We start from the raw sequence: 288,358 nt of genomic DNA on the forward strand, positions 1-288,358 counted from the left end.
GTATTAGATTCATCAATTAATACTGAAATAACTTGTCATTACATCCTATCTTCCTGAGGCTTCATGGTGTGCAAATGCAGAAGAGAGAACATTGGAACTTTTATTCTTCGCAGAGGGACCAAAACTTTCCTTTAAGGGAAAGCAGTGAATGGAGCATGGTGAGAGGTTGTGTAGTTAAGAAAGCTTTGGGAGTCCTGTATAAAGGACATTAATTCCTAAACTGCTTTTGAGATGGAGATGGAGAAATCGATTCAGGGAGGAGTTGGACACCACCCATGTTTAACTGAGCACAGGTTAGAAATTGGTAGCATAAGGTGTTGACGCTTTTAGAACAATAACCCTCTTTATACATCAACAACTGATCAGCCTGTGATTTTCATCATCTGAACATCAGGATCAAAAGCAAGGGCAGGCAAATAGCCATTCAAGTCTGTTTCACCATTTATCAAGACTATGATTGATTTTCAATTCATTGCCATTTTTTGCTTTAACCCTATATCCATTTATTTTCTTAATATTTAGAAATCTGTCTGTCTCTGTTATGAATGAACTCAATTACGAAGTCTCCATGGTGATTTATGGTGGAGATTTCCACCCTCCTTGGATTGAAGAAATTTCACCTCCTCCCAATCCTAAGTGGCCTACCACTTATGCTGTGACTGAATATCAAAAAAAAATTGCTGATGGCAGAAGCATGAAGTGAAAACAGCAAGGTCAGGTAGCATTTTTGGAAAGAGAAACAGAATTAAAAATTCAGGTAGACATCCTCCATTCTGATGAGTGTATTTTGCCCTGAAATGTTAATTTTCTTTCTTTTTTGAAAGTGGTGCTTTTTACTGTGCTCCAGTCTGCTTAGCCAGGAGAAACATTGTCCTTGCGAACAGTCTATTGAGTCCTGTAAGGTTTTTGTGAAATTCATCCAGATCTCCACTCAGTCATCTGAACTCTTTGGAACAGAGGCGTAGTCCATTCAATTTTTCCTCATACAGCAAATTTGTCACCCTTAAAACCATTTGAGCAAATTTTATCTGCACTCTCTCTGTGGCATAGGGCAAACTCATCCTGTTTTGGGTTTGAACTAAAACTGTTCTTGATACTCAAGGTATGGATTCACTAAGGGCCTATGCCTCTGTGGTGATTTATCTTCACGCCTGCGCTCAAATCCTCTGTAATAAAGACCAACATACTTTATTGCACTTAAATGTTGGCTTTCAGAGTCAGAATTGGGCTTAATATCACTGGCATATGTTGTGAAATGTGCTGTTATGCAGCAGCAGTACATTGTTAAACATACAAATAAAAACTGTGAACGACAGGAAGAAGTTAAATTAAATAAGTAGTACAAGAAAAGTAATGAGGTAGTGTTTAAGGATTTAATGTCCATTCAGGGAAGAAGCCATTCGTGAATCATTGAGTGTGTGCCTTCAGGCCCCTGTAGCTCCTCCCTGATGGTAGCAAGGAGAAGAGGACAGTCCTGGGCAATGGGAGTCCCTAATGATGCCTTTTTGAGGCATCACTCCTTGAAGATATCCTCGATGCTGGGGAGGCATGTGCCCATGACAGAGTTGGCTGAGTTTGCAGATTTCTGCAGCTCATTTCGATCCTCTATGTGGTGGCCCTCGCCAATACCAGACAGTGATGCAGCCGGTCAGAATGCTCCCCCCGGTACATCTGTAGGAATTTGCGAGTGTGTTTGGTGACATAACAAATCTCCTTAAACTCCTAATGAGATATAGCCACTGCCATGCCTTCTTTGTAACTGCATCAATATGTTGGGCCCAGGATATTGTTAGAAATGTTGACAACCAGGAACATGAAATTGCTCACCCTCTCCACTTCGGATCCTTCTATGAGGATTGGTGGGTGTTCCCTCATCTTATCTTTTCTAAAGTTCACAATCAATTCTTCGGTCTTACTGATGTTGAATGCAAGTTTGTTACTGTGACACCACCAAACTAGCTGATATAGGGTCTTTTAAGAAACTCTTAGATAGATACATGGAGCTTAGAAAAATAGAGGGCAATGCGCTAGGGAAATTCTAGACAGTTTCTAGAGTAGGTTACATGGTCGGCACAACTTTGTGGGTCGAAGGGCCTGTAATGTGCTGTAGACTTCTATGATTCTATGATCTCACTCCTGTATGCCTTCTCATTACCATTATAAGATGATGAGTGGCATTGGTCGTGTGGATAGCCATTATCTATCAACGGCTATAACTGGAGCACCAATCGTGAGTTAGATAGCAGGGAAGGTTCAGGCATAAAAGGGGGACACTGCCTAGCGGAGCAGTCATCGACAGAGTGATCTGAGGCAGAGTGGTAGGGCTTTGGCGATAACAGGTCGAGGCAAGTAAGTTACCTATGAGGAATAGAAACAGGAAGTATGTCTGTGAGGCCGGTGTTCTGTACTGGGTGTCACATGTGTAAAGTCCGGGAGACTCCCAGCCTTCCAGATAGCCACATCTGCACCAGGTGTGTCAAGCTGCAGCTCCTCAGGGACCGGGTTAGCGAACTGGAGATGCAGCTCGATGACCTTCGTCTGGTCAGGGAAAGTGAGAAGGTGATAGAGAGGAGCTATAGGCAGGTTCTCATACTGGGGCCTGGGGAGACAGATAAGTGGGTCACAGTCAGGAGAGGGAGGGGTAGGAGTCAGATACTAGAGAGTACCCCTGTGGCTGTCCCCCTTAAAAATAAGTACTCCAGCTTGAGTACTGTTGTGGGGGGGGGGGGGTCGGCCTATCTGGGAGAAGCAACAGTGGCCACGCCTCTGGCACAGAGTCTGGCCCTGTGGCTCAGAAGGGTAGGGAAAGGAAGAAGGCAGCAGTAACAGGGGACTATAGTTAGGGGTCAGACTGGTGATTCTGTGGACACAGGAAAGAAACGTGGATGGTAGTTTGCCTCCCAGGTGCCAGGGTCCGGGATGTTTCTGATCGCATCCACGATATCCTGAAGTGGGAAAGTGAACAGCCAGACATCGTGGTACATATTGGTACCAACAACATAGGCAGGAAAAGGGAGACTACAGGGAGTTAGGAAGGAAGTTGAAAAGCAGGATCTCAAAGGTAGTAATCTCGGGATTACTGCCTGTGCCACGTGACAGTGAGAATAGGAATAGGATGAAGTGGAGGATAAATGCGTAGCTGAGGGATTGGAGCAGGGGGCAGTGATTCCGATTTCTAAATCATTGGGACATCTTTTGAGGCAGGTGTGACCTGTACAAAAAGGATGGGTTGCACTTGAATCTGAGAGGGACCAATATCCTGGCAGGGAGGTTTGCTAAGACAACTGGGGAGAGTTTAAACTAGAATTGCTGGGGGGTAGGAACCAAACTGAAGAGACGGAGGAAGGGGCAGCTGGCTCACATATAGAGAAAGCTTGTAGACAGTGCGAGAGGGAGGATAGGCAGGTGATAGAGAAGGGATATGCTCAGACTGGTTTGAGATGTGTCCATTTTAATGTAAGAAGCATCACGAACAAAGTGAATGAGCTTAGAGTGTGGATCAGCACTTGGAGCTATGATGTTGTGGCCGTTACAGAGACTTGGATGGCTCAGGCAGGAATGGTTACTTCGAGAGCCAAGCTTTAGATGTTTCATAAAGGACAGGGATGGAGGCAAAAGAGGTGAGGCATGGAACTGCTGATCAGAGATAGTGTCATGGCTGCAGAAAAGGAGGAAGTCATGGTGGGATTGTCTGCGGAGTCTTTGTGGGTGGAAGATAGGAACAGGAAGGGGTCAACAACTCTGCTTGGTGTTTTTTATAGACCACCCAATAGTAATAGGGGCCGACTGGTGGTGTAGCGGCATCAGCGCTGGACTTTGGAGCAAAGGCTCCCGAGTTTGTATCCACCCGGCTCCCTTGCACACTTTCCATCTGTGCTGGGTTGAGCGTCAAGCTAGCAACTCGACCTTGTAAAAATAAGAAGGGCTGCTAAGAAAGTGCTGTCACGATGGTGTCCCGATGACTCCACTCAGAGTTAAGGGCTTTCTTCTTCTTCTTCTTCTTCAATAGTAACAGGGACATCGAGGAGCGGATAGGGAGACAGATTCTGGAAAAGTGTAATAATAACAGGGTTGTTGTGGTGGGAGGTTTTAATTTCCCAAATAATGATTGGCATCTCCCTAGAACAAGGGGTTTAGATGGGGTAGAGTTTGCTAGGTGTGTTCAGGAAGGATTCTTGACACAATATGTAGATAAGCCTACAAGAGGAGGGGCTGTACTTGATCTGCTATTGGGAAATGAACCTGGTCAGGTGTCAGGTCTCTCAGTGGGAGAGCATTTTGGAGATAGTGATCACAATTCTGTCTCCTTTACCATAGCATTAGAGAGGGATAGGAACAGACAAGTTAAGGAAAGCATTTAATTGGAGTAAAGGGAAATATGAAGCTATCAGGCATGAACTTGGAAGCATAAATTGGGAACAGATGTTCTCAGGGAAATGTATGGCAAAAATGTGACAAATATTCAGGGGATATTTTTGTGGCATTCTGCATAGGTACATTCCAATGAGACAGGGAAAGGATGGTAGGATATAGGAACCATGGTGTACAAAGGTTGTTGAAAATCTCGTCAAGAAGAAAAGAAGAGCTTATGAAAGGTTCAAAAAACTAGGTAATGGTAGAGATCTAGAAAATTATAAGGCTAGCAGGAAGGAGCTTAAGAATGAAATTAGAAGAACCAGAAAGGGGCCTTGAGAAGGCCTTGGCGAGCAGGTTGAAAGAAAACCCCAAGACATTCTACAAGTATATGAAGAGCAAGAAGATAAGATGTGAGAGAATAGGACCAATCAAGTGTGATAGTGGAAAAGTGTGTATGGAACTGGAAGAGATAGCTTAGGTATTTAATGAAATCTTTGCTTCAGTATTCACTATGGAAAAGGGTCTTAGTGATTGTAGGGATGACTTACAGTGGATTGAAAAGCTTGAGCATATAGACATTAAGAAAGAGGATGTGCTGGAGCTTTTGGAAGGCATCAAGTTGGATAAGTTTCCAGCACTGGATGAGATGTATCTCAGGCTATTGTGTGATGCGAGGGAGGAAATTGCTGAGCCTCTGGCAATGATCTTTGCATCATCAATGGGAACAGGGGAGGTTATGGAGGATTGGAGGGTTGTGGATGTTGTTCCCTTATTCAAGAAAGGGAGTAGAGACAGCCCAGGAAATTATAGATCAGTGAGTCTTACTTCAGTGGTTGTTCAGTTGATGGAAAAGATCCTGAGAGGCAGGATTTATGAACATTTGGAGAAGCATAATATGATTAGGAATAGTCAGCATGGCTCTGTCAAAGGCAGATCGTGCCTTACGAGCCTGATTGATTTTTTTGAGGGTGTGACTAAAATCGTTGATGAAGGGAGAGTAGCAGATGTAGTGTATATTCAGCAAGGCATTTGACAAGGTACTCCACATAAGGCTTATTGAGAAAGTAAGGGGACCTTGCTTTGTGGATCTAGTACTGGCTTGCCCACAGGCAAAGTGTGGTTGTAGACGGGTCCTATTCTGCATGGTGGTCAGTAATCAGTGGTTTGCCTCAGGGATCTGTTCTGGGACCCCTACTCTTTGTGATTTTTATAAATTACCTGGATGAGGAAGTGGAGGGATGGGTTAGTAAATTTGCTGATGGCACAAAAGTTGGGGGTGTTGTGGATAGTGTGGAGGGCTGTCAGAGTTTACAGCAGGACATTGATAGGAAGCAAAACTGGGCTGAGAATTGGCAGATGGAGTTCAACCATCTGTGTGAGGTGGTTCATTTTGGTAGGTCAGCTATGATGGCATTTTGGTTAAGAACACATACAGTGAATTGGCCTTCTCAATCGTGAGGCTGAATTTAGGAGCTAAGAGGTAATGTTGCAGCTATATAGGACCCTCGTCAAACCCCACTTGGAGTACTGTGCTCAGTTCTGGTCACCTCACTACAGGAAGGATGTGGAAACCATAAAGAGGGTGCAGAGGAGATCTACAAGGATGATGCATAGATTGGGGAGCATGCCTTATGAGAATAGGTTGAGTGAACTTGACCTTTTCTCCTTGGAGCGAAGGATGATGAGAGGTGACCCGATTGAAGTATATAAGATGATGAGAGACATTGATCATGTGGATAGTCAGAGGCTTTTCCCCAGGGCTGAAATGGCTATAACGAGAAGGCACAATTTTAAGGTGCTTGGAAGCAGGTACAGAGATGTCAGGGATAAGATTTTTATGCAGAGAGTGGTGAGTGCATGGAATGGGCTGCTGGCGATGGTGGTGGAGGTGAATACAACAGGGTCTTTTAAGAGACTGCTGGATAGGTACATAGAGCTTAGAGATATAGAGGGCTATGGGTAACCATAGGTAATTTCTAATAAGTGCATGTTTGGCACAGCATTGTGGGCCGAAGGGCCTGTAATGTCCTGTAGTTTTTCTATGTTTCTACAGCCAGAAGCTTTTTCCCAGGGCTGAAATGGCTAACATGATGGGGCATAACTTTAATTGCTTTGAAATAGCTACCAAAGGGATGACAGGGGTAAGACTTTCACACAGAATGCGGTGGGTGTGTGGAATGCACTGCCGGCGATGGTGGTGGAAGCGGATACAATAGGATCTTTTAAGAGCCTCTTAGATAGGTACATGGAGCTTAGACAAACAGAGAGCTATGTGCTAGGGAAATTCCAGGCAGTCTCTAGAGTAGTTACATAGTCAGCACAACATTGTGGGCCGAAGGGTCTGTAATATGCTGTAAATTTCTGTTCTCTGTTCTGTGAAGTTCTGCCAACAATAGTTATGTCGTCAGCAAATTTATTGATGGTGTTTGAGCTTTGTCTAGCCATACATGCATTGGTATAGAGAGAGTAGAGCAGTGGGCTGAGCATGCATCCATGAGGCACACTAGTGTTGATTATCAGTGAGATGGAGAATTTATTTCTGATCCGCACAGACTGTGCTCTTCCGATGAGGAAGTTGAAGATCCAGTTGCAGTGGGAGGTACAGTGGTCCAGGTTTTGGAGCTTTTTGATCAGAGACGTAGGAATGATTGTACTAAATGCTGAGCTGCAGACAATAAACAGCAGCCTGACATAGCTTTTATTATTATCTAGGTGATCCAAGGCAATTTCAATTATTTCTGTATAAGGACATGTCACTTCCTTTCTCCTCTGGGCATAAGATACAAAAACTTGAGAAGACATATCAGGAAGGTAAAGGACAGCTCCCTTCTTGATTGGATCTCTTGTACAATAATGACCTCCTCATCTCTCAGTCAACCGTGATAACCACCTGCACTGCACTTAATCTGTAATTGCATCACCAAGTTCCCCATGCTGTCATTGTACTAACTCAGTCCACTTGTACATAGATGACATGATTTATCTGAATCACGTACAAACATAGCTTTTCACTGTATTTCATTGGCGGTTTTCCATTGTGTCTGCCGATGACAGGAAATCTGTGTGGGAGACTTTTTAAAGTGGATACGTCATGGCACTAGGGCAGTTCCACTCTCTCAACCTTGGAAGTCTGGGTCCAGTGGTACCAACAAGTGTCACAAACTGGGATCTTCCTTGGTCGCAGTGAATGACCATAATGTCTTCTGTGGCTTGTCTTGCCCTTCGCTCTTCACGGAGTGTTGCAGAACCTCCTTCCTGGCCGTTGGATCTCACTGTGGATCTCGTCTGCCCAATCCATCAGACATGTCCCTAACTCACTGGGGTAAGAGGCTGCCAGTTACCTTCACCTGGTTTAGCCCTCCTGTCAAAGCAGTGTACCCGGGTGTGGCCGCTGTTGCATGCCAATAGCTACTTGGAGCCACAGGTAAGAGCTGAGCATCTGGTTGGGATCAAAGGTGAGTGTGCTGCCCCAGAATGGACGTGACAAGCCCCTTCACCAGAGGAGCCACTCCTTCCTGGATACTCCATACTCTCCCTTGGTTTTGGTATTTTGGTGCAGATGATAATAATAAAAAGATTGCCAGTTATGCAGTGCCTCAAAATATACCCCCTGTTCTCCAAGAGGAATATGTGTACAAAGGTTCAAAGGTCCAGTTTAATGTCAGAAAAATGTATACAATATACATCCTGAAATGCTTTTTCTTCACAAACATCCATGAAAACAGAGAAGTGCCCCGAAGAATGAACGACAGAGAGACGTAAGAACCCCAAAGTCCTCCCCCAGCTCCCTCCTCCTGCGCGTACGCGGCAGTGAGAAACAATCCCCCCCCCACTGGCAAAACAAAGCAAGCATCGGTACCACCACCGAGCACTAAGCGTGAGCAAAGCATTAGCAAAGACACAGACCTGCAGTTACCCCAAAGACTTCGCGTTTTACCCGGCATTCGACTACTCTCTCTCTCTCTCCCTAATAAGGGAGAAGGAAGTGTCTCTGTTTTTTCCCCAACGAGCAGGGAGACTTAACAAACATCTCACTGGTTTATGATGTTGATGAGCTTCTCACAAGAGGTTAGGAAATGCCTTTGATACTGTAAAATAGAGGTCTGTATCTCAAACGGTGTGAGCTGGTTGCAGTGTGGAATAATGAGGAGATGTAATCGAAGATATAGATCAGCATGGAACACAGAACACTACAGCCCTTCAGATCACAATGTTGTGCTGGCCTTTTAACATATTCTCAGATCAATTTAACCTTTCCCTCATTCATTGCCATAGCTCTCCACTTTACTATCAGTGTTCTGTCTGTCTAAGAGTTTCTTAAATGTCCCGATAGATATAGATTTCAGGTTCTGACTGACAGGGGTTCTTAGTAAACATATGGAGAGGTTGTGGTGATTTGAACAGTGTGTGATGTTATCACTTGCAATTGATAGCAGATGGGGATTCCAAACGTTTATTACTTACAATTGCATATTGGAATTATTAGTTTTTTTACTCCATGCCATCAATGTCTTGAAACTTGTATGACCTTCACAATAGCCTTCTCCAACTAATGCTTGATCCTTTGCCGGGAAGGCTTCTTAGCCCTTGTAGAAAGTGAAGCTTTCTCCTTCTTGCTACCATGTCTATTGAGGTTTCCAAATATGTGACTAGATACTTGGGTGTCCACTCTCACCAGTTTTCAACTGTGGCTTCTAGCAAAGACTTATGTAATAACTTACAATATTGATCCTGCCTTACAACGCGCCTTTAAAGAAGAGCAAACCAGGCATCATCCCCGATGAAGATGGCGGAGTTTGTCGTTGAAACATCAGTTATAATCGATTTCTGTACCCAGCTGGAAGCCTGAGAAGAGTTTATTCGTCAAGAGCAAATGAGTTTGTTCTCGTGCCAACTTCTTGTACAATTGGACCTTCTAAGGCAATAATCAGCACAGACAGCATTGCCTGATTTCTGAACCTATGATCAAGTGTGACAACAAATTTTGTATGCAACCAATCACATCAAACAGGCGCAGATTAATTGCACGTTGCAAATCCAGCATTTTCCATTACCAAATTTGTTCTTTTCTTCCTTTTTGATGCATTTAATCTGTAAAGGGTCATTCAAAATTCTGTAAAATGGATAATAAAATGCTGGTTGTGCTCATATTGAATTCATCACATCTAAGCAGTTAAATGAAATATCAGATGCAGGCTATATCAGATGGATTTTTCAATAATCTCTCAGTATTTCCCCTAATGTTTATGCACATCATATGATTTATTTACCAAAAAACTTCAATTATGAATGAGACAAAATAGTAGATGACATAAGTATTTCCCTGAGTAATGTCCCTTAATGACAAGTAGTTCTGTAATGTCAGTATGAGAATCTGAAATATTGAGTAAATTAGAATGATGATACTTGTACATGGAAATATTGTTGGGATGAAGCTCTGTAATGTTGCATTTCTGCTCCAAAACTTGCTGGAATAACATTTCCAGTCACAATCAATCCTTATCTGCAGTGCAGATGCCATGCCTATTTTCAATTCAATGCTAATCTTGCTTTCATTAAATCTCACTACAAACAGCATCTGAAAAATAATATTTAAATATATGAGCATCACAACATATGTGTATAAAAGTGCTGATAGCCATTTGGGGGAAAGAATGAGGTCCAATTTAAATTGAAAATTATAAAATACAACATACTTGATAATAGGGATTCCTGATTATTCTTTCAGAAACTAAACAAATGATACTAGCTGTGAAGGGTGTACAGAGTTAATAATGCAATGTTTCAAATGCTATTTGTAACTTTTATCTTTGATATGCCTGCGATAGAGGGCAGATCAAAGTTGCCAAAGCAACAATTAGTTTAAAAATTGATAGTTGTAGCAAAATGATACAGCAACCAACAGGGGTACAGTCAAATCTGTAAACAGCAGAATTATTAAGCTCAACATCGTCCTGAGTATTGTAATTTGCCAATTCAGAAGGTGAGTTTCCATTACTGTTGTTACTCGATGTTACACCAGTTATCACTGAGAGCAACAAAAGAGGACAGAGAACGGAAAGTTCAGAATGGGAATAAGACAGAATTAGAATGGCAGATGGCTGGTAGCTAATGGACAGCCTTCTTTCCTGAATAGAAGTAATTCCATAAAGAAGACACCCGATCTGCATTTGGTTTCTCTGATTTAGAGGAGAGAGTGTTAAAGAATCCAAAAGCAGGTTAGGTGTCTGCCATCGACCTTCTATATTTCTCCAATAATGCCCAGTGTAACGTCAAGGAACATGAGCTATGTGTAGTGAGGCACTCCTTTCTGTAACACTTCCTTTGGATTCAGATGCTTCACGTTGTATCGTTTGATGAGCTATCAATCATGTATGGAGAAATCTTTTGTTTTTGTATCTTGTATTGCAGTAAGACCACAGACCATAAGACATAGGAACATTTAAATATACCCAATATAGCTATCTGTGGCAATGAATCCCGCAGATTCACTACCCTCTGGCTAAAGAAATTCCACCTTATTTCTGTTCTAAAGAGATGTCCTTGTATTATGAGGCAATGCTGTCTGGTCCTAGAGTCCCCCACTATTGGAAACATCCTCTGCACACCCACATTAACTAGCCCTTTCAATATTCCGTAGGTTTCTGTGAGTAATGGCACAAATCCATGAAATGCTCCACATGCAATAACCCTTTGTTTGCTGGGATGATTCTCATGAACCTTCTCTGGACCCTTTCCAGTCCCCGCATATCCTTTCTTAGATAGTGGGACCAAAACTGCTCATAACAGTCCATGTGTCCTGACCAATACCTTATAAAGGCCTATGTTATCATATTCATCCAAGTACCCCGAAACCTCATCCTTAATAATGCAATCTAACATCTTGTCAAGCACTGAAGTCAGGCTAACGGGCCTATAATTTCCTGTCTTTTCCTACCTCCCTTATGGAGTGGAATGACATTTGCAATTTTCCAATGCTCTGGCGGATGAGGCCGCATCAGGAGCATTAGACACAATAGACGACTCCAGCAGATTCCCAGGTGAAGCGTTGCCTCAGCTGGAAGGACCGTTTAGGGTCCCTGAATGAAGGTGAGGGAGGAGGTGAATGGGCAGGTGTAGACCTTTGGCTGCTTGCAGGAATAAGTGCCTGGAGGGAGATAAGTTGTGAGGAATGAATGGACAAGGGAATCATGGAGGGAGGAGGGAGGTAAAGATGTGTTTGGTGGAAGAATCCCTTTGGAGACGGCAGAGGTCACGGAGGATGATGTGTTGGATCTGGCAGCAGGTAGATAGGGTGAGCGTGTATGTCCTGGAAATGGAGGAGATGCGGTTGAGGGCAGCATCAATGGCGGAAGAAGGGAAACCCTGTTCTTTGAAGAAGGAGGGCACTGCTGATTTCCTGGAATGGAAAGACTCATCCTGGGAACAGACGTGGTGGAGGAACTGAGAAAAGGGATTAGCATTTATAGAGGAGACAGATTGGGAAGAGGCATAGTGAAAATTACCATGGAAATCAGTAGGTTTGTAAAAGATCTCAATTGACAGATTCTCTCCAGAGATGAAAACAGAGGGATTGAGAAATAGACCAAGTGAATTTAAGGGCAGGGTGGAAGTTAGAGGCAAAGTTGATGAAATTGACGAGCTCAGCATGGGCGCATGAAGCAGCACCAATACAGTCATTGATGTAGTGGAGGAAGAGTTGGGGAGCAGTACTGGGGAAGGCTTGGAACAGGGACTGTTCTATGTAGCCAGTGAAGAGCCAGGTGTTGCTGGAGCCCATGCAGGCATTCATGGCTACTTCTCAATTTGGAGAAAGTGGGAGGAGCCAAGGGAAAAAATTGTTGTGGGTGAGGAGCAGTTCAGCCAGACAGAGAAGGGTGGTGGTGGAGAGGAACTGGCTGGTTCATTTATTGAGAAGGAAGCAGAGAGCTTTAAGACCTTGTTGATGGGTAGAAGTGTATTGGGACTGGACATCCATGATGAAAATGAGGCTGTTAGGGCCAGGGAATTGAAATTTAGTGAGCAGATTGAGATTATGAGATGTGTCATGGTCAAGGTGGGAAGCAACTGAACGAAGGGGGGTAGAATGGTGTGGACATATGATGACATGAGTTCAGTAGGGCAGAGCTGGCAGACACAACAGGCCTAGCCGGACAATCTGGTCTGTGGATCTCGGGTAGGAGGTAGAAGCAAGCAGTGCGGGGTAAGGAACTGTGAGTTTGGTGGCAGTGGATGGGAGTTTTCCAGAGTTGATGGTGTTGGGGATAGTTTTTTGATGGTCCACAGTGGGATCCTCTTTAAAGGGCAGGTATGAGGAGCTGTCTGAGAGTTGCCACCTGAGAGCTTGTGCCACACTACAACAGTACCCTCTTGGTCTGTGGGTTTGACAGTAATGTTGGTATTGGTGCGGAGAGAGTGGAGGGCAGTGTGTTCAGAGGGGGTACAGTTCGAGGAGAAGTGAGGTTTGTTGAAGTTGATGTGGTTAATGTCTCATTGGCAATTTAAGATGAAAAGACGCAGAGAACCAGAGCTGGGTGTCCAAGAAGGTGGGGAGGATTGGAGATGGGAGAAGGGTCATCATTGCAGGCTGTGGAGTTCTTTTCAAAGAAGCAGGCCTGGAGATGGAGGTGACAGAAGAAGAGCTCGGTACTGAGGTGGGCGCAGAACAATCTCAAGTGTGGGCGAAGGGTGACAAAGGTGAGGCCCTTGCTGAAAACAGAACGTTCCGCCTCAGAGAGCGGACGATTGGAGGGAATGGTGTAGCGTTAACGCTGTTCCTCTCTCTACTGTCTGATCTATTTCCAGCATGTTCGATCTTCAGCAAAACACAAAAGTGTGAGGTTGGAGTAACTCCACAGTTCAGGCAGCATCCATGGAGGGAAAGGAACAGTCTTTTAGCTGGACGGTGTGGGTTGCTCCAGATTGTGGCATTGACGGTATTGCCACAAAACTCATAAGGTCAGGCAGCACCTGTGGAGGGAAAGGAATGGTTGACATCTTGGGTATTGCAACTTCCAGTCCTGATTGGTTTGGGATTGATTTCACAACAGCATTCATAATTCAAAACAAACAATTTATATATTTTATGAAACTATATATGGTATATCAAATATTATATATTACTATCAGTCAGTATATATTAAATATTATATATGAGATTATAATTTCAGCTGCATTCTCCAGCAGAGACGTTTACAATGCCTCGCCTTGAGGTTGACGTTAGCCCATGCGAGCCTCTCATTCGCTGAATGTCTGACGCTTTCTGTGACGTAATGGGGCACTGACGTTACGATATGCGACAGCGTGTGCCCGGAGCATGAGTGGTGGTAAGTGTTGTCGGGTCTGTACTGAGAGTGAGGGGGCCACTGTGATGTGACACTCGTCGGAATTGCTCCCCGTGTGAGTCTTCTGCTTTATGTTAAGCATCTCAGCAGCTTCGCTTTAAATTTAAACTTATGTTGTCACACAGGCGAAGCACCGTGTTAACAGCACATGTTGCTCCAGTGCTTCCAAATTAAATCTTAATCGGGACAATGCTCACTCAGGTGAATGAAAATTAAACCATGTGCGCAGAAGTGCATCCCGACCTCACATTTAACTTGCTCTTATAAAAGTTTTTTTCTGCTTTGTTGCGACTCACGCAAGGTCTTGCTGTATGGTAGCAAAGTCATTGGTTCAAATGATGCTTTCGGCAAAGGCTTCCTGTTTATATAATGGTTTAATTTCACCAGAGGAGTAAGCAGTTCTTATAGTGTGAACGAAGAGGAGGATCACGTTGTTACAAAAGGCTGTAGCAAACAGAATGCTTTTTAATAACGGAGAACAAAAACAAGTACTTTGGCCACCATATACACATGAATCTTCTGTAATCCCAAACGAGAATGGTGACTAGGGAATAGTAAATTATAAACTCAGGAAATGCTGCAGATGCTGGAAATCCTATTAAGTTTTGTTGAAGTGTCTCGGCTCACAATGTTGTCTCTTTATTCCCCTACAAAGATGTTGGCTGACTTGTAGAGTTTTCTGCAGCATTTTGTGTGTGTGACTGGGGAACAGTGTTTGTGAAACCTCTATTCAAGAAGAGTATGAAGAATAAATCAGATACCAATAGTCCAAGAAGTCTAACTTGTCACTGTTAGGGAAGTTTCTAGTAAAAATCTGTGGTTTAAAATTAATCTATACGTGAAAAGATAAAGTAAAATTATCGTGCCTTGTTGCGGTGGACATGAGCGGGATGAATTGACCAATTTGAATTTTTCTGAAGACTGGCCAAACCTCTGGTTGATGTAGCCTGTGTGAACTTTATTAAGGCTATTGATGAGGGTCCTTTATCATCTTCCCATGTGGGATTCTGATGTGAAAGGGGGTGCCCATGAGATCCAGGGTAAGTTGGTTAATTGGATCCGCAATTGGCTAGGCAATAGGGGATGGAGGGTGATGTTATAGTGATGTTGAGTAAAAAGTCCCTGGATTTTGGAGTGGCCTGAATGGATTCAAATGTAGTTAATGTGTCACTCAAAGGGGATAACAACACTCCCCTGCCTGTCTGCTGAGATCTTTCCACAACCAATGATCTCACTTTAAGGACTCTTTATCTCATTATCTCATGTTCTCATTATTTACCTCTATTTATTTACAGCATATTTTCATTTGCACAGTTTGTTGTCTTCTATGCTCTACTTGATCTTTCGTTGATCCTGATATAGTCACTATTCTATTAATTTGCTGAGTGGGCCCACAGGAAAAAAGAATCTCGTGGTTGTATGTGGTGACATGTATGTACTCTGATAATAAATTTTACTTTGAACTTTGTTTTGTCTGTCACAGTCCTTGTGATGAAACATATTGTGAGATCATCCACTTTGGAAGGAAAAATGAAGAACAGATTATTATTTAAATGGTATAAAATTGCAGAACTTGGATTGTTTGTGCATATTGGCTTTGCAATCGGTGCAGAGGAGGTTCACCAGGTTGATTCCAGAGCTGAGGGGGGTTAACCTATGAGGAGAGATTGAGTCGCCTGGGTTTGTACTTGCTGGAATTCGGAAGAATGAGAGGAGATCTTATAGAAACATAAAATTATGAAAAGGATAGACGAGATACAGGCAGGAATGTTGTTTCCACTGGAAGGTGAGAGTAGAACTAGGGGACATAGATTCAGGGGAAGTAGATTTAGGATGGAGATGAGGAGGAGCTGCTTTTCCCAGAGGGTGGTGAGTCTGTGGAATTCTCTGCCTAATGAAGCAGTGGAGGCTACCTCAGTAAATATATTTAAGACAAGGTTGGATAGATTTTCGCACAGTAGGGGAATTAAGGGTTAATGGGAAAAGGCAGGTAGGTCGAGATGAGTCCATGACCAGATCAGCCATGATCTTATTGAATGGTAGAGCAGGCTTGAAGGACCAGTTGACCTTCTGCTGTATTTGTGTTGTGCTGTTTGGTAAGGAGTTCCAGGATTTAGACTCAGTGAAGGAGGAATGGTGATACATTTTTAAGTCAGGGTTGTGCAGATTGTGGTGTAATCTTCAAGGGCTTCTGCCCATATTCTCTTTGACAATGGTGGATAGATGCAAGTCAAAGTTTGTTTTTGTGGAATTGTTATATGGTTTGAATTAAACATAGGTGAAGTGCTGTTTAATATATATTTATGGCACCACATAGATTAAAGTGTGCTGTTTGCATTTTTAAAACCTTTCTTTTTGTCTTTTAAGGCTAGTCTCTGAAGAAGTATGGCCGACCAGAAAGGAAATACAGATACTCAACTCTGTGAACAAACAGATAGGAGTGAAAAGGAAATGATTAACGAAAGCAATTTTCCAGTCAAAGGCAATACTGATTTGGTTGTTGAACAGCCTAAGTTGCCAGTGTCAGAATTTTGTCATCAAGACGTTAATAGTGAATCCCAGCTGACAGACTCTGAAGTTAGTGTTACAAAGCAGACGGATTCTCAAATTCAACAAGAACTGTGTGTTTACTGTCCACAAGACACTGTCAGTGAGATTAACGGCAATGTAGTGTCTTGTGTAATTCTGGCAACTCCTGATGTCAGAAGTGATTTGGAGGAGAGGAAATCATCTGAACTCGGCACTTCTGGAAAATGTGATGCATTAGTCAGTCCTCCCTTGGCCACAGATAATCAGGAGATGGAGTTATCAGTATCTGCTCAGCTGGAGATTTTATCCTTTGAAAGATCACAGTCTGTGGATCAAACTCCAGAAGGTGGGGCAGGCCATCACTCAGACCTTTGCAGTGATCATCCCCAGGTTGAAGCTGCAATACCTGATGCTGTAGCTGAGGAGGAAGACAGTGAAGATGACAGTTCATCATCTGAAGATACATCATCAGAAAGGTGAGCATTATTGAAAGAAGTAAATATATCTACATTACAGTGTTTGATAAAGTTGGATAGCACTAGAATATTAACTTTGTTTATAGTGAAGAATCTTAAATGAAGGTTTATAGCAACCAAACATAGATTATAACTTGATGAGTAATTGTTTCTCCAAGTAACATTTGAGATGAGTGCAAAGGAATGAAGTAATATACGATTTTTAAAATATTTGGTAATAGCAGCTTAAATGCAATTTCTTTTAGGCCTTATCTCAGAATAACTGAAATTGGTTTACAGACAAGTCTGAAAAATAATCACATATTTCAGTTGAGTAATTTGCTAGGCAATGTTTCAGAGGTATGGTAGGAACAGAATCATTTTATTTGAAGAATATTACACAGGAGAGGAAATTAAAGCCAGTCTGTGTGCCCTGCCCCTCCCCACCACACCTTCCACTCTCTCATCCAATCTCCTTTTAGATTGCAACAATACTGATTATGTAAGGAAATGGACAAGAGAAATTTGTGACTTTCGGTCGGGCATTGTCTCTGTTATATGGGGATAGACATCTGATTGCTGTTGCAAGAAAAAAGGGCACTGCGTTTGGAAAATATTTTCATGCTCAAAGCCTTGAGATAGGGCAGGAGTTTCATAGTTTGTGATTTCCAAGCTCAGATTCACTGAGACAAAATTCAGAGAAAAAACAAAATAGCAAAATGAGAATTAAATTCCTCAGGATTTTCACTTTATTTTCTCTTTTCTTGGTGGTGTCATGTAATACACTGTCCCAATTTGTATTGATTCTAATAGTTATTACAACATTTCCACTTGTATGTAGCAACAAACAATCTGCTGGAAGAGCTCGGAAGCTCAGTCAGGAGTTATTCCCATCCACCCACAGATGCTGCCTGACCCTCTGAGTTCCTCCAGTAATTGTTTATTGCTCCAGATTTCAGCATCTGTAGTCCCTTGCATCTCCATTTGCACTTGTATGTAATGAGTCTGGATACTCCAAATAGTTGCTTAACTCTGCAATAATATAATATAACTTTTGGTCAGGCCTGGTTGCTAGAGGTTGGTCTATGCTGTAGTTTGATTGGTGCACTGAGTGTCAACACTTAATAGCCATCAGTGAAAAGTTGACAAACTGAATAACTTGCAGCAAGGCTGGGCATTGTGACAGGGCTGAGGATGCGGCAGTTGATGTGGAGGTAGATTCAGTGTGTAGTGAGACCGTGTGGATGGACAGGCAGATGACAGGGCAAAATTGCTGACAGTGGAATGAGTTAAAGTGTAACAGAGGGCCAGAGTCAAAACAGGTAACGAATACAGGACTGAAGGTGCTATATTTGAATACACACTGGAGATGATCTTGTCGCACAGTTAGAGATTGACAGGTATGATGTTGTGGGCATCTCCTAGTCGTGGCTGAAAGAAGATCATGATTGGGAACTTTACATCCAAGGATACACAATGTCTTGAAAGTCAGGCAGGGAGGCAGAGGGGGTGGGGTAGCTCTGTGGTTAAAAAAAAAAATCAAATCTTTAGAAAGTGGTGAAGAAGGATTGGAAGATGTGGGCAGAATTAAGAAACTAAGGGTAAAAAGACCCCCATGGGAGTTGTATACAGGCTTTCGAACAGGAGCCAGGATGTGTGATACAAATTATGAAAGATAGAAAAGGTATATAAAAAAGGCAGTTTTGCGATAATCATGGCAGATTTCAATATGCAAGTAGATTGGGAAAACCAGGCTGTTGCTGGATCCTGAGAGAGGGAATTTGTATAATGCCTGTGAGATGGTTGAGCCTACCAGGAGAACTGTAATTCTGGATTGGGGGTGTTATGTAATGACCCAGATCAGATTAGCAAGTTTAAGGTAAAGGAACCCTGAGGAAGTAGTGATCATAATATGATGGAATTTACCTGGCAGTTTGAGAGAGAGAGTGCTGAAATCAGATGTATCAGTATTACAGTGGATTAAAGGCAATTAAATAGACATGAGAGAGGAGCTGACCAAAGTTGATTGGAAGGGGATGAGGGCAGATTGGCAATGGCTGGTGTTTCTGGGGACAATTCACAAGGCTCAGGAAAGATGCATCACAAAAATGAAGAATTATTCTAAGTGGAGGCTGACAAGGGAAGTCAAAGAGCATAAAAGCAAAAGAGAGGACTTATAATGTAGCAAAGAGTAATGGGAAGGTAGAGGATTGGAAAGCTTTTAAAAACCAACAGAAGGCAACTGAAAATCTATAAAGAGATGAACGATGAAATCTGAAAGTAGGCTAGCCAAAATGAGGATGCAAATTGTTTTCATATTCTGTACAAGAGGAGTAAATGAGAGATGACAGTGAATATTGTACTGCTGGAAAATTACGCTGGAGAGGTAGTAATGAGGGACAAGAAATGGCAGAGGAACTTGATAAGTATTTTGATAAGTACTCCTTCCCACCCTCCCCCCACCTTCTTGATAGGGCCCCTGCCTCCTCCCTTTTCAGTCCTGACGAAGGGTCTCGGCCCGAAACATTGACTGCTCATTTCCACGGATGCTGCCCGACCTGCTGAGTTCCTCCAGCGTGTTGTGCATGTTGCTTTGACCCCAGCATCTGCAGTGTAGTTTGTGTTTGTAATTATAGATCAGTTAGCCTGACTTCAGTGGTTGGGAAGATCTTAGAGTCTATTATTAAGGATTAGGTCTCAGGGTACTTGGAGGCATGTGATAAAGTAGGCCATGGTTTCCTTGAGGGAAAATTTTGCCTGACAAATCTATTGGAATTATTTGAGGAAATAACAAGCAGGATAGACAGAATCAATGGATGTTGTTTATTTTGATTTTCAGAAAGCCTTTTTACAAGGTGCCATACATCAGGCTGCTTAACAAGATAAGAGCCCATGGTGTTACAAGAAAGATACTGCTTTGGATAAGAGATTGAATGACTGGCAGGAAGCAAAAAGTGGGAATAAAGGAGCTCTTTTGCTGAAGATTAGTGATGTTCTGTAGGTGTCAGTGGTGGGACAGCTTTTTTTCACATTATATGTCAATGATTTGGATGATGGAATTGATGGCTTTGTGGCCAAGTTTTCAGATGATACAAAGATGGGGGGGGGGGGGCAGATAGCTGAGGAAGCTTGGACAGAAGGACTTGGACAGATTAGGTGAATGGGCAACAAAGTGTCAAATGGAATACTGTACAAAGCAGCGAAGTGTATTGTCATGCACTTTGGCAGAAGGAATAAAAGCATGAACCATTTTCTAAACGGGGAGAAATTTCAGAAATCAGAGGTGCAGAGGGACTTGGTAGTTCTTGTGCTGGATTCCCTAAAGGTTAACTTGTAGGTTGAGTCAGTGGTAAGGAAGGCAAATGCAATGTTAGCATTTATTTCGAGAGGACTAGAATTTAAGAGCAGGGATGTTATGCTGAGAGTTCATAAGGCATGGTCAGACTGCAGTTGGAGTATTTTGAGCAATTTTGGTTCCCCTTATCTAAGAAAAAATGTGTTGGCATTGGAGAGAGTCCAGAGGAAGTTCATGAGACTAATCCCAGGAATGAAAGGGTTAACATATAAGGAGCATTTGATGGTTCTGGTTCTGTACTCCCTGGAGTTTAGAAGAATGAGAGAATATCTCATTGAGACCTATCAAATATTGAAAAGTCTGGATTGAGTGGATGTGGAGAGGATGTTTCCTGTAGTGGGGGAGTCTAGGACCAGAGGGCACAGCCTCAGAATTGAGGGATGTCCATTTAAAACAGAGATAAGGAATAATTTTTTTAGCCAGAGGATAGTGAATCTCTGAAATTCTTTGCCATAGATGGCTATGCAGGACAAGTCATTGGGCATATTTAGGGTGGAGGTTGATAGGTTCTTGATTAACCAGGGTGTCAAAGGTTATGGGGAGAAGGCAGAAGAATGGGGTTGAGAGGATCATAAATCAGCCATGATTAAATGCGGAATCAGACTCGATGGGCCAAATGGCCTAATTCTGCTCCTAGGTCACCTGAACCAGAATTGTGACTGCTATCCTAAGATTTAAATATGGCTTTTCATACCATTTAAAATTAGTAACATAGTGAGAAGCACAATAAAATATAGATAGAAAACATGTTCAAAGAAAAATCAAGAATTTAAAAAAGAAAGAACTATTAAAATCAAACTAATCTGGTGGCAGATCAGTGCGCAGCTTCTAAATTGTGTGCTGGTGGGAAAATATTTAGAGAGAAGTTAAGCATAGTAGGAATAGTTTCTGGCTGGCAACACAGACAATAGGACCAACAACAAAATATTGTTGTCAAGAATTAAAAGGGAAATTTTGGTGTAAGGCAACAATAGTTGTCATTGTCATAATGGGAGTACAAATCGAAGGACAGAAGCAGAATCCACATGGATTGAAATAAATACCGTAGATTCCGGATTTTAAGCCGCTACTTTTTTCCCACATTTTGAACAGCTTTGAACTCTGCGGCCTTTACTACGATGCGGCTAATGCATGGTTTTTTTTCATGCCGCCAAAAACATTTTGCCTCGTAACAGTAGACCAATAAAATTGATGAGTAGTTCACAGAGGTCCAATGAAATTGTACGATAAATCAAGCGCACTTTCACAATTAAATTATTGTAAATCAGTCATTTGTACTCACCCTCATCAACATGGAAAACACTCGAAGAAAAGCATTGTGCTGCCTTTATGGCAGTTATTTAGTTTATAATATTTTCGCTTAGTAATTCATTTGTTAGTTAAAGTTAGAACTGTTTTAACTATATTTGTTTTCTGTACTACATCCCGGGATGCTATGACGTTACACCCGGTTTCGCCGCGTCTTGTGGGAAAAATGCCGGTTTGCGATAAACGGGAAGGCGGGGGGTGAGCGGCATTAGATCTGAGCGAAAACGCTGCTTTTAAGTTAAAGGCGATCAATAACTTTTCCTGGTAGGCTGCAGTATATATATTTTTTACCAGTCGTTAGGAGATATTGGAATGTTGTTCAGTAAAAAAGTATACGCAACGTATATTTAAAAGTGGCCACGTTACAGGCACGGTTCGAAAAAAAGCATTTGCAATATGTATTTGTTTATGTTACCATATGGGTTTAATTAAAAGTTAAAAAATCCTCACGTGTAATATCTTTCTGTGTAAATATCTCATATTACAACGTGGGACGCCTGCGGCCGAAAATCCGGTGCGGCCGAAAATCCGGTGCGGCCTGCACAAGTACAAAATTGATTTTCTTTCTAAAATTAGAGCCAGCGGCTTTTAATCAGGTGCGCTCTGTAGTCCGGAATCTACGGTAATCAATGTAATGAGTTATCAACAATGGCAAGTACCTGGGGGAGGGGATGTCTAAATAAAGATGTAAAATGAAAATAATGTGCAACCTCACCGACTTTCCACATGACCTTGGACCATCTGAACAGCAGCAGTACCTATGTCAGGCTGCTCTTTATTGATTACAGTTCAGTGTTGAACACCATCATCCCTTCAGTACTAATCAATCAGCTTCAAATGCTGGGCCTCCGTATGTCCCTCTGCAACTGAATTCTTAAGTTCCTCATCGGGGAAACAACAGTCAGTGTGGGTCCGTAGTAACATCTCATTGTCGACCGTCAGCTCCCGCACACCGAAAGGACTCGTGCTTAGCCCGCTGCTCTGCTCTCTGTACACCTTGACTGTGTGACTGGTCACTGCTCAAATGCCAGCTACAAGTTCACTGATGATATAACTGTTGTCTGCAGAATATCAGATGGTGACGATGAGTTGTAGGGGGTGAGTTAGATCAGCTAGTTGAATGGTGTTGCAGCAACAACTTTGCATTCAAAGTCAGTAGGTTCAAGGAATTGATATGAACTTCAGAAAGGGGCAGATGAAGGAACACACAAAAGTTCTCATGTAGGGATCGCCTGTGAAAAGATAAGCAGTTTCAAATTCCTGAGTGGCAACATCTCGGAAGATCTATCCTGAGTCCAACATATTGACGCAATTATGAAGAAAGCACTCTCATAGTAATTCATTAGGTGTTTGAGCAGATCTGCTCACCAAGGGCTTTTGCAAATTTCTACAGATGTACTGTGGAGAGTATTCTAACTGGTTACATCACTGTGTGGTATAGAGGGGGTTACTGCATAGAATAGGAAAAAGCTGCAGGGCATTGTAAACTTTGCCAGTTCCATCATAGATTCTAGCCTCTCCATCATTGAGGGCATTTTCAAAAGGCAATGCCTTAAAAAGCTGGTAGCCATCATTAAGAACTCCTACCACCCAGGCGATACCCTGTTTTCATTACTAACAGCAGAGCGGAGGTGCAGAAGCCTGAAGATACATATTCAATGTTTTAGGAACAGCTTCTTCCCCTCTACCATCTGATTTCTGAATGAACAGTGAACACTACCATACTATTTTTGTTCTCATTTTGGCCCCTTACAGAGGGTTGCAGTTGTGGTGGAGAGTTACCAAGATGTTGCTTAGATTGGAGGATTTTTTTCCCCTGTGTTTTTTTTCTATTTCTCCAATTTCAGAATTGTTTTCCTCTGGTCAAGGTATCAAAAACTTGTGAGCTTATTTTTAAGGTGAGAGGAATGAGTTTTAAAGGGAATCTGAGGGGAAACTACTTTTGCACGCACTAGCTGCCAGAAGAGGTGATAGAGTTAGATGCAATCACTGCTTAAGAGATATTTAGACAAGCACTTAAACAGGCAATACATTGAAGGGTATGGTCCTAATGCGGGCAACTGAGATTGATGTAGTTGGGCAATAATGGTGGGCATGGATGTATTGGACCACGGTTTCTGTGCTGTACTACTCTGACTTGACACATTGTATTTTTTTTGGTTCAGTGTTTGTTCCACCTCAGTAAGTCCCTGCTGCATCTTCTGAAGTTCAATAATAAATCAAGGATGCTGCCTGCAAAATGCAAGCTGGCTTCTTCTTTGGTATAGCTCAATTGAATGGAGGACTGATTTGATAGGGTATGACTATAGGATCTGATCCCCTTCATTCTTTTCTGGAACACATCTCAAAGTAGCATAAACAGAATCAGTAACATATATACTCTGCGGACTATAAGGATGCAGTGACAACCTAACAGTGGGCACAAACCAGGTCTGCTGATTGAACCTCAGTTTCTCTCATTCTGCATTGTTCAGCTAATTACTTTTGAGAGTCATAATTTTTCAGAATACATGGGTTTTGCTGATCTGTATTTACAGCTGTAGGTATCATAGAGTTGGGTCTAGAACTTGTTTGAACTTGGTCTTTAAATTTTTAAACCACGCGGTTCATTCACCTTCTCTCATAGATATAACAAATGGTAAAAGCATGTTGGTTTGGAATAATACTGATCTGCAAGTGTGAAATACATATTACTTTAAATTCCAAATGTAGCTCTTTCGTGCACTTCATGGGTTACTTGGCTGCATCTTCTTTTGAAGTCATGAATGCTTGCTGAATCCACATTTGAATTCCAGTGTTTGGAGCTTGGTGAAGATTTTCTGTTCCATTTCCATCACCAAAATCAACTGCTCTCACACATTGATCAGGTTGTGGAAAAGTTTAATTGTGCCTTGGGGCGATGAAAACATGCGTTATTGCATCTGATAACTAACAACTGAAAATGCTGATTTCTTGGAATTATGATACAGGAATTTTGAACTGCTTCTTTAAGAACTGATGGCTCCAGTTGAAAGCATTGCCAACTTGGGAATCTTTTCAAAGATCCTTTCAAACTTATATTTTAGTAGAGCTGATTCTTTAAATTTGACCAGAATCAGACTCACAAGTTGTGAGATAAATTATTCAGTTAGTTGACAGCTTCTTGTCTCAGATGCCTGCCCATTACTTTTATGTTTTATCGTTGAAACCATCCATATCCATTATCTGCCTCCTTCGGGTTTAAATTGGAACCATTTTAATTCAGGGTAACATACCACCTGACAAATGACAAGACTGGAAGGTAATTGGTAAAGCAGTACAAGTGACAACTCATTGTTAAGTTATGACCGAGTTACTACTCCATTTATCTAAAGCTACCATTAGGACCCAATTAGGAGTTCTTCAGTCTTGGTGCTGGATATGAGATTAAGACTTCCCTCTGTGAATAGAGAGCTGCATTTACAATGTGTCAACTGCATTTCTCAGTTGTTTTGTTGTCAGATGCAATAATTAAATATTGATTTTTGACTAACACAACGCACAAATAAGCTGTGCTAGGCTGTGAGCAATTAATCTGTGGGAACAGTTTATTTTGGTGCAGACGTCAGATTTGGAACTCAATGCTTGTTGACAGATTTGTTAGGTATCCCAGGATCGTGTAGTTTAGAATTAATTTTTCAGAATCAGAATCAGGTTTATTATCACTGGCACGTGATGTGAAATTTGTTAACTTAGCAGCAGCAATTCAATGCAATACATAAGATAGAAGAGAAAATAAAATAAAAATAATAATAAATAAGTAAATCAATTACAGTATTGAATAGATTAAAAACTGCAAAAAACAGAAATACCATATATTTAAAAAGTGAGGTAGTGGTCAAAGTTTCAATGTTCATTTAGGAATTGGATGGGAAGAAGCTGTTCCTGAATCGCTGAGTGTGTGCCTTCAGGCTTCTGTACCTCCTACCTGATGGTAACATTGAGAAAAGGGCGCATCCTGGGTCCTGAAGGTCCTTAATAAAGGACGCTCCCTAAAGATGTCCTGTGTATTTTGTAGGCTAGTGCCCAAGATGGAGCTGACTAGATTTACAACCTTCTGCAGCTTCTTTCGGTACTGTGCAGTAGCCCCTCCATACCAGACAGTGATGCAGCCTGTCAGAATGCTCTCCACGGTACAGCTATAGAAGCTTTTGAGCGTATTTGTTGACATGCCAATCTCTTTAAACTCCTAATAAATAAGTTAGAAATTAAGAACATTATTTAAAGATTTTGTGTTTATTTAATTTGTTTTGAGATACAGCATAGAATAGGTCCTTCCAACCCTTCGAGCTACACCGCCCAGCAACCACCAATGTAATTCTAGCCTAATCATGGGGCAATTTACAATGAGCAATTTACCCTCCAACCGGTAGGTCTTTGGACTGTGGAAAGAGCCTGGAGCACCCGGAGGAATCCCACGTGGTCACGGGGAGAACATAAAAACTCCTTACAGACTCCGGTGGGAATTGAACCTCGGTCACTGGTACAGTAACCACTTAGCTACCTTGCATGTTGTTAAAGAGAGCCTGTTATAAAATAATCTACCGTAGATTTCGCACTACAGAGAGCACCTGATTAAAAGCCGCTGGCTCTAATTTTAGAAAGACAATCAATTTTGTACTTGTACAAGCCGCACCGGATTTTAGGCCGCAGGTGTCCCACGTTGTAATATGAGATATTTACACAGAAAGATATTACACGTGAGGATTTTTTAACTTTTAATTAAATCCATATGGTAACATAAACAAATACATATTGCAAATGCTTTTTTTCGAACCGTGCCTGTAACGCGGCTACTTTTAAATATACATACGTATCGGTAACACACAAATTACGTTGCGTATACTTTTTTACTGAACAACATTCCAATATCTCCTAACGACTGGTAAAAAATATATATACTGCAGCCTACCAGGAAAAGTTATTGATCGCCTTTAACTTAAAAGCAGCGTTTTCGCTCGGGTCTGATGCGCTCCCCCCCTCCTTCCCGTTTATCGCAAACCGGCATTTTTCCCACAAGACGCGGCGAAACCGGGTGTGATGTCATAGCATCCCGGGATGTAGTACAGAAAACAAATATAGTTAAAACAGTTCTAACTTTAACTAACAAATGAATTACTAAGCGAAAATATTATAAACTAAATAACTGCCATAAAGGCAGCACAATGCTTTTCTTCGAGTGTTTTCCATGTTGATGAGGGTGAGTACAAATGACTGATTTACAATAATTTAATTGTGAAAGTGCGCTTGATTTATCGTACAATTTCATTGGACCTCTGTGAACTACTCATCAATTTTATTGGTCTACTGTTACGAGGCAAAATGTTATTGGCGGCATGAAAAAAAATCATGCATTAGCTGCACCGTAGTAAAGGCCGCAGTGTTCAAAGCTGTTCAAAATGTGGGAAAAAAGTAGCGGCTTATAATCCGACATCTACGGTACTTCATTATACTGGCAGTGAAATAAACCAAAATGCTCAGCAAGTGATTAGATAGAATTATTTTTGTGAGATAATGTAGAGTCTAATAGTTAAGAGTATCTTGAACATAGAGAATAAAACAATGCAGCTCAGAAACAGTCCCTTCAGCCAATGATGTTGTGCCAAACTAATTAACCTATAACACATTTTCTTGCTCCATCTTGCTATGAATTTAAGAATAAAAGATCCAATCACCTTTATTTCCATGTGTTTAATCTATCAGTTTTGCAAAAGCCACCATTTAGAATGCTGCTGCTGCTTATGGATGAACTGATCCTGTGTCTTCCAAATTGCTCTCAGAAACTCTAGCCATTGCTGTTCTACCATCACCCCTGATTGTGTCCACTTCCAATCAACTTTGGCCAGCTCCTCTCTCGTGCTTCTGTAGTTACCTTTACTTCACTGCATCCTATTTTAGCCTCTTCCCCTCAAACTGCAGGGTGAATTCTAATATATATTGATCACTTTCTCCTAAGGGTTCCTTTACCTTAAGCTCCCAAATCAAATCTGGTTTGCTCCATAATATCCAATTCAAATTGCCTTTTCCTAGTGGGCTTGACCACAAGCTGTTTGAAAATCTCTCCCTGGTGTCCTACTAATTCTTACTCTTGGGATTCAGCACCAACCTGATTTTCCCAATCTATCTGCATGTTGAAATCCCCCATGAGCATTGTGACATTGCCCTTTTTATATGCATTTTCTATCTCCTGTTGTAATTTGCACCCCACATGCTGGCTGTTGTTTGGCGGACTGTATGTAACTCCCATCAAAATTAAATCAAAATCTTCTGATCCTATGTCATCTCTTAGGATTTGATTTAATTTTTACCAACAAATCCACTCCACCTCCTCTGCCAACCTGCCTGTCCTTTTGATATAATGTGTATCTTGGATGTTTAGCTCCCAAATGTGATTTTGCAACCACAACTCCGTGATGTCCAAAACATCACATCAGCCAATTTCTAACTGCACGATTCATTTACCTTATTGTATATACTGTGTGCATTCATATACAACACATTCTGTCTTCTATTCACCACTCTTTTAAATTTTGTCTCCATGTTGCTGGAAAATTAACTTTTGCCCCTTTCTAATTCATTACTCCATGTCTTATTCTGGAAACTTCCATAGCTTCTCCTGCACTCTACTCGCTCTTGATCCTTGTGACAGAGAATTGTGTCTACTTCCCCTGACTATGCTATGCCCAGTGACAAGTACATTTCCCTTCTCTTCCCTCTCTTGAATGGCTCCCTGAACCACAGTGCAATGCTTTGTTTGCTCATTCATCCTACAGCCCCGAACTCCCATCTGCACATGAAGCAAGAATCTCAGACTTGCTGGGCAAACTCAAGGGCTGTGACTCCTCTAGCATTACTTTTTGCAGTATTAGCCTTTTGTTCCTGGCCACAGACTGAATTTGAAGTAGTTAATCTAATGGGTGTGACTGCCTCCTGAAGCAGCACATCCAGGTAACTTTCCCCTTCAATGCTTTGCACTGTTTGAAACTCAGATTCCAGCTCATCAGCTTTGAGCTTGAGCCCCTCAAGCTTGCTGCAGATGTGGTCACCAGGAACCACAATGGGGTCCACCAGCTCCCTTGTCACGTAGCTGCACCACATCACCTGATTCTGCATTAATATATGTTGTAATTTGGTTTTTTAAAAATTAACTACTACATACTCTCAGTGGCCATTTTATTAGGTACTTCTTGTGCCTTTTAAAATGGCCGCTATGTGTACGTTCATGGTCTTCTGCCACTGTAGCCCATCCACTTCGTACGTTTAGAGATGTACTTCTGCACACCTCTGATGTAACATGTGGTTATTTGAATTACTGTCACCTTCCCATCAGCTTGAACTGGTCTGGCTATTCTCCACTTGAACATTGGAGAAAAGAACCCCCTAATCCTGCCCAAGGACAGCTACATCTCCTTGCCACTAGTATGGCACTATCGTGACCAAGTAAAACATCAGATAGAACCATAAAACCCTACAGCACAGTACAGGGCCTTCAGCCCTTCATGTTGTGCCGACCTATATAATCCTTAAAAAAAAGTACTAAACCCACACTACCCCATAACCCTCCATTTTTCTTTCATCCATGTGCCTGTCCAAGAGGTTCTTAAATACCCCTAATGTTTTAGCCTCCACCACCATCCCTGGCAAGTCATTCCAGGCACTCATAACTCTTTGTGTAAAAAAAAAACACTTATCCCTGATGTCTCCCCTAAACTTCCCTCCCTTAATTTTGTACATATGCCCTCTTGTGTTTGCTATTGGTGCCCTGGGAAACAGGTACTGACTATCCACCCTATCTGTGCCTCTCTTTTTCTTTTTCAATCTTTTTATTAATATTAATAATATGAACAAAATACAATTGATATATTAATAAAGGGATTACAAACATACAAATTCCCATTGCACATGAAAGAATACATAAGCAATGATTACAGTATAAATGAGTTTTCCCAAAACATGAACCATACAGTATATGTATGAACAAGGTAAATCTAGGTATTTCATAATATATGATAAAAAAACAGAAAAAAGACAAAAAAAGTTTGCAAAATTAACTAAACTACTAATCTAATAGCTAATAAAGAAGAAAAAAGAAGCAAAAAAAAGAAAAAAAAAGAAAAACTAGAAAAAGAAAAAAAAAGGGCTGTTTATAATATCTCACAAGAATACATAATCATCAGTGTCGTCAACTCCGATCCTCTCAACATAAATAAGATTAAAGCTGGAAAATCAAATAAGCTTGGAGCAGGGTCATATTACATCATATGAAAATATTGAATAAATGGTCTCCATATCTTTTCAAATTTAATAGAAGTATCGAATACACCACTTCTAAATTTAAACATAACATAGTTTGAGAAAACCAATGAAATACAGTGGGAGGATTAATTTCCTTCCAATTCAACAAAATAGATCTTCTAGCCATCAAAGTGAGAAAAGCAATCATTCGACAGGCGGAAGAAGATAAATGAAGTGAGTCCATCATTGGTAAACCAAAAATTGCGGTAATAGGATGGGGTTGTAAATCGATGTTCAATACCGCAGAGATAATATCAAAAATATCTTTCCAATATTTTTTCAAAAGCGGACATGACCAAAACATATGAGTTAAAGACGCGGTTTCAAATTGACATCTATCACAAATAGGATTTATATAAGAATAAAAATGAGCTAATTTATCCTTGGACATATGGGCCCTATGTACGACCTTAAATTGTATTAATGAATGTTTGGCACATATAGATGATGTATTAACTAATTGAAGAATTCTATCCCAATTCTCAATAGGAATAATAAGATTAAACTCTCTTTCCCAATCATTTTTTGTCTTATAAAGGGGCTCTGAACGTATCTTTATAATTATATTATAAAGTTTTGATATAAGCCCTTTTTGAAAAGGGTTTAATTCAAACAAACTCTCCAAAATATCTGAAGACACAAAATTTGGAAACGTAGGAAGTACCGTACTTAAAAAATGCCTAATCTGTAAATATCTAAAAAAATGAAATCTAGGCAAATTATATTTATTAGATAATTGCTCAAAAGACATAAAACAATTGTCCAAAAATAAATCAGAAAATCTTAGTAATCCCTTAGTTTTCCAAGCCGAAAAAGCTTGATCTATAATTGAAGGGTGGAAAAAGCAATTAGATACAATAGGAATATTTTAAACGAATTGAGTCAACCCGAAAAATTTCCGAAATTGAAACCATATACGTAAAGTATGTTTAACTATCGGGTTGTCAATTCGTTTCGGCAATTTAGAAAGAGCAAAAGGGAGAGAAGTCCCTAAAATAGAACCCAGAGCATAACCTGGCACCGATTTAATTTCCAAACTCACCCAATGAGGGCCAAAAGATCCATCCCAGTCTTTCAACCAACATAACAAATATCTAATATTAACTGCCCAATAATAAAATCTAAAATTAGGTAATGCCAACCCACCTTCCTTCTTTGTCTTCTGTAAGTATATTTTACCTAACCTGGGATTTTTATTCTGCCATATATATGAGGAAATTTTTGAATCGACATTAGTAAAAAAAGATTTCGGAATAAAAGTTGGTACCGCTTGAAAAATATATAAAAACTTAGGTAAAATAACCATCTTAATAGCATTAATCCTACCTATCAGAGATAAAGATAATGGTGACCACTTAGTAAACAAGCATTTAATCTGATCAATTAAGGGTAAAAAATTAAACCTAAATAATTCTTTATGGTTTTTTGTGATTTTAATCCCTAAGTAAATAAAAGAGTCATTAACTAATTTAAAAGGTAAATTTCCATAAATTGGGACCTGTCTATTCAAAGGAAACAATTCACTCTTATTAAGATTTAACTTATACCCAGAAAACTCACTAAATTGAGCCAACAATGATAGAACTGCTGGAATAGATTTCTCAGGGTTAGAAATGAATAATAATAAATCATCTGCATACAAAGATAACTTATGAATATCTGTCCCACGATTAATACCCGAAATATCCTGTGATTCTCTGATGGCAATTGCCAAAGGTTCTAAAGCAATGTTAATTAGTAATGGGCTAAGAGGACAGCCTTGTCTAGTGCCCTGAAATAAACGAAAAAAGGGAGATCTTTGATTATTAGTAAACACCGAGGCTACTGGAGTGTGATAAATCAGTTTAATCCAGGAAATGAATGTCGGACTAAAATTAAACTTCTCCAACACATAAAATAAGTAAGGCCATTCAACTCTATCAAATGCTTTCTCCGCATCTAATGAAATAACACATTCTGAAGTGCTATGTGAAGGAGTATAAACAATATTCAGTAATCTCCTAACATTGAAAAAAGAATAGCGATTTTTAATAAAACCGGTTTGATCTTCTGAAATAATCTTCTCCAGCCTGGATGCCAGTAACTTGGAAAAGATCTTGGAGTCTACATTCAATAAAGATATTGGTCTATAGGATGCACAGTCAGTAGGGTCTTTATCTTTCTTCAGTATTAAAGAAATGGAAGCTCTATAAAAAGATTGTGGCAAATTCCCCAATCTAACTGCTTCTTCAAAAACCCTGCATAACCAAGGAGAAAGAGTAGCGGAAAAACATTTTAAAAATTCTACTGTATACCCATCTGGACCTGGTGCTTTCCCAGAATTCATTGAGGAAATAACCCCTTTAATTTCTGCATCTGTAATAGGAGTATCTAATATTGAAAGATCATCGGATGATAATTTTGGAAAATTCAATTTCCCAAGAAAATCACACATGGTATTACGATCCTGAGGGAATTCAGATTGATACAGGGAGATATAAAAGTCTTGAAATGACTTATTTATCTCATCATGGTTAACTGTCAAATCCCCATTCTGCTGATGAATCTTAGTGATTTGACGTTTAACCAAAACATTCTTCAACTGACTAGCTAACAGTTTACCCGATTTATCACTATGTATATAAAAATCAGATCTGGTTTTCATTAATTGATTTTCAGTCGGAGATGTAAGTAATAAACTATGTTCCGTTTGAAGTTCAACCCTTTGTTTGTAAAGCTCCTTACTAGGAGTGATCGAATATTTCTTGTCAATCTCTTTAATTTTATCAACCAATAACAGAGTTTCCTTCTTAATGCGTTTTCTCAGACCAACAGAGTAAGAGATAATCTGTCCACGTATATACGCTTTATAAGTGTCCCAAAGTGTTCCGCAAGCAATATCATCCGTGGAATTAGTTGAAAAGAAGAAATCGATCTGTTCCTTCATAAATTTAATAAAGTCCGGATCTTGCAGTAAGGTAGAGTCAAATCGCCATTGTCTAACATTAGAAGCTGTATCCGTAAATTTAATAGAAAGTTTTAATGGAGCATGGTCAGAGATAGCTATAATATCATAATTACAACCAATTACCGATGGAATAAAACAAGAGTCAATAAAAAATAATCAATTCTCGAATAAGGATGATAAACATGTGAGAAAAAAGAAAACTCTTTGTCGTTAGGATGCTGAAATCTCCAAATATCAAAAACTCCATTATCAGTCAAAAAGGAGTTAATACAAGTGGCCAACTTATTGGGTAAAGTCTGAATAGATATAGATTTGTCCATCAAAGGATTTAAACAACAATTAAAGTCACCACCCATTATTAACTTGTATTCATTTAGATTAGGTAAAGAAGTAAATAAGGACTTAAAAAAATCAGGACAAGCCACATTTGGAGCATAAACATTAACCATAGCAACCTTTTTATTACAAAGTAAACCCGTAATTAACAAAAATCTACCATTCGGATCCGAAAGGATATCGTGTTGAACAAATGCAATAGAGGAGTCAATAAAAATTGAAACTCCCTTTACTTTGGCATTCGAATTCGAATGATACTGTTGACCCCGCCAAGACCTAAAAAAGCAATATTTGTCCTCCTTCCTCACATGAGTTTCTTGTACAAAAATGATATGAGCATTAAGTCTTTGGAATACTTTGAAAATCTTCTTTCATTTAATCGGATGGTTTAAACCATTAGTATTTCAAGACACAAAATTAATGGTCTGAGCCATGCTTCTAAAATCAACCCTTTGGTATAAAAAAGGTTAACCAAGTTAACCAAAACAAAAATAAAGAGCGGACCCGGAAGTGACGACATCGTAGACATATTTGAAGTTCAAAAACAGCCCAAATGAAAAAACTAAAACTGGTAAAAGAAAAATAAAATTAGAAAACAGACCATCCCCCACCCCCACAAGAAAAAGAAAAAAAGCCAAAATATGGCTAGAAAAAGGAAAAAATGAGACTAATTCTACCCCCATATCAGCGGAAGACCACTCCGTATATAAAGGATATATATATTAAAAATAACCACCCCGACTTTAAAAATTATAATCACTCTACTAAAACCACACTTCTTAATATACTTAGTTGTAAAAAAAAAAGAATATAATCACTAAAAGCTTATAAATCGGGTTATAACCCAAACAAATCAAGAAATATTTAAACTATGATAAGCAATGCATTATAGGAAGAAGATGAGAGAAGAAAAAATAACGCCATCTTAAACAAAACCAAGAATATTTTTCCAAAAAACCACCATCTTAATAAAAAAGAATTTACCTTCGAAGGGTTAAAAATACACCTTCGAAGGAACAAAAATAATAGTCAAAAATATAGTATAATGGTTAAAGTGTATAAAACAGAGTGATTAATATAACGAAAACACACTTTAATTTAAATATAAAGTATAGGATAAACCTACACCAATAACCAGAGACTAAATCTGGTTTGAGGAATCGAAAACCATCTTACACGATCAGAATCACTCATTTATTAGAGATTAGTGTCTGTAGCAGTAGGGAAGTTCTCCTCCAGATAACTTCTCGCTTCAGATGTAGAAAGGAAAACCTGGCGTGGAGCATTTGGCGGAGAGATTCTAAGTTTCGCAGGGTATAAGAGCGCAGGTTTTAGATTTTTCTCATAACATTCAGACATCAGAGGTTTAAAAAGAAGCCTTTTCTTCATAACTTCAGAACTAAAATCTTCAACCAAACAGAAATAGTAACTTTGAAATTTAACCATTCCAACCCGCCGAGCCACACAAATAAGTTGTTCTTTGTTGTGTACATAATGAAACCGGACAATTACAACTGAAGGTTTAGCTGGAGCACTCGATGATCGACGCCAAATTCTATGTGCTCGATCAAGTAACGGAGGGTTATCTGGGAAAACCGACGGGAACGCATCTTTTAAAAGTTGAGCAAAATATTTCGAAGGGTCGTCTTTTTCTATGCCGTCTGGGAGACCAAAGTATACGTAGGTTCTGTCTTCTGGACCGATTCTCAAAGTCGACACTCTTGGCTTTAAGTGTTTCCACCAATTTAGTGGTCGAAATTAAATCCTGTTGCAATTTTTCAATTGTCAAATCTCGTTTCCGAGCGTCTTCTTGCAGAGATGCGATAAGAACTTGCTGCTGGTTAATTACTAAATCCATCTTAATCATATAATCTTGAAAAGCCTTTGTATCTTGTTTAAAAATTTGTTGTAGTTCATCAAATTTTTTATCCAAAACCTCCATAAACAGTTCATAAGTTAACTCAGTGCATTGCGGATGAGCTTGCTTCTTTCCATTACCGTTCGGGTTGCGCCCAGGTTCTCGTCCTTTAGATCTAAGAGCCATTTCTGTTTGCATATCTTCAAAAATTCACAATAAACTCTTAACGATAAGTCCAAAAAAATAGCAAGAATCTTTTGGTGTAGGTAAAAATAAGTTGGATAAGGGTGATCAAAGGTTAAAAAAAGTAAAGGTTATGGAGCGAATCTAAAACAGTACTCACTCCATGAGCGTCTCCCGCTGACTCCCTATCTGTGCCTCTCATAATCTTGTAGACCTCTATCAAGTCCCCTCTCATTCTAATATGCTCCAAAGAGAAAAGTCCCAGCTCTGTTAACCTTGCTTCATATGACTTGTTCTCCAAACCAGGCAACATCCTGGTAAATCTCTTCTGCACCCTCTCCATAGCTTCCACATCCTTCCTATAATGAAGTGACCAGAATTGAACACAATACTCTAAGTGTGGTCTCACCAGAGATTTGTAGAGTTGCAACTGGACCTCTCTACTGTCATCTTATGGAATGAGCTGTTAGAGCAGCAGGTTTGTAGACCATAGGCAGCAAGAGAGTCATCAGTTCAGTTCTACACAAATGTGTCATCTGCTGGAAGGACGCCAGCATGCAGAAGCACTTGAGTCAACAAGACTGCACCTGGGAGTTCAACCCCCTGTCCATGCCTTCCATATGGGTGGCTCATGGGAGTGCATGGTTGGGTTGGGGAGAAGAATCCTTGATTCATTGCTTTTCCAGGAGAACACTCACCTTACCCACAAAGTCCTATGCACCCTTGTGGCAGAGGTTGCAGCAATAACAAATGCTCCAGTTTCCACAGACCCCCAACTCACCATTTATACTGTTGCCTGCAAAGATGCTCACACTAAAGGTTGGAGAGCCCCCTCCACTTGCAGACTTTACAGATAAAGATCTTCTCTGTAGACAATAGAGACAGGTTCAAATTCTCACCAACAAGTTCTGGACTTGCTAGAGCAGCGTGTACCTCCCAACTCTGCAGGCCTTCTCGAAGTGGATGAAAACTTGCAGGGATCTACAAGAGGAAGATGTCATGCTCTTGAAAAACAGTCAAGCTAACCACAATGAGCGGCTCTTGGCTGAGGTTACCACTGCCTTCCCTGGAAGGGCTGGAAGAGTCCTGAAGGCAGATGTGAAGGTCACAGACCAAGGTTCTGCTTGGACCTTCCTGAGAAGTTGTTCTGCTCCTGCCCAAAGAAGACTGATCATAGCAAAGTACTTGTTAATGACCTCACAAAGGTCAGGTAGGGAGTGTTCTGCCCTTCGGGCAATTCATTTGTTTTTCTATGTGATTAAGCACATTCAGTTGTTTTCTTTTAATGTCACTGGCATATGTCGTGAAATTTGTTAGTTATTATTTGAAAGTTGTTATTTTAATGAGCAGTTTCTGGACTGTATTAGGTAATTTCCTGTGCAGCCAGGAAGTAGTAAACACAAAAGCACATTGGCTGGCGTTAAGCCAGAGCTTTTTATTTGTTAGGAGTGGAAGAATTTCTGTCTAAAACCAGACTCTTGTTTTCCCAGCAGAAACATTGCTTTTTCATTCCTTCTACACTGTCATGCCATTAAGTCTGCAATAAAACCAAGGAGGCGATACCTTAACTATCATGCCATTTTTGAATGGAGTTTGGCTGTCTAGTTGATGTTACACCACCTCAGTGAGGGCAGTACAGTGATGAATCTAAACTGTATTGACTTGAATGAGGGAAACAGTGACTGATTGGTTTGCAAAGATGAAATCAAGTAGACTTGTTCCTAAGTGTTGGTTTCCTTATTACCAGTCACAAGACTAGTTACTTATTTTTATTAAAACTTTCCCAGCTCACCTAGTCATGGTACTGTTGACTACTTTTCTTGATGGACATTGAACTTACTGGGGAAACTAAGATTGATAGCACTGTGAAGGACAAGATCAGCAGGCAAGTGGGATTGCTACCCCATTGTATGTGACACACCAACCTGTCTTGAAAATATATTGCGGTTCCTTCATAATTGGACAAATTCTGAAAGCTTGTTGGCTGCTGAAAGATGCAGAGTAATTTTTCTTTATAATAATGACACAGTAAAAAAGTGTGCTAAATCTTTGTAAATCATCAACGAGAATGTGGCAGTTATTGGCACTGCACTTCAGAAAGGAAGTCGAGGATATGGAGTGGATGTTGAGGAGATTTAATACAATAATAACATGGATACAAAATTATGGGTAGTTATATTAAGGAACGAGAGTAGGTAATATTTTTAGAGTGAAGAAGGTTAAAGAGAAGTTTAAAATAAAGTATTGGAGAAATGCAGCATGTTATTAGACAATATTTCAAAGCAGAATTTAAGATTTCTTGAAAATTATTGCATGTTTATAGCAAAAAAGGACAGTTTTGATACTTTTCCATAGTGCCAATTACAGCGCAATGGGATAATCTTAGATCATACATACATAGATACTTGCTACATTTACCAATTAAGATGCTGTCCATAGACTGTGGTAGGCATTTTATTTCCTGTAACCTCCCTCACATGCCGCAATAGCTCACCGCTAAGGAAACAAATCTGATGTCAAAACTCTTGAATAAATCTAAGTCGATACTGTAAATGTACATTCTGGGACCTTGAATTTTCCAGTGTTCTGTTTGAAGTTGAATAACTTGTAGTCAGTCATATTATTTAGAAATAGAACTTTTATTGGTTTATTGTGGTAGTAAGGCCGAATTTTAATTTTGGAAGTCTGATTTTTAAAAATATTTTTTAATGTAAATAGAGAATTCTTATTCCCTCTAGTTCCAGATGAACCCTAATGATGCTTTGTAGATTGACATTGATTAGTTTTCAGTTTGTTGCTAAAAGCAAAGTAATGTGTCTTTTCAGTGCAGTTACGATATTATTTCATTTTAATTTACATTGTTCATTATACCAAAGTGGAAAAAGTACAGCTAGTTACTCATCTAATAATTAGTAAGATATACAGGTATGCATTTGTTGGTGCTCTTGATAATGTTTAATTTCAATTGTATTTCACACAGTGATTCAGATTCCACATCATCTTCATCTTCCCCTTTGTCATTGGCTGTTATGTCAGAAGGTGAAGATGATGACCAAGAACAAGAAAAGAAAAAAGCCCATCTAATAAAAACAAAAGATGAGCTTTTGTTGGAGGTAAGAACGGGTTTCATGTTTTCTTTTATTATTCCATTAAGACTGTAATCAGCAAGCAAAATTAACGATCAGAGCCAAAGGCATTTCAAATTGTTGCTCAGTAGTTTACCGCCTTGTACATTAAAGTCGAGGTTTGGGAACTGGAAGTATGGAATTAGATGAACCATCTAAATTTGCTGTGTGGTTGGCTCTCTTTAACCCGTGTTTTAGATTAACTTTCCATGTACCTCATAATTGCAATGTAAGTAGGATTTTAGTACCAGAGGTGTAATTTGCTTATCACTGGGTTCCCCCATTAGGGAAGGCAAATTATGTTAAATGTCAGGACATCAAATAACTGAAATGTATTTTTTTCATTGTGCAAGGTTTTACCTCAGTTAGGGTGTCTAATTGAGGTTTAACTATGCATTGACTTTGGCTTGTATTTTTTGTAAATTGTATATTGCTGGCCAAATACATTTCCAACTTGCAAAGTGGAAACAGTTCCCAGGGACCAAAACCCATTATAAACTGGGGAGGAACTACACTGATACGTTTCACCTCCTGTTTGTTCTTGCTTGTTTCTTTTGACCTATTTTTATCTGATATAAACAGAAATTATGAATTTTTTTTTTAAAACATGAAAAAGTGAGAAAATTGTAGTTAGCAGGATTTAACGTAAAGCGTGTAGCTGTGGCCTAGACAAGGTAGGGAAAGAAAGATAGAGACAAATCATATTGTTTGTAGATGTATAGCAGTAGCTATTGCAAGAGTTTCATAAAGTTTAATTGACTATTGGTTCAAGATGGTATGTGATTTCAAGAGATTTATTTGTAAATGCTTTAAGCTTCAGATATCTCATTACTTATTTAGAAAATAACAGTGTACAACATTAACAAAACAGGAATGGGACATCTATATTCTTAAGCCTGTTCTGTCTTTCAATTTGAATTTTATCCTCAGCTCAGTTTATCTCTACTTTTACTCTCTACTTCTGGCCACTTACTAATTTCCACCTCTAAAGTTGCAATTGACCTAGAACTGTTAATTCCTTCATGCTTTGTAATTTGTATTCCTTTTTGAATTATCTGGATAAATGCACCTTGCCCATTTTCATGTCCAGTAAACACAAAGTACACTACAGATGCTGTGGTCAAAGCAACACGTACAACAAGCTGGAGGAACTCAGCAGGTCGGGCAGCATCCGTGGAAATGAGCAGTCAACGTTTTGGGCCGAGACCCTTCATCCTGACGTCCTGACAAAGGGTCTCGGTCCGAAACATTAACCGCTCGTTTCCACGGATGCTTCCCGACCTGCTGAGTTCCTCCAGCTTGTTTTAGGTGTTCCATTTTCATGTCCGGCTGCTCCGGGCTTCGTGTCTGAGAGCTCCACTATGTTTACTCGCCTCTGTGCTGAACTGAGGCAGTGGCCTGCTCCGGCTGCTCTGAGCTTTGTGTCTATGGACTCGCGTATATTCTGAATGCTATTTGATTACTTTTATTGTTTGTACGATTTGGTTTTTTTTGCTTCTGCTCATTGGGTCTTTGACAGTCTTTTTTTATGAGTTTTTTTGGTTTCTTTGTGGCTGTTTGTAAGGAGACAGATCTCAAGGTTGTATAATGTATACATTGATAATAAATGTACTTTGAACTTTGAAGTTGCTTTGCTGTATGAAGATCTTAGAGTATTTTGTCATTTTTTGTTCCCCTTAGTATTCTATCTGTTGGTTAATTTATTTCACTGAAATAGCAGTAGTGCCATTTCTCCCATTTACCTTTTTCCTTTTATTAATAGCTTTGCATTTCTCTTTTAAAAGGCATTTATAAAACAGTATTTTTAATAATTGTAGAATTTAATAATTCTACAAATACATATTTGTATTTTTACACAGTAACAAAAATTGTCAGGGAAAAATTGATTGACTGTTCTTGTGGAAGCTGGTAAATATTTCATCCTGGAAATTCTGCAGTTTGTAAACCAATGGCAGCAGTCTCAAATGCTTATTTAATGTTTGCAGTTTGTTTTAACAAATATAAATTTATTAACTTTATGTGAATGGAAAAGTCTTCTGGATCTACCTTTGTGAGGATGTTTCACAACCACTGTTTCTCCAAATAAGAAGAAGTGGAGCAAGCTTGATGGGCAGAATGGCCTAATTCTGCTCCTTTGTCTTATGGTCAAACATGAGAACGTCACTGGGAAGCAGATATGGATATTTGTTTCACAAGTCTTGCAGTAGTGGCGTAGAAGCTGTTCTTAAGTTTGGATGTGCTGGCTTTCATGCCCTGGTCATCCAGAAAGCAGAAGACAAAAGGGAGCAGCCTGAGTAGCAGGCATCCTTGACCACACTTATTGGCCTTCCTGAAGCAGCGCATCATGAAGATGAACTGAATAGATGGAAACAATGAGCCTGTGATGGGCTGAGTTGTGATGATCACTTTCTGCTGATCCCAGGCTGAGGTGCAACCTGCTAGGAATCCTCCGAAACGGCATCTGGAGAAGATTGAGACATTTTTCAAAGACAAACCAAATCTTCCCAGATGCCTAAGAAGCTAACTGTGCTGATGCCCTGTCTTGATCATGGCATCAGTGTGGAGGGGCTAGTTGAAGTTGCTGGTGATAGGGATGCCAAGGAACCTGAGGCTTTTGATTATCTTTACAGCAACTCCAATCATGATGCCAGGTTTGTGTTCACTTCATTACTTCTTTGGGTCAACAACCAGCTATTTCATCTTGCTGAAGTTGAGAGCTAGGTTGTTCCAATAACATGAGACAATATTTGCAATCTCTTTTCCTGTACTTCATCTCATCATTGTTGATCCAACTGATAACATTGCCACCGTTGGTGAACTTAAAGGTTGAGTTAGCACTGTACATAGTACACTGTACTGTAGCAGACAGTCATGGGTATAGGGAGTAGAGCAGGGGACAGAACACAACTGTGGGAAGTACTAGTGTTGAAGGGTTAGGATGAAACTCTCAGGTAGATTTAAGAGATTAATACTTCTGGTGACTTTGGACATAAATACCTCATTTCATTGCTGTTGGATGATTGTCTTGTATCATGTTGAGCCTGTTGCAGACCAATTAATTGATATTAGTTGATAGCTTTAATAACATGGTACAATAGAAACCAACTGCTAGATTATAGAGCCAAGTCAGGAGGTGCCTGATCTCTCTTTGCATCAAAATCAGCAGCTTGAAATGATGTCGAAAGTTGGTGTGTTCAATGGCTGTGTGCAGAAGCTGATTCTGAGAGAAGAATGAGAAGGTTATGGAATAGAATGCATACAATGCTTGTGCTGGGCTTCATGAAGTGTATACGCATTAGCCTACTTGCCATCAAGGATATTGATTGTTATCTTCCTGCTTTGTGCCTGCATAAATTAGCCTGGGCTGAAATGGCATGAGAAGTGATCATTTCAGATTTCTGAAGTTGTTTCAGATTTATGATTCTATCTTTATATGATCAATATTAGTTCCACATGTATGATCTACATTAGTTCCACATGTTTAAGATGGATTTTAATTAGAAGCATAATGAACAGCAGATCTCTGAACATGTGTACTGTCTCAATGTTTTACGATAATATCAACATTAATTATTTTATTCTTCTGTATAATTTGTCTCTAGTCATAGTCATGGAAAAGTACAACATAGAAACAGACTCTTTGACTCATCTAGTATGTGCCAAACCATTTAAGCTGCCTACTCCCATCAAACTGCACTGGGTCTATAGCCTCTCCATACCCCTACCATCCATGTACCTATTCAAACTTCTCTCAAAAATTGAAATCGAACTTGCAAGCTCCACTTGCAGTGATAGCTCATTTTACACTCTCATGACCCACTGAACGAAGGAGTTTTCCCTTGTGTTCCCTTTAAATTTTTAACCTTCACCCTTAAACCATGACCTCTAGTTGTAGTCCCATCCAGCCTTGGTAGAAAAAGCCAGCTTGTGTTTGCCCTATCTGTTCTCCTCATAATTTTAAACAATTTAAAGTAATTCCAGATAAATGTATCTTGACATTTTAAAATATTTCACCATACAGGAATCTTGCAGTATTTAAGTTTGGTTACTGAAGAAATTGTACCTTTATCTCTTATTTGCTTATCTCATTGAAAGCATAACTTTATTCCATTACAATGCATTTTTACTAACCCTAGCTGACAAGCCTAGTTGACTTTGAACTTGAGTTATTTCAGCAAAATAATACACATACATATTTGCATTTAGCTTTCGTGGAGCTCAGAACATTGAAGTACGGAGAAAAAAAGATTTGAGTTTTTGACTAAACTCAATTATTTTTTACTTTGTTTTATTGATAAATGTTCAATTAGTTTCACATTTATTCACATGAACCATTTGTGATTTTGAAAATTTGTAAGTTATCAATGTATTTTGATCAGCATCTAATTATAGGACAAGTCAGTCTGGGGTGGGAGTAATGACTAGTGATCACCTTCAAGAAGGGACAAGTCCAACTTTGGTAACTTCAGTGTGTTCTCCTTGTTGGTGCCACAGGGAAACTCATTGCTGGACCAGTCTCCTAGACTCACAGTGTGGATTCAGTCCATATAGTGGCACAGTGGATATAATTTTACCAAGTGACATCGCAAACAAAAGTGCATGTGGCGCTCTGTGACCCCAGTAAAGCCTTTGGTTCTGTGGATGGAATGAATTGCGGAACATGATGCTAAAATATTGCTGTCATGCAGCAGGTCTAAAAACCCAGAACCATTCTCAGTGAAGTCTGAAGTTAAACAAAACAGTGTCTCAATATTTGCAAACAAAGGTTACCTTCCATACTTCCTGTCAATACAGAAGCCCGACTCTCAATGGCCACTTTATCATGTACACCTGCTTGTTAATGCAAATATCTAATCAGCCTGTCATGTGACAGTGAACTCAATGCTTAGAGGTCAAGAGGTTCAGTTGTTGTTAAGACCAAACATCAGGATAGGGAAAAATGTTACCAAGTGACTTTGATTGTGGACTGTCCCTAGTGTTTACAGAGAGTTTATGGTTTTGTGGGTGAAACTGCCTTGTTAAAGAGGGAGTTAAGAGGAAAATGACCAGACTGGTTCAAGCAGACAGGCAGGCAACAGTAAGTCAAATAACTATGCAGAAAGGCATCTCTGAATGCACAGCACATCAAATCTTGAGAGCAAACACGAGGAAATCTGCAGATGCTGGAAACTCAAACAACACACACAAAATGCTGGTGGAACACAGCAGGCCAGGCAGCATCTATAAGGAAAAGCACTGTCGACGTTTCGGGCGAGACCCTTCGTCAGGACTCACGAAGACGAAGGGACCTGTCGAAGGGTCTCGGCCCGAAACGTCAACAGTGCTTCTCCTTATAGATACTGCCTGGTCTGCTGTGTTCCACCAGCATTTTGTGTGCATTATTCATCAAATTTTGAAGTGGATGGGCTACAGAAGCAGAAGACCAAGAACTTCCAGAGATACACTTGGTGGCCACTTTATTAGGTACCTCCTATGCCTAATAAAGTGGCCACTGAATGTATATTTTGGAAGTAACTTCTCAGTGAAGGCAGTCACTGGTGAAATTCAAGACTTCATTCAGTGTGCCACCACAGTCTAGTTATTTGAAGGAAAAAGCATTTGAAGATAAAGAATTGGAGATGAGACAAAACAAACTGTCTACACAGCAGTACTGATCTCGTGACTTCCAATGCACTTCTAAGACCTGGACTACTGTAACAAGCATCTTGAGGCACTAGATAAACACCAGCAGCAGTTTATTTCCATAGTCGGTTAATCCGAAACATTTCTCTATGCCACATTAGATTCTTCTTACCAATCACCCTACCGATGCTAACTGTTGTGGCCTTTGATTTCCTAGCAACTTATTTTAAAATTTAATCCTTCATAAAAATCTCCTTAATCCTTTGTTTTGCTCAACATCTATCTTGGCTTAATTTTCATTATTATCTGATTCCTTCTCTGTGGAGTACCATGCTATATTCTAATATTTAAGATGCAATATACAAGTTTGCAGGGTGAATGATTGCCTTTTGCTTATTCATTCTATTGTCAATTGCGTTGTGTAAGAATAGGTACCGTCATAATCTTCAGTTATGAAAACATAGTCTATCACGCATTGAGTTCCCTGTAACGTGGCAAAAAAAGTTATCATAAATTCAGCTCTTAATAAAGTTATCTTTTTAAAAAAAAGACATTGTGAAAATGGCCCTTGAACATGGAAAATTGTGAAGTTTAAATAAAAGTTTGATGATGAGCAAGGTATAGACCAAATCAGATCTAATATGGCAAATGGAATTAGTTGATAGCTTAGAAGGTTGATGAGGATATGGTGAGTAGACCATATATGCTGTACAGATATGACTAATGGTGTGATCGAAATTAAATCCATATGCAAAACAATTTAAATTACTGCATCACTTAAATAATTTTAACAGTGTTAAATATAAAAGTAAATCTCCTGTTTTTCTTCTCATTCTTTTGTTATCTAAATCCCTTTTATTAGCTAATGGAGGGTTTGGTTCACTTAAGTTTTGTGTAATCTAAAAGAGATTGCACCATAGGAGGCGCCTGGGAACATTAAATGAAAGGGCTTGAAAGATTAAAATCAATTTGAGTAAACACTGCTGACAGTCAAATGAAGAAATGATGGAAAACTTTGCAGGTGCAATATCAGAGTTTGCATTGGAACTTGCTATCTCACAGCAGTTAAGTAAACTCAGTTTCTGCCTTTTAATTGAGAGAGTGAAATGGTTTTTGACCTCAGTTTTGGCAGTGGGCACCATATAAGCACTGGTTGTGCAGTTTATTAAAGAATTCCATTGAAAAGAAGGAACTTAATTTTAGACAGTGTTAGGATGCATAATTTCATTTATTTTAGAGTATATTAACATCAAGATTAAGAGAAACCATGACTACTTTAATTATGCAGTCCTTTGAGAACAAAACAATGTGTTTTTGTGGCAGAAATAATGACAGAGCTAATAATAGTGTACAATTATGGATAAATCGGACAGTATTCTGGTGTTCATGCATTTAGAAATCTGAGTTACTGTCACACATACCTTGCTCTTCATTGAGGAGCGTACATGGATAAACTCAAAAGTGAACAAAATGAATTTGGAGTTAAACACGTACAAACAAGCTGGATGAACTCAGCCGTTCGGGCAGTATCCGTTGAAAGGAGCAGTCAATGTTTTGGGCAGAGACCCTTCGTCAGGACTCAACTTAGAGTTCTTACCTGTGTTTACAGAAAATCAGGATTGATGTATTCATGACTTCCTGTTCTAACTACCTGACAAACAATAACTGCAAGGTACATTTTATGGTATCAAAAATAAATTTATGCAATGAAAGTGTATTTAAAGTTGATTAGTATTGGAGGTTTTGTTTTTTCTCTCTCTTTGATCTTTCTCACTCTCAATCTTGTTCTGTTATCCCTATCTGTATCTCAATTTTTTCCAATTTCTGTACTTGATTTAATATTTAATGCATGCAATACACTTCTGGTTCAGACTCTGAGTTGATGGGGCTTCTTTAGTCTGCGGAAACTCATTCTTTCGCAACGTGCTCACAGATTTAGATGTCGGGTTGGAAACTGAACTTAACCTTTCAGCAGCTGTCAGGTGAATGACATTCACATTTTTTCTAGCTGCTGTTAGCAAAATCTCTCCAAACACTTGGATTGTATGGGCTTATCTGCAGGTGAAGCAAAATAAAAGCTCTTAAAGAACAATTTTTTCTCCTTTTGTAATATTTACAATGATTTATCAACTTTGGAAAGCACTTTTGCTGAGATATACTCTTTAAATCTTCCATGTTTTCATATGCCCATCTAAACAATGCTTAAATATCTAAAATGTACCCATTTTCAACAAGCATTCTTAAATTTTTCTCATTTATATTAAAATTGTAAAGGTGTGATGTCAATGCATGCTAATTTTGTTTTGAAAACGAATCAAGTCAGTTCCATAGACATTTTGGGTTTCATTAGTAGTAGTATGGCTATAATGCTTGCATTATAAACCATTGATTACATCAAAAAATTATGATTTTTGTTTTGTGTTAAATAAAAAAATTACATAGAGCTCTTAATAAGCTTTTGCTTCAGTTTTTCTTTTAATTTTGGCATCTAAGTGTAGATATGCTCCATCAGTACAGATTCATAAGCACACTGATTACTGATTTACTTAGGCTTTTTTTTAAATATAAAAGCTGTCCCCTACCAAAAAACCTTTAGTTGAAGTAGTAGCAAGCAGTTGTAGATGATAAGTTAACATGACAGAAATTAACATGTTGAAAACTATTCACAGAATATTTTAGATCTGTTGTTAAGTACTTTAAACTTTATTGAGTTGAAGTTGATAGAAGTAATTTACCAGAACAGGTAGCTTTGATCCAGGTTTTTTTTTCTTACTATATATTTTTGATGTCTAGTATTTATAGAAGTGAAGCTCAAAAATCATTCTCCTATGGTTTGACTGGTGGGTTTGCAATACTCTGAGGATGAGTTTTCAAATGTATCGTGCTGTTCATGCTAAATGTGATCCCTCAGGAAACTTGTATCCTGTCTCTTTCCTTCATTAATGACACTAGCAATGTCAGCAAGTACAGTATGATCATTTTGTTGATGATATTGTCCTTGACAGCTTAATTCCCCTCTGGGCGTCAGTAGCAGTGAAAACACATTCATTCATCATAAACATCAGTGCTACATCCTACATCTGAGAACCTGGACATTCATTAAGAGACTGATGTTTTCATGTTGATTAAGGATTTTAAAAAATATTATTGGGCTTCCTTTGGCAAATAGGCTCCAAACCCCCAGCTGAAATGAGGATAAAATATTAGGAGATTTCTATACAAATATAAAGAATTACTTAACATTCAGTGTAGTAAAAATGGTAAATTATTTAAACACAGATTGGTAAAGAAGTTAAAAGGAATTGGAATAATACTGTGGGAGTAAATATCTCATGATGGTGAGTTGGCAGTGTAATGTGTTGAATGATTCTGTACTGCAATTTTTATGGTAATGCATTGGATTACAGCATTCTCTATTTTATTGATTTACTGCTTAAAAACTTTTCAAATTTTGATGAGATATGTTGTTTTTCTGAGTGATAACAAATTGCCATACAGAATCACTTGATTCGGGCACTTTAGCAGAGGACTGGCTTGTGCTTACTGATGGCTATGTGTTCCAGTGGAAACTGCCAGCTAATAGCAGTTTATTTAGAATGGTAGTTCCCAGACCTTCTTGAGTTACTACCCCCTTGGCTTCCAGACCACTTCCCCAGTACCCCCTCTCCTTTTCCAGCTATTACATAAAAACTACAAAGAGTTTTGATTAAGATGTGCAGTGAAAGAAAATATAATTTCAAATTCAAGGCAGTGACAAATGCAAAGTTATTCAAGTCTATTAAAGTTATAAATAGCATTATTTTTTATTTACAGTAAAATCTATTTTCAACAATTTTAGAGTGTACATTAGTAATTCAACTATTCACTGCTTTGCCTTTTCACCTTGCAGTGAGCTTGGTGCAGTGGTTTCAGCTTTTCAGCATCAATCTGAATGTCACTCAGAAGTCTCAGATCCACGTGTTCAGTAATTTGCATATTGTTTCATTGCTTTGAAGGAAGTTAGGTGACTGCATTGAAACTGTGCTCCACTAAATATGACGTTGGAAAGGCAATAAAGAACATCTTGAGCAACACACACAAAATGCTGGAGGTACTCAGCAGGCCAGGCAGCATCTATGGAAAAGAGTCTGCTGAACAGACTTAGCTTGAAATGTCGGCTGCAAAGACCCTTCAGCAGACTCTTTTCCATAGATGCTGCCTGACTTGCTGGGTTCCTCCAGCATTTTGTGTGTATTGTTTGGATTTCCAATATCTACATATTTTCACATTTTTGTGAAAGAGCATTGTGACCTTTTTACGCAGTACAAGATAGTGTTCAGAGATTTTTTTTCTGCAACCAAACGTCTTGATAAGGTTTTTTTTGAACCTTGGCTTCAGCTCAAAGTCATTTTGTTGCAAGATCAGTTCTTACTTCATCCTTCCTGTTAATTCCTCATTATAAATGTTCAGGAGTAGATTTATTACCCAATGTGGAATTTGGATCGAGGGGAAATTCTGAAATCTCTTTGGCAAGTCTTTACACAGCTCACCCAGGTGGGTACAGTATTCTTGAAGATCATCTGGCATTCTTTCTTACTACTCTTCGAATTCAAGAGGCTCGGATATTGGAAAATGTTACAATTGACAATGTTACACTTAAAAACAGTAACTTGGACGGAAATGTGCAGATGGCTGATTTGACTTTGATAAGATTCATGTAATTTCTTTACAATTGAAGACTGATTTCCTAAACTTATTGAATAATTCTGTTTACTAAACAATGCTGTGACTAATATTTCTGAGTTGCTTACTGAATGAAACATTCGAGTCCTCAAAGAATTTTATCAGTTTTGAAAATGCATAAAAGCATTTCAGTCAGTTTCCTTTTGAGAGCTATCTGATTTTTTGTGTACAGTAGCAAGCTTTCAGACTGTTCATCCTTCTCAATACAAAGCTTTCGAAATAGTCAAGTATTGAGAGCATGGGACTTGATTTTACTTCCCACTGTGATAACAATATTTAATGATTTGTGCAGCTGATTACTGAGATTTTTCTTTTTGCAATAAGATGTCTGTGAATTACACAGTGAACAGTAAATATGTTAGGTACAGCTTGTTTCAGGAAAGTGGAGTCCTGTCATTGATGGTGCCCCATCTGTTGCACAAGCAAGAATGTTGGTGAGCAGAATGTCCTTCTCTTTGAAAAATTGCTCAGCAACCTGAAATATTTACTCACCTTTTGTATCTGCTTCTAGTCCCCTAGCAAATAAGAATTCTTGAACCATGCTTTCATCCTTTAAGAAGCAAACAGTAGCAAGAAACAAAGATTTGTCGTCTGGCAAAGTTGTCTCATCGAACTGCAGAGCAAAAATTGTCCAATTGTATGGGGCATTCCGGTTTTAGCAATGAGCAATGAATGAAATTTATGATGTACTCAAACCGTGTTTTAGTTTGAGTACATCACTGTTTTGTTATGGTGTGAGTAAACATGTTTTATAGTGTTTTCCATTTTTTGCAAGCTTTCACAAAGTAATTGAAAATAAGCTAAGTTCTTGTTTTCTTTATCAGAGTGTATTCTCTTCAAGTGTTCAAGGAGGCTGGATGGTTTCATTGCCTCATTTGGGTTTTTTTTTCTCACAACAGGCACATCAGTTACTTGGTGCTGGTATAAATCCATATTTCAGATACTCCACACTATACTGTCTACCCTTTTTCATCGGGTTTGCTTCTGCCATTTTCATTATGGATTAGTGGCCACAGTCAGTCAGTTATTGTTTATGTCTAACCTCAAGTGCTGCGATCGATGAAGGGGGAAGTTATAACATCATCATAGCTCAGGCAAAACCTGACTCTCTGCCTGAAGGTACATAAAGTAGTGCAGCGATGTCTCGGTTGGGCCATGAGCTAGAGACATGTGGACAAGACCATTTGAAAGGCAGGTTCTGAACTTAACCCCATTGAATGCCATACTCTAATTTACAGGAATTGTGTTACTCGGTGATTAGGGTATTGGAATTGTACTAGCTAACACTGTACTACAGTAGTGAATGGGAATAGTGCATGGGCTGGGCCTGGAAAAACATAATTTCTTCAGTTCTGATTTCTCATGACATGCCAAATATAGAAGTGTCACATTACTTTCCAGCAACTATAATGCGCTTCGAGCAAACTCTAATAGTAGGTTAGCAAGAAATGAGGTGATTACGTGACTATTATAGTCAATTATGAGCCACTGAGAATCAAATGCTTATAATAAGTAATTCATTTCCTAAAGGAAGCCTGTAATCCCTCAGCTGACCTCCTTGTTACCAAGTGTCTCCCCCCCACCCTCTTTATCTTTATCTCCACCTTAGAAGCTCCCACCACAGCAAGGAGGGGGAGGGACACTATCACCCACTTGGGAACCATTGATTTAGAATGTAGAACAGTATATCATAGTATGGGCCCTTCAGCCCACAATTCTGTGCTGATCTTTTAACCTACTTTAAGATCAATCTAACCCTAGCCTCCTGCAAAGTCCTTCAATGTTTCTCTCATCCATGTGACAGTGTAAGAGTTTCTTAAACATCCCTAATGTATTTGCCTCTACTGCTACCCTATCAGGGTGTTCCATGCACCTACCACTCTCTGGGGGGGGGGGGGGGGAGATAAAAAAACTTACCTCGTCCCTTCCTCCACCATTGACGTTGCCCTCATGTTGCCCTCACCTGCATCTCCTTCATTTTGCAGACATCTGTGCTCACACCATCTCCCCGTTGCTTTAACAGGGACAGAGTTCCCCTTGTCCTTACTGCCACCCCGTGAGCCTCCGTATTCAGAACATAACTTTCAATGGGATCCTACCATAAAACACATCTTCTCATCTTTACTTCCCCTTCCATCCCGCCCCACCACTCTCCACTTTCAGCAGGGATTGTACTCTCCTTGATTCCCTTGTTCTTTTATCCCTCTCCATTAATCTCCCTCCTGGCACATATCCCTTCAAGTGAGAAAATGCTACCCTTGTCCGTTCATCTCCCCCCTTACTTCCATTCAGGACCCCAAACAGGCCTTCCAGAAGAGGCAACTCTTCACCTGTGCATCTGTTGGGGGTTGCTTATTGTATCTGGTATTCCCAATGCAATCTCCTCAGCATTGACCCGACAGACCCGTAAGACCCGAAATAGATTGGGGACGGCTTTGTCCAGCACCTTTGCTCTATCTGCTACTCACTTCAATTCCTATCCCCAGTCCCTTTCTGGCTCGTAGGTCCATGGCCTCCTCTTCTGCTATGATAAGGCCATTGTCAGGGTGGCGAAGTAACGTCTCATATTCCATTTGGGTAGCCTCCAACCCGATAACATGACATTGATTCCTCCTTCTGGTAATTTTTTCCCTTTTTTCATTTGTTTTATTCTTCCTTTCCCCTTCCCTCTTCTATTCTCCACTCTGGCCTCTTCCATCTTCTCTTCACCTGCCTGTCACTTCCCCTTGGAACCTACCCCCTTTCCTTTCCTCCACAGTCCATTCTTCTCTCCTCTCCGATTCTTTCTTTTCTAGCCTTCTACCTTCCCACCCCCCTGTCTTCACCTATACCTTCTGGTTTGTCCTCCTTCCCCTCTCCCTACCTTTTTATTCTGGCATCTTCCCCTTTCCTTCCCGTCCTGCTTGAAAGTTCACGGCCTGAAATGTCAGCTGTTTATTCATTTTCATAGATGCTGCTTGACCTACTTTGTTCCTCCAGCATTTTTTGTGTGTTGTTCTGAATTTTCAGCATCTACAAAATCTCTTGTGTTCTGATATTCACCCTATTCTTTCCATGATTCACCTTAAAATTATGTCCCCATCATATTAGTAGGTTTTGCCCTGGGTATCCACTAATCTCTGGCTATCCACTCGATCGATGCCTTTTATCAAGTCGCCTTTCATTCTTCTTTGCTCCAAAGGGAAAGGCTTTATCTCACTCAATCTATCCTCAAAAGACATGCTCTTTAATCCTGGTAAATCTCCTCCCCACCCTCTTTAAAGCTTACACATCCTTCCTATAATGAGGCAACTGGAGCTGAACTCCAGAATCCAAGTGTGCTGTAACCAGGGCAGTGGCTCAGAGCAGAATTCAAATCGGTAGGGAAATGGAGGACCGTGGCTGACAAGAAATCCGAAGCATGGTGTCACAGTTATGGATTGAGAGGAATTCTTCAAGAAAATGATCACTTAATCTTTATGTAGGAATGTTTATAGTGGACCAAATTTGAAATGGTGCATCTGTCACTTCTAAGACATGATGGTCTTCTACCATTAGCAGTGTTTACATTTGTTAATGTTTTACAGTCCATGTATTTTTGGTTTGTAGTATATTTGTATTCATTTAAACAAGCCACTTTAAGTAAATGAAGCTTTACATAACAGCCTTTTCCCGTAGGTACTTTGCAGTGTGACATCTCGCTTGTTTGCATCATGCAGCGAATGCCCCTGGACCTTGAGATCTGTTAGTTGGCAACATGATTGGAAGGCCAAGTTTCAGGCAATCTGCAGGGTCTTGTTTACTGAGTTGATGGTTGTCAAGCATCATTTGATGTCTTGGGCTTACGTGCTAAGCTGTAGAGTTTATGGAGTGAACCAAGATGTACATCCTCTGTACACCTTTCATTCAAAGGCACTTACAGCAGGCTATGTATGACCGAATGGCCCACAATTGGAATAGCCCTACTGATTTAATTTTATGATACTGATGATTTTAACCTGGCTTTTTTTCTACTCATTAGAGCACATCCCCTTTAATTTAATTAGTTCCTATGTGATCTTGTAATTTCTCCACACTTGTCGCACAGCATTACATAATAATTGTTACAAAATCTCAGTTTGTAAAAGTGGTCTAGTCTTAATTTGAAGCAGATTAATTCAAAGTGTGTTTAAGTTGAAATTGTGCAGAAACAGAATGCTGACATTTTATATTATTGTATTGGATAATTTGAAGTTTATTTGGAATATGAAAGAGCTATGAGCTAACAAGAGTAGCCTGTTTACTAAAAATAGTCTTTTGGTGTCTGGACTTTGGTATTGTAGAGTAAATTTAATCTGCAATCTGTAATTGGTATAATTTTCAAGTTACATAAAAGGATAACCAGCTGTCTCCTGTATCTTATTTTATATTTCAGCACTAAGAATTTCTTATTATAGCAGTAATGTTTCCTGATCAGTAGGACAAAAAAAAACCCTTTTATTGTGCTTTAACTTTTGAGTCAGTAAATTCTGACTTCCAACACTTCAAAGTGATAAACAGAATTTTATTTTGGACTCAGTTGTGGCCAGTCACTCAGCTGTGTTGGTAACAGCTGCAGTAACCATGTAGGCTGCCCTATGACTGCTCTGCATCATGTTATGCTCTACCTCTAGTCCACCCTGATGCTCTATTAATGAATATATTTGGTTTGTGACATTTAAAACCAGTTGAAATGGGCTTTATTAAAAAGTATCTTTCAAAAATGTATTCATATAATAAATTAAACCATTAGTATTTCTTATAAATAACAAGCCTCTAGCATTTAGTTTTCCCATCTGGATTGGTAGTGCCTTCAGATAGAGGGGGGCACATTGGCTTTGCTAACCATGGCAAAATTTCGAAGGATCTGGTACAATGAGTACCCTTCAATTTAGTTCAGGAGCAGTCTCTGGACTCTGTGGCAAATAAGAGGTCAAATACAAGGCTCAAAGTAAATTTATTATCAAAATACATACTGTATACCTCACTATATACTACCCTGAGATTCATTTTTGTGGGCAATTACAGTAAATTCAAAGAAATAATACTCAATGAACATTTGCACACAAGAAGACAATGTGCAAAAAACGATTACAACAATAAATAAATACACAACAAATATTGAGAACATGAGATGAACAGTCCTCGAAAGTAAGTCCATAGGCTATAGGAACATTTCATTGGGGTGAGTGAAGTTATTCCCATCTGGTTCAAGAGCCTGACGGATGAAGGGTAATAACTGCTCTTGAACCTGGTGATGTGGTTCTTGAGGTTCCTGTAACACCTCCCTGATGGCAGCGGTGAGAAGAGAGCATGGCGTGGATGGTGGGGGTCATTAATGATTGATGCTACTTTCTATGAAGTGCTCCTTGAAGATGTGCTCAGTGGTAGGGTGAATTTATCCGTGATGGGCTGGGCTGTATCCACTACTTTTTGTAGGATTTTCTGTTCAAGGGCATCTGCCAGGTCATGATACAACCAGACAGTATACTATCCACTGTACATTTATAGAATTTGACCTTGAGTACATTTTTGACACATGGCAATCTGTCAAAAATATATTGATTTTTTTTTTACAATGTAGAAAGCTGGCAACACTCCACAGAATGATTTGCTGAAATCCACAATGCGACCTATTATCTTAAAATAAATTGTCCAGTAGTTTTGTCAATTTTTGCCAGTAATCTGCATGCAAAGCTTTGTATGTGAAATAAAAATTCTCTAGGTTTTTTTTTAGCTCAAATTTATTGCAGCATGGTTATTTGTTGGCATGCAAGCTTGTTTAAAGGGAGATAAAAATATATCAGCTGTTTTAAATGGCTGAGTACTTTATTGTAAATAGTGACCCTATTCTAGATTCTCACATGAAGTAAAACATTCCTTGTCTTGTCAGTTAAACTGTGATAAATTGATTACAGTAATTAAAAAGTAACAATTAAAGATGTAAATTTTTAAAGTTATTAACAATAGCTAAGAAGGATTACCTGCAATTTAGCTCTTATCCAATTGACCAAACTGCACTATTGTATGTGGGTGCTTAAGTCCCATAGTTTCCAGTGACCTACCAGTTAAAATCATGATCACAGTTGCACATCAGAGGAGCCTTGTTTCATTCCATCATAAAATGGAATGTTTCTGAAGTTTGATTTGATCTTGCGACTTAGATAATGTTGTAATGAATGCCATGATTACCCAAGGGGATAGTAGGTATTGAGAACTCACCATTGAATTTGGGTTGTTCTGTGGATGTTATGACAAAAAATTAAGTTTTAACCCTGCTCTGTAATTCTTGCAGTTTCTTGATTCCTTACTCTTCTCAAATATAGCAAAAGCTTTTTTAAGTATGTGAAGAGAAAGAAGATAGTTAAGAACAATGTTGGGCCCTTGAAGAATGAATTGGGTGAAATTGTTAAGGGAAACAGAGAAATGGCAGAAGAATTTAATAAGTACTTTAGATCTGTCTTCACTAGGGAAGACACAAGCAATCTCTCAGATGTATGAATGGGCCAAGGACATAGGGTAACAGAGGAAATGAAACAGATTGACATTAGGAAGGAAACGGTGATGAGTAGACTGATGGGACTGAAGGCTGACAAATCCCCAGGTCCAGATGATCTGCATCCTAGGGTACTAAAGGAGGTGGCCCTGGAAATTGTGGATGCATTGCTAATCATTTTCCAATGTTCCTTAGATTCAGGATCAGTCCCTGAGGATTGGAGAATGGCTAATGTTATCCCACTTTTTAAGAAAGGAGGGAGGGAGCAAACCGAGAACTATTATCCTGTCAGTCTAACATCAGTAGTGGGGAAGATGCTAGAGTCCATTATTAAAGATGAAATAGTGGCATATCTAGATAGCAGTGATAGGATTGGGCCGAGCCAGCATGGATTTACCAAGGGCAAATCATACTTGACTAATCTATTGGAGTTTTTCGAGGATGTAACCAGGAAATTAGACAAGGGAGATCCAGTGGATGTAGTGTACCTCAATTTTCAGAAGGCATTTAAGGTCTCACATAGGAGATTGGTGGGTAAAATCAGAGCTCATGGCATTGGGGGGAAGATATTGACATGGATAGAAAACTGGTTGGCAGATAGAAAGCAAAGGGTAACGGTGAGTGGGTGTTTCTCGGAATGGCAGGTGGTGACTAGTGGGGTGCCACAGGGCTCGGTATTGGGACCACAGCTGTTTACGATTTACATCAACGATTTAGATGAAGGCATTGAGAATAACATCAGCAAGTTTGCTGATGATACTAAGCTGGGTGGCAGTGTGACATGTGATGAGGGTGTTAGGAGAATTCAGGGTGACTTGGATAGGCTGAGTGAGTGGGTAGAGTGAGTGGGCAGATACCTGGCAGATGACGTTCAATGTGAATAAGTGTGAGGTTATCCACTTTGGGAGTAAGAACAGGAAGGCAGATTATTATCTGAACAGTGTAGAGTTAGGTAAGGAAGAAATACAAAGAGATCTAGGAGTCCTTGTTCATCAGTCACTGAAGGTGAATGAGCAAGTGCAGCAGGCAGTGAAGAAGGCTAATGGAATGTTGGCCTTTATTACAAAGGGAATTGAGTACAAGAGCAAGGAAATCCTTTTGCATTTGTACAGGGCCCTGGTGAGACCACACCTGGAGTATTGTGTACAGTTTTGGTCTCCAGGGTTAAGGAAGGACATCCTGGCTGTAGAGGAATTGCAGCGTAGATTCACAAGGTTAATTCCTGGGATGTTCGGACTGTCTTACGCAGAGAGGTTAGAGAGACTGGGCTTGTACATGCTGGAATTAAGGAGATTGAGAGGGGATCTGATTGCAACATATAAGATTATTAAGGGATTGGACAAGATAGAGGCAGGAAATATGTTCCAGATGCTGGGAGAGTCCAGTACCAGAGGGCATGGTTTGAGAATAAGGGGTAGATCATTTAGGACAGAGTTAAGGAAAAACTTCTTCTCCCAGAGAGTTGTGGGGGTCTGGAATGCACTGCCTCAGAAGGCAGTGGAGGCCAATTCTCTGGATGCTTTCAAGAAGGAGCTAGATAGGTATCTTATGGATAGGGGAATCAAGGGATATGGGGACAAGGCAGGAACCGAGTATTGATAGTAGATGATCAGCCATGATCTCAGAATGGCGGTACAGGCTCGAAGGGCTGAGTGGTCTACTTCTGCACCTATTGTCTATTGTCTAAATGTCGGAGAATAGGTTCTGATACTACCTGTTGTAGCCAGTGCTGAACTGATTTAGTTTGAGATGTGTCGTTAATTCTGCTATTCAATTTTATAAATTAAATTTTTACTAAGCGTTTTCCTATAACAGTTACACTAATTCAGTGGAGGTCAGGTTCATTATAGACCTTTCAAAGAGAAGTGGAAATTTCATGGAAGTACTGTTGCTTTGCTTCACACAGTATTCTCTTCAAAATAATTTATGCTAATGAAAAAGAAAATCTGCAGATGCTGGAGATCCCAGCAACACACACAGATTGCTGGAGGAACTCAGCAGGCCAGGCAGCATCAGTGGAAAAGAGTAAACCGTCAACATTTCAGTCTTGGCCCGAAATGACGACTGTACTCTTTTCCATTGATGCTGTCTGGCCTGCTGAGTTCTTCCAGCATTTTGTGTGTTACGCTCGTGAAATACTGTTTGAGTCAAATAATTTTTGAATGAAAAGATAACATCTGTCGCCTCTTGTTCTTGAGCAGTAAACTTGTACCTTCATATTTTTATAGTTATTTTTCAACAAACAATTAAAATTAAAAATTGGTTGGTGCTATCTCTTTCTGTTGGAGCAGTATCAGCATACAATTAGGAAGAGAGATGAATGTGCATTAAGACAAAGAAACACGGATGCTAGAATGTGAAATATAAAGAACAGACTACTCAATGGCTCAAGCAGCATCTATGGAGGTAAAAGTTGTAAGTCAACATTTTGGTCTAGACCTGAAACGTGGACTTCAACAGTTTGCCTCCAGAGCTGATGCTTGACCTACTGAGTTCTTTCAGCATTTTGTTTATTGTTGGAAACAGCACTGCATGTTTGTGGTCTCCTGACCACCTTGCTGCAAAGATTCACCAGATTTGTCACAGTGGGAGAGATTGAGACGACAAGATCTATATTCTTGAGAATTTAAGAGGTGGAGAAGAAGTCACTTTGAAGTTTAAAAATATCTGATGCAGGAAGCACGTTTCTCCTGGATTAAAATCTGGAATTGTGTTTACATTTTTCAGAATAAAATAGATTATTTAGGACTGAGGAGATATGTTTTCCTTCAATGGATGTTGAGTATTTGGAATTATCTCCCCAGAAGAGTTCAAAGTATGTGTACTGTATACAACCTTGAGATTTATCGTTTTACAGGCAGCCACAAAACAAAGAAGCACAAAAGAGCCCATTTATAAAAAAAAAACCACACACAACAGACAGTCAAACACCCAATGTGTGTGTGTGGGGGGGAAGAACAAATCGTGCAAATAATAAAAAAGTAAATAAATAACATACAGAGTATTAACCACAGAGTCTCCAAAAGTGAGTTCACAGTCATGAAGCCAGTTCAGCACTGAGATGGGTGAATCGATCTAAGAGCCCGATGACTGCTGGCCACAGCCACAGAGCCAGTTCAGCACTGAGACGGGTGAATCGATCTAGGAGCCTGATGATTGCAGGCCACAGCTACAGAGCCAGTTCAGCACTGAGATGGGTGAATCGATCTAAGAGCCCGATGACTGCTGACCACAGCCACAGAGCCAGTTCAGCACTGAGACGGGTGAATCGATCTAGGAGCCTGATGACTGCAGGCCACAGCCACAGAGCCAGTTCAGCACTGAGGTGAGTGCCAATAACTGCAGGCCACAGCCACAGAGGCAGTTCAGTGCTGAGGTGAGTGCCGATGGCTGCAGGCCACAGCCACAGAGCCAGTTCAGCACTGAGGTGAGTGCCAATAACTGCAGGCTACAGTCACGGAGCCAGTTCAGTGCTGAGACGCGTGAAGTCAGTCCAGGAGCCCGATGACGGCAAGCCACAGCTGCAGAGTCAGTTCAGCACTGAGGTGAGTGCCGATGACTGCAGGCCACAGCTGCAGAGTCAGTTCAGCGCTGAGGTGAGTGCCGATGACTGCAGGCCACAGCTGCAGAGTCAGTTCAGCGCTGAGGTGAGTGCCGATGACTGCAGGCCACAGCTGCAGAGTCAGTTCAGCACTGAGGTGAGTGCCGATGACTGCAGGCCACAGCTGCAGAGTCAGTTCAGCACTGAGGTGAGTGCCGATGACTGCAGGCCACAGCTGCAGAGTCAGTTCAGCACTGAGGTGAGTGCCGATGACTGCAGGCCACAGCTGCAGAGTCAGTTCAGCACTGAGGTGAGTGCCGATGACTGCAGGCCACAGCTGCAGAGTCAGTTCAGCACTGAGGTGAGTGCCGATGACTGCAGGCCACAGCTGCAGAGTCAGTTCAGCGCTGAAGCAAATAAATATCACAGAGTAGTGGGGTGAACGCTGTCGTCCTTTGTCCTTCACCTCACAAAAAGTAAAAAAAAAATTAACAAAAACACATGGAACATGAATGGCAGAGTACCCGAAAGTGAGTGCACAGCTGTCAAACCTTTTCAGCCCTGAGGTGAGTGAAGCCCGTACAGGAGCCCGATGGCTGCAGAACAATAACTGCTCCCAAATCTGGTGGTGTGGATCCCAAGACTCCTACACCTCTTACCTGATAGTATTAGCAAGCAGAGGGAGACTGGAAACAACACTTGAAAAGACAGCGCTGAGCATCTGTTCGTTTGCTGCTTGCACCTTTGATGATTTTCATCTTGTTCGACCCTTTAATTGGCACGGACTAATGGAGCTGACCACTGGTTTGTCATCTGCCATCAGGCCTCTAAGCAGCATTCATCCTTGGAGATGGCCACCTCGGCCATACCTGCACTCTCGAGTGTCTAATTCACCGAATCTCCCAGGTGATCACAAATATGCCAGATAGTTTAGTCAGTTCAAAAGAACATCTTTAAAAGGGAAATTACAGGCTGCAGATTGCAGTGATAACAATTCGGAGGAAGAACTACATCTCGAGTATCGAGTAGTTTTGTGAGCTGTCTGAAAAACTTCGCTGTTGGTTGTTGGCGCCCATTTGTCACTGAGAGCACAGCCATTCTGTTCATTTGAAATAGAGATCAATAGATGACTAAATATTAAGGATTCAAAAGATGTGGAATTAGTGCAGGAGAGTTGCATTGAAGTAGATCAGTCATGATTTTGATTAATGGCAGAGCAGACTCAAAGGCCCAGCTGGCTTTTGTCACTTCCTGTTTTTTAGGCACTGATGGAAATTACTGACATATTCAGATGTGCACTTTCATCCTTCTTACAGAATATTTTATTGAAAATAATTTAATTTCCTGCATGTAACATTTGAGCTTAAACATTTTAAGATCTACGTATCAGCTGGTTGCAAAATCTATACTAACATAACTGTTGGTAATTGATGCCAGGGAAATTTATTGTATTAATAGGCAGGGATATTGAAACTTGTGTTTTCAGTCTTTTGTGAACAGTGTATTGAAAGTAGATATTAACACAAGGTGTGGTCTTGAATTTGTTCCAAAGGTGGGTATGCCTAATCAGAACTTAGCTTGGTTGCTTTCATAAACAATTCTCAGTGTGAAATGCTTTTCCTTTTCATTAGAACATAAGAACTAGGAGCAGGAGCAGGCCATCTGGCCCATTGAGCCTGCTCTGCCATTCTGTAAGATCATGGCTGATCTGACCATGGACTCATCTCCACCTACCTGCCTTTTCCCCATAACCCTAATTCCCCTATTATGTAAAAATCTATCCAACCTTGTCTTCAATATATTTACTGAGGTAGCCTCCACTGCTTTACCGAATTCCACAGATTCACCACTCTTTGGAATAAGCAGTTCCTCCTCATCGCTGTCCTAAATTTACTCACCCGAATCATGAGGTTATGTCCCCTCGTTCCACCTACCAGTGGAAACAACTTTTCTGCCTCTATCTTATCTAACCCTTCATAATTTTATGTGTTTCTATATGATCTATCATCCTTCTGAATTCCAGTGAGTACAGTTTCAGATGACTCAATCTCTCCTCTTAGTCAAACACCTTCATCTCTGGAATCAACCTTGTGAGCCTCCTCTGCACTGCCTCCAAAGCCTGTATATTCCTCCTCAATTAAGGAGTGCAGTTTCATAAAATGCAAAACTTTGCCATTTTGCAAGCTGGTGTTGTGAAAGCATCATGCAATCAATTTATTGTAATAGGGCAACTTTTACTGACAACCCCCAGAAGACTTGAAGTATTCTTCCACAAGTTATCAATTTGTTTTCAAATAAAATGTTCCTTATTTCAATACCCTAAGAACTGGAAGGTCAGCAGAAGTGAAAAGGTCCTGAACAAACCCACATTTTGTCAGTTTGACAGTGTTTTATCTCAATGCAGCTATAAGATTTAAATTCTTTCCAAGGATTCTGGGTTACTCAGAGGATAATGAGTAGTAGTAGTAGTTTTATTCACAAAGAAACTGCAGTTGGCAACTGTACCACAATTGGCAGTGTATTAGATGCTGAGGAAGGTTGTCTATGAGTACAGTAGGATCTAGATGAACTGGGAACGTGGGCTGAGTAAGGGTAGATGGAATTTAACTCGGTCAAGTACAAAGTGATACATAAGGTAAGTACATAGAAAATAGCAAAGCTGATTGTATTTGAGCTCTTTACTGTTGAGGTCACTTTTTATTCTTTAACCCTGTGCATATGCTGTTCATCTGTCCAGCTATGTGTTTTTTTTCAATTTCAACCAGGACACGTGCAGGAGGTAGAAGTAGTGATAGGGTTTGGACAAGCGATATTAGCATGAAGTATTCTCATGAGGCATTGCTCTTGTTTCACTAAAGTTACCTCACGATATTCCAGATTAAATTAAGCAATAGTTGGCAGAGTTACAGATCTACGAAACTGCTGTTGAAAAACAATATAGGCAGTGCCAATTATCAATGTGCAAACTGTTTATGTGATACAGTTGGAATTTTTATATCCTATATTTGCAGATGCATAGATATATTTATTGGTAGTGAATTTGCTATAATGGCTTTTCAATTCCAAACTTGGAACATTTCAAGTCTCTAAAATTTCCTGACTTGTGTTCCAATGTTAATAAATTAAAACAAATAATGACTTATCTACAAAATTTGTTCCATCCTGCCAGGGTGCAATGATCACAAACCCCACCCGTCTCCTCCCTACTGTCGTCATGTAGTCTTCCGACACTGCAAAAAAAAAAATGAGCGTCACAAAAAAAGGAGAAAAACTCTGGTGATGTTCAGGACTTCCTTCATCATGTCAGTAACTTCCTCTCGTTTTTCACTACTGTCAGTCATTCAAGTCCCAGATGGAGACTCAGGAATTTGTTCACACTCAGGTGTAGAAGGATTCTTCACTGCTGTTTTTCTAACAATTTTATTGTCCAGTCAAGGTTGTTCGCTCTGAGCTGAACCCCTGGTGGATCGGTGGACCACTGTTAGTCTGGCCTCTACCATTTGATCTGTTTGGCATGGGCGATCTTACCAAGAGCCCACTCGTAAAGCAGTGACTCCAGTCAACATTGTTCTCTTAGTCATTGAGGCACACGTCTCCAACTTCAACAAGGTTGCAGTCCTACTAACTTTACTCCATCTTCCAAATTGCTGCCCAATCATTTAGCTTGTCTGGTATGTCTTGAAGTTTCTTTGCCTCCTTATCATTACTCGCATTCACTTACATTTTCATGTCATTGGCAAACTTTTCCAGTATTATCTAGTAACAGTTACTTGCCTAATATTGCTTGGTGATACCAAGTTCGGTTTTACCAGGGTCACCGTGTTCCCAGTCTCGTCCCCTCGACACAAACATGGACCAAATTTCAGAGGTAGGATGAGAGTGACTGCATTTGACATCAAGGCAGCATTTGACCAAGTGTGTTATTGAAGAACTTAATAAAATAACAGGCATTACAAGAGAAAAAGAATCAAATAATTGGAGACACGGTTGACTGGTCCAAAAGATGACGCTCTGTGATCTAGGAGAATTTGGCGAACTGGATCTGAAATTAGGTTAATTATTCAATCCACAGAGTACTTGCGGAATATTTTGTCTTTTGAAAGTAGGATGTGTGATTATTAAAAGTTTGCAGAAGACAAGAAGGTCCCAGGGTAGTGAGGATGGTAATTTGCCACAGAAGGAGATTGATCAGTTGGTGAAATGACAAAAATAAAATGCAAGTGGAATTTAATCCAGAAAAGAATGAGGTGTTACATGTAGGGCAGATTAATTAGGCAAGGAAATATACAGTGAATGGTAGGATTGTATGAAATATGGAGAAATGAGAGGTATCCTCATGTCTGTTATTAATCTTGTTCTCTAGTAGTGATGCTATTCTGTGATTCATAAGAAAAGAAAGTTTAGAAGTTATTTGATCAATAATAAAGTTTATGTGAAGTCCTAGTGTGTGCACAACCAGGATGGAGTGAAGGCTTGAAGGATGTAGAGGAATAAACAAAAAGGCAAGGCGAAAGTCATGGCTGATAAAGACCTGTTGATTATAGTAATGCACACAAGATACTTGAGGACCTCAGTAGGCCAGGCAGCATTTATGAAAAAGAGTATACTGTCGATGTTTCGGGCCGGGATCCTTCATTAGGACAAGTCGACTCTTTGCTCTTTTCTGTGGATGCTGCCTGGCCTGCCGAGTTCCTCCAGCACATTGTGTGTGTTGCTTGGATTTCCTGCATCTGCAGATTTGCTCTTGTTTGGGCTTCACCTGTTGATTAGATATTGGTTAAAACCTTGAATGTATTCGTGAGTTTGTATTACAATATATTTGCGGTTACTGAGACAATTAGGTTGAAATACATTGGCTGAAAAGTACCTGGGACCAGATATATTGGTTGTCCACCTTGAGAAATGCTCCACTGGGATTATGTGCCCTAACCCAAGACAAGTCAGGACCGTAAGTGAGATCAATTAAAGCACTGTTTTATTTGTAGTGTCTTCATGCACTATCAATACTTAATTAAAAGTGCCCGTATAGTGACTGTCCTTTGCGATATTATACCAAAATTTGTGGTAATTACATCTGTGGCTTCTTTGTACACAGAACACTGTTCATTGATTAATCTCAACATTCTAAATTACTTACAAAGAATGGAAAACTAAGCAGTCTTGAAATTCTAAGTGAATCCCAAGCTTCTGATCCTCATTGAAAGGCAGCCTTCATAGATAAGGCAACACACTTAAAAATGCTGGAGCAACTCTGCAGATCAGGCAGCATTTATGGAATAGAGAGTTGGCATTTCAAGCCAAGACACTTCTAAAGGACTGAAGGAAAGAGGAAGATGCCAGAATAGGAAGGTGGGGGGAGGGAAAGGAAGATAGATATAAAGTTAAGCCAGGTGGGTGGGAGAGGTCAAGGGCTGGAGAAGAAGGAATCTGATGGGAGAGGAGATGAACCACAGGAGAAAGGGACCCCAGGGGAAGTGATAGGCAGGTGAGGTAAAAGGTCAAAGTGGGGAATAGAGGAGGGGGGGAATGAGAAATCAGTGTTCATGCCATCAGATTGGAGGCTGCCCAGACAGAATACAAGGTGTTGCTCCTCCACTCTGAGGGTGGCCTGCATAGATATGTTTCCTGAGCCTTTTCTCTCAGTTAGGAAGAGGCAATGATGTTGGCCTTGCATTATTCAGATTCTGAAAAAAATAATAGATAAAATATGTTTTTTTTAAAAATGTGCTATAACCTTGTTCACCAACTTTTCGATGGGACCTAATCACAGCCCTATTGACAATACAAATGCAGCATATCCATTTGTTTCTTTTCTGCTCGGGTAGATACATCTAGAAGGAACCTCAGAAGATTAGTTAACCATGATTTCCTTTTCATAGATTAATTTTGACTGTGCACAGTCACTTTACTTTCAAAGTGTCTGGATATCACATTGTTACTTAATTGCAGCATCTTTACTATTAACAGTATCAAGTTACCAGATCAGTAGTTCCTTGTCTTCTCTCTCCTTTGGTATCAATATTTACTTCTGGATAAACTGGATCTATTCCAGAGCCTGCAGCATTTTGGAAAATAACTGGAGTATTCACCCTAAGTCATCTTTTTCAAAACTGCTCTATAGATCATCATGTCCTTGGAATTTATCAATTTTTAAACTTATTGGTTTCCTTAAATATTAGTATTATTTTAGTAATATTTACTTTTATTGCTTAAAGGTAGTAGATCCTAGCTTCTCTATTTTCTGAAAGGCTTTTATTGAGCTTTTCCAGGAAGGTCCCCTGTCTCTTGCTGTAAACACATTTGCCATCATTAGTTTTTGGTCTTGTTTTGTCTGGTGGATTTGGAGCTCCTTTCCGGGGAACGCGCTAAGACTGTAGCACAATATTAATACGCAGCAGCCTCTCCGGACTCTGGATTGGGGATTGCCAAACGTTATGTGGATTTTCTGGTGTAGTCTGTTTTGTCATATGCTTTTGTGATATCATTCTGGAGGAGCATCGTCTCATTTTTTAACTGCATTGCATTTGTGGTTTCTAAATGACAAATAATCTGAATCTGATATTTCTCATTACTTAACTCTCATATCCTATTTTATTTTCTATGTAAATGTTTTTGTTCATCCTTTGCGAACTTCTTAAAATTCTTCCTATTTTTCCTATTCTCATGCTTACTGAATTTTTCTGTTAAGCTGCTAAATTTACGTCTTTTACTTATATTTACTAATGTCTTTAACTTCTCCTGTGGTTGGCCCATTTTTCTTGTTTCTTTGTCCTTTAGAGAATGTATATCTGTTGCAGTTTGTATTTTATTTCTTCAGATGCTACCTCTTTCTTGTTCAGCACTTAGAGCCTTTAATGCTGTTTCCCAATCTGCAAAGGTGAAGTTACCTTCATATCTCTTGAGTTCCTTTGTTTAGAATAGGAACGAAGGAGAGAAACAGTTGTAAATGTTCTGCCTGAACTATATAATTTTATAACTTAATGTAAAACTTGATATTAAATTCACTGTTTTCTAGTGGCTCCTTTATAATCAATTCTTTTTTTTCTTGCACAGTAAGCAATCTAAAATAACTTTGTTGGTTTCCTGTCATAGTGATCTAGAAATCCACCTCAAACATTTTCCGGGAATGCTCTGCAATATTGTTAGTACTAAATGATTTTTTCCTATATCCATGTCAATTAAAGTCCCCCTATGAGGACAGAATTATGCATATTACATTAATCTTGTATACCCCTCATTTAATCTATGCCTTACCTCACTATTGCTCACAGGCTTCAAACAACTCCCATCCTTAATTTTCTGCCCTCATGCTGCTGCTTAACTTTCATAGAAGCTGATTCTAATTCTATATTATGGTCTGTCAGGCCAAGATCCTTCCTAGCTATAGTATTGATGTCACCCTTTATTAATAGCCCACCTCTTTATTTTCAGCATTCTCCTTCCATGATATCGAATGCCCTGGAATATTTAGTTCACTATAAGGGCAATAAGAGCATGTCCATTTACAACTGTTTGCACCATTAATTTATCCACCTTGGTGGCCTTCTAACATATTTCCAAATACTAATTCTATTTACTACTTGCCTTTGCTTCTACTGCCTATTTATTTTTCTTATTATATTTATAACTTACAATGCAACTTCACTTCTCTCCCATTGGCTCTTGTGCATTCCTATTTCCTGAATATGTGCCGGGAGGGAGATTAGTGGAGAAGGATGAATGGACAAGGGAATTGTGGGGGGTAGCGGTTCTCGCAGAAATTAGAGAGTAGAGGTTGGGGTTGGGGGAGGTGAAAGCAAAGATGCATTTGGTGGTAGGTTCCCGTTGAAGATTATGGAAGTTGCAGAGAATGATTTGGGCAGCTTATGTCATGGATTGGATATGGTGGCAGAACCTCAGCACAAAGTAATCTGATTTACCTTGGTGCAAGCTGAAATTTGAAGAAAGGCTGGACAGGTTGATAACAAAGATTACGACTTCTATTTCCATTATATTTATTTTAAGGGGGAAATTGGGGTTTATTAAAGAATGGGTGCTAGCGATACAAAAGATATGGCAACTACAAGAATGTGTGAAGTACCAAACCAAGACGTAGAACATAGAACAGTACAGCACATTACAGGCCCTTTGGCCCACAATGTTGTGCTGACCATCAAACCCTGCCTCCCATATACCCCCCCCCCACCTTAAATTCCTCCATATACCTGTCTAGTAGTCTCCTAAACTTCACTAGTGCATCAGCCTCCACCACGGATTCAGGCAGTGCATTCCACGCACCAACCACTCTCTGAGTGAATAACCTTCCTCTAATATCCCCCCTGAACTTCCCTCCCCTTACCTTAAAGCCATGTCCTCTTGTACTGAGCAGTGGTGCCCTGGGGAAGAGGCACTGGCTGGTCACTCTGTCTATTCCTCTTTATATCTTGTACACATGGAGCAGTTCATGTTACTGTGCTTTTATGTGACCGAAATCTTGGAATCCCATTGTATTACAAGAAAAGGGAGTTGAGGTCTGCTGGTGTTCACCAATGGAAAAAGGCCAATATTGACTTGTCAGTGTATCCACGGCAACTTGGTTTGCATTTGCTATTGACTGTCTTTCAGAAATATCACTTGTTTATAAAGGCTGTTCAATGCAATTTCCCATTGTGTTCTCAAACAATAACATAATGTTTCTTTTAAAAAAAGGTAGTAGCCATTTTAATTGTGTACATAGCAGTCAATCAAATAACTGATGAGCAGTGGTGGTTAGCGTAATGCTATTACAGCTCAGGGTGTTCCAGAGTTTGGAGTTCAATTCCTGCACTGTTCTGTAAGGTGTCTCTGTACGTCCTCCCTGAGGAATGCGCAGTTTTCCTCCCACAGTCCAAAGACATACAGGGATGGTTACTTGGTTATTGTAAATTGTCTGGTGATTTGGTTAGGGTTAATCTGTTTTGTCAGGGGCTGCTGGGATGCCCTAGCTCGAAGGGCCAGAAGGGCCAATTCTGCGTTGCACCATTAAATAAGTAAGTAAATAAATCAATGCAGTAGTAGTCCCTACAGTCCCTTAATCCTTCGGTGCCATTCAGTGATACGTTAGTTGATCCTGTGATTCATCTACTTTCCTTCTGTGCTTACACATGTTCTTAATCCTTTAATGTCCAAAAATCTGTAACTCTGCAATGAGTGTTCTCGATAATGAAACACCTGCAGTCTCAAGCTAGAGAATTCCCAAGAGGCATTACCAAAAGTTGAAATGCAACTGAATCATGAAATTTTCTTAAGTTGTTTGTTGTTGTTTCTACTGTTGTATTGGCCTGTTAATGCAAATTACCAAGATTAAACCACATCTGGTGCCACGTGTACAATTTTGATTTCCTAATCTAAGGAAAAGGGGTGGCCGGGGGGGGGGGGGGGGAGATAAGTCTCTATCAAAAGAGGTGTAGGGTGCTACTTCCCTCTGCTAGCCTGCAGGTCACCCTTAGCACCTGCTTAGCTCCTAGATCAGTCACATGAAGCCATGGGAACAGGCAGTAGGTAGATGGTGCATATCACAAGTCCTGGTTCTGTGACCACTGACAGTCTTTGAAGGGTTTTGATAATGGCTGGGGTCACCCATCTTGTTAATGCACTGCCCAGAAGAAGGCAATGGCAAATCACTTCTGTATAAAAATTTGCTAAGAGCATCCATGGTCAAAGTTTGTGATCGCCTCCATCATACAACACAGCAGGTAAAGAAGATGATGATGGAAGTGTATAACTGCCAGTGAGGGAGCGCTGAAAACCTTCTCCCGGCATATTGATGGGTTGGTGAGATTGGGTCAGCAAGCTTGTTCATTAGAGCTGAGAAGGATGAGAGGGAATTTAGATGAAATGTAGTCTCCTTACTATTGAAGCATGGGTTCCAACTTGCTTTATGCCACTGACCAATGCCATTAAGCACATGGACCCCAGGTTGGGAACCCCTGTTCTAAAGGATCAGCTTTATTCCTGTGATGAGAGGATTGTCTTAGCAAGAGAGGCTAGACAGTTTGTCTGTTCCTTGAAGTTTAGAAAAGCAGGGATTGTCTTCTTCAAATATGTAAGATCCAGCAAACATGACAAGGTGGATGTTGAGAGTCACAGAAAATGAAGAGCTGATCATTTAAAATTGGGGTGCATAGCATAGCAGTTTTTCTTCTCTGAGCATAATGAATCTCTGAAATTCTCTGCTGAAGGTGATGGAGACCAGATCATTAGAAATATTTAAGATAGGTACATAAATACTGAGCAATTGAGGGTTATGGAGAATTGGCATAAAAGAGAAGTTGAGGTCAGCATAGATCACCTATTATTACTCTAAATAGTAAGTGAGACTTGAGGGGCTGAGTTTCCTTCTCCTCCGCCTCCTCGACCTCCTCGTCCTTCTTCTGGTTTCTCAGATTCTCCTATTTTGACAGGATATGATAAGCTGGATGCAGGGAGGATGTTTCTTCTAACTGGGGGTACTTTCTGCATTTGAAAGACTGAGGTGAAATGAGATTTTTTCAATATTGGATGGTGAATTTGTTGCTTTATCTACAGCAAAAGGTGATCAAGGCCGAGTCACTGAATATATTTAAGAAGGAGACTGACTTAAGCTGTAAAAGAATGAGAAACTGTCCTTAAATAGGGGATCAGCCATGATTCTAGGGATACAGAGTGGAATGATTTTTTTAATTTCAATATTTCTGTCTATTAACTTGCATATTTTTAATGTAGTGAATTTCCTCCTGTTTTCTCTTGCTAAACATGTAGTGGAGTGGAAAGTATTAAAAGGAGGGATGTATGACTTCTGAGAGGTTGCAATATTTTGCCTATTAACATTGAATGTAGTTTTACACAAGCTCATAGCTTGAAAACTGAGTTTGACATTAATTGCTTAGAATTGCTGGCAATTTACTAGCTTTATATTTATGCCAATTAAAGTGATGTATTACATTTTTTCCCTTGAGGGTGGAGTACAGTGGGTAGCTCAGGTTAAATATTTTGCAAAGTCAATGTGGACTTACTGTAGGTGTGATTTATAAGAAGCCAGACACTTAGCCACCTGTAAGGGAAATATTATTGGATATTTATTTAGTATCTGGTAAATATGTTTCCCTATGTATTTCACTTGAAAGCAGATTTTGATGTATGCAAAGTTAATCAAAGAAATCAGGTGCTGGAGTTGACAGCTTGCAAATGAATGTGGTATGTGGCAGTTGCTTTGTTCTGAAGGATTTGAGCTTGTAAGTCCTCTGGGCTGTGAATTTTAGAGTGGTTGCATGCCAGTTTATTTAAAAGTAAGTTCATTTTTAAATTTTATTCATTAGAGATGATCAGAAGTAGAAAGTAAATAGGAGGATTGATTAACACATGCACAATGCTGGAGGGAATTAGCGGACCAGGCAGCATCTACTGAAAAGAGTAAACAGTTGACGTTTCGAACCGAGGCCCTTTTTGGACTGTCCTGATGAAGGATCTCAGCCTGAAACATTGACTATTTACTCTTTTCCATAGACGCTGCTTGGCCTGCTGAGTTCCTCTAACATTTCGTGTGTTTTGCTTGGATCTCCATTATCTACACATTTTCTATTATGAAGTGGATTGATTAAGTTTTCATCGTCACTTGGTATGATATATTGTTATCTTGTGAAAGAAATGCTAAGTGCGCTATTCACTTTTTTCTGTTAGCCACTTATTTTGTGTGGTTGTTTCTTCAACACTGAAATTACAATATGTTGTGTGGTATTGGCTCTTTGTTCTGTTGAAGCAATTTAGCATTTCTGTCCTTGCTTCATTGGACAGAGAGTAGTCTTTGGGTATAAAACTTTGAGCGATACAGTTTTATCCTTTGCTAAAAGCTTCCAAATTGCAATAATTGCTCTTATTTCTAAACAACTTGTTTTGCAAACCCACTGTGATATACCATAGATCTATGTGTAGAGATCACATGGGATGCTGAAGTTCTACTATTTCATTTGTCAAATATGTACTGGAATTTAGCAGAAAATGTGTAGAAATACTCTTAGTAATAATCGTATGAGATACATGTCAGTAAGAAGGAAAGATTCTAAAGGAGGGATGAGCTAACCAAGAAAGTTAATGAGAGAAGTTAAAGGACAAAATGTTTGATCTGAAGACAGATAAATTCAGAATCCAACAAAGAATGATTAAGAAAAAACCAAGAGGAAGAAAACTAAGGAAAATAATGACATTTTGTATCAGCCGTGGCGGAAAGTGTCATAAACATCCCATTAATATTGAATAGTGTGGGACAGAAATGATGAAAAATCACTTTAAAAAATAGGCAGACTAACAGAGACAAGATGGCTTGTATTCTGTGATTCAAAAATAAATGGCTACTGTGTAAACTTTCAAACATTTTTGGGTTCTGTAGATGTTCTAGGGGCTAGAAAACTGCTTGTGTGATGTCCCTATTCCAAAAGGAGTGGCAAAAAACTGGTAATTATGGGCTGATTGATGCAACATCATTTGTTGGTTAAAAGACTATTACCAAGGAAATAATAGCAGTACATTTGGAAAACCATAATGAAATTATTTACTTATTTAGAGATACAGCACAGAATCAGTCCTTCCGGTTGTTTGAGCTGTGCCGCCAGCAGCTCACCTATTTAGCCCAAGTCTAATCACGACACAATTTACAATGACCAATTAACCTACTAACTGGCACATCTTTGGACTGTGGGCGGAAACCGGAGCACCTGCTCGTGCACTCACAGGGAGGACGTATAAACTTCTCACAGATGACATTGGAATTGAACTCTAAACTCTACCCCAAGCTGTAATAGCGTTGCACTAACTGCTGCGGTGCCATGATGCCCCATTAAGCAGACGGTGTGGATTCATGAAGGAAAAATCACATCTGACTGATTCATTAGTTTTTAGAGGAATTATTGACCAAAGTGGATGGAGAGGAATTGGTATTTCCAAAAAATATTTAACAAAGGTTCCAAACAATGTTGAGTCACAAGTGAAGAGCCCATGATGTTTGAGGTAACATACTATCATGGATGGAGGATTGACGATAACCATTGGGGTACAGCAGGGATCAGTGGTGGGACTGCAGCCATCTAATTGTCATATTTATAATGTGGAGAAAGGAAGCAAATACATAGTAGTCAAATTTGCGATGAAGTTAAAATAATTTGAAACTAGAGCTGCAAGAAGGATACAAGCTGTTTGTAGAGTTATTCAAAAGTTAAGTGACTGGGAAAATAGAGTATAACAATGAGGAAATATGAAATTGTTCATTTTGGAAGGGAGAATAGAAACTGCAGAAAGAGCACAAAGGGATTTGTGGGTCTTTGTGAATTAATCACAATGCTAGCATGAATGTATAACAAATAATAGGAAGGTGAGCGGAATGTTAGTGCCTTTTAAGGAGAGATGGAGGGGGTGAGGTATTAAAGTCAGTGCATCTTACTGCAAATTTGCAAGGCACCAATGAAGACCACATCTAGAGTACTGCAAGTAATTTTAGTCTCCTTATTTACAAAAATGTTATTTCATTGGAAGCTGTTCACAGAAGGATCATTAAGATGATTCTTGGGTATAGATTGTCCTTTAAGGGAAGGTTGAATTGGCTAAGACTCAATTGGAGTTTAGGTGAATGAGAGGTAATCTTTTGTGAAGCATAAAACTCTTTGGGGGCAAGCTAGGATAGTTCATCGGGAAGAGACTTGAACCAGAGCACATGGTCTTGGAATAAAGGAATGCCAATTTAAGTCTTGAGTTGAGGAAGAATTTCTTTCTTTGGATGTAGTGAGTTTTTGGAGCTTCTTGCCACAGACAATAGTGGTGGTAGAATAATTTATGTAGATATAAGATTAACCTTGATTTCTGCTCAGGAAATAGAGGATTATGAGGAGAGGAAATGGTTGAGATATTGTATCAGCTGTATCCTATTCAATGATGGCAAAGGCTTAAAGGTTTGAATGGCCTGCTCCATTTGTCACCTCTTATGATTTTATGGTATCATGGTTATTACAACACAGAAGGTGACCATCAGATCCACGTGGGCTCCCAAAAGAGCAATTTAATAAGTTCCAACCCACCTCTTATTTTCCTGTAGACCTGCAAATTAATATCACCCCTATGAATATATGAATATGAATATGAGAATGAATATATTTGCACGCCAAATGAAGAGACAGTAAGATCTTTTACTTAACCCTGATTTCACATCAGGAAAACTGTACAGCTTGCCTTCCTTCATCTCCAGCTACAGCTTGCATATTGATGTTGGTCAGCTCTGACTGGTTGTGAACCTCCATTAGACTTGGCAATCAGTGAGCAGTATAGTTCTCAGGATCTGTTTTGAGTATGTGGCAGGTACTGAATTTCAGGTGTTAATTAGTAGTTTTTAGGTCACGCTGTTGAGTGCCATCATGTTATCACGTTACTTAGGGATTATATAAATCTTAGCATGCTTCTTCAAGTCTCTGTGAATGCAATAGCAGTGTGAAGATTCTTGGGAATTTTCAAGTGGTAAGCACAACCATTTACCGAACTGTTGCAATAGAATGTGTTATTGCAGCAATAAGATGTACTGTGGTGTTACGTACCCCGTAACTGGGTCACTTACCAGCAAAGATAGAGAGGTCCGTTGAAGTCTGATGGTACTATTTTTAAAAGTCTTTATTTATGAAGGGGCACAAAAATAAGATTAATACAAACATTCAGATAATATACGTCGTCAATACTCAATCTAAAAGCGCGGGTATAATCATAATCATCAATAAGAAATAGCTCTATCGTTTGTCTAGGGGATACTGTATTGTCCGATGGGAAAATAAAAGTCAGTTGTCATTCAAGATGCAGCTTTTGTTGGGTTGTAGAGAGAGACAGTCTTAAACTTGCCCGTGTCCTTTATGAGGCCAATCCGTTGAGTCGGGGGAGTTGGTTCCCCGTTGTTAGTTCAAAAATCGTTTTCCGTGGTACCAGCCACCGGCTCCCAGGCAAGGGAACCGAATGCACGTGGCTTCCTTCAAATGGCTTCCCGCTATTACGGGATCACTAGTGTTTCTTCTGGTGCGTCTGAGGGGGCTGTTCCTACAGCCCCTCTTTTATCCTGACTTGCAGGGTTGTAGATGTCAATCAGGTTGAGGTGATGATGCAATCTCTCCCCGTCACCCAGCCCACTTTGCCCGAAGGCTGTCACGTAGCATAGGATCGCAATCCACAAACGTGTCTCCAAAAGACAATGGCCAATATCTCGTGACTTTACATCGCTGGGGAACGAGGCAATTTTCACGTCTCTCCCTCATTTCCTGGGTCCCCTGACCCAACCCAATAGTGCTCTTGCAATTCTCACAAAGGAGGGGGCTGCGGGCATAACAGTGGCGACCCACTTTCTGCGCAGGCGAACCGGCTCACAAATAGCCAGCGCGCGGGGGGAGACTTTGGTAATGCACCTCTGACGTCATTTCCGCCCGGAGAGTGCGGGTGCTAGGGATTAAATGCCAGCGCCGCAAAGTTTGAATAAACTAGTCTCGAAATGACCTACCGACTGCGTGTCGTTATTTCAGCGCTGTGTGTAGCACATCGCTACAGTACTATGATTATTCAAAGAAAGAGTACAAAATTAGGTGTGCATCCTGTTTTCTGTGACTACTGGAGGTTTAATATATTAAAGACTTAAATTGTATTGATTTTTTTTTTAAAATTAGGATTTGCCAAAAGTTGAAGAACTAAATATTGTTCTCACTGAAGAGGTACTAATGGAGCCCATTGGGATTGTTTCCAGTATTATTGATCAATTAGGTAAGTGAATTTATACATCAAATCATCACTCTTAACTGTACTTGGGTAATGTATCACATAAAAATATCAGCATTTATATCAGTTCTTTATAGTGATGCATAGTATTGCATTTATTTTTCAGGAGGGTCTTTCACTTTGACAATCTGGAGGATTGTTCACTGACAGCTTGCCTTTGACTATGCCCAGAATGCCAGGCATTTTTTTCCTTCAAGGGCAGCATGTTCCTGTTAGGTTGAGGGTGGACACACCAAGTTCTGGGAACCCTGGCTGATGTGATATCAAGATTCTAGTCTGGAGAAAGAAGGAAGCAGACATTGTACTTAAATAGCTGAGTGCAAATAAATCCCTTGATGAATATAATTTTTTTTAAGAGCAGGCTTAAGGGAGAAATCAGGAGGGCAAAAAGATGAGATGGAAGAGGCAGGCAGAGTTTAAGATAATCCCAAGAGGTTCTTCAGGTATATTAACATTAAAGTGTGACAAGACACTAGGTCATCTTAAAAGCCATCAAGGCTACCTATATATGAAGCACAAGAGATAGCTGAGATTTTTAATGTCTATTTGTCCTCAGTGTTTACTAAGAATATCATGGAAACCAAAGAAATTAGAGTAATAAGTCGTGAGGTTTGGAACATATGCGTATTAGTAGGAAGAAGGTATTTGCAGCCTTGAAGCACATTAAGGTGGGCAGATCCCCAGGGCCTGACTAAGTGCATCCGTGGAGCGTATGGGAGGCCAGGGAACAAATTACAGAGGCCCTTGTAGATACGTTTGCTTTATTGATAGCCACTGGTGAAGTCCTAGGAGATTGGAGGGTAGCTAATGTTGTTCCGTTGTTCAAAAAGAGCCTGACTTCAGATGTAGGGATGTTACTGGATGTAATTCTGAGGGACAAGATCTACCATCTCTTGAATAGTCATGATATTCAGCAATAGCATGGTTTTGTGCGTGAGAGGTCATGTTTGACATGTCTTTTGAATTTTATGAAGAGGTAGCAAAGGGAATAGATGAAGATAGAGCAGTAGATGTTGTCTTTCTGGACTTATGTGAAACACTTGGCAAGATTCTGCATGGCAGACTAATCTGTAAGGTTAGGTCACATGGGATTTGGGTGGAGCTTGTGAGGTGTGATCAGAATTGGCTTGGTGATAGGAACAGAGGGTGATGGTTGAAGGTTGATTCTGACTGGAGGACTGTAACCAGTGGCACACCCCAGGGATCAGTGTTTGGATCTCTGTTATTCATTATTTATGTAAATAATTTGGATATAAATGTACATGGCACAATTCTCAAGATTGCTCATTTTACTAAATTAGGGAGGTCTTTTAATAATGAGGCAGGTTATAATAAATTACAAAGAGGTTTAGATCAGTCGGGGCAGTGGGCTGAGGAATGACAAATGGTTTTCCACTTAGATAAATGTGAGGTGATGCATTTTGAATATTCAGACCAGGGTAGGACCTATACAGGGCAAGTCACTGACAAGTATTGTGGAATAGAGGGTCTACTACAGTGGGAGTTCAGGTGCGCAGTTCACTGAAATGGCTGCATATATCGATAGGGTAGTGAAGGGACGCTAAATGCTTTCATCAGTCAAGGCATTGAGTTTAGGAGTAGAAACATTATTGGTGAGGACATATTTGGAGTATTGTGTACAGCTTTGGTCACCCTATTATAGGATAGGCATTGTCAAGCTGGAGAGGGCGAAGAAGAAATTTATGAGGATGTGGCCTGGACTGGAGAAGTTGGACATTTATTCATAGAACATAGAATAGTACAGCACATTACAGGCCCTTCAGCCCACAATGTTGTGCCGACCCTCAAACCCTGCCTCCCATATAACCCCCCCACCTTAAATTCCTCCATATACCTGTCTAGTAGTCTCTTAAACTTTACTAGTGTATCTGCCTCCACCACGGACTCAGGCAGTGCATTCCACACACCAACCACTCTCTGAGTGAAAAACCTTCCTCTAATATCCCCCTTGAACTTCCCTCCCCTTACCTTAAAGCCATGTCCTCTTGTACTGAGCAGTGGTGCCCTGGGGAAGAGGTGCTGGCTGTCCGCTCTGTCTATTCCTCTTATTATCTTGTACACCTCTATCATGTCTCCTCTCATCCTCCTTCTCTCCAAAGAGTAAAGCCCTAGCTCCCTTAATTTCTGATCATAATCCATACTCTCGAAACCAGGCAGCATCCCGGTAAATCTCCTCTGTACCCTTTCCAATGCTTCCACATCCTTCCTATAGTGAGGCGACCAGAACTGGACACAGTACTCCAAGTGTGGCCTAACCAGAGTTTTATAGAGCTGCATCATTACATTGCGTCTCTTAAACTCTATCCCTTGACTTAAGAAAGCTAACACCCCATAAGTTTTCTTTAACTACCCTATCTACCTGTGAGGCAACTTTCAGGGATCTGTGGACATATACCCCCAGATCCCTCTGCTCCTCTACACTACCAAGTATCCTGCCATTTACTTTGTACTCTGCTTTGGAGTATTCCCTGGAGTGCAGGAGAATGAGCTGTGACCTCATAACTCATGACATGGCTAGGAGGGGTGACGAGATCCTACTACAAAGTGAGATCAGGGGATTAAGTGCCAAATTAAAAGACAGGACCTCCAGAGTTGTGATCTCAGGATTGATAACCATGTTATGTGTTAGTGGGATCTAGGTTATACAGTTTAACGTGGTAAGGAGATGGTGCAAGAGGAAGGGCTTCAGAATTTTGGATTATTGGCCTCTCTTCCAGGGAAGTTGAGACCTGTACAGAAGGGACAGTTTGCAGCTGAACTGGAGGGTGTCGTGGTTACTTGAAATGACTTGGAGACACAGACAATTCTTCAAGAAAATTAAACCTTTATTTGCAAACAAAGGCTGAGGCAATCAATGAACTTGTCACCGAAAGCCCACCGAGCTCCGGTGTACAGCATTCTTTATAGTAATTTCTTATCTCAGTTACATTTCGGTTTTATCAGCATACCCAATCAATTTTTAGTTGCATATCATCTATATATGAATTAATTAATCGCTTTTGCCTAGCCCGCGGTACATCACCATTGTTTTTCACCCGTTCGCATTGGGGCCTTATTCGTGGCCAAGATTATGTTTTTCAGACAACCTCCCTCACATTACATTCCTGCTCGCAGCATCCTGTCCGCCACCGTTATCTCGTACTAAACAAAGGCTGAGTGTAATACATGGGATACATCGCAGCTAATGGTGTTGCAAAACAAGCAGGTGTTCTGTAAGTGCCATAATATGCAGCTAAGAGAGTACAAAGTATCTAGTGAAAACAACACATAACAAAATGTGCCTAGTAAAATAATACATATTAATATTCGGTATCTAGAAGTGATTACATAGTATAGTAAATAGCTAATACATAGTGATTATAGTTCAGGTATATATAATGATTATATCAGGTATATTTCTCAATATAATCCCCCCTTTGAGACCCACAGGGTCTCACACAGAAAGAGAACACTCAGAGGCCGTGCACCAAAGCCAAAATAAAGTCCAGCATTTTAATCCCAAATTTGGGTCAACTACAATTTCCATACTCGGAGCTCAAAATGATCTCTCTCTGTTATCCTAGGCTGTTGAGCCAAAAACCTGTCCCTCCGTAGCTGAGACAGGAAAAAAGACTCAGACACCTTTACAGACTAGTGTCCACATCATTAACACCTTCCAGTCCGCTTGATGCATCGTGCAGACTGTAACAGTACATCATCGGCTTTTCTCCTTGTCTAGGGTCAGATTCAACAATTTCCAGGAGCATCGGGAATTGTTTTGCTGTCGCACGCATTATCAAAGTCTTGAGACATGGAAAAAAACAGCACAGAATAAATGCACAACTTATCAGCACAATGCCTGCAGTCATTGCAAATTTAATCAGCCACGCACCCCATCCCCCTAGTTTGCTTTCTAACCAGTCAAACCACCGATGCCCAAATCCTGCATTCTGTTTGACCTCCTTCCGCAGATCCTTTAATTTATTCATTGCTCTGGTGAAAGACCCTTCTGGGCTAGTATTATTCGGTATGAAAGTGCAGCATTGATCTCCAAACATCACACACACACCCCCTTTTTCTGCCAAAAGCCAATCCAGTACCTGTCTGTTTTGCCACGCCATCCTGCTAGTTGCATCCAGCTGTTACCCTAAGGCCTCCAGCGCATCGTCAGTGTAGTTGATGAACCTCTGTTGATTGTAGTATATATAATTTATCCATTCAACATTTTTGCTTACCCCAATCATAGGTATGATAGCTTCCCAGTGAGCATCTCATGCGGTGTCAGGCATGTCACTCGATTAGTTTGCATGCGGTAACTCATCAATGCTAACGGTAAAACATCGACCCAATTAAGTTTAGTGTCTGCACAAATTTTGTTTAGTTTGGCCTTCAGAGTGCCATTGATTCTTTCCACCATGCCCTGTGACTGTGGGTGGTACACACATCCAAACCTTTGTTTTATTCTCAGTACTTGTAATACCAATTTGACCACCTTTTGGATGAAGGCCGAACCGCTGTCCGAGCTAATCTCCGAAGGTATTCCAAACCTTGGGATCACTTCATTTGTCAGGAACCTTACCACTGTTCCTGCCCCTTGATCCTTCGAGGGTATTGGCTCTACCCATCTGCTGAACCTGTCAATTACCACCAGAATGTATCTTTTTCCTCTTACCGTCTTTATCATATCTACGTAGTCGATCACCAGATGTCGAAATGGTCCTTCAGGCACGGGTATGTGACCTATTGGGGTTGCAATCCCCCTTCGAACATTATTCTGTGCACAAACCTCACACTGTGCTAAAATATAGTCTACCGAAGCCTGTAAATAAGGCGACCAGAAACCATCCTTTTTTATTTTCCTTATTACTTCCCCCCTTGCACAATGGTCCACTCCATGTGCTTCTGAAATTAGGATAGTCAGCAAAGGAGTAGGAGCTACCCACAAACCATCCTCTGTGCTCCACAGGCCTTCTAAGTTCTGCTTGGCCCCCCCGTCGCCTCCACATTGTCTGTTCTGCCAACGTTGCCCTACCTTGCATTTCAACCAGGTCCTCTATCATGGGTTCTGGCTTTAGGCTTACCTGGGGTGCAATAATAACTGATGTACACCCAGACGCTTTCCTGGCTGCTTTGCTTTTCCTGTGCCTGTCTCTTGTGTTAGAACCGCTGTGACATAACCCTTCTGTCGGTTGGATACATACAAATGAAAAACCTTCTCGTAGTCAGGCAAAGCTGGTGCTGACTGCAATTCCTGCTTAATAGTATTGAAAGCTATCTCCGCCTCTCCATTCCACTGTAAGCCGTTCTTCAAATTTGTATGTCTTGCTTCTTTCATTATCTTTCTCAAAGGTGCCACAATCTCAGCATATTCTCCTATCCAATCTGAGCTATATCCTGTCATTCCCAGAAACGTCATCATCTGCCCTACTGTTTGGGGCTTTGGAGCCTTCGATATCGCCTCAATCTGACTCGGCGCTACTGCCTTTACGCCTTTAGATACCATCCTTCCTAAATATTCCACCTGCTGCTTACAAAATTGCAGCTTTTTCTTAGATACTTTATGCCCTCCATACGCCAGTTTCTCTAAGAGTATCACAGTATCCCGTTCACACTGCTCTTCACTTTCAGAGCAAATCAACAAATCATCCACATACTGTATCAGTGTACTTTCCAACGAAATGCCATCCAAATCTTCCTTCAATACTTTATTAAAAACATGTGGTGAATGCTTAAATCCTTGTGGCATTCTAGTGTAGGTGTACTGGTTGCCTCTGTATGTAAATGCAAACAAATACTGACACTGTTCGGCTAGGGGAATGCTGAAGAAAGCCGAACACAAATCAATTACTGAAAAGTAGCTTGCTTCTGGCGGGATATTAGTCAGCAGTGTGTGTGGATTCGGGACCACTGCTGCCACATCCTCCACTACCTCATTCACTGCTCGTAAGTCATGCACCAGTCTCCATTTAGACCTGTCCGCTTTTGGGACAGGCAACAGCGGAGTATTGCAGGGGCTGTTTACTCTCTTAAGCACTCCTGCCGCTAACAGTCCCTGTATTGTCGGCGCTATACCTTCCTCTGCTTCCGGTCTTAAGGGATATTGTGGTCTCCTAGGTGGAACTGCTCCTTTCTTTAACCTTACCTCCACCGGACTGGCTGTTTCTATTTTCCCCACGTCCGTGTCATGTTGCGACCACAGAATAGATGGCAACTTGTCCAATATTTTATTTTTCTGCCGACCCCTTGCCTGCCCCAACAACGGCATGTGTGGCTGAGGAGTTACTTCAACTTCCTTCATAGTTCCTGTTACATCTATGTTTACCTCTATCTTAATGTAGTTGTTGTCTCCGGATATCCATACCTCAGGCATAACCTTTCTCCAAACCGTTACAGTGCTTACCTGCTTTACCATGGGTCCTAAGTCTTTAGACTGGTATCCCTCATTTACCAGCAAGGTTATGTGGGGTACAGCTTCCGGTATCCTGTACCATTCTTTCAAGAAGGTATTCCACCTGACTTGCAGGGCTGCCCCCTGCTTCCCAATTACTATGGCTTCCCCTTTTAGGTGTTGTCGAATATCTGTCCTCATGTTCCATCTCCTCTCTACCTCCTTATTCTGAGCCTCATCGAAAATTACAGTACAATGTAACTCAGATTTGGGCGCTACAGCCTCAGGTAATATGGCCTGCACACCCTGTTTCCACTTTTCCCAGGTATCCCAGATCTGATCTTCTATGTCCCCTATCCAAAAAACATTGGCTCTCTTATCTTCTCGCACTATCAATTGAGCCCCTGCTCTTTCACACTTAACCCATTTCTGGTGCATTCTAATTTTAATTCCAGTTTCAATAAAGCATCTCTGCCTAACAAATTAATCGGAGTTCCTTTAGATACTAGTACTGGTAAGACAATTCCTTTATTTCCCATTTTCAAATGCACTGGAGCCATGCACTGTGTCAACTGTGTTTTCCCCGAGAACCCTACCGTCTTAATAAATTTTCCTGACATGGGAAGGGCATACTGTGGCTGTACACAAGTGTACGTGGCTCCAGTATCTATCATCATTGGTGTCAGTTGCCCTTCTAACATAACCTGAACCATAGGTTCCTCCTCTGCCTCCCTCGTTATCATTGGGTAATGTCCCTTCCTACTCGAGTTCTCGGGGCACCCCCAATACCTTGCATAGGGATTTACAGGTCCGCTCGGACCCCCAGGAGCTGGCATGTAGCCAAACTGTGGCTCCCTTGCCATCGGCTCCTGCTAATATGAGACAGGCCATGGTTTAAATGGGCAGTCTTTCTTCATGTGTCCAGGCTGGCTGCATCCCCAGCACAATCTTTCTGCCTCTCTTTTCCCCTGTCTCCTCACTAATCCTCTCTGCCCATAACTCCTCTGCCCCCCTCCTTGGGAGTTCCAGTCCTGTCTGGACTGTTGCTTAATTCTACTCTGTCCCCAATAGGGCATCTGTGGAAATGTTCCGCCGGAGACATTCATTATTGGCATGGGGTTTTCTGGCCCTTGACTGACAGAATGACCGGTTCCTCCATCTAATGGTGTAATGGCTGTACTCACACTAGTGATGGCTGGCAGCATCTTTTTGCTTTTGTCTTTGTCCTTCTTTTTCAGTTCTTCGAGCTGCATTTGCAATAGCTTTCGCTGCACCTCTTCTTGCTGCTCAGCCAGCTTTCGTTTGTCTCTCCGATATTTCTCCACTGCGTGGACTATGTGATCACTGAATGCTTGTGGGGTCAGTGATGACAGCCCAACCACCTCCTCCAATTTAGACTTGACCTGCGGAGGCATTGCATCCAAAATGCTTTGTCGGAACAGTGAGTTCAGAAACAAGTTATTTTCCACCTCTTGCTCAGTCTCCAGTCTCCACTTTTTCAACTGGTTTTCTACATAGGCTGCTGGGTTTTCAGTGTCTCCCAGTAGTTCCCCCTTTAAGGCTTTGGGGTCTACTCTGGGTGGATAAAGCTTCCTGAGGGCCTGCCATACCCTCTGTCTCACTGGATCAAAATTGGCCCCATCAGTCTGTGGACTGTCCACATTCTGTAAGCCAGCCATCTCCATCAGTTCTTTCAACTTGAAAGTTCCCATCAATCTTATCAGCAGTGCCTTCAAATCTCCCATAGCCAACAATCGTCCCATTGTTTCCTCCTCAAAGGCTCTAATCCACTTTCCTGCCCCCTCGTGCAGACTAGGCAGAGTATTTTTCAGCCCTTCCAGGTCCTGGGATCCCCAAGGGATATACTGTACTTGTCCTGATCCCTTTACCAGCAGTGGCAGCATTTCCTTCTCCCCGTTCCATGTAATCAAGCTTCCTTCCTCACTTGGTTCTTTATCTATTGCTGGCCCTAGTACTACTGGCTGCCACTCATACCTTCCTGGGGTATACCTTCTTCCTTGCTCCTTCTCCACTCTAGTCCCCTCTTCCATCTCCAATATCTGCTTCTCCGTCCTCTCTCGTATTTCCTCCAAACTCTCGTCTCCTACCTTCCTCCAACTTCCTCTCAACTCACTCCATTCTTGCTGTCTAGATGATTCCTGTTCTCTTCTCGTCTGTCTGTCTCTACAGTATAACCGATACTCCTCATAATCCCTCTTCTCTCTCAGCTGCTGTAGCCTTTCCACTTCTCTTTCCATCTCCCTTCTTTCCTGTTCTATCTTTATCTTTTCTCCCTCTATCTCGTTCTATATCGCCGCTTTTTTCCTTCTCGTATTGTTTTTTTTCCTCCTCATTATCCCAAACTTGGACTTCTCCCTGCATGTTTACTGTTCCCGTCAGCAAGGGGCACTGCTTAGGGGTTCCTTCCTCATTATAGGGAGGGGGTTTTTCTGTTTCTTTCGCATCCGGGTACGGAGCTGAAGCCAGCTTCTCACCGTACCCTCCTCTCTCTCTAACAGGCTGTTTTTCCAGCACCTTAGTGTCTTCCTCGTTTGTAATCAACATTCTACCTGTCCTCCTCAGCCTTTCTCCCTCCGTTCTGAAGAGTTTTAGCACTTCCATTTCTCGTTCTCTTTTTTGCCCTCTTTTCTTAGATTTATCTTTTGGTTTGTAATTTTTTAATTAGTCCCTCCATTTCTTCGCACAAACTTACATCAAACGTTCCTTCTCTTGGCCACTTTGTGACCAGGTTTTTGGTTCTTTTTTCCCATTTTTCTGAAGTTTTTGTGATCTCATATTAACGGGAATTTTTTGCTCAGAATCTCTACTGCCATTCCTTCACCTGTCGTGTTATTCTCTCTTTTTAAGGTATTTCAGAGATTCACAGTTTGTTTACTGGATAATATTATTTACTCTAATTCTATGCCTAGTCTATTCTGTTCTGCCGGTGCAGACCTCTATTCAGAGCGGTACCCACAGAACTTGCTCTTTGCACCTCGTCTGTTCAGACCCTTATCTCTTAAGGCGGTATCCACGAGGATTTTCTACTCTAATTCTATTCTACTTTTCCTTACCCTGCCCGTGCAGCCCTTCGCTCTATGCGAAGCGGTATCCACAGGGATTTACTCTACTTTTCCTTACCCTGCCCGTGCAGCCCTTCGCTCTGTGCGAAGCGGTATCCACAGGGATTTACTCTACTTTTCCTTACTCTTCCCGTGCAGCCCTTCGCTCTGTGCGAAGCGGTATCCACAGGGATTTACTCTACTTTTCCTTACCCTGCCCGTGCAGCCCTTCGCTCTGTGCGAAGCGGTATCCACAGGGATTTACTCTACTTTTCCTTACCCTGCCCGTGCAGCCCTTCGCTCTGTGCGAAGCGGTATCCACAGGGATTTACTCTACTTTTCCTTACCCTGCCCGTGCAGCCCTTCGCTCTGTGCGAAGCGGTATCCACAGGGATTTACTCTACTTTTCCTTACCCTGCCCGTGCAGCCCTTCGCTCTGTGCGAAGCGGTATCCACAGGGATTTACTCTACTTTTCCTTACCCTGCCCGTGCAGCCCTTCGCTCTGTGCGAAGCGGTATCCACAGGGATTTACTCTACTTTTCCTTACCCTGCCCGTGCAGCCCTTCGCTCTGTGCGAAGCGGTATCCACAGGGATTTACTCTACTTTTCCTTACCCTGCCCGTGCAGCCCTTCGCTCTGTGCGAAGCGGTATCCACAGGGATTTACTCTACTTTTCCTTACCCTGCCCGTGCAGCCCTTCGCTCTGTGCGAAGCGGTATCCACAGGGATTTACTCTACTTTTCCTTACCCTGCCCGTGCAGCCCTTCGCTCTGTGCGAAGCGGTATCCACAGGGATTTACTCTACTTTTCCTTACCCTGCCCGTGCAGCCCTTCGCTCTGTGCGAAGCGGTATCCACAGGGATTTGCCAACACCACGTGGAATTTTTCTTAACTTAACTTCTTATTAACTTATTTGTACTTACCCTCACTGCAGTGTTCTTGATCAATCCTCTGAGCCTCCTCTGTTAACCCCCAATTCTGCCAGATTCTTTGGACCGGAGGGACCCTTCGGCAGTGGTTCCACACTTCTGAGACTCCAAGACCTCCCCAAAGCCAACAGAATTCTTAGTCCAAATTGTCGCAAAAAGCGCTTACCTTTTGTTTGGGTGCACCCTTAATTCTGTTAGCCTTATGGGGGTCCCTAGAGGACTGGGAAGCGTCCCCAATCTGCCGTTTCTTTTCCGCGGGTCTCTTTCCGACCCTGCTCGTGGTCGCCAATTTTGTCGTGGTTACTTGAAATGACTTGGAGACACAGACAATTCTTCAAGAAAATTAAACCTTTATTTGCAAACAAAGGCTGAGGCAATCAATGAACTTGTCACCGAAAGCCCACCGAGCTCCGGTGTACAGCATTCTTTATAGTAATTTCTTATCTCAGTTACATTTCGGTTTTATCAGCATACCCAATCAATTTTTAGTTGCATATCATCTATATATGAATTAATTAATCGCTTTTGCCTAGCCCGTGGTACGTCACCATTGTTTTTCACCAGTTCGCATTGGGGCCTTATTCGTGGCCAAGATTATGTTTTTCAGACAACCTCCCTCACATTACATTCCTGCTCGCAGCATCCTGTCCGCCACCGTTATCTCGTACTAAACAAAGGCTGAGTGTAATACATGGGATACATCGCAGCTAATGGTGTTGCAAAACAAGCAGGTGTACTGTAAGTGCCATAATATGCAGCTAAGAGAGTACAAAGTATCTAGTGAAAACAACACATAACAAAATGTGCCTAGTAAAATAATACATATTAATATTCGGTACCTAGAAGTGATTACATAGTATAGTAAATAGCTAATACATAGTGATTATAGTTCAGGTATATATAATGATTATATCTGGTATATTTCTCAATAAGGGCAACTAGTACCCTAGCAGGAAGGTTTGCTTATACTTTTGGGCGGGGGTTAAACTAGAGTTGCAAGGGGGTGGGAACCAGAGTGCCAGAACAGATAGTGGAGTGGTTGGGGAGAAAGACGTTGTTAAGCCAGTCTACATACAGAGTCAAGAGTCAAAAGGTTGAGCATGGTGGGACTTATGTTCTGAGCTGCATATACTTCAATGCTAGCAGTATTGTAGGAAAGTCTGATGAGCGTAGGGCATGGATCAGCACGTGGAATTATGTCATTCCAGCCATTAACGAGATTTGGTTATTGGAAGGACAGGACTGGCAGCTGAGTGTTCTGGGTTCCATTGTTATAGACAATTGTTATGTTTTGATGTACATACCAGGCAAGATGGCGGCGCGACGCTGCGCGCAGCGGCCACTTCAGGAATGAATATCTGTTATCTGTAAGTAGGGGCCATGTCCAATCCTGATTTGATGGAGACGGACGTGTGAAGCACGAAGGAATATCTGGTGAAACTTTTGAAATGCCTGTTTCGCTGCCGCTGCTACTGTGCGATCAGAAAAATCTCCGGGAGGAAGGCCCCGAATCCTCGACTTTGCCGGTCGCTTGGCGGCTGGTGCCGGGGTCGAAGCGCTCGGCAGAGATGGTGCTCGGTGTCGGAAGGCTGGTCGGAGGCTCGAAGTTTTCGGACGGACTCGGAGTTGGCTGTGGTCGGGGCTCCCAAAGTGCTGTATCGGCAAGCTGCGGTGCTAGAGGTTCATGGCAGGAAGAGTTTTTCTTCCTTCTATGGGCTGTCGGGACTTTGAGACTATCTTTTTAAAACCGTGCCATGGACTGCTCTTTATCAGATTACGGTATTGCTTTGCACTGTTGAAACTATGTGTTACAATTATGTGGTCTTTGTCAGTTAGTCTTTTATCAATTACGGTTTTTGTCTGCACCGTTGAAACTATATGTTAACTATAACTATACGTAACTGTGGTTTTGTGTAGGTCTTGTAGCTTTAGGTTTGTCTGATGGATTTGTAGTTCCTTTCCGGGGAACGTGCTAAGATGGTAGCGTGATATCGATATGCAGCAGCCTCTCCGGACTCTGGATTGCGGATTATCAAACGTTATGTGATTTTTCTTGTGTGGTCTGCTTTGTGCTTTTTTCGTGATATCATTCTGGAGAACGTTGTCTCATTTTTTAACTGCATTGTATTTGTGGTTATAAATGACAATAATCTGAATAGACATTAATGATTGGCGAGGATTAAAGGGTGAAGGATGGCATTACTAGTCATGGAAAATGTTACGGCAGTGCTCAGACAAGGCAGACTAGAGAGCTTGTTGAGTGAGGCTTTATGGGTAGAACTCAGGAATAAGAAAGATATAGTTACTTTAATGAGATTAGATTATAGACCACCTAGCAGTCTGCAGGACTTAGAGGAGCAAATTTGTCAAAAGATCGCATATTGTTGCAAGAAACAAGGTTGTGACAGTGGGTGATTTTAACTTTTTCCATATTGATTGGGACTCACATACTGTAAAAGAACTGAATGGGGAAGAGTTTGTTAAATGTGTTCAGGAAAGTTTCCTTAATCTATAGAAGTCACTACTAGAGTGAATACATTACTAGATCTTCTGTTAGGGAATGAGACAGGATAGATGACAGATTTGTGTAGGGGAAACTTTGTATCTAGTGATCATCTTTCCTTTCATTTCAAGATAATTATGGAAAAGGATAAGTTTGGTCCTTGGGTTGAGATTCTGAATGGCCAATTTTGATGGTATCAGAAAGGATCTGGCAAATGGGACAGGTTGTTTTCTAGCAAAGGTGGGAGACCTTTAAAAGTGAAGTTTTGAGAGTACAGAGCTTGTATGTTCCTGTCAGAATAAAAGACAAGAATAACAGGTTTAGGGAAAATTCAAGATCCTCAGAGAGAATATTTGTTATTATTTCTGCTTTATTAAAGGGGCCTTCAGTTCCAGATTTACTTCCAAGAGGAAACATCATCTAGCCTGCTGAGACCCTTAAGAATCTTGTTTGTTTCAGTCGTCACTTTTCATACTTCTGAATGCTACTGAATACAAGCCTGACTTTTCCCGAGGTTGGGGTGACAAACCTTTTTGAGAGTGTGTGCCCTAATTGACGACAATCTTCTAAAAAAAATTCTCTCGTGCTCTGGTATCTTGAACAGAGGTCATCATTGATTATTGAGTTATTAACAATTATTGTGGATTTTTTTTAAGAAAAAAGGAAGCATCCTGTTGCTCATTGATATGTATTATTTGTTTTGCTATTAATTGCTTTATTAATTGTTTTGCTATTAATAAAAGTATTACAGAGACGTTAAAATTAAATTTAGAAAACCTGTTCAAAAATTAATACATTAATCTTTTAAAAAGACAATTGAAAAATAAGTATTCATGGGATGCTAAACTGCATACAGTATCTACCATTATTATCACTGATTATCTTGTGTTCACTCATAACTGAAAGAAGAAAAAATTTAAGCAGAAAAAAGCAAAAGCCAACTGGCCCATCCGTTTACTATCCAAATACTTATGTGTACAGCAGGGTTCTCAGCTTGTAAAAAAGCGATTTGCTGCCTCATTTGGCAGTAAAGGTACTCACTATATATATCTTTTTATTATGGGTGGATTTTAAAGAATTGAGGGACAGAGCTGCATGATGCATGCCCACACAATCTTTGTGTATGCTACCGTAGTCACATGTGCCACAGGTTCACCACCCCCATCCTAGACTTTATACCACCTTTTCAACCAGTCCCTTCAGCAGTTATGTCATTCAGTTTCATCTGGTTGCTACTCTGTTATAAACCTTTTGTTCTCTCGGCACTCTTCCGTCCTAGCTCTTTCTCTGTAACTTAAATTACTTTTTAAAATCTCCAACACCTTCCAGTTCTGATGAAAGATTATTGACTTGAAACATTAACCCTGTTGCTCTCTGTTAGAACCTACCTGGCCCAGAAGGTATATTCAACACTTTCTTTATGTATTGCAGTAAAAATAATGTTGACACATTAATGCTACTGCGATGTATGTAATATATTGATGTAAGTATTATTAAATCAAGATTTTCATCATTCGGTAGGAAATTTATGAAGTACAGAATTGTGTTGATCTTAACGGTGTTCCATTTTCCTGATTATTGTTTGATGATACTTAAGATTAACTTGTGACTATGATATGGAGCCTGGCAACAGTTTCTGTTGAGAGGGACCTGTGTGTGTCTCCAAGGAAGTTGTATTAGAAATTGTACTTAGAGCATATGTGGTCCACTTGGCAGGAGGAACATTCCAGAAAGCTTGTTTGTTAAAGTGAGAAATATTAACTTAATTACAATAACCAATGTTTATTGTCCTTTTTATAAATCAGTTGGCCTGAATAAGCTGTAGTCCTTAATGAGATAAGGTGACTTGTGTTGTTTGAATTTTTAATTGTTAGAACAATTTTGAACAGTAGCACGCACACAGCTTACTCTAGCTTATTTACTAGATTACATATTTGGAATCAATATTTGTATAGTCTGACACAGAATGTTTGCACTCCTTAGTTTAGTACTGTTTATATTTCACTCAAACTGTCACCACGAGTATCTCCTCAGTGTTGCTTGTCCATTCATAGAGTAGAATATAGCTTAGCAATCACATTAATGTTGTCCTGTCTTGTCACTAATTAACAGTAACAAATTATAACCAAAATGTAGATTGCTAGATTATTTTTTAAAAAACAAGAGATTTGTGGAGTTTTTAAAAATATGCAATTAAAGTAAATTGACAACTTGTGTTTGGGGTTCCTGACTTGCAAATTTTTTTTAATGCTTATTCTAAGCTGAGACTTCCATTTATCTGTACGATTAAAAGGCTTACCTTGCTAAGTCAAAGAGCATCAAGGATCAACTTGTTCTGAAATATCGTTTTTGGACATAAACTTGGATTCCCTTCTATAAAAACTTTCTGTGAACTGATTGGAGTAGAACAATCAATAATTTTCTTGGTATTTTCATGCACCTGGGCAGTGGATCACCAGGCTGATCGAATTCAGTTTTATGATGTAAGCTATTAAAACATAGAATAGAGTAGATGGCTAAAACTAAAAGAATAAGCAGTGGCAAGTAATTTATTTATTAAATAATACCCTGCTATATAATACCTTATGTAAATCTTCCCAAGCAAATAAAAAATGCAAGTCTTGGAAAATATTTATGATATTTGTAGCATGAAAGAAAAATTCTCCCTACATTGCAATAAATATGTTTAGGTTAATTACACACTCAGTTACGTATTGTTTACTAATTTTCAGAGTTTGCCAATTTAACTTGTTTATTGCAATTTGAATCATAAATGAAGCCTGCTTCCTGGAGTGACAGTCAGTAAAATCATAATATTTTCATTTAAATATGTCAAAATTCAACTACCTTGAGATTCATTTTCTTGCAGGCATTGACAGGGAAAAGTTAAATAAAATAGAATTTTATGATAAACTCTACATAAACCAACAGAGGTTGACAGACAACTAATGTGCAAAAGAAGAGAAACTAAATAAAAATAATACTGAGAACATAAGTTGTAAAGAGTTCTTGAAAGTGAGTCTGCAAGTCAGAGTAGTAGTGAATGAAGTTATTCAAGCTGGTTCAGGAGCCTGGTGGTTGTTAGATAATAGCTGTTGGTGTACATGGTGTTGTGGGTCCTAAGGCTTCTATACTTCCTGCCCGATGGTAGTAGGGAAGAGGGCATGGTCTGGATGGTGGGGATCTTTAAGCTTTCTTGTGGCAGTGCTCCATGGAAATGTGCTCAGTGGTGGGGAGGACTTTGCCTGCGATGGACTGGGCTGTGTACATAATTTCTGTTTAATTTAGTAATCCTTAGTCTTGATTGTTTGCTAATCTGCAACCTATTTTTTGCACTGAAGCAGAAACAGATTTTTATACTTTGTAGCTGGAGGAAAAGTCTGTTCAAGATGCTTTTTTCCTGTGTGCACACTGCCTACTTTATTAATACATTTTAATCCAACAGACATCTGTGGATTATAGCGGGATGAAGGATCAGAGATTTCTTTTGACTAATTAATGCAAGAGGAATATAAAGCTGAGGGAGATTGTTGGTATTATATGCAGAAAAAGAAATGGGGATAGTAGTTGCCCCAAATGTATTTTTTATGGGCAAATTCCTTCAAGCTGATAGCATGGAATTTAAAAAAAGCCTTGGAATGTAATAGCAGCAGGCTGCTTGGTGGAGCTTGCTCTGAGCCATAGTGCACCTCACTCAACATATCTAATTCCTAACCCCAGTCGCCCTAGATCCGAACAAGTTACCTCTGAACCAAGCTCTAATATCGACAGCGCAGGCTGTGCAACAAGTGTGAGGAGCCCAGCCTTTGTCTTGGTCGCCAATTTTACACCCAGAGTAGAGCTCATAGGCTTACTTAATACAAACCCCATTTCCAGAAAAGTTGGGATATTTTCCAAAATGCAATAAAAATAAAAATCTGTGATATGTTAATTCACGTGAACCTTTATTTAACTGACAAAAGTACAAAGAAAAGATTTTCAATAGTTTTACTGACCAACTTAATTGTATTTTGTAAATATACACAAATTTAGAATTTGATGGCTGCGACACACTCAACAAAAGTTGGGACAGAGTTAAAATAAGATTGAAAAGTGCTCAGAATATTCAAGTAACACCGGTTTGGAAGATTCCACATTAAGCAGGCTAATTGGTAGCAGGTGAGGTATCATGACTGGGTATAAAAGTAACGTCCATCAAAGGCTCAGTCTTTGCAAGCAAGGATGGGTCGTGGCTCACCCCTTTGTGCCAAAATTCGTGAGAGAATTGTTAGTCAGTTCAAAAGGAGCATTTCCCAATGCAAGATTGCAGAGAATTTAGGTCTTTCAACATCTACAGTACATAATATTGTGAAAAGATTCAGAGAATTCAGAGACATCTCAGTGCGTAAAGGGCAAGGTCGGAAACCACTGTTGAATGCAAGTGATCTTCGAGCCTTCAGGCGGCACTGCCTAAGAAACCTTAATGCTACGGTGACAATTATTGCCACCTGGGCTCGGGAGTACTTCGGAAAACCATTGTCACTTAACACACTTAACACAGCTGCATCTAGAAATGCAACTTGAAACTGTATTATGCAAGGAGGAAGCCATACATCAACTCTATGCAGAAACGCCGGCGAGTTCTCTGGGCCCGAGCTCATCTCAGATGGACCAAAAGACTGTGGAACCGTGTGCTGTGGTCAGATGAGTCCACATTTCAGCTAGTTTTCGGAAAAAACGGGCGTCCAGTTCTCCGTGCCAAAGATGAAAACGACTATCCTGATTGTTATCATCGAAAGGTGCAAAAGCCAGCATCTGTGATGGTATGGGGATGCATCAGTGCCCACGGCATGGGTGAATTGCATGTATGTGAAGGTACCATTGACTCTGAGGCGTATATTAGGATTTTAGAGAGACATATGTTGCCATCAAGGCGACGTCTCTTCCTGGGATGTCCATGCTTATTTCAGCAGGACAATGCCAGATCACATTCTGCACGGGCTACAACAGCGTGGCTTTGTCGACACAGAGTGCGTGTGTTTGACTGGCCTGCTGCCAGTCCAGATCTATCTCCTATTGAAAATGTATGGCACATCATGAAGAGGAGAATCAGACAACGGAGACCATGGACTGTTGAGCAGCTGAAGTCTTATATCAAGCAAGAATGAACAAAATTTCCAATTGCAAATCTACTACAATTAGTATCCTCAGTTCCAAAACGATTAAAAAGTGTTATTAAAAGGAAAGGTGATGTAACACAATGGGAAACATGCCTCTGTCCCAACTTTTGTTGAGTGTGTTGCAGCCATCAAATTCTAAATTTGTGTATATTTACAAAGTACAATTGTTAGTAAAACTATTGAAAATCTTTTCTTTGTACTTTTGTCAGTTAAATAAAGGTTCACGTGAATTAACATATCACAGATTTTTGTTTTTACTGCATTTTGGAAAATATCCCAACTTTTCTGGAAATGGGTTTGTAAAAGGACTCGTGTTGCATCTTTGAGATTTAAGTGTGTACTCTCCACAAATATAGCAGAACGTATCACATCTGTTGCAACATTGGCGAGACATTTTGCTATCACAAATACTCCTAAAAGTACAATTACGTTATTATAATGAGTACACGCAATATGCTATGTGCGTAGAACATGTGCATCAATGTGATCGTAAACTGATATGCATGCAAATGCAAAACCTAGAACGGTGTGTGTGTGATACTTTTATAACATTTCTGAGACCTGTCCTGCCATGCAGCATTTGCCCGGTCTAAGAGAGAAAATTTTACATTGTGGGCAATATTTTAATTGACTTGAGTTATGAATTGAAATAACAAATACAGGCGATTTAAAAAAAAAAGTTGCATGATAGGGAAATTTCATGGTGATTTTCATGAACAACAGCCGGAAGTCCATCAGATACACCCAGAAGCAAATCTTTGTTGTCCAATGTTACCTATTTTACTGCTAGCACAGTAGCTGGAGACCATACTCTCCAGGCATATGTGGTTACACATGTGTGCCTACTCAGTCAGTGGCTTTGAGGATGTTTCTTGCTTGCTTGTGACTGTCTGTTTCAAGTTGCTGCACATCTACAAAAGGTCAGGAATTGAACTGAATTAAATTGACTTTATTACTTACGTCCTTCGTATACATGAGTAAAAATCTTTATGTTATGTCTCTGTCTAAATGTGCAATTTATAGTAATTTATAATAAATAGTTTGTACAACAGGACTGTCAATATAACATAGAAATACAATTGTATCACCATGAACTAATCAATCTGACGGCCTGGTGGAAGAAGCTGTCTTGGAGCTTGTTGGTCATGGCTTTTATGCTGTGGTACTGTTTCCTGGATGATAGCAAATGCAACAGTTTGTAGTTGGGGTGTCTCTGATTGCCAATGATCCTTCTGGCCCTTTTTACACACCTGTCTTTGAAAATGTCCCAAATAGTGGGAAATTCACATCTACAGATGTGCTGGCTGTCCACACCACCCTCTGCAGAGTCCTGCTATTGAGGGAAGTGCAGCTCCCATACCAGACAGTGATGCAGCCAGTCAGGATGCTCTCAATTGTGCCCCTGTAGAAAGTTCTTAGGATTTGGGGCCCATACCAAATTTTCTACAACTGTCTGAGGTGAAAGAGGCACTGTTGTGCTTTTTTTTAACCACACTGTCAGTATGTATAGACCTCGTGAGATCCTCAGTGATGTTTATGGCGAGGAACTTAAAGCTGTTCACCCTCTCAACCCCAGATCCATTGATGTCAATGGGGGTTAGCCTGTCTCCATTCCTCCTGTAATCCACAGCCAGCTCCTTTGCTGTTGTGACATTTGAGAGAGAGGTTGTTTTCTTGACACCACTGTATCAGGGTGATGACTTCTTCTCTGTAAGATGCCTCATTATTATTTGAGATCAGGCCAATCAATGTGGTATCATCAGCAAATTTAATTAGCAGATTGGAGCTGTGGGTGGCGATGCAGTCATGGGTATACAGAGAATAAAGGAGGGGACTTAGGACACAGCCCTGAGGGCACCTGTGTTGAGGGTCAGACGGGCAGAGGTGAGGGAGCCCACTCTTACCTCCTGCCAGAGATCTGACAGGAATTCCAGGATCCAGGTACACAAGGCAGAATCAGAAGAATCTGAATGAGGTTTATTATCACCGGCATGTAGCAGCAGTTCAATGCAATACATAATATAGAAGAAAAATAAATAAATAAGTCTTATTCAGTCTACTTTATACAGTATACGTATATTGAATAGATTAAAAATTGTGAAAAAACAGAAATACTATATGTTTCAAAAAAAATGAGGTAGTGTCCGAGGGTTCAATGTCCATTTAGGAATCGGATGGCAGAGGGGAAGAAGCTGTTCCTGAGTCACTGAGTGCGTGTCTTCAGGCTTCTGTACCTCTTACCTGATGGTAAAGGGCATGCCCTGGGTGCTGGAGGACCTTAATAATGGATGCAGGGTGAAGGCCAAGGTCTCAGCTTCTTGTTGAGCATGTTGGGAATTATGGTGTTGAATGCTGAACTGTAGTCCAAGAACAGCATTCTCACATAAGCATCCTTCTTCTCCAGATGTGTAAGGGTGGTGTGTAGAGCTGTGGCTATTGCATCATCTGTTGGTTGGTTGTGTTGGTAGGCGAATTGTGGGTGGCAGCATGCTGCAGATGCAGTGCTTGACCAGCCTCTCAAAGTACTTGCTTATTATTGAGGTGAGTGTGACAGGACACCAGTCGTTCAGACGTGTTACCTTGGTCTTTTTTGGTACAGGAACAATGGTGGATGTTTTGAAGTAGGAGGGCACTCTTCACTGGGAGAGGGTGAGATTAAAAATATCTGCAAACACACCATGCACACTTCTGAGTACCCATTTTGGGATGCCATCCGGTCCCACAGGCTTGCAACTGCCCACTTGTTGGAAACACCTGCATACTTCAGCCTCAGAAATGACCAAGGTGCAGGCTGCTTCAGCGGTTCTTCTCGGGCTCGGTGTTGGCGACATCGAACCAAAAGTAAAAAGCATTTAGCTCATCTGGGGGAGAGTGGAATTGGGTGAGGTGGAGAATATGGGGAGCCTGCCCAGAGCATTTGTTCTTGATGGGAAAATTGGTTGCTGAATTGTTCAGATTTATATGAGATGGGTACTTTCATCCGGACAGGAAGATGGAACATATTTTTAACATGCTCCAGTGATAGGCTGGATGGTGCAGTGTCTTTTCGTACCCATTTTTTAAGACAAAATTTATGTAATTATTAAATACAGCTGTAAAAACGTTTTTGCCTTTCAGCGTAATAAACTCAACTAAAAGTAGATGTGTACTTTCTTTTCAGCTGAAAGAATGAAGCAGGTGATCTCTTTTGAAAGGGTGGTTTCATTACGTATTTTGTAAATACACATGGGGGTGAGGGAGGAATGTTTTTGCTGGTTTAAAAAAGACACGGAAGGTATCTATTACATGAGTCGTGTATGTTCTCTAAGTTTTCTAGACAGCTCTCTGCATGTGTTCTAGCTGCCTTTAAGTTGTTCTGTTGAGTTTAACATTGTCACATTACATTTCTACGCTCTTAATCATATAAACTTAATTATATCTTGGGTAAATGGATTGACTGATTTGGTTGTTGGTATTATCCAGAATCTTGTACAATTAAGGTATCTGTTGTCCTATTCTTTCAAAATTATTCTATTCTAAATCAGCCCGTGTGCTTTCTGTATCAGTATTGATTTAATACACAATTTTCTGTTATCCAAAGTATCAGAATTTGAAGAGGTTTGTTTCTTTATTTATTGACATACAGTGCAGAGTAGAGCCTCCCAGCCCTTGGAGCCACGCCACCCAGCCATCCCCCAATTTAATCCTGGCCTAATCACGGGACAATTTACAGTGTTCAATAACCTACGAGCCAGTATGTCTTTGGAATGTGGGAGGAAACCGGAACACCTGGAGGAAACTCATGCTGGCTCCTTACGAGTAGCAGTGGGAATTGAACCTGGGTTGCTGGTACTGTAAAGCCTTGTGTTAACCACTGTGCTACCAGGCTGTCTCTTTTTGTTTGACAATAGAATGAATAAAGCTTGTGGGGTTGCATCTAATTACCCTGATAAATCATAGTCTCATAACTTCACTCAAACAAAAAATGGTTGGAACAATAACATGTTCCCTTTCGCTTCCACTCATTAAGGTAGTGCTTTCCTGGTTTCTATGTTTGTTTTGGAAAGAAACCATCATTAAGTAGGAAGAAACTTGCATTGTTTTAGTGTTCCCAATCATACCCTTTTTGAAAACATACATGATCACACCTTCACATTTTTTAATTCCATGTGCTTAGATCCATCAAGTGTAAATATTCTCAGCAGAGTGGTTATGTTGAACATGCATTTGGTCTCTTGCTTGCAATCCTGAACACCATACTTAAGCAAGAATAATAGAGGGTACAGAAAGTATTTTCTACATTGTGGCCAGTGACAAGGGATGTCAACTGTTAGACCAGAAAAACTGGACTTGTTCTCCTTACAAGAAGATCTTTAATGATTTAGACAGCCTAGCTTAAGGGAAATTCTTCTCTTTCCATGTAGTTATCAGTCAGGAAGTTCAGGTTATTGGTGGTTACCATGTGCCAGTAGGAGTGGTGGAAATGGAATTATTCAAGCCACACAAGTGGATTAGATAGACACTTGAAAAAGAATAATTTGCTGGTCTATGGTGAATAAATACAGTATGTAACTAAGACCGACTGGATTGCTTTACTTGGAGCTGACAGAAACTTAATTATGAAATTCTTCTATGTGATTGATTCCATATCTTGTGATTCTCTTTGCTTTTGTTAACTTGTGTTTTTAGACTCCACTTTTACTTTAAATTTTGAGGTAAAAACAACATAGTATCAATAGGAAGAGTAAAATAGTTTTGAATTTTGTCAAAAACGGTTTATAACCGTTAAGGACCATGGAAAACAAAAAAAGCAAAAGAAGTGGTATAATTAATGTAGGTATTGGTTCAGATAAGGTCCGTTGTTGCTGATGTCTTAAATATCATATTCAAAAGCAGATAAGTGTTTATCAGCTTATTTTTGTGGAATCTGGAATTTTACAATATATAGTTTATAATTTATAAATAGGTTATAAAAACAAAGTGCTTTTCGTGTAAAGAATGGAAGCCTTTTGGAGATTCAACATTGATTTAATTGTCAGGGAAACAAGGGGATTCATATTGTTAGAACCATTTCTGATGAAATGACAAAGGTTAGCATTTTGTATGATGTATTTTTCCTTCAGGTTTTACTATTGTGTAAGCCTGTGCTTCTTGTGCAGTTAGTATTTTTATGCTTTAATAACATTGGGTTTTCAACATATTTCATCAACTGGCATCAAGAGCATTAACATTCTCCAAAACTCTATCCCTGTATATCTGAGTAAACGGTGGGTGGTATGTACATTTAAGACAGTTTCTAATATAAATGTCAGCATGTGTTAACATTTTGGAATTAATATGCATTTCTAGTTTAGGTCTTGTAAAATTATTTTCCTGTTTGGACTATTTTTCTCCTTTAAAGTGAAAACTGCTCTACTCTTTCTACATCAGGGGTTCTTAACCTGGGGTCCACAGACCCCTTGCTTAATGGAAATGGCCAATGGCTTAAAAAAGGTTGGGAACCCTGCTCTACACACACGACTGTGTGGCTAGGCACAGCTCAGATATCATCTATAAATTTGCCAATGACACAACTATCGTTAGTAGGACTTTGGATAGTGACAAGAAGATGTACAGGAGCAAGATGGATCAGCTGGTTGAGTGGTGTCGCAACAACAGCCTTTCACTCAGTGGTAGTAAAACTAAGGAATTGTGGATTTCAGGAAGAGGAAGACAGGGAACACTGACCAGTCCTCATTGAGGGATAAGCATTGGAAAGGGTGTGAACTTTCAAGTTCCAGGGTGTCAACTACTCTGAAGATCTATCCTGGGTCTGACATATGGATGCAATTACAAAGAAGTTAGACAGCGGCTATATTTCATTAGGAGTTTGAGGAGATTTGGTATGTAACCAAAGATGCTCACAAATTTTCAGAGATGTACCCTGGAGAGCATTCTAACTGGTTGCATCACTGTCTGGTATGGAGGGGCCACTGAATAGCATTGGAAGAAGCTGAAGAAATTTGTAAATCCAGTTGTCGTGTCATCATGGGCACTAGCCTCCCCAGTATTGAGGATACTTTAAAGGGTGATGCCTCAAAAAGGGATATCCATCATTAATGTCCCCATCACTCAGGAATTTCCCTCTTCTTATTGCTATCATCAGGGAGGAGTTGCAGGAGCATGAAGACATGCACTTATTGTTTCAGGAACAGCTTCTTCCTCTCTGCCATCAGATTTCTGAATGGGAAATGAATCCATGACACTACCTAACTACTTTTTCCTCTCTTCTTGCACTAACTTAATTTATTTTTTATATATACTTACTGTAATTTATAGTGTTTTGATACATATTGTGATGTACTCTTGCCACAAAATAACAAATTTCACAACATATGCCAGTGATATTAAACCTGATTCTGATTCTGAAATTTTTCATGCTATGCTTTGCCAGACTCTGTGCTGTAAGTCTCAATGGCTATGAAATAAAATGAACAAAATTATGATCTTTATATTTACATTCAACAGCAAAAAAGAAGTATGTATTGAATTTAATAGGGATGTCAGGACAGGTTGTCTTTCTTAACCAGTTAAAATTTAGCGAAATAAGGTGCAAAAAGCCAGCGTGTATATTTGACATGTAAAACATATTGTTTAACAGACTTTACAAGCAAGTTCAAAATGATTGCTCTCAGAGCAAATGTCAACCGATGGAGATTTTTATTTCAGCCAATTAACACTCATCTGTGCTTCATCTGAACATACATTGGAAATGCAATCTCATTAAACCTTCATTTAAAAGATAGCTCAATAGTATGTTGTCAGTGGGATCATAAATGTATTGTGTTGCTGATAAAGAATGCAGTGTTTAACAATAATTTCAAGGATCAATGATTTTCAATGAATAGTTTGACAAAATACTCTGAAATGGAATGCATCGTATTTCTTAGAAGACATCAGTTTGCAAATTCTTTGACTATTTCAAATCTCAATACCAATACGATAAAATAATCTTCTGAAGTAACTTCTTCTTGTTCTCTGTCAAGATTTCCAGGATGGCTCAGTGGTGCAGTTAGTAGATCCCATTGCCTTGCATTGCCAGTTCTCTTTTACTTCCTGCATTTTAACATAATAAAACCACTACGTTCCATCTAGTTTAGGTCCAAAGGAGCTGATCCACTCTTGCCCATGGATGAATTTTTTACCCAGGTTTGCATGTTCAGCAGACCAGATTGTATAATTAGACTTTTGCTGTTAACTCTCTTCTTAATTACTGTGTGCTCTAGAGCAACTTTGCTACAACTCCATTCCTGTGCTTGAATAGCTATTGTCCATGCTCCCAGAAGTCTTTATCCTCTTCATCACAGGTTGGAAGTATGACATGAGCTTTGAAGAGATTTAATTTCCTGCTGACTCTTGCTAGCTTAGTGATATGGATCATGCCAGCTTTGTGCTGACTTTGAATTCTCTATTCAGATGTGACCAGGTATGGTTCGTGGTGCAGCCCCTGAATTAAAGATTTGAGGGAGATATCCACTGCTTATGTGCTTGTGTAGGTTCAGTCACACCACAAGCACAAGACTCCCAAGTACACCAAACGCATTAGTAGCTGGCATTTCAGAGGAGTGTCCAGGCCAACAGAGGAGTGATGTTGAGGGTATGATTGGTTAAATGCAGCCTTTCTCAACCTTTTTGCCCTGGAGGACTTTTTAAAATAATTTTCAAGTCTCAGGAAACCCCGGAGTAAAAATTATATCTACAGCTCATGGTACGTTAGTGTGATCAGTAAGTTGTAGATATAATAATCAAAAAATAATTATCAATGTTTTTGAGTAGGGAATGAATTTTTTAGCCATCCTTTCTTGAACAAAGCAGGTAGTTAAGTTTGGGTTATCTTTCTTGAAATTAATCTTTCCCTCCCTTTCATAAATTTTAAAGATTCATATTGTATACATAAATTTCTGTTAAATTACTGGTTTACAAATGCTACAATGTGACATTTATTGATGAAATTTGTTGACTCATCAACTGGATAGAGAAACTGTTGTTTTCCAGTTTATCTCACAAAGCCTCTTCAACAGCATGTGACATGTCGTCAGTACGTCGACTTATCATACTGTTTAAGAGTGAAACCTTTTCAATTTCTTGTACTGCATCTTGGCCTAGTGTTTTATCTACTATAATTTTGCATGCTGGCATTATTAGGTTCTTGTCAATCGTGTGACCTTTCCTTTTCTAGGTGATAAGTCTGCTACTAATTATCTTGCTCCCTGAATCTTCTTACTAACCGGGACTTTATCAACAAAAGCTTTATTCTGTGGTTTTGCGATTCCAATAGCCATTTAGAATAATCAGCACGCTTACGTGTCATATGGCTGTGATTTGTAGTTACCGTAGATTCCGGATTTTAAGCCGCTACTTTTTTCCCACATTTTGAACAGCTTTGAACTTTGCGGCCAATAATCCGAAGCGGCTAATGCATGATTTTTTTCATGCCGCCTCGTAAACATTTTGCCTCGTAACAGTAGACCAATAAAATTGATGAGTAGTTCACAGAGGTCCAATGAAATTGTACGATAAATCAAGCGCACTTTCACAATTAAATTATTGTAAATCAGTCATTTGTACTCACCCTCATCAACATGGAAAACACTCGAAGCATTGTGCTGCCTACTTAGTTTAAACTATATTTGTTTTCTGTACTACATCGCGGGATGCTATGACGTCACACCCGGTTTCGCGGTGTCTTGTGGGAAAATGCCGGTTTGCGATGAAACGGGACGGAGGGAGGGAGCGCATTACGCGAGCGGCTTTGGATCTGAGCGAACTCTGCTTTTAAGTTAAAGGTATCAATAACTTTTCCTGGTAGGCTGCAATATATATATTTTTTTACCAGTCGTTAGGAGATATTGGAATGTTGTTCAGTAAAGAAGTATACGCAATGTATATTTAAAAGTAGCCGCGTACGGGCACGGTTCGAAAAAAAGCATTTGCAATATGTATTTGTTTTTGTTACCATATGGATTTAATTAAAAGTTAAAAAAATCCTCACGTGTAATATCTTTCTGTGTAAATATCTCATATTACAACGTGGGACACCTGCGGCCGAAAATCCAGTGCGGCCTAAAATCCGATGCGGCCTTTACAATTAAAAAATTGATTTTATTTCCAAAATTAGAGCCAGCGGCTTTTAATCAGGTGCGCTCTGTAGTCCGGAATCTACGGTAAGTGTCTTTTCAAATTTTGCTGGAGCCTTTGCTGCATTTCTGTGTTTTTTGCCACAGACAAGGCACCATGGAATAGGACAACCTGGATCACCAGTCCATGTAAAACACACTGATATGTAACTTCCATTGTAAAGATGGAATTTTTTTTGTGTCCGTTGTTGCACTAGTGCAGTGGAATGACTTAGAAAATTGTAATTCTTCATCGTTAATGCATAATAAATAACAATGGAGAAAACAGCAAAAAATATGAAAACTTCACAATACAATTCACTTCTAACCGATACAATCCACCTTCTGCAATATTTACAACAACTGCACAGTGGCAGGCCAGCAGCTGAGTCGCGTTGCATAAGAATTCTTCTTTAGAATGAAAGTTTCCTTCCAATTTTCTACTACACCTGTAGAGTTTGCTTGCTGCCGTGAGTCAGTTGATGGCACGAAAGGGGAAGTTGGGGGAGGTAATTCATGAGAGAAAGGCTGATATCACAGCCCAAGTTGGGTGAGTCTATTCAACACTCAGAAAAAGCTCTTCATGCTCCTCATCAGTCTACTATCCTGCTCTCCGAGCAATACTGTGCTCCTCATCAGTGTACCGTCTTCCCCTCCATGCAATACAGTGCTCACCAGTTATCAATGGCCTCCCCTACCTCACGTCAAAAACTGAGAATAAACATGGTCCTACTGTGCACTGCCATAATGGGCTGAGATTGCTAACGGGGCTGCTTGGTCACTACCCACCATTACGAGCGCTCACTTGCACTCAGTTCAAAAAAAGATGTTTTTTTTTGAATCACGATTTCTTGTGGAACCCCTAGCGACCTCACCTGGTACCCTAGGGTTCCACAGAATCCCAGTTGAGAAATCCTGGTCTAATGTATTAAGCAGCACCGAAGGGCCTTGAGTTTGAATTTATGCAGTTAAATGGTGGGTTGCTGTTTATGCCTTTCTTGTATCTGATGCCCCTTTTTCCTGCGCTGTCCTTGTTGATGGTATTCCTTAATAACCGAAAATCCATTAGTCTGTCTTTTGAACAAAGTCTCCTGTGGCCCTCGGGGGCTGGGAGAACCAAAGTATCAGCACTCTATGCATGAAGACATTACTTCAAATCTCATTCTTAAAAATCATACCCTTTATTCTGAGATTGTGGCTCTGATTGTAAACTTCTTTGGTGGAGTTCTTGTTCTTTGAAAGAAGGTTTCAATGAGATCGCTTCTAAAATGTGGAGAACATAGTTTTGCATGGACTAGATGGGCCAAAAGGCCTGTTTCTGTGCTGTACTTTTCTATAACTCTATAACTATAGGCCTAGTATTCTCAGTCATTACAGCAAACTTTCCATCCCCGCATCCAGTCTTGTGAATGCTTTCTGCACTCTGGTAAATATATCTTTTTTGATCTTTGGTCACAAGAAGCCCTGTATAATTGGAGTAAAACAGTGGCACTCCTTTATTCAATCCTCTTGTAATAGAAGCAACATACAATGGCCATCTTAATTGCTTGCTGCACCTCCATGTTGCTTTTTAATGACAAGGGCATTTAGGCCCTTAGGTACATTATCTGCACTGCCATATGTCAGCTGTTACTTATTTATAGTTATTACATTTTACTTTATTTTCCAGATGGTAATGAGCACTGACATATAACAGAAATTTAAATACTACTCTATGTATTTGCAAACCACAGATCTATCAGGGGCAGTTTGAGTACAGTGCACTCTGTTGAATAGTTGCATTTTCAGCATGATACTGAGCTTGAATAATCTATTACTTGTTTCGATGGGCTGCGATTTGCTTTTATTTGTCCACTGCAATGTGAACTCATAGGGCAAGCATCGCATTTGAATTTATTTAAATCATACATCCAACTCTCAACATGAGGGAGTAAACATCTTTGCGTTATGACATCGTCACAATGTACAGACGTGAATTTAAAAGTTTAATGGCCCGTAGCCTGTTGGTCCTGTCTTTAATGCTGTGGTACCGTTTGCCAGATGGAAGCATCTGTGACAGTTTATAGTTGGGGTGACTGGTGTTTCCGATGATCTTCCAGGCCTTCTTTACACACCCTATTGCTGTAAATGTCCTCAGTGGAGGGAAGTTCACATTCACAGATGTTCTGGGCTGTCCATACCAGGCAGCAATACAACCAATCAGGATGCCCTCAATGGTACCCCTGTAGAAGGTCTTGAGGATTTGTTGGCTCATGCCGAACTTCTTCAGTCGCCTGAAGTGGAAGAGACGCTGTTGTGCTTTTTTTGCCACACAGCCAGTCTGTACAGTCCAGGTGAGATCTTCGGTGATGTGTAGACAGAGATGGATGGACATCTGCAGGAATGACACACTATTACTGAACTTAGCGCCATTCTGATTTCATTTACTTAAGTTCATGGGTATCCTTCACAGTTATCTTGCAATTCAGTAGGCTTTCAAAATGAGTCGTACTTCATGTTATGCCGCTGGTATTTGGGGCAGTAATGAAGGTCCATCTCTGGCAGTGCTCAGGGCTTCCTTCAGCGTGGCAATAGCTTCCTCTCGTTTTTCACTACTGTCAGCTATGCAAGTTCCTGAGGGAGATTTAGTAATACCGTCACACTCAGATGTAAAAGCATTCTTCATTGTTGTTCCTGTAACAATTTTGTTTTACCAGTCAGGGCTGTTAGTCCTGAGCTGAACCCCCAAACCTGGAGGACTGGTGGACCACTCTTGGTCTGGCCTCTACCATTTGACCTGTTTGTCTTGGGTGACCCAACCAAAAGCCAAAGTATAAACCCTGACTCCAGCCAACATAGCAGTCTGGGTCAGTAATGCAACATAAATAAGAGGGTGTTTTATTGAAGATTAATACTAAAATGCCAATGTCATTCATTAAAATACATCACTTCTGTAGGGTTGAATTCTTTTTCTTTTAAACATCAGTTTTACTTAGAATGCACAAATGTGGACTTTCCTTTTGACATACTAGTTTTGAAGTCTTTATTCTGATGGTGTTTCAATGAGTGGCAGACTCATCCCAGAAGTATCACTGTGCTTTGTTTATTTAACCCTGCATTGTTTCTTTTGAATAGGCTCAAAAATACATTATTTCAATAATATCTGGCACACTATTTTTTCTCACCATCATATCATTTAGAGAATAAATAAAAAGTTACTTCACAACAATATAAAATTATACAGCGATATTTTAAAAAATGAAGATCTGAATGAAAAGCAATAGGTAGAGTCAAACAATAAAAAATACTTGGGGTTAAAAATTGTAAGAATCATGTCTGGACCTGAAGTTGAAAAGAAGCCAGGAGTTGTAGTATAACTGGAAAATATTTCAAAGAAAATGTCAAGGAATTGAATGCCAAAATTTGCTTTTGTTTTTATCAAGTTAAATCAAGTATCTTGCTGTTTTGGCCCACGTGTTGTAAACATTTCACACAGATTACTACTTATATTGATTTTTTTTAAAAAAAGCTGATGTTGACAAGCTTGGTTACAGAAACTGTGTTCTCAGCAAGGCTAACATTATTGCTGTTCACAGTTGTCTTTAAGGTGGTTATTTATTGCTGCTATCTGCAGGATAGCTTATAGTAGTTAAGAGACCAGATAAAACTTACTCATTGGGGAGCACTGGGAGTAACACATAGGCCAGACTAGTTAAAGCAGTAGAATTCTTTCTCAGAAGGATGTTTATAGTGGTTTGGATTTTAGTACAGTCAAATAGCTTGGCATATACTTTTGTAACTGGTCGCATTTTTATTGTTGATTAATATTCTCAGTCAATCCATTGTGTCCAGGTCTCCATTTTGGCGGCCCAGTTACATCAGCAGTAGCATTGATCAAAGAAGTTGCACAAATCTATTTACCCAAGAGTGACTTACCATCATTGCTGTTTCCACAAAATGATTCTTGCCTTCCCTGGGTTGATTCTGAAAGAGTTTTGTCTAAATCTGGAGCAGCTGCCTCTCACCCAAAGCACTATTAAAGCAAGGGTGTTTTAAGATTAATGAAAAGATGTTGATGGCTATTGATTAGGTGCAGATATTCTTGCAGAAATCAAGGCAGGGATACTGGATATGCTACTGGTTTGTAAAGGTTGAATTTAATGTTGAAAGATATTTAGGTCTTATGTTACTATCGAATGATTTTCCCTCACCCATCTTCAGGATGGTTCTTCAGGACCATTAAGATTAATAGTTGAACCACTGTTAAAAGGTATATTGAATGAAATTTGTACAATTGTTAACATTTTGCTAAGACACCTGAAATTTACTTCTTTGGTATTATGCTACGTGCTGAATTATCCCATTATATTGGGACAATATTCGTTGTATATCATGGCAAGATTTTTGCCTTGTGTCTAATTCTTAGAATTAATTTTTCCTTCAGTAATTGCACACCAAAGTATTAAAACCACCATCAAACTAGAGCAGTCCTTGCCTTGGTTATTTCAATTACATAAGATCAAAACCACTGTTGATAAAATCCAATCCATTTACTCATCTAATTTTAACTTATGGAATATTTGAACAGAATGTATCAAATAAACCTTATGGAATGAAATTTCCATCCCACTGATGCCACTGCCTAATATCTGGAACACACTGATACTAGTGAATAATTGGACACATGTTAGTACTAAGGTTCCTTACTGAGCCATTTGCTGATTTTATTGCTGCCACAGACAGATTTTTCAAGCGGAAACCTGGAAATAAAAACAGAACTTCCTAAAAGTACTTAGCAGGTCAGGCACAATCTTTGCAGAGAGAAACAAACTTGATCTTTTCAGATTTCAGATTTTATTTATAATAAAAATTCAGTTTAAAAAAGCTTCTATATGTTGAAATTCTCAAGTGTGTTTTGCTTCCAAGTGCATTGTAATATGGAATTTATTTTGTATGTGAAAATTTTAATGTTGGTCCTGGATATGTCTTTTTATTTGCAGTAATTGTGGAATCATTAAAGGATGTGCCACCAGTGAATGAAGAAACTATCCTTTTCAGAAAGAACAGGAATTCAGTTGGGCAGGTAATTCACATAAGAATAATTAACATTTGATAAGGCATGACAATTTATGAAACTTTCTGGATTTTCTAATGTTTCAATTATACAATTCCTTAAATTTTGCTGAGGAAAAGAATCTCACATTGAATTTGTCAGAAGTAGAAGCTGCAGTCACCAGTAGCTTAATTGAAATTTAAGGATGATTGTTGCTGATCAATTTTTTTTTCTTTGCCTTGGTTAAGGCAACACTACCAGAACAAAGGTTTTAAAATGCTACTTATCTTGGTGACTTGAAAGGTTGGATTCTGGGCTGACATCATTCATTCATTGCTGAATTGAGTATGATAAAGTGAGGGTTATTATGTACTGTTTATTTCCTACTCGTATTTTATGCTGAATGCAGCTGATTAAGTAATGATACTAGTCATTATTCAATACTGTTAGATAGTTAAGAACTGTCAGCAATAATGAAGGTAAGTGTTGACTACAGCATGGTCAGAGGTGGGTATAGTTCTTCAATTGCTGCTTAATATAGCAAAGTGGATTAGGGCCATTGGTGGATTAGAAGGAAATAGGTACTTTAGTGGCAATAAAAATAAAGCACTGGATGTGTAATGGTAATGTTAGATGCAGTTTATAATGAGCTGTTGAAACCCTTTTTTGTTACTGAAAATACTGAAATAAGTGAGATTCATCATTGTGTCCAGTGAGGTGTAATTAAGTTCAGTAAAGCTTATAGTCAATATGAACTACAGGCAGTCCCTGGGTTACATATGAGTTCCGTTCCTGAATCCGTCTTTAAGTCGGATTTGTACGTAAACCGGAACAAGTACATCCGGTATTATTTAGCATCAGTTCATCAAACGTTTGTCTTAGTATATATTTTACCTTTCTATGCATATAAAACACTTAAGAGACGTATGTATTCCAATAATTAAACCACTGCATTGCTTAGTCATAATTGTAGTTTTCATCGGGGCAGGATGTTTCACAGGCTCCATTATTCTCACTTTATCCTTTAAAATTGTTCTGATCGTTGACCGACTATAGCCTAACGCTTTTCCAATGAGCGATGGCATTTCACCTCTTTCCAAACGCTTTATTATTTCCACTTTATTTTCAATCGCGATTGCTTCTTGTCAATGGAACAGAAACACTGCAGGCGGTGGGTCCCGAGCTCCGCCAGCTCCTGAGGTCCGCTGGGTCCTAAGGACCACCACACTGAATACCCCGGGTCCGCACTAAGACAGGCTAAATGGGACAAGTGGGGGCTGTGCTGGGTTTGGGTATTTGATCCTCCACAATATTCCACGTGGGTATTTAAACTGGAGATGGCAGTGTTTTTTTTTTACGAAGTCGAGTTGCGACATCAACCCGGCACGGATGGTACGGGAGTCACTGGATCGACAGGAATTGGCTGGCTGACAGGAAACAAAGAGTAGCGATTAACGAGTCCCTTTCAGAATGGCAGGCTGTGACCAGTGGGGTACCCAAGGTTCGGTGCTGGGACCACAGCTGTTTACAATATACATTAATGATTTAGATGAAGGGATTAAAAGTAACATTAGCAAATTTGCTGATGACACAAAGCTGGGTGGCAGTATGAAATGTCAGGAAGATGTTATGAGAATGCAGGGTGACTTGGACAGGTTGGGTGAGTGGGCAAATGTATGGCAGATGCAGTTTAATGTGGATAAATGTGAGGTTATCCACTTTGGTGGCAAGAACAGGAAGGCAGATTACTATCTAAATGGAGTCAAGTTAGGAAAAGGGGAAGTACAACGAGATCTAGGTGTTCTTGTACATCAGTCAATGAAAGCAAGCATGCAGGTACAGCAGGCAGTGAAGAAAGCTAATGGCATGCTGGCCTTTATAACAAGAGGAATTGAGTATAGGAGTAAAGAGGTCCTTCTGCAGCTGTACAGGGCCCTGGTGAGACCCCACCTGGAGTATTGTGTACAGTTTTGGTCTCCAAATTTGAGGAAGGACATTCTTGCTATTGAGGGAGTTCAGCGTAGGTTCACAAGGTTAATTCCCGGAATGGCGGGACTGTCATATGTTGAAAGATTGGAGCGACTGGGCTTGTATACACTGGAATTTAGAAGGATGAGAGGGGATCTGATTGAGACATATAAGATTATTAAGGGATTGGACACGCTGGAGGCAGGAAGCATGTTCCTGCTGATGGGTGAGTCCAGAACTAGAGGCCACAGTTTAAAAATAAGGGGTAGGCCATTTAGAACTGAGATGCGGAAAAACTTTTTCACCCAGAGAGTGGTGGATATGTGGAATGCTCTGACCCAGAAGGCAGTGGAGACCAAGTCTCTGGATGCATTCAAGATAGAGTTAGATAGAGCTCTTATAGATAGCGGAGTCAAGGGATATGGGGAGAGGGCAGGAACGGGATACTGATTGTGTATGATCAGCCATGATCACAGTGAATCGAATGGCCTACTCCTGCACCTATTGTCTATTGACATTAGCCTGGCACGGGAGCAGTCTGTCACTGGATCGAACTCGCTGATCTGCGCCACCAGCCAACCGGAACGGGGGGCGGGGGCGGGGTCAGAGTGAATCTTACTAAGAAAAATTTAAGCTAAATACAAAGTTAAGCACTCAATACAGTGTCAATGGCAACGACTTAAAATGGCAGTTGGCGTTCTCCTTCCTCGGTTCATAAGTACGAGTTGTCCGTAAGTCGGACGTTCGTAACTCGGGGACTACCTGTATATGTTGTACAGTATACTATTTAAGGGATAAATGTGAATCAGATGCTTATTGAGTGTTGAATTCAATGATACGAGATCCGGCATTCAGTGAAGACAATAATAACACACTCAGCTACCAGGATGTATAGCAAAGATAATTTGGTGGAAAACCTAAAGAATCTCTGTGTTCTTGTACAAAAGTTTACAAGGAATACCACTGAGCATCAATTCCTTTTTATAAGCAATATGATACCACTTCAAAGGTGCCCTGTTACTTTGATTCTTTAAAATATCTGGCTGCCACAGAAGGCGTTGAGAAATGTTTTTTGTTTGCTCTATAGAAATGTAAATGTTGGAATAAATTGAAATAATTGACACAAAGAGATAGGATGCTAGGATGCTCTGTGTGAATCATGAGAAATGTGGCAGATGTTAAGGGTTTTTCCTTTATGGAGTAAATATTGATATGTAGCTAATGTAGGTGTATTTGCAGAAGTCAGAATGCAGGAGATGATAAGACACCTGAGAATGACTTTGCTAATCAACTATAAACAAGAGAAAATCTGCAGATGTTGGAAGTCCAAGCAAAACAAACAAAAAACACACACACACACACACACACACACACACACACACACACACACACACACACACACACACACACACACACACACACACACACACACACACACACACACACACACACACACACACACACACACACACACACACACACACACACACACACACACACACACACATACAATTTTGAGATACAGTGCAGAATAGACACTTCTGGCTCTTTGGGCCATATCGCCAGCAACCCACCACTTTAACCCTAGCCTACTTTGCAATGATTAATTAACCTACTAACCGGTACTTCTTTGGGCTGTGGGAGGAAACCGGAGCACTCGGAGGAAACCCATTCATTCCATGGGGAGGATGTATATACTCCTTACAGAGAATGCTGGAATTGAATTCTGAACTCCGAGTTGTAATAGTGCCACTCTAATCACTGTGCTACCAGGGTGTCCTCTCTCTTGAAATGCTCTGTAGTTTTTTTAACATGATTTCCCTATTACCCCCTTTCTTAGGTTATGTGCTCAAGTAATGGAACTCTAGATATGTTGTTGCTGGGCTCAATGTTTTGGATTATCTTTTACCGTCCATAGTTCTATGTGTTTTTGGCAGAGTCTCTGAGGAATATAATGTATTCTTTAATGATTTGTGAGCATGGTGATCAGTACTATTCTTTGCCAGGAATCCTGAATTCTTTTATGTCAATTTCTATATCTCTTTCTGTGGCCGTTTAAAGCTGCTAGGCAGGGAATGTGCATAAAATAATCCATTAAAAATGTTGCTATGAATCTCTTGATGCCTTCAGTTACAAGTTAAGTCAGCATATCTATTAAGTTTGTCATTTATTACCTCTAGGTGCATAACTTTATTCAGAAAGCAGCGCATCTCAATGCCCAGCACAGGGAATTTTCTTTATCTGTTAAAATCATTGTGACGCAAGACCAATACTGAACATTTCCATTTTAAAAAAACATATGATTAACAAAGTCTTGGAAGTTGGTTACTGCTACAGATCATTTTTATTTCTTGAACTGTAAATAATACTTTTATGTGAACTATATTATTGTTCAGTACAAAGATACTCAACTTATTATCCTGCAGTAATTAAACAAGCCTGTTTGAAGTGGATAAGCAATGGTAATTAGAATGGAAATGAGATAGATGAAAGAATTTTCAGTACTTTCTTCCAATGAATGCAGCTATTGGTTAATTTTCTAGAAATTGCATGACTCCTTATCCGAAATTGGACAATTAAGATAGATTACAGAATGATACCCAGTTATGGGAATTTTCCAGTCAAATTCACTTATTGATATCATTTCAAAGTTCAAAGTAAAATTTATTATCAGAGTACATACATGTCACCACAGACAACCCCGAGATTCTTTTTTATGTCGGCATACTTAGCAAATCTATAGAACGGGAACTGTAAACAAACTCTGCAAGTGCAGATAATAAATAACGAGCATGAAATAGCATTATAAAAGAATCCTGAAATGAGTGTAGTTATCCCATTTTGTTCAAGAGCCTGATGGTTGAGGGGTCGTAACTCATCTTGAACCTGTTGGTGCGAGTCCTGAGACTCCATTACCTTCTACCTGATGGCAGCAGTGAGAAAAGAGCATGGCCTGGGTTTTCTACAGCAACCTTTCATGTAGACGTGTTCAATGGTTGGGAGGGTTTTACCCGTGATTTACTGGGCCGAATCCACTACCTTTTGTAGGATTTTCTGCTCAGAGACATTAGTGTTCGTATACCAGGCCATAATGCAGCCCGTCAGCACACTTTCCACCACACATCTATAGAAGATTGCTGAGGTTTATGATGACATGCCAAATCTCTGCAGACTCATGAGGAAATAGAGGTGCTGCCGTGCTTTTCTCAGGATTATATTTACAGTACAGTATATGATGGGTCCAGAACAATCCTCTGAGGTAGTGACACCCAGGAATTTAAAATTACTGACCCTCTCCACCTCTGATCCTCAGATGATTACTGGCTTATGGACCTCTGGTTTCCCTCTCCTGGTCTACAATCAGTTCCTTGGTCTCATTGACATTGAGTGAGAAGTTGTTATTACACCACTCAGCCAAATTTTCAGTCTCCCTCCTGTATGCTGATCCATCACCACCTCAAGTACAACACACAACAGTGGTGTCATCAGCAAACTAGTATATGGTGTTGGAGCTGTACTTAGTCGCATAGTCACAGGTGTAAAGCGAGTAGTGCAGGGTCTAAGTACACATGCTGATGGGGATTGTGGAGGAGGTGTTTTTGCCAATTGAAACTGAATGTGATTTACAAGTGAGGAAATCCAGGATCCAATTGCATGTGGGGGTATGGAGACCCAAGTCTTGAAACTTAGTGATTAGCTTAGAGGGGATGATGGTGTTAAATGTCAATGAAGATCATCCTGATGTATGCATCTTTGCTGTCCAGATGTTCCAGGGTTGTGTGAAGAGCCAATGAGATGGCATCTGCTGCAGACCTGTTGCTTTGGTAGGCAAATTGGAGCTCATTCAAGTTGCCTCTCAGACAGGAGCTGATATACTTCAACACCAGCATCTCAAAACATTTGATCACTGTGGATGTAAGTGCCACTGGGCGAATGTCATTTAGACATTGGGCACTGGTACCGTTGAAGCCTGCTTGAAATGTTGGGTACCGCACACCTCTGGAGTGAGAGGTTGAAGATACCTGTGAATAGACCGGCCATTTGGTCAGCAGGTCTTCAGTACTCAGCCAAGTACTCTGTCTGGACCAGATGGTTTCCTGGGATTCACTCTCTTGAAGGCATCCTGCACATCACCTTCAGATACTGAGACCGAAGAGGCATTGAGGTGTGCAATAGTTCCTCCCTGTTCTGGTGATCAAAGCTGCATAGAAGGCATTGAGCTCATCTGGAAATGAAGCTCTGCTGTCCCCTGTGTTGTAAGATTTAACTTTGTTCTGGCTTTCAAGCATCACTTGATGTTTCCGGTCTAGTCTGGAATCTCCACTTTGCCCCAGAGATGGCTTTCAGGAGATCATTACTGCTCCTCTCGTTGCATTCTTGATCTCCAGACCTGAATGCCTCTGATCTGGCTCTCAGCTAATTTCGGACATGGCTAAGAAATGATTACAAATGTGTCTTGCCCTAGTCTAAATCATTTTTTCAATCATTTAATGCCATAAAGGTCCGTTTCTAGCACATTTTATATAATGTTGTTTATGATGTCACTGATAGTGTTTTTGTTCTAGTGTTCCTCATTGATTTATTAGTTATGTGGCCGACAGCTGTACTTCAGGTAGGACAGAGCTTTTTTATGAGTGCCATCCACAAGCTTATTTGTACTTTGGACACCTAAACATTGTGAGCAGAAGCAAACAGACTCATTGGCAGGTCTGTAAGATGGGTTTAAGTCAAATATTTATGAAGAGGACAAGGAGGATATGAAGGAAGACACATAGGATGAGTGAAATGGCAAAGAGCTGACAAACAGTGTATAATGTGGGAAAATTCCTTTGCAAAGGGAAAAAATTTTAAATGTATATTCTCTAAATGGTGAGAGATTGCATAGTTCTGAGATACAGAGGGGTTTAGTATCCTTGTGCATAATATACAAAAAGCTACTGTGAAGGTATTGTAATTAGAAACACTAATAAAATGTAATCACTTATTGCCAAGTGGTTATGCAAAAGAAGAGTGATTATGCTTCTATTTCAGCAGTGAGACCATGTTTAAGAAACAATGTAAATACATTGTGAGCAATTCTGAGATGGTTTATTGGAATAATATTTATGGGTAAAAATTTCTCTAAAGGTTGGACAGCTCAGCTGTTTTCATTAAGAATTTAGAAGAGGAAGAGAAATTGATTGAAGCATGCAGTCTTTACACATTTTTCAACTAAGGATAGAATACTGATAAGTAAGGGGTGAAAGGTGATTGTGCTGGACAGCATTATGTTAATATAATCACATGATCATATTAAATGGCAGAGGACCAAGTGGCCAATTCCAATTTTAATTCATATGTTTGTACTTTGGAAAAGAAGACCTCAAAGTTTCATCTGTTTGGTATGAAATGGGAATGTGTCTTGATTTTCTCGCTGGGAAAATATCTTGAAGTGAAGCTATTCTACTGCATTTTTCTGCATGTTTCATCCACCACAATCCCACAAACTTTTGTTTGAATAATTCCCTCTAACACTAGTCATGTACTTGTTGTTTGGATTGTAAAGAACACAACAAGCTTGTTTCATTTTTCTTTTAATTAACAGGTGTTTGAAGTGTTTGGTCCAGTTTGTCATCCGTTCTATGTTCTACGATTCAATTCTGTTGAAGATATTGTTGCAAAGGGGATTGAGCTGAAGGACTTGTTGTATTTCGCTCCCATGGTGAAAGACTTCACACAGTATATTTTCACAGAGCAACTGAAGCAGTAAGTTAATTACCAAACATTTTGCAATTTAGAACTTATTTGGTAAAAGCAGGAAATACCACTGACCCTCCAGTATTGTTTTCCAGTTCATTTTGTATCTTTCTAGGTGTTTGATAATGTCCAGCTGTAATTATTTAAAGGTGAAGAATGCTATTTACCTGACAAAATTGTTTCTACAATATTTATGGGACAAATTGAAAAAAGAAATTAACTTCTTTAAATAAAAAAATGACCCAGATGGTTTACTGACAATTTGAAACTTATGCATGAAATTCCTCTTCCAAATTTATTTAACCTTTGTATGAAGTAACATATGATCCAATGCTAAAAGTTTCCATTGATTTAAAGGTTATCTTCTGACTGACTCTAGATTGAGCATTATTTTGCTTGCAGCATGTTTTGATACATTCTCTCTCAGCAGATTTCCAGACTGATTACTATACGTTGGAAGGCTAATTTTGGGTACCTGAATAAATGTATTGTTGTTGATGAACTTTGAGATTCAAAGTAGATGTTCAGTGAATGCTTCTTTGTTCCATTTAGAGAGATATGAGAACCCACAACAACTACTGTGCTTGTTCTCCCCTTCTCTTACTGCCTCTGAGAAGTTTTCAAGAAGGTTTCTATCTTGAACTACTGAGTTATTGTCAGTACTGTTGAGTTGAAAATTCCAGAGCAAAAGTCACTAGAGATAAATATCCTTAAACTCTTCTTAAGATTATAAGGGCCAGGAGTAAGAATAAGTCATCCATCAATCTGTTTTTGAATGAACACAATGACACTGAATCTAGGGAGCTTCAGGTAGAGAGCTTTAAAGTTCACCAGCCTCTGATTGAAGAGATTTCATCTCATCTTAACCACCCTCATATTTTGAAACTGTGCCCCTGGTCCTGGACGGTCAGGGAAAAAAGCTTTACTATATTTAGCCCGTCAAACACAATTAATTTCGTACATTTTGATGAATTGTTCTCTTATTCTTAAACTGGAGAAGCAGTTTCAGCTCCTTAATCTCTTCTCGTATGGAAATCCCACAGTACTCTGAACCAGTTAAATTAATCTTTGTTACATTCCCAGTAGCCAAGGTACATCCGTTTTTTGGATAAGGAAACCAAAACTGCACATAATACTATAGGCGCAGTCTTGCAATGTCCTTTGCAATTGCAATGTCTTATTTACCCTGTATTCAAATCCTCTCACGATAAAGGACAACATACTATTTACCCTTTGAATCATTTTCTACATATTGCATGTTGGTCTTTAATGACTTGTGGACACAAACACACTGGGGCCCCTTTGAACATTAAAATTACCTAATCAGTCACTGTTTAATGATGGCGACCAGAAATAATTCACTTTTTTTGTTATTTGCCCTAAAATGAAGTGCCTTATGTTTTTCTACATTGTATTATATCTGGTGTATTCTCAATCACTTTCCCCTGTATCCATGAGGCTCCTCTACTTACCCCACCTGGTTTAATAATGTCAGAAAACTTGGAAAAATGATATTTCATCCCCTCAGCATTGTTTATACATATTGTATTAAGCTGGGACTCAAAAATTGTCCCTGTAGTACCCAAACAGGAAAAGCTTGCCAACCTGAAAATAATCTGTTTATTCCCATTCCACTCTTTGCTTTGTGTTCAATAGCCAGGTCTCAGTTGATGTCATGACATCACACCTGTTCCATATGGTCTAATCATATTGAACAACCCACAGTACAGGACCTTACTGAAATCCTTCCAAAAATCCATATCCACTATATCCACAGGTTTCTCTTCTTCACTAGTCATCTCTATAAAGGCCACCAGATGACTAGTTTCAGGTTGTAGAGAGGGTGGGGAGAGGTTTAGATTAGATGGGATGAATATCTCTAATAGCGCGAACCAGTGTTGCACTGTTGATAAGCTGTTGTTAAAGCCATTTGTTTGGTAGATTGAATGAGGGTATTTAAACTAAGACGTTGTGTGTGTGTGTGGGGGAGTGTAGGTTGAAATCGGCATTTGCAAGCTCTGAACTGTCAGAGCTGTTGGAAACATGGAGCAGCTCATGGAGTATCTATCAATGGAGAATGCAGAACCCAGTAACTATTAACGATAGATAACTGTCAGTACGAGGTGCAGTTATTTTCATGTGGGCTTTTTGGACTCATCAAATTCTACTGCTATAGGGACTTGCTTTCTTCTATTTCATTTCTGGCCAGTTCTGTAGATCACCCATCTGCAAAATTGGCTCAGTTTTTTGGCTGTCATTGACAAAACCTAAACTGTTGGACATCTCTGACAGCTCTGCATTTTGTAGCATTGATGTTCCATAAGACAGAGCAGCATGGTAGTGTAGTGGTTAGCACAGCACTTTAAAGTACAGGCGACACGGGTTCAGTTCCTGCTGCTGCTTGTAAGGAGTTGGTACATTCTCCCTGTGACTCTGTGGGTTTTCTCCGGGTGCGCCAGTTTCCTCCCACAGTCCAAAGGCATACCGGTTGGTAGGTTAATTAGTCATTGTAATTTGTCCCATGATTAAGCCAGGGTTAAATCGGGGAACTGCTGGGCTGTGCAGCTTGAAAGGCCATAAGTGCCTACTCTGTGTTTAAAAACCTTCTATAGATGTACTGTGGAGAGCATTCTGAGAGGCTGCATCACTGTCTGGTAGGGTGGGGGGGCACTGCACAGGACTGAAAGAAGCGATTGGAGATGTGCAGTTGGTAGGTATAAAAGTGTTTTTTTGGCACACACAAGCTTAACAGTATTTGGAGTCACTCATGTGAGAGAGGCTCCTGGATCCAACATTACATAATAAAGGTAACAACAGGACAATTTCTATAAAAACAATGCATTCATAATTCTATTGAGTTACACATAATTTTTTAAATACCTAAATCTTCGCACCAGCACACACAACATGCGTGCTAATCATGCATGTACAGACATCTCAGGTGAATGGAGTGCTTGCAGGTTTCCAATCAACCCCAATCTGCAGCTCCAGGAAGACCATTGTTCTGAGCTGCATCTTAAATTTAATCTGCAATCCACATTCAGATCTGAAGACTGGTTGCTATTGAAATTATTATTTGCTATCTTCCATATTTCCAGAATGTATGCTAACGGGGGGGGGGGGGGGGGGGGAGTGGATTAAAGATTATGACAGATTTACATTAAAGTAGAATAGCAAAAGTCAATTGATAGTGCCAGGGCTAAGAGAGACGATATTATGGACAAGACATAATGAGTGATGTGAACATGACAGCTTTTATATGCAGTGAGTGGAATTGATTGGGAGCTCACCGCCCACATGGGTGGTGAAAGGAGAGATGATTACTAATCTGTACTTTTTTCTGGAGCATTGAAGGCTGAGTAGCAACCTGACACAAGTATATAAATTCATGAGAGGCAAAGATAGGGTAGGTGGTCTTTCTTGCAGGGTGAGAATATCTTGTTCTAGAGGGTATGGCTTTAATAATAGAGAAGGAAATTTTAAATGCGAGTCTTAGATTGGTGGTACATGGAACACCTTGTCAGAGGAAGTACTGGAAGTAGTGACATTTAAGAGGTATTTAGACAGGCACAGGAACAAGCAGGGAAGGAGGGATACAGACCATTTGCAGGCAGATACAGGATTAATTCAGACTGTGGTTGGAACAAACATGGTGGGCCTGAGGGTCTGTTCCTGTGCTGTATTGAAGGAATTTGATAGCAACTAGAGGGAAATGGATTTGCTGAAGGTATGTGGACATAGTGGAGGAATGAGACTGACTGGATTACGCTGAGTGATCTGATATGGCCTCAATTGGCTGAAAGCTTCTGTTACATCATGATGATTGCACCACATGAATTAGAAAATGCCTGATTAAATTTCTACAAGTGACCTGGAAATTGTCATTATCAATTTTCACTGGGGAAAGAAAATCTTTCGTTTGCGTAGCACTGAAGTAAACAGTGTTGCATTAGCAAATATCAAGGCCATTACGCTCTTATCTTTAGTACTTGGCTTGGAATACACCCTGGGCCAGAGTGCCATTGTTGACAGCTTCTTGTTCATACATATCAACATAACACTGCATGATTTTTACTGTAAGGAAAATAATCCTGGGTTCTTCAGTTGATCTGCATAACTCCCTGCAGCTCTCTCTCTTTGCACCTTTATTTAAAAAAAACTTTTGCAACCAAGCTCTTGAAAAGAATAGAAGGATAGTTATATAATAGAAAGGTGGGATGGTTGTGCCATACACCGCACTGTATTTGATGAACAACAGCCGTCTGTCCATTCTCTGAGTTGTTACACACCGTTGATCTATGGCTATTCCTTGAAACTCCTTCTCCGAGAACATTGTGGGATCACTTATCAGAAGGACTGCCAAGAAAACACAGGAAGATGAGGAATATTGATGGATTGTGATGATAAGAGTTATCCTACAAAGAAGGCTTGAGAGAAAATGGCTAATATCCTTTGTTTAGAGGAATAAGAAGTGCTGTTTTGAAGCAGACAAGTTTCTGCAGAAACCAACAAGAGAAGTCGAGAAGGGATGTTTCCATGGAGAAAGAATCTTGCACGAGGTGGCAATGGTCTCAGGATAATGAATCGATCAGTTAAGGCTGAAATGAGGAACTACTTCTGTCTTCTGTAAACATGTGCAATACTCCACCCAAAGAGTTGTGATTGCTGTGTCAATAAATCCATGGTCATTGACCCCCACCATTCAGGCCATGCTCTCTTCTCACTACTACCATGGGAAGGAGGTACAGGAGCCTTAGATCCCATACTACCAGGTTCAAGAATAGTTATTGCCTTTCAACTTTCAGGCTCCTGAACTTGTGTGGACAACTTTACTCACCTGGACTCTACAATTCATGTCTTCAGTATTATTTATTTATTTATTGTACAGTAGATTGATTAATTGGGATATATTGGGACCAGTACATTTTGGCCCAATTAAATTGCTGCCCCAATTAACCAAAATTTCATGGATATAGTTAAAACGCTATATAAAAAAAAGAAACTAAGTAACAAATTATTTATTTAAATGAAATACGGAACAAGTTAATATGTTATCAATATTACTTCCACAATATAAAGCTGTATTAGTTCCTAATAGTTATCAATGGAGGAATTCGTCCAGCGTACGGAGTGAACAAAATCTGTGCAGACTTGCGTAGATAATGGACTACCTTCTTACAAAGCTATTGGCAATTACATCCTCTAAATCTTCATTTTTATTGTAACATTCAAGATGACCATTTCATTTTTTCTCCTGGCTCTTTCGAGTATCTCCAAGCCTCAAAGCTTGAAACCACAGTGAGCAAGACAACTCGGAATTGTCTTGCTGTTTATTTCTCACCAACAGTCAGTGACAAAAATCACTGCTTTTTGAACACAATAACATGCTATTTAAAAACTGTATGCTTGAAGCACAGTGACGTCTAACAGCTAAAAATCAGATTCTAGTTAGAACCTGTTCATCAATGATCTCCCGCCCTGATTAAGCCGCATAGTGTCCCAAATAAATTAAGGAAATCCTAACAATTTTCAAAATGAGCTTTTGTTCTTTAAGCGTTGTCCCACATAAGTGCTGCCTGGATTAACCAGAATCCAGTGTATTTGCACAGTTCAACTTCTGCACTTCGGTGGTTTGTCAGTCTTTGTGTGTAGTTTCTCATTAATTGTATTGTATTTCTTTGTTCTAGTGTGAATGCCTGCAAGAAAATGAATCTCAAGGTTGTTTATAGTGACATATGCATACTTTGACACTAAATATCACTTTTATCACCTTGCACTACGAGGGACATTTTTGTTCTAATTTTGTTCTGAATTTAAAAAAAATGTGTAGTCATAAAACACTACAGCTCAATTTTTCCTTGCGAGTGTTGCTCATATGATGCTATGTACCTGTGATGATGTTGCAAGAAGATTTCCATTGCTCCTATTTTATGCATGCTCTTCTGCAACTGAAAATAAACTTGACTTTGACCTTCTGACCTGCGACCCACAGAATGTTGATGGTAGTGGATTGATGATACTAACCTTATTCAACACCCTCTTGTTGAGCTGGCCAATGCACGACACTTTACTGGCTGTTGCTTGCCATTCAAAACCCCTTCCCTAAATGTTTATAAGTCTTGCCGTATGCACACATAAACTTCAGAATTCCAAGGAACTTTATATTTGCATTAAAAATGGTGGTAACAAGGGAGTAGGTAGGATCACTCAAGGAGAAAGGAAGGAATGGAAAGGAATGTCCACCTGGAGGCAGAGGAAGTGGGCAAGGTATTTAGTACATGGCCCAGATGGTGTGCATCTTTGATGAAGGATGGCGCCTTATGAAGCAGTACTCTTGTAGATACTACAGATGGTTGGGAAGGATTTATTAGTGCTGTGTTGGTTTGAGTCCACTACTCTGCAGCTTCTTACCTCCTGTGCTTTTGAATTACTGTATCAGACCGTGATGCAACCAGTCAGGATGCTGAAGGGTGACCTGATACACATATATAAAGTTGCGAGGAGGTTTGGGCAATATAGATGGTCAGAATCTTTTTCTCATTGTGGAAATGTCAATATTAGTGAGTGTGGCTTTGAAGTAGGAAAGGGAAAGTTTTTAGACCACGTCCAGGCAGATAGGATTAGATTGGATTGGCATCATTGCTGGCAGAGACATCGTAGACCAAAGGTCCTCCTGTTGTGCTGCTTTAATGCACTAAAAATAACTGCATTTGTTGGTTGGAACTAAATGGCCACATCGGATAAAGATGACACATTTTTATTCTCATGAATCTTAGATAGATAGATAGATACTTTATTCATCCCCATGGGGAAATTCAACCTTTTTTCCAATGTCCCATACACTTGTTGTAGCAAAACTAATTACATACAATACTTAACTCAGTAAAAATATGATATGCATCTAAATCACTATCTCAAAAAGCATTAATAATAGCTTTAAAAAAAAAAGTTCTTAAGTCCTGGCGGTTGAATTGTAAAGCCTAATGGCATTGGGGAGTATTGACCTCTTCATCCTGTCTGAGGAGCATTGCATCGATAGTAACCTGTCGCTGAAACTGCTTCTCTGTCTCTGGATGGTGCTATGTAGAGGATGTTCAGGGTTTTCCATAATTGACCGTAGCCTACTCAGCGCCCTTCGCTCAGCTACCGATGTTAAACTCTCCATTACTTTGCCCACGACAGAGCCCGCCTTCCTTACCAGCTTATTAAGACGTGAGGCGTCCCTCTTCTTAATGCTTCCTCCCCAACACGCCACCACAAAGAAGAGGGCGCTCTCCACAACTGACCTATAGAACATCTTCAGCATCTCACTACAGACATTGAATGACGCCAACCTTCTAAGGAAGTACAGTCGACTCTGTGCCTTCCTGCACAAGGCATCTGTGTTGGCAGTCCAGTCTAGCTTCTCGTCTAACTGTACTCCCAGATACTTGTAGGTCTTAACCTGCTCCACACATTCTCCATTAATGATCTTGTAAATTAAGAGTATTGCCGAACAATCTACATGTTCTGTTTGATGTTCAAAGTAAATTCTATCATGAATATATGTGCATATATGTCACCATATACAATCCTCAGATTTATTTTCTTGTGGGTATACTTAACAAATCTATAGATTAGTAACTATAATAGAACCAGTGAAAGACTGCCCAACTGGGGCATTCAACTGGAGTGCAGAAGACAACAAACTGAGTAAATGCAAGAAGAAGAAACACAAAATAAATAAATAAACAATACTGAGAACCTGAGATGAAGAGTCCTTGAAAGTGATTCCATTCATTGTGGGAACATTTCAATGATGGAGCTAGTGAAGTTGAGTGAAGTTATCCCCTTTGTTCCATAGCAGGGGTAGTTGAGGGGTAGTAACTGTTCCTAACCCTGGTATATGAGTTCTGACTCTCCTGTACCTTCGATCTGATGGCAACAATGAGAAGAGAACATGTTCTGCTCTCTTCTAGTGATTTCTTTTTCCCACTTCAAATTGTTAACTGAATTTGAATTCTTTTAGCACCATCATGCTATTAAAACTGGGTCTCTGAGTTGCTAATTCAGGCCTTTAAGTTACTTGTCTTTAACAGGTGTGTCACTGCTATAGCCTTACTCCACTTGACAAGGGATCATCTTCCCTATGTAGGCTGCCAGCACTCAAATCTTTGATCTTTCTGCGATTATCACATTTCTTGTTCAAAGTTCAGTTGTGTATGAACCCTATACAATTCAATATTGAGAAGACTCTCTTCAGTTTTTTTCACACTGCAAACATTGGCCACTACATCTCGACTTTAGTTTGAAGCGCCTTTAAAAGGACTTCACCTCTGACAATGCAACTGCTGCTGATGATCAAACCAGACATTTTGAATTCCAGTCTCTAGAGCTGAAATCTTTGTATAGTCAGCTTCAGGCTTCCTTCTCATGTCCCACTCATCAATCTTCATAAAACTCTTTGAAATGTTATGATTTGCACCCCATTGCACACCAAATCCTATTTCATGTACTCCTTCTGTCTAGTTTGACCTAATGTTTGCAATTTCATGTTTTCATTCTTGTGTTTAAGTTTCTTCACATCTTCACTTAACCAAAAAAAAAATCCACAAGCACTGAAGCTAATGAATTAATGGCATGAGATGGGACCATGTGCAGGGCTTACGTTGTCAACAGGAGGAGAGGGAAGTAAGATGCAATGAGATCCAAATGGGTAGATAAATTTTCAATTTACAAACTTTAGTCTTCCTACACAAGTTTGAAACCCTGCAACCTCTCATTAAAATTGTCATCTACAATAAAACTTTTTACTCAACCTTTGTTCTTACTTTCTTTCTCAATTTTGCAATCTTTTATTTTGAATATGCCTCTGTGATGCTGAAGACCACAGATTTATTTTTGAAAGAGATAATAGAAATATTTTATCTACATCAAAGTTGACTATGCCAATAGCTGCCAGAGTATTTGGTGCTGAACCTGCATTTGGAATTATTAATTTTGCATTGAATAAAGGTGCCAGTCATTGAAACCTGCAACCTATTTTCACAGTATCATTAAATTCTTCATGCAGCGAAAGAGGTGACTTTCCTTGCTTGCAATATAGTATAATGCTTTTGATGCCAGTATTTTAATCTGCAATTAAATGTTTGAAGGAATTGAAAGAAAGTTCTATGTACTTATTTTGTTATTGTAGGTGTTTAGTGTGTCCGTCCATAGGACATTTAAATAAAGATACTTTACAGCATTTGAGATTAAATAAAACTATTTGCTTGACCAGCACTAGAGGAAGATTCACTTTCTGTTTTGTCTTAGTCCTGTCAGACTGCATAGAAATGCCTTAAGGAAGTTGTTTTAGTTTGATGAGCTACTCGCACTTGTGATTGAAATCGCTGAGTGTGAATTTTTGTCTGATATGATAAAGGAGACGTTAATTTGGGGTTGTGATTTATTACCTGAAATAGTTGTCCATTATAGTTCCGTTAATGATTCTTTCACCAACTTTTGTTTTTCTTTGCAGTTCCCAGAATTCATGCACGTTTTCCCCTAGTGCTTTAAATTTTCATATATAATTTTAATAGTCTCATAATTCTTCTACTTTGTTCAATATATGTGTAGTACATGGATTGGCCTAGTTCTTCATTTAATTAATGGATTCCCCAAGGCTGTGTTCTCTCAATTTTATTTTCATCCTGCTGTCAAACACTGTCCTATTTCCTCCATCTATCCCATCTATTTGTCTGCATCCACCGGCATTTATTTCTATTCAGTTTACATAAATATATATAAAACACTTTGAAGCAGACTGTCAGAATAGTATCAACCACCCCCCACCCATCAACCCAGAAATGGGTCGTGGTGAATCTTTGGTTCATCCTTTCTATAGTAAATAATATTCTTCCTTGAGTTGGAGATGAGGCTGGTACTCATTACTCTACCAGGGCTTTATAATTGCATGTGGTGTTTTTAATTTTGTACTTCAATCCTTTTGCATTAAAAGCCAATATATCTTGCCTTCCTGATTGCTTCCTGTTCTTGGATGTTAATGAACAATAATTTGTGTGTAAGGATACTTGGGTTCTAAAAGTAGTGATGCTGATTTAACCAAATTGTAATGATGCAACATATAATAATCAAGCTTCCTTTTTATTTTGATAAGTTGTGTCATTTGTCATTGTCATTTGCATTCACATCATTTATAAACAATTACTGTACTCAGAATTGGCAGGGTAGAAAATGGTGTTGGTTAATTTTTTATTGTAAATAGAATAGTCCTTGAGAGATTTAATGAGGTTGTGGAAGTACTTATAATGGCATGGTATAACCAGAATAAAATGTGAACAAAACAATTGGCTCAGAGGTTGTGACGAGAGGTCTGCAGCTCACTTAACCAAAAACAAATGCACAGACACTTAATAGAATGAATTGATGGCATGAGATATGATCATGTGCATGGTGTCAGGCTCTGAAATAAACTGATGTTTTCTAGCTTTTCTAAAATGAATTATACTTTATTTAGATTATAACTGACAAGTGCAGCATTTCATTTCATTCCTAAATGTCTATTAAAGCCATTGTCTTGAACCGCTGCTATCTATGTCATTGCGTTCCCACACTTGTGGAGATTTCTAGTTGAAGCCAATTTGCAAGTGGTGGTCCCAAATTTCAGGATATACAGCTGGCAAGCAATTTACAGTACTGTGCAAAAGCCTTGGGCATTTATGAGACGCCTTGCCTGGTGTCTCAGGGCTGGGCATGTCTGTACCCACGCCACCACCCTGCCCCTGGCACTCCTCTGCCACCTATGCCACACTCCTCCCGTGGTGCTCCACCCTCGCCATTCCCAACTTTGCTCCTGCCAGATTTACAAACTCGTTCTCCACTCCATGCTGACAAATACAGTACTGTGCAAAATTCGTAGCTACCCTTGCTATATATGTGTGCCTAAGACTTTTGCACAGTACTGTACAATGTGTAAGTTTAAAAATGTAAATTAGGCCGCAGTGGCGATGATTCCATCCTTAGAAAACAGTTCCAGGTTGTAAGAGATAGTTGTTGTTGCACCACTCAACCAGAATTTCAATCTCCCTCTTGTGTGTTAGTTGATGCTACTCTGTGCATTAATCTTCAAGATGATTGTGTGAGTTTCTCATACCCTACCAGGCAACTGTGTTCCGTGTCTTTTTATACACTTCTATACCCTGAATGACTTATAACAAACACCTCAAAGTATTGGAAGGGTATGTTCAATGCTATGTACCTAACTCTACAAGTCCATTGGCAAGATAGGTAAACCTGTGTCAGCTTCCTCTCTGTTTGCCGTCCTCAACATTGAGGCCCTAATTACATTCAGTCAGTTCTATGGATTTACCACAGTCGAAGGCATCCAAGCTATCTGGAGGTTGTACGCTGACTTGTACATTTCTAATGGCATCTGGAATTTAATGCCCAAAATATCACAGTTGTGTTTGGTGAAGCAAATTCTTCAGTATTTCCACTCATCTTTCAGCTTGTTTGAAAAGTTCAACATAGTCTTCCTGGATTCCGTTAAATATACTGGGGAAAAAATTTGGTCAGGTAGCTGTGTTTACTGCTTGAGATTTCTGACTTCATTTGCAGAATGTTTAGGATTTGGCAATGGCCTTTCTCCTGTGGTCCACTTTCCTCTCCTCCCCTATCAGATTCTTCCATCTTCAGTCCTTGACCTTTTCTACCAACCTGGCTTCACCTATCATCTTCCAGCTAGTCTCCTTCCCCTCCCACCATTTTTTATTCTACCGTCTTACCCCCTTCTCAGCCCTGATGAGGGGTCTCAGCATGAAACGTCGACTGTTTACTCTTTTCCGTAGGTGCTGCCCAACCTGCTGAGTTCCTCCAGCATTTTGTGTGCATTGCTTTAGATTTCCAGCATCTGTAAACTTGTGTTTGAGTGGCTATCGATGTTTATTTTTGCCAATACTGATGGAAGAACAGAAAGTGGGGCACATACTCATGATTGGAAGTTCTTGGGTTTGTTTATGTGGAAAAATGTGAAAACAAGGTTTAAAAATGAGTTATTTCCGCAGAATGTACAGTAGCCAATGCTGGAGGTGTTCATGTCAGGTAACACGTGCAGGAGAGAAAACTTTGGTTCTTGAGTTTAGTCATTTTCTTCAAAAGTAATGAATGATCATAGTTCTGTTGAAAGGTTATCAACCTGAATGGTTAATTGTCTGTTTAGGGATATTGACTGATTTGAATATTTTCAACATTTTCTTACTTTATTTCTGCAAGTTATAATATGATGGTTTTGTCTTATTTTGCCAATTATTTGATGGCAATGTGCATAATTGTGAGCATTATGAATAAGAACTAAGTGTGGTTACATGAAAGACATTAAGTATTCTGATAATTCAACAATTTACAAATTATCTGAATTACATGTCTGAGTATTCAAATAGACTAAACCAGTGGTCTTTGATATAAATGAGATGATGGGCAGAAAAGTGAATGGTATTGTAATGTATAAACCAGAAAGAGCTAACAGTTAACCAAAGAACTAAAAGATCAGGAAGTAGATCTGAGGTGAGATATTGAGGATGATTGTGGGGCTTGGTGGGATTTTGCATCTGCCCAGATGTTAACCTTTCTCTGTTCACAAAGAAAGGCAATGGATTTAGCAGATTCCATATATGACTATGTACTGGTGTTGAATGTTGAAAATTATGTAGTTTAAACAAATTGCCTGCACTAAGCTAGCCCAACGAGAATGCACATAGGAAATGTCAAAAACACAAGAGATTCTGCAGTAACACACACAACATGTTAGAGGAATTCAGCAGGTCAGGTGGCATTGACAGAAATGAAAGTGTATCCTGAGGAAGGATCTTGGACAAAAGCGTTGGCTGTTTTTTTCATTTACGTATGAAATGTCAAGCTTTGTCTATTCCATTAATGTTTTTTTTTAACTGCCTAGCTCTGTAACATCATAATTGTTATAATTGAATTGAAATTATAGGTTTTCAATTCAGTGCATTGTTTGAGATTGATTGATGAGGAGAATGATTAAAGGAGGTGTTACGTTACTCCTGTTTAAACATACCATGGATTAACAATGAAGAATCATATTCTGGAAGAATTAGAGAATTTTTATTTACAGTAATAAACAAACACGTCTTAAGCCAGCCACGTGCTGGAATATTCTAGCAATCCTGTGCATGCTCAGTGCTCTCTCCAGTCAGATACTGGCACATCATTGCACGTGAGATCACCACATCTTCATTTCCTTAAAAAGAAAAAAAAATTAACAATGTTAATCAAAGCAAATACATAATTCAACAGGTCTCTATCAATCTCTCTGTGGGTTTATGAACACGAGTAGACCTCCTAAGTGCTATACGCAGATTTTGTGTTTCCTTGTTATTATTTACATGTTTTGTCTCGTCTGCATCCGTTAACTGAATCTCTGAAGTAGGCCCTTTCTGGAGGTCTTTGCGATTTCTTCTTACCACTGCTCCCTCCTCTGTTTGGACCGTGTATGATCTGGGTTGTACTTCTTCAAGTACTGTAGCTTTCTGTGTCCATGTGTTCACTTTGTCTTGTATTCTTCCTTCATCTCCCTGATGCAGTTCAGGTAATGGAGGAGAACATCTATCAAAGTATATTTTCTGCTTTGCTTTGTGTTCATCCTTCCATCTTTTCACTTGTTCACCTTCCTTCTGTTCTCAGAAGGCTCTCATCTATTGGCAGATTAGATCTCAAACATCGCCCCATCAAGAGCTGATTAGGCAGAAATCCACATTCAAGTGGAGTACTTCGGTAGGGTAACAAGGCTTTATAAAAATCACTTCCACTATCTTTTGCTTTGTGCATCAGTTTCTTGACAATTCCTACCAATTTCTCAACTAATCTATTAGACTGAGGAGAAAAATGAACTAAATGTTTTATGAACAAAGCCCCATTCATGAGCAAAATGTTTCATGCATTCACTACTAAATTGTGGACCATTGTCTGTGAAAACTTTGTCAGGTACACCTGATTTCATGCATGTAATTACATTTTCTGCAGTCATTCTGCCTAGACAGCACACTTCAGGATACAATGAGTAGTAATCTGTTATTAATAGATAGTCTTTGTTGTTAGTTATAAAAAGATCAATACCTACCTTCTGGTAAGGTCTATGAGGATTTGGATGTGGATGCAGTGGCTCCTTAGGGTTGCTAGGTTGGTATTTAAGGCATATTTGACAAGAAGACACCAATTCTGCAATCTCTTGATTCATCCTGGGCCAAAACATCACTTCCCGTGCCTTTCTCTTACATTTTTCAATGCCTAGGTGGCCTTCATGAATTTTATCAAGCATTTCTTTACGGAGACTTTTAGGTATAACAATTCTACTACCTTCGTACAATATCCCATCCACAACAGACAGTTCTGATCTGTGGTTCCAATAACCTTGTACTACTGAGGTACAGTCTTGCCTATTATCTGACCATTCATCCAACACCACTTGCATTACCTGATTGAGAATTTTGTCCTTTTCTGTCTCAAGACGCAGCAGTTCCAACTTTTTGGGAGCAACAGGTACAGTTTCTATGACCATATCAATGAATATTACAGCTCTGGAAAGTGTGTCAGCCGTGTACATGAATTTTCCAGGTGTGTATGACACATTTAATGCATATCTTTGCAATTTGATCATCATTCGCAAAGGACAGTCGCTTAAAGGTATGTTAATGCAATCAATGGCTTATGATCGGTTTCAGCCTCAATAGACTGCCCTGACACAAACTGATGAAATCTCTCGCAAGCAAACATAATGCTGAGCAATTCTTTTTCAATTTGGGCAAACATTGTTTCTGGATCAGATAATGAATGAGATGCATATGCCACTGGTAGCCGTTCCTCATCATGTTTTTGGAGTAATACTACCCCTAAGCCCGCTTGAGATGCATCACATGAGATTTTGACGGGTCTCTCAGCATCATAAAATTTCAACAGGTTCTTCAGAGAGTACTTTCTTGAGATTTTGCCATGCCTTCTCTTGTTCATGGTTCCAGCTCCATTCATTTCTCTTTTCTGTTAGCTGCCTCAATGGAGCAAGCTGTTTCGAGAGATTGGGTATAAATTTTCCCATATAGTTAACCATTCCCATAAACCTCTGAACATCCTTTTTACATTACGGTCTTGGCATGTTCTCAATAGCAGAAACCTTCAATGCATCAGGACGCACACCCTCTTTGCTGATGATATCACCCACAAATGTAAGTTCAGTCACTCCTAGCTGACATTTTTCTTGATTCAATTTCAGGTTAGCCTTGCGTCTTACCTCAAAGACTTGTCTGAGCCTGGCGTCATGCTCTTGTTTAGTCGATTCCAAACGATAATATCGTCCATGGATGTATCTATGTGTTCATATAACATGTCAATGGTTTTATGGTACACTTCAGGAGCTGAGGCTTCCTTTTGGAATTGCATAAGAAAACAGTATCTTAGCAAAAGGAGTATTAAAGGTACACAATTTTGAACTCGGTTCATCTAATTTGAGTTGCCAGAATCCGGACGATGCATCTAATTTACTAAAATACTTTGCATTAGCAAACTGTGACATAATTTCTTCACGAGTGGGCTATTTAAAATGCTCTCTTTTAATGGCCTGATTCAAGTCTCTTGGATCTAAACAAATCCTCAGTTTTCCATTTTTCTTATCAACAATGACAAGCGAATTGACCCATTCAGTTGGTTCATCAATTTTTTTTTATGACTCCCAGCCTCTCCATTCTGTCTAGCTCTGTTTTCAGTTGTTGATGTAATGCAAAAGGTACTTTTCTGCATGGATGTATTATGGGTTGCAGTGTTGTCAGTTTTAATTGAGTGCTCTCCTGGAAGACAACCAAGTCCTTTAAACAAGTCCTCATACTCTTTCATCAAGTCATTGTATTCTAACTCTGTGTCGCTATCCAGGACTAAAATTCTTTTCACCAAAGTAAGTCTTTCACAGGCAGATAAACCCAGAATTGACTACATTTTTTGGCACAACCACAAATGAAAGTGTATGCACAATATTTTTGTGTGATACCTTTGCCACACATGTTCCTTTAACTGGATTGTCTGCACCTGAATACCCAGTCACTTTTATATTCGTCTTATTTAACTTTGGTCTTGGCTTTAAAGCATTAAGCTTAGATTCTGCAAAAACATTGATGTTTATTTCCCACCATCTTATGAGTATGTATTTACATTACAGTCTCTTTCAGGCACTTTATCAAATGGTGTTTTAAAATCCAAATGCACTGCATGAACTATCAGCATTCATCTACCCTGCTAGTTTCATGAGCAAAAACTATCAGAGTTGTCAAAGACCATCTTGCCTTCATAAAAAGTAGGTTGGCTGCTTCATGTTATGATTTTCTAGGAACTTTGTTGCCACTGCTTTAGCTTTGGTTTCCTATATAGATGTTAGGTAATTGGTCTATATATTTTTTAAACCTCCCTCACTTTTAAAATAGTATTTTTAGTTTCTAATCTGTTGGAGATGTCCCAGAATTGAAGACATTTCACAAGCTAATTATTAATGTAGCTTACATCTCTACATCCACCTCACTGGGATACTGCCTGCTAGATCCTGGAGGTTGTCTGGTTTACATGATGTTTATTCAGTACTTTTTCTCCAGTGATATTAATGACTTTAATTCCTCACTATCATTAGATCGAACCATTTTTTTCTCTGTTCTTATTGTATCTCCTGCAATAAACACAGATACAAATAACTTGCTCACTCATCCAGCTATTTATTGCTGGTTATAATTTCTATTATTATTATCTCTATGAGACCCATATTTATTTTTGTTGTACTTGTTGAGTGAATGAAGTCACCAGAGAAAAGTACTGGTAGATACGAAGCAGCTTCTTTGTTCGACAAAACAAGGTACAGCAGGCATCATATGGAGATGCCTTCGGTCGAAAGGTCTGCCTATTTTGGCACTACACACGTTTTATGTGCTAAAGAACAAAGAAAATTCAGGGTGGTTCAAGCAAATCCATATTTCCGATCTTCCCAACATCATGCCCAAAACAAGTGTTAATCACTGTCGCATCCATGCATTGGAATGGTGATTGAACACGTACATATACAGTCAGCTAAGTGCCTGTTTCCTGGTCTGCGTGGTCTGTGAACCTATTGTTCAGACCTGCATTAAAAAATCAAATCCACAATACATATTCAGATGTGAAGACTGGTGGCCGAAGTCATTTGCTAAATGTAAATGTGCTAATCCCAAAAATCGCTCTAATAGTACTCATTTTTGTGTGTGTGGGTGTGTGTGTCTGTATACCAGTATGTATTTATATATTTCACATACCATTTATCTTCTCAATTTTTCTTGGTCATTTCTTGATGCTCGCCAAATATTTCCCAGGCCTCAAGCTTGGTATTTCTGGAAATATTAGGTTTCATTTTTTAAAAAAGTATCGAAATTTGTCTTTAGCCTTATTTTTTCATGATTTATTAAACATCAGTGGAATATACATTGGCTGATAACTTTGAGATATGTCTTTACTTTGTTTATTTACTGGCAAACCTTTTAATCTATTTTCATATTATACTTTAACATGTCTAGTTGTCTTTAATTGGGTATATTAAGGCATTGCGTATACTTAAAGCAGAGGTTGATAGATTCTTGATTATTCATGGCATGAAAGGCAGGACATTGGGGCTGAGAGGGAAAATGGATCAGCCGTGAGGAAATGGTGCAGCAGACTCGATGGGCCAAATGGACTAATTGTGCTCCTATGTCTTATGGTCTTAATCTATTTCTCTCTTGAACTGAGAAACAAAAAGCCTATCATTTTTCTAAAATGTTTTCTATGTGATTACTAATTAAATTCATCTCATAATATCAAACAAGGTCAAGGTTGCTTAGTTGGTTCCTTGACATATTGTTTCACTAAATACATTTTATGAATTCATCCTACAAACTACTTTAGGCATTTTGATGTGGCTATTTAACACAAAGATTAAAGTCCCACCAGAGTTACTGTGATTTCCGTTTTTCATTCTTGATCAAATCTTCCTAGTTGTGTTGTTGCCTTTAGGTGTCCTATGATCTATGTTTCTTTGCTTTTATATTTCAATCTTGAGATATGGTTGTCATTGAAGGCTGAACTAAAAAGAGAATGTAACACTACCTTTATAAACCACTACAACTGCATACTATTCTTTGGTGCAGTTAATTCATTAAAGATAATACGCAGTAGCTTAATTGGTCACCATCAAGAGTTAACAGCGATGTGAGCCAGGAGTTAACAAGGCAGGGCAAAAAATATTCATGTACCTACTGCCTTTAATAGCCTCAAGACATTCCAAATCATTTTACAGTCAATCTACTATCTTTTTGACTACATTTCACAAGCAGAATTGTGATTATGATCAGAAAATCTCACTGATGTCAACTAAGGCATAAATGCAAGTGAGAACTCAGGGTTAGTTCTTGTGTTCCTCGAAATTAGCTATGGGATTTTTATGTCAACCTAAGAGAGCATGTGGGACTATAGATCAAGGCCTTACCTTAAAAAAAGCAGCAGCACTGATAGTGCAGCATTCCCTCAATGTAGCATTGATGGTAATCTAATTTATTGTGCTTATGTTTTTAGAGTAGGATTTCTTGCCTCTGAACTAAGATTGCCAGTAGCTGAGGCATAACTAATCATTTAAATCCGAAAATCTAAGCTGGCAGCATTGTTGTTAGGTTTAGGTACTAGCATTCAATGCTGTATTAAAATTTTCCAATTACCATGAAGGAATTTGAATTTGGAATCCTGCCTTGTTATTTGCTTTCTTGCCACAGGAACTATTCTACTTTCAACTCCCATTATCATATAACCTATGTTTGTAATTTTTGTCTTCAGAGACTATTAACTTGCATTTCACATTCCTTTCTCTTATCCTTGCACCACCAACACATTTAGCATCTTTATTTGGTCTTTTCCAAAGAAGAACAAATTATTCATACCAAGTACTAACCCAGTTAAAATCATAATTGTACAAAATATGGTGCTGTATTGCCTTATGGTAGGTATTGACCTCCCATTGACCAAAGATTAAAAGAGAAAAATGTCTCCAATAGTAACACCATAAATGATGTTTGAAGAAAGGAAATTATAAACCAGTTAGCCTAACTTCAGTGGTTGGGAAGATGTTGGGGTCCAATATTATGGATGAGGTTTCAGGGTATTAGGGGGCACGTGATAAAGTAGGCCAATGTCAGCATAGTTTTCTTTAGGGGAAATCTTGCCTGACAGATGTGTTGGAATTTATTGAGGAAATAACAGGCAGGATAGACAAAGGGGAGTCAAGCATGTTGTTTACTTGGATTTTCAGAAAGCCTTTGACAATGTGTCACACATGATGCTGCTTAACATGATAGGAGCGTATTGTATTACATTTTTTGTTTCATGAACATCCTCTGGACCCTCTCCAATGCCAGCACATTTTTAGGTAAGTAGCCCAAAACTGTTCACAATACTTCAAATGCATTCTGATCAATGCCTTATAAAGTATCAACATCACATCCTTGGTCTTTCACTCTAGTCCTCTCAAACAATACTAACATTGCATTTGCTTTTGTTATTACTGACTGAGCCTACAAGTTAACCTTTAGCGAATCCTGCACAAGGACTCCCAAGTCCCTTTGCACCTTTAAATTTTGAATTTTCTCCCCGTTTAGAAGAAAGTCCATGCCTTTATTCCTTCTATCAAAGTGAATGACCATACACTTCCCTACACTATATTTCATCTGCCCCTTCTCTACCCATTTTTCTAATCTGTCCAAATCCTCTGCATACTCTGTGGTTGCTCTCCACTCCCTGCCCTCAGTTCCCTCATCCCAGTCAATGACATATAACATGTAAAGAAATGGTTCCAATACCTGTGAGCACCACTTGACACTGGCAGCCAAACGGAATAGGTCTCCTTTATTCTGACTCTTTGCCTCCTGCCAATCAGCGATTCTTCCTGAAAAACCATGAGATCTTATATTGTTAAGCAACCTCACATGTGGTGCCTTGTCAAAGGTTTTCTGAAAATCCACGTAAACACCAACCACCGACTCTCCTTTGTATGTGCTGGCTGTTATTTCCTCAAAAATTTCCAACAGATTTGTCAGGTAAGATATCCCCGTAACGAAACTGTGTTGATTTTGGCCTACTTTATCATGTGCCTTCAAGTACCTGAGACCTCATTCTTAATTACGGACTTCAACATCTTTCCAACCACTGAAGTCAGGCTAAACTGGCCTATAATTTCCTTTCTTTTGCCTCACACTCTTTTTAAAGAGTGGAGTGACATTTGCAATTTTCCAGTCCTCTGGACCTGTTCCAGGATCTAGTGATTCTTGAAAGAACATTACTAGTGCCTCTAGAATTTCATTAGCTACCTCTTTGAGAAACCTGGGTGTGGTCTATCTGGTCCAAGTGACTTAACTATCTTCAGACCTTTCAGCTTCCCAAGCACCTTCAGCTTAGTAGTAGTGACTACACTTACTTCTGCCCCCTGATGCTGTCGAATTGTGGCATTCTGCCATAGTGAAGACTCACGAAATACTTAATATGTTTGTCTGCCATTTCTTTGTCCCCTATTACTACTTCTCCAGTCTCATTTTCCAGCAGTCCAATATCCTTGGTTGCCTCTCTTTTACTCTTTATATATCTGTCTGGGGAAAAAACTTTTGGTATCCTCTCTTGATATTTTTGGCAAGCTCACCTTCATATTTCATCCTTTCTCTTTTGAAAATTTTTATCTTAGTTGCTTTCTGTTTTCATAATCCTCTAACTTCCAACTAATTTATACACCTCTTTTTTGCTTTTATGCTAACATTGATTTCTTTATCACCCATAGTTGCCTAATCCTCCCTTTAGAATATTACTTCATCTTTGGGAAGTATCTATCCTGCTCCTTCCAAGTTGCCTTCAGAAACTCCAGTCATTGCTGTTCTGCCACCATCCCTACTATTGTCCCCTTCCATTCAACTTTAGCCAGCTCCTGACTCATGCCTCTGTAGTTCCCTTTACTGTAATAATGATATCTCTGACTTTAGCTTCTCCCTCTGAAATGCAGGGTGAATTAGATCATATCATGATCACTGCTCTTTAAGGGTTCCTTTATCTTAAGCTCCCACATCAAATCTGATTCATTACAAAACACCCAATCCAGAATTGCCTTTCCCCTAGTGGGCTCAACCACAAGCTGCTTTAAAAAGTCATCTCGTAGGCATTCTACAAATTCCCTGTCTTGGTATCCAGCACCAAACTGATTTTTCCAAGCTACCTGCATATTGAAATCCCCCATGACTATCAGAACATTGCCCTTATAACATGCTTTTTCTATTCCCCTTTGAAATTTATATCCCACATCCTGGCTACTGTCTGTGGGCCTATACTGTATATACTGTAATTCCTATCAGGGCCTTTTTTACATGTGTAGTTTCTTAACTCTATCCACAAGGATTCTATTTCTTCCTCTCTATGTTACCTCTCTCTTAGGATGCAATATTATTATTTACTGGAAGAATCACCCCACCCCCTCTACCCATTTACCTGTCTTTTCAATACAAGTTGAATCCTTGGATATCAAGCTCCCAACTATAATCTTCTTTCAGCCTCATCTCAATGATGCCCACAAAGTCATACCTGCCAATCAATAACTGCACTACAAGGTAATCTACTTTATTCTGTCTGTTGCGTGCATTGAAGTATAACACCTTTAAGTACTATATTCATAAATCTCTATGATTTTGCTCCCATGTTACACTTTGCCTCATCCTACTGACTGTAATTTTGCCCTATGATATATCCATCCTCACAGTCTCACTGCACATTGCATCGACTTGTATACCAACTGCCCCACCCTCTGCTCCATCACTCCAATTCCCATCCCCATGCGAACTTTGTTTAACCGCCCCCAACAGATCTAGCAAACTTGTCCGCAAGGGTATTGGCCCCTTTTGGGTTCAGGTGTAACCCGTCCCTTTAATCATCTTTGATTATTCCATCAACTGACTTGACATGTTTTAGTCCTTGGGACTTGATGTTGAATTCAAAAATTTCAGATGATTTGCACTTCCAATTTATTTTGGAATGGGTTGGTTCTGACGAAAAAAATCATTGACCTGTAACATTTGTTCTTTTTCTCTCTCCACACCTGTTCAGTGTTTCCAGTATTCTCTGTTTGTTTATTTGACTTTCTGTATCTGTGGTGTTCTATCTTTCAGAGTTTTGGGGATCTTTTGTTTCTCTGTCCTGCTTGGTTTTCATCTGTCTTGTATTTGTTTCCTGGCAGAATCAGAATCGGGTTTATTATCACCGGCATGTGTCGTGAAATTTGTTAACTTAGCAGCAGCAGTTCAATGCAATACATAATATAGAAGAAAAAATAATAATAAATAAGTAAATCGATTTACAGTATATGTATATTGAATAGATTAAAATCATACAAAAACAGAAATAATTGTATATTAAAAAAGTGAGGTGGTATTCACGGGTTCAATGTCCATTTAGGAATCGGATGGCAGAGGGGAAGAAGCTGTTCCTGAATCACTGAGTGTGTGCCTTCAGGCTTCTGTGTTTCCTACCTGATGGTAACAGTGAGAAAAGGGCATGCCCTGGGTGCTGGAGGTCCTTAGTAATGGACACTGCCTTTCTGAGACACCGCTCCTTGAAGCTGTCCTGGGTACTTTGTAGATTAGTACCTAAGATGGAGCCGACTAAATTTACAACCCTCCGCAGCTTCTTTTGGTCCTGTGCAGTAGCCTTCAACCCTGCCATACCAGACAGTGATGCAGCCTGTCAGAATGCTCCCTGTGGTACATCTGTAGAGGTTTTTGAGTATATTTGTTGACATACCAAATTTCTTCAAACTCCTAATGAAGTATAGTTGCTGTCTTGCCTTCTTTATAACTGCATCGATATGTTGGGACTAGGTTAGGTCCTCAGAGATCTTGACACCCAAGGTCTTGAAACAAGATCCACTATTGCCAGCAAACTTTCACCATTCTTCCTCATCCAACACTCATTCTCTCACACTTTCCCTTTATTCTCAATATCCTTCCCCCTTCTCTGCAATTTAACGTATTTTATTTTTAACTTTACTCAATAGTAATGTAAGATCATTGACCTGAAATGTTCAGTCCTTCCCTCTTTATGTTTTGGATACAAAATGCCTTGGAGAACAATTATTGCAGGACTGTTGACCAGTAACTAAAAAGAGGTGCTAAGGTTTTTTTTTTATTACTAGCTGCATTTCTCCACTATGGAAATGATAAGCTTGATTTTACATAGCTTGAGACAAAATCATTTGTTGTCATGGTAGTGTGAAGTATATGCTCTTTATAAGTAAAGTAATTGTTTAATGTGCATTTCTCCATACCAGTTTGGCATTTAAGTTATCTATTCTTGACAATTAATGTATAATTATTGCATTTTGTTAACATTATAATGAAATGTTGTGACATAACTTGCCATAGCAGGGCAGGATGTAAAATGCAGTGGATTCTGATTGACTGGGACACATCGCAACCAGAACATTTTGGCCTAATCAAGCGGCTGCCCCAATTAGCCAAAGTTTCATGGAAATCGTTAAAATGGTAGAAAAAAAAAACTAATTTGGGTTTTTTTTCTCGTCCAGGACCAGACGAGATATACCCCAGGTTACTGTGGGAGGCGAGGGAGGAGATTGCTGAGCCTCTGGCAGTGATCTTTGCATCATCAATGGGGACAAGAGAGGTTCCGGAGGATTGGAAGGTTGCAGATATTGTTCCCTTATTCAAGAAAGGGAGTAGAGATAGCCCAGGAAATTATAGACCAGTGAGTCTTACTTCAGTGGTTGGTAAGTTGATGGAGAAGATCCTGAGAGGCAGGATTTATGAACATTTGGAGAGGCATAACATGGTTAGGAATAGTCAGCATGGCTTTGTGAAAGGCAGGTCGTGCATTACGAGTCTGATTGAATTTTTTGGAGATGTCACTAAACGCATTAATGAAGGTAGAGCAGTAGATGTAGTGTATATGGATTTCAGCAAGACATTTGATAAGGTACACCATGCAAGCATTATTGAGAAAGTAAGGAGACATGGGATCCAAGGGGATCTTGCTTTGTGGATCCAGAATTGGCTTCCCACAGAAGGCAAAGAGTGGTTGTAGATGGGTCATATTCTGCATGGAAGTCGGTTACCAGTGGTGTGCCTCAGGGATCTTTCTGGGACCCCTACTCTTCGTGATTTTTATAAATGACCTGGATGAAGAAGTGGAGGGATGGGTTAGTAAATCTGCTGATGACATAAAGGTTGGAGGTGTTGTGGATAGTGTGGAGGGCTGTCAGAGGTTACAATGACACATTGATAGGATGCATAACTGGGCTGAGAAGTGGCAGATAGCGTTCAATCCAGGTAACTGTGAAGTGGTTAATTTTGGTAGGTGAAATATGATGGCAGAATATAGCATTAATAGCAACACTCTCGGCATTGTGGAGGAACAGAGTGATCTTGGGTCTGTGTCCATAGGACACTCAAAGCTGCTGCACAGGTTGACTCTGTGGTTAAGAAGGCATACGGTGCATTGGCCTTCATCAACTGAGGGATTGATTTCAAGACCTAAGTGTTAATGTTTTGTTACACAGAGAGTGGTGAGTGCTTGGAATGGGCTGCCGGTGACTGTAGTGGAGGCGGATATGATAGGGTCCTTTAAGAGACTACTGGATAGGTACATGGAGCTTACAAAAATAGAGGGCTATGGGTAAGACTAGGTAATTTCTAAAGTAAGTACATGTTTGGCACAGCATCCTGAGCCGAAGGGCCTGTATTGTGCTGTAGGTTTTGATTGTTGTTTTGATTTGTAAATGAACAAACTCATCGCAGGCACCTAGTGAAGATAATGGAGTGCCTTCATACAATGCTTTTTACTATTGCATCTTACAAATCTTCAATTTCATTGTATCATTCGAGATGTTTGTCAAAACCTTAATTCTTCATAGTTCCTAACTTGTTGCAGTAGTGAAATCATTTCATTTTCCCTCTGGCCATTTCTGGCATTCCTAGTCTGAATGCTTGGAAGCACAGTGAGCAAGGCATTTTTGAATTGATGTACTGCTTATTTCTTGCCAACTATCAGTGACAAATATCACTGCCTTTTGAACACACACACTGGTGCAACTGACATTATTTAAAAACTGTTTGCTATAAGCACGGTGTAACTTTCCTCATCCTGGCAAGTGAATAGGATTTAATAAAACCTGCAGGTACTGTAAAAACTTTGAGAGTCAAAAGGTGAGTCACTCCTTGCAGATTGCTCAGCCTCTTGAGTTTGTAGCTCTTCACTGTACTTAATGTGGTTGGACAGTTGCTTATCTGTGACAGCCCCCAGGGGGTTAGGCTCTCTTGTTGGAGATGTTTATTGTCTGCCACTTAAGATTGTTATTTTCCATTTATCAACTCAAGCCTGAATTTTAGAACAGAGTACATAGAATATTACAGCACAATAAAGGCCCTTCAGCCCATAATTTTGTGCCAGCCCTTTAACCTACTCAAAGATCAATCTAATGCTTCCCTCCCTTATAATCCTTCATTATTCTTTTCATCCATGTGTCTATCGAAGTCTCTTAAAAGTCCCTAATGTATTATGCCTCTACCACCAAACCTGCAATGCGTCCATCACTGTGTAAAAAAAAATATCTGTCATACTCCCTATACTTCCCTCCAATCACTTTAAAATTGTGCCCTTTCATATTGTCCCTGAGTAAAATTCATCAGCTATACATTCCATCTATGCCCCTTTGCATCTTAAACACCACTATCAAGTCACCTCTCTTCCTCCTTTACTCCAAAGAGAAAAGCCCTTGGCTCATTCAACCTTTCCTCATAATACATGCCCTTTAATCCAGGCAGCATTGTGGCAAATCTCCTCTGCCCCCTCTCTAAAGCTTCCAAGTCCTTCCTATAATAAAGCGACCAGAACTGAACTGAATAGAAGTGTGGTCTAACCAGAGTTTAATGGAGCTGCAATGTTGCCTCATGATTCTTGAACTTTCTCCGGGTGCTCCAGTTTCCTCCTACAGTCCAAAGATGTATCTGTTGGTAGGGTACTTGGTCATCATAAATTGTCCCATGATTAGGCTAGGGTTAAATTGGGGGATTGCTGAGTGGCATGGCTCGAAGGGCCAGAAGGGCCTATTGCACTGTATCCTAATAAATAAATAAAATAAGTTAATCTGACTAATGAAGGACAGCACACTATACCCTTTCTTAACCACCCCATCAACTTGCATGGTAACTTTGAGGGATTTATAGACTTGAACCCCAAGATCCCTCTGTTCCTCCACACAGCTAAGAATTCTGCCATTAGCCCTGTACTTTGCGACCAAGTTTGACCTTCCAAAGTGTATCACTTCTCACTTTTCTGGATTGATCTCCATCTGCCACTTCTCAGCCCAGATCTGCTTCCTATCAATATCCTGCCTAATATACAACAATCTTCCATACTATCCACAAATCCACCAACCTTCATGTCATCTGCAAACTTACTAACTCACCCTTCCATTTCCTCTCCCAAGTCATTTATAAAAATAGCAAAAAACAGACCCATGCAGAACATCACTGCTCATGACCTCCAGACAGTATAGATCTTCTACCATCTTCTGCATTATGTAGCCAAAAGAGTTCTGTATCCATACAGCAAAGCTTTTGTGGATCCCATTCCTCCTGACTTTCTGAAAGAACTTAACATGTGGAACCTAATCAAACACCTTACTGATATATATCAGTCCACTGCCTTACCTTCCTCAATGTGCTTTGTCATATCCTCAAAGAATTAGTTCAGGCTCACAAGCGTGACCTTCTCACAAAACCATACTGACTGTTCCTAAACTGACCATGCTTCTCCAACTGCTCATAAATCCTGTCCCTAAGAATTTTCTTCAATAATTTTCCAACCACTGATGTAAGACTTAGTGGTCTGTTCTTCCCAGGATTATCCCTGTTACGTTTCTTGAACAAAGGAATGACATTTGTTACCGACCAATATCTGGTACTATTTGTGTGGCCAGTGAGGACTCAACGATCATCGCCATCTATCCTGATGTTTGTCAAAAGTTCCAACACATCCTCTTTCTTAACATCAACATGTTCTAGCATATCAGCCTTTTATTCATCGAGGTCTTCTCGTTGTTGAATAGGGATGCAAAGTATTTATTAAGGACCTCCCCTACTTTCTGACTATAGTGACACGTTTCCTGTTTTATCACTGATCAGTTCTACCATCAGTCCAGTCATTCTTGTATACTTCATATACATGTAGAACTCCTTGGAGTTTTCCTTAATTCAACTCGCCAAGGCTTCTCATGTCCCCTTCTAGCTCTCCCAAGTCCCTTCTTAAGTTCCTTCCTGGCTACCTTACGATTCTCAAGATTCCTGCTTGATCATTGCTTCCTAAATCTAGAGAATTATGCTTCTTTCTTCCTCTTGTCGAGATGGTCCACATCTCCTATCAAACTTGATTGCTTCACCCTACCATCCTTTCCCTGACTCGATAAGACAAACCTGTCCAGAACTCCTTGATCTCCCTAAACAACCTCCACATTTCCATCGTGCATTTCCCTGAGTATGGCTCTTCCCAATTTATGGTCCCAAGTTTACCTTCCTCCAGTTAAATATTTTTCAAGAGCATCTGCTCCTATCCCTGTCAGAAGCTATGGTAAAGGTCAGGGAGGTACAGTCACTCTCTCCAAACCTTTTCCAATCAATATTAGAGAAGTTGAAATCACTTATGATAACAACCCTGTTATTTTTGTACCTTTCCAAAATTTGCCTCGTGGTTTACTCCTCAATATCACTGTTGCTATTGGCATCTATAGAATGCTCCCAGTAGAGTGTTTGCTCCCTTCCAGTTCTGACTTTTCACCCACGCTGACTCAGTAGATGATCCCTCAGCGATGTCCTCCCTTTCTGTAGCTGTGATGCTATCTCTAATTAACAAAGGATTTCCAAATACTTGTAAATCCAATCCCTAAGAATCCTCTCAAGTAATTTCCCTACCACTGACTGGTCTATTGCTTCCAGAAATATGACCTAAAATGTGATCAGATCTTTACGTAACTCGTAAAACTAGATAAAGAGAACCCAATTAAATAAATAATACAAAAGCATCATATTTGTTTATTTACGTATTGAGAAAACGGATTCAATATTACATGTATTTGTTGGAAAAAGTATATGATCCTCAGGGGTAATGCCTTCTACAAAAGCTATTTGGAGTCAGATGTTCCAATCAATAAGATGAGAGTGGAGGTGTGGGTTGTAGAATTGCGCTGTCCTATAAAAAAAGACACAAAGTCAGAATCTGCTCTTCTCAAGAAAGATCTGTTTGTGTGCACCATGCCTCGATCAAAACAACTTTCAGAGAACTTTAGAGAAGAATTGTGAAGATAGGTGAAGCTGGGAAAGGCTACAAATGCATTTCTCAAGACCTGAGTTTTCATCTGTTCACACTAAGAGAAATTGTCTGCAAATGGAGAAAATTCAGTACTGTTGCTGCTCTCTCCAGGAGTGGGCATCCTGCAAATATCACACCAAGAGCACAACATGCAAGGCTGAAGAAGGGTAACAGCAAATGACCTGCAGAAATCTTTAGAACTTGCTAAAGTCTCTGTTCATGTGTCCACGATAAGAAAAACCCTGAACAAGAATTGTGTTCATGAAAGGACATCACATAGGAAACCTCTCCTCTCCAAAAACCATTGCAGCACATTTCAAGTTTGCAGAAGACCTGATCAGATGTTCTGCAACTCTTCTGGTACAACATTCTGTGGACTGATGAGACAAAAGATGAACTTTTTGGCAGAAATACACATTGCTATGTTTGGAGGGGAAAGGGCACTGCACACCAACACCAAAACCTCATCCCAACTGTGAAGCGTGGTGGAAGGAGCATCATGGTTTGGGGCTGCTTTGCTGCCTCAGGGCCTGGACAGCTTACAATCGTTGAGTGAACAATGAATTCCAAATTGTATCAAGACATTTTATAGGAGAATGTTAGGGTAGCAGTCCGTCACCTGAGGCTTAATAGTAGTTGAATAATGTAACAGAACAATGATCCGGAAGACAAAAGTAAATCAACAACAATGTTTAAAAAGAAGAAAATTCATGTTTTGGAATGGCCGAGTTAAAATCCTAACCTTAATCTTATAGAAATATTGTGGAAGTAGTTGAAGCAAGCAGTTCATGTAAGGAAGCCCAGCAACATCCCAGAGTTGAATGAGTTTTCAAGGAGGAATGGCCTAACATTGCTCCGATCCAATGAGCTGGACTGATCCACATTTACCAGAAACATGTGGCTGAAGTTATTGCTGTAAAAGGGGGTCACACCAGTTACTGAAAGCAAAGTTCACATACCTTTTCCAATAAATACATGTAATATTGGATAATTTTTCACAATAAATGAATGAACAAGTATAATATTTTTGTGTTATTTATTTAATTGAGTTACCTTTATCCAGTTTTAGGACTTGCGTGAAGATCTGATACTTTAGGTCACATTTATGCAGAAATAGAGAAAATTCTACATGGTTCACAAACTTTCTCGCACCACCATTGCTGTCCTGTACTCTGTGCAGTCGATCTTTAAGTGCCCTCCATATGTCAGATGTGGGTTTACCCAAAAACATCTGTTCCCATTTAAATCTCCCTAATTATTGCTTAATACTCTTGTAATTTACATAGCTCCAATTTAATACTCTCCCACAGGTTTATGCTTATCCTTATCTATAGCTGTCTTAAGGGGTTGTGATAACTTTCAAATTGCTCTCCCACTGAAAGCCTGTCACCTGGCAAGGTTCATTATCCAACATCAGGTCCAGTACAGCCCTTTCTGTTCTGGACTATCTACATATTGACTTATGAATCTTTCCTATGTTTATCTGACAAATTGTGCCCCATATAAAACTCTTTAATTAAGAAGGTCCCAATCTGCATAGTTTGAAGTCACCCACTACAACAAACCCGTTGTTTTTATACTGTCCCTTAATCTGCCTCCATGTCCTTTTGGAGGGTGTCACTAATTTTATTCCATCAGAATGTAATTGTACCTTTTTTTTAATCTGTACCCATATACATTCAGTGGATGTGTCCTCCATTACACGCCTTCCAGGTGCAACAATGAGATTGTCCCTGAGTAATAGTGCAGTGTCCTCTCTCCCACTGCACACCTTGCCTCCTCTATCTTTTCTAAAGATGTTAAAAGTCTGGAACATTAAACATACATTCCTGTCCCTCTCTCAGCCAAGTCTCTGTTATGATTGCAACATCATAGTTTCACCTACCGGTCTATGTTTCAAATTCATCATTCTTACCCTTAATATTCTTAGCATTAAAATAGACACACTTCAACCCTGGTTGAACAAGGTCTATAACCTTGTCCTGCCTGTTCGTACTGGTTATGACATCTACTTTCCTCTGAATCAATCTGCTTTCTGATCTAGAGCTTTGTTTCCCATCCTCATGCCAATCTATTTTAAATTTCAAATAGCCCTACTTAGCTAATGCTAATATACGTCCTAGCGTGCACTGGGACCATCATCAGTGATGTAACCTGGGGTCATTGGGTGTTTCGGGTCTTGCAACATCAGACATTCTCACGCAGGTGATCCAGCCATGGTTGATCAGGCCCTGGCTTGTCTCCCAGCAGCATTGGTCCATGGGTCACACCTCTTCAAGTCAAGTCACTTTTATTGTCATTTCGACCATAACTGCTGGTACAGTACATAGTAAAAATGAGACAACGTTTTTCAGGACCATGATGTTACATGACACAGTACAAAAACTAAACTGAACTACGTAAAAAAACAACACAGAGAAAGCTGCACTAGACAATAGACCTACATAGGACTGCGTAAAGATCCTCTTGATCCATAGCCATCTGGAGGCTTGCTCAGCAACCTCTGTGACAGTCCTGGTGTCTCTTTGATTTGCAAGCCCCCGTAATGCCTAGGAGGGAGTAGGTTCTGCATAGCAAGCAGCCAGCAAAACCTCTACAACCCACCTCTATAGGCTCGCATTGTGCCCTCCACCCCTGTCTCTGACACTGCTGTACCACCACCTGGTATTTGGCTTTCTTACTTTAAAATGTCTCCTCAATCCGGTCTTCCTATGGAACTGGCAGTTCTACCGTGACCACCCACTTAGAGGTTTCTGACAGAATGACCATGTCATGCCTCAGGGATGATGTGACATAGTCTAAATACTGGCTATCATTCCTCTACTGGTGCAGGATCTTGGCCTGAAATGTTTACTACCTCCTTGCTTTCACAAATGCTGCTTAACCTGCTGAGTTCTTCCAGCAGTTTACTTTTTGCCCAAAATTCCAGCAGCTGCGGTCTCTTGTCTCTAACCATAATAACTAATTGGTGAGGATTATTGAATTGCTAAGGTATGCAGAAGAAACAACATTGATGATGAATTGTAAATAATTAAAGCTTTTATAATAATGGAATATTCATTTTCTTTTAAAGTCTAAAGGGTTTTTGTCAAGAAGTGAATAATTCATTGGTTCTTTCTGTAAGAAGTTCAACTTTCATAAGTTCTAGTAGAAGTATCAATGCTTCAAAATATCTTGAGGGTGTCCACTTCATTATACAAACATGACTGTCCTAACATTCAAAAACCTCTCAAAATATATTTAATTTGCAGTGATCAAGATTTTGCTGCATTAATAAAACAGTAATTTTACTAGCAATAGGTGATAACTGTAATTAAATTCAGTAGGCCAGATTGAAATAATACTTGAAGTTAAAGAGATATATCACACTAAAATCATACATTGAAAATTAATCTAAAGACCACATTAAAATAAACTGATGATGATAATGATTGATTCCTGTAGAAGACTGGGAGGAGGTAGGGTCTGAAGTAACAGGTGATGGCATGGAGGGAGAACCAGATGATATTGTGCCAAATCTGATTAGACCAGATGTATCTTGTTGTTTAGTTACTGGTTGTGCTATCTGCAAATTGGGCTTATGCATTTTCACTTTGAAAAGTCTGTAAAACACACATGTCCAATGTGAAACTTGCTTCACAGCAGAGACTAAACAAATAATTTAGTTTCAGTATTAATTTAACAACCTCTATTTAAATATGCTCATGATAATCCTTCTAGCACTAATGCAAGAATCCTTAGTAAGGGTGGCAGCAGGAACAAACATCAGTCTTATGACGACAGTTGTTAGGTTTAATTTCAATCCAGTAACATATGGAGGAAATTCATATTGTTCTTGGAAAAGAAAGATAACCTATTTAAAAATAAAATGGTTTACAATTCTGCCAAAGAGAGGAAGAAGATGAACTTAGCCATATAGAAGCTGCAGGCAAGGTTTCTGGAAATCACTACCTGGCATCCAATCTAGATAACTGCTGGTTTTAAAATAACAAAATTGGAGAGCAAAATTGAAATTGTAAATTGCTCATTGTGGCATTATCAGATGAGAAGTCATCCAGAAAACTACTGTTCTACTTGTTTATAGGGCCGTGGTACCTAAAGGGGTAATGGTACTCCATAATCATATTTTTACATTTATCGCAGTTTTGAAGTGGCATCTGACCTGTGACCACCCTAGCATAGCAGACAACACTTAATAGCTCCTTTTGTGCTGGGGTATTTAAAGAGCGGTTAACTGCCACCAGTGACTTAGTGCCAATCAGTCTGAAGAAAAGTAGCTAACCTATTTCTTCCTTGCATTATTATTTTATATTTAGTTCCAGGTGACAGCACTTGGAAAGCTGTAGCCCCCATGCATGGAAAGATACTTTTGCCCTTGAGAGAGAGAAAAGAAAAGCAGTGTACATCTCCTTTTATTCTTTTGACTATTTGCTTGCAGTTGGCTGCACAGCTTTAACTACCGTAGATGCCGGATTATAAGCCGCTACTTTTTTCCCACGCTTTGAACAGCTTTGAACTCTGCGGCCTTTACTACGGTGCGGCTAATGCATGGTTTTTTTTCATGCCGCCAAAAACATTTTGCCTCGTAACAGTAGACCAATAAAATTGATGAGTAGTTCACAGAGGTCCAATGAAATTGTACGATAAATCAAGCGCACTTTCACAATTAAATTATTGTAAATCAGTCATTTGTACTCACCCTCATCAACATGGAAAACACTCGAAGAAAAGCATTGTGCTGCCTTTATGGCAGTTATTTAGTTTATAATATTTTCGCTTAGTAATTCATTTGTTAGTATTTTCTAGTTAAAGTTAGAAGTGTTTTAAGTATATTTGTTTTCTGTACTACATCCCGGGATGCTATGACGTCACATCCGGTTTCGCCGCGTCTTGTGGGGAAATACCGGTCTGCGATACACGGAAAGGTGGGGGGGGGGGAGCGCATTAGACCCGCGCGAGAACACTGCTTTTAAGTTAAAAGCGATCAATAACTTTTCCTGGTAGGCTGCAGTATATATTTTTTTACCAGTCGTTAGGAGATATTGGAATGTTGTTCGTGCACTGTTCAGTAAAAAAGTATACGCAACGTAATTTGTGTGTTACCGATACGTATGTATATTTAAAAGTAGCCGTGTTACAGGCACGGTTTGAAAAAAAGCATTTGCAATATGTATTTGTTTATGTTACCATACGGATTTAATTAAAAGTTAAAAAATCCTCACGTGTAATATCTTTCTGTGTAAATATCTCATATTACAACGTGGGACACCTGCGGCTTAAAATCCGGTGCGGCTTGTACAAGTACAAAATTGATTTTCTTTCTAAAATTAGAGCCTGCGGCTTTTAATCAGGTGCAATCTGTAGTACGGAATCTACGGTACTTAAAGAATGGTAAGAATGTAATCTGTGCTGCCTTGGGGATAACTGGAGGAAATAAAACGGATATGGTTGAGGAGATTACTAGACAAGGACGAATAGGAAGGAGAGAAGAGAGTAGTGGTTGGGTTTAAAGTTTGGCTTAGAGTAGATGAAGTGAGTGACCTGCATCTGTGCTATAAATTCTGTGCAGATTAAATTAAAAGTTCTATGCACAAACTTTGTGGATTGGCAAGTCTGCATCACATTTGCTGTCACAAGAAGCAGAAATAGTAGCTACTTCCTGATAAAACTAATGAGGAAAAGAAAGGAAGACTTTTTTTTACAATGTTTTGGGAAGAGTGCAAGATTGTGTATACGGTTGACATACATGTGATGGACCAAATGATCTCTTGGTGCTGTAACCTGTATCATTCTAGAATTATGGAAAACTCTGAACATCCTCTACATAGCACCATCCAGAGACAGAGAAGCAGTTTCAGCGACAGGTTACTATCGATGCAATGCTCCTCAGACAGGATGAAGAGGTCAATACTCCCCAATGCCATTAGGCTTTACAATTCAACCGCCAGGACTTAAGAACTTTTTAAAAGCTATTATTAATGCTTTTTGAGATAGTGATTTAGATGCATATCATATTTTTTACTGAGTTAAGTATTGTATGTTACTAGTTTTGCTACAACAAGTGTATGGGACATTGGAAAAAAAGTTGAATTTCCCCATGGGGATGAATAAAGTATCTATCTATCTATCTAGTGATTTCAAATTTTATGGTGTACAGTAGATTTGGTTCCCCTTCTTTGCAAGTTTACAGACCATAATAGAAATGAGATTGTATCATGACTACTTTGCACTTCAGATCTTAAAATCCTGAACAAATTTCTTAAAATAAATACTATTTAATTTACGCAAATCTTATAACTAGTTTTCTTTCTCCAAAACTAAAAGTTCACTTAAATATAGTTGGAAATGAGCATGAGTGCAACTTTATATTATCAACATTAATTGTTACGAATGGCTAATATGTTCATAACAAACAAGAATTTTTTTTCTTCCAAATTTCTATTTGGAATGAATATTTTATAAGTTTTTAATCAGTTCTGTTTAAAGGGGAATTAAGGTGTTGAAACAATATGTCCCTAAAGGAGTTTAATTAAATCTTTCACCATGGAAGTAGGCTCTTGGTTTATTGTAGATGTGCTTGTTTTTTCATGCTTGTAGTTCTGATTCCGTGCCCCTTTTTAACAAGCAATTCTCTAAAGAATTGTGAACTCTTAATCCATCAAGTCTTGTGGTAGAACATGGTGAGTTCTTTTGAAATTTCCCATACATGTTGGTTTCCTGATCTTGTCCTGAGGCTTGCATAGGCACTTTATAAATGCCAACCTTTATTTAAGTTCAGCTCTATAGTGGACAGTTGTCAAAGATTATGTCGAATGTTGAAAGGCCTCGATAGAGTGGATGTGGAGAGGATCTTTCCTATGGTGGTGGAGTCTAAAACCATAGGACGTAGCCTTAGAATAGAGGGATGTCCATTTCGACCAGAGATGAGGAGGAATTTCTTTCGCCAGAGAATGGATAATCTGTGGAGTTCATTGCTACAGGTGACTGTCGAGGCTAAATCATTGTGTATATTTAAGGCAGAGGTTGATATAGTCTTCGATTTTTGAGGGTGCGAAGGGATACACGGAGAAGGCAGGAAATTGGGGCTGAGAGGGAAAATGGATCGGCCATGATGAAATGGCGGAGCAGGCTCTATGGGCCAGATGGCCTAATTCTGCTCCTATAGTTTATGGTCTTGTATGAATAGCTATGTTGAGCATTTTAATTGACTGTATTCATTTTTTTAAAACAGACAGAAAGGTTCAGATGCATCGTGGAGAAATGACCAGGAGCCCCCACCTGAGGTGAGTTGATTCCAGTTGTTAGTTTTTCTCCATAGTTGCAGAGCAATGTATTTTCAGTTCATTGAATACCGTACATGCTCAAACCGAACAAATGAAAATGCCACCATGTACTTTGCTTTGTTTGCCCAGATTCCATCGTTTGTAAGCTTAGAACAGCTGTTATGAGGGAGTCCAACTAAGTAAACATTCAGTGAGTTTATTATACATTCTTATACTATTGCTAGTCCCTGCCCTGAAAAAACATGAACATTTCCTGTAGGTTCTTCAGTATGAGCCAAACAACAGAGGCAAGAGATTGCTCTACTTATCACCAGGTTTGATTGTAACTAATCACTCAAATATTTGCAGGCTTTTATTGCAAGTGATATGTTCCATAAAAGTAGTCTCAGTACAATTACAGAGTGCACTTATGATGACCCTCTTTGATTATTGTGTGCAGTTTGGTTTTCCCTGTTATATGGAGGATGTTTCATTGGCGGCAGCCACAGTATATTCATGGTATCAAAGGGCTGATATGTGATGAAAGGTTGAGGAAATTGGGGTCATGCTCATTTCAGTATAGAAGGATGAGAGGTAAATGTACAGAAATCTGAGGGGGATTAACATGGTGAATGCTGAGAGGATGTTTCCTGTGCTGGGAGTATCTAAAACTAGAGGGGTATAGATTTCAAATAAGGAGTTGCCCATTTATATAGAGATCAGAGGAAATTTCTTCACTGGTTATAAATTAGAGCATAAGACCATAAGATGCAGAAGCAGAAGTAGACCATTTGGCCTATCGAGTCTGCTCAGCTATTCAGTCATGGGCTGATTCAATTCTTCCAGTCATCCCCACTCCCTTCTCCCCATAGTTTTTGATGCCCTGGTTAATCAAGAATCTACCTATCTACGCCTTAAATGCACCCAGTGACTTGGCCTCCATAGCCACTCGTGGCAACAATTTCCACAGATTTACCACCCTCTAACTAAAGTAATTTCTCCACATCTCAGTTTTAAAAGGACGTCCTTCAATCCTAGACTCCTCTACCATGGGCAATAACTTTGCCGTATCTAATCTGTTCAGGCCTTTTAACATTCGGAATGTTTCTGTGAGTTCCCCCCTCATTCTCCTGAACTCCAGGGAATACAGCCCAAGAGCTGCCAGATGTTCCTCATATCGTAACCCTTTCATTCCTGGAATCATTCTCATGAATCTTCTCTGAACCTCTCCAATGTCAGTATATCCTTTCTAAAATAAGGAGGCAAAAACTGCACACAATACTCTGTGTGGTCTCACCAGTGCCTTTTAGAGCCTCAACATCACATCTGTGCTGTTATATTCTATACCTCTAGAAATGAATGCCAACGTTGCATTCACCTTCTTCACCACCGACTCGAGCTGGAGGTTAACCTTTAGGGTATCCTGTACAAGGACTCCCAAGTTCCTTTGCATCTATATATTTTGAATTCTCTCCCCATCTAAATAATAGTCTGCACATTTATTTCTTCCTCCAAAGTGCATGATCGTACACTTTCCAACATTGTATTTCATTTGCCACTTCTTTGCCCATTCTCCTAAACTATTTAAGTCTCTCTTCAGGCTCTCTGTTTCCTCAACACTGTCTGCTCCTCCACCTATCCTTGTATCATCGGCAGATTTAGCCTCAAATTCATTAACACCGTAGTCCAAATCATTGGCATACATTGTAAAAAGCAGCGGTCCCAACACCGACCCCTGTGGAACACCACTGATAACCGGCAGCCAGACAGAATAGGATCTTTTTATTCCCACTCTGTTTCCTGCCCACCAGCCAATGCTCCACCCATGCTAGTAACTTCCCTGTAATTCCATGGGCTCTTAACTTGATAAGCAGCCTCATGTGTGGCACCTCGTCAAAGGCCTTCTGAAAATCCAAGTACATCATGTCTACTTTGTCTACCCTGCTTGTAATTTCCTCAAACAATTGCAGTAGGTTTGTCAGGCAGGATTTTCCTTTCAGGAAACCATGCTGGCTTTGGCTGATCTTGTCATGAGCCTCCAGGTACTCCATAATCTCATCCCTAACCATCGATTCCAACAACTTCCCAAACACTGATGTCAGGCTAACAGGTCTATAGTTTCCTTTCTGCTGCCTCCCACCCTTCTTAAATAGTGGAGTAACATTTGCAATTTTCCAATCATCCGGTACAATGCCAGAATCTATTGATTCTTGAAAGATCATTGTTAATGCCTCCGCAATCCCTCCAGCTACTTCCTTCAGAACCCGAGGGTGCATCAAATCAATTGTTTGATTTCTGTACCTCAGAGAGTTGAGGAGTCAGACTCTGGATTGACTCTAGCTGCAGGTTGACAGACATTTAGACCACGAGGCGTTTGAGGAGGTTTGTGGATTGAATGGAAAATTATTGCTGAGGGCAGTATAAAATCAGCCATGATCTTACTAAATTACAAAGCATACTTGAGGCCAGTCATCCTACTATATTTCCATATTATTCTTACAATATAGGAGACCGTTTTGAACCATCATGTTTATGCTGGCACAGGGTAATTGCAGTCCCATTCCCAACACACTCAGCTTTTTCCCTGTAATCTATTATCTTCTTATACCCATCAGTTCTGTACAGGTTCTACTCCTCATCTTCATGCTGGTGATAATTTACATTGGCCATTTAACCTACCAATCTGCATGCCCTTGGTATAACAAGTAAACCAGATGGTCACAGTGGGAATATGTAAGCTCTACATGGGGTTCACCACTGGTCAGAATAGAACTCGGGCTGCGGTAGAAGTGAGGCAGCAGCTTCACTGACTGTGCTACCACGATGCTCAAATGTCATGGTTGAAGGTACTTCTACTCCTGCTCCTTTTCTTATGTTCTTGCTTGTAGTCAGTTCAAAGTAATTTGCTTATTTTTTTCAGGAAGTTGCACTGAGGCCATAACTAAATCAAATATCAGTGAAGAAGGTTATTTAAGGTTATAACAAGATTAAGAACAATTGAGCCAAGAAATGACAGGTGCAATTTAACTTGGACATGTGTAACATATTGTATATTGGGAAGTTAAACCAGGGCAGGACTTGCTGAGTAAATTGCAGGACTGTGCAGAGAGCTGTAGATCAGAGTACAAGTACATTGTTCCCTGAAAGCAGTGAAGGGTGGCATTGGTGTGCTTACCTTTATGAGTCAAGGGAGAGGGGAAAAGTTTAAACAGGACATGGGGGGAAAAGGATATGTGGATATATGATCATGGATATATGGATTAAGCTTTCAAGGAAAGTGGTAGATTAATGTACAGTTATAACATTTAAAAGGCATTTGGCCAATATATTTGAAACTGAAATGTTCAGAGACATGTCGGCCAAACACAAACAAGTGGGACTGGCTTTAGAGCAGTTCAGTTGGGGAAGAGTGAGTGAGTTGCGCTGAAGTTGACCTGTTTCTGTGCTGAATAAATCAATGACTAGATTACCTTGAAAGCACCTGCTTCCTACTGCATGGATGCTGCTTAAGAATCAGGTTTATAATCACTGAAATCTATCATGAAATTTGCTGTGTGTGGCAGCATTATAGTGCAAGACATAAAATTGACTACAAGTCACAAAAAAAATAGAGTGCAAAAGAGAAATAATGAAGGATTCATGGGCTGGTCAGAAAGCTAATGGCATAGGGGAAGAAGCTGTTCCTAAACTTTTGAGTATGAGTCTTCAGGCTCATGTACCTCCTCCCTGATGAGAAGGGGCCTTGCGCTAGATAGTGTGGGTCCTTAATGATGGATAGCATCTTATTGAGGCACTACCTTTTGAAGATATCCACAAGGGTGTGAAAAGTTGTGTCTGTTAAGGAGCTGGCTGAGTCTGCAACCCCTGCAGCTTCTTTTGATGCTGTGCATTGGAACCACCAGACCAGTCAGAATGCTCACTGTAAAGACTCTTTGCTTACATGCCAAATCTGCTCAAGCTCCTTATGATGATTATATCAGTATGTTGAGCCCAGAGTAGATCTTCTTGAGGTATTGGCATCCAGGAACTTGGAGTGCGCAGCCTTTTCACCACTGATCCCTCAATGAGGGTTAGTGTGCGTTTGCAATCCTGATTCCCCATCCCCAAGTCTAATATTGGATGCAAGGTTGTTGCCAAACAATCTCAGTCCTGTACGCTCTTCATCACCGCGTGAAGTTGTACCTGACGTCCTGATGAAGGGTCTCGGCCCGAAATGTCAACAGTGCTCCTTCCTATAGATGCTGGCTGAAATGTCATGACAGGTGTGAATGATGTTAAATCTGATTCTGATATGGACTTCTATTGTGAGACAGAGAGAAGGGGCAGGGAGAGGGGAATCATTGTTGAGAAAATGTGAAGGACAGGGAAGAGATTGGGAAGCACCAGAGGGGCATTCTGTAATGATTAATAAAGCAATTGTTTGGAATCATATGACCTTGTCTGGTGTCTCAGGACTGGGTGTGTCTGCACATGTGCCAACCCCCTGCATTATCACTTCTTCCATGCCACCTATCCCACAACCTCCCCACAGCGCTCCACCCTTGCCATTCCCAACATCTTTTGCTCCTGAAACTGTATAGTAGTGATGTATATGTGCCGATAACTTCTGCATTGTCCTGTATCTCTTTCCTTTTTGAGGAAGTACCAAGTTTATTTCAATCTGAAGTGGGATTATCAAGGGGAATCATGGGCCAGCCTGCCTTAGCAATTCTGTATTTAGTGATTTTACATGACAAAGCAATAATTAAACATCGTTATTGCTCCTGTGACAATAGGAACGAGCAACAAAATGTAATCTATTTTTTTGTGTGCCACACTCTGCCAGAGCCTCGGTGACCACTTTTTTTCAAGTGGTTGTCTTGGAGGAAAGATTCTGTGAGTGGTCCCCCACGTCCTCCTCACAGCGCAGTTTGTTTTTACAAGGCCGAGTTGCGAGCTCGACACTCAACCCAGCACGGATAGAAAGCGTGCCCGGGAGTGGCCCAACTGGATTCGAACTCAGGAACCTTCACTCCAGAGTTCAGCACTGATGTCTCTGTGCCACTAGCCGGCCTTAAAAAAAGTAATCTAGTATCAATAATTTAATTTAGTGACCAGAATAATGTGATCATATTTGAAGTGTTCAACATGATGACAGCATGAAGCATGTAGTTTCAGGTAAATTTTATAGGCTTGATATATCTGGAAAAGCTATTATTTTCCAAATGTGCAATAATTGAGGAGAGATCATGTCCATGTTTATTTTCAGTGAAAGATCTAGAAAGGCTGAAAAAAAATCTAAAAAAGTGATCGGAAACTATTTCTTGAGCTACTTGCTACCTGAAAGGAAGAACCAATTTTAATTCATCCACGTGAAAATCTCTAATTCTTTTCTTAATTTGTTCAGACGTTTTGTCTCAACTACTTACTCTTCTCCTGGTTTGGTCATTCTGTTTAGAATTTCATGTTATCTCTACCAAAGTTATATTTTCTAAATTTATAAATCTTGTTGTACTAGTCTTGCACACACCTGTAAGATCTTACACCTGGCTTTTTTCCCCCCCATTTACAACAGCTCAAGTTTCCCCATTCTTTCCTTGCAGTCAGATCATAATTCAGCTAGATAAAATCTCGAGAGTCATAGGTAGGGCAGTAGTCAGGCTTTTCCCAAGGTGGGGGGGTACAACTAGAGGGCGTAGGTTAAGGTCAAATAGAAAAGGTTTGTAGGAGATCTGAGGGGGAAAGTGTTTCACACAGAGGGTGGTGGGTATATGGAACAATCTGCCAAAGGGGCTGGTGGAGGCAAATATGATTATAAATTTCAGAAAGCATTTAGATAGATACATGGGTAGAAAGGTTTAGAAGGACGTGGACCAAATGCATTGGTTAGCCTAGATAGGCCTCTTGGTTTGCATGGGCAAGTTGGGCCGAATGCCATTTCTATGCTGTAGAACTTTATGCAAAAACATTTTTGTTCCTTCAGTGTTTTGGAGTAACAAAACTGATGTAGCAAAAAAGATAAGGGTACCACAAAGTTTGGCTATTCTTAGGCATTTCTTCGGTTTTGAGTATTTCTTCGGTTTTGCTTCCACTTGAGTTTTATAAATTCTGAAGTGCCTGATGAGGCCAGTGTGGTTTCCACGGATTCTGCCACTGGAGTTTGATGAAGCAAGTGAATCGGTAATGGCAGTAGACTGCTTCATCTGCAATTTTCAATGGCCTTGTCCTGATAGAGAGACTCAAGTTGCAGTGCCATCCTGGTGTATCTCATCCAAAAAAAATGCCTGCTCCTTCAGTTGGGTTTGCAATTGATGTTTTTGTTCAGGTGTGAACTGCCCCAATGCTGGGAATGTTCAGCCGAGATGAGAGTACTGACGTTAGTTCACTCATGCCAGAAGATTTTGCAAAGGCAGCGTGCTGGTATCTCTCTGGCACTTGTTACATCTACTGTAGCTAGCCCATGTCTCTGAACCACACAGGAATCCTATTTTTACCAACTGCTTTTTAAAGCAATAAATGTTCAATATAGCAATAGTTTCAGCATGAGGCCCCGATAAATATTAAGGAATTCTTCCTCTTCATAACTCTTCATTATAAGTATGTGATTTCTATCATTCAAAATTATTGCCCTGGCTTCATCTAATGATCTCTTGTATGGAAATTTAGAAAACTCAGTACATGCATGATATGGCTTCAAAATTAAATTCTGCTTGAACCATTACACAAGAAACATTTGCAGAAACTAACATGCTGTGCATTTTATTTTAAGTTAAATGCTTTCATCTTTTACTTTCAGAATAGAATACAGAGTACTCCTTTAAGCTTAATGGAATGTTTTGAATTTACAACTTCCATTTGCAGTATAAAAAGATTTAGATTCCTGTGTCTCACTTCAATAAAAGGAATAACAATGTGGCTTGAATGTCAATGACCTTTCTTGTACAGATCAATATTTTTATGTACACTGTTTTTTAAAATTAATTTTGGGCACTAGTGGAGTAAATTGATTTCCAATTATGAAACACTGTACATTGAAATGCATTAACTAAGTATCATCTGACAATTTTTAACAAGGTAAGATGAGCTTAATCAGTTAGTTTTCCAATATATAAATGCTTTACCTTGATGAGAGGATGCAATGCTAAAGCTTTTTGTACTCCAGTCAAAAATTGCTGTGTGCATCGAATCGAAGCTTTTGTTTAGAATCCCACAGAGTGCAGATCCTTTATGGATCCGATTCCAAGGATAGGCTATCTATTATATCATTAATCCTGTGATCCTTGACTTACTTATGACTTCTGGAATTTTCCTTGACCGTGTAGTAGTGGCTGCAAATTCTAACGGCAAAACAGAACCCTGCGAAGCAACGCGCACAATGATGGAGGAACTCAGCAGGCCAGGCAGCATCTATTTATCTCTTCTGTGTAAGACAGTTATTTCCCCAGGGCTAATGGAGGAACACATTTAAAACAAAAATATTGGCTGCTAATGCAGCACATTGATGCAGCTGTTAGTGTTGCTGCCTCACAGTTCCAGGGATCTGTGTTCGATCCTGGTATTGACAGGATTGTGAAGTTTGCACATTCTCTCTGTGACCGTCCATGTTCCTTCTGGCTGCTCCAGTTTCCTTCCATATCTCAAATACATGCTGGTAAATTAATTGGATATGGTAAATTACCGCTTCTGTGATGACTTTTAATGTGACAGGATTGGAATATTACTGACTTGTTTGTTTGACTGAATTTAGAGGCAGGATATAAAAAGTTGCAGTCTTGATCAATATGCACAGGATACGTTGTGATCTCTGGTAAAGTATACCCTCTTCTACAAACAGAGTTCCATTCTTTTGCTGAAGTCCAGTTAGCATGGTATACAGTGCCTTTGTTCACATAAATGACTATTATAACTAGGGATTTTGATCAATTTAATTGAGAATTTTTATTTGTGAATAACGTGTTCCTTTTTTCACAGTGGAAAAAAATGTCAGCATTTCAAAAGTATTCATTCCCCTTTGCTTAATACTTAGTTAGGCCATGATTTGCAGCTACTACAGGCAGCAGTCTTTTTGGATAGTTCTCTATTAGCTTTGCACAATGTGATGGAGCAAAATGAGCCTCTGGCGATGATCTTTGCATCATCAATGGGGATGGGAGAGGTCCCAGAGGACTGGAAGGTTACGGATGTTGTTCCCTTATTCAAGAAAGGGGGTAGAGAGTTTTACTTCAGTGGTTGGTAAGTTGATGGAAAAGATCCTGAGAGGTAGGATTTATGAACATTTTGAGAAGCATAGTATGATTAGGAATAGTCAGCATGGCTTTGTCAAAGGCAGGTTGTGCCTTATGAACCTGATTGAATTTTGTGAGGATGTGATTAAACACATTGATGAAGGTAGAGCAGTAGATGTAATGTATATGGATTTCAGCAAGGCATTTGACAAGGTAGCCCATGCAAGGGTTATTGAGAAAGTAAAGAGGCATGGGATCCAAGGGGACATTGCTTTGTGGATCCAGAACTGGCTTGTCCACAGAAGGCAAAGAGTGGTTGTAAACGGGTCATATTCTGCATGGAGGTTGGTGACCAGTGGTGTGCCTCAGGGGTCTGTTCTGGGACCCTTACTCTTCGTGATTTTTATAAATGACCTGGATGAGGAAGTGGAGGAATGGGTTAGTAAATTTGCTGATGACACAAAGGTTGGAGGTGTTGTGAATAGTGTGGAGGGCTGTCAGAGGTTACAGCGGGACATTGATAGGTTGCAAAGCTGGGCTGAGAAGTGGCAAATGGAGTTCAATCCAGGTAAGTGTGAAGTGGTTCATTTTGGTAGATCAAATATGATGGCAGAATATAGTATTAGTGGTAAGACTCTTGGCAGTGTTGAAGATCAGAGGGATCTTGGGGTCCAAATACATAGGACACTCAAAGCTGCTGAGCAGGTTGACTCTGTAGTTAAGAAGGCATACGGTGCATTGGCCTTCAATTGTGGGATTGAGTTTAGGAGCCGAGAGGTAATGTTGCAGCTATATAGGACCCTGGTCAGACCCCACTTGGAGTACTGTGCTCAGTTCTGATCTCCTCACTACAGGAAGGATGTGGAAACCATAGGAAAGGTGCAGAGGAGATTTACAAGGATGTTGCCTGGATTGGGGAACATGCCTTATGAGAATAGGTTGAGTGAACTCGGCCTTTTCTCCTTGAAGTGATGGAGGATGAGAGGTGACCTGATAGAGGTGTATAAGATAATGAGAGGAATTGTTTGTGTGGACAGTCAGAGGCTTTTTACCAGGGCTGAAATGGTTTGCATGAGAGTGCACAGTTTTAAGGTGCTTGGAAGTAGGTATAGAGTAGATGTCAGGGGTAGGTTTTTTACATAGAGAGTGGTGAGTGTGTGGAATGGGTTGCCAGTGCCGGTGATGGAGGCAGATATGATAGGGTCTTTTAAGAGACTCCTGGATAGGTAAATGGAGCTTAGTAAAATAGAGGGCTTTGGGTAACCCTAGGTAATTTCTAAGGTAAGGACATGTTCGGCACAGATTTGTGGGTTGAAGGGCCTGTATTGTGCTGTAGGTTTTCTATGTTTCTATTCCTCCTTGCAAGACTGTTCAAGCTGTGCCAGGTTAGTTGGGGAGTGGCGGTGGACAGCAATCTTGAGGTCTTCTGAAAGATATTCGATCAGGTTAAGGCTAGGATTCTGACTGGGCCGCTCAATGACATTAGTTTTCTTCATTGTTGCTCTGGGTTGTTGTCCTGCTGAAAGATGAATTTACTCCCCAGTTTAAGCTTTCTGATAGAGACTAGCAGGTTTTTATTCAGGATCTCTCTGTATTTAGCAGCATTCATCTTCCCATCAACGTTGACCAGATTTCCAGTTCCTGCTGCTGAAAAGCATCCCCATAGCATGATGCTACCTCCATCATACTTTACAGTAGGGGTGTGCACTGGCTGAAGTGCAGTACAGTCGGCCCTCCTTATCCGCGGATTCCGTATGCGCAGATTCAACCAACCGCGGATCGGGAAAACCCGGAAGTTCTCTCTCCAGCACTCTGTTAGAGCTTGTACAGACTATTTTTTCTTGTCATTACTCCCTAAACAATACAGTATAACAACTATTTACATAGCATTTACACTGTATTAGGTATTATGAGTAATCAAGAAATGACTTAAAGTACAGGCAGTCACCGGGTTATGAATGAATTCCGTTTCCGAGTCCGTCTTTAAGTTGGATTTGAAGTCGAAACAGGTACATCTGGTATTATTTAGCGTCAGTTAGTCAAACGTTTTCTTTCTATGCATATAAAACACTTAAGAAACATATGTATTTCAATAATATAACCACTGCATTGCTAGTAATAATTGTAGCTTTCATCGGGGCAGGGCTTTTCAAATGCTCCATTAAAATTGTTCCGATTGTTAACCGATTGTAGCCTAAAGTTTTTCCAATGGCCGATGGCATTTCGTTCCTTTCCGATCTCTTTATTATTTCCACCTTATTTTTGATCGCGATCGTGATTATTTTTGTGAACAGAAACACTGCGGATTCAGAGCTGTGCTGCCAGGTTCTAATGTCCACTGCGTGGAGACATATTAAATTAAGTCCGGGGTTCCACTGGGTCTTAAAGACTACCACACTGAGTCAGGTTAAATAAAGGACTTGAGCATCCACGAATTTTGGTATGCGCAGGGGGTCCTGGAACCAATCCCTCGCGGATAAGGAGGGCCAACTGTATTAGACTTATCCCACATATACCGCTAGTGTAGAGGCCAAAATATTCCCCTTTCTCATCTGACCACAAGACCTTCTTCCACGTCTTTACAGTATCTTCTAAGTGTTGCTTTGCGAAGTCTTTATGGGCAAGGATATGCTTTTTTTTTTGGCCAGAGCTGCTTCCTTGCCACTCTTCCATAAATACCCTTTTTGTGCAAGGCCTTTAGAGATTGTGGAGCCATGAACTTCATTTCCAGTTACAGCCACTGACTTTTGCAGTTCACTCAGAGTGATCATTGGCATCACAGTAACCTCTCATAAAAGTGCCATTCTCTTCTGGTGAATAAGTTTAGAAGGGTGCCATGACCTAGGGAGGATAGCTGTGATTTCATATTTTTTCCACTTTTTCATGATGGACTGCACTGAGCTCCGAGATACGTTCAGAGCCTTTGAGAAGGTCTTGTACCTTTTCCCAGTTTTGTACTTCTCTGTTATCATTTTTTCTGACTGGACAAAAGAACATTCAAGATTTTATTTTGGTTTGTCTGTTGAAAATATACTATATTGTTGGACCTTACTGAGAGAGGGGTATTGATTCTTATGAATTCATTGAAAACAGGTGCTCCTCCAATTTTCTATGTCAACAAATTGGAAGAGTTGGCAAGGTAATATAGTATATTGTACCTGAGGAAATTTAGCATAATAATTACAAAGGGGATGGATACATTTTCAGTCTCACAATTTTGGTTTTTAATTGGTAGTAAATTCCTGAAAGGTTTTAAAATTTTTCTTTAGATTTGACATGATGTACAATATTTTGTAGATTAGCTCAAAAATCCTACTTGAATATATTTTAAATTTGGAAAATGAGACAGTAAAATGTGAAAATAGTGGTGTGGCTGAGTACTTTTCAAGGCACTGTATGTTGACATTTAAAGAAATACTGGGAATTTCATCAAACTCCCACACAAGTGATAGGATTGTTACTTGTAGGATTTTAGGTTGATAATGCCTTATCCTGAAATGTAATTATTATTATAAGTGCAGTTCTGCATGGAGATCTGTTATTGTTCACTAAATACTGACATTAAGGTTGTATGGCAACTTTTAGAATAGTTTTAGAGATTACCTGTAAGATCCCAGTAAATAAGAAAATTAATGCTAAGAAGGATTTGGGTCTTGTGTGTCGACTTTTACTTAGATACTTCACCTTGGGCACCTCCAGTGCACGGAGACTGACTGCTCAAGGCTCCTTGGTGAGAGAGAGAACTGCCTGGTAATGTGTGTGAGTCTGTAGGGTCAGTGTCTGTGAGTCCAGGGTCTCAAGGCTTTTGTTTTTAAATAAGACAAAGTTATAGTTGCATTACCTGAGGCTTTGAGATAAACAAGGAACTTGGGGCCAATTTCAAAGTAATGAAAGAATGGGATGCAATCAAAGTGCAGCTTTTAATTGGATAGACTAGAGAAGATGTTGGGGCATAATACCGAGTTGTAATTTTCTGTAACAAATTGTCAGAGTATGGAATGAGCGTGAATTTCTATAAGCATTTAAGGGGGCCCGAATTAATTCCACAGTAATTAATGGAGTTGCATGTTATGGAAATCAAACAGGTGCATATAATTATGTACGCTCCAGTTACTACGGTTTTCTAGAAACATGACAGCTGGATTTCTCAGTCTTTTCAATTTGTCTGATATTGGTATCTATATTTTTGGATTTGCCAAGAAATTACATAATGGTGAAGGCAAGGTCTCAATGGAAATTATACCATTTTACTCAGTCAAGCTTGATAAGGTAGTTATTTTAACCCTCTTTTTTTTATTACTTGCGTCATTCAAATTGAATCCTATTACAAAATTATACCTTTTTTTTCCCAGGTACTAGTGGGGAAAAAAAAAGCTATTTTTGATCTAATTTTCTTTATGTGTCAGCAGAGTATTAACTGACATGGAACATTAAGGTAGTCATTTCCCATTATAACTGTTTGAAGTTTTAATAATCCCTCACCAGAATCCAGTTATTGACAGCTTTTGATTCCTCTGCCAGTCCAACACTACATGGAAAAGAAGCAACCTTTTGTCTTCGTGAAATAGATATTATAGTTCCCTTGTTTAAAAAAGCCCCCTGGTGTTCCTACTGACCACTTTAATGTTAAATGTGCTGATAGTTGTAAGGTTTGTTCAGTGACTGTGCATTATGCCAAATCTGATATCAGATTTGTGTGCTAATTATTCATTTAGTATTGCAGTTGTGAATTTGACCTGTGTGATTTCACAGCTAATTTTCTATTTCTGGGTGTTAGTAATCCAGTATAATTTCATAAAGGGAATTAATACAAACAGGTAGAAATCTCAGTGTTAAAACCAACTACTTTTATATCAGTTGAGAAGAATTAGTTGAAACACTGAGGTTCCTTCTCAATCTCCCAGTTGATCTTCGGTTTGCTGCTTTTTAATTTTGTCTGGTGAATAGAGTTCACAGCATGGAAAAAGGCCTTTTCCTCACTGAGTCCATGTCAACAGTCAACCACCTAATTACACTAATCCCTCATTGATGCCTTTCTTACAATTGCAAGAAAAAGTTTGTGAATCCTGGTTTTCTGCATTAGTTACTTATAAAGTGTAATAAGGCACAATAATAGACAAACACAATCTGCCTAAACTAGTAACACACAAACAATTGTACTGCTTCTTGTCAGTACTGAATACACTGTCAACAACGTGCAATGCTGAAGGAGGTGATAAAGATCCCAAGTAACAGCAATCGACCTGCAGAAATGTCTAAAGCTTGCTGAAGTCTCTGCTCATGTGTCCACTGCAAAATAAAATGCTGAACAAAAATGGTGTTCATAGAAGGACACAGCGGAGGAAACTACTGCTCTCCAAAAATAAATTGCTGCATGTCTCAAATTTCCAAAAGACCACCTGGATGCTCCACAATGCTTCTGGGACAGTGTTCTGTGGACAGATGAGACAAAAGTTGAGCTTTTGGAAGAAAAAGGGCACTGCACTCCTAGACCAAAATCTCATCCCATCTATGAAGCATGGTGAAAGGAGCATCATTGTTTGGGGCTGATTTGCTGCCTCAGGGCCTGGGCAGCTTGCAGTCTTTGAGGGAACAATGAATTCAAAGACATTTTACAGGAGAATGTCAGGGTAGCGAGCCTTCACCTGAAACTTACAGAAGTTAGATAATGCAACAAGACAATGATCCAAAACACAAGTGAATCAACAACAGAATGGTTTAAAATATATTAAAGTTTGTGTCTTGGAATAGCCAAGTCAGAGTCGAGACCTTAACTCAATTGACGTGCTGTGGCATGAGTTGAAGAGGGTTGTTCATTCAAGGTACCCGAAAATATTGATGAACTGAAACTGTTTTATATGGAGGAATGGTCTAAAATTCCTCCTCGCCATTGTGCAAGTCTGATCAGTAGTTAAAGAAATGTATGGTGGAGGTTATTGTTTCTAAAGGAGCTTCTACCAATTATTAAATACAAGGGTCCACATACTTTTCTCCAGTCTGGACTATGAATGATTAAATAATATGTTCAATAAAGACATGAAAAGTACTATTGCTTGTGTGATATTAGTTTAGGCAGAATATGCTTGTCTATTATTATGACTTGGATGAAGATCAGACCACATTTTATGAGTAATTAATGAAGAAAACCAGGTAATTGGAGAGGGTTCACAAACTTTTTCTTGTAACTGTAATTCTCTGCACATTCTCATCATTTCCCTTCACAATCAATGCCAATTTACAGCGGTCATTTAACCTCCAAAGCCACAAATTTTTTGGATATGGGAGGAAACTACATTGTCAAGTGACAGTTTTAAATTTGGCCCTGCCTTTGTTTGTTAGGGATTTCAATGCTGTTTCTTTTCTGAAAGGAAAGTTATGGACTTTCTCTCTTGGACATTGCACTAGTGGAGTTACATTTTCAAAATTAAACATGGAACAAGTATCCACCCAATGCTTAAGCAAGCATCAACAAATCTTTGTCCCATGTCAAAGCCGATCAAAACTGAAAGACACAAGGCCACAAGACACAAGAGCAGAATTAGGCCATTGGCTCATCGAGTCTGTTCCGCCATTCTATCATGGCTGATTTTTATCACACTAAACCTCATTCTCCTGCCTTCTCTTCCAATACTTCTGACAAGCTTTCTAATCAAGGAACTGTCAACATCAGTTTTAAATATACCGAATGACTTGGCCTCCATAGCTGTCTGTGGCAAATTCACCACCCTCTGGCTAAATAAATTCCTCCTAATCTTTAAGAATCATCTGCATAGTGTAAGATTGCAGGCCCAAAATGCTCCATAGAGGAGCAATGCCAACTGTCCCCCTAGAGCAGGAGTTCCCAACCTGAGGCTTGCAGATCCCTTGCTTAATGGTATTGGTCCATGGCATAAAAAATGTTGGGAACCTCTACACTGGAGATTACTAGTTGTTTACTTGCAGTATGTGAAATGGAAACAATATGAAGACCAAAAATGCTCAGATCAGACCACCCTCTGTGGGAAGTAAAACAGAGATGCTGTTTCAATTCAAAGAGCCTTTGTCAGAAGGAGAGAAGAGAAGAAGCTTTCACTTCAGAGAGGGTGGGGATGTATCTAAGAGATAAAACCAAAGTGACATTGGGGGTAATCTGTAAGGTCACCTGGTACATGAGTGAACGGGAACAGTTTGCGAGTAAAAACATAGTCAAAAGAATGTAATTGTGAAATGCAGAGTAGAAGGACGTGTCAGGGCAGGTCAGGCTGGGGACATCTCCGCTTCCAGAGAGGTGAGGAGGGGTTCAGTTAAAAATGGAGGAGAAAAACCAAGATGAGCTAATATGAGTTGAGTTACTTCTTTTTTTTTAACTTTTTTTATTGTTTTCAAATAGTTACAGAATAAAAGTGTATAAGAAAAAAAAATGTTACCCAGCCCCCCTCCCCTTAACCCCTCCCCCCTAACATCCCTAAAAAAAAAGAAAGAGAAAAAAAAAGGAATGCCTGGATATTGGAGGGTCCCCACACGCTCCACGGAGTTCGTAATAACTTTAGTGTATGCATTTATTTCTTTCCCCAAGTAACCAGTTATTTCATCTTCGGAGCACCTATATATTTAATCCTGTCTTTTGTAAATAAGGGCGCCAAATTTTCAAAAATGTTTCATATTTATCTCTTAAATTGTAAGTGATTTTTTCAATGTTACTACCGAAACCCAATGAAATAGAAACTTTAATTCAAAAAGGAAAGATTAAAAAATTTATCTCTTGTATGTATAATTTGATTCAAAAACAGGCAATTAAACAAGGAGTCCATAAGTCAAGACAAAAATGGGAAAGTGATTTGAATATCAAAATTGAAGAAAAAAACTGGTCAAGACTATGTCTTGAGAGTATGACAAATACAATAAATGTTCGATTAAGATTAGTGCAATACAATTTTTTACATCAACTATATATTACACCACAAAAAATAAACAAATTAAACCCAAATCTATCTGATCAGTGTTTTCGATGTAACCAAGAAATTGGTACTTTTTTACATTCTACTTGGTCTTGCTCTAAAATTCAACCTTTTTGGACAAATTTAAGAGTTTTACTGGAACAAATCATTGGAATACAACTTCCACACAACCCAACATTACTTTTACTAGGTAATATTGAAGGGATAAAACCGATATCCAGATTGAATAAATATCAGAAAGAATTTATAAAAATTGCATTGGCAGTAGCCAAAAAAGCTATTGCAGTGACTTGGAAATCGGATACATACCTAAGTATAGATCGTTGGAAGAACGAAATTTATGAGTTGAGTTACTTATGTCATTTAAATATCATGAGGTGATTTGATCATTCACTGCCACTGCCATAAAACCTTCAAAGCTGGAGGTAATGCCATATCAGGATTGATTTTAAAATAACAAAGAAGTTCTTTTATTAGCCTACTGAAATTTTAGTCAGAGAAATAAAACATTTATCAAGGACGTAAGTCTTATGTTGAAGGAAAATCTTGCATTTGTATAGTGTCTTATCAAGTCTAAAACATCTTAAAATGCCTCACAAAATATGAACTGGTTTCAAATGCTTTGCAGGATGTTAGGCAGTTATACTCAGTTGTGTGTGTTTGCACCCTATACAAATTATCTTTCCACAGTGTTGATCAACAGTCTAAATCAACAAGTTCCAAAGCCTGGTGTACCTCTCTCTGCAACTGAATCCTTGACTTCCTCATAGGAAGATCACAATCTGTGCGGATCAGAAATAGCATCTCTTCACTGACAGTCAACACTGGCGCATCTCAAGGATGCGTGCTTTGCTTAGCCCAATATCTATACTCTCTACGCCCATGACTGTGTGGCTAGCCACAGCTCAAGCAACATCTATAAATATACTGACAGTGCATCTATTGTCAGAATTTCAGATGGTGATGAGGAGGTGTATGTGAGCCAGATAGATCAGCTAGTTGAGTGATGTCGCAACAACCACCTTGCACTTGATATCAGTAAGACCAAGGAATTGGTTGTGGACTTCAGAAAGGAGAAGTCGAGAAACACACACCAGTTCTCATCTAGCAATCAGAAGTGGAAAGGGTGAGCAGTTTCCAGTTCCTAAATGTCAAAATCACTGAAGATCTATCCTGGGCCCAACATATTGATGCAATTATAAAGAAGGTTTCACAGCGCCTGTATTTTATTAGGAGTTTGAGGAGAATTGGTATGACACCAAAGGCACAAATTTCTACAGATGTACTGTGGAGTATGTTGGTTATTATAACTGAAAGGGGTTGTAGTGGGAATAAGCTCACACTCAATGGTATGCGACTCAAGTAGCCTCTGACAACCAAGTCCAGCTCCTGGCCTTTATGTATGGCTTAGATACTGAGCTTGGCTGAACTGTTTCTGCTGACGATAGGAGCAAAGGCAGATTTCTGGCACTTTAAAACCAGTTAGCCATGGTTGGCAACTCGTCTATGAGAAGGACATCTCTGATCTCAAATCTCTGTTGCCTTGTGGCTATATCCATTCTTGGGGAAGGCTTTGGGAGTAAACCCTGAGGAAAAACCTGGAGCTGAAGACCCTAAGGCAGTCCAATGTTGAGTTCAACACTGACTTGCAACTCCTGTGAAACTGCTGGTGCCAAACTATATCAGTCTCTGGCGTTCTTTGGGATTCATTAGCAGCGTGGAGTGGGGGAGCCTGCTATATGGACAACAGCTTGCTCTCCATATTGTACTGCCCTGGCTTGCTTACTGGCTTACATATCACTTAGCTGGGACACTAGACTTGTGGTCAACCAACTCCAACGGAGGGCCTCTATCACCATACAGAGCATACTAATTCATTGCATCACTCTCTAGTATGGAGGAGCCGTTGCACAGGATCGAGAAAAGGTGCAGAAAGTTGTAAACTCAGCGACTCCATCATGGAGACTAGCCACCCCAGCTTCAACAACACCTTCAAAAGTAAATGTTTCAAAAAGGCGGCATCCATCATTAAGGACCCCCATCACCCAGGACATGCCCTCTTTTCATTGCTACCATCAAGGAGGCAGTACAGGAGCCTGAAGGGAGACGCTTAATGTTTCAGCAACAGCTTCTTCCCCACAGCCATCAGGTTTATCAATGGACACTGTACCCATGAAAACTTGCGCCACTTTTTTCCCGTTTTTTTTCTGCACTTCTTGTTTAAATGTTCTTATGTACATAAATGTTGGTTGTCCATTGATTTCGGCAGTGACAATTGTGTTTGTGCAACTCATCTGATGTGTGTTTGAAGATGACAATAGAGGCCACTTCTTGCGTGGCACAGCTGCTCACAGTGGGAACAAGGGAGTTGTCCTGATTCTGTAGACACGGCTGTCGCTGATGCTTTCCTCTTTTGTCGGGCAGTTTCAAGGTCCACACAATGCTGTCTTCTAAGTCGCGGTGAGTAAGTTTAACCAAGACATCCCAAATAGTTCTGTCTCATGCCCTATGTTCCACATGCCCTGGAGCAAGCCCGCTATAAGCAGTACTGATTTTTGTCCAGTCTTTAAACCTCTTTTGAGGTCTACCATGGTTTCTGCTTCCCCGTGGTAACTGGTCATAGAGCAGCTGCTTAGGGAGTCTGGAGACCTCCATGTGTATAACATGTCCGGTTCAATGAAGTGGTGCTTTCAGGATCTTGGCTTCAATACTGTTAGTCTTTGCCCTATTGAGGACTTCCAGGTTTGTGATACATTCATGCCAGCAAATTCCCATGATGGATCTCAGGGCTATGCGTGTGGAAATGCTCCAGTAGTTTTGAGTTGCATTTTGTATACAGTCCACATTTCACCACCTTACAGGGGGCCAGTGAAGAGAACAGTCTTGTACAAATTGATCTCAGCGGACATCTGGATATTATGCTGACTTAACACACATGATCACAGGCAGCCGAGGCTCTGACAAGCCTTGCAAATCCTGGCATTGATTTCTTTATTCAAGGAACTATCACTGGAGATGACACTGCCAAGGTATTTACATGACTTTACTACGCTCAGTATTGTGCTTTCAATCGTGGTGGAAGGTGGCACAGTAGCAGGCTGAAATAAGGCCTCTGGTTTGTCCAGACTGATGGTGAGGCCAAACAAACACCAGTTAATAGCCAGTTGCAGATCAGATTCCTTGCTGGCCACAAGAACACAGTTATCCACATAGAGTACTTTGGGGTGACTCTTTTAACCGTCTTAGATCTGGATTTTCAGCGACACAGATCAAATGATGATCTTCCAAGTCTGTACTGTAATACACCCTGTGTTTAAGGTCCCTGACTGTGTGGCTGAGTACATGTGGAATGAAAAGGTTGAACAGTATGGGGGCTAGTACACACACTTGCTTCACACCATTTGGGGCTTTGAGGTGTCCCCATTTGAGAGGAAGTGGCCAGCCTTATCGTGAAGGAAGCGAGTAAGACTGATGAACTTGTGTGGGCATCCCAACTCTGACAAAATTGTCCAAAGACCTTGATTAAATCTATGAGGAAAATGTATTGATCTAGGTTCTGCTCGATACTGTTTTCTGAACCTGATGGACTATGAACAGTATGTCAGTGGTGCTTTTTCAGGGTGGAGCATGCACTGTGACTCGGACCGGTCCTTCTTGGAAATGATTAGAGGGTTGAGAATGATGTGGGCTAGGATCTTCCCGGCAGTCGGCAGCACGGAGGTGCCATGGTAGTTACCGCAGTTCCCTTTGCTGCCTTTGTTCTTGAAAGGAGGTACAATTGCTCTGCATTCACTGAGCATGTCTTCATCTTCCCAGATGCTCATCAGAATGTCATGGAAGGCTCTTAGTGCAACTAGACCCATTAAGTTGCAGATCTCGACAGAGATTCCATCCTTCCCTGGGGACTTTCTAGAATTTAAACAAGCGATGGTTTATTTGACCTCAACTGTTTGACCTCAGATGTAGGAGGGAGGTCGAGGCTGATGGCTGTGTGTTTCTGGGGGATCTGACTGAATGAAGCATGGTCTACAGTAGAAGGCCTGTTGAAAATGTTGCTGAAGGGCTCTCTCCACCTGCTGTTAATGCTTTCTGTCTCTGAGCAGGACTGTGCCATCTGCTGACAGAAGGCGTGTGGTGCATGGCTTGTGTGGACCATAGATTGCTTTGATGGCACTGAAGAGCATTTTAGCATATTTGGTGTCAGTTTAGCACTGGATTTCCTCCTCCCTTCTCTCCCACCATTCAGTCTGCATTCTGTGTAGGGCCATGCCTCTGAAGATGTTTGAACTGATCGCGTTTTGGGATGGAAGAAACGTTTTGGCATGCAAGAAATGCCTTCTGCTTCTCTTCCAGTATCCTGGTGATATTTTCATCAAACTAATCCTGATGAGCTCTCCTTTTTTGGTTTTAAGGGCTAACATTTCTGATTTCATCGCTAGTGTATTGTATTTGACCATGAAGTATAGGAGCAGAAGTAGGCCATTCGGCCAATTGAGTCTGCTCCGCCATTCAATCATGGGCTGATCCCATTCTTGCAGTCATTCCCACACCCTCGCCTTCATTCCATACCCTTTGATGCCCTGGCTAATCAAGAACCTATCTATCTCTGCCTTAAATACACCCAGTGACTTGGCCGCAACAGCCACTTGATGCAACAAATTCCACAGATTTACCACGCTATGACTGAAGTAATTTCTCCACATCTCAGTTCTAAATGGACATTTTTCAATCCTGAAGTCGTGCCCTCTTGTCCTAGAATCCCATACCATGGGAAATAACTTTGCCATATCTAATCTGTTCAGGCCTTTTAACATTCGGAATGTTTCTATGAGATCCCCCCTCATTCTCCTGAACTCCAGGGAATATAGCCAGAAGTTCCTCATATGGTAACCCTTTCAATCATGGAATCATTCTCGTGAATCTTCTCTGAACCCTCTCCAATGTTAGTATTTCCTTTCTAAAATAAGGAGCTCAAAACTGCACACAGTACTCCGTGTAGTCTTACGAGTGCCTTATAGAGCCTCAACATCACATCCCTGCTCTTATATTCTATACCTCTAGAAATGAATGCCAATACTTCATTTGCCTTCTTTACAACTGACTCAACCTGGAGGTTAACTTTTAGGGTATCTTGTACAAGGACCTCCAACTCACTTTGCATCTCTACATTTTGAATTCTCTCCCCATCTAAATAATAGTTTGCCTGTTTGTTTCTTCCACCAAAGTGCATGACTGTACACTTTCCAACATTGTATTTCATTTGCCACTTTTTTGCCCATTCCCCTAAGCTATCTAAGTCTCTCTGCAGGCCCTCTGTTTCCTCAACACTACCCGCTCCTCCAACTATCTTTGTATCATCGATATTATTCCCATTCAGAGGCCTATGAGACGCCAGTGCGTCATCAAGACTACTTGTAAATTGCTCTCAGTGTTTGAAGTGCTGCAGCTTGTTAGTATCTTGATGTTTCTTAATTATAATTTATTGTAATTTATAGGTTTTTTTTATTATTCTGTATTGCAGTGTGCTACAACTTTAACAACATATGCCAGTGATACTAAACCTGATTCTAATTCCGCTTGAATGTTGATCAATGCAGCGGAAAAAAATTTGACTTGAGCATTTTGGCAAGTTCTGTAATAACCATTTAATAATTGTCATTTGACTTAGCTATTTGCCTCACCTGAATAATAATAATAATAATAACACAATACTTGCACATTTCTATGTCAGCTTAGATTGCCCAATTACCATTCTGTTTTCCCCTAACAATACTGTTGTAATGTTGCTCATTATAGATTGGATAGAACATTGTGTCTGAAAGCAACTGTATAAAGTACCTTACAGTCTTGACTGGAATTAACCATGAAAGCGCTGAGTGACTTGTGGAAAACATTTCAGCAGCAAAGTTCTAACTGGTTTGTTGTATATGCATCAAATTTGCCTTGAGATGTTTATCTGCTTGAAACGTTTTACGTTCAGTGGTACTAATAGATGCAGCCTGCATGTAGTGGTGTCTGAATCTTCGTTGATGAATATGGTTACAGAGAAGTACAGTCCAAACTATTTCTTCATCTTCTTTAAAGGGCATAAATTACCTCAGTCTTAAGAATATTGAGATATTATTTGTGGACGCTCCACTTTGGAACAGCATCATGTTTTGTCATTTCCACTGTTGCTGTATGATGAAACAGTTTGCAGTAACTCTCCCTTGTTTACAAAGTGTTGTATGATGGCATGTTGAATATTACTGTAGAAATGACCTTTTCCCTTGTTACGTACCCCGTAACTGGGTCACTTACCAGCAAAGATAGAGAGGTCCGTTGAAGTCTGATGGTACTAATTTTAACAGTATTTATTAGTAAAGATTCACAAAAATAATATCAATGCAAACATATAGATAATATACATTGTCAATACTAAATCTAAAGGTGCGGGTATAATAATAATCAATAAGAAATAAGCTCTATCGTTGTCTAGGGGATAATGAATTGTCCGATGGAAATGTACAGTTCACTGCAGTTCCACAAGCTGCCGACTTTTGGTTGTCGCTGTGTTGCACTTTGTTGGAGAGAGAGAGAAATAGGAATAGAATGGGAACAGTTACCCTGCGGGTTTTCCAACCTTTATGAGTTCGATCCGTCGGAGTCTCGTTGGGAGTGGCCGTTCACTTGTGGCCTCTCCTTTAGCTAAAGCCGTTCTTCTGTGGTAAGGCCGCCAATCCCAGGCAAGGGAAGGACGCACACGAGCCCCCCCACTGGCTATCGCTCTTAAACGCTGTCACAGGATTTCTAGCGTGTCTTCTGGTGCGTCTGAGGGGCTGTTCCCACAGACCCTCTTTTTATCCTGACTCACAGGGTCTCAGGTGTCAATCAGGTTGGGGATGATGCAATCCCTCCACCAACCTCCTCCTTGGTTCATTGCCTGGGGCTTTGATTGCATCGTCCAGGATGCAATACACAAGTCCGTCTCCAAGAGACAATAGCCGGCATCAATGGGTCCGCCTCTCGGAGGCCAAGGCACATTCCAACGCCTTGTGGACTTTCTCTCATTTCCTGGGTCTCCTGAATAGACTCAATAGTGATCTTGCGATTCTCACAAAGGAGGGGGCTACCCCCGGACCCTTCGGCCCCTCAGAGCTGTGGTACATTCATAACACCCTGAAGAGGAAAATGCTTTATCTTCACAACATAAAATTAGGAGGATCCTTTAACAGAGTGTATTTGAGGAGCACCTTCCATTTCAAGCTCTTTTAACACTATCCAGTAAACTCAGTGCCTGCTACATGTCTACAAAATGAGCAAAAATGGTCTCGTCTTTGAACCCAGAAAAGAGATTTTTATTTATTTAGAGATACAGCAAGTTAATGGCCCTACTGTCCTAATGAGCCTATGCTGCCCATTACACCATGTGATCAATTAATTTACTATCTTGTACGTGTTTAGAATGTGGGAGGAAACAAGAGCACCGAGAAGAAACCCACCTGGTGACGGGGAGAACATGCAAACTCCTGTAGACCACAGCAGAAATTGAACATGGGTCACAAAGCACATACAGTTGGCCCTCCTTATCCGCGGATTCCACATGCGTGAATTCAACCAACCACGGATCGGGAAAACCCTGAAGTTCTCTCTCCAGCACTCGTTGTTTGAGCATGTACAGACTATTTTTTTCTTGTCATTATTCCCTAAACAATGCAGTATAACAACTATTTATATAGCATTTACATTGTATTAGGTATTATAAGTAATCTAGAGATGATTATGAATGAGTTCCATTCCGGAGTCCGTCTTTAAGTTGGATTTGAAGTTGGAACAGGTACACCCAGTATTATTTAGCGTCAGTCAGTCAAATGTTTTTCTTAGTATATAGTACATATTTTACCTTTCTATGTATATAAAACACTTAAGAAACATATGTATTTCAATAATTAAACCACTGCATTGCTTAGTAATAATTGTAGCTTTCATTGGGGCAGGGCCTTTCACATGCTCCATTAAAATTGTTCTAATCGTTGACTGACTGTAGCCTAATGCTTTTCCAATGACCGATGGCGTTTCACCTCTTTCCAATCGCTTTATTACTTCCACCTTATTTTCAATCGTGATCATGATTATTTTGGTGAACAGAAACACTGTGGATTCAGAGCTGTGCTGCCAGGTCCTAATGCCCATCACACTGACTATGTTAAATAAAGTCTGGGGTTCCACTGGGTCCTAAAGACCACCGCACCGAGACAGGCTAAATAAGGGACTTGAGCATCCACATTTTTTGGTATCCGTGGGGCGGTCTCGGAACCAATCCCCTGCAGATAAGGAGGGCCGACTGTAATTGGATTTCTAATACTTGAGTAGAAACAATGAGGATGACAGTGCTATTTTGCAGATTCTATGCTCCCCATATACAGCTTAATTTGAAAAGAATGTAAAATGTTTGGGTAAATCTTTGGAATTCCCTAATTTTTAGTAGTTAAATATCCAAGTTTTGTTTACTTATTTGAGCCAAGTGCATTTTTTGTTTCTGTCATAAGTTCATAGATGCATATTCTCACCCACAGTAACTCTCCATTTAACTGGAATATAAATCTTGATTAAATTTTCTTCTGGTAAGCTATTAAGGTCATTTCGGGTGCACCAGTGACCAGTTTAAAAATGTTTGGCAATGCAGTCAAGAAGTTAAATTTGGAGTCTTTAACTGTTTTATTTGTAGACTTGTGTTCATCTATGCTTTATCCTTTTACTCTGACTTATGCTACATAAACATTTTGAGTTGTATAAGGTGATAGAAAATAGATTTAATTGTGGCACCACTATAACTGAGTATAATTTCAAATATATTATGTTGAATTTTGCTTATGTAATTATCCTTTCATATAACTAAGGTTCTTATGGTTAGCACGACACTTTATAGTGCCAGCGACTTGGGTTCAATTCTGGCCGCTGACTGTAGGGGATTTGTACGTTCTCCCTGTGACTGTGCAGGTTTCCTCCTACGATCCAAAGATTTGTCCAAAAGTTGGTAGGTTAATTGGTCATTGTAAATTGTCCTGTGATTAGGCTTGGATTAAATCGGGGGTGGCGGGACTGGAAGGGCCTGTTCCTCGCAGTTTCTCAGTAAAATAATAAAGTAAGATATTGAAGGGCAGTAATATCTTGAAATGGAGGTAAAAGGGATTATTGGTAACACATATTTCACTTAAAGCCATGTCTAGTTGATTACTGACTTCCTCAGAATGATAAGAAGCCATGCAATGTAAGAATTCATCATTAACTGTCTTTAATAGGTTCTAGATTTCAGTGATGATGAGAAAGAAAAAGAAGCCAAGCAAAAGAAGAAGAAGAAACAACAGAATCGTGGAGATAAAATCACTCAACCTGGTGAGACATTATCGGTAGATATAACTCAGTGTCTTTGTTTAATTATGAAGGGCCTAACTTTGATCACATGCAGTTCAGTGGCCTGTAAAATAAACACTTTTTATCTATGTATATTGTTTTCCATTTAGTTTTTGTGTATGAAAAATACCTGAGGATGCTGTACCCTGTTACAGCATAATCAGATATTTTGTCACAGTAATAATCATTCCATCTTGTTAGCTATGCAATTTACAGAAGTGTTTTATGGTCCATGTTCAATATTAGGCACCTGCATTTTCTTTCATTTCCAATTGAGAATTGGAAAATAAACTCGTAGTTTGAAGCGAAAATAACAAAAGCAATTTGTACTTTGGTTGATGAAGCACTCCTCCTAAACAGTCAGCTCAATTTTAGCATAGCATCTGAAAAAGAAGAAAAAAATGCTCTGAAGTGTTTTTTCACAATTCATATTTGCTGTTCATGAACAGCCTCATCTCATGAGAATATGAAGGAATGTCTGTGGATGTTATTTATATAGACTTCTAGAAGTCACGTAACAAGTTCCTTGTAAGAAACTTTTAACAGATGACACCATGCAGTAACACAAATTAGTCAATTAACTTGGTTAGGGAATTGGATAAAAGCTAAGAGCAAAAGATATCGTCAGTATGAACTGCATGTGTCCAGCAATCTTTTCCAGAGCTTGGTTTTCCAGTACACTTGGAAAAGACTTAAATGAAAGAATAGAGAACTATTTATCCAAATTTAGTAGTAAAGTTGTTGACCAAATTTGTAAAATAACATTGAGAGATTGAGTGACAATTATGGCAGATGCAGGTCGATTAAGGGTAATAGTAATAGGGTTGTTGTGGTGGGAGATTTTAATTTCCCAAATATCAATTGGCATGCCCCTAGAGTGAGGGATTTAGATGGGGTGGAGTTTGTTAGGTGCGTTCAGGAAGGTTTCTTGATACAATATGTAGATAAGCCTACAAGAGGAGAGGCTGTACTTGATCTGGTATTGGGAAATGAACCTGGTCAGGTGTCAGGTCTCTTAGTGGGAGAGCATTTTGGAGATAGTGATCACAATTTTATCTCCTTTACCATAACATTGCAGAGGGATAGGAACAGGCAAGTTAGGAAAGCGTTTAATTGGGAATAAGGGGAAATATGAGGCTATCAGGCAGGAACTTGGAGGCATAAATTGGGAACACATGTTCTTAGGAAAAAGTGCGGAAGAAATGTGGCAAATGTTCAGGGGATATTTGCGTGGAGATCTGCATAGGTATGTTCCAATGAGACAGGGAAAGGATGGTAAGGTACAGGAACTGTGGTATACAAAGGCTGTTGTAAATATAGTCAAGAAGAAAAGAAGTGCTTACGAAAGGTTCAAAAAACTTGGTCATGATAAAGATCTCGAAGAAAGGAGCTTAAGAAAGAAATTAGGAGAGCCAGAAGGGGCCATGAGAAGGCCCTGGAGGACAGGATTAAGGAAAACTCCAAGGCATTCTTAAAAGTTTGTGAAGAGCAAGAGGATAAGATAGGAGAGAATAGGACCAATCAAGTGTGACAGTGGAAAAGTGTGTATGGAACCAGAGGGGATAGCAGAGGTACTTAATGAGTACTTTGCTTTAATATTTACTACGGAAAAGGATCTTGGCAATTGTAGGGATGAGTTACACCAGACTGAAAAGGTAGAGCATGTAGATATTAAGAAAGAGGATGTGCTGGAGCTTTCAGAAAGCATCAAGTTGGATAAGTCACTGCGACTGGATGAGATGTACCCCAGGCTGCTGTGGGAGGCGAGGGAGGAGATTGCTGAGCCTCTGGCAATGATCTTTGTATCATCAGTGGGGATGGGAGAGGTCCCAGAGGATTGGAGGGTTGCAGGTATTGTTCCCTTATTCCAGAAAGGGAGTAGAGATAGCCCAGGAAATTATAGACCAGTGAGTCTTACTTCAGTGGTTAGTAAATTGATGGAAAAGATCCTGAGAGGCAGGATTTATGAACATTTGGAGAGGTAGAATATGATTAGGAATAGTGAACGTGGCTTTATCGAAGGCAGGTTGTGCCTTACAAGCCTGACTGAATTTTTTGAGGATGTGACTAAACACATTGATGAAGGTAGAACAGTAGATGTAGCGTATATGGATTTCAGCAAGGCATTTGATAAGGTACCCTCTGCAACTTGGCCTATTTTCCTGGGAGCGATGGAGGATGAGACGTGACCTGATAGAGGTGTATAAGATGATGAGAGGCATTGATCGTGTGCATAACCAGAGGCTTTTTTCCCATGGCTGAAATGGCTAGCATGAGAGAGCACAGTTTTAAGGTGCTTGGAAGTAGGTACAGAGGAGATGTCAGGGGTAAGTTTTTTTATGCAGAGAGTGGTGAGTGTATCGAATGGGCTGCCGGCAACGGTGGTGGAGGTGGATACGATAGGGTCTTTTAAGAGACTCCTGGACAGGTACATGCAGCTCAGAAAAATAGAGGGCTATGGGTAACCCTACATAATTTCTAAGGTAAGGACATGTTCGGCACAGCTTTGTGGGCCAAAGGGCCTGTATTGCGCTGTAGGTTTTCTATGTTTCTATGTTCCTATTTATCCACTTTAAACTTAAAAAGCTGGTTTGGGAGTATTTTTCAAATGGTAACATTTTGGGAGAAATGGGGTAGTTGGGTGTTCCAAGTAAAGTTAAATTCCTTAAGATGAATGGATAAATAATGTGTTCAAAAGTTATGGAATGAAACTGGCCGCTCAGTTTGCTTTTAATCCAATCATCCAATCTTGCCGTTAAGCAGCTGTAATCCTTGTTAGCTGCCAATAAGAGGAGCTTTAGTTTGGGAGTTGCAGTTATAGTTTGGTTTGTTTTCCTGCAGTAGAAAAAGTCATGCCATCTGTTTGATTTACTTGTAAGTAAATTTTAACAATAAAACAGCAATTCTAATCTAATTCTCTAAATCCTCAATACCTTAGATATGTCTCACTCTTGTTTTAAAATTATAAAGGTTCAAAATCAAAGTCTATATGCAGTATACAACTCAGAGATTCGTCCAGATAGCCACAAAACAAAGAAAAGAATAGGGAAGTGATTGAAAGAAAAACATCAGCCCTCTCTGACAAAATAAAAGAGAAACAAAAACTCTCAAACCCCAAACCTCCAACCCACTCCCTTGCACAAAAAAGCTTAACATATCACCCACATAGAGAAATAGCAATGAGAACATCAAACCACAAATCCTCAGCCCACCAACTGGCAACAAGAAAGAATGGGTGAAAACACGGGGGGGGGGGGGGAAACAGAACTGATAGAGGTCAATATGAACTACAGTTCAATCCATAACTTTGAGTATCAATAACATCTCCAAGAGCATCCAGGAGAGTGACCACTCAAACGCAGCGGCCTTTTCAAGGAGAGCGACTCGAACCCGGCGGCCTTTCCGAGGAGAGCCACTCGAACCCGGCGGCCTTTGCGAGGAGAGCCGCTTGAACCCGGCGGCCTTTCCGAGGAGAGCCACTCGAACCCGGCGGCCTTTGCGAGGAGAGCCACTGGAACCCGGAGGCCTTTGCGAGGAGAGCCACTGGAACCCGGCGGCCTTTCCGAGGAGAGCCACTCGAACCCGGCGGCCTTTGCGAGGAGAGCCACTGGAACCCGGCGGCCTTTCCGAGGAGAGCCACTGGAACCCGGCGGCCTTTGCGAGGAGAGCCACTCGAACCCGGCGGCCTCTGCGAGGAGAGCCACTCGAACCCGGCGGCCTTTGCGAGGAGAGCCACTGGAACCCGGCGGCCTTTGCGAGGAGAGCCTCTCGAACCCGGCGGCCTTTGCGAGGAGAGCCACTCGCACCCGGCGGCCTTTGCGAGGAGAGCCACTCGCACCCGGCGGCCTTTGCGAGGAGAGCCACTCGAACCCGGCGGCCTTTGCGAGGAGAGCCACTGGAACCCGGCGGCCTTTGCGAGGAGAGCCACTCGCACCCGGCGGCCTTTGCGAGGAGAGCCACTCGAACCCGGCGGCCTTTGCGAGGAGAGCGACTCTAACCCGGCGGCCTTTGCGAGGAGAGCCACTGGAACCCGGCGGCCTTTGCGAGGAGAGCGACTCTAACCCGGCGGCCTTTCCGAGGAGAGCCACTCGCACCCGGCGGCCTTTGCGAGGAGAGCCACTGGAACCCGGCGGCCTTTGCGAGGAGAGCCACTGGAACCCGGCGGCCTTTGCGAGGAGAGCCACTGGAACCCGGCGGCCTTTGCGAGGAGAGCCACTGGAACCCGGCGGCCTTTGCGAGGAGAGCCACTGGAACCCGGCGGCCTTTGCGAGGAGAGCCACTGGAACCCGGCGGCCTTTCCGAGGAGAGCCACTCGAACCCGGCGGCCTTTGCGAGGAGAGCCACTGGAACCCGGAGGCCTTTGCGAGGAGAGCCACTGGAACCCGGCGGCCTTTCCGAGGAGAGCCACTCGAACCCGGCGGCCTTTGCGAGGAGAGCCACTGGAACCCGGCGGCTTTTGCGAGGAGAGCCACTCGCACCCGGCGGCCTTTGCGAGGAGAGCCACTCGCACCCGGCGGCCTTTGCGAGGAGAGCCACTCGCACCCGGCGGCCTTTGCGAGGAGAGCCACTCGAACCCGGCGGCCTTTGCGAGGAGAGCCACTCGAACCCGGCGGCCTTTGCGAGGAGAGCCACTCGAACCCGGCGGCCTTTGCGAGGAGAGCCACTCTAACCCGGCGGCCTTTGCGAGGAGAGCCACTCTAACCCGGCGGCCTTTGCGAGGAGAGCCACTCGCACCTGGCGGCCTTTGCGAGGAGAGCCACTCGAACCCGGCGGCCTTTGCGAGGAGAGCCACTCGAACCCGGCGGCCTTTGCGAGGAGAGCGACTCTAACCCGGCGGCCTTTGCGAGGAGAGCGACTGGAACCCGGCGGCCTTTGCGAGGAGAGCCACTCGAACTCGGCGGCCTTTTCAGTTAACAATTAAGCTAACAATTTCCATTTTTAGAGAGAAGTTCCAGCCTTACTGTGAAGAGATGCTTCCTAACCTCACTGCTGGAGGCATGGCTCTGCTGTTGTAAACAATGTTTCTATCCTTGCTCCTAATCAGGACTTCGCAGCCAGTAAATAGTTACTCCTTCGGCTTTATCAGTTACTTTTAAAATCTTGAATCCTCAATGAAATTGTACATTAAGCTATACTAAATCTAATTTAGGATCATAATCATGACAGATGAAGTTGAATTGTTTTCAATAACCAGGAAGCAGGCTTTTTCCTTTGAGGTTGGGTGGAACTACATGTGTAAAAGGTGAAAGATCATGGGTTAAGGGTGAAAGGTGAAAAGTTTAAGGGAAACATGAGGGGAAACGTCCTCACTCAAAGGGTTGTGAGAGTGGGGAATGAACTGCCAGCACAAGTGATTTCAATGGTTAAGAAATGTTTGGATAGGTACATGGATGGTAGGGGTATGGAGTGCTATGGTTTTAGTGCAATTTGATGAGAATAGGCAGTTTAAATGGTTTTGGCATGGTCTAAATGGCTGAAGGGTCTGTTTCTATACTGCACTTTTCTGTGACTCTAGGAAGCAGTCACACAGAGAATTGCTGGCCTGATCATGCCTGTCTCCATAGCACGAGTCTGATAAAATATCTACAGTTGAATTGTTAGCAAAGTAAACGCATATCTGATTAAAAGGGCAATGGCTGTTTGGATATGCAGTTAGCTAAAGAACACAACAATAATAGAAGTCAAAAACTACAGATGTATAAGAACGTACAGAAATTATCATAGATCTGGCAAATAGATTTTCATATCTATAACTGTGAAGTGAAATAGAGGAAACACACTAATTAAAATGATACAGAAGTGCAAGTTTAAAGAATTCTCTCCTCTCTCAAGGATAGCACATTACTTAGGGAACTAAAGAATAATAAACAGTTTGAGAATTGGCTGTATGCAATCCAAAACCAGGTTTCTGCTCTTCCTATTTATATTCCTTATTTAGGGCAGGTGAACACTCCTACCAGTCAGTGGTTTATCGTTTGGGTTATACTCCCAGGTATACTCGTATCTTCTCAGTTGGTTGCCCAATTACAGGTGTCGTCATAAACAAAGTAAACTCCTGGAGCTCTAGCCCGAGGATACCATTTTTCACTTTAATTAATCAATGACCATGTTCATCAGTGACCGTGGGATCCCTTAGGATCCTTAGAGAACGCGAGGGGAATAAAAGGAGGTACTAATCGCTAAATGAATTCTGGAAGCAGGTTGTGTTTATGAAGCATAAACATTAACGTAAAATTAATTATGCTAAACTGTCTGCTATTGTGCTGTGCACTTGACATAATGCAGTGGTGAAAAATTGTCAAAAATGAATGAAAGTATGCAGTGGTATCTCCCTAGAAAGTACAAATGACCTGACCTGATCTGGCTAAAAAGACATAATTTAGATATTTATGGAAACCAGCTCAGAAAATTGGTAATTGGTAAGAAAAATATATTCAGACTTGTATAAAGCAGGTGAAGTTACAGAATCATGTGATATTGAGGCATACAATTCAATCCACTGAACCATCCCCAACTCAAGCACCCATGTTTTATTAATCTCATTTTATTCTCTCATATTCCCATCAATTCCTCCCAGATTCTACCACTCAACTAACTATGCATTAGTTGGCAATTGTAAATTGCTTTTAATCTACCACCTGGAATTCATGGACTATTCAGAAATCTGATGGTGGAGGGGAAGAAGCTGTTCCTAACACATTTGGTGTGGCTTTTCAGGCTCCTGTACCTCTCCGTGATGGCTGTAACTAGAGGTCATGTCTTGAATGGTGAGCGCTCTTAACGATGGATGCTGCCTTCTTGAAGCACCAGCTTTTGAAGATGTCCTTGACAATGGGCAGAGTTGTTTTTGTAATAAGCTAGCGGAGTTAACCTTTTCAGCCTTGTTTAATGCTGGTCGTTGGAGGCTCCATACCGGATGGTGATGCAACCTGTCTGAAAGTGCTCCGTATATTTATAATAAAAGAATCTGTGACATACCAAAATCTTCTCAAACTCCTATTGGAATATGGCTGCTTGACATACCACCTTCATGATTGCATCAATGTGTGTTGGGCCCAGGATAGGGCCTCTGAGATGTTGGCATCCAAGAACTTGAATCTGCTCACTTTTCCACAGCTGATCCCTCAAAGAGGACTAGTGTGTCTCTCCCAATTTCTCCTTCCTGATGTCCACAATCGGTTTCTTAGTCTTGCTGACACTGAGTGTGGGGTTGTTGCTGCTCCACCAATTGATTAATCTCATTCCTGTATGGCTTCTCGTTGCCATCTGGCATTCTGCCAACAAAAGTGTTGTCATAGGCGAATTTATAGATGATGTTTGAGCTGTGCGTGGCTACACAGTCAGGAGTGTAGAGTAGAGCAGTGCAGTGAGCTAAGCACATGTGACTGTATTGATTGTCAGTGGGGATAGACTGTAAACAAAGATATCTGGTCATTGAGTAAATGGGAACAATTAGGGATGAAAACATATACAAAAGAATGTAGGAGTGTAAAATGCAGAGCACTCCCAGCGAGACAAAAGAGGAGTGAACCAGGAAAGCTGCTAAGGAAAATGGTCCTTGCAGAATGTTGAAAGGAGGAGAGGGGTTGCTATATCTCTTTCCTGAAACATGGATAATTAACATAATCTGCCGTAGTTAACAAAGCCCTTGACCATATCTCATCCATTTCCTGCACCTTTATTTTCAGGCCTCTGCTCTGAGATAGAACAACAGCGTACCCATGTACCTCGCCTTTTTGCATTCAAAAGATCATTCTCTTGAAATTTCCTCCAGCTCAAAGAAATTCCACCACCAGACACTTCTTTCCTCTCCTGTCAGCATTTTTGCAGTAACTGTTCTCTTCACAACTTCTTGGTCAGTCCTGTTGAGATCTTGGATCTGATTAAGAGATAACTTCAAATATAGCACAGATTTGTAAAGATCTGGAAAATGAGGAAGATTAATATTTTAGTTTTTGATCTTTTTAGTACAGCCATTCAATTTCCTACTAAGAATTGATTGAGCCTCTATTTTAATTCGGTTCTCGGAGGATGAAAGGTATTTTCTTCTGCGGCGCCATCAAGAAGGCGACTCGTGCAAACAGCACCGATGGAAACCATCAAATACTCCCATTTCAGTTTGCCACAACAATGTCCAAGGTCTGTACATTGTTTTAGTGCAATTAAAAAATCTATCGCTACTTAAGATTGATGTAACTTGAATGGACTCTGGTGGTTGTTCTTCTTTAAGACGGCAGAACTGAGACAGCTCCAAGAGAAATGTGTTGAGCAGCAGAGAAGTCTCTATGTCACATTTGTTGATCTAATCAAAGCATTTGACACTGTTGGTAGAGATGGCTAGTGAAAGCTCCTACCAAAATTTGGTTCCCCGCCCCGCCCCCCACCCCAGTGCCTAACCAACATCATCTGTCAGTTCCACGAAGGCACGGAAGGCCGCATCAACATGTGTGGTAAGTTGTCAGACCCATTTTCCATCAGCAACGGCTTAAAACAGGGTTTTGTTTTGGCTCCTACTCTGTTTGGTCTATTCTTCACTGCTGTTCTTCAGGATGCCACATCAGACCTGAAGTCAGGGGTCTTCCTACAAATGATGGTTGATGGTGGGCTCCTCAACCTCACAAGACTGAGAACAAAAACAAAAGTCGGGGACATTGTGGAGCATGAGCTACAGTTTGCTGATGACTGTGCACTGGTTGCCCACTCTCTCGAAGACTTACAGATCACCAGTCGCTTTGCCAGCGCAGCCAAAAGCTTCAGACTGAAAATCAGCCTGAAAAAGGTGGAAGTTTTGTACCATCTGGCTCCTGGCTCAAGCTACGAAGAACCAACTGTCCTCATTGATGACACTCATCTCAATGCTGTCAACAAGTTTTGCTACCTGGACAGCATAATAACATCCTCAGCTTCTCTGGATGTAGAGACCGAGTCAAGAAACAGAAAAGCCTGCTTTGCCTTTGGTCAGGTGAAAGATCGAGTTTGGTCACAGAACATCAGGTTGTCCACCAGGTGCAAGGTAAACAGGGCCGTTGTCATATCAGCCTTGCTATACGGATGTGAGACGTGGTGCCCATATCAGAGTCACTTATGCCAGCTTGACCAACTGCAGCAGTGTCACCTACATTTTCTGATGAAGATCACCTGGCAAGACAAGGTCTCCAATACCGAGGTCCTCTCTTGAGCTGGAATGCCAGCAGTTTCAACCTTGGTGATGTCAGCCTGACTGCTGGGCAGGACATGTTGTCAGAATGCCTGATGGAAGACTGCCCAAGGACATCTTGTATGGCCAACTGTCCATTGGTACACGAAAAAGAGGAGACCAGCGACTACGGTACAAGGATGTTCTGCACAGGAACCTCAAGAAAGCTGACATTGCCCCATCAACATGGGAGGATCTGGCTCAAGATCGCTCACAGTGGAGGGACAGCATCAGAAAAGGTGTGGACACTGTCGATAACAAGCTCCTAGAGGCAACAGAGGAAAGGCACAGGAAGCGCCACAACAGAGCTTCTGCCTCTGCGGCCCCTCCAGGCCTCACCTGCCAAGTATGTGGCAAACAGTGCCTGTCAAGGATCGGCCTGTACAGCCATTCCAGGACGCACATATCAAACCCCAGTAACTGACTGAAAGGAACCATCATCATCCTATGGGATGGATAGCCAGAGAGAGAAGAGGGGATGCCAAGCTGCTTAAAAGTTCATCTGAGAGAGCACGGATTTTGATTCCTAATACTGGCTATCTTGCTGCCAAACGTACAGTGTCTGGTAAATATAGGTGAAGATCTCAGAGACTGAGTGCTGTTTCAATTGATCAATGGAATGATATTGAATGCTGGTCATCAGCCATTGACTTCCATGCTTTGGTAATGATATGTGTGGTTACATTCAGTTGAATGTCCAGAGTCTAGATCTGATGAAACACCTAGGAGGAGTAAATCAACATAAGAAAAGCTACCCAGAGGGGATCCTATTGGTTTCCAAGAGTTTCTGTCAAAAAGTTGGCTCTGTCTTTTCTTACTTGGTATTAACCAACATTGCATGAAGCAGAGGACCATTTTAGCTATACTTGTAGAATCCACATGTTGTACTTTCTTTTACAGGAATTAATGCCTGTGGACTCAGTAATAGCTTTGTTGAAGTGGAATACTGTTATTGGGATAATGGACGGATTGTATTATAATTTCCAGCTTCTGATTAATTGCTCCATTTCTTTAACATTTTTTTGTTGTGCTGATTGTGATAATGAAGGGTGTCTCCAAAAGCAATTATACATTATTTCTGCTCGAGAATATGGCTGATGCTGTGTCGGGATTGTCATTCACATAGATACTTAAGAATGATGTGGTTGAGATTAATCTACATGCAAGGCTATGGTTAACCACATAGCTTCCCAGTCCAAGATTTGTACTAAATCTGGTGTTGGAAATTAATATTCAGATAAAGTAATTCTCAGTCTTAAAATGCAACTCTTTTTGTCACATTTCTTATGGAGAGGATAAAGCAACTATTCTTGCAGTGAAAGTTGTGTGGGGAAGAAACTGCCTAATGACTGAGGTTGACTTCTTAATTTCTTCATTGGGATAGAAACATAGAAACATAGAAAATAGGTGCAGGAGTAGGCCATTCGGCCCTTCGAGCCTGCACCACCATTCAGTATGATCATGGCTGATCATCCAACTTAAAACCCTGTACCTGCTTTCTTCCATACCCCCGATCCCTTTAGCCACAAGGGCCATATCTAACTTCCTCTTAAATGTAGCCAATGAACCGGCCTCAACTGTTTCCTGTGGCAGAGAATTCCACAGATTCACCACTCTCTGTGTGAAGAAGTTTTTCCTCATCTCAGTCCTAAAAGGCTTCCCTTTTATCTTTAAACTGTGACCCCTCATTCTGGACTTCCCCAACATCGGAAACAATCTTCCTGCATCTAGCCTGTCCAATCCCTTTAGAATTTTATACATTTCAATAAGATCCCCCCTCAATCTTCTAAATTCCAGTGAGTATAAGCCTAGTCAATCCAGTCTTTCTTCATATGAAAGTCCTGCCATCCCAGGAATCAATCTGGTGAACCTTCTTTGTACTCCCTCTATGGCAAGAATGTCTTTCCTCAGATTAGGGGACCAAAACTGCACACAATACTCTAGGTGCGGTCTCACCAAGGCCTTGTACAACTGCAGTAGAACCTCCCTGCTCCTGTACTCAAATCCTTTTGCTATGAATGCCAACGTACCATTTGCCTTTTTCATCGTCTGCTGTACCTGCATGCCCACCTTCAATGACTGGTGTACAATGACACCCAGGTCTCATTGCACCTTCCCTTTTCCGAATCGGCCGCCATTCAGATAATAATCTGTTTTCCTGTTCTTGCAACCAAAGTGGATAATCTCACATTTATCCACATTAAATTGCATCTGCCATGAATTTGCCCACTCACCTAACCTATCCAAGTCACCCTGCATCCTCTTAGCATCCTCCTCACAGCTAACACTGCCACCCAGCTTTGTGTCATCCGCAAACTTGGAGATGCTGCATTTAATTCCCTGGTCTAAATCATTAATATATATTGTAAACAACTGGGGTCCCAACACTGAGCCTTGCAGTACCCCACTAGTCACTGCCTGCCATTCTGAAAAGGTCCCGTTTACTCCCACTCTTTGCTTCCTGTCTGCCAGCCAATTCTCTATCCACATCAATACCATACCCCCAATACCGTGTGCTTTAAGTTTGCACACTAATCTCCTGTGTGGGACCTTGTCAAAAGCCTTTTGAAAATCTAAATATACCACATCCACTGGCTCTCCCCTATCCACTCTACTAGTTACATCTTCAAAAAATTCTATAAGATTCGTCAGACATGATTTTCCTTTCACAAATCCATGCTGACTTTGTCCGATGATTTCACCTCTTTCCAAATGTGCTGTTATCACATCTTTGATAACTGACTCTAACATTTTCCCCACCACCAATGTCAGAGTAACTGGTCTATAATTCCCCGGTTTCTCTCTCCCTCCTTTTTTAAAAAGTGGGGTTACATTAACCACCCTCCAATCCTCAGGAACTAATCCAGAATCTAAGGAGTTTTGAAAAATTATCACTAATGCATCCACTATTTCCTGGGCTACGTCCTTAAGCACTCTGGGATGCAGACCATCTGGCCCTGGGGATTTATCTGCCTTTAATCCCTTCAATTTACCTAACACCACTTCCCTACTAACATGTATTTCCCTCAGTTCCTCCATCTCACTAGACCCTCGGTCCCTTACTATTTCCAGAAAATTATTTATGTCCTCCTTAGTGAAGACAGAACCAAAGTAGTTATTCAATTGGTCTGCCATGTCTTTGTTCCCTATGATCAATTCACCTGTTTCTGACTGTAAAGGACCTACATTTGTCTTGACCAATCTTTTTCTTTTCATGTATCTATAAAAGCTTTTACAGTCAGTTTTTATGTTCCCTGCCAGCTTTCTCTCATAATCTTTTTTCCCTTTCCTAATTAAGCCCTTTGTCTTCCTCTGCTGGTCTCTGAATTTCTCCCAGTCCTCAGGTGTGCCGCTTTTTTTTTGCTAATTTATATGTTTCTTCTTTGGACTTGATACTATCCCTAATTTCCCTTGTCAGCCATGGGTGCACTACCTTCCCTGATTTATTCTTTTGCCAAACTGGGATGAACAATTGTTGTAGTTCATCCATGCGATCATTAAATGCTTGCCATTGCATATCCACCATCAACCCTTTACGTATCATTTGCCAGTCTATCTTAGCTAATTCACGTCTCATACCTTCAAAGTTACCCTTCTTTAAGTTCAGAACCTTTGTTTCTGAATTAACTATGTTACTCTCCATCTTAATGAAGAATTCCACCATATTATGGTCACTCTTACCCAAGGGGCCTTGCACGACAAGATTGCTAACTAACCCTTCCTCATTGCTCAATACCCAATCTAGAATGGCCTGCTCTCTAGTTGGTTCCTCGACACGTTGGTTCAGAAAACCATCCCGCATACATTCCAAGAAATCCTCTTCCTCAGCACCCTTACCAATTTGGTTCACCCAATCTATATGTAGATTGAAGTCATCCATTATAACTACTGTTCCTTTATTGCACGCATTTCTAATTTCCTGTTTAATGCCATCCCCAACCTCACTACTACTGTTAGGTGGCCTGTACACAACTCCCACCAGTGTTTTCTGCCCCTTAGTGTTATGCAGCTCTACCCATATCGATTCCACATCCTCCAGGCTAATGTCCTTCCTTTCTATTGCGTTAATCTCCTCTCTAACCAGCAATGCCACCCCACCTCCTTTTCTTTCCTGTCTATCCCTCCTGAATATTGAATATCCCTGGATGTTGAGCTCCCATCCTTGGTCACCCTGGAGCTATGTCTCTGTGATCCCAACTATATCATATTCATTAATAACTATCTGCACATTCAATTCATCCACCTTGTTACAAATGCTCCTCGCATTGACACACAAAGCCTTCAGGCTTGTTTTTACAACACTCTTAGCTCTTATACAATTATGTTGAAAACAAAAGCTGTCCAATAATTCAGCAGGCTACAGCTAGCATGGTTGTCCAGTTGTTACTCTGGCCTTTGGTTTATACAGTAGCAATAGTCTTAGCTCCTGGTGTTAAAACAAGTAACTAATGGCTGATCCTTTGACAATTGACAGAAGAAACCACGTAGTTATGTTGGGTTGCTCTAGCTCTTTAATTGGGTGATATATCAGAGGATAAAAACATATGCCTAAATAGCTTTGTGCAATTAAATGTAGAAAAATGGGAGATATTGTTCTAGTATTGTACTTATTCTCCAATGGATTCTTTTGCATTAAAAGTACTGAGATAGTAGAATGGTTTCTGTTTTGTACTGTTTGCCTATTTTGTTACCACTGGTTTATCGTGCTTGGATTGCTGTATTTAGTAATTGTTAAATTATTTCATTGATCTTCATTCTAGGAAAAGAAGATGGCCAAGCATCACGCCAAACACAAGTTCAATCAATGCGTGGGAGAGGATTTCAGCACAGTACTCATCAAGGATTTGGTTCCTATTCCTCGGTCAAGTCCGAAAACTCGATAAGTTATAGATTTACTCAGACAAGGGGATCCTTTGGTCCATCTTTTAATCAGAGGCCACCTTTTGGACCTCCAAGGTTTCATCCAACCAACAGCTCAATACATTCGCAAACAGTAATGTCGAATCCAATGATGTCCTGTCCATATGGTCCTTCATTTTGGCCTCCTGTGTCAAGTGATATACCTCCTTTTCTATCCTATCCTCCTCCACCACCACCACCACCACCTCCTCCTCAACCTCCCCCTCCTTTTTCTCCTTACTCAATGAGCACTGGTTGGTCAGAATCAAACGTAAGGCCTCCCTGCTTTCCAAACTCCCCCTTTCCTTGCTTCCCCAATGATTCTTCATTACAGATGTCAAATTCTCATTTCTCACCACAGTTACCTCAACAAGGCCAGCCAGACTTTCCATTTAGACCCCCTTATTAGAGCCACCAGTATATACCTCCACTCCATAACAACATGTAGTGAGAAAACTACAACAAGCTGTGCCTGAATTCTTTAAGCACTGAATTGCATTCAATAAATGAGGGTGAAAACATAATGCACCTTGTATCTGTTTCAAAATACGATTGTGTTAACATAGGAATGGCACCAAAATGTGGTCACTATGACGGAATAAACCCTGGCCCGTTCAGTCCTGTCCATGCTAATAAACCCTGGCCCGTTCAGTCCTCTCCATGCTAATAAACCCTGGCCCGTTCAGTCCTGTCCATGCTAATAAACCCTGGCCCGTTCAGTCCTCTCCATGCTAATAAACCCTGGCCCGTTCAGTCCTCTCCATGCTAATAAACCCTGGCCCGTTCAGTCTTGTCCATGCTAATAAACCCTGGCCCGTTCAGTCCTCTCCATGCTAATAAACCCTGGCCCGTTCAGTCCTCTCCATGCTAATAAACCCTGGCCCGTTCAGTCCTGTCCATGCTAATAAACCCTGGCCCGTTCAGTCCTCTCCATGCTAATAAACCCTGGCCCGTTCAGTCCTCTCCATGCTAATAAACCCTGGCCCGTTCACTCCTCTCCATGCTAATAAACCCTGGCCCGTTCAGTCCTCTCCATGCTAATAAACCCTGGCCCGTTCAGTCCTTTCCATGCTAATAAACCCTGGCCCGTTCAGTCCTCTCCATGCTAATAAACCCTGGCCCGTTCGGTCCTCTCCATGCTAATAAACCCTGGCCCGTTCGGTCCTCTCCATGCTAATAAACCCTGGCCCGTTCAGTCCTCTCCATGCTAATAAACCCTGGCCCGTTCACTCCTCTCCATGCTAATAAACCCTGGCCCGTTCAGTCCTCTCCATGCTAATAAACCCTGGCCCGTTCACTCCTCTCCATGCTAATAAACCCTGGCCCGTTCAGTCCTCTCCATGCTAATAAACACTGGCCCGTTCAGTCCTCTCCATGCTAATAAACCCTGGCCCGTTCAGTCCTTTCCATGCTAATAAACCCTGGCCCGTTCAGTCATTTCCATGCTAATAAACCCTGGCCCGTTCAGTCCTCTCCATGCTAATAAACCCTGGCCCGTTCAGTCCTCTCCATGCTAATAAACCCTGGCCCGTTCAGTCCTCTCCATGCTAATAAACCCTGGCCCGTTCACTCCTCTCCATGCTAATAAACCCTGTCCCGTTCAGTCCTGTCCATGCTAATAAACCCTGGCCCGTTCAGTCCTGTCCATGCTAATAAACCCTGGCCCGTTCAGTCCTCTCCATGCTAATAAACCCTGGCCCGTTCAGTCCTGTCCATGCTAATAAACCCTGGCCCATTCAGTCCTCTCCATGCTAATAAACCCTGGCCCGTTCAGTCCTCTCCATGCTAATAAACCCCGGCCCGTTCACTCCTCTCCATGCTAATAAACCCTGGCCCGTTCGGTCCTCTCCATGCTAATAAACCCTGGCCCGTTCAGTCCTCTCCATGCTAATAAACCCTGGCCCGTTCAGTCCTCTCCATGCTAATAAACCCTGGCCCGTTCACTCCTCTCCATGCTAATAAACCCTGGCCCGTTCAGTCCTCTCCATGCTAATAAACCCTGGCCCGTTCAGTCCTGTCCATGCTAATAAACCCTGTCCCGTTCAGTCCTTTCCATGCTAATAAACCCTGGCCCGTTCAGTCCTCTCCATGCTAATAAACCCTGTCCCGTTCAGTCCTCTCCATGCTAATAAACCCTGGCCCGTTCAGTCCTCTCCATGCTAATAAACCCTGGCCCGTTCAGTCCTGTCCATGCTAATAAACCCCGGCCCGTTCAGTCCTTTCCATGCTAATAAACCCTGGCCCGTTCACTCCTCTCCATGCTAATAAACCCTGGCCCGTTCAGTCCTCTCCATGCTAATAAACCCTGGCCCGTTCAGTCCTCTCCATGCTAATAAACCCTGGCCCGTTCAGTCCTCTCCATGCTAATAAACCCTGGCCCGTTCAGTCCTTTCCATGCTAATAAACCCTGGCCCGTTCAGTCATTTCCATGCTAATAAACCCTGGCCCGTTCAGTCCTTTCCATGCTAATAAACCCTGGCCCGTTCAGTCCTCTCCATGCTAATAAACCCTGGCCCGTTCAGTCCTCTCCATGCTAATAAACCCTGGCCCGTTCAGTCCTCTCCATGCTAATAAACCCTGTCCCGTTCAGTCCTCTCCATGCTAATAAACCCTGGCCCGTTCAGTCCTTTCCATGCTAATAAACCCTGGCCCGTTCACTCCTCTCCATGCTAATAAACCCTGGCCCGTTCACTCCTCTCCATGCTAATAAACCCTGGCCCGTTCACTCCTCTCCATGCTAATAAACCCTGGCCCGTTCGGTCCTCTCCATGCTAATAAACCCTGGCCCGTTCGGTCCTCTCCATGCTAATAAACCCTGGCCCGTTCACTCCTCTCCATGCTAATAAACCCTGGCCCGTTCAGTCCTTTCCATGCTAATAAACCCTGGCCCGTTCGGTCCTCTCCATGCTAATAAACCCTAACCCGTTCGGTCCTTTCCATGCTAATAAACCCTGGCCCGTTCAGTCCTCTCCATGCTAATAAACCCTGGCCCGTTCAGTCATTTCCATGCTAATAAACCCTGGCCCGTTCAGTCCTCTCCATGCTAATAAACCCTGGCCCGTTCAGTCCTCTCCATGCTAATAAACCCTGGCCCGTTCAGTCCTCTCCATGCTAATAAACCCTGGCCCGTTCACTCCTCTCCATGCTAATAAACCCTGTCCCGTTCAGTCCTGTCCATGCTAATAAACCCTGGCCCGTTCAGTCCTGTCCATGCTAATAAACCCTGGCCCGTTCAGTCCTCTCCATGCTAATAAACCCTGGCCCGTTCAGTCCTGTCCATGCTAATAAACCCTGGCCCATTCAGTCCTCTCCATGCTAATAAACCCTGGCCCGTTCAGTCCTCTCCATGCTAATAAACCCCGGCCCGTTCACTCCTCTCCATGCTAATAAACCCTGGCCCGTTCGGTCCTCTCCATGCTAATAAACCCTGGCCCGTTCAGTGCTCTCCATGCTAATAAACCCTGGCCCGTTCAGTCCTCTCCATGCTAATAAACCCTGGCCCGTTCACTCCTCTCCATGCTAATAAACCCTGGCCCGTTCAGTCCTCTCCATGCTAATAAACCCTGGCCCGTTCAGTCCTGTCCATGCTAATAAACCCTGTCCCGTTCAGTCCTTTCCATGCTAATAAACCCTGGCCCGTTCAGTCCTCTCCATGCTAATAAACCCTGTCCCGTTCAGTCCTCTCCATGCTAATAAACCCTGGCCCGTTCAGTCCTCTCCATGCTAATAAACCCTGGCCCGTTCAGTCCTGTCCATGCTAATAAACCCCGGCCCGTTCAGTCCTTTCCATGCTAATAAACCCTGGCCCGTTCACTCCTCTCCATGCTAATAAACCCTGGCCCGTTCAGTCCTCTCCATGCTAATAAACCCTGGCCCGTTCAGTCCTCTCCATGCTAATAAACCCTGGCCCGTTCAGTCCTCTCCATGCTAATAAACCCTGGCCCGTTCAGTCCTTTCCATGCTAATAAACCCTGGCCCGTTCAGTCATTTCCATGCTAATAAACCCTGGCCCGTTCAGTCCTTTCCATGCTAATAAACCCTGGCCCGTTCAGTCCTCTCCATGCTAATAAACCCTGGCCCGTTCAGTCCTCTCCATGCTAATAAACCCTGGCCCGTTCAGTCCTCTCCATGCTAATAAACCCTGTCCCGTTCAGTCCTCTCCATGCTAATAAACCCTGGCCCGTTCAGTCCTTTCCATGCTAATAAACCCTGGCCCGTTCACTCCTCTCCATGCTAATAAACCCTGGCCCGTTCACTCCTCTCCATGCTAATAAACCCTGGCCCGTTCAGTCCTTTCCATGCTAATAAACCCTGGCCCGTTCGGTCCTCTCCATGCTAATAAACCCTAACCCGTTCGGTCCTTTCCATGCTAATAAACCCTGGCCCGTTCAGTCCTCTCCATGCTAATAAACCCTGACCCGTTCGGTCCTTTCCATGCTAATAAACCCTGGCCCGTTCAGTCCTCTCCATGCTAATAAACCCTGGCCCGTTCAGTCCTCTCTATGCTAATAAACCCTGGCCCGTTCAGTCCTCTCCATGCTAATAAACCCTGGCCCGTTCAGTCCTCTCCATGCTAATAAACCCTGGCCCGTTCAGTCCTTTCTATGCTAATAAACCCTGGCCCGTTCAGTCCTCTCCATGCTAATAAACCCTGGCCCGTTCGGTCCTCTCCATGCTAATAAACCCTGGCCCGTTCACTCCTCTCCATGCTAATAAACCCTGGCCCGTTCAGTCCTTTCCATGCTAATAAACCCTGGCCCGTTCAGTCCTTTCCATGCTAATAAACCCTGGCCCGTTCACTCCTCTCCATGCTAATAAACCCTGGCCCGTTCACTCCTCTCCATGCTAATAAACCCTGGCCCGTTCAGTCCTTTCCATGCTAATAAACCCTGGCCCGTTCGGTCCTCTCCATGCTAATAAACCCTGGCCCGTTCGGTCCTCTCCATGCTAATAAACCCTGGCCCGTTCACTCCTCTCCATGCTAATAAACCCTGGCCCGTTCAGTCCTCTCCATGCTAATAAACCCTGGCCCGTTCAGTCCTGTCCATGCTAATAAACCCTGTCCCGTTCAGTCCTTTCCATGCTAATAAACCCTGGCCCGTTCAGTCCTCTCCATGCTAATAAACCCTGGCCCGTTCACTCCTCTCCATGCTAATAAACCCTGGCCCGTTCAGTCCTTTCCATGCTAATAAACCCTGGCCCGTTCGGTCCTCTCCATGCTAATAAACCCTGGCCCGTTCGGTCCTCTCCATGCTAATAAACCCTGGCCCGTTCACTCCTCTCCATGCTAATAAACCCTGGCCCGTTCAGTCCTCTCCATGCTAATAAACCCTGGCCCGTTCACTCCTCTCCATGCTAATAAACCCTGGCCCGTTCACTCCTCTCCATGCTAATAAACCCTGGCCCGTTCACTCCTCTCCATGCTAATAAACCCTGGCCCGTTCAGTCCTTTCCATGCTAATAAACCCTGGCCCGTTCGGTCCTCTCCATGCTAATAAACCCTGGCCCGTTCGGTCCTCTCCATGCTAATAAACCCTGGCCCGTTCACTCCTCTCCATGCTAATAAACCCTGGCCCGTTCAGTCCTCTCCATGCTAATAAACCCTGGCCCGTTCAGTCCTGTCCATGCTAATAAACCCTGTCCCGTTCAGTCCTTTCCATGCTAATAAACCCTGGCCCGTTCAGTCCTCTCCATGCTAATAAACCCTGGCCCGTTCGGTCCTCTCCATGCTAATAAACCCTGGCCCGTTCACTCCTCTCCATGCTAATAAACCCTGGCCCGTTCAGTCCTTTCCATGCTAATAAACCCTGGCCCGTTCAGTCCTTTCCATGCTAATAAACCCTGGCCCGTTCACTCCTCTCCATGCTAATAAACCCTGGCCCGTTCACTCCTCTCCATGCTAATAAACCCTGGCCCGTTCAGTCCTTTCCATGCTAATAAACCCTGGCCCGTTCGGTCCTCTCCATGCTAATAAACCCTGGCCCGTTCGGTCCTCTCCATGCTAATAAACCCTGGCCCGTTCACTCCTCTCCATGCTAATAAACCCTGGCCCGTTCAGTCCTCTCCATGCTAATAAACCCTGGCCCGTTCGGTCCTCTCCATGCTAATAAACCCTGGCCCGTTCACTCCTCTCCATGCTAATAAACCCTGGCCCGTTCAGTCCTTTCCATGCTAATAAACCCTGGCCCGTTCAGTCCTTTCCATGCTAATAAACCCTGGCCCGTTCACTCCTCTCCATGCTAATAAACCCTGGCCCGTTCACTCCTCTCCATGCTAATAAACCCTGGCCCGTTCAGTCCTTTCCATGCTAATAAACCCTGGCCCGTTCGGTCCTCTCCATGCTAATAAACCCTGGCCCGTTCGGTCCTCTCCATGCTAATAAACCCTGGCCCGTTCACTCCTCTCCATGCTAATAAACCCTGGCCCGTTCAGTCCTCTCCATGCTAATAAACCCTGGCCCGTTCAGTCCTGTCCATGCTAATAAACCCTGTCCCGTTCAGTCCTTTCCATGCTAATAAACCCTGGCCCGTTCAGTCCTCTCCATGCTAATAAACCCTGGCCCGTTCACTCCTCTCCATGCTAATAAACCCTGGCCCGTTCAGTCCTTTCCATGCTAATAAACCCTGGCCCGTTCGGTCCTCTCCATGCTAATAAACCCTGGCCCGTTCGGTCCTCTCCATGCTAATAAACCCTGGCCCGTTCACTCCTCTCCATGCTAATAAACCCTGGCCCGTTCAGTCCTCTCCATGCTAATAAACCCTGGCCCGTTCACTCCTCTCCATGCTAATAAACCCTGGCCCGTTCACTCCTCTCCATGCTAATAAACCCTGGCCCGTTCACTCCTCTCCATGCTAATAAACCCTGGCCCGTTCAGTCCTTTCCATGCTAATAAACCCTGGCCCGTTCGGTCCTCTCCATGCTAATAAACCCTGGCCCGTTCGGTCCTCTCCATGCTAATAAACCCTGGCCCGTTCACTCCTCTCCATGCTAATAAACCCTGGCCCGTTCAGTCCTCTCCATGCTAATAAACCCTGGCCCGTTCAGTCCTGTCCATGCTAATAAACCCTGTCCCGTTCAGTCCTTTCCATGCTAATAAACCCTGGCCCGTTCAGTCCTCTCCATGCTAATAAACCCTGGCCCGTTCGGTCCTCTCCATGCTAATAAACCCTGGCCCGTTCACTCCTCTCCATGCTAATAAACCCTGGCCCGTTCAGTCCTTTCCATGCTAATAAACCCTGGCCCGTTCAGTCCTTTCCATGCTAATAAACCCTGGCCCGTTCACTCCTCTCCATGCTAATAAACCCTGGCCCGTTCACTCCTCTCCATGCTAATAAACCCTGGCCCGTTCAGTCCTTTCCATGCTAATAAACCCTGGCCCGTTCGGTCCTCTCCATGCTAATAAACCCTGGCCCGTTCGGTCCTCTCCATGCTAATAAACCCTGGCCCGTTCACTCCTCTCCATGCTAATAAACCCTGGCCCGTTCAGTCCTCTCCATGCTAATAAACCCTGGCCCGTTCGGTCCTCTCCATGCTAATAAACCCTGGCCCGTTCACTCCTCTCCATGCTAATAAACCCTGGCCCGTTCAGTCCTTTCCATGCTAATAAACCCTGGCCCGTTCAGTCCTTTCCATGCTAATAAACCCTGGCCCGTTCACTCCTCTCCATGCTAATAAACCCTGGCCCGTTCACTCCTCTCCATGCTAATAAACCCTGGCCCGTTCAGTCCTTTCCATGCTAATAAACCCTGGCCCGTTCGGTCCTCTCCATGCTAATAAACCCTGGCCCGTTCGGTCCTCTCCATGCTAATAAACCCTGGCCCGTTCACTCCTCTCCATGCTAATAAACCCTGGCCCGTTCAGTCCTCTCCATGCTAATAAACCCTGGCCCGTTCAGTCCTGTCCATGCTAATAAACCCTGTCCCGTTCAGTCCTTTCCATGCTAATAAACCCTGGCCCGTTCAGTCCTCTCCATGCTAATAAACCCTGGCCCGTTCAGTCCTCTCCATGCTAATAAACCCTGGCCCGTTCAGTCCTCTCCATGCTAATAAACCCTGTCCCGTTCAGTCCTCTCCATGCTAATAAACCCTGGCCCGTTCAGTCCTTTCCATGCTAATAAACCCTGGCCCGTTCACTCCTCTCCATGCTAATAAACCCTGGCCCGTTCACTCCTCTCCATGCTAATAAACCCTGGCCCGTTCACTCCTCTCCATGCTAATAAACCCTGGCCCGTTCGGTCCTCTCCATGCTAATAAACCCTGGCCCGTTCGGTCCTCTCCATGCTAATAAACCCTGGCCCGTTCACTCCTCTCCATGCTAATAAACCCTGGCCCGTTCACTCCTCTCCATGCTAATAAACCCTGGCCCGTTCAGTCCTTTCCATGCTAATAAACCCTGGCCCGTTCGGTCCTCTCCATGCTAATAAACCCTGACCCGTTCGGTCCTTTCCATGCTAATAAACCCTGGCCCGTTCAGTCCTCTCCATGCTAATAAACCCTGACCTGTTCGGTCCTTTCCATGCTAATAAACCCTGGCCCGTTCAGTCCTCTCCATGCTAATAAACCCTGGCCCGTTCAGTCCTCTCTATGCTAATAAACCCTGGCCCGTTCAGTCCTCTCCATGCTAATAAACCCTGGCCCGTTCAGTCCTCTCCATGCTAATAAACCCTGGCCCGTTCAGTCCTTTCTATGCTAATAAACCCTGGCCCGTTCAGTCCTCTCCATGCTAATAAACCCTGGCCCGTTCGGTCCTCTCCATGCTAATAAACCCTGGCCCGTTCACTCCTCTCCATGCTAATAAACCCTGGCCCGTTCAGTCCTTTCCATGCTAATAAACCCTGGCCCGTTCAGTCCTTTCCATGCTAATAAACCCTGGCCCGTTCACTCCTCTCCATGCTAATAAACCCTGGCCCGTTCACTCCTCTCCATGCTAATAAACCCTGGCCCGTTCAGTCCTTTCCATGCTAATAAACCCTGGCCCGTTCGGTCCTCTCCATGCTAATAAACCCTGGCCCGTTCGGTCCTCTCCATGCTAATAAACCCTGGCCCGTTCACTCCTCTCCATGCTAATAAACCCTGGCCCGTTCACTCCTCTCCATGCTAATAAACCCTGGCCCGTTCGGTCCTCTCCATGCTAATAAACCCTGGCCCGTTCGGTCCTCTCCATGCTAATAAACCCTGGCCCGTTCACTCATCTCCATGCTAATAAACCCTGGCCCGTTCACTCCTCTCCATGCTAATAAACCCTGGCCCGTTCACTCCTCTCCATGCTAATAAACCCTGGCCAGTTCAGTCCTGTCCATTCTAATAAACCCTGGCCCGTTCAGTCCTTTCCATGCTAATAAACCCTGGCCCGTTCAGTCCTCTCCATGCTAATAAACCCTGGCCCGTTCAGTCCTCTCCATGCTAATAAACCCTGGCCCGTTCAGTCATTTCCATGCTAATAAACCCTGGCCCGTTCACTCCTCTCCATGCTAATAAACCCTGGCCCGTTCACTCCTCTCCATGCTAATAAACCCTGGCCCGTTCAGTCCTTTCCATGCTAATAAACCCTGGCCCGTTCAGTCCTTTCCATGCTAATAAACCCTGGCCCGTTCAGTCCTTTCCATGCTAATAAACCCTGGCCCGTTCAGTCCTCTCCATGCTAATAAACCCTGGCCCGTTCAGTCCTTTCCATGCTAATAAACCCTGGCCCGTTCAGTCCTCTCCATGCTAATAAACCCTGGCCCGTTCAGTCCTCTCCATGCTAATAAACCCTGGCCCGTTCACTCCTCTCCATGCTAATAAACCCTGGCCCGTTCACTCCTCTCCATGCTAATAAACCCCGGCCCGTTCACTCCTCTCCATGCTAATAAACCCTGGCCCGTTCAGTCCTCTCCATGCTAATAAACCCTGGCCCGTTCACTCCTCTCCATGCTAATAAACCCTGGCCCGTTCAGTCCTCTCCATGCTAATAAACCCTGGCCCGTTCAGTCCTCTCCGCTAATAAACCCTGGCCCGTTCACTCCTCTCCATGCTAATAAACCCTGGCCCGTTCACTCCTCTCCATGCTAATAAACCCCGGCCCGTTCAGTCCTCTCCATGCTAATAAACCCTGGCCTGTTCAGTCCTTTCTATGCTAATCCAGTGGCCTTTTAATCCAAACATAATCTTGAACTCAAATGTAAAATTATCGGCTAATGTAGGCCTTACTATAGGCTGAATTTGAATTTTTAACAGTTGTGGAAAAAGTAATACTAATATTTATGTGCACATAGGACTGCTTATACCATGCAATCACCTTTTCCTGAAATTGGCTTTTATTGGTGGTGCAAAATGGGCAAAAACAAATTGGCAACCCATTTTGCATTGTACCGGAATTTCCTTGCTACGAAAGCCAATGTAAAAGATTTTAGGTGGGGTGCAAACTGACAAAGAGCAATTTCACCCCATTTTACCTGGACATATCTGTATTGCTGTATTTTGTAAATACAATAGTTCTGGTATTGATGTTAAATTTATCATCTGTTATTTGTAACTAGATCCTCAATATGTAATGATGAATCTCAAATATTGAGAAAGCAATTGGCAGATATTTAAGTAAATATATACCAAGTCTGGCCACCTACCTTTTTACATTGTGAACCTAATCCTTATTTAGTCTTTTATTTTGCATCAAGTTTAGAGGGATTTGAATTAAACATTAAATTTTTGCAACCTTCGTTAAGCCCTGTATGTCTTTATTTTATATTTTAATTTACTTTGTCCTACAGCAATAAATTTACCTCCTCATTCTGATGTATATCTTTTGTATTTGCTTTTCATTAGGAAGTAATTCTAATGTCTGATTATGGATAAATTTAAGCGACTGTATTCAATAATAATGTGTACCATTCAGACAAAATAAATTGATTTTTTTGTTAATATACACTTCCTAGCCATTGATTCAGAGTCGTGTTCAAAGCTGGAACAATTTAACCTTGGCCTAGTCTAGATAATTGTACTTTCACAGAGCCTAGAATACTTGGTTATAACAGTGACAAAATGAGTGAAATCTGGCTATCAACTTCACAGCTAGAAAAGCAATTTAAAGGAAGTCCTCCAGAGGTTCATTGGCTATGTGCGCTGTTTAGCAATTTGAAGCAGCACAAGAAGTAAATGATCTTAGATTTGATTCCTTGCTGTGGTGGTGCTGTAACACCACAACCCATTTCAGAACTGTTGTTGCATTAATATATTGCCATTTCTGCAATTCTGAGAAAAATCCTGACTTCTTATGGTTATCCTTACCATCAAAGGCATTTATTATGCAGCAATTTAATCTTCCTTTAAGTTTATATATTCAACTTTATTCAACAGTATATTCAACTTTTTAAAGTATTCAATTTTATAATTTTTGATGTTTAAATCTTGCTGCTGTCAACTTTCCACTACTATTTGGGTGATTTATATCATACTTTTTATTGCTTTTTGGGTATTCCAGATTCTTTGAGAAACTGACTTATTCAGCCATAGATGCTGCCTAACCAACTGAGTACCTGCAGAAGCTTGTTTGTTGTTCCTGAAAGAACCCCCACCAGTTTGACTTGTTACTTCTCTCCATGCCCTCAGATGCCTCCACCAATAATGAAGGTCTTGCTTAAGACTGCTAACTCTGAATTCACTACCTAGCTCTTTTGCTGCCTCCTCACCCTGGTTTTTCTAATCCTGTTTGTGGCATACTATTAACAGCCTTTGATTGGAAAATCAACTGTGGTCCCGCAGTTGATTACTGGTCTGCATCTTCTGAATGGAAGGGTGAACGGAAGTCGGCTGAAGATAGACTGTCATGTTTCACTGGGTCAAATACCCTCCTTATACATGGGGAGGATGGGGGGGGGGGGGTGGGTTAAGCTATTGAAAAGTATTTCTGTAATCCTGTAGTGTAAGCATATCCAATCACAAGCTGCTGGATTTAGGTATAGTTGGAGACTGTGAACAAGAACACAGTTTGTAAGGAGGGAATGGTTTATGAATTTCCCTTTCTTGCAAGATTAGCTTTGAAAATTCCAGTGTCTAGTGCTCCCAATGTGACCTCTCCTACCCTGGTGAGACCTGTGGTGATTTGGCAGGCTGCTTCGTCGAGCACCTCTGCTCCATCTGCCAAAAGCAGAACTTCCCAGTGGCCAAACATTTGAATTCCAATTTCCATTCATGTTCCAGCCTGTGGTCCATGGCCTCCTCTTGTGCCACCATGAGGCCTCGCTCAGTGTGGAGGAGCAACACCTTATACTGCATTTGGGTAGCCTCCAACCTGATGGCATGAATATAGATATCACTTCATAGTAAAAGCAAAATTCCTTCCCCCTACCCTCTTCTTCTGTTTCCCACTCTGGCCTCTCAGCTCTTCTCTCCTGCCTGTCACCGCACCTGGGTCCCCTCCTACTTCCCTTTCTCCTATGGTCCACTCTCCTATGCTATCAGATTTTTTCCTCTCCAGCCCTTTATCTTTTCCTACCCACCTGTTTTTACCTATTGCCTTCCAGCTATCCTCTTTCTTCTTTGCCCCCAACTTTTAATTCTGACGTCTTCCCCCTTCCTTTCCACTCCTAAGGAAAGGTCTCAGCCCAAAACATCGACTGTTCATTTCTAATGATAGGTTTAAAAAATAAAAGGAATCTGACAGAAGAGGAGAGTGGACCATGGGAGAAAGGGAAGGATGAGGGGCACCAGAGGGAGGTGATAGACAGTTGAGAAGAGGTAAGAGGGGTTCAGAGTGGGGAAAATTATTGGAAGTTGGGGAAATTCAGTTGTGACATTGTCAATTACGCATGTTGATCTGAACTAGAAGACAAAGTTAAATATTTTTGTTAGAATTGAACTATAATGCAATGTAAGTTTACTGTAATTAAATAATCTGAACGTACAAAGGAACAAGTAGTAATAGCAACATACACAAAATGCTGGAGGAGCTCAGTAGGATTAGCCAGCATCGGCAGTAATAGTATTCTGTTTCCTTTGCAAGTGCATTTACACTTCGGTATTCTTTTCCTGTGAGTTTTAGACCTTACTAGAAAATGTTTAGGGCATCCATTGACTACCCTGAGATATCCTGAATAGCTTGCTTGTTACTGTACTCAATAGCACTGATGTTGATTTTCAATTCACATATGGCCTCAAGCAGAAAAGCTCACTCACGACAACCATTTGGGTTTTATCAACAGGCAGCATCATGGATAATTTTGCCACGTTACTTTCTCCTGCCAAAACAATTTAAACACTCCATCTCTAGATTACTAATCTATTAATTTAACTAATACTCCAAACTACAGAGGCTGTGTGTAATGGTCAGCCAGTATAGCATTCATCTGTATTGTACTAACCCTAAATAAAATTTTCCCCAGTATAGATAAATGGTGTAAAGATTGCGAGTACGGTAATTAACTTTCATTGGCCAATTTGGCTCAAGAACAATTCTACCCATTATGAAAATGTCTCCTATGTGGTTTTAAATTATGAACTGCAAAGAGGGTCATGTTTGTAGACATAATTTCTGAGCTGTTTAAATTTTTTTGCTAAGAAGGGATAAAAATGTAGAAAAAAGAGTTTTATATAAGTTTCGGACAACCTCATATCACAGTTTGTATTTATTAAGCTGCTGGTGTAGCAAATTATAGCAAACAGTCTGTGTACAGCAAGATGATCAATGGAAATGCTAGTGGAGGATAAATACGGGGCCAAGGTCAGCATCCTGCTGTTCAGGAAATGACAAGGGATCTTTTTCAATGCATTTTAAAGATCTGAGGTGTAAGATTACTAGATTTTTTCTTAGGTGCTATCCAGAGAATGCTGCCCAAAATGACACGCAGAAGCCCTGAGGGCAGCTCAAACCTGCAGCTCAAGGCAAGAACGTGTTTCTCAGTACGGTCTGTGTGCATACTTAAGTATATAGGTTAAAAATATTCCCTGCCATTAGATAGGAGAGCTTTTCCCAGTTCTGAAAAATGGCATCTCGCCCATTTATCTTGCAGTGGAAAGCCTTGCAGTCATTTGCAGAAAGAGAGTTAAAGGGACCGTTAGAACAGTTTACCAGGAATTCATGTGGTGCTTATATTTGTATGGTGAATAAGACATTCAACTGAAGAAAAGGTTGAAAATGCTGGAAGTACTGAAGAAATCAGACTGCATCTGTGGAAGGAGAAACAGCTAACATCTCAGATGAATGTCCCATCAGCAGGGTTGATCAGAAGCAATGCAATAAAGCCATGAGCGTGTGAAGTTTCTTGAGAGTTGTTGCAGTCACGAGTACAGAGTATCCCATCACATTATCTACATTATCCCACCCAGTTGTCAGCTGGGGAAAGTGATATGACATAATAATCAACTGGACCTAACACTGATCAGAAAGTTGAATAATCAGACCATACGTTTGTAAAGGGGCTCCTCAAAGTTTTCATTATTTATTTCAGAGATACAGCACAGTAACGGGCCTTTCTGGCCCAGCAAGCCCACACTGCCCAGATATACCCATGTGACCAATTAACCTTGCGTCTTTGGGCTGTGGGAGGAAACTAGAGCACTCAAAGGAGTCCCACACCATACAACGAGAACATACAAACTCCTTGTGAACAACGGCATAATTGAAACCCGGTTGCTGGCCTGAAAACGTTAACTGCTATACTATTGTGCCGCTCTGCTATTCCTAGCTGGTATTTTGTAACTGAGAACAAACTCTGCATAATTCACTTCTTAATTATTTTAACCAATGAGTTAATAATTTTTTTTAAAAAATTATACCAATCAGTCTCAAATAGAATTGAAAATGTGGGCCCAACTTTTAAATGGAAGTAGAGATCATGTGATCTTGGCATCAGAATGGAAGAAATATGAGGACATCCAGTGCTGAAATGGGTCTGAGGATGTGAACTGACTACACAACTCTCCCTGTATTTATTATTCTAAGAACTGGTATAATGATTTATATTTTTATAGAGTTTGGATATTGAAATCTCTATAAAAATATAATAAAAGTAGATAAAATTTGCTCTGTTTCTGACAGACATTGAAAATGCCGGGCTATTCTTCTCCCTCAGAAGCAAAGGAGTGACCTGATGGATGATTATGTGAGGCATAGGTAGGCTAGACACTCAAGGCAGAGGTATAAAAAAGCATGAGGGTATAGGCTTGGTGAGAGGAGGGAATTTTAAAGGAGATCTGAAAGGTAAGATTTTACACAGAGTGGGTGCTATCTGAAACAAACTGCTCACAGAGATGGTGCAATTAGGTATGTTTGGAAGCATTTAGACATAATTAGACAACAAGAACAGATTTGTCGAGGAATCGCAGACTGTTGCAAGAAACTTAAGGCAGTAGATGATTTTAACTTCCCACATTTTGACTGGGTCTCCCTTACCGTAAAAGGACTAGATGAAATGGAGTTTGTCAAATGTGTTCAGCAATATTTCATTAATCATTACATAGAATTCCCAATGAAAGAGTGTACAATACTTGCTCTCCTATTAGGCAATGAGACAGGGCAAGTGTGTAGTGGAACTCTTTGCATCTAATGATCAAAATGCTTTTAGTTTCAAGATAATTATGGAAAAGGGTAGGTCTGGTCCTTGGGTTGAGTTCTAAATTGGAGAAAGGCCAATTTTGATGGGATCTGACAAGTGTAGATTGTTTTCTGGCAAAGGTGTACTTGATAAACAGAAGGCCTTGAAAAATGAAATTATGAAGGTACAAAGCACGAATGTGCCTGTTTCAATAAAACATGAGGATGACAGGTTTATGGAACCTTAGTTTTTGAGAGATATTGTGGCCCCGGTAAAGAAAAAATGGAAGTGCATAGTAGGTATAGGCAACAGGAAGCAAATGAGGTGCTTGTGGAGTATAGAAATCGCAAGAGAACACAAGGAATAAATCAGGAGGGCTAAAAGAGAGCATGAGGTTGCTCCAGCAGACAAGGTGAAGGAGAATCCTAAGGGCCTCTGCAGGTATGCTAAGAGCAAAAGCATTGCAATAGACAAAATTGATCCTCTGCAAGATCAGAATGATAATCTATGCCTGGAGCCAAAAGCGATGGGGGAGATCTTAAATGGATTTTTTTTGCATCTGCTCTTACTCAGGAAACAGATACAGAGTCTATAGAAATGAGGCAAAGCAACAGTGAGGTCATGGACCCTATACAGATTACAGAGGAGGAGGTGTTTGCTGTCCTGAGGCAAATCAGTGTGGATAAATCCCCAGGACCTGACAAGGTGTTTCCTTGGGCCCTTTGGGTGGCAAGTGCAGAAATTGCAGTGGCTGTAGCAGAGAGATTTAAATTATCCTTAGTGACAGGTGATGTATCAGAGAATTCAAGGATGGTCAGTGTTGTTCCATTGTTGAAAAAAGGCTCTAAGAATAAACCAGAAAATCACAGTTCAGTGAGCCTGACATCGGTAGTGAGAAAGTTATTGGAAGGTATTCTGAGAGAACGGATATATGATTATTTGGATAGACGGACTGATTTGGGATAGTCAGTGTGGTTTTGTGTATTGTAGGTCGTGTCTAAACAACCCTATAGATTTTTTCAAGGAAATTACCAGGAAAGTTGATGAAAACAAGTTTGTGGATGTTGTCTACATGGACTTCAGCAAGGCATTTGACAGGTCACGCATGGGAGGCTGGTCAAAAAGGTTCAGTCACTTGACATTGAAAATGAGGTAGTAAATTGGATTAGACATTGACTTTGTGGGAGAAGCCAGAGAGTGGTAGTGGATGGTTGCCTCTCTGTCTGGAGGCCTGTGACTAGTGTAGTGCCGCAGGGACTGGTGCCAACTACATTGTTTGTTGTCTGTATCAACGACTTGAATGATAAAGTGGTTAACTAGATCAGCAGCAACTTACTGTGAGAAGCTTGTGGGTGGCTATTCAAAAAGTTTGACCCAAGTTAAACAATTTAAAGGCAATGCTACCAAATACTAAGAAAGTGTATGTATACTTATGACCCACTGGGAAGGTGATGAAAGAAATAAAAGCTGAAATAAATCATTCTCTCTACTATTATTCTGACACTTCACATTCTTAAAATAAAGTAGTGATCCAAACTGACCTAAGACAGAGAATGTTTTCTAGGATTGAATGTCAGGAATTGTGAAAAACTGAGTTTAAATGTATTTGGCTACAGTGTATGTAAACCTCTGACTTCAACTGTAAATAAGATTGAACAAGAACAGAGAAAATTTACAAGGATGTTGCAGGTCAGGAGGAGTTGAGTGGTAAGTAAGGAAAGATTGAATAGGCTGGAACTTTATTCCCTAGAACGTTAAAGATTGAAGGGAGATTTGACAGAGGTATATAAAATTATGAGGGGTATAGATAGGGTAAATGCAAGCAGGCATTTTCCCCTGAGGCTAGGGGAGATTATATCTAGAGGTCATGGGTTAAGGGTGAAAGGAAATGTTTAAGGGGAACATGAGGGAGAACTTCTTCACTCAGAGAGTGGTGGGAGTGTGGAATGAGCTGCCAGCACAAGTGGTGGATGACAGTTCGATTTCAATGTTCAAAAGAAATTTGGATAGGTACAGTACGTGGATGGAAGGGGTACAGAGGGCTATTGTCCAGATGCAGGCTGAAGAGAGTAGGCAGTTTATATGTTTTAGCATGGACTAGATGGGCCAAAGAACCTGTTTCTGTGCTGTAGTTTTCTATGACTTTATGACATTTTGATTCTGTGACCTTCTGATTTCTGTTTTGAAGCAGCAATTGAAGATGATAGATCCTGGAATACTTTAAGCATCATCTGATGTGTACGACTCACCAGATTACACACTGTGAAGAAGCACTAGCATGATTACTTGTGCGTTTGATGTCAGTGGGATCCTGCAATCAAGGTAATGATGTGGCTGTATGAATTTTATGCGCAAACTGCACTGGGTTAAACAGGCATGAGTCAAAAAGTATATTTGTTATCAGAGTACATATATGTCACCAGATACAACTCATATTCATTTTCTTGTGGGCATAATCAATAAATCCAAAAACCATGAAAGAATCAATGAAAGACCATACCAACCAGAGTGCAAATAAAACAGTAAATTGTGCAAATGCAAAAGAAAGAAAGATAAATAAGCAATAAATATCGAGAACATGAAATGAAGAGACCTTGACAGTGAGTCCATAGGTTGTGGGAACATTTCAGTGATGGGGCGAGTGAAGTTGAGTGAACTCCGTACTCCAGAATGGCCTGACTTGTGATAATGCCATGCTAGCCACTGTGCTATCCTGACACCTCACTTGCAAGTGTTTTACCCAAGACCACAAGGAATTGCAGAGAGTTGTTAAAGCAGCCCAAGATAATGCTAAACAATCTTCACTCCATTGGCTGTCATGAAAGTGGAGAACTTAATCAAGGACCCCTCCCACCTCAGTCGTTCTGTCCTCTCCCCTCTACTGTCAAGCAGAAGATTAGTATCAAGCCCCATCAGGCTCAAGGACTACATTTATCATACTGTTACATCTTGAACAGAGCTCTAAACATTAAAGATGAAATTTTGATCTCCTAATCTACCTTGTTCTGGCCCTTGAACTTGATTTGTTTACCTGCACTGTGATGTCTCTGTTGCTGCAACAAGATATTCTGAATTCTGGTTTCTTCTTATTACCTCAGTGTACTTAAGTATGGCATGATCTGTCTCAGTATATTTTGATAGATCCCATACCAGTGCCTCAGTGTAACAGTGCAGGAGACCACAGATAGATAGGAAAAGGAATTAAAGAGACAGACACCAGAGGTGCCCCTAAGGACTGAACACACTCCAGTATTGAGGAGACCACATGGTGAGCACCAAGTACAATATACTAGAGTAGAAAAGGTGGAAGTGAATCACTGCATCACCTGAATAGAGTGTGATAGAGTGTGAATAGAATAGAGCCCTTGTGTGATGGTAAGAGATAAAGGGACATGTGTTTCCACCATCAAAGCTGTCCTCAACCACACCGTTTCCATTTCATGCACATCTGCTCTCACCCCATGTTCTTGCCACCCTACCAAGGATAGAGTTCCTCTGGTCCTCACCTACCACCCCACCATCCTGTGTGTCCAGCACATAATTTGCTGTAACTTCTGCCATCTCCAACGAGATCCCACCACCAAGCACACCTTTCCCTCCCCACCACTTTCTGCTTTCTGCAGGGATCATTCCCTATGTGACCTCCTTGTCCATTCATCTCTCCCTCCTGACACTTATCCTTGCAAGCTGAACAAGTGCTACACCTGCCCCTACACCTCCTCCCTCACTACCATTCAGGGCCTCAAACAGTCTTTCCAGGTGAGGCAACACTTCACCTGTGAGTCAGTTGGGGTCATATACTGTGTTTGGTGCTCCCGGTGTGGCCTCCTGTATATCGGTGAGACCTGACATAGATTGATAGAACACTTCATCGAGCAATTACACTCCATCTGCCAGTGGCCACCCATTTTAATTCCACTTCCCATTTTGATATGTCCATCCATGGCCTCCTCCACTGTCATGATAAGGCCACACTTAGGTTGGAGGAACAACACCTTATATTCTGTCCTGATGGCATGATCATCGATTTCTCAAACTTCCAGTAAACCCCCACCCCCTTCCCCCCACCGTTCACCATTTCTCATCCTTTTTTCCCTCTCTCATGTTATCCCCTTACCCACCCATCGCCTCCCTCTGGTGCTCCTCCTCCTCCCCCTTTTCTTTCTTCTACGGCCTGTCTCTTTCAGCTTTTTGCTTCATCCCTCGCCCTCCAAGTTTCACCTATCACCTGGTGTTTCTCTCTCCCCTCCCCTCACTTTTCAAATCTACTCCTCAGCATTTTTTCTCCAGCTCTGCCCAACTGTTTCAGCCTGAAACATCAACTGTACTTTTTTTCCATAGATGCTGCCTGGCCTGCAGAGTTCCTCCAGCATTTTGTGTGTGTTGCTTGGATTTCCAGCATCTGCAGTTTTGCTCTTGTTTGTGTTTCCCCTCCTACACTTGCAAGGCAATCTAGTGTACTGGATGCATGAATGAAGGAGCAATTCACCTGACTTCTTCCAACTGAGTGGATTGGTTGATAGAAACTTCATTCCATCCACTGGGACGATACTGAGCTTCCAGTCTCCTGTCTCCGGTCACTTTAATCTCCATCCCACCCTCACTCTGACCGTACTGTATTTGGCCTCCAATATTGCCCTTACCATGCTCAACTTCATTCCTAAGAACAACACACCATCCGTTTGGGAATAACGGAGCCCTTGGGATTTGATACTGAATTTAACAATTTCAAGCAACCGGCCTCAATTCCCTCCACAGCTGTTTCTCTTCTTCTATCTCTAACTGATAATTGTAAAGGTATTTATTACCTTGGCAACTTTGATATCTATTCTATCACACACATTCTATTTGTTTTCTTCATCGTTCTCACTCTCCACATTTGAAAACGCTCTTGTATTTATCAAACATTTCCAGTTTTAGTGAAGGATTCTTGATTTCAAACATTGAAAGTTTCTTTTTTCATTGTTGCTGCTTGACCTGATGTGTAGTTCTAGTGTTTTCTATTTTTATTTATCAAACTTTTGTAGCAAAGGTCCATTTCAGTACTGATTCCACAGCCACTTCATTCTCACAGTATACACACATCATGCATTTGCCAAAGTCCCAATCTAAGATAAAAGGCAGTTATTCTAATGCCTGTAGTATATACTCAATGATTTATGTGTGTTTGGCCAACATCATCAAAAATCCACGATTTTTTTTTCTGTGTTATTTTCTCTGCAGCAAGCCAGTAAGAGATTCCACTGTTGACCAGTGCAGCTGGAATCTTCTGCCTCCGCAGTTGCTGGACTGCAGGGATTTACCTTTAGATTCCTCTGCTCTGAACAGTAACTATTGTAAACACAGAAAGAAAGTCTGAAGATGCTAGACATCCAAAGCAACACACACAAAATGCTGGAAGAACTCAGCAGGTCAGGTAGCATCTATAACTACAAATAGGGGTCTCCTCCTGCTTCCCTTTCTCCTATGGTCCACTCGCCTCTCCTATCAGATTCCTTCCTCTCCAGCCCTTGACCTTTCCCAGTCACCTGGCTTCACCTGTCACCTTCCCCCCACCTTTTTAATCGTACATCTTCCACCTTCCTACTCAGTCCTGAAGAAGGGTCTCAACACGAGATGTCAGCTATCTATTCATTTTCATGGATGCTGCCTGACCTATTGAGTTCCTCTAACTTTTAGTGAACATCTACTGTAGTTTTTTTTATTATTTTTCAACATATACAAACATTTGTACTTACATCATAACTTGTATGGTGAATACAATTGCTACTTGTTTTCTCTACATTCATTATACCATCAATTCTATCCTTTCTCTTCAATGTGTCAACATCACTAATGATTCTGCAACCTACATATCCATGAAGCAATTGAGATTTTTTTTTACACTGGGCACAACCTCTCAAAGTTCAAAGGTGGTAAGACTCCAGACTGCGGTGTCCCCCACCGAGCCCATGCGCTGGCTGCATTAAACATGTTCTCCTGCTCTGCGGAATGTTCCAGTTGTTGTCTTTATCCTCCACACCTCTTCCTCTGTGTCTGCCTAACCCTCTGCTGCTTTCCACAGAGTCAGAACTGCTGCACCCCTTCCCTAACACTGGCTGGTGGCTACACACCTGAATCCTCTGCCCTCTCAAATTTCCCTGAGTCTGTTTTTGCCACCGGCTCATCTGTGCATCACCTGTCTCTTCCCTTCTTCATCTTGTGGCAAATCAGTGGCAAGTTTGGGGATGGGCGAAGACCTATCTGTTCCGTGCTTATCCATCCCCACTCCACTGAACATTGAGTTGAAGCAGAATCTGTTAGCTTGAATGCTCTAATCCAGTCCCTGCCAATAGTGTCTGTTTCAATTATTGACAGTTGATTTACTCCTTGTCTTCAGGACCTGGCACACCTCATTTCTTCCTGCCTCTGCTCGACTTGTCCTGTGTGCATGTATAACAGATCTTTATTTTTTATTAATAGAACTTCTCTGTCATGACACCTATGGATGTGTCACTCCATCCCAAGCAGCCTGCTGGAGTGGTCACATTCATTGTCGTGTCCTAATTTGCTGCCATCTTTGTCCTGGCACAGTTGTCCCTCTGTGGAGTCCAAGGGGCAACCTGGATACCAGTAAATGTGCGTTTGTCAGTAACACCATTAACCTTAGTGGTAAGCAGAGTGCCTCTCTGTTATTCATTCAGAGCATTTTCAAAATTTAAGGTTGTTTGATGTCATTTTCAGTACATGTGTAAAGGAGAACTAAATAACTGTTACTCCAATGCAGGATAAAAAAAATAACAAAACACAGTAAATACACTCAGTAGCCAATTTGTTACTTACCTCCTGCATCTAATCGAGAGGCCACTGACTGTATGTTCATGGTCATCTGCTGCTGTAGCCCATCCACTTCAAGGTTTGACACATTGTGCATTCAGAGATACTCTTTAGCACACCACTTTGGTAGCGTGTAGTTATTTAAGTTACTGTCGCCTTCCTGTCAGCATCTCACGGGTGAAGTGGAGAGTCCAGACTAGACAGGAATCAATGAGGGATGCTCGACGCTGTGGCAGTGTTTGATTGTCAAGGCCTCCTACAAAGTAACATCTTGTGACATGGGAGACAGCTGAGCTTTGCTTCCCTCAATGCCCTCTATACTCGTTTTGACCACCAGAACAGGGAGGAACCATCGCACACCCTCATGTCTCCTGATGATCCTTTTGTCTCAGTATCTGAAGATAATGTGTGGGCTGCCTTCAAGAGAGTGAATCCAAGCAAAGTATCTGGTCTGGAAGGAGTACCTGGCCGAGTACTGAAGACCTGTGCTGACCAACCGGCTGGCGTTTTCACAGATATCTTCACCCTCTCGCTTTGGCAGTGTGCTACCCCGCCCCCACCCACCGCAGGCTTCAGTTGTACCGGTGCCCAAGATGAGTGTGGTAATCTGCCTCAATGACTGTTGCCCAGTGGCGTTTATATCCATAGTGATGAAGTTTTTTTAGACCCAATCCGAACTTGAATTTTCCTATCAAACAAAAAATCTTTTATCCAATTAAAAATTCTCCCATCATACCCCATCTTGTGCAGTTTAATTAACAATCCTTCCTTCCACATCATGTCATAGGCTTTTTCTATGTCAAAAAACACTGCAACTACTGACTCTTTATTTGCCTGGGCCTTTCTTATTTCTGTCTCTAACCTTATCATTGAGTCCATGGAATTCCTTCCCTTCCTAAAACCACTCTGATAACTGGCCAGCGTTCCCCTCTTCTTAAGCTCATACGATAACCTTTCTGTTATCATCCTTTCCATTATCTTGCATATATTTGATGTTAATGCTATTGGCCTGTAGCTAGTGGGTTTTGACGGATTCTTGCCGGGTTTCCTTATTGGAATTACTACTGCTTCTTTCCATGCACGTGGTAATCTTCCCTCCTCCCACACTCTGTTATAAAAATGCAGTAACTTCAAGAGCACTCCTTCTCCTAGATTTTTTAGCATAACATAGCATATTAGATCTTTGCCTGGGGAGGTTGGTCTCATCTCTTTATTGCTCTCACCATTTCTGCCACAGTAAATGGATCATTAATTATATCATCAGTTTCTTCCCTCCTGTTTAACACACCTGGGTGTTGACTCATTGTCCTTTCTCTTCTCCTTCTCCATTCTTCAGACAAATTTTCTGAACTATGTTGGGGAGGAAGTATTAAGAAGAGGGACGCCTCACGTCATAATAAGCTGGTAAGGAAGGCGGGCTCTGTCGTGGGCAAAGTACTGGAGAGTTTAACATCGGTAGCTGAGCGAAGGGCGCTGAGTAGGCTACGGTCAATTATGGATAACTCTGAACATCCTCTACATAGCACCATCCAGAGACAGAGAAGCAGTTTCAGCGACAGGTTACTATCGATGCAATGCTCCTCAGACAGGATGAAGAGGTCAATACTCCCCAATGCCATTAGGCTTTACAATTCTACCGCCAGGACTTAAGAACTTTTTAAAAGCTATTATTAATGCTTTTTGAGATAGTGATTTAGATGCATATCATATTTTTTACTGAGTTAAGTATTGTATGTAATTAGTTTTGCTACAACAAGTGTATGGGACATTGGAAAAAAGTTGAATTTCCCCATGGGGATGAATAAAGTATCTATCTATCTATCTATCTGTCTATCTACCTATCTATCTATGTATCTGTACAAATGACATGGCCATGATCTCAGCCTTATCCCTGCTGGAAACTTGCTGTTTCCTCCTCAGATATCATTACTGGATACTCCCATTCCCTTCTATCTCCCCCCATCCTCTTAATCATTCCCCATACCTCTCCCACTGGTGTTGTTCTTCCTATTTTGTTGCAAAAACTCCTCCAACTTGCCCTTTTAGCTTGACGTATAGTTCTTCTCACCACTGCCTGTGCCTTCTTATATTGAATTAAATGCTGCATGTTCTGTTAACTAGTTTGAATGCTCTATTTCTGTTTTTTACAGCCTGACAACTTTCCTCTGTCCACCATGGAACTAGTTTTTTATTCATCCTATTTTTTCTCCTGGGTATAGATACTTCTGCTGCTACAATAATTGCTGAAGTCACCTGACTGTTTAATTCATCTATATTTCCAGAAATGTCAATCCTAGTCAATGCTTCTTCACTCAACTTACCTCAATCTGCTTTTCCAAACACCCACTTTGGGATTCCACCACCTGGTCTTACTTCAACTCTTTCACTCACTGAACATGAAACTGGGTAGTGATCGCTGCCTACTGTGATGGAAAAATATAGTGATTATACTCATATTTATACGGATGGTGCTAAGGAACCTGAAAAAGGAGTGACAGGGTTTGGGGTGGCTATACCAGCAAAAAATTGGAATCAGCAGAAGAATATCTGATAAGTTAGTGGTGTATACGGTGGAGATGTTGGCAGTGTTGGTTGCGTTGCGATGGGTGGAGAAAGCTAGACTAGTCAAAGCGTTGGTATGCTCCGATTTATCTTCAGATCTAGCAAGTTTAAGGTCTTTTCACTCAGAGAGCTGGCAAAATGTACTTCGTGAAGTCCTTCAGTCAGTCACAAGAGTTGCAAATCAGGGAGGTCAGGTTAAATTTCTATGGGTTCCAGCTCATGTAGGGGTGAAGGGGAATGAGAGAGTGGATGAGTTGGCAAAGAGGGCGTTAAAGAAAGAAAATATAGAAATGCACATTAGTATCAGCAAAGCAGAGGCTAAGTGTGTAATCTGGGGAAAAATCATCCAAATGTGGCAAGAAAGATGGGGCATAGAGGGGAAAGGGAGGCATTTATATCAAATACATAAGAGTGTTACAGGTACTAGGGTAAGCAGTGGATACAGAAGAGAGGAAACTGTGTGGACTAGGTTAAGGCTGGGGCACTGTGCACTAAACAAAACATTGAAAATGATAGAGAAACACCAGACAGGATTGTGTGAGGAATGTCAGGAAGAGGAGCCAGTAGAACATGTAGTTCTGAGTTGCAGGAAGTATGGGATACACAGAGAGATGATGAGAATTAACCTAAGGGAATTGGGGGTGCAGGAATTCACATTAAAAGGGTTACTGGGCATGGGTGAGAGAGCATAGGTCAGGGTTCTTAAGGGATACAGGGGTTTTAATAGGATATAATGGATAAGCAGGAATAGGGTACTAGGATGGCCAAAGAAGAAAGGATAAAGTGTAGATTAGGGAATGAGTGTGAGTGTGAGTGTGAGTGTGTGTGTGTGTGTGTGTGTGTGTGTGTGTGTGTGTGTGTGTGTGTGTGTGTGTGTGTGTGTGTGAGAGAGAGAGAGAGAGAGAGAGAGAGAGAGAAAGAATGGGTGAAGGGATTTAGAATGTAAGTCTATCGTCTGATCCACACTCTGGAGCAGAAGGTGGTGGTAATGCAACATTAAGCTGGGTGCCAACTGCCATAAAACAAGAAGAAGAAGAAGACGAATTTTTGTCAGAGGCTGGCGTTGACACATATCAGCTCTTGTGTGGGTGGGGCTTGGATCCACTCCAATTTGCCTATGAAAGCAACAGGTCTACAGCAGATGCCATCACATTGGCTCTTCACACAACCCTGGACAGCAAAGATGCGTACATCAGGATGCTCCTTATCGATTACAGCTTGGCATTTAATACCATCATCCCTCAAAACTAATCAGTAAACTCCAAGAGCTGGGTCTCAGTACCCCCTTGTGCATTTGGTTCCTGGATTTCCTCACTAGTAGACCCCAGTCAATTCAGGTTAGCGAAAACATCCCCTCCACAATCTCCATCAGCACGGGTGCTTAGCTCCTTGCTCGACTCGCTTTGTGCCTATGACTTTGTGGTTAAGTACAGCTCCAACACCATATACAAGATTGCTGATGACATATACTGTTGTGGGTGATCAAATCAGTATACGGGAGAGAGATTGAAAATTTGGCTGAGTGGTGTAATAACAACAACCTCTCACTCAATGTCAATAAGACCGAAGAACTGATTGTAGACTTCAGGAGAGGGAAACCAGAGGTCGATGAGCCAGTAATCATCAGAGGATCAGAGATAGAGAGAATCAGTAACTTCAAATTCCTGGGTCTCACTATCTCAGAGGACTTGTCCTGGACCGATCATATAAAGATAATTGCAAAGAAAGCACAACAATGTCTTTACTTCCTCAGGAGTCTACAGAGATTTGGCATGCCATCAAAAACCTTGGCAGACTTCAATAGACATGTAGAGGGAAGAGTGCTGACTGGCTGCATTACAGCCTGGTATGGGAACGCCAATGCCTTTGAGTGGAAAATCCTACTGAAGATAATGGACTCAGCCCAGTACATCATGGGCAAAACCCACCCAACCACTGAGCACATCTACGTGAAACATTGCTTCCATCCGTAAAAAACACAAAATGCTGGCTGAACTCAGCAGGCCAGACAGCATCTATGGGAGGAGGTAGTGACGACGTTTCGGGCCGAAACCCTTCATCAGGAGGGTGATGAAGGGTGATGAAACTCCTGATGAAGGGTTTCTGCCCGAAACATCATCACTACCTCCTCCCATAGATGCTGTCTGGCCTGCTGAGTTCCGCCAGCATTTTGTGTTTTTTATTTATTTCCAGCATCTGCAGATTCACTCGGATTGCTTCCATCCGTTATCATTATGCTAATGAGCATCCATTATCAAAGATCTTGACCACCCACCTATGCTCTGTTCTCGCTGCTGCTACCACAGGTGTCACACCACCAGGTTCAAGAACAGTTACTACCCCTCAACCATCAGGCTCTTGACAAAAGTGGCTAACTACACTCATTCTATTTCTGATGTTACACAGCCGATAGCCTCACTTTAAGGACTCGTTATCTTGTTATTCATACTCATTCTTTATTGCTGTTTGTTTATATTTGCATTTGCACAGTTTGTTGTCCATTGATCCTGATTTCAGTCACTGTTCCATAGGTTTGCTCAGTATGCCCACATAAAAGAACCTCAGCATTGTATGTGGTGACATGCATCTACTCTGATAACAAACTTTACTTTGAAGATTTCAACTTTCAACCAGTCTGGCCATCCTCCTTGGACCTCTTTGATCAACAAGGTGTTTTTGTCCACAAAACTGCCACTCACTGGATATTTTTTGTTTTTGAGCTATTCTTGGTAAATTCTAGAGACTGTTGGTCATAAAAATCCCAAGAGATCCAAAGTTTCGGAGATATTCAATCCTAAGTGGCACCAACAATTATCCCACAGTCAAAGTCACTTAGATCACGTTTCTTCCACATTCTGACGCTTGGTCTGAACAACTACTGAACGTCTTGATTATGTCTGCATGCTTTTATGAGTTGCTGAATGGCTGATTAGACATTTGTATTAATGTACAGGCGTACGTAATAATGTGGCTACTGAGTGTATAAGTGCGTACGATAGCTTATATACTGTACATAGATTGATTGTACTGTATATACATAAATTGATGCTAGGTACAGGACTGTTTGTACATAGGGTGATTGATAGGAAATGATACAGTAGTGGTGGTTTGGGGTGTGGAGGGGTGGGTTAGTGGGTGGGGTTATTAATCAGCCCTACTCCTTGGGGAAAGTACCTGTCTTTCGAGTTTGGTGGTCCTGGCATGGATGTCAGTCTTTTCGACAATTTCTGAAGCATTCAGAATCAATTTACAACCTAATAAATTGACTGTGCTTTTTGGAACAATTCCTCAAAATATCCCTGGTATTTCTGTGTCTGACCAACATGTCATTTGCTGTAAATGAAGGAATGTCATCCTCATAAACTACAAGGCCTATTACTCTTTCATCTCAGGTGGAGTTACTGCTCACTAATCAGTGTGAATAAACTTGTTTATAAAATGCTTTACTCCGGGTTAGCAAAATTTATTGCCATGTGAATAATTTAAATAGGAGCAAAACATCTTATAAAAAGGAGCCCTCATAAACAAAAGTAGATTGGTTACTGTGATAGTGAAACAGGAACCTTCCTTAAATACAGCTCTCTAGATGCACTTCACATAAAAGTATTATGGCTGTCAAAAGAGGTTATTATCTCATTTGTGTGAATTGGGTTCAAATCTGTGTTCACCTCTGTTGTAAAATGCAAATATAGCTTGCTGTTCATACTTAGTCTATATTTTAATTACTTTTAAATACCAGCAGCTATCACTGATTGCATAATTCATTAATGGAAATATAAACACCCTGAAGTCCAGAAGTCAAGTTTAAATGAGGGGTGACAAGGGGAGCCAGGTGCAAGTACTTTACTCAATCAAAAGATTCAGTTAACCTTGAAACAATAAATTGTGATCATTTGGAGTTTATTTCTACTGTGCAAGGAAACTGGAAACTGGTGTGTCCAATTACCATAATCATTTTAATATACTTAGTGTAATTAAAATTTACAAAGGTCAATTTTACTTTTTAATGAAAAGAACATGATTGAAAATGGATATTCAGACATCCCAATTTACAGCTATTGAGAAATAATGGGTCAACAGAGTGATGGACAGGCTGTAGTTGTTCATAGTTGAAGGAGAATGTATCTGATTTGTTAAATAGAGTTGTAGAGTTATAGAGAAGTACAGCACAGAAACAGGTCCTTCAGCCCATCTAGTCCGTGCCAAATCATTTAAACTGCCAACTCCCATCTATATGCACCGGGACCAAAGCCCTCCACACCCCTACCAACCACATATTTATCCAAACTTCTCTTAAATGTTGAAATTGAGCTCACGTACATCACTTGTGCTGGCAGATCATTTCACACTCCCATGACCCTCTGAGTGAGGACATTTCCCCTCATGTTCCCCTTAAACTTTTCATCTTTTACCCTTAACCCATGACCTCTGGTTGTAGTCCCACCCAATGTCAGTGGAAAAAGCCTGCTTGCATTTACCTGATCTATATCCCTCATAATTTTGTATACCTGCATCAACTCTCTTCTCAATTTTCTATGCTTCAAAGGATAAAGTCCTAACCTATTTAATTTTTCCTTATAACTCAGGTCCTGAAGACCTGGAAAAATTGTAAATTTTCTCAGTACTCTTTCAACCTTATTTACATCTATCATGGAAATTCATGAAGAGTTACCACAATTGCTGATGAATTTTCAATGTAACTTGTAACTACTTAGTGGTGTTGAAATCAAGCCTCACTGGGAATTAATAGCTGCTGTTTAAGTTTCTGGGCTAGTACTGTAATTGTTTTAAGTAGAATCTGGACAAGGCTAGGAATGAAGATTGTTAATGTGCTAGGGAGAAATGACTAAAGGAAAAGGTGGCAGCGTAGCAGCTGAACCTCTGACGAGTCTGTGCCTCCTTGAGGGGGTAGTATATCTGCGATGCCTATGCCAGATGGGTGCTGATACCTGCATCTTCCTTGAAGAAGGCTAGCTTCTCACTGACCTGGCAGTCACTAGTCAACAGCAGAAAACAAATCACCAACTATTATACAGTAATTTCTTCCTTCTATGCCACTACCAGAGACATAATGAGGGTTAGCCAGCTGTGTGCACCAATTGTCCTGGTCTATATTTTTAATACCTACTAAAAATAAAGAGAGCTGTTGTTCACCATTCAGAATAGGAGGATTCAGCATAGTGATGCAAAGTCAGAAAAATTAAGTAGACTTCCCTGACTTTGCAGGGATAGTCTCAAAGATATAAGGCACTATGAGTGAGTGAAGAAAACAGCAGAGACATGCAGATGCTTTAAAAAGAGTTTCTACCTTCATTTCTGTGACCAGGGTTTGTATCTATGTCTGCCCTACTACTACCTAGGATAGTGGCCAGAGGTCCTACACAATTACTTCAAAATTCTGCGAGCTCAAGCCTTCCATCCTTTGGACCTTAGTGAAGAAAATCGTACAATTTTTGCTCCTTTCTACCTTGTTCCATTCACTAAAGGCACATATTAAATGAAACATATTTCAGAATCCTTTCCAGAAAGGTGTAATAGCAATTGTTTACAATATAATTATGAAAATACGTTCAGACGTATTTTATAAAATTAAGAATGATTGGGAAAGGGAACTTAAGTTTACCTATTGAAAAATGGGGAAAAAATTTCAATTAGTTAATTCATCCTCTATATGTTCCAAACATTTGTTGATACAGTTTAAAGTTGTGCACAGGGCCCAAATGTCCAAGGATAAATTAGCTCGTTATTATTCTCATATAAATCCTTTATGTGACAGATGTCACTCTGAGATAGCCTCTCTAACTCATATGTTTCGGTCATGTCTAGCTTTGAAAAAATACTGGAAATATATCTTCGATATTATTTCAACGGTATTGAGTATTGATTTACAACCTCATCCTATTACCACAATTTTTGGTTTACCAATGATAGAGCCAATTCATTTAACTCCCTCAGCTCATCAGATGATTGCATCTCTTACATTAGTGGCTAAAAGATCTATTTTGTTTAATTGGTAAGAGATTAATCACTCTACCATATTTCATTGGTTCTCTCAAACTATGTTATGTTTAAACTTGGAAAAAATCAGAAGCGTTATATATGATCCTTCTATTAAATTTCAAAAGACTTGGAGGCCATTTATTCAATATTTTCATATGATGTAATTTGACCTTTTCCAAACCTATTTCTTTTTTTTCTGGTTTTATACACGTAGAGAAGATCGGAGTTGATGACACTTATGGTTCTTTTTCTTTTTTAGATATTATAAACAGCCCATGTTTCTTTTTCTTTTTCTTTTCTTTTGGTTAGTGGTTAGCTTTGGATAGATTAGGTTTTTTTGGGGGTGTATATATATAATTTTTTTTCTGTTTTTTTTTCCTTTTTCTTATTGTTATTCCAATTTTCTTTGCTTTGTGTACATCATATTTGTATCATGTATGATTTTTGGAGACTTATTCCTTTGTACCAATTGAGTATATATTCATGTATGTTAACTATTAACAATGTAATCCCAATAATTCTGTATCAATATCTGTTATTTTCAATATGTTTGAAAAAGAAAAGAAAAAGAAAAAGAAACCTATTAAGTTTGGAGTTCATTTGACTGGCAAAATCTTTAAGTATTTGGAAAAATGCAAATAATCAAGTTTGTTCATCCATTTCATCCCGTTCACCATCCATTCCTTTTGCATATTTTAAAATTTTTAATTAATTGATAAAAAGCTTGAACATTTATAAAACAAATAGTGAATACTGCTTTCAACTTAAGCAAAGTCTGTATATAAATATAAATAGTATTTAATTCTTCTAGTTGTAATTAAATAACAGAATAATTTTGCATTATAGAAACTTTCAAGGACCGTGTCATGTATACATTTTATCGATTTGAACATATTAATTTAATTGAATTACGCCAAAATGTACTGGCTGCATTCTAAGTACAGCTGGTCAATATGGATGTATACTACCATTTTATTCAATATCTGATTTAACTATTTCAAATCCTTTCTTCGCTTATGTAAGATTTTAAGGTTATACACTGTCATTGATAGATAGATAGATAGATAGATAGATAGATAGATAGATAGATAGATAGATAGATACTTTATTCATCCCCATGGGGAAATTCAACTTTTTTTTTCCAATGTCCCATACACTTGTTGTAGCAAAACTAATTACATACAATACTTAACTCAGTAAAAAATATGATATGCATCTAAATCACTATCTCAAAAAGCATTAATAATAGCTTTTAAAAAGTTCTTAAGTCCTGGTGGTAGAATTGTAAAGCCTAATGGCATTGGGGAGTATTGACCTCTTCATCCTGTCTGAGGAGCATTGCATCGATAGTAACGTGTCGCTGAAACTGCTTCTCTGTCTCTGGATGGTGCTATGTAGAGGATGTTCAGAGTTATCCATAATTGACCGTAGCCTACTCAGCGCCCTTCGCTCAGCTACCGATGTTAAACTCTCCAGTACTTTGCCCACGACAGAGCCCGCCTTCCTTACCAGCTTATTAAGACATGAGGCGTGATCCTTCTTAATGCTTCCTCCCCACCACGCCACCACAAAGAAGAGGGCGCTCTCCACAACTGACCTATAGAACATCTTCAGCATCTCACTACAGACATTGAATGACGCCAACCTTCTAAGGAAGTACAGTCGACTCTGTGCCTTCCTGCACAAGGCATCTGTGTTGGCAGTCCAGTCTAGCTTCTCGTCTAACTGTACTCCCAGATACTTGTAGGTCTTAACCTGCTCCACACATTCTCCATTAATGATCACTGGCTCCATATGAGGCCTAGATCTCCTAAAGTCCACCACCATCTCCTTGGTCTTGGTGATATTGAGACGCAGGTAGTCTGAGTTGCACCATATCACAAAGTCCTGTATCAGTTTCCTATACTCCTCCTCCTGTCCATTCCTGACACACCCCACTATGGCCGTGTCATCAGCGAACTTCTGCACATGGCAGGACTCTGAGTTATATTGGAAGTCTGATGTGTACAGGGTGAACAGGACCGGAGAGAGTACGGTTCCCTGCGGCGCTCCTGTGCTGCTGACCACCGTGTCAGACCTACAGTCTCCCAACCGCACATACTGAGGTCTATCTGTCAAGTAGTCCACTATCCAATCCACCATGTGAGAGTCTACTCCCATCTCCGTTAGTTTGTGCCTTAAGATCTTGGGCTGGATGGTGATAAAGGCACTAGAGAAGTCAAGGAATGTAATCCTCACAGCACAACTGACCCCATCTAGGTGAGAGAGTGATTTGTGCAGCAAATACGTGATAGCATCCTCCACTCCCACCTTCTCCTTATACGCAAACTGAAGAGGATCCTGGGCGGGCCTGGTTTGTGGCTTCAGATTCTGTATTATCAGCTGCTCCATGGTCTTCATCACGTGCGACGACAAGGCAACAGGTCTGAAGTCATTCAACTCCTTTGGTTGTGGTTTCTTCGGTACCGGGACAATACAGGATGTTTTCCACTGTCTGGGTACTCTTCTCTGCTCCAGGCTCATGTTGAAGATGCGCTGTAGTGGTTCTCCCAGCTCAGTCGCACAGGCCCTCAGTAATCGTGGGGAAACTCCATCCGGTCCAGCCGCCTTGCTGGTACAGGTCTTCCTCAGTTGACCTTCCACCTGTGCAGCCGTAATCCTGGGCGTGGGCAAGGTCTCCTGTGCGTGGCTATTTTCCTGTGAGGGAAGTAAGCCTGGTGTGGATTTCTGCGGTGAGGATGAGATTGAGCTGTCGAACCTGTTGAAGAAGTTGTTCAGCTGGTTCGCTTTCTCCACATCTCCACTTATGTTTGCCCCCCGCTTTGCACTGCATCCGGTGATGATCTTCATCCCATCCCACACCTCCTTCATGCTTTTTTTCTGCAGCTTTTGTTCTAGCTTCCTCCTATACTGCTCCTTTGCCCCCCTTATCTGTACTCTGAGTTCCTTCTGAACTCTTTTAAGCTCCAACCGATCACCATCTTTAAAGGCCCTCTTCTTCTGGTTTAGGAGGCCTTTGATGTGACTAGTGATCCAGGGCTTATTATTGGGATAGCAGCGAACAGTTCTAACAGGGACAACGGCATCCACACAAAAGTTAATATAGTCCGTTGTGCATTCAGTGACCTCCTCAACGCCCCCACAGAGCCCCCCTTGCAGTACATCCCAGTTAGTAGTACCGAAGCAGTCTCTCAGGGCCTGTTCAGCTTCAGGAGTCCACTTCCTAAAAGAGCGTGTGGTAGTGGGATACCTCATCACAATTGATTTATATCTGGGCTGTAACAAAACCAGGTTGTGATCAGCTTTCCCCAATGAAGGCAGTGGGGATGCACTATATGCCTCCTCTACGTTTGCATACAGTAGGTCAATAGTCCTATTACCCCTGGTGTAGCAATCCACGTACTGGGAGAAAGCAGGTAGTGTCTTGTCCAAAGTCACATGGTTGAAGTCCCCTGTAATTATCACCAGTGCCTCAGGGTGCTGTGTCTGAAGCCTAGCAACAGCGGAGCTGATGACGTCACACGCTACCGTTGCGTCGGCACGCGGCGGGACATACACATTCACCACAATGACGCTTGCGAATTCTCGAGGCAGGTAATATGGCCTCATACTCACGGCGATCAGCTCAATATCTCTTTCACAAACGGAGATCTTTGTACTCACATGCCCGGGGTTACACCATCTTACGTTAATGTAGACAGTGAGTCCCCCTCCTTTCTTCTTCCCACACTTTTTGGCATCTCTGTCAAATCTTACCATAGTAAAACCAGGTAATTCTACATTTACATTTGGATTTTGCTTGCTCTGTTTAAGAACATAAGAATTAGGAGATGGAGGATAGGATTAGATTGATGGGTTAAGGGTGAAAAGCAAGGAGTTTATGAGGAACATGAGGGGGAAATTCTTCGCTCAGAGGGTTGTGGGAGTGTGGAATGAGCTGCCGGTACAAGTGGTCCATGTGAGCTCGATTTCAATGTTTAAGAGAAGTTTGAATAGGTACGTGGATGATAGGGGTGTGGAGGGCTGTGGTCCTGGTACAGGTTGATGAGAATAGGCAGGCAGTTAAATGGTTTTAGCTTGGACTAGATGGGCCAAAGCTTATGTTTCTGTGCTCTTTTTCTGTTTCTCGCTCTCTCTCTCTCTCTCTCGCTCTCGCTATACAGTATATGTATATATATTCCATTTTGTGGACTATCTGAAGACCATTTCCCAAACCCTTTATCACACATTCAGTGGCCAGTATATTAAATATCTCCTGTACCTAATAAAGTGGCCACTGAGTGTACATTCATACCTGCTGCTGCATCTTGAAGTTCATCCGCTTTAAAGCTCGATGTGTTGTGTATTCAGAGACGCTCTTCTGCCCACCACTGTTGTAATGCAACAGTGAGCTACTTGCGTTACTGTCACCTTCCTGCCAGCTTGAACCAGTCTGGCCATTCTCCTCTGAGCTCTCTCATCAATTCACAGAACTTCCACTCACTGGATGTTCTGCTTTGTTGTTTACACAGTTCTCTGTAAACTCTAGAAACTGCTGTGCATGGAAATCCCAGGAGATCAGCAGTTTCTGAGATATTCAAGCCATCAATTCTGGCACCAACATTCATTCCACGGTCAAAGTCACTCAGATCACATTTCTTCCCCATTCTGATGTTTGGTCTGAACAGCAACTGGATCTTGACCATGTCTGCATGCTTCTGTGCATCGAGTTGCTGCCGCGTGATTGGCAGGTGTACAGGGTATACTTAATAAAATGGCCACTGATGTATAAATGATACAATGACTACTGGTGACTTCAGAAAAGCATCTTTTGTAACTATATTTCATGCCAGGCTTTGAACTCACAGAGAAAATATTTAGTTTTATATTCAGTGGTACAGTTCACCTTAAAAAATTATAATGTGTTGCTGTGTCACATGGTGCAAGAAAACATGAACCAAGGAAACGTCAGGACTATATCAAAAATCAAAATCCATGTTCAGTCTAACTTGACATGGATTTCTTTCATCTTGTTTATTTTGGGGAAGCGTTCCCCTATTTTACATTCTTCTTACTAAGAGACAAGGTATTTCTGGAGTATCTATCTCCTTTTTTAACAGATGTTTTGTTGAAAGACGCTGACTGGTTGCACCCTGGTCTGGTATGGCAATTCAAATGTGTGCAGAAACATTATGAACTGCTTTGAGTGCTGGGCTCTGCACAATGCATCATGGGCATGCCCTTCCCCACCATTGATAGTGTCTACAGAAGGTGCAACATCTCTCATCAAAGATCCCTTATGCCTGGCCCGTGTTATCTTTTTGTATCTACCACCAGGCAGGACGTCCAAATGCCTGAAGTCCCACACCATCAAATTCAAGAATATTTACTTCCCTTCAGCCAATCAGCAAAGACCTATCACGACAGTCTAGCACCAATGAACCACCTTACATTAAAATGGACATCTTTTTTGTTTTAATTGGGTTTTCTTGTAGGAACTTGTGTAGAATTTATGTTTAATTTATGTTTCTCTTCTGAATGCTGCTTATATGATGCTGAGTCTCAACGTAGATGAGACAAAAGAGGGTGATTTTGGACTTCAGAAGGGTGCAGACTGACCAGTCCCTACTGCACATCATCGGTTTCTCCGTATAGAGAGTCAGGAGTCCAAGTTTCTCGGTGTGCACCTTACCTACAATCTCAGCTGGCCCCTCAGTCACCGCTTCAGTAAAGAGAGTACAGCAGTGACTCCACTTCCTGAGGCAAGTGAGGCTTCCCATCCCATTCTCATCACCATCGAAAGTATCCTGACCAGCAGCATCACCGTCCAGTATGGGAATTGCAATGCATTAGATTGCAAGACTCTGCAACAAATAGTGAGGACTGTTGAAAATGGTATCAGCTCCCTCACTCCCCCATTCGGGACATATATCAGAAAGACTATATACACAGCAAAGGCCTCTCCCATCCTTCTCAGAGTCTCCTTGATGTTCTCCCATCAGGCAGAAATAGCATAGCACAAGAACCAGAACTGGCAAGCTGTGTAACAGCTTCTTCCCCCAGCTGTTAGATTTCTTAATACCCTGGATTCACCCAGCACACACGTACACCCTGTCTGGATGCTCTGCCAAACCACCCTCCCCCCCCCCCCCATCCCCCAGTTCACAGGCACACTGTCAGAGTTTTAAAGTGCTTGGAAATAGGTACCGAGGGGATGTCAGGGGTAAGTTTTTTACACAGAGAGTGGTGGGTGCATGGAATGGGCTGCCGAAGGCTGCGGTGGAAGCAGATACAATAGGGTCTCTTAAGAGCCTCTTAGAGAGGTACGAGATTTAAAAATTAGAGGGCTATGTGCTAGGAAATTTCTAGGCAGCTTCTCGAGTTGGTTACATGGTTGTGAAAACATTGTGGGCTGAAGGGCCTGTAATCTACTGTAAAGTTCTATGTCATCCTGCTCTGATCACTTTTTGTCTTTTTTTACTGCTGTTTCACATGTTTATATAACTACTTTTATTTTATGTTTGTGCCAGTAACCTTATACCGTCTTACATAAACCTGCACCTCACACATTATGTCAACCTGTCAATCTTCAGGCTATGTCACTCAGGGTCTTGTGCTAATATGACTTTGTGATTCTATGTGCTGTGTGTGTGACAGTGTTTTGCACCATGGCCCCCAAAGAAAGATGTTTAATTGAGCTGTATACATGTGTATGATTGAATGGCAGTAAACTTGAACTTGATGTGCTGTGATGCTGCTGCAAACAGGTTTACATTGCACCATTTTGTGCGTATGACAAGAAGCTCGATTCTGATTTTCACTTTGATATGAGCTATATTAGATATCCCTGTCTGCCTTCCTCAATGTGGCGTTTTTAGTGTCACAGCAATATAGAAACATTGCCTGCAAATTAGATTTCACCCAGTTTCGATGCACTTAATGAATTCTGCATTTGCTGTAATGCCCACTTGGGACACAATAAAAAAAAAATGCAGCCCTGGTGAAATATATCTTTAAAAAAGTTTGTGTAGTTTGCACTCTCTTGCATTGATTAAAATGTTGCCTGGGCAATGACTGATGACAAGCGTAGGCGAGCTTGTAGTCGCTGCAGTGTTCCAGCAATGACTGCTGGGAAGTGAGTCAGTAGATTGTGGTACACGTTACATGGCAGCCATCAAGGTGAGGGATGGTTAAGGTTGGAAAAGGACAAGTGTTTGTATTGTGTACCACTCTAGCCCTTCCTGATCCGCAATTGCAACCAAGCATGCATTCTGTGTATTATAACACCCGAGGCTTCTGTTATTTGCAGGATTGTAATATAGAAAGCAATCAGAGGTACTGACTCCTCTTTTAAAGGTGGCTGCAAGTTTACTGGCATACAAAGCAAAGCCACAGCTGAAGCACAATAAGGCTAAGCATCAAAGTCCCAGTGGGGACACATTCATTCATGCACATTTGGTGATGGTGTGATATTTTCTCCTTCTTGAACACAGAGTCAGATTATTGCACACTTTTGCAGTAATATTTGTCATACATGTGGTAATGAGCTTTTTGCACATCATTCACTCAGGAATACACTCACACAGGGGTGTATCCTTCCCAGAAAGACCAGGTCCCTTCTCCTGATAGGTTGCACTTCAAATGGAAGTATGCAAAATCACATTAAAATATGCTAAAGCAGGCGTCGGCAGCCCAATGGAACGTCAAATGCTGAAATAGATTTGAATTTACAGTTCTCAATTCGGTCACTTTGTAGTCAGATGTTTTACTCAATAGCAGAAAGTGTCCACATTGGGAATTGTATTCTGAATATCTAGCACTCTGTGGGGGAAAAAACTTCTCCTGCTGAGTCTTAATCATATAAAAAAATCTTTCTTATACAATTATTATTCCAAAGGAAGACATCTCTATTTTCTGAACTGTGTTACTGAAATAAGATCACCCATTTTAGCTACCCTCACTTCTAAACTGAAAACAAAATGCATTTCTCTGGGTTGTTTCATAATTCAGAGCTTTAAATCCTGTTACTTACTCTTGAATGCTCAACAGTTATATTTGTAGATGAGGTGGCTCAAGGCTAGTCTCATCAAAGATTTATGTATGGTTCAACACACTTCACTAAGCTGTCCTCATCTCTACAGCAGTGCTTGAACAAAATAGCTTGTGAGCAAAAAAAAAGCCTATTCTGCAAGTGATAAAATTCTACTTTTTACTTCAGACATGTCCCGCCCCCTTGGTCTCTGGAATGAAGTGAATGGCCACTGGGATCACTCCACCATCTTTTGTTGTGAGGAAAATTGTAGCTGCACCAATGATCTGATATGGTGGGGGGTCAAAAGATGTGGAGGGAACAATCTGGGTGTTTGTAACTGTTATCCCCTGGTGAGGTAAGATTGGTTAACTTTGTAGATGTAGGTTTATCTCGCAGTATTTCAGCTGGACATTGTTGGAAGGACAATCAATATCTTTACCATCCATAGCACAACAGTAGGAACTTCACAAGTCTGCATCTCAATTAGCTTGCAGGAAAACAAAATCACAAAAGATTCACATACAAGCCATAAAATGATGATATGTGTGTTGCAGATCACATCTACCCTCACACAGTAGTTAGTTATTTACTGTTACATCGCTGGCATCCAGGGCAGCAATGAAGGACCTCCATCTCTGTCTGTCCTTGGCCATCTTCTCTATTGTGCCCCAGGTGTGGTTCAGGGTCCTCATTTTTACCTCTGTGGTACGGCACCAAGTTGTCTTTGGTCTCCTGTGTTTCGTCCGCCTTTCATGGGTCCAATGAAGTGCTGTCTTGATGATGGAGTTGGCTTCTCTTCTCATCATGTGCCCAGTCCACCTCCTCATGATGATTGTGGCCGTGTCCTCTTGGGTACATGGTTGGGAGATCTTTCTAAGCCAGAAAACACAAAGGATCTTCCGGAGGCTCATGGTGAGGAGCAACGACAGCTTGGCAAGGTCATTCTCTGTCATATGGCAGTGTTCTGACTTGTACAAGAGTGTGGACAGAACACAATTCTCACATAGCTTCACATGAATAAGGAAATATTACAGCAGTTAGCTGCTTTAGAGTTCAACAAGGCTGCACTAATGTAACAAAAACACTTGAATTAGATTGGTTTCTTTCTGTCCCATTGGTCCCATACAGAATAACACTGAGCTAGTACAATGAAAGCAGAATACAGAATGTGGTGTTACTTCACTTTAGTGAGGCATGCACTTATGACGTGGTGGTGTAATGATGCACACATATTTCGTGATGGCATAATGTCATATGCCATTCATGCACTTATAACCTGTAATGAATTATGTAAACAGCAAAGAATCCTCAATCAAACAATATATCTTCAATATTTCTCAAACATTACCATAAGAACATAAGACCGTAAGATATAGGAGTAGAATTAAGCCATTTGGCCCATCGAGTCTGCTTTGCCATTTCATCATGGCTGATCCATTATTTCTTTCAGCCTCAATCTCCTGCCTTCACCTCGTATCCCTACGTGCCCTGACCAAACAAGAATCTATGAACCTCTGCATTAAATATTCTGAACGACTTGGCCTCCGCAGCTGCCTTTAGCAACGAGTTCCACTGATTCACTAATCTCTAGCTAATCTCCTCCTCATCTCCATTCTAAAAGGACACCCATCTATTCTGAAGCAGTGTCCTCTGGACCTAGACTATCCTACCCTAGGAAACATTCTCTCCACATCCACTCTAACAATTCTTTCCACCATTGGATAGGTTTCAATTAGGCCACCCCTGATTCTTCTGAATTCTAATGAATACAGGCCCAGAGCCATCAAACACTCTTCATATGACTGGGTGTTCAATCCCAGAATCATTTTCGTGAACCTCATTTGAAACTTCTCCAGTGTCAGCACATCCTTTCTAAGATAAGAGGCCCAAAACTGCTCACAATACTCCAAGTGAGGCCTCACAAGTGCGTTATAAAGTTTCAACATTTCATCGTGGCTTTTATATTCTAGTCTTCTGAAATATTATATATACATCTTCTACCTGACAGGAGTTATGAAGAGAGAGAATGAATAGGATAGGAGGGATCCTGATTTAAATTGGCTGCTTTTTCAGGACAGTGGGAAGTGTAGAGGGAGTCAATGGAGGGGAGGCTGGTTTGTGTGAAAGACTGGGCTGCCTTCACAACCCTCTGCAATCTTGTGGTCTTGGGCAAATCAGTTGCCATATCGATGTGCAATGCATCTGGAAGGAATGCTTTTTGTGGTGCATCTATAAATCATGAGGAACTTGCCAAATTTCCTTTGCCTTCTGAGGAAGCAGAGGCATGCATGGGCTTTTTGCCTATTGTATTCATGTACCGTTGAGGGACCAGGACACATTGTTGGTGATATTTAGTCCTAGGACTTGAATTTATCAGCCATCTCTACCTCAGCACCATTGGTATAGACAGGACCATGTACTTCATCATTTTTCTTTGCTCCTTTGTTTTGTTGACACTGAGGGAAAGGTTGTAGTCTTGATGCCATGACACTCGGCTCTCTATATCCTTCCCATACCCTGTCTCGTTGTTGTATGAGGTTCTGCCCACTATGGTGGTATCATTTGCAAACTTGTAAATGGAGCCAGAACAGAATTTGGCCATGCGGTTCTGAGTGTACAGGCGGTATGGTAAGGGTCTGAGGGTGTAGCCTTGTAGGGCACCAGTGTTGTAGGTAATTATAGAGGAAGTGATGTTACCTACTTTTATTGATTACAATCTATTGGTCTTTGAATCTTTGGTCAGCAAGACAAAAAATCTAGTTGCAGAGCCCTAGATTGAGGAGTATGGAAATGAGCTGGTTTGGTTTTGAAGGCAGAGCTGTAGTCAATAAAAAGGGAGTCGGACATACTGTAGATTTCTTTGTTATCTAGGTGTTTCAGAGATGAGTATAGGGCCCAGGGAGAAGGTGTCCAATGTGGGCCTCTTTTGGTAGTTGGTGAATTGCTGTAGTCAAGGTTGCATAAGTGGCAGGAGTTGATGTGTGCCATGTCCAGCTTCTCAAAACACTTCATGATGATGGATGTTAGAGCCACCGGTGATAGTAGTAAGGCATGTTACCTTAGTTTTATTTAGCATTGAAATGATAGCAGGACTTTTAATGCAAGTGGGAGCATCTGATGGGAGCTGGAAGAGGTTAAAAATGTCGGCAAATACAACTGAAGCTGAACTATGAAGGATCTGAGGACATGGCCTAGTGGTCCATCTGAGCCAAGCACTTTCTGCGGGTTCACTGTCAGGAGGGCTGATCACATGTGCTGTATGTGATGCTGACTGAGGGTACAGGAGCAGCACAGGTTTCAGTGGGGAGCGTCATTTCACTGACCTGTCTGAAGTGAGTAGTAAATGCATTGAGCTCAGCACAGAGGAGTGTGGAGTTGTCAACGATAACTCCCAGTTTTGTTTTGTAGCCCACTATAGCGTGCAAGCCTTGCCACAGTTGACAGCTAGCTTGGACTCCTATTGTCTCCTGGCATCCCTGATAGCTCTGCAAAGGTCGTACCTAGGCATTCTATATAGGCTAGTGTCACTCAACTTGAATGCCCCAGACCAGGACCTCAGTAAGGAGCTGATCACTTGGTCCATCCACAGTTCCCGGCTGGGGACACTCAGATTTACTCCTTTGACATGCGGTCTTTGTCACATTCATTTAGTTTGGCCGCTGAATCCTTGATTATGAACCAGTCCACCGAATCAAATCATTTGTGTATGAGCTCATCTATTTCCTCAGACCAGCACTGTACAGCTTTTTGTAGATGATCTGCACGTTTCCGTGTTTGTAAGCAGAGAGAAGGTGCACAGTGTGCTGGTTTGACTTACCAAGGTGTGGGTGGTGTTCGGAGCAGTAGGCACCTTTAGTGTTTGTGTAGCAATGGTTGGGGTTATTTGGGCTCCTATTGGGGCAGGGGACATGTTGATAGTGGTTTGGTAGCACACTCTCGAAGTTAGCCGGAGACGTCAGCTATCAAAGATGTCTTCTGTTTCACCCTCTGCCCACATTACTGCTTCTCCCTGCTTACAAACAGAAACTGGAGAGTGAGGGTCTAATATTGAAACTCTTTCACAAGACATAGCAAAAGCAACTTTCCTTTAGCTTTGCAACTGCTGTTGGGCATTTGACTGAATGCATTTTCAGCTGTCGTTCTGTCTTCTTTGTGGCTGAGATGATTACCTGGATCCTCACCTTAGAAAATCCTTCAGAGGTTTTACTGACAGGCATGTCATCACCATAAATCCACTGATGCTGATTCTCACTGATCAACAGGCTGACTTGCTGACATTCGGTATACATTTTCATGTACTCTAAGTACTTTCTCCAGAGATCACTTTCCACACTACATCCCCAGAATATAATACTAGAAATATGTTTGCACTTCTGTCAGCATGCTAACGTTGTTTCAAGGTTTCCAGCAATTGCAGTTTCCTCATGTTTCACAGCTGTTGGAATGCTCCTGGAGGTTCGAGGTACCTTAAACCTGTGACCTATGCCAGGCTTTCACCTTGACCTTCACTAGGCATGTTGTGCTAATCCAATGGAACTCAAAGTTCTGAATGACAAGCCTCCTTAAATCTTGTGTATCCTGCAGCCTTTCTTTGTTGGCTGGTAGGATTATAATGGCTCAGGTCCTGATGAGGTTCTCAGCCGAAAACCTTGACTTCATTTCCTTCTGTCGATGCTGCCTGGCTTGCTGAGCTCCTCCAGTGTTTTGTGTGTGCTGCTCATTTCCCAGATGTATGCTTTAAGCTTCATTGAGCCAAGTAATGTTGCCACAGACGACACAGCTAAACATGTTCACACGGAAATGTGGAAAATGAGCCACTGATATCAATACCGTGCAATGTGAAAATTGCCAACCTTTCAATATCAGAATTGGGTTAAATATCACCGGCATATGTTGTGACATTTACTGTCTTTGCAGCAGCTGTACAGTGCAATACAAAATAACAGAGAAAACTGAATTAAAAATATAAAATTGTAAAACTAAAGAAGTAGTGCTAAAGTAGAAATAAAAAAAATTAGTGATATAATGTTCATGGGTTCAATGTCCATTCAGAAATTGGATGGCAGAGGGGAAGAAGCTGTTCCTGAATCATTGAGTGTGTGCCTTCAGGTACCTATACCTCTTTCCTGATGGTAACAAAGAGAACAAGGCATGACCTGGGTGATGGGTATTCTTAATGATGGATGCTGCCTTTTTGAGGCATCGCTCCTTGAAGATGTCCTGGAGATGTTTCTTTCTGAACGATTATTAACTTGTGGAAGTGAATTAAAAGGTGGAGGCACTTCGATACATTAGGGCTGAGGGATAACAGAGCTGCTTCCTGATGAGTCATCTGCTGCAGTATACTTGTGTCTTTAAGCGTTTTCTCTAACTGGAGTGACTACGAAGATCGATCTCCTTCAGCTCATGTGTAAAATCAAAGGTGTAATCATCTGGTGTGCATGGTTCGTTCAGTGCATGTGTGAATACCATCATCACCCTTTCTGATGTTACACTCACCGAGTGCATTCTGGGAACTGTAGCACAGTGCTTTTGTTATGCAGACAGCTGGACTGATGACCCATAAGCATGATATGAACTCTATCCCTTATAACTGTACATTGTAAAATGATGTGGAATTAAAGGCTTGCCTCAGATGTCTTGAAGTGAGTAGATTGTTGAAAATCTAATCTAATTTGTTAATGATCCTTAGGAAGAATATATGCCTGGCCCCCACCCCCTTATCCGATCTTGTTTATTTGTGACTCCAAACCCACAAAAATGTAATTTATGTTCAATTCTCCTCTAAACTGGCTGACTGAACCACTTAGCTGTACAGACTGATTAACCAAAACATAACAAGACCACAAGATATAGGAGCAGAGTTAGACCATTTGGCCCATCAAGTCTGCTCCGTCATTTCATCATGGCCGATCCATTTTCCCTCAGAGATGCAAATTCCTGCCTTCTCCCTGTATCCCTTCACACCCTGACTAATCAAGAATCTATCAACCTTTGCCTTAAATATACCCAAAGATTTGGCCACCCCTGCCACCCCTGTAACAAATTCCACAGATTCACCACTCTTTGGCTAAAGAAATTCCTTTTTATCTCCATTCTAAAAGGATGCCCCTCTATTCTGAGGCTGTGTCCTCTGGTTCTAGACTCTCGCAGCATGGGAAACATCCTCTCTACATCCACTCTATCGAGGCTTTTCAACATTCGAAAGGTTTTGATGAGGTTATCCCTCATTTTTCTGAATTCCAAAGAATAGAGGCCCAAAGCCATCAAACACTTCCCAAATGATAAGCCTTTCAATCCGTGAATAATTTTCGTGAACCCCCTTTGAGCCCTCTCCACGGTCAACAGATCCTTTCTTAGATAACGGGCCCAAAACTGCTCACAATTCTCCAAGTGAGGTCTCACCAGCATTTTATAGAGTATAACATCTGAATTGATAAAGACACCATATTCTTACATCATAATTGTGCAATGTCCTTTTCAAATGAACTGATAGGTCTTGTCATGCAATGGTGAAGATATGCTCACAAAAGCACATCTCAGCCAGTCCCAGATCATATCCTAAAGTATAATCTGACCGGGAATTACTGCACAGAACGTTTAGCAGGAGGTGCTCCTGGGTGTCCACAACTTTGATCCAAGATCCCATCAAGCTTCCTGGTGTCAGGTTCCTGTTCACTATGCAACATAGAAAATACTATGTTAGGCTACTCAACCTATCAAGCCTGCTCCGCAATCTAGTAAGACCATGGCTGATCTGACTGTAAGCTCCATTCTGCAAACTGCCCCACCTCTGAGCACACCCCTTTCCTTCTCAAGTATCTACCTAATGACTCTCCTTTGAACTGCTTTCAATGTACTAGCATCTTTCCTTAAGTAAGAGTGCAGAGATGGCACAGTATGTTCCTGTCAGAATAAAAAGCAAGGCTAACAAGCTTAGGGAACCTTGATTTCTGAGGGATACTGATGTCCTTGTTAAGAAGGAGGAGGAGGTACATAGCAGGTGTAGGCAGCAAGGAACAAATGAGGTGATGAGGAATATAAGAGAACACTTAAGATGAAAACCAGGTGAGCAAAAATAAGGCATGAGGTTGCTCTAGCAGACAAGGTAAAGGAGAATCCCAAAGGACTTCTAGGAATTGCAAAAAGAAAACAAAGGCCAAAACTGGGTCACTTGAAGATCAGCTGGTCATTAAAGTATGAAGCTGAAAGACATCTTAAACGGATCTTTTGCATATGTATTTACTTGGGAGGTGGACATAGAACAGAGCCTCAACAGTAGTGAGGCCATGGATTGCAGAAGAGGACGTGCTTGCTGTCTTGAGGAAAGTTAGTTTTGAAGTTCAAAATTCAAAGTAAATTCATTATCAAAGTACCTGCGCACTCCTGTGTGGTCTTCTGCTATGGTAGCCCACCACTTCGAGGTTCGATGTGTTGTGCATTCAGAGGTGTTCTTCTGCACACTGTCACCCTCCTGTCAACTTGTATCAACCTGGCAATTCTCTAACCTCTCTCATTAAAAGGCATTTTTACCAACAGAACTGCTTCTCACTGAATGTTCTTTGTTTCTCACGTTGTTCCCTGTAAGCTCTAGAGTGGGGGTTCCCAACCATGTTCATGCCATGGGCCAATACCATTGAGCAAGGGGTCTGTGCTTGCTTTTCGTACCTTTCTCTGCAAACTCTCGAGACTCTTGAGTGTGAATATCCCCAGAGATCAGCAGTTTCTGAGATACTCAAACCATTCCGTAAGGAACCAACAGTCAAAGTCACTTGGATGACATTTCTTTCCCATTCCAATGTTTGGCCTGAACAACAACTGAACCTCTTGACCATGTCTGCATGCTTTTATGCATTGAGTTGCTGCCACATGATTGGCTGATTAGATATTGGCATTAATGAGCAGATGTACCTAATAAAGTGGCCACAGAGTGTATGTCACCATATACTGCCCTGAGATTCATGTGCTCACAGGCATTCACAGAACAAAGAAATACATTAGAATCAATGAAAAAATACAAGGGTTGTCAACCAATGGCAAAAGAACGTAAAAAAGAAACAAATAACAACAAATAAATAAATAATACTGAGAACACCCGCTGTAGAATACTTGAAAGTGAGTCCATAGGTTGTGGAATCTGTTCAGTGTTGAAGTAAGTGAAGTCATTCACACTGGCTGAAGGGTAATGACTGTTATCCTTAGCGTGAACTAGGCTGGATAAGTCCCCAAGACCTGACAAGGTATTCTCTTAAACCTTGAGGGAGGCTAGTCTAGAAATTGCAGGGGCCCTGGCAGAGCTACTGAAAATGTCCTTAACCACGGGTGAGGTGCTGTAGGATTGGAGGATAGCTAACGTTATTCTGTTGTTCAAGAAGTGCTCTCAGGAGATGTGAGGAAAGTTCAAAGGATATTGCTGGGATTTGAGGACCTGAGTTATAGGGAAAGGCTAAATAGGCTAGGAGCATAGGAGAATGAGAGGAGATCTGATAGAGGTACACAGAATTATGAGGGGTATAGGTAGGGTAAATGCAAACAGGCTTTTTCTGCTGAGGTTGGGTGAGACCGGAACTAGAGGTCATAGGTTAAGTGTGAAAGGTGAAATATTTAAGAGGAACCTGAGGTGGAGCTTCTTCACGTGGAGGGCAGTGCGAGTGTGGAATGAGCTGGCAGCGGAAGTGGTGGATACGGGTTTGATTGCAACACTTAAGAGAGGTTTGGTTATGGACATGGATGGAAGGGGTGTGGTGGGGCTAAGGTCCAGATGCGAGCCAATAGGACTAAGCAAAATAAGAGTTCAGCATAGAGCAGATGGGCTGAAGGACCTGGTTCTGTGCTGTGGTGCTCCACGGCCCTTAGAGACCGATACTCTACCATTTATTCTAGATACGACTTCAACAATTTCCATAGGACTGAAGCATTAATTCCCTCTTTCTGTATTCAAACCCCCAGTAATAAGAGATTACCTTCTGTTTGGTTTCCTAACTTAATTGCAGTGCCTGTTCACTGACTTATGGTGATCCTCTACAGCCTTTTAGCAAATACCAGTTTTTCTAGTTCAACTGTGCCTGACCATATGGTGTGAATCAGAATGCAGGAACACTGGGGAACGCAACCTTATGCAAAAATATTTCAAGACAGCAGTTAGGTGGGAATAGGATAACTTAATAATAAGAAACCTTTTGTACAGAATGAGAAACATTAATAATACTGTGCTAAGTTTGAACTAATTGCTATTTAATTTCTGTTTGACTTCATGGATTTTGAAGCTCATTTTCTCTAACACCATAGAAATGAAACACAGTGACTGGAGTGATTTGTTGCTCGAGGGGTGAGAGGAATACTTAGCCTAGCCCAATCCCTATGACCGAGGTTGAACTGCTCCCACTCCACTTCTGTGGCGTCTGAAATGTCTGGTGAGACTGATGTGAAATTTGTAGACTCTGCCGTAGGTAAAGCAGGCGGTGAGCGGGGTTAGGCAAATGGGATGGTAGGTGGCACACTTTTGCCAGTGTCTTCACTGGATTTACACATGTAAATGCTGAGGCCTGGGGGAGGGGGAGGAGAACAGCAGCTCAGGCAGCAGCTATGCAAAGGAATAAAGATTAGATGTTTTGGACTGAAAATCAGGACTGGAAAGAAAGGGGGAAGAAGCTGGAATAAGAAGGTTGGGGGAAGGGAATGAGCACAAGCTGGCAGGTGATTGGTTAAACCAGGTGAGGGATAGGTGGGTAGATGGAGGAGGGATGAAGTAAGAAGCTGGGAGGTGATAGGCGGTAAAGATAAAGGGCTGAAGTCGAAGGAATCTGTTAGGTTTCTGATCTGATGGGAGACTATCCTCTCTGATCAGATTCCTTCTTCTTCTTCTTCTTCTTCTTCAGCCCTTCAATGCGTAGGTAGGTGGCACATTTCAGCCACTGTATTCACCAGAGTTATGCATGTTCCCAGCAAAGAGAATCAAGGTTTCCATTGCTATCCTTGACACTCCATGTTTATTTTTAATGGTCACAGTCCAGGGATTACATAACGTTGTTACATATTTCAAAGCAAACTTTGAGAATGTCATTGTTTGCTCACATAGATTAGGATGCAGTGTTTGTTTCAGAAGTCTAATATTAGGTATGCAAATGATGGGGCCCACCTCTGAGTTTAGCCACCATTCCTGCTAAAGGTAGTCTTTATCACAACAGGAAATGATCTCTCTTGTTTGTAGGACCCAGAGCTTTATACAGTACTGGATGCCTTGATCTTCGATTATTCTATTCCTCAGATGCCCATGAGGGGGGCTGCTATACTGGAAGAAATGGTGAATTTCTTCATCATAGTCTACCTTTACTGAGAAGGGACTCCTGAGATATGAACAATAATTTACATTTTTCAATGGTTCACTGTGAAAATTTACTATTGAAGTGGACATGTCCTGCATTGTTAGAAACAGTGTCAATGCCTTACTAAAGTTTTAAGAGAGCAAGGGGACTTGCATGGGTTGCAGAACATCTATGGAATTGTATCTAATCGGATGATAGAGCATGAACAGGAGAACTGTCTGTGCTTCACATGACATGGATAAGAGATGAGATGTACGCAGCAAGCACACACTTCCACTCACATTCTCTTCAGCACACAAGGCCAAAACACGTCCCATATGTTCTAACTGTTCAGTTACACACTTTCACCTACATCTGCAGTCTTTCTACTCCTCTCTCCTAGTTTCTCACCTTTCCTTCTTTCATCCCTTGTTCATGCTTGAAGAACTTGTAAAAATACCTTTACTTTGCAACACTGATGTACTGTTGTTGAATGACTTCTTGCTTATATTTTGTCAGTTCTAAATAAAATGCCCTATAAACTTCCTTGCTGTAATCAGACAAGCTAACTTATTTTTGATTCTTTTCCTTTCTTACCTAAATGTACCATAAATGATTGAATGTTCAGTTTTTATGTATGAAAGAAAATTCTACTGAAATCATTTTTTTCTTTCAGTAGCTCCATTCAGTAGGATGGGCAGCAGTATATGGCAATAAAAGAGAATAATTTTGCACTCATAATGACTGAGCTCCTCAGCTAACACCAGAGTAATGTTACCCTATGAGGTGGGAACACACAATTTAGAATATAGAGCAGTAATTTTGATGTTGTGGTTTTCGTCAAGCTTGGCAGTTAGTTTGCAGACGTTTCATCACCAGTCAAGGTGAGACTCAGTGCGCGGTTGTTGGTGTTCCTCTCTGGGGGTGTTCACATTTATATAATGTCAATCAGCGAGGCATGACCTACCCTTCAGAAAGCAACTCCAACTATTCTTAACAAGACTATACTTCTCCAAATATTCGTTAATCCTGAACCTAATAATATTGCCCTCTACTAACGTAAGACTCACTGGTCTATAACTCCTAGGATTATTCATATTACCTTTTCTTTTAACAAGGAAGAGTAGATAAAGAAAGCCAAGATGCAGGCATGTAAACACCAGTTTCAGTGAATAGTGAACTGAAATCAGAAAGTCATGTCAGAAAATGATCTAGTGATGATAACTGTTATATATTGTTACTCCAGAAACGAATAAAAAGAAATATATAGGAGGCTAGGATAACTCATGTAATTAACTTCTCTTTAGTGAGGCTCTCAAATATGACGTGGTGATGTAATGATGTTGCCAATCATGCACTTTGTAAATAAAAACTATAGTGAACTATGTAAACAAAGAATGCTTAACCAATGTATTTGCAATATTACTCAAATATTACTGAAATATTGAATACACTACACTCCTTCCTGCTTAGCTATAAACTCCAACTCAATAGAGAATGCATCTCAACTATATACACAGTATACAATACAATGATGATACAGACATCTACAGCACAGTAAACTTAAATTGTTCCATTCAGGCCTAATTATTTCAATGCTGTTGAGGATTTCTTACTCCTGTGGGATAATATTTTTCCTAACAAGAGGGATCATTCTGCTTGGCTGGCGAGATTTGTGGCTGTGAAACAACCTCAGGTTCATGGTGGTTGTAGGAGTTGACTCTGAGACTGTAGGAAGTGGCTCTGAGAGCTCTAGACACCTTAATTCTCTAGCAATTGACTCTGCTCTCCCCAGCTGATCGATCTGTCATCTCCAGATGATGTCAGACTCAATCTTCACTGTGTAGGAGAGTGGTCCAGTTCTGTCCTTGATCTTTCCAATGACCCACTTTTGATCATCTCTGTAGTCCCTTACTCAGAGCACTTGCTCAGGAGTGAAACATTGAACCCTCTTCTTTCAATTTGCCTCAGCTGTTTGTCCTGCATACACCTTCTGAGACTGGGTTTTGAGCAGATCCAAGCATGAGTGCAGGGGACGACCCAGGAACAGCATAGCTGGTGAGTTGTTGGTTGTGGAGTCTGCTGCATTGTGATATGCAAGGAAGGAATTGGTGAGTTTCTGATTTAGTGTTAGTGGCTAACATTGCTCACAGTGAGTTATGGGTTATTTAGGCTATGTACAAAACTTTCAGCAAGCCATCTGTATGGTGCAAATATTACATGTCTTTTCCATTCATTTTCTGGAATGAATGAAACTGTTCTGCAATGAACTGTGGTCCATTGTCAGTGACTAAGTATTCTGGAACATCAGTCCTTGAGAAGAGGCCTCTCAACACAACAACAGTGTGCAAGGCAGTAGTGGAGGCTTTTGGGAACATTTCTGGCCACTTCGTAGCTGCATCCACTGCTACCAAGAAACTTATGCCCATGAATAGTCTGGCAAAATCAACATCAATCCTCAATGCGGGCTATTCCCAGGAATGGAGAAGCACTGCTCTTGGCATCTCCTGGATGTGTTGGCATCCCAAACAGTGCACGACAAGCTGCTTGATCTGCCCATCTATCCCAGGCCTCCAGATAAACGCTTTGAACCAACGCTTTCATTTTGACCGTGCCTAAGTGACCAGCATGTAGCTCCTCCAGACTTTAACTCTTAGTTTAGATAATACAACAACTCTCAATCCCCACATGACAACTCCCATCAAGGGCATGTTCATCGCAGCACTGGTAAAGATGGAGGAACTAGTTCTGCTGCATATTCCAGCCTTTATAGATTGCTATACAGATGTGAGAGAGTGTGGAGACCTTTCTGGTTTCCCTTTGGATCATCTCTGCGATAATATGGAGACTTGCGATCTGTATTAGGGAGATTATGTCAAGAGGTGTGTCCTGTTTAGTAAATTTTTCAGGTATTTCTTTTTCTAAGGGTAAATGAGACAATCCATCAGCATTTTCATGATCGGTTGTCCTCTTGAATTCGATTTTGTAATTGTGTCCTCCAAGAAACAGAGCCCATCTCTTCATTGATGATGCTTGCTATTAGTATAACACCCCTCTGTTGATTAAAAATGGATACCAGTGGTTGATGATCAGTGAAGAAGGTAAACTCTCTCCCATACAGGTACTGGTCAAAACATTTTACGTCCCAAACCATTCACAAGGTCTCTTTGTCAATCTGTGTGTATATTTCCTCTGCTGTTGTTCATTTCCATCATTTGTCACATGTGACATGACTTTACCTTTACCATAAGGCAAGTTTCACTGGACGATGTGGATCGTAATGTGCGCATACAGTGTGATGTCACCATTTCCTTTCCACCTCATTCTGCTTTGTCCATTGCCATTTTTCCTGATCTGTAGCACTGAGTTGAAGGGGTGGAACACAGTAACCAGGTTTGGCAGAAATCTGTTAGTAATTGACAAATCCTAAGAAGAACCACAACTTGGCAAGTCCTTTGGCCTTGAGACATCCACCACTGCTTAAATTTTCACAGCACACTTGTGTAATCCTTGTGTATTAATGGTGTGACCAGAGTAAGCGATGTTTGGTTTACAAATTTCACACTTCTCATGTTGTGCTCCGAGCCCATAATATTCTAATCTTTTTAAAACTATCTTGAGATCTTGGAGATGTTCTTTGTCATCCTCACCTGTAACGATGATGCCATCCTGTAGCACTGAGTACCTGGGCAGCCTTACAGCACTGGCACGTAGCTTTCTACCAGAGTGCAGATACAGATATTACTCCAAAAATAAGTCTATTATAGTGATAAAGCCCTTCGTAAGAGTCTATGTTGAGATACTTCTATCTCCATCAGTGGGCAGGTCTAGTTAACTCTCTTTGCTGAAGTTTTTCTGTCCAAAGGTATCCTTCATCCAGTACTTTCCTTAATTCACTTGACTCTATTGCAAGGTATTTTGCTAGAAATGGTGGATGGATCCCCAATCAAGTTGTAGTTGCCTTAGCTAATCATGGTCCCACAATTGCTGGGCCTCCTGTTTTTACCACATACAATGCAATGTGGCTTGTTGGTTGTTGTATTTCACTGTAACGAATGCCATTGCCCAGGGTTTATCTTTTTGCCAGTATAAGTTACCCTGCAGATATCCAACTAATATCAATATCTTAGAAATGCCACTCAAACTCATTTTGTGGAATGACTGAAACAGCCGAGCCAGTGTCTAATTTCTTTCCATTAATTTGCCATTCACTTCTGGTGCAAGTCATATTGCTTGTCTCGGTTTTCACATTGTAAATCTTAAGGCTACTCAGTCCTGTGACACTCTCATCATCATCAGATTTTTCATCAACAGCACCACACAAAATGCTGGAGGAACTCAGCTGGCCGGGCAGCATCTATGGAAAAAAGTACAGTTGGCGTTTCCGGCCGAAACCCTCCAGCAGGACTGGAGAAAAACAGCTGAGGAGTAGGGGAGGGGAGAGAGAAACACTGGGCAATAGGTGTAAGGGCAATTGGAGGGGGAAAGGGATGAAACAAAGAGCTGGGAAGTTGTTTATTGAAAGAGACAGAAGGCCATGGAAGAAAGGAAAAAAGGGGGGATGGGAAGGATCACCACAAGGAGGTGATGGGAGAGCAAGGAGATAACTTGAGAGAGAGAGAAAAGGGGATAGGAAATCGTGAAGGAGGGAGGCATTTCTGGAAGTTTGAGAGATCGATGTTCATGCCATCAGGTTGGAGGCGAGCCAAAGGGAATATAATGTGTTTTTCTTCCAACCTAAGTGTGGCCTTATCACAACAGTGGAGGAGGCCATGGATGGATATTTTGGAATGGGAATTGGAATGCCTACCAGTATTCTGTTCCTCTAACTTCTTACCTATTTAAATTAGTCAAATCTATTCCTCAGCTTTTTATCTCCAGTCCTGCCGAAGGGTTTCCGCTCAAAACGTTGACTGTGCTTTTCTCCCCTCTGGATACTGCCTGGCCTGCTGAGTTCCTTCAGCATTTTGTGCTTGGATTTCCACCATCTGCAGATTTTCTCTTGTTTGTGATTTCATCAACAGCATGCAGATTAGCACTCTTTTTGAAGTTACAACTTAACTTTTTAACTTTATCTCTTCCCTGTACTATCAATTTGGTTTTGTTTGCTGGACATGCTGTTTGTACGTGCCCTACATTGTTACATTTTTGACAAGCTTTACGATGGGTGATTGATATGTTCATAGCCTAAGGTAGAAGGAGTCAATTTTAGAAAACCTAGCACATTTATGTTTCAACATAGTCCCCTCCTACATGTATACACTTAGTCCAGCGGTCGTGGAGCATATGGATCCCTGCTTTGTAGAAGTGGTCCACAGCAGGGGTGATTGCTAAGTTCATGGCCTAAGGTAGAAGGAGATGAGTTATTAACTTCAAAACTTTCTGCATTTTAACTCAAAGAGAAGAACTGAACATGCATGTAATGAGAGTGTCTTGGACCTCCAGGTGGTCCAAAGCAGGGGTGATTGATAAGTTTCTGGCCTAAGGTAGAAGGAGATAAGTTTTACAGCTCTCGTTACATGCACGTGCAGCTCAACTCTGAGTGAAAATGCAGGAAGTTTTGAAGTTAATAACATCTCCTTCTACCTTAGGCCACAAACATATCAATCACCCCTCGTATGTTAAAACTTGCATTTGTCTACTCTATATGAGCCCCTACCACAACAGTAACACAGTTTGTCTGGCCAGGCAGGTTTCTGTTTAGACATTGTAGTTTTCTTCATGCTCACTTTCATTCCTGATTGCAACTCCATTATGTTTTTGCCTGCTGTTTCCATTGATACAGCGATTTCAACTTATCTTTTAAATGTGTAATGACTCATAACTGAAGAACTTTTAAATGCTTTCTTGTAAGATTCCAAAAACTAAATGATCTTAGTGCACCATTAAGCCCATTCTGGAATTGACAGTGCTCAGACAATTTCTTCAATTCAGCCATGTAAGCTTCCTTTTGATTCCATTAAACAATCAACAATGGTTTTCATTCCAAATATCCTTGCATTACATTCACAATATCAGCAAAGCTCACTTCAGCTGTTTTTTTTTTAGAGCCGTTAAACTTTGACTCCTGATGAAGGGTTTTGGCCTGTAACGTCGTCACTACCTCCTCCCATAGATGCTGTCTGGCCTGCTGAGTTCTGCCAGCATTTTGTGTTTTTTATTTATTTCCAGCATCTGCAGATACACTCGTGTTGCCTTCTAAGCAAACTGAATGCTTTTCCATCTATTGTAATCAGTAACATTGGCACTCGCTTTTCGTTGGCTATTTAATTTGCCTCAAAATACCGCTAAATTTTTTCAGTATATATCATCCAGTTATCTGTTGTGCAATCGAATATGTCTATCTTTCTGATGTAGCCAGCCATTTCTGCTTTTTAAATATTTATTATTATTAATATCACCCAGTATGCACTGTTTATGAATCAGTGAGTTTCATCTGCTATCTGCCTTTTTTTAACTTGAAAGTCTCTTTCCCCTTCCAAAGAAACAGATGCTGCACTTGTAAAAAATTTATATGTCTCTTTCCCCTTGTGAAGAAGGTATGTAGTCACCTCAGGTTCAATTTAAAACTTCCTTATCGCCTCTGTTATGTTTTGTAAATCCAGAAACTAATTGAAAGAAAAACACAGGAGCCAGGATAACCTGTAAACTTAATTTCTTTTTAGTGAGGTGTGCAAATATGACATGGTGGTGTAATGACATGTGCCATTCACATATTTCTTACATATAACCCATGATGAACTATGCAAACAAAGAACACTTAATCAAACAGTATATTTATAATTTTACTCAAATATTACTGAAATATTGAAAACGCTACAGAAACCAAAACAGAAGTAGACAGAATTGGGCACTTGGTATTCCTTGTTGTGAGGTCATCAGACAGAACTGGGAGGGAAAGGAAAGTTATGAGTTGACATCACTGTTAAAGGGAGATATAGAGAGAGGCTCCTCAAGGGGACAATGACATAATCAATTCTTTGAGATAAGTGAAAAGGATGGTATCAGTCCACTGAGAGATTTTCAATTGGGAGGAAGGTGGAGGAGCAAGTTTGCGAGGAGGTTGCAGAGATTGCAAGGACTGCAGAGTGGTGATCTTGGGGACATAAATATTGGACTAAGGTAAAAATGAAGGACAAAGAAACTGATGAAGTTCTGAAATTAATTTGAGAGAGTCTCCTTGATGAATATGTTTCTATCCTAGTAAGGAAGGAAGAATGGTTGGGCATGGTTCTGGTTATGAGGTGGATTAGCAGCTGGAGGGCTACGCAGGGAACAGTGACCATCATACCACAATGTTTAGATTCAACATGGGGAGGGGCAGGAAGAAATCTAAAGTCAAATTCCTTAAGGTTGGGAGGACTAACTTAAATTGATATGAAGTTAAAGTGTAACAGAGCCCTGGTAGGTAAAACTTCAACTCTACAATGGGAAATTTTTGAAGGCAACATATTTCAGTACATGTTGGGTATACTTTCAGTGGGAAGGCAATGAATCCAAAAGCAATGTTCCCTCAATGAAAAGGAAAATGGAGAACAGGGTAACACAAAAAAAATATACAGTCAATGAAATATATCAGTAGAATAAGGCTAGGTATAGTGAACTGAGGTTCATGACCCTAAAAACAGATCAATTGAACAAAGTAAGAACGGGAGAACAGACACTAGCAATCTCAAAAGAAAACCCAAAAGCATTCTATGTGCATTTGAAAACTACATTGGCTAAGATGTATGCTGGAGGTAACTAGTGATGAAGAAGGTAATCTATGCATTGAGGCAGAAGGTACAACTGAATAATCTGATGAGTACTTTGTGTGGTCTTTACCAAGGAAGAGAACAGTACCATATATCAGCAGAAGTGGAGATTTACTGAAAATGAATGATAGAAAGATGGACAAGCAAGATGTGTGGTTGAGTGGTGCCACAACAACCGTCTCTTACTCAATGTCAGCAAGACTGAGGAGCTAATTATTGACTTCAGGAGGAGGGAACCGGATGTCTATGAGCCAGTCCTCATTGGCGATCGGAGGTGGAGAGTGTCAGCAACTTAAATTCCTTGCTGCTGTCATTTTGGAGGTCCTGTCCTGGGCCCAGCATGTTAGTGCAATTATGAAGAAAGCACAATAGCACCTCTACTTTCTTAAGAGTTTGGGAAGATTCAGGATGCCATCTAAAACTTTGACAAACTTCTATAGATGTGTGGTAGAGAGTACATTTGCTGGTTGTTTCACAGCCTGGTGTGGAAACACTAATGCCCTTGAATGGGAAGCAATGGCTACGGCTCAGTCCATCATGGGTAAAGCCCTCCCTACCATTGAGCAAATCTACGTGAAGCATTGCTGCATCCGTCATCAGGGACCTCATCATCCAGGTCATGCTCTCTTGTCACTCCTGCCATCAGGAAGAAGTACAGGAGCTTCAGTACTCAGACCACCTGGTTCAAGAACAGTTATTACCCCTCAGATAACAGGCTCTTGAACCAAAGGAGGTAACTTCACTCAACAGAGGCGGAGTTAAGATGGAGCTAAATGGCAACTCCTTTGCTTGCATCTTCAGAACCAGCTCTATTTCCATATTTAATATCCTTATTTTTCCCTTTCAGGGTCCTTTTGAAGACCCTGACCTGGAGTTACACGCTGACTACGGTTCAGGAATGGGACCCAATCTCAGGGTTTCAGGACCGGCTGTTGTTCAGCACTCCAAGGGTTCAGCCTGAGAGCCGGCCTAGTGTCTGGAAACCTAAGATCTCAGGGCTCTGGAGACGAGCAGATGGAGAGTCGGTGTCACAGCAGGAGACTCGTGTGTTGTTGGGGAGGCCGGAAAACCTTCCGCTGTGGGCCCCGAAGACCCGAGATCTTTCCGATCTTCAGGCACAGAGCTCGTAAAAAGTGATAGAAACATAGAAACATAGAAAATAGGTGCAGGAGTAGGCCATTCGGCCCTTCGAGCCTGCACCGTCATTCAGTATGATCATGGCTGATCATCCAACTCAGAACTCTGTACCTGCTTTCTCTCCATACCCCCGATCCCTTTAGCCACAAGGGCCATATCTAACTTCCTCTTAAATATAGCCAATGAACTGGCCTCAACTGGCAGAGAATTCCACAGATTCACCACTCTCTGTGTGAAATCTCTGTGATGAAATGGATTTTTTAACATTGTAAACCAGTGGGTTGTTGTTATGTCTCCCGCTGGCTGTGAAAATGGGGGACACCTCCCTCTCCCTTACTATGGGAGGAAGAGAACCTGTGGGTTGCTGAATGTTGGATGAATTGCCATACTCTTTGGGGTAGCTGCAAGGTCTGTGTCTTTGCTATTGCTTAGCTCACGCTTGTGCTCAATAACGGGTGCGCTTTCTGTTTTGCGGGTGGCGGGAGTGGGGATTGTTGCTTGCCGCCACTTACACGCCGGAGGGGGGAGCTGGGGGGACTTTGGGGTTCTCACGTTTAACTGTTGTTCATTCTTTGGGGACACTTCTCTGTTTTCGTGGATGTTTTGCAAAGAAAAAACATTTCAGGATGTATATTGTATACATTTCTCTGACATTAATTTGAACCTTTGAACTTCACTTTCCCCGTCATTCATTCCCACAACATACAGACTCACTTTTAAGGACTCTTCATCTCATGTCTTGGCATTCATTGCCTATAAATTAATTTTTTTTGTATTTGCACAGATAGTTGGCTCCTGTACTGTGGTTGAACACCCAAGTTGGTGCTGTCTTTCATTGATTCCATTATGGCTATTGGTCTATTATGGATTTGTTGAGTATGCTGGCAAGAAGATGAATCTAGGGTTATATATGGTAACATATATGTATGTATTTTGAAAAGTTCATATTGAACATTGAACTGTTAGAAAATACATCTATTATAAAGTAAATGAATCACGTGTATAGTGGTGAGAAGCGAGGTGGATATTGCAGAATAGCTTACCATAATCTGTCAAGCTTCCATAAGACCAAAAGGTTGAAAATAAAATCTCTTTCAAAGATATGTGCAGGGATATGTCAGGTATCTAAAGACCAACCAATCTGACTCAGCAGCAAAAAACTGTTGGAAATAATAAAGAAAATGCTATGAAGAGAATTTTGAGTTAATTAGGAAGAGTTGGCATGCACTTTGATTAACCTGACAGAACTATAGAAGGAAGAACAAAGGTTGATGAAGGGAATGCAATAGTTGTTGACAACCTGTGGTTGTAGGAGACATTTGACAAAGTCCCATATGATTAGCTGTTTTGCGTAAGAAAATAAGCTGCAGAACAGAAAACAAATGCTGCTTTTCATTTTGGATAAGGGAGGACAAAGTTCTTTTTAGAGTCAGTTCTCACAATGCTATATATTTGTGACTTTGATTAGAGTACAATTTTATAAACATTTCATAAAATTCTTATAAAAATATAAATCTGTCATTTGAGGATGACAGTATCTACTGTAAGGAGACACAGACAGGATGGCAGATTGGACAGATGAAATTTTGTAGGGAGAAGTATGAGCCTGTAGTGCTGCAGTCCTGCACAATCTGCTTCATCTTCTGCCCAAGATCCACAATAAGAACTTTTGGATATAAGCCCATTATTTCATCTGCTAGTGTCCCACTGAACTTATTTCCTCCTACCTCGATGCTACTCAGGTTGGAGGAGCACCATCTTATATTCCGTCTGGATACCTTCCAATCTGATAGCATGAACATTGATCTCTCTAACTTCAGGTAGTTTTTTCCCCTCCTTTTCATTATTTTTTTCCATTCACCATTCTGCCTCCCCTCATTTTTCCTCAGCTGTTTATGATCTCCCTCTGTTGTCCTTCCTCTTTCTCTTATGGTTCAGAATCAGGTTTATTTTCACCAGCATGTGTTGTGAAATGTGTCAGCTTAGCAGCAGTAGTTCAATACATTGCATGATGATACAGAAAGAAAACAATGAATAAATAAATCAGTCAATTACAGTAAGTATAAAATATATTCTCAGGCTTCAAGCCAGGTCCAGATATCGATGACAACCAACATTTCGATAACAAACTCTGCCATCTTCATCAGGGACGATGAATCGATAGCAGACTCTGCCACCTTCATCAGGGATGAATTTTCTTCATCAGCCTTGAAGAAGATGGCAGAGCTTGTCATCAAAGTGTAGGTTATAATCAATACCTGTACCTGGCTGGAAGCCTGAGAAGATTTTATTAATGCTGAACCCTTACAACTTACTGGTTAGGCAGCAACTGGAGTATTGGTGTCTGATACTGGCCACTGCACATGAGGAAGGACAGAATGGTTTCAGTGATGAAGGCTTCAGCTATGACTGAAAAAACAGGGGCAATTCTCTTTGAAGCAAAGGTGGAGAGGATATTTAATAGAGTCCTGTAAGATGATGTTGATCTTGGATCGAGTAAATAGAGAATGGAAGCAATCTCATCCTACAAGCAGATGATTCAGGGGCCACTGGGCACAATTTCAAGCCAAAAGTCCCAGGGGAAATGAACAGAGAATCTTGTTACACACAATGATTGTTTTCTTCAACTAAGCCTGCAAGGGAGATTTAAAGAGTGCCAGTCAATTTTGTCTGAAGATAGTTGGACAAGCATTTAAGGGTAAATAATTCACAGGGTTGTAGGACTAAATGGATTGTACTACAAAGAGTTGGATGAGTCTTCCACATAACAATCGGTGATTTTTCTTCATTAAAAACTCTGTTCATTTTTCAATACCTAGGCATTACAATGTTGGACTAGCCTGAGTTAACTACATAATTGTTACTGATGAACAGGTATTCTGTTGGCAAGTTGATTCTTGAAACACAGAGGAATTCAACCAGACACAAGAGCATAGTAGACAGGGGCAGGAGAAGGCCATACAACACTTTCAGTCTGCTCCTCTATTCGATAATATCAAAACAGATCTTCTACTTGAATGATATTTCTGCTCTATCTCTTTCTTCTTTGCTTCAAGAAATATATCTCTGGATATACTGTATATCGCCTATATATATAATATAGGTAACCATTGACTGAAACTTTACATTTTGCTGCAGTAGAAAATTCCAAAATATTCCCCACCTTCTGTATGGAAAAAAATGCCTCCTCATTCTGGTCCAAAATAGCCCAGACCTTATCTTGGGATCTGTGTGCTCAATGAGGGAAGCATCGCCACCAGCACTCCCAGCCCCCATCATTTCTATCCTGTTGAGTTCTTTGAAGAACTTGTTTTATTGAAGTCACCACTCATTTTTCTGTACCATTAAGGACACTTACAAAAACAGGTGTGTAAAAAGGGCCCGAAGGATCATTGGGGACCTGAGTCACACCGACCACAAACTGTTCCAGCTACTACTGCAGCATAAAAGCCAGGACCAACTGGCTCTGGGACAGCTTCTTCCTCCAGGCCATCAGACTGACTAATTCACCCTAATACAATTGTATTTCTATGTTATATTGACTGCCCTGTTGTACATAGTATTTATTATAAATTACTATACATTGTACATTAAGGATTTTTACTCCTCATGTATATGAAGGATGTAAATAATAAAGTCAATTCAATTTAGATTCAAACTCTGAAGAATGAAAGCCTGGTGTATGATAATCTCAAATCCAATACGTATCACGCAAGGACCTAGTTTAGTGAATTTTCATTGCTTTCACTTTTAAGCAGTTATCCTTTCATAGGCAAAGTATGTTCTCTCTAGTGCCCTGTATAGTTGTAGCAAGATGATATTTTCAGTATTCAAGTTCTCCAACAATAACATTATACACCTGTTGCATTTGTATGTGAGAATTTAATGATATATCTACATCCATATCCCTTTGAATAACAGCATTTTAATCTCTCTCCATTTAAGCAATACAAAGTATATCTTTATTTTCCAAAGAGTATAACCTCGTATTTTTTTCATATTGTACTCTAAGCTTCAAATTGTTGTCCACTGACTGCCACTTTGCACTCTCATCACTGTTATGCTCCCACTTAATTTCATGTCATCAGCAAACTTTTGGTCTGCTCAGGCATACTGTTAGAATTGATTGTGGTACCCAGGCACTGATTGCTGTGGTATCCCATTAGTTACAGCCTGCCAATCCCAGAAGGGACATGTCAGTTCTTCTCTTGGTTTTCTATCTGTCAACCAGATGTCAATACATGCAAATATGTCATCGCAATTCCAAATTGTTTATTGTTCTGTGGTTTATTATTGTCACATGTACAAGATACAGTGAAGAGCTTCTTTTGCATACTGTTTAGACAGACCATATAGTTACACCGTGTATTGGGTACCGAGGGTTCAGGTTCTGGTTCTGGTTCAGGTTGATAAGAGTAGGCTTTTAAAATGGTTCAGCATGGACTAGATGGGCTGAAAAACCTGTTTCTGTGCTGTAATTTTCTGTGACTCCAGCTGTTGGAAAAGTGCTGTGCAGGTAAATGATAAAGTACAAAATCGTAACTAGGTAGATGGTGAGGCCGAGAGTCCATCTTATCGTACAAGATGTCAGATAACAGTGGGATAAAAGCTGTCTTTGGTACGTGCTTTCAGTCCTTTGTAACTTCCACCCAATGGCAGGGGGAGAAGAGAGAATGTCTGGGGTGTGTGGGATCTTGGATTATGCTGGCTGCTTTATTGATGCAACTGAGGTACAGACAGAGTCTGTAGACTAGTTCCTGTGATGTGCTAAGCTCTGTCTGAACTCCCTGCTGTTTCTTGTGTTCAGGTGCAGAGCAGCTGTGATAACAAGCTGTAATGCATCTAGATGGAATGCTTTCTGTGGTGCAACAATACAAATTGGCAAGAGTTGATGGGGATATGCCAAATTTCTTTAGCCTCCTGAGGAAATAAAGGCATTGGTGAGCTTTCTTGGGAAAGAGATCTGCGTGGTTGGACCAGCATCAGCTGTTGGTGATGTTCACACCAAGGAATCTGAAGCTCTCAACCCTTTCAACCTCAACAACATCAGTGCAGGCAGGAGCATGTGCACCAGCCCCTTTCCTGAAGTCAATGGCCAGCTCTTTTGTTTGACTGATATTGAGGAAAAAGGTATTGTCATGACACCATGTCACTAATCTCCCTATCCCCTTCCTGTATTCCAACTCATTGCAAGTTGCGATAAAGCCCACTACAGAGGGATCATCTGCAAACTTCTAAATGAAGTTACAGCAGCATCTAGCCATGCACTCATGAACTTACAGGAAGAAGAGTATGGAGCAGAGAACACACCCTTGTGGAGCACCAGTGTTTAGAATAGTCGTGACCAAAGTGTTTCAGATTCAGATTCAGTTTATTGTCATTTAGAAACCACAAATGCAATGCAGTTAAAAAATGAGACAACGTTCCTCCAGAATGATATCACAAAAGCACATGACAAAACAGACTACACTAGAAAATCCACATAATGTTTGGTAATCCCCAATCCAGAGTCCGGAGAGGCTGCTGCGTATTAATATCGCGCTACTGTCTTAGTGCGTTCCCCCAGAAAGGAGTTCCAAATCCACCAGACAAACAAGACCAAAAACTAAACTTACTGACTGTGTTCTGGTCATTAGAGTGTTAGGGATCCACTTGCAGAGGGAGGCATTGTCTCCCAGCATGTGGAGTTTGGTGCTAAAGGTTTAGCATCCCTCTGTTAGTTTACATACTAAAGTGCTGTTCAAATGGCTTCCAGTTCAACAGACATCTTGCCTTTCCAAAGACTTTGGGAATGACTTAATTCATTTTGGAGACTATGGAAACTGCAGATACGGAACAAAATCTGGAAGAACTCAGCAGGCCAAAAGGTGTAAGTTGATGTAAAGGATTGAGGGCTGAGAAGCAACAGGAAAAACAGGGTAAAATTGCCAGTGTATACCAGTGCGATAGAGGCTGGTGGGATAGAAAAGGGATGACGGGCAGACAGAACTAAGTGAAGATAAGTTGATGGAACAGATGAACAAAGGGAGAAGAAAAACTAGGAGGACAGGTCAATGTGTGTGGGTGGAGAACACCAGTGGTGTGTGTTACCTGAAACTGGAAAATTGTGTGGGAAGCTGCATCAGTAGAAAGTGAAAGGCTGTTCTTCTGATTTGCATGTGGCCTCCCTGTAGCAATGGAGAAGACCAAGGCAGACAGGTCGGTGTGGGAGTGGAAAAAGAGTCAATCAGACATGCAACCAGAAGTCGAGGTGACCGTTACAGTGCTGATTTGCATTCTTGCGTTCTCATTGTTACTGTTTAGTGAATTTCATTGTTGGTGTGGTTAGTCAAAAAAAATCACAGGAATCAGAAATGGAAACAGATTTCAGCTCTTAGCGCCCTTGTGAAATGCTCAAAATCAAATCAAATCGAGTTTGATTATCATTCAAACTATACATAGACATAGCTGAATGAGACAGTGTCTCCCTGGGGCCAAGGTGCAAAACATTCAAAATAGCAAGTACCATTCAAAATAGTGAGTAACATAATTCAAAATAGCAAGCAAAGAAGCATATTCACTAAAAAAACAATGTGTATGAAGTCCAAGAACCTGAGCAACAACGTCTGGCAATCAATGGTTCAGTCTCCCGTCAGTATACAGATGCACACAATCCAACCTGTCATTCCACCACTGGAACACAGGAGGGCAGCACTGACGGGAGAGGCAGGCCCCATCTGAGCACGGACGCCATGCTGTAATGCTTCCGTGACTCCTGCCTGGTCTGTAGCAGCAGGTGCATCCGAGGCTTGAGGCCTAGACATCACCACAAATGAGGCTACACAGCTCCCATGTCCTCTGTCCTTCCACTAGACAAGGGTCATAGGCTTGTGGCAGCTTACATTTTCACTGCCCAACAGAGTCTTGCGATCACAAGTGAAATGTCCGAGACAGTCTCCCATGGTTATGTTGCACCAACATTGATGCTTCCGAGTAGCGGGCAGTAACATGGTCTGCAGCCAGGTCAGCTCCTCCGAATCCAAACCGGCTCCTCTGATATCCCGACAGGCTCCTCCAATATCCTGACCATCTCCTTTCCCAATATCCTGACTGGCTCTTCCTCCAGTATCCTGGCTGGCCCCTTCAAACCTCAGCCAGCTCCCTTGCCAACATCAGTCCAGCTATTCCTATCAAAGAGCAGCTCACTGATGGAGTAATCCTGCAGTGCTTGAAGTTCTTGGAGTAGAATTGTCTTTGGATCATAAAAATCAAGTTTTGCAAAGAAAAAAGTACCTTTGTTTGGCCCCCGAGAGGCCGCTGCATTTGCATGCACCACCATCTTACTGGAAAGAAGCTAAGTATGTCTTTACTACGTAGCTGGCCAGTCCTGTTATGTTGGCATAGTTTGTACCCCCATTCTATAAATGCTTTCCTCTAAATATTGTCACATTTTTAAACATTTCCATTCTTTTTTTTTTTTTTTTAAACTTTTTTTATTGTTTTCAAATAGTTACAGAATAAAAGTGTATGAGAAAAAAAAATGTTACCCAGCCCCCCTCCCCTTAACCCCTCCCCCCTAACATCCCTAAAAAAAAAAGAAAGAGAAAAAAAAGGGAATGCCTGGATATTGGAAGATCCCCACACGCTCCACGGAGTTCGTAATAACTTTAGTGTATGCATTTATTTCTTTCCCCAAGTAACCAATTATTTCATCTTCGGAGCACCTATATATTTAATCCTGTCTTTTGTAAATAAGGGCGCCAAATTTTCAAAAATGTTTCATATTTATCTCTTAAATTGTAAGTGATTTTTTCAAGTGGAATACAGCCATAAATTTCGTTCTTCCAACGATCTATACTTAGGTATGTATCCGATTTCCAAGTCACTGCAATAGCTTTTTTGGCTACTGCCAATGCAATTTTTATAAATTCTTTCTGATATTTATTCAATCTGGATATCGGTTTTATCCCTTCAATATTACCTAGTAAAAGTAATGTTGGGTTGTGTGGAAGTTGTATTCCAATGATTTGTTCCAGTAAAACTCTTAAATTTGTCCAAAAAGGTTGAATTTTAGAGCAAGACCAAGTAGAAAGACATTGCCTGATTTTTTCTGTTCCTATGCTTGCTAACCCTGCCTACTAGTATAAATAGCCATCGAAATCTTGCTGCCACGTAATAAACAGGAAACTTATTTATTGCTTTCCAAATGCAAGGAAGCTTGCAGATGCTGGAAATTCAAAGCAACACACACAAAATGCTGGAGGCATTCCATGGGCCAGGTAGCATCTATGGAAGTTAATAGACAGATGAAGCTTCGGACCGAGCCCCTTCTTCAGAACTGAGAAGACAGGGGGAAGATGCCTGAATAGAAAGGTGGGGCGAGGGGAAGGAAGCTGGCTAAAAGGTGATAGGTAAAGCCAGGTGGGTGGAAAGGTCAAGGGTTGAAGAAGAAGGAATCTAATAGCAGCGGAGAGTGGGCCATGGGAGAAAGAGAAGAAGGGGGGACACGGGGAAGTAATAGGCAGGTGAGAAGAAGTAAAAGGCCAGAGTGGGGAATAGAGGAAGGGGGAGGGGGAGAGGAATTGTTCTTGTCATCAGGTTGGAGGCTACACAAATGGTCTTGCTCCTCTATCCTGAGGGTGGCCTCATTTTGGCACAAGAAGAGGCCATGGACCAACATGTTGGAACGGGAATGCTTTCCAAAATTACTAAGGGTGATAAATTGCACTCTAGAATAATTATGGTGTGGGATAAGGCTCTTTGTTGAAGATACTGTGGTGACATACTCCGCTAAAGGACAGTCCAGGATATGTCAGAAGAGCAGACTGAGAGAAGTTTTCGCAAGCCATTCAGCAATTGTCGCTCATTGAAGCTTTTGCACCTTGATTACCTCTGTGACAACAGAGAGCCCATCAGGATTATCTGCTTGCAATCAAAAATATATCAGATCACGTACTATCTATTTTACCAACAGGGAAGGTTGCCAAACATCCAACAAAAGCATTGATGCCATTGATGTACTAATATTTAATATCCTTTTAGATATAATCTTTCTAGCGTTAGCAAGCTTAATTAATTGCAATGTTGTGTTAGCAATGCTAATTTATAAGCTGCATCATATATTAATTACACAAAATTTGTTTTTGTTTCAAGTTCCTTGCAAGTTCAGTTTGTACAATATTAGCCTCCTAAAGGAGGCATACACTAAGTGGCCACTTTATTAAGTACACCTGTATACCTGCATGTTACTGCAAATATACAATCAGTTTATCATGCGGCAACAGCTCTATGCATGAAAGGATGCAGACGTGGTCAAGAGGTTCAGTTTTTGTTCGGACCAAACATCAGAATGGGGAAGAAATGAGACCTTTGGCTGTGGAAAATTTTTTGGTGCCAGATGGGGAGGTTTGAGTATCTCAGAAACTGCTGATCTCCTCAGATTTTCACACACAACAGCCTCTAGTATTTACAGAGAATGGTGCAAAGAAACTGGTGGCAGGTTGGAGACATGTCTCTAGCAGAGAAGATGCATGGTGCCCCTTCCCTCCACTAGCATGCAAGTCACCCTCGGGCAAACTGTAGCAGTTGCCTAGCCCCCGATCAGGGTCATGTGAAGTCATGAGACCAAGTGGTGCATGATTGTATGAGCAGCTGGTGCAGATCACAAGTCCTGGTTACATGATCACTGACACCAGGCAGACCATCTCTGAAGAGTATTGATAATGGCTGGGGTCACCCATCTTGTAAAGACACTGCCCAGAAGTAGGCAATGGCAAACCACTTCTGTTGGAAAGATTTTCCAAGAACAATCATGGTCATAGAAGGACCATAATTATCAATGTGATACGACACGGCACATAATGAACGGACAGTACAGAAAAATACATCCAGGGAGTGTCAGCTCTCTGGGCAAAAATGCATCTTTGATGAGGGAGGCCAGAGGAGAATAGCTGGACTGCTTCAAGCTGATGGGAAGGCAAGAATAACTCAAACAAGCACCCATCACAACAGTGGTACAGATGAACATCTCTGAATGCACAACACATCAAACCTTTAAGTGGATGGGCTGCTGCAGCAGAAGAGTACGAACATGCATTCAGTGGCCATTTTTTATAGGTGCAGGAGGTACTTAATAAAGTGGCCACTGAGTTTATAGGGATTATTAGTTTAGGGTTTTCAAGAGAGAAACAGCAGAAGGAGGTGTGAGGAGGGAGAGGTTCGATTCCTATTCTCTTCTGTTAGTTAACATCTATGTTGGCAAATCGCTAGAGATGTAACCAAATAACACTAGGATGAAACCAGCAAGATATCTGGGATCCTGGTGAACAGAGGAGACAATTGTGTGTTTCTTTGACTGTAAGTAGAAAAGGTGGAAACAGTAAAAGCGAACATGAAGGAAAAGGTGAATTGAAATTAAATGAGATAGAAAAAGATGAAACTTTGGAATAAGAGACGAAACAGAATGGAAAATAGATGAAACATATAGATTTTAAAATCCTGTAAGAAACATTTTACTATTTATGAACATGCACTCCAAAACTTAAAGTCTGAGGTTGAATGGTATTTGAGGACTCTAACGTGTTCATTAAAAGGTTCTTTACAACATGATGTTTCAGCTCCCACTTTCTGCAACTCCAACTGCAGAGACCAGCGACTTGCTCACACTAATGGAGAGATTAATTGCAAACTTTTTGCTTTCATGGGGCTAATGGCAGTACTGTGGAAAGTTTCCCAGAATCTGCAGAGTTTTGAAAGCCTTACTTACTTCTCTCTTTGTGTGCTTTTTGAAAAATAAGGAGGTAGTCCCTGTCAGAGCTTTATTCTCATGCTTTCTGAAAATTTCATCACCACGCTTCTCACAACAAAGAGGAGACCCTTCAATCCATTGAATTCATCCTGACACTTGGTGCAATCCTATTCCCCAGCTATTCCACTGATTATTCTCCCAGCCTGCAGGGCTTTAGGATGTGGAAGGAAACTGGAGGCCCTGGGGGAAACTCACATGATCAGAGGGAGAACGTGCAGACTTCATGTTCACAATTGGGATCAAGATTAAAGCCAGGTGACTGGAACTTTTAGAACAGGGATGAGGTATTTCTTTAGCCAGAGGGTGGTGAATCTGTGGAAGACTTTGCCACAGGCGGCTGTGCAGGCCAAACTGTTGGGTATATTTAAGGCAGATGTTGATAGGTTCTTGATTAATCAGGGCGTCGAAGGTACCAGGGACGAGGCGTGAGAATGGGGCTGAGAGGGATTATAAATCAGTTACGATGGAACGCCAGAACAGATGCAACAGGTCAAATGGTCTAATTCTGCCTCTAGGTCTTATGGTGTGAAGGAACGGCCTAAATCACTATGTTTTTTTCAGCAGGCATCCTTCATGTTGAAAAGGAGGACTAGTTACACCCTATTTTGATAATTGTAACAGAGCATGTGATACTGAATATCTTCCATAGCCACTATAATACCTAGTCTTTTTTTAATATATGGGGAAATTCTATTCTGCTAAAGAATGACAGTACTCTTGTCACACATTACTTATCATGCACTATTGGTACAGTGATGGAGATCATACAGTGCAGATCACAGCACAGCACAGTACAGTACAGCCAATGTAGCCCTCGATATTGTGCTTCCCTTTTAACTGTCTTCTACTTCATAGCACAAGCTTTAGAATCAAAATATAGGATGTGATTCTGGAAATCACAGCTAACGTCCCGTCTCAGAAACTAGCTAGCAGTGCAGGTAGACAAAATGAAATCCACTTCACCAACATAGTCTTTGGTGAACTAATGAGAAGAATTTTGAGATGTCGAGATCTCAAAGCAAGCTGAAGGCTCACACAGCAGAGGTATCTGGGTGATGGGACAGAGTTGGGTGCCTTTTTATTTGCTTCAGAGGCATTCACACCTACTATAGACGTCTCAAAGTACAGGAGAAATAGAAACATAGAAAACCCACAGCACAATACAGGCCCTTCATCCAACAAAGCTATGAAGAACATCTCCTTACCTTAGAAATTACCTAGAGTTACCCAAAGCCCTCTATTTTTCTGAGCTCCATGTACCTGTCCAGGAGTCTCTTAAAAGACCCCTATCGTATCTGCCTCCACCTCTGTCACCGGCAGCCCATTCCACACACTCACCACTCTCTGCATAAAAAACTTACCCCTGACATCTCCTCTGTACCTACTTCCCAGCACCTTAAAACTGTGCCCTCTTATGCTAGCCATTTCAGCCCTGGGAAAAAAGCCTCTGACTATCCATACGATCAATGCCTCACATCATCTTATACACCTCTATCAGGTCACCTCTCATCCTCCATCACTCCAAGATAAAAGGCCAAGTTCACTCAACCTATTCTTATAAGGCATGTTCCCCAATCCAGGCAACATCCTTGTAAATCTCCTCTGCACCTTTCCTATGGTTTCCACATCCTTCCTGTAGTGAGGAGATCAGAACTGAGTACAGTACTCCAAGTGGGGTCTGACCAGGGTCCTATATAACTGCAACATTACCTCTCAGCTTCGAAACCCAATCCCACAATTGATGAAGGCCAATGCACCATATGCTTTCTTAACCACAGAGTCAACCTGCACAGCAGCTTTCAGTGTCCTATGGACTCGGACCCCAAGATCCCTCTGTTCCTTCACACAGCCAAGAGTCTTACCATTAATGCTATATTCTGCCATCATATTTGACCTACCAAAATGAACCACCTCTCACTTATCTGGGTTGAACTCCATATGCCACCTCTCAGCCCAGTTTTGCATGCTGGCAATGTCCTGCTGTAACCTTTGTCAGCCCTCCGCACTATCCACAATGCCCCCGACCTTTGTGTCATCAGCAAATTTACTAACCCATCCCTCCACTTCTTCATCAAGGTCAGTTATAAAAAATCAAGATGAGTAGGGGTCCCAGAACAGATCTTTGAGGCACACCACTGCTGACCAACCTCCAAGCAGAATATAACACGTCTACAACCACTCTTTGCCTTCTGTGGGCAAGCCAGTTCTGGATCCACAAAGTTGCGAACCCTTGGATCCCATGCCTCCTTACTTTCTCAATAAGCCTTGCATGTGCTACCTTGTCAAACGTTTTGTTGAAATCCATATACACTACATCTATTGTTCTACCTTAATCAACGTGTTTAGTCAGATCCTCAGAAAATTCAATCAGGCTCGTAAGGCACGACCTGCCTTTGACAAAGCCATGCTGACTATTCCTAACCATATTATGCCTCTCCAAATGTCCATAAATCCTGCCTCTCAGGATCTTTTCCATCAACATACCAACCACTGAAGTAAGACTCACTAGTCTATAATTTCCTGGGCTAACCCTACTCCCTTTCTTGAATAAGGGAACAACATCTGCAACCTTCCAATCCTCCGGAACCTCTCCCGTCCCCATTGATGATGCAAAGATTATCGCCAGAGGCTTAGCAGTCTCCTCTCTTGCCTCCCACAGAGGCCTGGGATACATCTCATCTGGTCCCAGTGACTTATCCAACTTGATGCTTTCCTAAAGCTCCAGCACATCTTTTTTCTTAATATCTAAATGCTCAAGATTTTCAGACCGTTCTAAGTCATCCTTACAATTGCCAAGATCCTTTTCCGTAGTGAATACTGAAGCAAAGTATTCATTAAGTACCTCTGCGATCTCCTCCAGTTCCATACACCCTTTTCCACTGTAACCCTTGATTAGTCCTATTCTCTCATATCTTATCCTCTTGCCCTTCACATACTTACAGAATGCCTTGAGGTCTTTCTTAATACTATTCGCCAAGGCCTTCTCATGGCCTCTTCAGGCTCTCCTAATTTCATTCTTAAGCTTCTTCCTACTATCTTTATAATCTTCTGGATCTCTATCATTACCTAGTTTTTTGAACCTTTCATAAGCTCTTCTTTTCCTCTTGACAAGATTTACAACAGCCTTTGTACACCACAATTCCTGTACCCTACCATCTTTTCCCTGTCTCATTGGAATGTACCTATGCAGAACTCCATGTATATATTCCCTGAACATTTACCACATTTCTTCTGTACATTTCCCTGAGAACATCTGTTCCCAATTTATGCTTCCAAGTTCCTGCCTGATAGCCTCATATTTCCCCTTACTCCAATTAAATGCTTTCCTAATTTGTCTGTTCCTATCCCTCTCCAATACTATGGTAAAGGAGATAGAATTGTGATCACTATCTCCAAAATGCTCTCCCACTGAGAGACCTGACACCTGACCAGGTTTATTTCCCAATATCAGATCAAGTACAGCCTCACCTCTTGTAGGTTTATCTACAAATTGTGTCAAGAAACCTTCTTGAACACACCTAACAAACTCCACCCCATCTAAACCCCTCGCTCTATGGACATGCCAATCGATATTTGGGAACTTAAAATCTCCCACCATGACAACCTTATTATTATTACTCCTTTCCAGAATCTCTCCCTCTATCAGCTCCTCGATGTCCCTGTTACTATTGGGTGGTCTATAAAAAACACCCAGTAGAGTTACTGACCCCTTCTTGTTCCTAACTTCCACCCAAGGAAACTCCGTCGACGATCCCTCCATGTCTTCCTCCTTTACTGCAGCTCTGACAATATCTCTGATCAACAGTGCCACGCCCCACCAGTTTCCTTTCTGAAACATCTAAAGCCTGGCACTTAAGGTAGCCATTCCTGTCCCTGCACCATCCAAGTCTCTATAATGGCCACAACATCATAGCTCCAAGTACTGATCCACACTTTAAGCTCATCTGCTTTGCTCATAATACACCTTGCATTAAAATAGACACATCTGAAACCATCAGTCTGAGTGTGTCCCTTCTCTATCACCTCCCTTTTACACTGTCTCCAACCATTCTCTATTTGTGAGCTAACTGCCTCTTCCCCAGTCTCTTCAGTTTGGTTCCCACCCCCCCGCCCCCCCAGCAATCCTAGTTTAAACTTCTCCCCAATAGCCTTAGCAAACCTCCCTGCCAGGATATTGGTCCCCCTCAGATTCAAGTGCAACCGGTCCTTTCTGTACACGTCACTCCTGCCCCCAAAAAAGGTCCCAGTGATCCAGAAATCTGAATCCCTGCCCCCTGCTCCAATCCCTCAGCCACGCATATATCCTCTACCTCACTCTATTCCTATACTCACTGTCACGTGGCACAGGCAGTAATCCTGAGATGACTACCTTTAAGGTCCTGCTTCTCAATTTCCTTCCTAATTCCCTGTAGTCTACTTTCAGGACTTCCTCCCTTTCCCCCCCTATGTTGTTGGTACCAATATGTACCACGACCTCTGGCTGTTCTCCTTCCCACTTCAGGATATCGTGGACATGATCAGAAACATCCCGGACCCTGGCACTTTGGAGGCAAACTACCATCCGTGCTTCTTTCCTGCATCCACAGAATCGCCTGTCTGACCCCCTATCTATAGAGTCCCCTATCACTGCTGCCATCCTCTTCTTTTCCCTACTCTTCTGAGCCACAGGGCCAGACTCTGTGCCAGATGCACACCCACTGTTGCTTCCCCCAGGTAGGCAGTTCCCTAACCCAACAGTACTCAAGCAGGAGTACTTACTGTCAAGGGGTACAGCCACAGGGGTGCTCTTTAGCCTCTGACTCCTGCCCTTTCCTCTCCTGACTGTTACCCATTTTTCTGTATCCCCAGGCTCTGGTGTGACTACCTGCCTACACCTCCTATCTATCACCTCCTCACTTTCCCTGACCATATGAAGGTCATCGAGCTGCATCCAAAGTTCCCTAACATGGTACCTTAGGAGCTGCAGCTCGATGCACCTGGCACCTGGGAGTCTTCCGGACTTACCACATCTGACACCGAGCACAGAACACTGGCCTCACACATTCTTCCTGTCTGTATTCTTCACAGGTAATTTACCTCACCTCAACCCTTTATCACCGAAGCCCCAATGAGCCAAAGCCTTTCTACTCTGTCTCCCTCAATTCCGTCACCCACTCTATAAAGCTGTCTCTTTTTAAACTCTTCTTGCTGTTCTCACTGGCTGATGTCCACACAATGTTGTCCAAACAAAATTCACCAAAGCATTGGAAAAATTGGTAATGTAATGTTGACATCCTCCCTCAAGCCATCTTCCTTCACATTGTGACTCTGAATATGCTTCATAGGTGAGCTACTGTGTGTGTGTGTGTCTGAGCGTGTGTGTGTGTGTCTGAGCGTGTGTGTGTGTGTGTGTGTCTGAGCGTGTCTGTGTGTGTGTGTGTGTGTCTGAGTGTGTGTGTGTGTGTCTGTGTGTTTGTGTGTGTGTGTGTGTGTCTGAGCGTGTGTGTGTGTGTGTGTCTGAGCGTGTGTGTGTGTGTGTGTGTTTGTGTGTGTATGTGTCTGAGCGTGTGTGTGTGTGTGTGTGCACGTGCGTGTGTGTCTGAGCGTGTGTGTGTGTGTGTGTGTATGTCTGAGTGTGTGTCTGAGCGTGTGTGTGTGTGTGTTTATGTGTGTGCACGTGCGTGTGTGTGGTGTGTGTCTGTGTGTGTAGGGAAGGAGGTAAGGGCATGTTTTGCTGTGTTCATTTTGTTGCCATTGTTCTGTCGTTAATGATTTTGTATTCTGAAAACTGGATGGACATGTTATGCTCGTGTCTGAATGTGCGCCAACACTTGCAGGCTGCCCCCAGCACATCCTTAGGCTGTGTTGGTCGTTCACTCGAACAGTGCATTTTACCATATGTTTTCATGTACTCATGATAAGCAAATGAATCTGAATATTTGTGGCCAAGTTCTATCTTTTTTCCCATAAACTTGAGCTTGTCAAAAATCCTGCTTTCTGCTCCAAATATGCATCAATCCTATATCTCCACCACCCCTTCACTCCCTGATGTACATTGGCTCCTTGATTTTAAGATTCTCATCGGCTTTAACAAATCCTCCAAGGATTTTCACATCCACATCTGTCTTATCTCCCGTGGCATCAGAAACTGTTTCTCCTATAAATCCGGTCTCTTGTTCACATTTCTTTCTTACTCTGCCGTTGGCTGGTTATGTCACAGCTATAAGCATCCTTTCCAAAATATCTTAGCAGCTTTCATTCTTGCTTCATGTCTCTGTTAATAATGATCACAGCTGCACTGGAAAAAGGTTTGCCTGCATTTTACTGAGGAATATTGTCGGCATTACCAACCTCATTTGTAGATGCTCCTTCACGTAGTTCATGACCCTTTAGTGAGGATTTCTGTTTCCAGGCAATCTTTCCTTCCTTTTGCCTTTACTTATTTTTAGTTGTCTTGCCACATTCAAATCAGCTGGGGTTTTAATATTTGTGTAACGCCATTGACTCACTAATAGAAAATAATTTTAAGATGATTGAAGGAAATAGTAAGGGGAATATCAGAGGTACACACACAAAATGCTGGAGGAATTCAGCAGGGCAGGCAGCATCTAGGAAAAGAGTACAGTGAACATTTCAGGCTGAATCCCTTTGGCATATCCTGCCAAAAGGTTTCGGCCGGAAACATCGACTGTACTCTTTCCCTAGATGCTGCCTGGCCTGCTGAATTCCTCCAGCATTTTGTGTGTGTTGCTTGGATTTCCAACATCTGCAGATTTTCTCTTGTTTGTGAGAGAGTGCTGGGTGCACGGAACGTTCTGCCGGGGTAGTGGCAGAGGCAGATACTTTAGGAATACCTTAGGAACGTGGATGATAGAAAAATAATGGGATATGGAGGAGGGAAGGTTTAGATTGATCTTAGAGTAAGTTATAAGGCCAGCACAATACCGTAGGCCAGAAGCCTGTTCTGTATTGTGGTGTTCTATGTTACAAAATGTAAACATCATCTAAATTTATCATTTGTAATTAATGGCTCCCATATTCAGAATCATTTTATGCCTTTTGTGATGGTGATGTCCAAAATTACCCATGACATGGGAAATATTTAATTTATGTTCATTTATTTCTATTTTATTTCATATTACCATGACTAAATTCCAGATGTTGGTTTCCATCTGATTCCTAGAGCTTGCCATAAGACTCTCTTTGGTTTTCATGTGATCAGGGTTAATGAACAGATTATGAAAATAGTGTGCGCCAACTCCAGAACTGTCCGACAAGAAACTGAGCAATATAATAAAGAATCAGAAGTCAGATACATACTGTATAAATAATGTAGTTGAAATGCAATGGAGTATCACTCAATCCCAAATTTCTTCCACTGACTGTAGTTCTTTTGAAGTGCTCTTATCATCTAGACAACAAAGTAAATGCGATTTCTGATTAATAAAACATAGCATGTCAAGTTTGTCAATACTTTACAGTGATTTCAATACAAAAGATACTGAAAAATATAGCAACTGAAATCTATGTTTCATGTTGTCGCAAATGCTTGTAATGAGAAATTCATTGGAGTTTTCACTAAACCAATATGCATAGGCCTTTTGATGCTCCTCTTTCATCTCCATTTGCACTAGTCCCTCTGGACCTTCTCACAGCAAAACCAATGATGTCTTAAGGCTGCCTTAAATAATATATGACTCATTCATGGGTTATTGAAAGTCCCACATGAGACCACGTCATTAATATTTCTGTGTTAGATCTTTGTATTTTCAGGAGTTCATACTTCAACTTTCTGTGTAAGTAGTCACCGATACTTTTTCTCTTCATTCATTGGAAAATATCTTCCTTCATTCTAAAAATACAGTGTTAAAATTCATAGCCAATGCTACAGATATCCAATGAGAAATAAGTGCATTAGTTAATATTATTATTTAATAAACATGCATATAAATAAGAATCTGAACATTCTCTGAGTTCCCTCAATCACTTGTAATTTGCACAACAATTCAATATCTACTCAAATCTTCTGAAAGAGTTTACTGGTTAAAAGAACAGGATCAGACTTAGAATGTGCACCTGCTCTGCTCACACAGGATAGCAGCGACATTTCAATACTGACAAGTATTTGCAAGTGATTCTGATCTAGAACTTTTCACATGGAAACATGAAGGATGTGGTAGAATGCTGAAGAACATGGACTCAGTTTTTCCAAACGTTGACTCTGGCCCCTGAGGTCAACTCAGCTTGCTTGAAGATGCTAATCAATCTGTGGACTGACCGCAGACGCAAGTGCAAGATCATCATTTTTCCATGTTCAGGGAGCCTTTGATCTGTGCATCCCCACTGCCTGATATATTAGAAGAGTGTGTACCATGACTCCTCATCACCATCGTTATTATATGCCATGTCATATGGCATGGTTAATCATTGTTCTTGGGAAATTTTTCTGCAGAAGTGGTTTGCCATTGCCTTCTTCTGGGCAGTGTCTGCAGGCTTGTGGAGGGAATGAGTACCTTACACCTTCTTCGGTAAAGATGAATCTCCATCTTGCCACGCATACCATGCCTGTATGCATATATTTACTACATATTTAATGAATGGAGGTGATTTTCTGTAAGAGGACGTTGAAAGATATTTCAGAACCACCCACACTGATGAGCTAAAAGATGAACCGATACTTGTCCCAGCTGACATCCCACCAATCTCACCCCCACAACATCAGCCCTCCCAAGCTGAGTGAGGTAAAAAAGACAGTGAAGAAGGCAAGATCGGCATCAGCGCCAGGCCCTAACGGTGTTCCGTATTGTGTCTACAAGAACACCCCGGATGTTCTGAGATTCCTCTGGAGAAACATGAGGGTTGCGTGGGAAAAGCAAGTTATCCCCAAAGCCTGGAGAAGAGCAGGGGGAGTTCTGATCCCAAAAGAAAAGAATTCGTCCACCATTGAACAGTTTTGCCAAATAAACCTTCTGAACGTAGAAGGCAAGATCTTTTTCAGTGTGTTGGCGCAAAGACTTACAAAATATCTGAAACAAAACCATTTCATTGACACATCAATCCAAAAGGCTGGCATAGCAGGCTTCTTGGGATGCCTTGAACATACCAGCATCATATGGCATCAAATCCAGACAGCTAAGAAAGAAGGATCTGCATGTCTTCTTCCTCGACCTGGCCAACACCTATGGATCAGTTCCTCATTCCCTGCTGTGCACTGCTTTTGAATTCTTTCAGGTACCTGCAACAATAACAAATCTGGTAAAACACTACTTCCAGGATCTGCAAGTTCATCTCACAACATCAGACTTCACCACAGTTTGGCAACCACTGGAAGTAGGCATCATGGTGGGGTGCACCATCTCCCTATTCGCCTTCACTATGGCAATGGAGCTCATTATCAGAGACTCAAAATGGGTTGCGGGAGGAAAATGGCTACAGTTTGGTCAAAGGTTACCACCGATACGAGCCTATATGGACGATATAACAATACTGACGACAACTGTCCCCTGCACCAAGAGACTTCTGGAAAAGCTTCATCAAAACATCACATGGGCGAGGATGAAGATCAAGCCCAGCAAGTGCAGAAGCATCTCTATTGTCAAAGGTCAAGTCACAGATCAAAGATTTCATATTGATGGAAAACCTGTCCCAACTGTTTGAGAAATGCAGGTGAAGAGCTTGGGTCGATGGTATGATGCTAAACTCAAGGAAACCGAGCAGTTTAAACAACTCAAAAAGGATACCATCACGTACATAGCTCGCATCAACAAGACCTTGCTGCCAGGAAAACTCAAGCTGTGGTGCTTCCAGTTCGATATACTCCCAAGACTCATGTGGCCTTTAACAGTGTATGAAATCCCCATCAACAAGGTGGAAAAGCTTGAAAGAGTGATCAGCACACATGTGGAATAGTGGCTTGGAACTCCACGATGCTTAAGTCCTGTTGGACTATACGGGAACGGCAAATTGGAATTGCCAATTACAAGTCTTGTGGAAGAATTCAAATGCACCAAAGCAAGGTTGGTCATTACCCTCACTGAATCTGAAGATACTGTTATTCGAACAGCGGTCCCCCATGTGTCAACGGGGAGGAAGTGGACCCCATCTGAAGCTGTTCAGGTGCTAGGTCTGCTCTTCACTTCAGGGATGTGATTGGCCAAGTCCAACATGGGAGAGCCGGACTCGGGCTCATCCCAAAGGCTCCTCAATGGCACAAGGCAACATCAGTGCAGAAGAGACGGCTCGTGGTGGAGGAAGTGAGGAAACAGGAGGAGGCAGAGCGACACACCAGAGCTATTTCAATGGCCAAGCAGGGCCAATGGACTAATTGGAAGAGCCTGGAAAAGAGGAAACTCAGTTGGCGTGACATCTGGGAGATGGAGGGATCTCGGCTAAGTTTTGTCATCAGAGCCACTTATGACCTCCTACCAACACCTCAAAACCTGAACCAGTGGAGGGGAGAAGACCCCACTTGCTCTCTTTGTCAAGCACCTGGATCACTAAGGCACATTTTAACAGGATGCACCATGAGCCTCAGCCAGGGGCGGTATACTTGGTGGCATAACCAAATTCTCAGACAGCTGGCATCAATCTTGGAACAGAGGCAAACCACCGTAAATGCTCTCCCACAAACATCGGCAGGAAATATCCACATTACACGATTTGTACCAGCAAGCCAACCTCCAGAGCATCAAGTAACATCAAAGGATATAAGCATTCTGCAGGTTGCTCGGGACTGGAAAATGGACGTGGACTTGGAGAAAAAGCTTGTGTTTACCCCAGACATTGCGGCTACAACACTCCGGCCAGACATAGTCCTGTGGTCCACAACAGCCAACCTGGCTTATGTTGTGGAATTGACAGCACCATGGGAAGATGGCATTGAAGAAGCTTATGAGTGGAAAAAGACCAAGTACTCTGAACTGGCAACTGAAGCTGCCCAGAACAGCTGGAAGACCAAGATTTTCCCTGTAGAAGCGGGATGCAGGGGATTCGTTGCTACATCTACAACCAGTCTATTGAAGAAGGTGGGGGTGAGGGGTGTCTCCCTCCAACAAGCAATCAAGTCCTTGTCAAATGCAGCAGAGGAAAGTAGCAATTGGATTTGGATTAAAAAGAAAGACAACAACTGGGCTGCATGATGAAGACAGGAGGGTACAAAACTGAGGGGGGTGTATCTGGGACGCCAGGTAGCACCGTTGAGCCCTCTGGAGACGTCGTGAGCTTATCAGTGAAATGGCACTCCACTGGTATGTTGAGTGTGACTTTACAGCTACCACAAAGATAGTAGATTTTTGACCCTGAAGCTATTACTAATGGTTAGTCAATGATTTTCCTTTTGCTCCCTACAGTATCCTAGCCCCTATAGGTTTTGCTCTAGTAATTGAAACTTAAGAACAGAGAATACCAGATAAGCAAATACTGATTTCATATCATGCAAGATATGAACATGAGTTATCTGCTCCTTAAGGCTGATGTAGAAATTCATGAGTAATTCAGTGAACTGCTTCAGACCAGGCTGAGTCGATGTACCTGTCTACCAGAGCTCAAATGCCTTCAGCCCATCTCTGCTTTGGTCTGTGGGAGGTATTCTGCCATGACAATTGGTGATTTCATTTCCTGACTCTAATGCAGACTAAGTACCACAGTGTCTTTGGCTCTTCAATTAATTTATTTGCTGAACCTCTGATTAGGTGAGTCTCCACCTGTAACTTAATCTGACCATTGAATTGAAATCCATCTTTGGTTCAACTATTAATTGAATTCGGTTCTTCATAGTCTCCACTTATTATATCATGGTGCGGGGTATATCGTGGTAGTTATCATTTGTTTACTGGTGGGATGTCAAACATAATGCTCATTATGTTCTGCCTGTCTTTGCAAACTTACACTGTTTTTGCCTTTGTCAACTATTGAGTCAATGAACTTTCTTGTGTGATTAGATGAGACTGAAAGGCTTCCAAGTGAACATATGACCTGGGTCTCATGTAAAAAATGCCACCATTACCACACCAAGGGTCAATATGACAGCAATTTTAAAATAGCTTATCAAATAACAGCTTGGATATATTAAAAATCTTAGCCTGTATATACATACAAGACAATCCCTCAATAAATGTTCGTGGAACTTCTGGGGATCATTAAACTGGTGATTCCGTGCAAGTGTGCTCGCTGATTGTTTCTTTTGGCTTTTGGCTGAGAGTTCTGGGTAAAAGTGGCCTCACCATATTTCAACAGCCCCACTGTCTCAAATATTCATTGTTTGTCAAAAATACAAAATCTGACTCTATTTTTACCTATCTCTGTCCTTCTTCCACAAATTTTATTCTGTTTAGTCATTGTTTCCTTCCATTACTTCTATATTATCATCCTTCTATGATAATGTTTTTCTTCAAAGCTCAAGGTTCCAAGGAAATTTATTGGCAAAGTACATATGCCACCACATACAACCCTGAGATTCATTTTCTTGTGGGCATTCACAGTAAAATCAAGAAATACAATAGAATCAATGAAAGACTGCACCCAGCAGGACAAACAAACAATGTGCAAAAAACAACAAACTGGGCGAATATAAAAAAGAAAAAACTTGAATTAATAATAATAATAATAATAATAATAATAATAATAATAGTAACATAAAGACCAAATCAAAATACATTATCAAAATTTGCAACAACTGTTAGCACTCTCAACAATATTATATTATCACATTATTTAGGAAAACCTGAACCATTTGAAGAACTACATACAATAATATACTGTGCAACATTAAGGGCAGTGCAGTCCAGTAACTCCAAAATAGAAGCACTCATTAATAGAAATTCAAAACTGAGTAGTGAAAAGAGAACACCAAAATCGCAGAAGAAATTAAAAAAACAAAATTGAAAACTTAAGATCAGAAATATTCCACTTAATGGAGTATTATAAATGATAACCCAAGCAAGAAAGTTAAGAGAAAAGCTGAGGAAATACTAAGGAAATGTAAGGTCCATACAAGATACGATCAGTCAAACCAAACAAAAACACTGTAGAGTTTGTAGATACTCTGAAACAAAAGCTTGATGCATACAAAGCCAGACTAAATAGATACTTGAAATGCACCATAAGAAGAAAACAGAATTGTCAGTTCAGAAATAATGGAAAGGGTTTATACAGGACTTTGAAACTAAATTTGACACACCAAAATGTCAAAAACCCCAGCACAGAATTACCAACAAACACAGAGCTAATGAACTTTTGGTCTAATATCTGGTCAAACAGGGTGATGCACATTTATGAAACCAGCTGGATTAGGAAGGAAAAAGAACACATTCACACAATTGAAGAGATGTAAATACCTGAAATTACAATGGATATGCCGAAAGAGGTTATAAAAATATCCACAACTGGAAAAGTACTGGCAGTGATAATATTCACAATTATTGGAATAAAAATTTTACTTCTCTTCATCTGCTCCTATTAATACATATCACCAATTTTCCTAAAAATCCTGAAAAAGTGCTTGAAGTTCTGACAGAAGGTAAAACATATCTTTTACCTAAAAGGGAAATCACAAAAGCTTCATCAAAATATCATCGTATTACATGTTTACAAACTATATATAAAATTGTAACATCATGCATCTTGTACCTAATCACCACTCACTCATATAACCACAATATACTTACAGGTGAGCAGAGAGGATGCCGTAAGCATTTAAAGAACAACTGATATTAGATTCTGTAATTCTAAATCAAGCCCGATAGAAAAGCAGAAATCTTTCATGTTGCTATATTGACTTCCAAGAAAGCATTTGACTCTGTCTCACACTAAAAGGTTATTTGATGTTCTTAATATATATAAACTACACTGAATACTTGTGAAATTCTTACAACATCTAATGAAGTACTGGCATACTGTAGTCATCCTAATAACAACCGAAAAGAACAACCATAGTTATGAAAATAAACCGAGGCATTTTCCAAGGTGACTCTCTAAGTCCGCTATGATTATGTCCAGCTTTAAACCCACTCTCTAATTCACTGAATTAGATGAATATTGGGTATCAAATCAAAAACAACGAAATGAACTATACCTTCACACACCTTCTATACCTGGATGATTTGAAATTACATGCTCCTTCATCATTTAAGCGAAAGCAATTAATTCAAATAGTAGAACTATTTTTGAAAGATATAAACATGAACTTTGGACTGGATAAGTGCAGAACATTAAACATAAAGGAGGGTGCAATAGAGCTAATAGAATACACAACAGAGCAGCAGGATACAGTACAACCGATGGATGAATATGAAACATATAAATATCTGGGATATCAACAAGAAAAGAAAATAGATCATAGTGCAATTAAGTACAATAATCCCTCCTGCCCCATCAAACCATCCTACTCCACTGCACTTCTTTAACTCAGAAGCATTTTGAAATACAGAAGGTAGCTGAGACACAAATTTGTTAAAAAAAAATCTGAGGGATATTTTAAGGAAGTAGCATCCCAATAGGGAAAGAGCTGATCAGTGAGACAAGTATTGGATTGTTCTAACAAAGTGATGGGGAGGTGAGTGATTTTTTTTCTTAGGATGCAGACAGGAAATTGATTTTCATGTCTCTGCTTTTCAGTGTTTGCTTTGTATGGAACAACTCTTCGGGGAAGGGTTGTTTTTTTTATCATATTTGCAGGTGTACATTATTCACTGGGAGTTTTTGTTCTTACAAGACACATCTGTGACTGTAATTACATAACCAATTAACTGTTTCTTTGCTGACAGTTAATGTACACAATTCTATTTTGTTATCTAGATTTACATACCCAGTACGGGTGCTGCATTTTGCAATAAGCAAAATGACCAATTTTCTACAGTTTTTTCTAAACTGTGACTATTTGACCCTTGTGTCTGTGATCAATTAAATAAACTCACCTGAGCACAATGTAAGCAATGGCTGTCTTCTTTATTATCAAACTTGAGATCCTGAATTCTCAGAACTATATGTGGAGAACCTAGTCTCTCTTCATTTGCCCCCATATTAAATAAAATAAATATTCAGATTTTTCTTAGATGCTGCATAATTTTGTTGTAACCTCTCTCTGGTGCATAGGATATCTCCACCAGCTTGATGGATAATATTGGAGGCTTCGGCTATGAGGTAGCTGTACCTGAAGAAATTGTTCAGCATCTTTTTGAGGATATCTGTTCTGGATTCACTGACATGATGTAGTGTTTTAAGCCTTGAACAATGATACATTTCACGTGATGCTTTATGAATCACACAATGCTTCATACTTCAAATGGCTGCACGTTGTCTGGAGTTGTTTGCTTGCTTGTGTAAAAACTATGCTTTAAAAGATAGAAATGGCATAGATTTGAATTTCATGTTACTTTTTATTTGCTTTCACACTGTTTTCATTGCCTTTGACATTCATATAGGCCACCTATCTTACAGGGTATCATTAGAGGATATGTGTGCGTAAGTGCTCAGTGTAGCTGGCAGTATTCCTGTTACTGATTGTGGTGTCAGTCTGTAGTTTTATCAGAAATTGTCAATTTTCTTTTTCCATGTTTTCTCTTTGGAATGAGTAGTAAATTGCAATGAGAAATTATTTGGTGTCTTACTGTTTCCACTTTACCATTGGCACAAGGCTAGTGAGTTGTGATTTATTTTCAATGTGAAAATTGTAAGCAAGTTGGAAATTTTTTGGAGTTATTGTTTTCTGTCCTCACTGTTTGTAGAAAATGAATCACTGTGATCAAGCTTTAGATTGTAGGTTCTGTAGATACAGAGCCAACAGTATCTACAAGAAGTAATTTCCACTGCTGTGTGACAGCTACAAGCAAATTATCACCATAGAAGTGAATTGCATGTGGAGATGGAGGATGTTCACAGGGTTTATAATGAATATTTTGTGCCTGTCTTTATTAATGCCAATTAAGGAGAAGTGTCTATACATTGGATGGGGTAAACATAGAAAAATCAGAAATGTCAAAGGCTTTGGTAGATTTAAAAGTGGATTAATCTTAGAAGCAAAAGAAGCAAGAAAGGGAAATGTGAAAATGGAGACTACCATTTTTCAATGTTCTCTGGGGACAGAGGACTGGAGACTTGCTACCCTTGTACTGTTGTTAAAAGGACAGCAAGGGATGAAGCAAATATTACAGGCCTATTAGTTCAACTTCAGTGCTGGGAGTGTTAATGGAATCCTTTCAAAGGAAGAGTTATGCTGTAATACCTTTCACTGAACTTGCCCTTCATTCTTATCAACTCAGAATATAATAGATCTTGTCTACATAATCTCTCCTCATACAAAACGAAGAACTTCTGAGGAATCAATCTGGTGAACCTTTTCTATCAGTTCTTTCCTTAGGTAGTGACAGCAGACCCAACTACAATAGTCTAAGTGTGCAGGAGCACAGAGTCAACTTGCTCCAATTGTATAGAGTCTTGTTGAAATAGCTTCTAAAATATTGTATTCCAATCTCCCAGCCACAAACGTTACATATCATTTGTCGTCCCCATTGTTTGCTGAACTCATATGTTAACTTGCAGTGATTGGTGGCATCCAGGTACCTCACAACTCTTATACCTTTCAATCCTCCTTTATTTTGAAAAAAATCTGCTTTTCCATTTTCCCACCAAAGTGGGTAAGTTGACATTTTCGACTTTATATTCTATTGGCCATAGCTTTGGCTTTTGACTTAAATTACCATCATCCTTCTGAAGCCCCTCTGCAACTTCCTCACAGTCCACACTGCCACCTTGCATTGCATCGACAGCAAACTTCGATCTATTTCACTTGATCCCTTTAGCAATACATAATGAACGGCTGATGACCAAGCACCACTCCTACAGGAGCACACTAAGCATAGCCTCCCAACACAAAACAGACTCTGCTTGCTAACTAATCATCAGTCCATGGCATGGTGTGCACTGTAGGACTGGACCCAAGTGCAGAGGAATGGCAGGCCTCAGTTACGGGAAGTGCTGACAATGGCATGACCTCAGGAGCGGAGGGCAGCAGATTCCCCATGAAGAGATGGAAACAAGAGGTTAGACATAAGAATACCAACAGAGCCTTGGAGGAGCTACGGAGTGGCACCGCGAGACAACACAATGACTCTGCTTAGGCACTAAATGAGAGTCCTCTTTAAATAACCATAAGATGTCAGAAAAGCTGTGCCCTTCACAGTGAACTTAGGATTAAACCTAAAACCCAAGGGCTTAATGGCTGTAGTGAAGATAACGATTAGTAAATACAGGTGCTCGAGAAACCTCTGTTCAACACTCCTTGGCGAGCTGCAGGGCTCCACTACAATGCACTCTAATTTTGTTTGATATTCTTTAATATGAAACTTTACTGAAGGCATTCTGTAAACTCAAATACAACAAAATCAACTTGTTTACCCTTCTCTATCCTACTTGATGAATTTAAAAACAGTAACATGATTTCACCTCCATAAATCTGTTGATTCACTACCATCCTAATATTACTTTCTGAATTGCTATTTCTTTAGTGACAAATTTCAGAATTCTTCCTACTGCTGACGCCAGGCCGACTGGTCTATAGTTCCCTGTTTGTTCTCTCTGTTCTTTCATAAATGCCAGGGTTACACTTGTTACCACTTACTTTGTGGGAGCCTTTCTAGAATTCTAGTAGATGGCAACTATAGCCATGTCTTTCCAAGTCCTGATATTTAGGTTATCCATTCCTTTTAATTTCTTCAGTACTATTTTCTTAGTAATGCCAATTTCTCCTTCATGCCAGGCCTTTAGTCCTGCACTACATCCAGGTTGTGTGTATCCTCGTCCATGAAGATCGATACAAAGTAATGTTCATTTATTTGTCATGTCATTATTCCCAATACTATTTTTCTGTGTCTGACTATAGGGGGACCTCAGTAAATGTCACTGGCATTTCTTTTTACATTGCTGTTGAATATATTACAGTATGTTCTTCCTGGAAGACTAGCTTCTTATTCCACTCTCCCTTTGCTTACCAATGACCTGGTCTCCTTTTACTGAAATTTGATATTTTCTCAATCTCCAAGGTCATTGTACTTTTTGCCAGTATTATAATGTATTTGTTATTATACTACTTTTTTAACTTCACTAGAAATACACAGCTGGTCTATTCTTCCTGATGGACATTTTTCCCCTTACAGTTCATTGTAGGGGAAAGAACAGTGAGGATTGATAATTGGTAACCAGGGATGGGGATTTTGTTAATGTGGTAACAGGGAACCACAGACAAAGCCTCAAAGAAGAGACATGGAGTGCAGCAGTGATGATATCCAATGTTCAGGAGTTTTGTTAATGTTACACTGTCCATCCTTTGATGTAATAGAAAATTGGATTTACTGTTAGACCTGTGGACAATCATTTTACTCTGTAATCAGGACCTGGTACTTAATTAGATCTTCCTGTAGCCTCCATTCTGTTATCAAAATGTAGTTTTGCTGATAATTTCATCATATGAGAATGTGAAAGCTCTACCAAATGCATGCTCCAGTAGTTCAGTTTTGTCTGGTCTCCTGGTGCACAACAGTTTTTAATAAATCACCCGTTATTTCAAACACCAACTCCATGTGATCTTCCAGTTTACTCCTACACAGTTATATAAAGGATTCTTGTATACAAGTATCAGGCTGTAAATACCATGCAAATACAGCTGGTAACAAAAGAATCAGAGGGATAGTGAACATTGAAGAGGCAACGAGAGAGTATGAGAAAAGTTTAGCTGTCAACCTAGATAAGAATCTAGAAATGTTCTTTTAGGCATATAATGCTAAAGGTAGAATTTCAAAGAATGGGACTCTTAAGAGCAAAACTGGAACTTGCACAGGGCACAGTGAAGGTATAAAATGAATACTTTGTACCACAGAAGAAGGTGCTTCCAAAACAATGAAGTGTGGACCATCACTGAGAAACCAGATACATCAAAATTTAATAGCATGGAGGTATTACACTATTTGACTGAATTAAAGTAGACATGTCACCAGGTCCAGGCAAGATGCATTCTATTTTGAGGAAAGTATATGAGAAAATCATTATTTTTCTATACTCTTTGGATAGTGGCTGGTGTCAGAACTCTGGAGAGTTCTCTGGAGAGTTCTGGAGAACAGTAAGCAAGAACAGTCAAAAGCTACAAACCGGTCAGTTTTACCTCAGTACTGAGAAATCTTTCAAGCTGAATAAGCTTCTGATTAATTAAGGCAGAGCAGCACAGATCTGATAATTTGATTGAATTTGTAGATGAGATAACTGGTGGAGATGCTGTTGGTACTACAGTCAGTGTGATATACACAGATTTCTAGAAGACTTTTGATAAGGAGCCATTTGATTAGCAAAGCTGAAATTCATGGCATAAAAAGGACATTTACAGAGTGGATATATCCAAATAAGAGACATCAAAAGATAATGAACGATTGTTGTTCAAATGGGAGGAAGTGTTACTTTGTGATCAGTGTTACACCATTGCTTCTTAAAAAAATCCAGTCTTAGAGATACAAGTTACAGCCTCTAAATTTGTGCATGATGCAAAATTGAATAGTACAGTGAATAAAAAGCTGATTGTGATAAAGTAGCATGGCAAATAAATTAAATGGGCAGATGAAGATTAATGGAAAGAAATGTAATGCATTTTATTAGCAAAAATGAACCAAGGCAATGCACAATAAGGAATTACTGCTTTAGAAGGCAGAGGAGCAGGAGAACTTGGGTATGTGGATACACAAGTGATTTCAATTCATTTCTAAAGAGTGAAGCTGCCCATTACTTACTCCTCTTCTTTGTGGCTATAATTGCCAAGAAACTAATGGAAGGGGGTTGCCTAACCTCTGGAGTCACAGAAAGTCTAATATCAAAGCATAATTGGAATGAGAAAAGCAGAGAGCTCAGTGCCTGCAGACATTTCACAGAATTGTCCGAGTCACACAGCTCAGGACTGCCTGCACTTCAAATACCAAGAAAATCCAATGGATGATCCAACAACTAATGGATCAGATTAAACCTGTGCAGTCAGTCCTGCCAAGTCTTGAAAATGATGGTGGGCAATTAACCGACTTATAGAGGAGGAGGTGTAAAGAACATCCTATCCTCAATGATGGCAGGATCAAGCACATAAGTACTAAATGGAAGGACAAAGTATTGACAGCTATGTTCAGCCGGATATGCTGTGTAAAACATCTATCTTGGTTTCCTCTTGGTATCACAGAAGCTAATTTTCAGCCATAGCAAAGTGTTACAGCTGACTGAGTAATTTAACTTCCCTCACACTGAAAAGTGGTGAGCCCCATTACAGAGACAGCTCACTCAAAATTAGAACAAAAAAACAACAAGGATTTACTGGACTCCTTAACAGGATACCAAAAAATATATAACCGGTGATTCCTACAAAAGATGATTCCAAGACTGAACAAAGAAACAAGGGACAAGGAACTTATACAGGGCTACAAACAAGGCACAGGTGAACTAATAATTGGCCTAATAGGGTCAGCCTTGTCATCTCTTCCTCCCTCTGGTGGCCAGTTTGAGGTATGAAACAAAGGTAATGGTATTAGACATTCTCGTGGGACTTCTGCATCAGGACTTTATCAGCCTATATTCAGGCCATTCTCATTCACTGGCGTTAACTTGACAATGTGGAAAATTGCCCAGATATATCATGTTCCTAAAGCAGGACAGATCAAAATTGGCTTACTGCCATCCAGGCAGACTACTCCCAATCATCAGCATAGCAATGGGAGGTGTAATTAGGCAACGCTCATTCTCTAATTACTTCCTCACCAATGCCCATCTTGGTTTTGCTAGCACCACTTCCAGTAATTGTGTGTAAGTCTAGTGTCCTGAATGATGGAGATTGTTGACTGGTGAACGCTAGTGCACTGTTTTCAGAAAGCTAGAGGAGCAATTGTGATTGATAGCAAATACTGACCTTGATCATCTGTGGAACGGGGCCACTTCTGACATTGATAGAGAACTTATCCCATAGGCATGGACTATATACCTCAAGAACTTTTTGATTCTCACTCTGATAATCTTATCTTCTCTTCAATTCATCGACTAAGGACTCTGAAGCCGCTTCTAAAAACTGGGGGTACCTTCTCTCATCTGTGATCAGCCATATTGAACTGTAAGATCCACAAAAATGTGGAGTGACCCCACCACCAGCTGCAGCCTTGGATTCTATCAGAGCCGGAACTGACTGTTATTCATTGCACCTGTGGTCCCTTCACACCAGCAGCACTGACTAGAGGGAGGGGGAAGGTTCACCAAATACAGAGCCCCCCCGACAGCTGGTTATTTCTTCAGCAGTTTGATTGGGGCACGACTGCATAAGCGCGTGGACGTCAGCCAGTGAGAACAGTGAGAAAAGTTTAAAAGCGAGAAGAGTTTAAAGGGAGACTGTTATTTATTCAGTGGTTTGATTGGGGCACGACTGTGCAAGCGCGTGGACGTCAGCCAGTGAAAATAGCGAGAAGAATTTAAAAGGAGACGGCTTTATAGAGCAGGCATCAGAGTAGAGAGGGACAGAGTAGGAAGGCTTTGACTCAGCAGGTCTTCGGCGATAACGGGTCGAGGCGAGGCGAGGTTGCCTGAGTAGAATACAGACAGGAAGCATGTGTGTGAGGCCGGTGTTCTGTGCTCGGTATCAGATGTAGGAGGCCCAGGAGACTCCCAGCCTCCCGGACGGCCATATCTGCGCCAGGTGCATCAAGCTGCAGCTCCCTAGGGACCGTGTTAGGGAACTGGAGCCGCAGCTCTATAACCTTCGTCTGGTCAGGGAAAGTGAGGAGGTGATAGAGAGGAGCTATAGGCAGGTTCTCACACCGGGGCCTGGAGAGACACATAAGTGGGTAACAGTCAGGAGAGGGAAGGGCAGGAGTCGGAGGCTAGAGAGTACCCCTGTGGCTGTACCCCTTGACAGTAAGTACTCCTGTTTGAGTACTGTTGAGGTGGGGAACGGCCTACCTGGGGGAAGCAACAGTGGTCGCGCCTCTGGCACAGAGTCTGGCCCTGTGACTCAGAAGAGTAGGGAAAGGAAGAGGATGGCAGCAGTGATAGGGGAATCTGTAGTTAGGCGGTTAGACTGGCGATTCTGTGGATGCAGGAAAGCAGCACGAATGGTAGTTTGCCTCCCAGGTGCCAAGGTCCAGGATGTTTCTAATCGCATTCAAGATATCCTGAAGCAGGAAGGAGAACAGCCAGAGGTCATGGTACATATTGGTACCAACAACACAGGGGGGAAAGGAAGTCCTGAAAGTAGACTACAGGGAGTTAGGAAGGAAATTGAGAAGCAGGACCACAAAGGTAATAACCTCGGGACTACTGCCTGTGCCACATGACAGTGAGTATAGGAATAGAATGAGGTGGGGGATAAATGCGTGGCTGAGGGATTGGAGCAAGGAGCAGGGATTCAGATTTCTGGATCATTGGGACCTCTTTTGGGGCAGGTGTGACGTGTACAAAAAGGACAGGTTGCACTTGAATCTGAGGGGGACCAATATCCTGGCAGGGAGGTTTGCTAAGGCTATTGGGGAGAGTTTAAACTAGGATTGCTGGGGGGTGGGGCGTGGGAACCAAACTGAAGAGACGGGAAGAGGTGATTCACTCACAAATAGAGAAAGCTTGGAGTTAGTGCGAGAGGGAGGATAGGCAGGTAATAGAGAAGGGACACACTCAGACAGATGGTTTGAGATGTGTCTATTTTAATGCGAGGTGTACTATGAACAAAGCGGATGAGCTTAGAGCGTGGATCAGTACTTGGAGTTATGATGTTGTGGCCATTTCAGAGACTTGGATGGCTCAGGGGCAGGAATGGTTACTTTGAGTGCCAGACCTTCGATGTTTCAGAAAGGACAGGGAGGGAGGCAAAAGAGGTGGGAGTGTGGCACTGTTGATCAGAGATAGTGTCATGGCCATAGAAATGGAAGAAGACATGGAGGCATTGTCGACGGAGTTTCTGTGGGTGGAAGTTAGGAACAGGAAGGGATCAATAACTCTACTGGGTGTTTTTTATAGACCACCCAATAGTAACAGGGATATCGAGGAACAGATGGGAAGACAGATTCTGGAAAGGAGTAATAATAACAGGGTTGTCGTAGTGGGAGATTTTACCTTCCCAAATATTGATTGGCATGTCCATAGAGCGAGGGGTTTAGATGGGGTGGAGTTTGTTAGGTGTGTTCAAGAAGGTTTCTTGACACAATATGTAGATAAATAAACAAGAGGAGAGGCTGTACTTGATCTGATATTGGGAAATGGACCTGGGCAGGTGTCAGATCTCTCTGTGGGAGAGCATTTTGGAGATAGTGATCACAACTCTATCTCCTTTACCATAGCATTGGAGAGGGATAGGAACGGGCAAATTAGGAAAGCATTTAATTGGAGTAAGGGGAAATATGAGGCTATCAGGCAGGAACTTGGAAGCATAAATTGGGAACAGATGCTCTCAGGGAAATGTACAGAGGAAATGTGGCAAATGTTCAGGGAAGATTTGCATGAAGTTTTGCATAGGTACGTTCCAATGAGACAGGGAGAAGATGGTAGGGTAAGAGAACCGTGGTGTACAAAGGCTGTTGTAAATCTTGTCAGGAAGAAAAGGAGAGCTTATGCAAAGTTCAAAAAACTAAGTAATGATAGAAAGCAAGAAGATTATAAGGCTAGCAGGAAGGAGCTCAATAAAGAAATTAGGAGAGCCAGAAGGGGCCATGAGAAGGACTTGGTGGACAGGATTTAGGAAACCCTAAGGCATTCTGCAAGTATGTGAAGAGCAAGAGAATAAGATCTGAGACAATAGGACCAATCAAGTGTGACAGTGGATAAGTGTGCATGGAACCGGAGCATACAGGGTGCTTAATGAGTACTTTGCTTCAGTATTCACTATGGATAAAGATCTTGGTGATTGTAGACTTAGAGCAGACTCAAAAGCTTGATCATGTAGATATTAAGAAAGAGATGTGCAGGAGTTTTTGAATAGCATCAAGTTGGATAAGTCACCAGGACTGGACGAGATGTACACTAAGCTACTGTGGGAGGCGAGGGAAGAGGTTGCTGAGCCTCTGATGATGATCAATGGGGACGGGAGAGGTTCCGGAGGATTGGAGGGTTGCAAATGTTGTTCCTTTATTCAAGAAAGGGAGTAAAGATAGCCCAGGAAATTATAGACTAGTGAGTTTTACCTCAGTGGTTGGTAAGTTGATGGAGAAGATCCTGAGAGGCAGGATTTATGAACATTTGGAGAGGCATCATATGATTAGGACTAGTGAGCATGGCTTTGTGAAAGGCAGGTCATGCCTTACGAGCCTGATTGAATTTTTTGAGGATGTGACTAAACACATTGATGAAGGAAGAGCAGTAGATGTAGTGTATATGGATTTCAGCAAGGCATTTGACAAGGTAGCCCATGCAAGGGTTATTGAGAAAGTAAAGGAGGCATGGGATCCAAGGGGACATTGCTTTGTGGATCCAGAAGAGGCTTGCCCACAGAAGGCAAAGAGTGGTTGTAGACGGGTCATATTCTGCATGGAGTTTGGTGACCAGTGGTGTGCCTCGGGGATCTGTTCTGGGACCCCTACTCTTCGTGATTTTTATAAATGACATAGCTGAAGAAGGGGAGGGATGTGTTAATCAATTTGATGATGACACAAAGGTTGGGGGTGTTGTGGATAGTGTGAAAGGTGTCAAAAGTTACAGCGGGACATTGGTAGGATGCAAAACTAGGCTGAGAAGTGGCAGATGGAGTTCAACACAGATAAGTGTGAGGTGGTTCATTTTGCTAGGTCAAATATGATGGCAGAGTATAGTATTAATGGTAAGACTCTTGGCAGTGTGAAGGATCAGAGGGATATTGGGGTCTGAATTCACAGGACACTCAAAGCTGCTGCGCAGGTTGACTCTGTGGTTAAGAAGGCATATGGTGTATTGGCCTTCATCAATCATGGGATTGAGTTTAGGAGCCGAGAGGTAATGTTGCAGCTATATAGGACCCTGGTCAGACCCCACTTGGAGTATTGTGCTCACTTCTGGTCACCTCACTATAGGAAGGATGTGGAAATCATAGAAAGGGTGTAGAAGAGATTTACAAGGATGTTGCCTGGATTGGGAAGCATGGTTTATGAGAGTTGGTCGAGTGAACTCTGCCTTTTTTCCTTGGAGTGATGGAGGATGAGAGGTAACCTGATAGGGTTGTATAAGATGATGAGAGGCATTGATCATGTGGATAGTCAGAGGCTTTTTCCCAGGGCTGAAATGGCTAGCACGAGAGAGCACAGTTTTAAGGTGCTTGGAAGTAGGTACAGAGAAGATGTCAGGGGTAAGTTTTTTATGCAGAGAGTGGTGAGTGCATGGAATGGGTTGCCAGTGACGGTAGTGAGGTGGATATGATAGGGTCTTTCAAGAGTCTCCTGGATAGGAACATGGAACTTAGAAAAATAGAGGGCTAGGAGTAACCCTAGCTAATTTCTCAGGTAAGGACATGTTTGGCACAGCTTTGTGGGCCAAAGGGCCTGTATTGCGCTGTATGATCCAATGTTCCTCTTTCTCCCATGATGCTGAAGTTGGTGGGATTAGCATTGATGCGGCTCATCACCTGGACTGCTGGAGAGGGGAGACTCTCTTCTGATTGCTGGGAAATTGCTCTGCTGCTGCAGAGCGAAAGGCCTGCCACCATGCCCAGGGAGCAGAACCCAGGCTTTCTGTGTTTTGGATATGGATTTGGACTACAGACTATTTTCCATATTACAGTTATTTTGTATTCTGTGTTTTTCTCCTGAACTTGCTCGTTTTTTTTCTGTGTGGGGGAGGTAGGATTCTGGGGGTTGATGTGCCTGTCCTACTTCTGTTCATTTATTTGTGCTGGGAGGAGTGATTTGGGGGTTGATGATTGCGTTGTCATTCTTTTCTTTCTTGGTTTCATGGCGATCTGGAGAAGAAGAATTTCAGAGTTGTATTATTTGATAACAACTGAACCTTTGAAATTTTGAACATATGCCATACTCCACTCTGAAGAGCTGCGATTACTGTGTCTCTGAACTAAGAGGAATAAATCTATGGTCAATGACCCCCACCAGTCAGGCCATGCTCTCTTCTCGCTGCTACCATTGGGAAGGAGGTACAGGAGCCTAAATCCCATACCACCAAGTTCAAGAATGGATATTACCTTTCAACTTTCAGGCTCCTGAACCATTGTGGATAATTCACTCATCACAATTCTGACCTGATTGTACAACCTATTTATTTATTTATTTGTTAGTTTTTTTGACCAGTTTGTCTTTTTTTGCATATTGGTTGTTTGACCTTTGTGTTCATTTTTCATTGATTTCATTCTATTTCTATGTATCTATGAATGCCCACAAGAAACTGAATCTCAGGGTAGTATATGGTGACATATACCTACCTTGAAAACAAATTTACTTTGAAATTTAAATGGTTATGGGGATGGGGCAGGAAAAATGACTTGAGACCAATCTGCAAATTCATCAGGACTTTGCTGTAATTGACCAACTTGTTATTTCTTAACTTCCTACATTTACAGTTTTGAACTTCTGTAGTTTGCACATCAAAAGGATACAATATGTAAAATACACCAGACAGCACCCACAATGCCCACTACTTTGAAGCATTACTGGCCAGAAAAATGCAAAATGACTCTCAGAATATGGCTGGTTCAACTCCACATTAATTCCAGTCGGGAATGCTGCGTGGCATGTTGAGTTCCTCCAGCATTTTGTCTGTCTTGTTTACATTATATCCATTGCTCACAACTGTAGCTCAGAAAGAATTCCAAGCTTCAACCAGTCTTAGTATAAAATATGTGGCCTCTACCGTTCTGTCCTAATTTCTGTTCATTTACCCCTTTATTTTATGTAAATTTTCTGCCAGCTTAATTGCATGAGTTTGTTTTGAGCATCTGTTGATTAAATTCTCTTCAAAGACATTAAGATTTTTGTGACAATGACTTTTCCACTCATTTTTTGTCTAGATGGTTGGACCACTGGAGATGTAAAGTGTTTTGGAATTGATACTAAACTTTAATGGAATATTAATATAAATACTGTACATAAGAATGTTGTTGAACTTTGATATTTGCCTCTAGACTACGGAGTCATCTGTGGAGAACAAGTTAAGTAACTATGGCTTATTTATAATTAGTGCCATAAGAGCTACATAGACACTGATTAAAAAAGTACACATTGCATATAGCATAACGTCATGTCAAAACATCTGGAAATGTTTCATGTGCAGGAAAATAATTTTGATATTTGGTAGTCATTGTTTGACAATAAAATACAACACCTGTTGTATTTTATTTACACGCTGGCCTCAAGCTCAGATCTTTCTTATCATTATTTTTAATTGATCTATAGGAACATGAGCATCACAGGCATGGCCTGCATTTATTGCTCATCACTAGCTGCTCTCGAGGTGATGGTGGTAAACACCTTCCTGACCAATTGCAGTCCTTCTGCTGAAGACACTCCCCAATTGGCTTGGAAATCCTGGGGTTTTGTTCAGTGACAATGAGGAACATCAATGCATTTGCAGCTCAAAGAGTTACATCACTTAAAGAAAACAAAGTGTTGGTGTTTCCGTGCCCCTGCTGCTCCTGTTCTTCTTGACTGGGTGAGGGGAGCAGTCAAAGAAGCTGGAGTGAATAATCAGAAGGTATTTTGTACATGGCACACTCTGCTGAGTGGAGGCCATGAATGTTAACTCTGGATTGAGTTCCAGTCAGATGGCTTACTTTATGCTAGAGCGAGCTCCTTCAGTGTTGGAGTTGCACTCATTTAATGCAGAAGAGAATATTCCATCACTCTCCTGAGTAGTGCTTCGTAGGTCATGAAATGTCAGGAGGTGTGTCATTTACTGCAGGGCACCTATCTCCAGAACTGTTCTCATTGTCACTGTGTTTAGAATGCTGGTCTAACTGAGTTTCTGATCAATGGTGACCTACCCCCAATTATTGATTGTGGGGATTCAGTGAGGTAATGTTGTTGAATATCAAGAGTACGTAGACAGACAATCTCTTGTTGGAGATAGTCACTGTCTGGTACTTGTATAGCACATATGCTACTTCCCACTTAACACCCAATGTGTGAATATTATCTTGGCTTTGCCACAAGAAGACTTGGGCTACATCATTTGCCTAGCACCTGTGAATGACAACGAACAGGATGCAATCATCAACAAACAACCCTACTTCTGGCCTTATGAGGGAAACAAGGTCACTGATGAAGCAGGTAAAGGAGGTACAGCCTATAATGTTAACACATATTTCATGGTTCAAGGACTGAATAACATGGATGAGTATGGACATGATGGACCAAAATGCATGTATTGGTGCTGTATGATTCCACAATCTATATCCCCTGCAATTACGGTTCAACTCTAACAACCGTACGATCTTCTTTTCAATCTGAGCGTTTGAGGGCTTTCCCTTTAATTAAACCGTTTTGATTTCAGTTTCACCAGGATTCCTTCTGGCACACAGTTCACCATTCTTTCAGCATACATTATTGGTTGAAAATATTGTCTAACTACCGCTTCAAGACCCTTATCTGTGCAGTCAACATTTTAGTGTCACCTCTTCTATCATAATGCAGGCTGAATAATTTATTGGACTGCTTATTTATGAATATATATTCACAAATGGCAGAAATAAAATTTCAGATAAGCTGAGCCATCAAAAATGCTTCCTTTGTCCAATTCAACCCTCTCCCACCCTCCCTGCAACTTAAAACCAAGTTGTACAGATTGTTCTCTTTCTCACTTCTGATGTGGGGGTCTTTTGCCCCTGCTCATAGATGTCTGACCAGCTGAATGTTTTTAGTGTTTCCACCTTTCAGTGGGTCCTGAGGAAGGGTGTCAGACTGAAACATCGACTGCTTATTCCCATCCATAGATGGTGCCTAACCTGCTGAGCTCCTCCAGCTTTGTGTGTGTTGCTCAAGAGTTCCAGCATTTGCCGTACCTCTTGTGTCTATGTTTAGTATTTACTGTCTGTACTTTAGATTTCCAGCATCTTTAGCTTTTTTATGAATTTTATAAATGTGATCTTGGAATCCTCTGTACTCTTGTTCTCTTTTCAATGGTATGACTTTGATCTCATTATAATTTCCTGCAGACATTTGTGAGAGCAGGCTGTTACTCTGAACTGGCTTGGTTCCTTTATCAATTCCCTTGCACTTGCTCTGGGATGAAAATACTTCATCTATTTTGCATTTATTGCATTCCTGCCTAGAAAAAGGTATTTCATTTACTGTTTTTCATGCAGACTTCTGCAATGTTTGCATATCTTAAACTGGTGTAGTTCTCCCCTTCTCTGTTTCTGTTTGACTATGTGAAGATAGTTACGTCATTTGTTATCGAGCTCTTCAAATTAACTTTGGACAGCTCTGAGCTTTGTAATGCTTCGTGTGCTCTCAATATTTCACTCGACAATTACTGCCTCCGTCTTTCATCTTGAATTACGCACACAGTCCTGCTTCAGATTAATGAGTCCCCGAGATCTCCAAAGTTCTAATTTGCAAATAGCAATTTCAATTCGGTTAATATGTGGGGTGTCTCCACCGTCACCCAGCATCTACTAAAACAACTAGAAAGTATCAATCATCTTCTGGTATCTCATGGGCAGAACTGATGGTTCCGAGCTCCTTGTCTCTGTGATCAGCCAGAAAATACAGCATCTTCTTTTTTGTTTCCCCCTTTTTCTTAGGAATTGCCAACTTCACGTTGAGAAAAAAATCCTCCTTTGACTACTTCCACTCATTTGGCAGCTATTTACTCAAAATCCATATGCCGAGGAGGCTTCACCTGTTCTATCAGTACAAAAATCAATGATATGCTGTTTAATAAACATAGAACATAGACCAGTGCAGGAGAGGAAAAGGCCTCTCAGCACATGATGTTGGGCTTAACTAATGAAAATATTCATTAAAAACTCTCTGCACTAATCTTTCTGCCTACATTACCATATCCCTGCATTCTCCACATAGTCAGCCTCTCAAACAT

The 288,358-nt window shown here is 41.0% G+C and overlaps 2 protein-coding genes across 4 annotated transcripts; one reads left to right on the forward strand and one right to left on the reverse strand.

Annotated features, from left to right (window-relative positions):
- Window positions 1-13,612: 13,612 nt before the first annotated feature.
- On the forward strand, window positions 13,613-200,402 carry naf1 (nuclear assembly factor 1 homolog (S. cerevisiae)). Of its 2 annotated transcripts, none has more exons than XM_073042990.1 (9): window positions 13,613-13,682; window positions 16,068-16,705; window positions 37,965-38,097; window positions 74,162-74,255; window positions 106,426-106,508; window positions 114,031-114,191; window positions 149,845-149,896; window positions 175,298-175,391; window positions 189,366-200,402. In XM_073042990.1, the coding sequence occupies exons 2-9, from the start codon at window positions 16,086-16,088 to the stop codon at window positions 189,911-189,913; spliced, it is 1,785 nt and encodes a 594-aa protein (XP_072899091.1). In that variant the 5' UTR covers window positions 13,613-13,682; window positions 16,068-16,085; the 3' UTR covers window positions 189,914-200,402. The 2 variants fall into 2 exon arrangements, with proteins under 2 accessions (XP_072899091.1, XP_072899092.1); XM_073042991.1 differs by having other exon boundaries at window positions 175,298-175,405; window positions 189,366-189,621.
- On the reverse strand, window positions 77,065-83,511 carry LOC140726506 (uncharacterized). 2 transcript variants are annotated; one of them, XM_073042988.1, is made up of 3 exons: window positions 81,843-83,511; window positions 78,371-78,457; window positions 77,065-78,073 (listed from the first exon to the last, which is right to left on the reverse strand). In XM_073042988.1, exons 1-2 carry the CDS (start codon window positions 82,914-82,916, stop codon window positions 78,413-78,415), a joined length of 1,119 nt encoding a protein of 372 aa, XP_072899089.1. In that variant the 5' UTR covers window positions 82,917-83,511; the 3' UTR covers window positions 77,065-78,073; window positions 78,371-78,412. The 2 variants fall into 2 exon arrangements, with proteins under 2 accessions (XP_072899089.1, XP_072899088.1); XM_073042987.1 differs by lacking the exon at window positions 78,371-78,457 and having other exon boundaries at window positions 81,843-83,470.
- Window positions 200,403-288,358: the final 87,956 nt, after the last annotated feature.

Source organism: Hemitrygon akajei, chromosome 4 (assembly GCF_048418815.1).
Source record: "Hemitrygon akajei chromosome 4, sHemAka1.3, whole genome shotgun sequence".
Taxonomy (NCBI): Eukaryota; Metazoa; Chordata; class Chondrichthyes; order Myliobatiformes; family Dasyatidae; genus Hemitrygon; species Hemitrygon akajei.

Excerpts from the sequence above, each read along its gene's own strand:
- naf1 (XM_073042990.1), top strand. The coding sequence starts at position 16,086 with ATGGCCGACCAGAAAGGAAATACAGATACTCAACTCTGTGAACAAACA. Across the intron at positions 16,706-37,964 it reads GAAGATACATCATCAGAAAG|TGATTCAGATTCCACATCAT; the intron begins GTGAGCATTATT and ends TATTTCACACAG. Across the intron at positions 74,256-106,425 it reads CAGTATTATTGATCAATTAG|TAATTGTGGAATCATTAAAG; the intron begins GTAAGTGAATTT and ends TTTTATTTGCAG.
- LOC140726506 (XM_073042987.1), bottom strand. The coding sequence starts at position 82,916 with ATGGAAAGAGAAGTGGAAAGGCTACAGCAGCTGAGAGAGAAGAGGGAT. Across the intron at positions 78,074-81,842 it reads TGCTGCCAGCCATCACTAGT|ACTTTGATAATGCGTGCGAC; the intron begins GTGAGTACAGCC and ends CCATGTCTCAAG.